Raw genomic sequence first — 248,776 nt, 5'->3', positions numbered from 1 at the left:
AACAGATTAGCAAGGAGGAAGTAAGGACAGCTATGAAAAGGATGATGAATGGAAAGGCTGTTGGTCCAGATAACATACCTGTGGAAGCATGGAGGTGTTTAGGAGAGATGGCAGTGGAGTTTTTAACCAGACTGTTTAATTGAATCTTGGAAAGTGAGAGGATGCCTGAGGAGTGGAGAAGAAGTGTACTAGTGCCAATTTTTAAGAATAAGGGGGATTTGCAGAGCTATAGTAACTACCGGTACATGGGGATAAAATTGATGAGCCACTGCATAAAGCTATGGGAAAGAGTAGTGGAAGCTAGGTTAAGAAGGGAGATGATGATTAGTGAGCAGCAGTATGGTTTCATGCCAGGAAAGAGCACCACTGATGCAATGTTTACTCTGAGGGTGTTGATCAATAAGTATAAAGAAGGCCAAAAGCAGCTGCATTGCATTTTTGTGGACCAGGAGAAAGCATATGACAGGGTGCCTTGAGAGCAGTTGTGGTATTGTATGAGGAAGTCGGGAGTGGCAGAGAAGTTTGTAAGAGTTACACAGAATTTGTACGAGGTGTGACAGTGGTGAGGTCTGTGGTAGGAGTGTCAGATGCATTCAACGTAGAGGTGGGATTACATTAGGGATTGGCTCTAAGCACTTTCTTATTTGTAATGGTGACGGACAGGTTGACAGACGAGATTAGACAGGAGTCCCTGTGGACTATGATGTTTACTGATGACATTGTGATCTGTAGCAAGAGTAGAGAGCAGGTTGAGGAGACCCTGGAAAGGTGGAGATATGCTCTAGAGAGGAGTGGAATGAAGGTCAGTAGGAACAAGACAGAATACATGTGTGTAAATGAGAGGGAGGTCAGTGAAATGATGAGGATTCAGGGAGAAAGGTTGGTGACGGTGGATGATTTTACATACTTGGGATTAACAGTACAGAGTAACAGGGATTGTTGAAGAGAGGTAAAGAAGAGAGTGCAGGCAGGGTGGAATGGGTGGAGAAGAGTGTCAGGAATAATTTGTGACAGATGGGTAGGAGCAAGAGGTCTCCAGGACAGTAGTGAGACCAACTATGTTATATGGGTTGCAGACTGTGGCACTGACCAAAAAACATGAGACAGAGCTGGAGGTGGCAGAGTTAAAGAAGCTAAGATTTGCATTGGGTGTGATGAGGATGGATAGGATTAGGAACAAGTACATTAGAGGGTCAGCTCAGGTTGGACAGTTCGGAGACAAAGTCAGAGAGGCAAGATTGTGTTGGTTTGGATATGTGTAGAGGAGAGATGGTGGGTGTATTGGGAAAAGGATGCTAAGGATGGAGCAGCCAGGCAAGAGGTGGAGGCAAGTGCAGACAGGGTGGAGTGGGTGGAGAAGAGTGATTTGTGACAGACGGTTACCAGCAAGAGTGAAAGGGAAAGTCTACAAGACAGTAGTGAGACCAGCTATGTTGCATGGGTTAGAGAGAGTGGCACTGACAAAAAGACATAAAAAAGAGCTGGAGGTGAGAGAGTTAAACATGTTAAGATTTACACTGGGTATGATGAGGGTGGATGGGATGGATAGGAGGAAAAGAGGAAGTCCTAAGAGAAGGTTTATGGATGTGGTGAGAGAGGACATGCAGGAGATGGGTGTGACAGAGCAAGATGCAGAGGACAGGAAGATATGGAATAAGATGATTTGCTGTGGCAACCCCTGACGAGAGCAGCCAAAAGAAGAAGATGATGTCCAATCATGGCCTCTACATTCAATAAATATTTTACTGTGCCTGGCATAATATCACAGCACATGGGGTTTTATTAAGCTGCTTTCTATGAGGGCATTGAATGTTTTTTTCCAGTGTAAGCATAACCTTCATCTCACAGAATAAAAACAAGTTATTAGGTAGATTATCAACTTTCGGTTGACTCAGTTCTAGTGATTGTGCATGTATGTCTGTGTGTAGCTTTCAAAAGACTGGTCTCCCATTTTGGGTTGGCTTCTTGCTTGTGCTGTTTGTTGCTTGGATAGACTCCTCACAAACCTGTATCGAGGTAAATTATTCGAAATTAAGGAGTATCTTGTCAGAGTATAAATAAAGTGCACTTTGGCAGTATTGCCATTCTAGGTCTCTGAGAATGCCTTACCATCCAATGTAAAACAGTAAATATGTCTAATATACAATCATTACAACTTATAAAACTATTTTGTATTTGATAACCTGATTTGTTTAAGAAATTTAAAAAGATGGTGATTGTAAGTAAGTATTTATTTGAGAAATTCCAGTCTGGTTTCTGCACTGGTCATAGTACAGAAACGGCACTAACGCGGGTTGTAAATGACATTCGGATATCCTCTGAAGGAAACTCCACTGTAATTATGTTGTTAGACTTAAGCGCAGCATTTGACATCATTGACCATTCTATTTTACTGCACAGGCTAGAAAATGATGTTGGGCTTACAGGCACTGTGCTCGCTTGGTTTAGTTCTTATTTATCAAATCGATTCCAATATGTACAGAAATATGCTGACAGTACTCCATCATTCTACACAGAAGTGGATATGGTGTCCCGCAGGGCTCAGTACTGGGACCTTTACTGTTTTTACTTTACATGCTTCCACTGGGATCTATCATTAGGAAACATAATGTTAATTTTCACTCATATGCAGATGACACCCAGTTATACCTTTCATTTAGATCAAATGAAGTTTCTCCAATGTTGTCTTTAATTAGTTGTGTTAGTGAATTAACGGAGTGAATGGATGAGAACTACTTGTCTTTAAACACAGATAAAACAGAGATGTTAATTGTTGGACGGAATGACGCTGATCACAACAATATTTTGTCATCATTTAACTCAGTTGAAATCAGCATTAATTTTACTGAATCAGCCCGCAATCTAGGAGTTATATTTGACTCTAGCAGGTCATTTAAAGTGCATATTACAAAGTTGTCCAAATCATGTTTCTTCCATCTTATAAATGTTGGGAAATTAAGGCGTTTTCTAAATAAATAGGATTCTGAGAAATTAATTCATGCATTTATTTCTAGCAGGATTGACTACTGCAATGCGTTGTTCATAGGATGTTCAAACTGTTCTTTATACAGTTAATCCAAAATGCTGCTGCAAGAATTATTACAAGAACAAGAAAATACGAACCCATAACTCCAGTTCTCAAATCCTTACACTGGCTCCTGGTTAAGTTTAGGGCAGATTTCAAAATCCTCCTTTTAACATATAAAGCATTAAATGGCCAAGGTCCGGCTTACTTGTCTGAACTTATCATGACTTACAAACCAGAGCGCACATGAAGATCTCAAGATGCTGGTCTGCTTATGATTCCAAGGATTAATAAAATAACAGTGGGAGGTCGAGCTTTTAGTTACAGAGCCCCTAAACTGTGGAATGGTCTGCCTGCTACTATAAGAGATGCTCCTTCGGTCTCAGCTTTTAAATCCCGGCTGAAAACTCACTACTTCAGTTTGGCATATCCTGACTAGAGCTGCTGATTAACTGTACAGACTGCATCTCTGTTGTTAGTCATTAACACTAAAACATAAGTAATATCCATCCATCCATCCATTATCCAACCTGCTATATCCTAACTACAGGGTCACGGGGGAAGTAATGTGATAGTTATAATTTGTTACTAACCCTCACCTATTCTGTTTCTCTTCTCGATACTCAAATGTGGCACTAGGTGCCACGGCCCACCTGCTAAGTTGTTTTGCCTGCCTAAGGTAAAGTCATCCGTGATGGGGGATCACAGGAATCGTGGGATAGAGGGGTCTTTTCATCGGATTGACTGGTCCAGCACTGACTCAGCTGTGGAATGGCCACATGGAGGAGGCAGCTTGATGGCTGAGGTCTCCAGGACTCTAGACAAATCCAAATCAAATTATGTGATATCATCTACTGTTAAATTCTGCTCCGTACTTGTAAAATTTTTATTTTATACTGTATTGAGGATTTGTTCTGTTCTGTGTATTGTATTGTGTTGACCCCCTTCTGTTTGATACCCACTGCACGTCCAACCTACGTGGAAAGGGGTCTCTTTTTGAACGGCCTTTCCCAAGGTTTCTTCGATTTTTTCCCTACAAGGGTTCTTTTGGGAGTTTTTCCTTGTCTTCTTAGAGGGTCAAGGCTGGGGGGCTGTCAAGAGGCAGGGCTTGTTAAAGCCCATTGCGGCACTTCTTGTGTGATTTTGGGCTATACAAAAATAAATTGTATTGTATTGTATTGTAATTAAGTAAGTTTGTTATTTTATGATTATGATCCTCCCTGGCATTCAGCATTAGACAGAATAAAAACGGTGGTATAGAAAATGGATTAATAGTTTAGGCTTGTTTACTGTACAGGTACTTAGAGTTATTTAGACTTGTGATGTGTCATACCATAAACACATGTTTAGGGATGTAGGCAGTCAAAATGAGAATAAAGTCTTAAAGCTATGCAGTGCCACAGCATCATGTCTTTTAACCCTGTGAAGGTACATTGCCTTTTAAAAGTGTTTCCTTTTGGTTTGTGTGTATTTATTAGTGAGCCTTGTGATTAACCGGCTTCCTATGCATCAATAGTTCTTGTCTAGAACCTGATGCTATTGAAATACAGCACCTTGACATCATCACATAATGGAAAAAGCAGCCCTCAGAAAATGGATAATCTGATGATGCTCTCGGGCTGATGGCTATTATCATTTCGTATGTGGAATACATCTTGAAAAACTATTGGATGTCATCCTTAAAAAGAGGTTTAGATGCTGTGAAATAATTACAGGAAGTATCTACTGTAGAACATAAAGAAAGCATAATTTATGACACATTGAAAAAAAATTGTACATTTCTCAACTGATACTTACCTCTTACTTTAGATGACGAGCAACCTGCTTGTAGTTATTATGTGTATACTTTTATAACAATAGCAACACTTCTCTCGTCCAGTTTTGAGTTCTTAAATTACTAGCTGTAGCGCGCCTATTTAATATAAGACACAGGGATCGCACACAAAAGAAGGAAAGGGGGTGACGTATTAAACAATGAGCAGTTGTTTCAATTAGTTGTGCCAATATTAAATGTAATTTAGGATAATAATTGTGTATATCAATAAAATCGTAAATTCGAGGGTAGGAAGACCGTGACGTGTAGGACTGCAACGTAAGGGGTTGTTCACAATGAGCCCACCTCCCCCCAACTGGGAGGGGACAATAGCTCGTGCCGCTCAGAGGCCATATTGATAGCGAAGAGAGAGCGTATTCGGTTATTGAGCGGCACATTAGAGAGCTGGCTGTGTGCTGGAGTCAAGCTTGCGGGACCGTTCGTTGTTTCTGAAACAGTTTACTGTTTTACAGCTAAAAAAAAGGAAATGGCAGTAGCTGTTGGCAGAAAAGCTGTAAGTACCTGGCACGAATGTCATGTTCGTTATTTTTTAACCCATCCTCCGTAAGCGCACCTTTGCATCGCATCAGCATTTCATCCCCGGAAAGAAAAAGATGCGTACACGCCGCCTACTTTGTGACTTGTTATATTGTTGAGTAGGGTGTGTCATCGAGTGCTACTGTAGTGGGCAGGTCGCCTCGCTGTTTTTGTGTGCTCTGTTGTATTATTATAATCAGAGACAGGTAGTTGCAGCCATAGCTTAGTGTACGCAGCGTGTCATACCCATACCTGTTATAGCATCTTGTCTGCATTGTTTAAACGAGGTATGCTGCTTCGTCGCGCTCTTTTTATGTTTTGTTGGAAAGTGCCTCAAATTGAGCGCTGCGTACATGAGAATCGGACCACTACAGAATGCATTCTGGCAGTTCTTTCCGCAGGAATAATTCACGCCGTCCGTTATCCTTATCGCCACGTAGTCATAAATGCAGGTAGTAGTGTGTGGCATCTTCAGTTAAAATTCGATTGGTCGCAGACATCAGGTTGGGTGCGACTTTGTTGCGAAGTCTTGTTGGGCGATTGACAGCGCATCGCTGTTAGTTGAGACCGCAGTGATATCCCCTAGTTATTACAAAATGCTTATGCACAGAGCCCGAAAAGTCCAAAACTCGTGGCAAGTATTTACAATAAACATGAATCCAATTCCAGGCATAGTTTTGGTAACCCATCCAGGATGTGTTCACATTTCCCGCTACACGGATGAATTAATCAATGAGCACTTTTTTATATTTATATATATATATATATATAATATATATATATATATATATATATATATATATATATATATATATATATATATATATATATATATATACAATAAGATGCAATGGAAATGTAATGGTAAAACATATTAGCCTTCTAATTTATGTAGCCATATTTGAATAATTGTTTTATATATGAACACTTTATCAATTTACTTAATATTTCTCTTTATGTATCTACTTGGGTAAGTTTAGAATCTATTTTTTGCTTAATTTTCCCCATTTTTGTATACATTTGTTCTCTTTCTTGTTGATAACAAAAATACTCTGTCATAGTTTACTTATTCTACTATAGTCATTACTAATATTTAAACATTACATCATATACTGTATATGTTATAAATTGTCTATATATGACTTTTACATAGCAAACTAGCATCTCACATTGAATTTTTTGATTTTGACTAAAAAACTCTAGAGAAAAATAATAATAAAAAAAAATGACAGTCTAATCCACAATGTGATTTTAATTTCTTTTACAGTGGTATTAAGTGGTTAAATAACACATTCCTATAAAACCACAGAAATGCAGTCAGTTTTACCACAGAATGACACATGGGTGTTGATAAACGCAGCCCTGGGATTGTTGTCTCTCTCCCTGAAAAGACAGACGTTAAACATTTGACTGTCACATTCTTGCCAGGGATCTGTTTTGTTTATTGTAGACCCTGCTTAGTCAAAAGTGCTTTGTAGTTGGAGTAACATATTGAGAATTATCTCTTTTATTCATTTGGTGGAAGGGGGTAGGCAGAGTGGAAAAGCAGTCAAAGTATTTTGCAAATAAATAGTTTGTAAAATAACCCTATCCCACTGACCTCAAACACTCATCAGTAATCAAACAGGAGGGGAGTTCTATAGGTAAGAATATACAGTAGGTATACACCAGTTTAAAGAGCAGCAAACAACAATCATTTCATTGTCTGCATGAAGTCCTGTTTTCTGCAGTCTGGGTGTATCAATCAACTTGTGTGCTTTTTTTATTAAGCCAGCTAAGTAAATGTATTTTCAGTGTGGAGGCTCTGCCTTATTCAAAAATTGTATATATCAATTATACATCTGAGAGGAAAGTACAGGTTTATTGTAAGTCGTATTGCTTTTAAGTATTGTTTGGGGGGCATGGTTTCTATCATTCCTGTACAACTCATTTGTGATTTACAATTTTGCACTGTCGAAAGAATTAATTGTAATCTAATGTACGCATTTCTAATCCTATCCATCCTTGTCACACCCAGTGCAAATCTTGGCATCTTTAACTCTGCCACCTCCACTTCTGTCTCCTGCTTTCTGGTCCATGCCACCGTCTCCAACCCATATAACATAGCTGGTCTCATTACTGTCCTGTAGACCTTCCCTTTCACTCTTGCTGATACCCGTCTGTCACAAATTACTCCTGACACTCTTCTCCACCCATTCCACCCACCCTGCACTCTCTTTTTCACCTCTCTTCCACAATCCCCATTACTCTGTACTGTTGATCCGAAGTATTTAAACTCATCCATCTTCGCCAACTCTACTCCCTGCATCCTCACCATTCCACTGACCTCCCTCTCATTTACACACATGTATTCTGTCTTGTCCCTACTGACCTTCATTCCTCTCCTCTCTAGAGCATATCTCCACCTCTCCAGGGTCTCCTCAACCTGCTCCCTACTATTGCTACAGATCACCATGTCATCAGCAAACATCATAGTCCACGGGGACTCCTGTCTAATCTCGTCTGTCAACCTGTCCATCACCATTGCAAATAAGAAAGGGCTCGGAGCCGATCCCTGATGTAATCCCACCTCCAAGTTGAATGCATCCGTCACTCCTACCACAGACCTCACCACTGTCACACTTCCCTCGTACATATCCTGTACAACTCTTACGTACTTCTCTGCCACTCCCGACTTCCTCATACAATACCACATCTCCACTTGAGGCACCCTGTCATATGCTTTCTCGTGGTCCACAAAGACACAATGCAACTTCTTCTGGCCTTCTCTAAACTTCTCCATCAACATCCTCAGAGCAAACATTGCATCTGTGGTGCTCTTTCATGGCATGAAACCATACTGCTGCTCACTAATCATCACCTCACTTCTTAACCTAGCTTCCACCACTCTTTTCCATAACTTCATGCTCGTTCTCTTCATTCAACAGCCTCTCAGAGTACTCTTTCCATCTGCTCAACACACTCTCCTCACTTGTGAGTACGTTTCTGTCTTTTCTTTATCCTTTATCACCCTAACCTGCTGCTCATCTTTTCCAGCTCGGTCCCTCTGTCTAGCCAATTGGTACAGGTCCTTTTCTCCCTCCTTAGTGTCCAACCTCTCATACAACTCATCATACGCCTTTTCTTTAGCCTTCACCACCTCTCTCGTCACCTTGCACCTTATCTCCTTGTACTCTTGTCTACTTTCTGCATCTCTCTGACTATCCCACTTCTTCTTTGCCATCCTCTTCCTCTGTATACTCTTCTGTATTTCCTCATTCCACCACCAGGTTTCCTTTTCCTCTTTCCAGATGTCACGCGAAGCACCCTTCTTGTTGTCACCCTTACTACATCTGCTGTAGCTTCTCAGCTGTGTGGTAACTCTTCACTGCCACCCAGTGCCTTTTTCACCTCCTTCATAAACTCAACCTTGCAGTCTTCCTTTTTCATCTTCTACCATTTGATCCTTGGCTCTGCCCTCACCCTCTTCTTAATCTCCAACATCATCCTACAGACCACCATCGTATGCTGCTTAACTACACTTTCCCCTGCCACAACGGGATGCATCCGGCGCCGCCGTGAGTGGCAGCCTTTTCAGCAGCTCCGTGTATGACTGTATATGTATGTGTACTTTTCTACTTTTATTTTTCTATTTTTATTTATTGATCACTCCTACCACTTTATTTTATGTGGATTCCTTCCCTGGACACACTTACTTTTACAACGTGGGCATGGATTTTAACACGCCGAGACTCGCCTATTCAAGTACTCAACTTCGGGCGCTGAGAACAAATGCCAGTGCCGGTGTGGTTCCATATTTACCTGACGAGGTAAGAAGGCGGTATCGTGGCAGCAGAGCCGGCACTAAGCTAAAAAAGAAGCGGCTTGCGAGAAAGTGGCGTTTCAAGCCTTCGGTGCCTTCTGTGATTCTGGGGAATGTAAACTCAATCTCAAATAAGATCGACGAACTGGCTGCGCTGGTGAAAAATGTAAGGACCTACAGAGAATGCAGTTTGTTGTGTTTCTGCGAAACGTGGCTAAATAACACCATCCCAGATGCCAACTTGGAGCTATCCGGGTTTAGCACAGTTAGAGCGGACAGAGATGCAAGTACCTGTGGTAAGCACAAAGGAGGAGGACTCGCTCTCTATGTTAATACACGGTGGTGTCACTCTGGACATGTTAACGTCAAAATCTCCACTTGCTGCAGGGATATCGAACTGTTGGCCGTAAGTTTACGTCCCTACTATTTGCCCAGAGAGTTTGGACATGTCATTGTTGTTATTGTATACATTCCTCCTCGGGCAGACGTGGAGTCAGCGAGTGACATCATCCATTCCGCTGTTGCTAAGTTACAAACGCAGCACCCTGAGGCGCTTGTGCTAATCGCTGGAGACTTTAACCATGTGACGCTGGACAAAACATTGCCTGCATTCTCCCAGTATGTGGACTGTAACACCCGGGGAAATAAGACTATTGATTTACTGTATGCAAACGTTAAAGACGCATACAGCGCCACCCCGCTGCCTGCGCTTGGGAAAGGAGATCATAACCTGGTTCAGCTTCAGCCTCACTATAAACCAAAAGTTAGAGTCCTACCTACAACTACACGATCATTCAGGAAGTGGACCCTGGAGGCTGACAATACTCTGAGAGAACTTTTTGGAACTACAGACTGGGATATCCTGCAGGGATCTCATAATGAGAACATTGAGGAAGTTGTTGACTGCACTACTGACTACATCAACTTCTGTATGGACATTGTAGTTCCAGTAAGAACAGTACGATGCTATGCTAACAACAAGCCATGGATTACAAGTGACATCAAGGGCCTTTTGAATCAGAAGAAAAGGGCTTTTAAAGACCGTGATCAGCATGAGCTCAAGCGCGTGCAGAAGGAACTCCGAGTCCAACTCAGGGCGGCGAAGGAGCAGTACAGGAGAAAGCTGGAGCAGAAGTTGCAGAATAACAGCATGAAGGAAGTGTGGGATGGGATGAAGATCATCACTGGCTGCAGCTCGAAGCGGGGTACCACCATTGAGAGAGACGTGAAGAGAGCAAACCAAATGAACAACTTTTTTAACAGGTTTGACCACCCTAACCCACTCTCACTCTCACCTCGGAGTACTGCACCCTCCACACATCCTTCTGCTGATACCAGCATAGGAAAAACATCCCCACCCATAATAACAACAGCGCAAGTGAGCAGAGAGCTGAGGAGACTTCGTGCCAGCAAAGCAGCGGGTCCAGATGGAGTATCGCCACGACTGCTGAAGGTCTGTGCATCGGAGCTGGGGGGTCCTCTACAGCACATCTTCAACCTGAGCCTGGAACAGGGGAGAGTCCCGAGGCTTTGGAAAACATCTTGTATCACCCCAGTCCCAAAGGTATCACGTCCTAGTGAGCTGAATGACTTTCGGCCTGTTGCTCTGACATCACATGTGATGAAGACCATGGAGAGGCTGCTGCTTCACCACCTTAGGCCACAGGTTCAACACGCCCTTGACCCTCTGCAGTTTGCATATCAGGAGAAGGTGGGAGCGGAAGATGCCATCATCTATATGCTACACCGATCCCTCTCTCACTTGGACAGAGGCAGTGGTGCTGTAAGAATTATGTTTCTAGACTTCTCTAGTGCCTTCAACACAATCCAACCTCTGCTCCTTAGGGACAAGCTGACAGAGATGGGATTAGATTCATACCTAGTGGCATGGATCATGGACTATCTTAAAGACAGACCTCAGTATGTGCGTCTTGGGAACTGCACGTCTGACATTGTGGTCAGCAACACAGGAGCGCCACAAGGGACTGTACTTTCTCCGGTCCTGTTCAGCCTATATACATCGGACTTCCAATACAACTCCGAGTCCTGCCATGTGCAAAAGTTCGCTGATGACACTGCTATCGTGGGCTGTATCAGGAATGGGCTGGAGGAGGAGTATAGGGACCTAATCAATGACTTTGTTAAATGGTCCGACTCAAACCACCTACACCTGAACACCAGCAAAACCAAGGAGCTGGTGGTGGATTTTAGGAGGCCCAGACCCCTCATAGACCCAGTGATCATCAAAGGTGACTGTGTGCAGATGGTGCAGACCTATAAATATCTGGGAGTGCAGCTGGATGATTAATTAGACTGGACTGCCAATACTGATGCGCTGTGCAAGAAAGGACAAAGCCGGTTATACTTCCTTAGAAGGCTGGCTTCCTTCAACATCTGCAATAAGATGCTGCAGATGTTCTATCAAACAGTTGTGGCGAGCGCCCTCTTCTACGCAGTGGTGTGCTGGGGAGGCAGCATTAAGAGGAAAGACGCCTCACGCCTGGACAAACTGGTGAGGAAGGCAGGCTCTATTGTTGGCATGGAGCTGGACAGTTTAACATCTGTGGCAGAGCGAAGGGCGCTCAGCAGGCTCCTATCAATTATGGAGAATCCACTGCATCCACTAGATAATGTCATCTCCAGACAGAAGAGCAGCTTCAGCGACAGACTGCTGTCACTGTCCTGCTCCACAGACAGATTGAGGAGATCGTTCCTCCCCCAAACTATGCGACTCTTTAATTCCACCTGGGGGGGTAAACGTTAATATTTAACATTATACATAGTTATTGTCTTTTTTTCACCTGTATTATTATCATTCTTTAATTTAATATTATTTATTGTATCAGTATGCTGCTGCTGAAGAATGTGAATTTCCCATCGGGATTAATAAAGTATCTATCTATCTATCTATCTATCTATCTATCTATCTATCTATCTATCTATCTATCTATCTATCTATCTATCTATCTATCTATCTATCTAACTGTGCAGTCTTCGATCTCCTGCAGATCATCTCTTCTGCATAGGATGTAATCTACCTGTGTGCATCTTCCTCTACTCTTGTACGTAACCCTATGTACCTCCCTCTTCTTAAAATGCATATTCACCACAGCCATGTCCATCCTTTTGGTAAAATCCACTATCCTCTGACCTTCTTCATTCCTCTCCTTGACAACATACCTACCCATCCTCTCCTCGTCTCCACTGTTCCCTTCACCAACATGCCCATTGAAATCCGCTCCAATCACCACTTTCTGTCCCTTGGGTACACTGTTCATCACTTCATCCAACTCACTCCAAAAGTCATCTTTCTCACCCATTGCACACCCAACTTGCGGTGCATATGCACTAACAACATTCATCATCACACCTCCAATTTCCAGCTTCATTATCATTACTCTGCTTGACACTCTTTTCACCTCCAAAACACTCTTGACATACTGTTCCTTCAGAATAATCCCTACCCCATTTCTCCTCCCACCTACACCATGATAGAACAATTTGAATCCTCCCCCGATCCACCTGGCCTTACTCCCCTTCAATTTAGTCTCTTGCACGCACAATATATCAACCTTCCTTCTCTCTATCATATCTGCTAATTCTCTCCCCTTACCAGTCATACTGCCAACATTCAAAGTTCCTACCCTCAGTTCATATAAATTATGCATAGCATCTGGAAATTTGAATATGGCTTGAGTTACCATGTGAGAAAGACGCACAGTCTCCCTTGCGCTAACTTAGGAACCTGGAAACGTTGTCTGTAATTACTAGCATTTAGTATTATCTTAATTAAGCAATTTGCAGACATACTAACATTTGTCTGCCATACTCTTGCACTGAGAATGCTGAAAAATTATATGTATAAATACAGTTAGCTGTCTTATGTACATATTTATGGGTTTTAAGAAGTGATTTGGAGTACTTTAAATTACATGTGAGAATTAGGAGTGTTCCAATATTACAATATTTTTAAATACTAGGGAGCTTTGCCACCTGCTTGCTTCGCTGGCCAACCAACCAAGCCTGTGCTACGCGCCAGCCAATTCGTGTCTCTGCCACTCGTGTCTGTGGATTTTAATTTCACCAAACAACATCTTTTAATTCTTGCAGATACGCCTCTTCATTGGTAAGAAACACTACTTTTTCCTGATGGCAACACGAATTAGATGATCTACAAATCTCCAACTTAAAGTTTAAATCCGAACAATATATTCAATCTCTTTTTGCTGTTCCATTATTTGACCAAATAATAATTTCCATTTGTCTGCGCTAATGCGATCTTTACTATCATTTTTTTGACACTTTTGAATTATATTGCTTTCATTATCACTGTTATGTATATTGTGTTAGTGGATCTACTTTTTTGTGGTGTATGTATACTGTTAACCATTATGTGTGCGTATGCGCATTGATATAAGTTTTCTTGGTAATACAACAAGTAAATAAAAAGGAAAACATGGAAAGCGGTTATGATACAGCATTTCTCAATTTTATATAAGGTAGAATGTTGTAAGACACAGCAATCTCTATCCTGCTCTGCATATGTATCACGCCAACATTTTCGAGTTCTCAACAACGTTCTACTTTGTCATCTACTCTTTTCTTTTATTTCCGGCCCCGGGCGTGGTTAAATCTCTTGGCACAAAATCTCGTCTCGCGGGACATGAAAGTATCTTTCTGAAAAAGTCACATCTTGTCCCAGGCTAAAAAGTCTCGTCTTCTATCAGGATTTTTTTTTTATTATAACAGAGAGATATAATTGAAATTAGAATGCCGTATTTGTAATATTTATTTCCACTATACCTTGACTATCACCTTTCCTATTCCTATATCTCACTATTTTAATCCTAGCACTTGTAATCGAAATTTACATATTTATTTTTTATGTTATACAGTAATCCCTCCTCCATCGCGGGGGTTGCGTTCCAGACCCCCCGCGAAAGGTGAAAATCCGCGAAGTAGAAACCATATGTTTATATGGTTATTTTTATATTGTCATGCTTGGGTCACAGATTTGCACAGAAACACAGGAGGTTGTAGTGAGACAGGAACGTTATTCAAACACTGCAAACAAACATTTGTCTCTTTTTCAAAAGTTTAAACTGTGCTCCATGACAAGACAGAGATGACAGTTCCGTCTCACAATTAAAAGAATGCAAACATATCTTCCTCTTCAAAGGAGTGCGCGTCAGGAGCAGAGAATGTCAGAAAGAGAGAGGAAAGCAAACAAATCAATAGGGCTGTTTGGCTTTTAAGTATGCGAAGTACCGCGGCACAAAGCTGTTGAAGGCGGCAGCTCACACCCCCTCCGTCAGGAGCAGAGAAAGAGAGAGACAGAGAAAAACAAACAATCAAAAATCAATACGTGCCCCTCAAGCTTTTAACCCTTTAACCGCCAACTCCCTAAATATTCCCCACGCCAGGCGAAATCTGAACAATTTTCGTTTTTTTTACTTTTTTACATTTTTTTTTACATTTTTTACATCTATTCATGCAGTATTGACCACTAAATGTTGTGCAAGTTGCCAGTGTATACACGAAATCTATAAATGTAACCTGAATTCTCAGCTAAGCAAAACATCTTGATACCAAACCGTGCCCTTTTCAATGGTAGATACTGTCGAAACTGTAAGCGGCCCTTCCACGACAATAAACTTTCATCAACTGCAACTGACGGTCCTGGCATGTAGGGCAACTGAAATGCTTCAAATAAGTGATCAATCAAAGGACGTAGCTTGAACAAGTGGTCGCGGTTTGGATCTTTCTTATCTGGCTCGTTTCTGTTGTCATTCAAATGAAAGAATTTCAGCAGCAAAGAGAATCGGTTACGTGTCATGACAGCTGCAAAAATAGGTGTTGCATACATAGGATCTGTAGACCAGTACATCTCAATATCTGGTTTTCTGATTATTCCCATCAACATCAAAATCCCAATTAATTTTTTCATTTCGTTTTCATCAGTGTCAAACCAAGCACGAACACGGGAATGTGGAGGTAAATTGGGATTTTTCTCAATAAACTGTGCTGCATACAGATTTGTCTGATGAACAAAATGTCTGATCAAATCAGGTGACACAAACAGCTCATAAAACTGCTCAGCAGTGTAATTGTTTACATCAACAATAAAGCCACACGTTCCCTCAAACGAATGCAGAAAAGGTAGTTCACCACGGGCAGCAGCCCAGCTGAGATGCTGGGGATACACCCACTCAGCGCCGTCATCCGATGCCTCTTCATTCACAGTATCATGCAGCGCACGTTGCTGCTCATCACTGTCACTAAAATCTTCTTCAGAACTGCTACAATCATGATCAGAACTGTCCAAAATCGCCTGCAAAGCCTCACTTGAAGTCAGTTTACGTTTCGCCATATTCACAGCTGTTACATGCAAATCACGTCACATGACCGGCCAAAACAACCACAGACTTGTCGAAATACAACGTAGTAATAATACCCACGCCAAACCGTCAGTTATACTACTTGCCAGGCATTCATATAACCACAGGCAAATGTGCCGGATAATTCCGGCAGTATGGCGTTAGCAATAAAACAACGGTGCCGGATATATCCGGTAGAGGGCGGTTAAGGGGTTAAGTATGCGAAGCACTGTGCAGCATGTCGCTTCACGAAGCAGCTGCACAGAAGGTAGCAACGTGAAGATAATCTTTCAGCATTTTTAGACGAGTGTCTGTATCGTCTAGGTGTGCGAACAGCCCCCCTGCTCAATCCCCCTACGTCAGGATCAGAGAAAGTCAGCGCAAGAGAGAGAGAGAGAAAAGTACGTTGGGTAGCTTCTCAGCCATCTGCCAATAGCGTCCCTTGTATGAAATCAACTGGGCAAACCAACTGAGGAAGCATGTACCAGAAATTAAAAGACCCATTGTCCGCAGAAATCCGCGAACCAGCAAAAAATCCGCGATATATATTTAAATATGCTTACATATAAAATCCGCGATAGAGTGAAGCCGCAAAAGGCGAAGCGCGATATAGCGAGGGATTACTGTAATGCTAATTTTTTTTTTTTTTTACTTAAGTGAACAGAGATCATCTGTGCTACCTTTCTTCCTTTGCAAAAAAGACACAAAAAGAAGGTGATAGTGCACATTTTGACAGTTGTTTACTTGCTGTAAATAAACAAGGCTTTATATACAGTATAGGCGACTCATCTCGTAGGTACTGGTTAGATGTCTTATTTATTAATATAACTAGGGGGCTCTGCCCCCTTCTCGCTTCGCTTGCCCACCCCTGGGTGTGGTTTACCGGATATACAATTTAAAGAGATTATTTTCATGGGAATTGTTACATATGCATTATTTTCACTTTTGCTTTAAAACTTTTGTAAAAACAATACTTGTCCTTTATTTACGGCCCTGGGCATGGTTAAATCTTTCTCGCAGGACATATAACGCTGCTCGTGTTGTGAATGGGGGTGGCTGAACGCATGCGGTCTGATCATCTGGGGCTTCCTGCTGTTGCTGCTGGCAAGCTGCGTGTTCTGCTTGTCGCTTTTCGTTATTTTAAGAGCTGGGTGCACATGATGTCTGACTGCCAAAAGCATTCCAACAACTGCTTGGTTAGATGTCTGTGAACTTGTTTTAAATGTTGTCTCACTGCCTTGTCTCGCGTGACGTTAACGTGTCTCTCGCTGGATGTCAAATTGTCTTCCGAGAAGATCACGTCTCGTCTCCCTAGTCTCTCTCCCAGGATTTTTTTTTTATAATAGAGAGATAAAGAACACTCTAGGAAAATATAGGTGTTAATGCCTGCCTGTCGTACTGTATATGTGTGGATGTTAGATGTACATGTATTATGAGTGTTGTGAGTTTCTGTGTTGCTTTAATGGTTTTAAACATATGTCTCTCTGAAGAGCATCGCTTTCTTAGGCAAAGAAAATGTGCAGTAGAGTTCAGTCTCTTTGTCCTCCCGAGTTTTATTCCCTTGGAATGACTTGCCCATGAACAGCTTCTCCAAATGGGTTCTTTAAAGTAATGTTGGGCAGTTCACCTCCTAGGATTTTCTGGGAATTTCTAGATTTACTTGGCTGTTTATGTCTTATGTGGAAATATAAATTTCAGGTCTGTGTTAACTGGAGTTGCATTAACTGGATTGTTACGAACTTGTGGGGTTGTGCTGCACTGTTTAGCTATTCTAGGCAAGTCAAACCAGGCAATTGACTATTTTAACCACGTACCCTATAAAAGGAAGGATCTGTACAGCTGTTTTATTGATTGCTGGGTGTTCGAGTCCTTGTTAAGATAGTGAGGCATAAAATCAACCAAGAAATGGCGCTTAAATTCTTAAGTGCCATGCTCACAGGTACCACCCTTCACTACATTATTAATAATATTTTTAGTTTTTTAGTTAGTCTGCAAAGCGCTTTTGACTCATGCACTGATCTGTGATCGGTGTGAAACGTAAACTAACACAACATCTTAAAAAAATCTCTAATATACATGACACAGTCCAATAACCAATAACAAGCATGAATGAAGTGGTAAATTTTAACAATGTATATGCACCCTTCTAATTGGATAATGGTAGTTTGGGCACATGCAATGATGCGTGCATCAGGTAATTATCACATTTACATGTCAGTCACAATCCACACTCTGCTCCACTATGTTGGTTAACATGATTCTCGTTTGACAAAAGCAATTAGACATATGGAATAACAACGTTGACAAAATAGCACCCCGTTTTAGCCATGTGGAATGAAGATCATAGAATAGAAGACCTCAAACCTGAAGAGGCATCTACAGACATACCATCATGGGATTCACAGCAAGGTGCAGTATGTAACGTTATCTGTGTGGTTAGCTAACTACAAATTGCCTGGTGCCACTACAGTTACCTCTTCAACAAGTATCGAGCAGCAAATCAAGACATATAAGACAGTGAGACAGGCACAGACATTTGGGTTGCAGAAAGTAACAATGTATACCATATGCTAAAATCTTTTGCTCTGGACTTCTTGGCTATGTCAGCTTCCCAGGCTTTTGCAAAGAATTCTTAGTGTCACAGGGGACTTCACTCGTGGCAAGCTCAGCAGATCAAGGGTCAAAATGGAATAAGGTGCTTTCCTTAACATGAGTTAAAGAACTCTTATTTTGCTGCATGAAGGAGAAAAAGCATTTACTGACATAATTTTTTGCTGGATACATTAAAAATAGTTAACCGAACATACCAATAAATGTAATTTTTCTTTTGCAGAAAGATTTTATGAAAAAGATTTAATGTGTGTTGCTTGATCTTGCTTTTTTACTTAAAATCTTACAGCATGTTAATTCCTATTGCAGCATAATTAAGGGATGTTGAGGGCTGGAAACATTGTGGTGACAGACCAGAGCTGCCTTAATTTGACCAAGATCTTTTGGAGTAAATCCTTTCTACACCTATCACTACTTGTGGTTTGGCTTATTAGTGTACATCTTAGTATATATCCATATCTATCTAATTTTTGACTTCGAATAAGACCCTTTTTCAAGTAAAATTCGAATTTCCATTGAATAGTTTCATTTGATCTGGCAGCCTTTACTGAGTGCTTCATGTGACTGCCTGATGTCCAATCCAGGACTGTTTGACTAATTTACTTTTAGTATACTAAGACTAATTTACTTTATGATGACTAAAATTAATTTACTAACAATTAATTAAATGACTAAATGTGACTAAAACTAAAATGCAATTTAATCAGGAGACAAAGGCAAAAACTAAATCAATATTGGCAAAATTAACACTGGTATGAAACACATTTAACACTGCCTGTATGTAATGCATGTTAAGCTCTGTTAAAATCTCCCTTGATTGCTTTAACATGCTAAAGTCTGTCATTATGTTTTTTCTCCATCTAAGCAGCTTTTTTTTTCTTTGAGAGCAGAAGATGTGAGGTGACTGTTCATCGCTCTGTTATGTAAACTGAAGCACTTGTGAGTCTATTCTTGTCACAGAAATGAAGTAACTAAATGTACTAAATATTGCATTGTAATGAGCTTAAAGTAGTTGTCCTGGCTTGTGCTGGGTGGTATTACCAAAATTCTATATCACAGTATTTCTCAAAATTATACCGGTTTCACTGTATTCAATGGTATTTTTTTCCCATGCATGAGTGGATGTTAACCACATTTTCCACTGCAATTACTGCATAAGACTGACTAAGAATAACCTATTCCACTGTCATGAGCATTGTACAAAAAAACATTTTAATGTGCACACAAGTATTAATACATGTTTGCATGGCCCCATAAAGTGATAGTTTTCAAGGGGGTGGCACTAATGAAGAGAAGGAATCACATTGCATGACAGTTGCAGTCAAAATATAGAACCTTTTTATGAACACATTTTGTAAACAAGTTAAGATAAAATTTTGATAACATATTTTCAACCATCCAAAGAGGCATTTAGACTTAGTAAAATATTCAGAGGTGCTTGTCAAAAGTTGTATTGCATTGAACATGTCTTAGAAATGGAATAAATAGTGAATATTTTTTGTAAACCAACTACACTTTCTGTTAATGTTAACAATCTCTGTCCACTGACACGTTAAAGTGACTTTTTAAACAACATTACCATCATTAAACTGCATAATATTTAAACTAATAAATAATAACAATAAAATAAATAATAGTGCAACTTCCAGTATTACTATTACTTCAAGACTTCAAGCCCTGGTGCATTACACAGTATTCACCAAGTAAAAATAAAATAAGTGCAACTTGGTGGGACATCTGTTTACCAACTGAACCATCATTAAGGCAAATTGCATTAATATGGACCTTGTTTCAAGCTAAGCTATATACATAAATAATAAAACTGCAACTTGCATTTATAATGCTATCTGTGGTATAGCCCTACGGAAGCGTATTAGGGCCACAGTGAAGAAAAAAAACTATATGTCGAGAATAAAGTTGACATGTTGACTTTATTCTTGACATTTCCACTTTAATCTTGACGCTTATGTCAAGATTAAAGTCGACATTTCCACTTTATTCTCAGTTTATTTTGTCATTAAAAGTAGAATGTCGTAAACTAAACTTCATCCTAAAATCAATGTTTAATTTATTAGATTTTCTCAAACCCCGTCATAAGTTAATGTAGCACAAAAATGCTTTGCGTTAAGTGTTCCCCGACCCAGTTGTTAATTGCTAAGCACTTCTTAAACTGACTTCCTCTGCACTAAGAGGAGGCGCCGGCAGCGATCACCGCACAGAATGCATTCACTTCATGATATTCCTGCTCTCTGAAAATTTAGAATGCTAAGATAAATACTTGATATAATTTTCATCATGAAATGCATTAAAGCAGGTATTAAACATGCACGGTAGTGAGGCAGTAGTGCTGCTCCCTCGCAGTAAGAGGTCCCCAGGTGTACGTTCAGTGTAAACTTTATGGCAGGTGTGACGAGGCTTCAAAAAACTGGATGTATGAATGGGTATCGCACAGGTTTAACTTAAATATTGTGTAAATGTTGAGTTCGTGATCTGGTGGTCGGAGACACGAACACGGAAATTAATGGATGTTCTTCTGAGCGAGCTTTCTTTATTGCATGAATGCTATCTCTCTCTGACGTACCAAACCACCTGTTCCTATCCTTTTTCTTTCTCAACATAACCAATCACCACACGATAAACATCTTTGTGAAATTAAAACTAGTTATAAACTTAGACCACGGAGTGTTCAGAACTTTAAAAAAAAATCTTCATTATACGTGTTTAAATATGCCATCCATTCAGGATTGCGCCCATCCCAGCAAGCATTGTATGCGAGGCAGGAGCAAATCCTGAACGGGGCACCAGCACATCGCAGGGTGAATACGAGCAATACATACACTAGCAGGGTTAATATAGCATAACAAAACCCCACATCCTACATGACTTTGAAAGGAAACTGAAGCATGCCGAGTAAACACACCAGAAATACATGCAAATTCAAAGCAGGGAACACCCGGAACCCCTTTGCTGCGAGGCAGTAGTGCAACCTCCACGCCACCGTGCGCCCACATGATTAATACATGCTTTAATGCATTTCATCATGAAAATTATATCAAATACTTATCTTAGCATTCTAAATGTTCAGGGAGCAGGAATATCATGAAATTAATGTATTCTGTGTGCTGCCTGCGCCTCCTCTTAGTGTAAGAGGAAGTCACTTTAATATGGCTCAGGGAACATAACACAAAGCATTTAATGTACTACATAACTTACGACGGGGTTTGAAAAAATCTAGTAAATTAAATAATCATTTTAAGATGAAGTTTAGTTTACGATGTTCTACTTTAACTCTTTTAGGGCGGATGTCGACTTTTGTCGACAGGAGGGGTTGAAGGCGAATGTCGACAAAAGTCGACATCCAGGGATAGGGTGCGACAATCAGCTGTTAATGGCGACAGATCTCACTGTCACGTCACAGGCATTCCCTCTGTGCTTGGAGGAATGCTAGACTCGTTGACTCGGCAAATAAACATTGCGTGTGCGTGAGTTGCGAAATGTAAACAAAGGCAAGATGGCACCGACATGTGAAAAGGCGGCGAAGCAAGTGCAGAAAAGAAAACACTCGGCAGACGATGTTTTGCGCATTATCGCGGAGTCGTACTCTTGATTTTTCAGAATCGGACTTTATTGGCAGTGATCAGGAGATTGAGCAAGAGAGTTAGAAGCAGGCATCAGCTGATCAGACACCAGCCGATGCCGCGTCAGCGGATCTGCTGCCAGTTGAGTGCCTTCGCGCAGCCGATGCATCTACGGCAAGGTTTGCATGGGATAAATACACAGACATTGATCCGTTGAGAGCCGATCTGGCTACCGGAGTTTACAAGACGGCATGGCTTGCTGTCGGACACGACAGATCACCAGCTGCTGTACTTCAGGCTGCTCTCTCCTGATGCTGCTTTTCAGCTACTGTCAGACGAGACAAACGGGTAGGCAGAGATTTTTTTTGAATCGCGGGCTGCGTTTGCATCACATTCTCGTTTTTCAAAGTGGAAACCCACAACGAAAGACAAGATGAAGCGCGCTGTGGCATTACAAATAGAGATGGGACAGAACTGGTGATATAACTTCAGGGAGCATTGGTCCAAATGTGTTTTGTCCCCTGGTGGCTTAGGTACGTGCTGCTGCAAAGTTTTATTCACTTCTGTAATGAACAGAAGCAAATCCCATGGGGTGAGCCAGGCTATAATGCCATACATAAAGTTCATAAAGTTTCAGAAGATGAAAAGAGGTGACAATACGGTTTTCATGCAGGCAGAAAACTTGGTGGCAGTGGCATGGCACGATGGCAAATGGGTGACTTGTCTCTCTACAGTACACACTTACAATATATGTGAGAAAGTGCAGCAACAGACAATTGAAAAATAGGCACCAAAGCAACACATATTGTAAGGAGTGCAATGTGGCAATGACTGAAATTGGCTGCTTTGAGCGAGATCAGACTTTGCTGTGTAAAATGTATGTGATATGTATGTGAAATCATAGAGTATGCAGGCTCATACAACATGCAAGACAGTAACATTTGTCAAAAGTAAATATTTTTTGTTGATTTGATATGTTAAACAATTGCTTTGTGTTCTTTTTTTAAAAAATGTTAGTTTTTGGAAAAATATTCAGCCCTGGGAGAAAAGAAACAAAAAAAAAAAATTAGCCCCAAAAGAGTTAATGACAAATTACAAGAATAAAGTCTACATGTTGGCTTTAATCTCGACATAAGCATTGAGATTAAAGTGGAAATGTTAAGAATAAAGTCAACATGTTGTCATACTATTACACAGTACCCAGGTACATTACACAGTATTGGAAAAAAATAAAACAAGTACAACTTGGCTTGCAGTATTATCCAGTAGTATAGAAACAGTATTCACACATTTGAACATAATGGTCCACATCCGACCTTTTAAATCCAAAGTAGCTCCAGACAACAGACGTGACTCCTTTTTCCAGCAAAAGTTCTTCTGTGTCCTCATGTTTAACTTTATCGTCTGTTACAGCTTCAGTTTCGGAATGTTCTGTTCATTTTCACTGCGCACCACATCCACTACCGCATGTACTCCGTTGTATGCCTGTTTAGCTGTGTAGCAGTGAAAAGAGCCCCCGTGCAACACCTCCACTAACGCATGTACTCTGTTGTATGCCTGTTTAGTGGTGTAGCAGTGAAAAAGGTCCCTCTTAAACAGTTTCCCACTGCACCACATTCCGAACGTTGTTTAGGCAATTTAAACCGGTGTTGCGGTATAAGAAAAATCCATATCATAACAAAAATAAAACGGTTTTCGGTATGAACCGGTATACCGCCCAGCACTAGTTCTGGTTATAATTATTGTAATTTCTGTTTAGCCGATGCTTCACATCAACTTAAAAATTGCATAAATACAGAGTTTTGAGTGTTTACCACTTGATTACTAAGTTAACAAATGAAAAAGAACAACATTTTAAAGCAAATCAGTAGAGGTGTAAGATTTATTTGGTTAAATAAATAACCCAGATGGAGCAAAGCAGAGTATGCAAACCTAACTTGATAATTTGTTGCATGGGATGTCAGTTGAATGCTACAGGTGGGAGCTAGCCATCAAGGTATAACAGACAGGATTAAACTGAGTGCATCTTTTTTTTCAAAGATAAAGATAGACCAAAAAGACAGTGATCAGAATATTTTTAATTATACCTCATTCTACTCTTGGAAAGGCAGTAGCCATGTAGGATGGCAGTTGATTGTGTGGCATGTTGGATGAGGTACCTAAAATGTGCTTTGACACTGAAAAGGTGCTTTAAATTGGAAATTTTAAAGCATTACAGTAATAACAGGAAAACTGAGAATTAGGACAGTTGAGAGCATTACATAGCTGTTTGGAGTAACATGATGCTGAAATTGGTGCAATGTAAAACAAACATCCATTATTTTACAGTTTATTGTGTGCCTTTGAATAAGACCTTCTTCAGGTAAATTCGTTTTTACAATCGAACAGTGACATTTGATGTGGCAGCTCTTAGTATAAGTGCTTCCTGTGACTGTCTGGTGTCCCTTCCATAGTTGTTTCTGGCCTGGATGCTGAAGCTGCCATGATAGACTCCAGCTTCTTGCATCATAAGATTAAAACATTTAGTTATTTAATGAATCTGAAAAAAACACCAAAATTCATTATTACTAGCCTTAAAATGAAATTGATAACCTCCACTATCATTTTTGTATTGCATCAATTTGGTTACATGTATTCAGTGAGTTAAAAAAGAAATTTATGTAATGATGATATTAATAAACGTGCTTTATTTAAATAGAACCTCATAGTCAAAGTGCTTAAAAATAATAACTGTTAGTTATTCAGTCCTGTTGTAGACCTTTTGTGTTTTAGAAGACAATAGAGAACACTGATTGGTTTTGTGCATACACAAAATCAGGATAAGGTGAGTAACCCAGTTAAGGCAATGTGCAAGTCTACATATGGAATTCTCCTCTGGGAAAATGCTCTGATGTCATAAAAATGTTGAAATAAAAAAAATATCTGTATCATCAGCTGCTGTGAATTCGAAAACGAGCATTGAGTCTGTGTCTCCTGAGCAGTTTGGGGAATGTTACATTTAAAAGTAACTTAGTTACTTTACTTGGTACTTACAAAAATGTAGTCTAGCGGGGCAAGACGTGATTCTTAAATGAGAATACATGTCAGTGTGTAGTGAATATTGGCGAAATTCTGTACTGCAAAGGCTGCACATACAGGGCTTCTTCCTAAAACACCCACCCCCTCCAGTTTTAAAAACTGTGGCCAGTGTATCCGAGAGAGCAAAAGATACTAAACAAAAGCCTTGACTCTGAGAGAAAACAAAAAAGCTAAAATTGTCTGTTATCCATTCAAGATCTCCGTAGCACAAGGTAACTGAAGCTTAATAATTAATTTGCACGTTGTAATGAGCGCTGCAACAGTGGAGACACAGAGAGACACATACATACATAGATCATCACAGCTACTGGTCTCCACAAATTTGAGAAGTGCTTCTGTCTGCTATATCATCTTTTTGTCATTTTAACTGTTGCATCACTATGTGACATCATAACAGGAAACAGAGTGTAGATAAGCATTGTGGTCTATGGATATACAGTGTTCTAATATGCTGCAGCTATTTTGTCATGGCATGTTTGCATTTCCAATTAAATAGTAATGTTCAGTTTCTTTAGTTATTTGCTAACGTGCAGTTGCAAGGTGGATAGTGTGCAGCCTTCTCCCTGATTTTGCTGGTGGTGTTAGGCAGATTTGTTGATGTGGGTATTTTAAGTGCTGAAATCTGCCTCTCTTGTGGCTCTTCGTTACCAGCTCTCTTAACAGCAGTCCTTTTGACTGGGGTGTGACGAGCCATCTACTTCAAATGCATATTTTTCAGTTCATAATTTCATAAGCATAGCTGCCAATTAATTCAAATGCTGAACAATGAAAAGCACACACAGCACCTGTGATGACGTATCGTTCACATTTACCACTTGGCCATTGATGCAGTCAAATACCAATGTATAATCTGAGGCTATAGAAAGGATTTTCCCTTGCTTTTGGATCTTTTTATTTTTAGAACAGATTTTATTTTTAGAATGTGCAATGTGCTCTCTGCACACATGACACACATTTATGTCTAATATGTTTTTTTAGGAGACTTCTTGACTTGATGGTTCAACGCATACCAGTGCTTGTTGTCTGTTGAACCAGGTTAACAAGAGCACCACTGATCTTTGCAATTCAAAATTGCCGCCCCTTATTTGAGTATTGACTTTATGAGGCATTTGATTGATTTAGAAATGTAACACTGAGTGAGCAGTCTGATTGTTCCCACCCAGTTAAGTACAATTCGTTCATGGTTATCTCATCTGGCTTCAGCAAGACTAACAAATAAGTAACTAAATATGTTATACAGAGGCTTATTATAAAATATAATGTGCTGCAAACAGTACATTATGTTTGTGTTACTTTTTTTCCTTTGTTTGAAAAACTGCACATTTGATTGTCAAGTATTTGTTATTAAATCCTAAGCCCATATACAGTTAGGTCCATAAATATTTGGACAGAGACAACTTTTTTCTATTTTTGGTTCTGTACATTACCACAATGAATTTTAAATTAAACAAATCAGATGCAGTTGAAGTGCAGACTTTCAGCTTTAATTCAGTGGGGTGAACAAAACGATTGCATAAAAATGTGAGGCAACTAAAGCATTTTTGAACACAATCCCTTCATTTCAGGGGCTCAAAAGTAATTGGACAAATTAAATAACTGGAAATAAAATGTTTGTTTCTAATACTTGGTTGAAAACCCTTTGCTGGCAATGACAGCCTGAAGTCTTGAACTCATGGACATCACCAGATGCTGGGTTTCCTCCTTTTTAATGCTCTGCCAGGCCTTTACTACAGCGGCTTTCAGTTGCTGTTTGTGGGCCTTTCTGTCTGAAGTTTAGCCTTCAACAAGTGAAATGCATGCTCAATTGGGTTAAGATCAGGTGACTGACTTGGCCATTCAAGAATTTTCCACTTCTTTGCTTTAATAAACTCCTGAGTTGCTTTGGCTGTATGTTTTGGGTCACTGTCCATCTGTATCATGAAACGCCGCCCAATCAATTTGACTGCATTTAGCTGGATTTGAGCAAACAGAATGTCTCTGAACACCTCAGAATTCATTCGGCTGCTTCTGTCCTGTGTCACATCATCAATAAACACTAGTGTCCCAGTGCCACTGGCAGCCATGCACGCCCAAGCCATCACACTGCCTCCACCGTGTTTTTCAGATGATGTGGTATGCTTTGGATAATGAGCTGTTCCACGCCTTCTCCATACTTTTTTCTTGCCATCATTCTGGTAGAGGTTGATCTTGGTTTCATCTGTCCAAAGAATGTTTTTCCAGAACTGTGCTGGCTTTTTATTCTTGAAGCTTATGAGTGGCTTGCACATTGCAGTGCACCCTTTTTATTTACTTTCATGCAGTCTTCTCTTTATGGTAGACTTGGATATCGATATTCCTACCCCCTGGAGAGTGTTGTTCACTTGGTTGGCTGTTGTGAAGGGGTTTCTCTTCAACATGGAAATGATTCTGTGATCATCCACCACTGTTGTCTTCCATGGACGTCCAGGTCTTTTTGCGTTGCTGAGTTCATCAGTGCTTGCTTTCTTTCTCAGGATGTACCAAACTGTACATTTTGCCACTCGTAATATTGTAGCAATTTCTCCGATGGGTTTTTTTCTGGTTTTGCAGCTTAAGGATGGCTTCTTTCACTTGCATGGAGAGCTCCTTTGACCGCATGTTGTCTGTTCACAGCAAAATCTTCCACATGCAAGCACCACACCTCAAATCAATTCCAGGCCTTTTATCTGCTTAATTGATAATGACATAACGACGGACTTGCCCACACCTGCCCATGAAATAGCCTTTGAGTCAATTGTCCAATTACTTTTGAGCCCCTGAAATGAAGGGATTGTGTTAAAAAAATGCTTTAGTTGCCTCACATTTTTATGCAGTTGTTTTGTTCACCCCACTGAATTAAAGCTGAAAGTCTGCACTTCAACTGCATCTGAGTTGTTTCATTTAAAATTCATTGTGGTAATGTACAGAACCAAAATTAGAAAAAAGTTGTCTCTGTCCAAATATTTATGGACCTAACTGTATGTACCTTCATAAAACTGACCAGAAACACAACCAAACTTGATGCTTTCCTTGGGTTTTATAAAATTGTTTAGTTCTTCATGTGCTGTGTGCTGAATAACATCCATCCATTTTACACCACAGAGCTGAGCTTGCAAAGATTCGACAAACGTACACTGGCCACTGCATCAGCCACTCGCACTGTTTCAAGAAATGTTTTGCACATAGCTGGATTGAGACTAAAATGACACTTAGGTTTCTTTTACTGGATTACACACCGTACACACTGAACCCTGCAAAGGAGCAGCGTTACCAGTATATGTGCTTCTTGTCTATCACCCAGTACTGCTGGGATAATAACAACACCGATATTATTATTCTGCGGTGGGCTGGCGCCTTACCCGGGGTTTGTTTCCTGCCTTGCACCCTGTGTTGGCTGGGATTGGCTCCAGCAGACCTCTGTGACCCTGTAGTTAGGATATAGCGGGTTGGATAATGGATGGATGGTATTATTATTACTTCAATAAAACAAGTACTGAATAAGGTTACTCATTACTTTAAATAGTAATTAAAGTACATTACAGTAATCAAAGAGAGAGAGAGACAGAGAAAAACAAACAAGCAAAAATCAATACGTGCCCTTCGAGCTTTTAAGTATGCGAAGCACCGTGCAGCATGTCGCTTCACGAAGCAGCTGCACAGAAGGTAGCAACATGAAGATAATCTTTCAGCATTTTTAGACGAGCATCCGTATCGTCTAGGTGTGCGAACAGCCCCCCTGCTCAATCCCCCTACGTCAGGATCAGAGAAAGTCAGCGCAAGAGAGAGAGAGAGAGAGAGAAAAGTAAGTTGGGTTTCTTCTCAGCCATCTGCCAATAGCGTCCCTTGTATGAAATCAACTGGGCAAACCAACTGAGGAAGCATGTACCAGAAATTAAAAGACCCATTGTCCGCAGAAATCCGCGAACCAGCAAAAAATCTGCGATATATATTTAAATATGCTTACATATAAAATCCGCGAACCAGCAAAAAATCCGCGATATATATTTAAATATGCTTACATATAAAATCCGTGATAAAGTGAAGCCGTGAAAGGCGAAGCGCGATATAGCGAGGGATCACTGTACTTTTAACTCTTTAACCCCCCCATGCTCCCCACTCTCTTGAGATTGTGCTGCTGAGCTTAGATCTGTTTGTTCAGCTCCTCAACATAAATTTAGGGATTTCTGAAAAACTGAGACAGATTGTTTAAGCCAGGAGTTATGTATTTGCCTCATAAATATATTGTTGTGAATGCTGGATGCATGTGTGAAGCAAAGACTAGTGACCATGGACATGCGCAAAATACAAAATCCTTAACTGTACCCGGTTAAGAGTTTACATGACCAAATATCCAGGTTAATCACGGGGAAATCTATATGTGTTAACCTGATTTTTCAGAGAGCAATATCCTGGTTTCTCTAACAAGAATAAGTGTTTACATGGCATTTTGGAAGCCGGCTTTCTGTGAATAATCAAATTTTTCAAGCTCATGTAAACACATTGACTAAGTAGGACAGGACACATGTTGTTATGAGTTTTTGAGACAAATTGTTTAAGTGGTATAGCTAATATAGTAGGAATGGTTAAGTTTGTTTAATAAATGTTTGTAGCCTTTAAATTGATTATGAAAATTACACCTTACCTCATTGTTTGTGCAGAATAGTTTATGTACCTATTTTCAGCAATTTTTTTTTTAATGGAAATCTTACTGTACAACCTAATTATTCAATGTATGATGATGGACCAATTGATAAAATTAATTTCAAACTTAAAAAATAATTACACACTATTTCATAATTTATAGGCTGAGATCATAATTTGTTGTACATGTCAAACAGTTTCTTTCAGTTCTGAAGCAGTACTCTTTGTACAGGCTATTGTGTGACATCTGGTAAGGGAACGACTGGTGCTTGCTCAGCAAGGCACATTAGTATCGGTGACCCTACTGTGGTCTCTTCTTCAGTCACAAATGTGTTAGTTTACTATTACAATGCTTGTTGAATCTTAAAAAGTGTGTTAGATTAATATGTTACTAACCACTTAAATGAAAACCTTACAGAACCTAAGTTGAAATTCTAGCAAGGTAATGTGGGGAAAAGTAGTAAGTTGTGGCTGTCAATAACACTTTGAGCATCTTTAATATGAGGACAAAAATAGTTTGTACTGTAATAAACGGCTGTCTTATTTAAAATAATTTGATCCTTCAGAAGGAAAAAAATATTTTCAGGTATGTTAAGTTTTCAAAATAACTTTCATTTTGTATGGCAGCTCTAAGTAGAATGTTATTAATTTTCAGCAACCATAGCTTATCGTGCAGGGTGGAAAATGTGCTTGTTGGTTAAAATCATTTGTCTACTTATTCACCTGTGAGTGTATTTGTACCATACAACATTCCTGTTACAATGTATTGTACAGTATTATCAGTGTTTATTTGTATTAATTCCAGTGCTCAGTAGCAGTGTCCTCATCAGATAAACATTCACTGCCCAGATAACTAACATTAAAAGTAATTTTCTTCACAATGTGTTGTCTAAATTCCTGGTATAATTTGTTTTATCTTGGTGCTCATTGTGAAGCATTCAGTATAAAATAATGTATTTGATTATTTGTTTTCTAACCATCCATTTTCTAACCCATTTATCTAGTTCAGGGTTGTGGGGAGACAGTGGCTATCCGAATAGCATTGAGTGCAAGGCAGAAACCAAATTTGGAAATCTGATGGCATACTTGGGCATGTGCTTAATAGCCTATTGCTGGGCAACTGTCTGAGGTCTTCAGTAACATCTTCAATCTCTCTCTCTGGCCCAGGCTGTCGTCTCTGCATGCCTTAAGTCCACAAGAATTTGTACTGGTGCCCAAACTATCCTCAACAGGAAGCCTGAGTGACTAGCGCCCTGGTGCACTCACCCCCATCATTACCAAGTGCTTTGAGAAACCGGTTCTGGCTCGCCTCAAATCCAGTTTACCTCCTGAACTAGATTCCTACCAGTTTGCCTATCATCCCAATAGGCCAGTGGAGGATGTCATAACCTTGGCTCTTTGCTCTGCCCTGATACACAAGAATAAAAGCAACTCCTATGCCATGGGGTTGTTTGTTGATTTTTTTTTTTTTTAACCTCTGCATTTAACACCATCATCCCCTCCAACCTGTTAAATAAAATCCACAACCACAGCATCAGCACGTCTCTTTGTAATTGTTCACTGGACTTTCTAACCACCAAAACCCTTTCTGTCAGGTTAAACAACCACACATCCTAAACCATGATCCTGAATTCTGGTGATCCACAGGGATGTGTACTCATCCCACTCCTCTACTCCCTCTTCACCCATGACTGCATCCCTTTGTATGGCTTCAGGTCCATCATAAAATTTGCAGATGACACCATGGTAATAGGACTGATCATTGACAATGACAAGTCAGCCTACAGAGAGGAGCACCAAGAAGACTAAGAAGCTCATTGTGGATTACTGGAAAACTAAAGGCAGCAGACACACTTACATCTAAATAATTGAGGCTGAGGTGGTGGAGTGTGTTTCCAGCTTAATATTCCTGACCATCCACATCTTTGAGGAACTTTCTTGGACAATGAATACTTCCAGTCTGGTTAAAAAGGCGCAATAGCAACTTTACTTTCTGTGGAGGCTAAAGAGAGCCTATAGTCTACTCAGATTCTGTTGATCTTTTATTGCTGCACTGTAGAGGGCATGTTGAGTAACTGCAGTACAGTGTGGTATGGCAGCTGCTCCATAGCTAACAGGAATGCCCTGCAACAGGTGGTAAAAATGGCCCAGCACATCATCTGCATTGTGCTGCTGATTATTGCTGTTCTATAGCATACACAGTGTTGGCAACGGGCTCACAGCATCCTCAAGGATGCCTCACACCCCAACCATGCACTCTTTACCCACTTCCCATCAGGAAGGTGCAACAAGAGCCTTCAGTCCCACACCAGCAGGCTCAAGAACATTTTTTTTCATAATATTATCACCATTCTGAACTCTCAACCCTTACCACTCAATAGCTGCCCTTTCTAAATATCAATAACTTATGATACTCTGTGTGTATTTATTGTTGTTTACATACAGTATATCTATTTTGCACATAAAAATATTTAATATATCGATATTTATTCATGTCATGCATCTGTACTTACTGATCAGTACTCATATCTATATATTAGGCCTGTGAAAGTCAACGCCTCAATTTTTGCAATTACTGTGGCCTGTTTAATGTGATAATATTGTAGCATCCCGGGCCGGCAATGAGGCCTTCATGTTAGCCAGTGCTTTGGTCAGGGCAGCATTTTCATGTTGTTGTGTTTTTATTTTTTTTTAACATTACAAAACAATGCAAAAAAGTTAAATGTGAACCTAAAAATTACCATACACATCCAGTACTGAATTTATATATTAACCTTTAAAAATTTAGAGATAAAAATTTTATTTAAAAGTTTCAAATTACACGTTACACAACGCCTTGCCACATGTCAGTACGTGGTACTAGTATTCATTTCCTTGATTTATATATACCGACATAGGTGCAGGGGTGTGAGAGGAAGTGGAGTTTATGGTAGTTCTGGAGCAATACTAAATAAGTAGCAAAGGTAAAAATTACTTTTTATTTTTATGTCATGTTTCTGTAAAAAATTGAATCACTGTCATATCACATCACATTTTGTTTGAGTGGCACTGAAACCAAAGTAAGTCTTTAGTACCTCTGTATTTAACTTGCCAGTTGGCCTGATAGCTTACAATGCTGACTGCCCTAATATAATAATAAAATTCTTTGAAATAGAAGTGTAGTGATTATCCCTACATATTGTTTCAGATTGCAGTATCTTTGCTAGTTTATCCAAAGAATACAACAAAACCTCCCAAGTAGTGCACAGCGTCGGGTTTTTCCAACTGTTCTTCTATGGTGGCACACGTTTTGTAACTCAAAAAATCCCAAGGCACACCACGGTTCTACCAACCACAAAGCATTAAATCTGTACACTTGCTAAACTGTCTGAAGGGGCAGGAGAGAGAGAGAGGCTTGCCCGCTAGAGAGAGACACAAACAGGTGCTCCAGGCTCGCAAAAGAGAGACGCACATACACAAACACAGGCACGAGAGAGAGTGAGCGAGGGATGCAGAAGGTAGAGAAGGCTTGTTTTTGTTTTTAGTTCTATTTACAGTGCAGTGCAGCCTGCATTGTTGCAATGTTACTTTTCTTGGTGGTTTATTAAATTACGGATTTTTTAAATGTTCATTTTTTCCCCTGTGCTTAAAACTCATTAAAAAAAGTGTTTTTAGCGAGCGGTTCCTAGCACTATAGCGCGAACTATTGCAGTGTGAGTTTTCTCTGTTGTTCAAGGTTTTCTCAGTGTTATTCAATGTTTTTACATTTAGTTTACCATTAAGCTGTGCATTCTATGTTATAATTAACTATATTTGTGCTTAAAAACTAAAAAATATATATATATTTACATACAGTTTGTACGGTCTGGAACGGATTAATTGTATTTACATACAGTCCTATGGGAGAAATTGCTTCGGTTCACGACCAACTCGGTTTACAACCAGAGTTTTGGAACGAATTATGGTCGTGAACCGAGGTTCCACTGTAGTACTATAATACAATGACATTAGTTTTAGTTCTGGTTTCTTAATGTGTATTTAAGAATAAAATTTAAAGGTTTCAAAATACAGGGATGCAGGATTTTGAATTTGGTGCTTGCTGACTCCGTAGGCTTATTGATTAACTATTGTTTGGTAAGTAAAATATACAAAAAATTATTTTTATCCAGCTGTATGACTTTTAGTTCATATGGCATAGGACTAAAATAGCATCATCCTGATCGATGCCTTATTAAAAATGTCTGTCATTTGCATCATTGGCTAGATTTTTTGTTTTATTTTATATGTATCTGACGGCTACAAGTAGTTGTATATGTGCAAAGCATGTTGTTGTATTAAAAAAATACATTATTCAAAGTGTAATGTCATTTTTAAAAGTGTTAACTATTGGTGCTGTGTAGTCAAGTGTTTACACAGAGAATCTTACCAATTTTCTGAAAACTTTCTGCAGCAAAAGTTTGGTAGACAGGCAGTAGTTTATTGCAGGACCCACTTACATGTGCACTGTGCCAATTCAGAATTGAGAATGCGTGGAAGTAAAACTGGAAGGCCCACAGAAAAACTGGAGCATATACAAACTACCAATAGATGACTCAGGAGTGGGATTTATACCTAGGATACTGTATCTGTGGGACAACAACGCTAACCACTCTTTGCTGCTGTGTGCTGAAATCTGGTTCATGTGAAGATAAATACTGTTTTATCAATAAACATTTTCTCCCTACACAATATCATTTATCGTGTACAAGGATCTGTTTTAAAAGCTTATTAGACATCTGTTTTGAATGAGAATTCTCATTCACACATGGACAAATAGTTTTGGCACCAATATGAAATGCTTTTAGGGTAAAGGCTGGATCAGGTTTTGTAGAGCTCTTGATATGTTCATTGACATCTAACAGCTGTAAGCATAGCTCAAACTGAATTGAATAAGTCACAGTAGCTTCCTGTCTAATTGGTTTGCTGCAGGTAGCATGTCTACAACTGTCTGTAGAAAAAAAAAATACAGGCTAATTTAAAAGAAATCTTTAATGGAAATTTGCCTATTAATTTTAATATTCAATTTTTACGTAAAAGAAAAATCTGGATAAATGCACAACAGTGAATGTTGCAATCATGAAAGTCCTCTCCATCCCCTCCAGGAGGTGCTTTCTTGGGGGCACTTGTAGCCACAGGCTCATTCCCCCACAGTGTCCTAAGAAGCATCTTGGAGGATCTTTTCTGCCCGCTGCTATAAGGGAATTCAGTGCTTCCTCACAATTTACCAGACCAAATTCTTATATTCTAAGTTCATTTGCATAATTTTTGCTAATTCCCCACTTTATCTATCGATTTTTATTATTTGTCCTCTGAGTCAGTATCTTTGTTTTAGTTTTTGTTAAATTTCTCCTTCTGACTAATAAGGGTTACCTAATCTAATCTTAATGATGTTTAGTAAGAAGTGAAACACAGTTTTAATCTGTTGGTCAGAATTTTTATTAACTACATGAGAGCTGACTAATTGAACAAAATCTAGGTTTAACAACTCTCATTTGAGAATGTTATGTAATATATATTTTTTATAAATCAATTAAATTGAAGTGGTCCATAAAATTGAATGGCCAGACATTGACTTATTTGCCTTTAATCTCCTATACCAATTTCTGGTGTGTGTATGTCTGATTGGTATACCAGTTACCTTAGTTTTCTCACAGACTGTTTCTGTAACTTTACTAAAAAAAAGTACGTATTTCCATTATGCATAATTATGCATAATTTCAGCAAGCTATTAATAGTGACATTGCTCAGTTAATGTGGTTAATCTAGCAATATCCTTAGTTACCCCAGTCCCAGTAAAACAAGTTGGGTTGTAGTAGGGGTTTTAGTTGGATGTTTCCTGATGTACTGGCTAAATTGTCCACCATAACCTTGTCCATTTTGGCCCCTAATCATCCCCTGTCCCCTATTGACTATGTCTCACCCCTTCCCATACTATTAACTAATGTGTGGTCAGCTGGGCACTTGTGCAAGAATGACTGCTATCATATCATCCAAATGGGTGCTACATATTGGTGGTAGTTGAAGTAGTTCCCCACTGGATATATAAAGAGCTTTGTGTAGGCTAGAAAAGCACTATATAATTGTAATTAATTTTATTATTATTATTTACATTAATTCTAACTATGCCTCACACTCCCAAGGAAATTAACAGAAAAAAATATTTAAAGCCGAGCTGTCTGAAGGAGTGAAATAGGGCCTGGGGCAAGGCCAGCTATAGAGCTAATAGATTTATGGTGGCAAAGGAGTATGCTGGGTTCATGTCCAAGTGTCTGTGTGTTTACGTTTGATAGCCATGATTCAGCTATCTCTTTGGCACTTTTAGCATTAGCTCTAAATTCTCTTGCACAGTGTCCCAGTTAAAACGTGTTTCTTGTTGAACTTATATGTGCATATATCTGAGAACACAGGTCCTTCCTTCTGACAGCATTGCAGTGTTCTTGTATACGTATTGTGAGTGGTTTTTTTTTTTTTTTTTTTTTTTTTTTGAACAACTTGAAACTCATCTGTTCAGGGTGCATTTAACTTAACCTAACATTCTGACAATTCCTTCGGTTTACCTTTCTGTCCAGATGCTCAGGATAATTTGTGTGTTATATCACAAATTTTGCTATTTGTTCAGAATTTTTCTTTTAGTATTGAATTTTAATATTCTGATTTTTTTTTTTTTCTCTGTATTCTATTTAATGCTTTGTATATCCTGTACTTATCTGTTCTAGTGTTCTGTGCTGAAAATATTTGTATCTAATGTTACATATACACTGCTGTTCTTTCTGTGATTTTGTGAAGCGCCTTGAGCATGGGAAAGGCGTTAAATGAATTATTATATTTTATCATGGTAAAAAATGACAAGCAACACTGGCTTAAGAGTTCAGGGAGGGGGTAGCCAGTGCCTCCCCTTCACCCTGGTTCCTCTGATACAGTGTGGTATTCTCTTCAAACCCTCCTCGTTCAGGCCTCTTTCTAATATTATGTAAAACCAATAGTTATAAATAATCAATGACAAAGCTTGCAAGTTTTAACCAGATGTAAAATATGCAAAAAATACACATTAAGATTGCAGAAACTATTGCAAAAGAAAATTTAAATAAGCAAATAAATGTATACAAATACAATATGAATACCTACAAAAATACATGGGTCCTTGTGAGATTGCAATGATTTAGTTTGTATATCGGAATGAATAAAAAACTGGCATTGCAAATACAAGTAAACGCATTGCTTTCAGTTCATCCCATGAAAGAAAATAGATTATGAAGGACAAACTAAAATTCTATAATGTCTGTTTTGTTCAGGAAAATATCTTAACGCAATCTTTGAGCTCGCTCTGGGAAATATTGGTTATTTTTTTTGTTTATGAAGCTGCATTCTTTTCAGCATTCCTATTTGAAGTAAATAGGGGACCTAATCCAGGTCTTCAGAATTACTTAATGCATTAGTAAAATAAAAACTGTTTCTTTGAAATTCTTCAAGCTAAATCCTAAGCCATGTACTTCACTACACTAGTGCAAATTAAATGGAAGTACGTTCCAAACTGAAGTTGGTTAAGAATTTCTTCATGCAAAGGGCCATGGAGTCTCAAACAAATTACCAGTGTATGTAATTGAAGTGGAAACCTTGACAACCTTTAAAAGGTTTATGGATACTTTGATGATTAATCTGTTGACCAAATCTGCGGGATGCTCACATTTCGTTTGTGGATTTCCTATAGTTTTGTTGAAAGAAAACAAAAACTAATAGATTTGTTTTAATTTTCACCCATGCTCTTGCAAGTCACCCTTATGTACTGATACTAGTCATACTGTATCAACTAACAGTATTTATATATACTGTATTTTTTTCATTATAATTGGTGATGTCATAGAAACATTTTTTTATTATGTGCAACTTTCAAAATATGTGAGATATTTGTATCTAGAATTTTTGGGGTAATGAATGGTTAATGCTTGTTGTGTTTTTTTGGGTCTATGTGTTAATCCTACATGGGGTATTTTGCACCGTAATGTATCATGAAAGTGGTAATTGAACTCGGATATTTACAAAGTTATTGAATAATCCTGTTAATATATGAGGCACTACAATGTTAATACAATGAAAAGTACTTTGAACATGCCGTGTTTGTGTCAGAAACTTACTGAACAAGTCTGAGCTGTCTCGGTTTTGTGGCCAAATGTTAAAGTGCTATTTTGTAAACAAATCAGGATTACTTTTGGAATAATAGTCTTATTGTCTGTATAAGAAAGAAATGTAGCACTTCCAAATGCTTTACTGCATTTTGCAAAACTATTACCATGCACAGCAGTCTCCTTTTGCTTTTGTGTTCTTTTTATTTTGTTTCTTCTTTTTCTGCAATTTTAAAAAAGATAATTCAATCAAAATAGCCAAATATTTATGAAACAATTGGACAGTCCATAGGCAATGAAAGGTACTTTTTTTTTTCTTCTAATAACACTTGTAATTTTATTCTTTTTATACAGAACTCTCTCTGCTTATATCCATCCAGTCTCTAAGCACGCTTAATGAAGTTTTTGGATTTTAGGGTGCTTGACAATATCCTTGGACATTAGTTCATCTCATGGCATGTTCATAAGCATACTCCCAGTTTAACTTATTCAGTTTTATTCTCCTGGAATAATGACATAGTAGAGCTAAACAATGTAACGCATTGGTGGCTCCCTACCACCACTTAATTTACCACAATTCAGTTTACTTTTTGTATAGTGCACTGCTATTCCCAAGTCAGGTCCTCTGTACACTTTTATAAATATTTTTCCTTGAGCCCCCATGGGATAACTATAGGCTGTTTGTAATACCACAGTGTGTAATTAGATCCAGTTGGATAATTCCTTATGCTTCTGCATTTATGATGAAAGAGAATGAGGGAATTAGGGAATGTAAACATGATTCATTTAGGTCATGAAAATGTGTAGCAAGGATCTAATGACTGAAGAAATAGAGTCCAAAGAATTCTTCATAAAACCTGGAAGCTTGCCCCTCTCCTAGTTGGTGAGGTGCCCATTTGCATTATGAAAATAAAAGTGCAGTGCTCTTTCTGTCTTTGTGGAATTCATACATAGCTGACAAGTGTTGCTTGGTGTGTATTGATTATTGCACAAACTTTACACACAGTCTACCTAAATGACTGTCAGATATCAAATTTACACTTCTATATGAGAAATGTACTATAAATGCATTTAGTTAGGCTACTGTATATACCACAGTAACTGTGATGCTTTTATACCTTGGAGCCAGTGGTTCTTAATCTTCACTATGATCTGGTTTTCTTTGAAGAGGTTTGTAAAATTTTTGTATTGCAAGTTAGCAGAAGTTGGGAGTACAACAACCTTTATGTACCATGCTTTTTAACAAAGGATAATGTCCGTGCTTGTCTGTTCACACCCACCCCCATCTATGTGCCAAACAGCATCTTGCCAGACAAAGTACAAGTTTGTTTCCAAGATCAGCTTTTGTAAAGATGCAAATTTTGCATTTTCTGAGTTTGACATAGACCCTTTGTTATCATTATTTACCCAAAGTGAGACACTGAAATGTAATTGTGCCTATATATCCTGCTAACAATTATTAAATTATAACATTCTTGGACCTACTTAATTCAATTTAGACATCCAGTGGTCTAGGGCATATTCCAGTAGCAAAGGGTGCAAGTTGACCAAATCACTCTGGACAAGGCACCAGTCTATCACAGGTCCCACATTCACACAGGGCAGATTTAGGAATTGCCTGTTAAAATTACTGTATTAAAATAGGGTGGCACCTTGGCATAATGAGTAGCACATGCTTCTTCAAAGTTTTTGTGTCTTTGGTTTAAAATCTTTCACCTAGTTGTGTTGTGGAGTTTGTGTGTCCTGTGAGTGCTCAGATTTTCCTCCTTCATTTTCCAAGATGTATGTGTTATGTGAATTACTGATTATACAGGGCAGAGTATTTTCAGTGACCTAGAGTAGAATTGGGCTTTGGAATGTTATGTCACTTCGCAGCCTGCTATCCCATCCCCCCACACTACCACAGCTCAAGTCAGCCAAAAAAGTTCTCCCAGCTCAAGTCTGTTTATCTGGGTGTGAGGTGCTTGCAGTTGTATAGAGTAAAGAGTATAGTGTTATTTGGAACACATGCCAGAAATGTTGAGCACATAGCTAAAGCAGAAACTTTTTTTCGTTTTATAGTACTAATGACAAAATTTTGACATGAAGTGTATGTGTGGAGACTAAAGACCAAACATCAAATAAACACTTTAACAAAAGGTACAAGTATAACTAAACAAGTGCGCTTTTATTCAAGAATATAACTGAAGAAAAAGAAATCAGGTTAGGATACGATGCCAACATGACCTCTTGGCTGGTACAGAGGTAAGAACTGTTGACTCATAATCAAGAGGTTGTGGGTTTGATTCCAGGTCCTTTCTAGATATACCGTTTTGGGTAGTGAGTTGTTGTTGTTGCTATTATAGAATAAAAATATACATTTGGTTTGAAGTTTGAATCTGTAACAGCCAGCGTAAATTTATGGTACAGTGGAACCTCGGGTCACAATCATAATTCGTTCCAAAACTCTGATCACAACCCGATTTTGGTTGTGACCCGAAGTAATTTCCTCCATAGGATTGTATGTAAATACAATTAATACGTTCCGGACTATGCGAGCTGTATGTAAATATAAGTACGTTTGCTCACACTCTCTCTCTCGCTCGCTGCACAGGGAGAGACTGAACATGTGCGGAAATCATTGGCACGTACGACCCGGAAGGCAAACTGGCTTGTTCGTCACCCGAGTGTGTGGTCATGAACAGATGCAAAAGTTTGGTGAACTTTTTGGTCGTAACCCAATTTGTACGTGGTCCGAGATGTTTGTGACCCGAGGTTCCACTGTACTTGTAAAAGTTACCGTTATTTTTTATTTATTTTTTTTATTCTCAGTCATGTTCATGCTCCCCCTGATCTGCTGTTTTCAAATAGTCATGCTATAACAGAGGTGAACTCAGTTGAGGATGAGGGTTCTACATCGGAGAAAGAGAACAGAAGACCTCCCTGCAAGAAATGTTCAGTCACACATAAGAACAATGCAGCCGCACCAGGCATAAAGGCAAAAGATGGCGCCGTCTGGATGTAGCAACAGGTTCTTCAACGAAACAGCAAAGCCTACAGATCTCACCAGGGTATCATGCAAAGTCCTGTTTGCGATTATGTTTTTCGATGGTCTTTGGTCTTTATATGAAAAACATTTATGTTACTTATATAAACACCACATCGAATGTTGTTTACCTATATTTATTTACTTCCTAAGGCACAAAGTCAAAGTAGACTGAAGAGCTTCCTGTGTCTAACCGACATAGGCATGCTGACAAAGTACATGTGCAATGCTACTCCTTATTTTGGAAAAGATCAGTTACGTAAAGTACGACAGCAGCTTCCACCTGCAGCTATAGACACTTCAGTACTATCATCTTGTCTGAAGAATTTTGTCAAATCTTCATGACGGCAGCAAAATACTGAAATTTTTGTACTTGGTGACAACCGATTCCGTCTTTGCAAACGTGATCCAAGTGGTTCTCCTGGACTCTTTGATAAATCCAAATCTCAGACAAGATTGTTGAGCTCTGCCAGAGAAATTAAATGAGAATCACTGGATGTTAATGGCTCGAAATCTGGATCGTCAGCAGCAGCTTCCATCTGTATCGGCTCGTCCGTCTTTGCCTCCTTGTCCTTGTCCTCCAGCATCCACACCTCCTGTGATTTTTTGGAACAGAAAGACTTTCATCATGTGGCACTGGTCTCATTGCAGAGGCAAGGTTTGGGTACTCGAACTTCCTGTTCTTGGAACGTCATGCAGAAGTAACAATCAGTTACATGATCCTTCTGCTCCCTCCTTATCATTGGGTTGGCACAAGACATGGATGGACGCATACCCTTAAGCCAAGCTCACAGACTGGTAGCATAAGATGCACAACATGTATGACAAGCCCATATTTTGTCCTGGTCACCAGTTTTGCACCTGAAGTATAACTCGTATGTCTTCTTTATGAGTGCTGTCATTTTCTGTCTCTGTGCTTTCAAAATGAACTCTACACAGATGTAACAAAACACAGCTATTGCGACATTTCAATAATTATTTGAAATTAAATTTACAACCTTTTAACTAAACAGTTTTATTTCTAACTAGCCGTGCCGCACGATCCACCCACATATTAGTGAAAAAGGACAGTGAGGAGGGCCCTGCCTGCCCAGCTCCCCACTCCTGACGTCACGCTTCTCCCTCTCTTTGTCCTGCAGCCTCTGTCTTGGATTAGCGCGAATATATTGCTCCTGCACGCAAACTGTGATTGTTAGCGTGATGAGAGAAGTCGCAAAGTCAACTGGAATGTTCAAGCAAATTTATATATAAAAATCCCGATCTAAATCCGTTAAGTAGTTCTCTCGTTTGGGGTGTGTGTGTGTGTATTTATCTATACTAGCCGATGCTCGCCTGGAAATGTGGACAGTAATATGATCATTTTGCCTACACGTACGTTGTTATTTTCAGTGTTTGCTTGCAGTGCGTCTAATAGTTCCACGCGCAGATCTTCTTGATGTAATCTGAGATAGTTGAGACGCGCGCCCTCTGTTTTAACATACGCATCTACAACGTACTGTTGGAATAATTTGCCGCTGGAGTGCGAAATACTAAATTTATTCCTCATTGCTAATCTTTACGAGTAAGATTACCATTGAGTAAGCCTTATTCGCTTGGCAGTTCTTTTATCAGGAACATGTTGTAAATCTTTGTGCCAGCCAATATCTCCGTAAGGGAATAAAAGTGGGGAAACCATAGGATCGCAATTCATATTGAGCATGGAAATCTGTTTACAGGAGTTGCCTATGGGATAGATGCAAATGTCCCTTTCAGCAGGCGTTTCGCCATCTTCTCCGAAAATCACTGCAACATCGGTGTGACATGTCGGGGCATTGTATTGTCATAAATCCTGCCTAGGGTTTTCGTACAGATGCTGTTGGATTGGACTGAGCAATTTCATGCATGCGTTTGTATGATTTAGCGAAGCGGTTAATGGTTCTGAGCATGGAATCTAGCTGGAGAAGTACATTTTCGCTGCATGCAGAGTTTGCTTTATTTTGTAAGCGTACTTCAGTAGCTTGTGCTGTGTCAATAACATACAACTGTCCATATCCTGGAGAGGTAGAAGTGTTCACATATAGAGGAGAGATTTGGAGATAAATTTGCCCGTGTATTTTAAAATAGTATGGTCCGTGGCCAGGAGGTTGAGTTATCTGTGTACCCATGGAAGCAAACACTAGAGAAGAGTTGTATTCTCGAATGTGTTCAGATAATTTTTAGCTTCTGATGTTTGCTGTGTAAGAAGCTGTTGTAAAGACACAGGTGGCTCCCGCAAAGGTGGTAAAGCTACTTTACTGTTGTGGCAGCCCCTCGAGCACTTGTTGGATGTATTACGCTCAGTAGGCCAGTATAGTGCATGACATGGAAGAGTACGAATAGGAATTGAGAAATGCCGTGTCGGCTGCGTGTGGGCGGGACCGGTTTTGAAGTGGAAGCAGGACGAACCAGAAGAGAAATATATATATATATAATATAATATATATATAATAATATATATAATATAATGTGTGTGTGTGTGTGTGTGTGTGTATATACACACTAGGGGGCTCCACCCCCTGGGTTTGGTTAACCGGGTTACTACAATTTTAAAGAGACTGTTATTTTCATGGGAATTGTTACATACTCTTTGGATTCTATGTTGCATTGCTTCTTCATGATCATAAATATACACCTAACCAAATTATGGTTTCTTCAAAATTTAAACTTGACGTAGCTGTAATTGTTGCGGTACCACAGATTCTCATAGCATATGGTCCATTATTTTGTAAATCTATGTTTTGAGCATTGAATGATGCAATCGCGAAAAGTTTACACTCTAATATTTTGCCTGTATGGTTGTTTGGTTAAAGTGAAATCCACAAACACATCTTTTAATTCTCGCGGATAAGCCTCTTCTTTGTGAGGCAACACTACTTTTCCCTGATGGCAACACGAATTAGACGATCTACAAGTCTCCAACTTAAACTTTAAAGCCTTACAATATCTACATACTTCTAACATATCACTTATGTCCATATATTCGATCTCTTTTTGCTGTTCCATTATGTAACAGAGTAATAATTTCCGTTTGTTTGTGCTAATGCAATGTTTACTTTCTCTTTTTTTTTTTTTTTTTTGATACTTTCGAATTTTACAACTATCATATTCTTTAACTTGCATTCTGTGCATTCTTTTTTGCCTTCTTTTCTCTCCAAAGCTTTTGTGTCTCTTTTCGATGCACTGCTCTTTCTTCTTCGCTTACTTGTTGACGTGCCATCTAGAATGTATAAAATTTTTAAGAGCTGGGAGCACATGAAGTGTTTCAGCTAAAAGCATTCCAACAACTGAGAGGTTAAATGTCTGTGATCTTGTTTTTAATTGTTTGTAAGTAGGACGTGACGTGCAAAAGTCACCATCTCACGGGTCTTGCTTCCAAAGGTTGTAAAGTTTAGTCTCGCAGGATGTCAGTGTCTTTCCGAGAAGATCACGTCTTGATCCAAGATTTTTTTTATTATAATATATATAACTTTTTTTTTTTATATATATATATATATATTTATAAATTATATATAGAGAAATCTATATTAACTAAGGTTGTATATATGCACGGATGCCAGACGCACCGTAAGCGCACGCGCACTGCACCTCAGCACCCCAGAGTCAAACCCAGTAGCTTCCCAGTATGTGGTGCCCAAACAACACAACACAACCTGTAAACTAAAGTTCAGGTCACAATACAACCGCCGCCCGAACGCGCACACCACCGCACATACAACCTTTGTTTAGTAATGTTTGTATATATGCAAGGATTGCAGAGGCCAGAAGCACCGACCGTGCACGCGCACATGCGCCTCAGCGCCCCAGAGTCAAACCCAGCGGCTTCCCAGAGTCAGTAGGTGGCACCCAAACAACACAACACGACCTGTAAACTAAACTTGAGGTAAAGTGTGCACACCAGGTTGTATATATGCACAGATGCCAGAGGCCACAAGCAAGCCGTACACAGTACAACCGCCGCCCGAACACGACCGCGCACACCACCGCATATACCACGTTCGTTAAGTAATGTAGCCCTCCAAGCCCGGATCCGCCGCCATGGTCACTTCAGCACACAAATCCGCCGCCGTCAGCAAACGACTTCTAGCTAACGACACAGCCATAGAAAAACAAAAACGAGATCGCATAGATAAAAACAGTGAACGCAGGCGCCTACAACGCGCTTCTGAAACACCAGAACCAGATGAGTCATGGCTCCAAAAAGAAACCGCTTTAGTACAAATATATTTATTTAACTAGCAAAATACCCGTGCTTCGCAGCGGAGAAGTAGTGTGTTAAAGAAGTTATGTAAACATATATATACATATACAGTACATATCTACATATTCACATATCTACATATACATATATACACATCCACATATACATATATATATACAAATACAAATTTACACATATATATATTATTTATATATATATATATATATTATATATATATTATATATAGCAAAATACCCGCGCTTTGCAGCGGAGAAGTAGTGTGTTAAAGAGGTTATGTAAACATATATATACATATATACACATATATATATATATATATATATATATATATATATATATATATATATATATATAAAATACATAAACACACATATACATCCATCCATCCATCCTCTTCATATATACATAGTGCGTTGTAACACGGGCTGTGATTGTTACATGGGAGGGAGACGACAAATCACAGCTTCCCGCTTTCTAATCGGGCCTGTGATTGGTGCTTTGACGGATGCCCAGATCCCACAGTATCTCCCCTTAGGAGTGGCGTTAGGCAAGTGTAATTGAATAGCGGTGCTGCAAGTTTAGCTTTACACCTGTTTTTTAAGGCTTATTGACTGAAAGGGGCTTTCATGAAAAAACTTAGGGCTTTGCTACAGGATGCACCCTCCAAGTTAAGGAAGTAAAAATAAAGGTATATATTTCTGTTTTATTTAAACCTTTTAAGTTTGTATGCGGGCGGCATGGTGGCGCAGTGAAAGGTGCCAGTTAGGAGACCCGGGTTCGCTTCCCTGCGTGGAGTTTGAATGTTCTCCCCGTGTCTGTCTGGGTTTCCTCCGGGTACTCCGGTTTCCTCCCACAGTGCAAAGAAATGCAGGTTAGGTGCATTGGCGATTCTAAATTGTCCGTGGTGTGTGGGTGTGTGCGCCCTGCGGTGGGCTGGCACCTTGCCCGGGGTTTGTTTCCTGCCTTGTGCCCTGTGTTGGCAGGGATTGGCTCCTGTATTTAGGATATAGCGGGTTGGATAATGGATGGATGGACATTTGTATGCATAGCCCTATTTGCCTGTTTTCGTTTTTTTTTCTTTCTTCAGTAATATTTCAGCAAACCCGGAGCTTGTCAGTTCAAATCCTGGTACTGACACCACTGTGTGACCCTGAGGAAGTCACTTCACCTGCCTGTGCTGCAAAAAACAAAAGTAATGTAACAAATTGTACCTCTGATGTTGCAAGTTGCTGGAATAAAGGCATAAGTAAAATAGATAAATATGTATTATGCACATAGGAACTATTCATTTATTTTTAGTTAAGTCATCTGCAGCAAACCTTTATAAATGAGGGTTTCTCATTTTTAGATAGTGCAAACTGTTTCTTCTTCATTGAGGTTTTCTCTTGGAGAGCTTTTTTCATTTCATTGAAAATTAAAGCAGCAGCTGCCAAAATATGTAGCTTTCTTATTAATTTTTCAACATTGAGTAAAATAACTTTATAAAGTAACACAAAAGGTTTAAATACTGGTTATCCTTTTACACTAAAATATTACTAAAGAGATACAAAAAAAGTAAAATGCATATGTTCTTTTTCTTTAAGGAGATTAAATATTACTGAAGAAAAAAAAAAAAAAAAAACTAAAACAGCCAAATGGGCTATGCATACGAACTTAAAAGGTTTAAATAAAACAGAAATATACACCTTTATTTTTACTTCCTTAACTTGTGGAGGGTGTATCCTGTGGTAAAGCCCTAATTTTTTTCGTGAAAGCCCGTTTCAGTCAATAAGTCTTAAAAACAGGTGTAAAGATATTGACAATAAGCTACACAAGCCCACCAAGACATGGAATCGTTTAAATCAAGTATCATTACATCTTCCTTTCTTAAAGAGAAGTAAGGCAGTACTTATAAGCTTACATATATATATCTATATATATATATATCTATATATATATATCTATATATATATATTAAGGATCAGTTTTTTTGTGAAGCAGCCTTAACACAGCTTTTCCGCTGTTTTATAAACGAACGCCAAGGAAGGAGCCTTTTTATTAAATGCAAGGGTTCTTCGCATTTCTTCTTTATATGTATTGTTAGCATACAATACAACTGATAATATGTTGTGCTTATTTATCTGGTGTACCGACATTTTTGCTTGTTTAACGGCTGAAATCCAATGTGGTTTGTGCCCTTCAGATTGAAAACAGTTTGTATTTATCTTTTTAATAAAAGGCGAGCTTTTAAGCCTGAGAAATCACCCCGTAAATGCACACGTTTAATTGCACAAGTGTTAATATGTATGCTTACACGAACTTAAAAGGTTTAAATAAAACAGAAATATATACCTTTTTATTTTTACTTCCTTAACTTGTGGAGGGTGTATCCTGTAGCAAAGCCGTAACTTTTTTCGTGAAAGCCCGTTTCAGTCAATAAGTTTTAAAAACCGGTGTAAAGATATTGACAATAAGCTACGCAAACCCACCAAGACATGGAATCATTTAAATCAAGGCGCGAGTCGAAAAACACCATCCCATACTATTAGTTAACGATTAACACATTTCTATATGTATTGTAAGCATACAATACAACTGATAATATGTTGCGCTTATTTATCTGGTATACCGACATTTTTGCGCGTTTAACGGCTGAAATCTAACGATTAACACATTTCTATATGTATTGTAAGCATACAATACAACTGATAATATGTTGCGCTTATTTATCTGGTGTACCGACATTTTTGCGCGTTTAACGGCTGAAATCTAACGTGGTTTGTGCCCTTCAGAATGAAAACAGTTAGCATTTACCTTTTTAATAAAAGGCGAGCTGTTAAGCCTGAGAAATCACCCCGTAAATGCACACGTTTAATTGCACATGTGTTAATATGTATGCTTTCACAGTGTTTAAAGACACTCAACAACGTCGTTTACCTTTGTTCCCGCGTTTGATAAAAGGCGAGCTTTTAAGCCTGAGAAATCATCCCTTAAATGCACACGTTTAATTGCACGTGTTAATATGTATGCTTACACAGTATTAAGACACTCAAAAATTAACGTCCTTTACCTTCGTTCCTGCGTTTGACTCGTGCTGTAAATCTCTTCCTTGTTTTTAGTTCACGTGATTACGTAGGAGGCGTGATGACGCAATACGTGACTCCGCCTCCTCCATTAGAGTATATGGACAAAAAACAGGTTCCAGTTATGACCATTACGCTTAGAATTTCGAAATGAAACCTGCCTAACTTTTGTAAGTAAGCTGTAAGGAATGAGCCTGCCAAATTTCAGCCTTCTACCTACACGGGAAGTTGGAGAATTAGTGATGAGTGAGTCAGTCAGTCAGTGAGTCAGTCAGTGATGGCTTTGCCTTTTATTAGTATAGATTGAATGAAAACTTTCCCAGGTTTTTCTTCCCTCCAAATATCGGAGGGAACAGAAAGCGATAGCCATTCTTGGATTTGCAATTATTTCGAGAATCCCGAGTTTGTTGGTGTAATACTAATGGCCACTGACATCAATTAGACTGGATAGATGGATGGATGGATTGCCATGGAAACAAGCCATAGCCTTTAAGGCACACTTGGGCATGGCCAAGTGCACAAAAGTAAAAATGATCAGACAGATTTTCTTGCAGTAATTTAGCTAAGCGAGTCTCTAGTATAAATTGCATTGGTTATAGCTGTAAAATATAATGATTTTGACCTAAGAAGATCATGAGCTACTGCCAGGAAGCTAAACCTGAGCACCCATGACTATGTGAAACACCGTGATTTGAAAATGTTGTAATTTATATTACAAAGTTATCAGTGTCTTTGAATGGTGGGAAAATTTTAAAGGTTTTTCTATGATCAACATCACAATCTGACACACAAAAAATTTTTGTAAACTAGTGAATCAGTCATAGGAGTATGACTCAGATAATTAATATGGTCATCTGTTGGCTTATTTCACATCTCATTTCTGTTTGGCTGCCATTTATGAAGAAACTGATCAATTCAAAAGACTGAATCCTTAAAAGCAGGACTATTAAAATGAAGGGAAATGAAGTTAATTAGCAGTGAAAACTGCTCACTGATTAGGAAAAGGGTTAGAACGAAAACCTGCAGCTACTGTGGCCCACAAGGACTGGAATTGGACAACCCTGCCTTAAAGATTTCATTCAAGATCAACTCTGCACTGGAGAAAAAAGTAGTTTTCTAGACAGTTTTTATGTAGGAAGGGTGTTTTTTATATTTTTAAAACCAGCACCTCCAATCCTTTGGTTACAGGAATAGAAAAAAATGTCAATATCTGGATAAACACTTTGGGTTGTAGATGAGCCACGTAAACATAGTAACACTGATTTAAAACTCTAGTGAAGCTTAACAGTTTCATTGTTTTTCCCAAATTGAACAGTTGCAGACTCTTTTGGAAAAATAGCCATTTTAATTTTCTTCATATTGTAGTGTAAGTATGTATGGTGACAAAGCAGAATTGCTGAAGATTTATAGAGATGATGACGGTTGTCCTGTTTATGTGTTGCTGTTTCCTGTAGGGTGGTTATAGTGTGAATAAAAAATTACCACATTTCAGTACAAAATGTGGCTGTGCTTTCAGTGTGTTGGCACGTTATGAAGGTCAGTTTTATAAGGCTGCTAAAATCTAAAAACACCATGTAGCAAAAATATATTGTATTTGTAGGGAAAATTTCACACTCTGGTTTTGGCTAATATCATCATCTGTTTAGAAACAATACATATGTAGTATTTGGTGTGGGTTTGTATTTCAGATATGCCAGTGTTACATGTTTGGAATTGTTGGATTTTGCTGTCATCACTAAACTAGCTAGAATATCTAGCTTGTAAACATTAAAAAGAAGAATGATTTTCATTCAGTATGTTAGGAAGATTGGCTGCAGTTCCCTCCTTTAAAAAATGGATGTTGTAGCAGCAGAGAGATGGAAAAAGTAAGTATTTGATTACTAGTTTGAGTAATCAATACAGGAACTAAGATCTCCAGTTTTAACTAAATACATATAATTTAGATGTTTACAGTATCTCCTTGATAAAATTGTGTCTGAAAATCCATCACCATTTCTCTCCTGTACTTGATTTAGCTGTTGGAAGTTTTATGAAAAAGATTTTAGAGTTCAGTGGAGGTTCAGTTAGGAGAGTAGAGGGTAGAGTTAGGAGGTTCAGTGTTAAATTACATAGAGATATGTAATTGTAGAGCGCCCCAAATTAACTTTCAGCAGGGAAACAACAAAAGATTTGGAAGCGTGAGAGATTGTGTTGGAATGGGGAGAATTGCAGGGAGTGTAGGCAAACACCCACAAGGCTTCCTAGGCTGACATGTAGCGGCATTGGTCCCCTAGCAGTTGAAGGTCGGCACTGTTTGTCCTATTTGGTGTACTCACACTAGGCACGTTTTATTTTGTACCATGCCTAAGTGCAATTGTCCCCCAGCCCCAAATACCCTGCTGGCCTGCACTCATACTGTGCCTAGCGTTTTGAGGCCGGGCATGCTTTTGTCATGACCATGAGACTTTGTGTAAAGCCAAAACAAGATCTGAACATGGAGTGACAGCATTCGTGTCAAAATGATTTACCTTTATTTTTTATTTTGTTTTTTTTTTGTTTGGAGTCATGTAGGGCAGGAAAATGTTCTACTCTCTAACAGATTTATTGAGTGTGCAGCGCAGCATCTTGCTGTTAATCGTGCTGCACGTATGAAAAGATTTTTATGGAGACAAATGATGTTAAGGGAGGAAATTAAGAGATGTGATATTGAATGAAATGAGAATTGCGCTATCTGACTTGTTGCATCATTGACATTCTGTCTCTTTTCCTTGCTTGGGCACGTTGAGCGATCACTCTTTTCCCTAATCCTACTGAACCTGGTTGGGCATACCTCTTCCAAGCCAGGGAGTGATCACACTAGTCAAATGAACTAGACTTTGGGGGGTTACTTGCGGGCAAATGTTCTCGGGCACAGAACAAATTGGTAGTGTGAGTACACTATAAACATGAGTCTGAAGTGGACTAACAGCAGGCAGTATTCTTCCACTCATTGTACTAAGAGGCTGCCTAAGAATTTAAGTCCTTTATAGGCAGTCAGAAGGTTCAGGGTACATAGACGACAGAAACTGCTAGGTGGAATTATAAGCTACTTTCCTGAAGAAAAGGTAGGACCTCACTAATCCTTAAAGTGATTCGGTAACTTTAAAAGCTACCTCATAGTCAGAGGAATTTAATGGTCGTGTCGCAAAAAGAGTTGGGGAAGAAGGTTCAGCTAGCCAGAGGATCAAGAGAAAGATGGGTGCTTAGAAGTTTAGTGTTTTTTGGTATTTGATTTTCAAAATGGTGCTATACTAGAGCATACTATACTAGAGTTGTGCTACTTATAGCACCTTGCATTCTGCAATATACTGCCCCCCAAACCACTCTCTTCAAAGCATTTTTTGTATATTAATGTGCTTGAAACTCCAAGGGGGTACCCTGTGGTCTTTGAAGTAATATATGGCACCCTTGATTCTCTGTACGTCTAGGCTTGTCCCAATGTGTTTAGATCAGGTCACAGCTCAACCTTGTGGCTTCTGCTTTTCCAGCAACTCAACATTAGCTCATCTGTAATATATAGCAGTGTTACATATATAATACTAGGGCGCTTTGTCCCCTGCTCGCTTCGCTCGCCAAGCCCTATGTTTGGTTTTCAGGATACACACTTTTTAAGATTTTTTTTCTTTCTTTGAATTGTTGCTATTTCATTAGTTTCACTTTTATTTCGGAACTTTGGTGAAAACAATATTTGGAATCTTTCGAGTCCCAACATGCTGAATCTTTTAAATGAGGTCCGTGAGACGTGTTTAATGTACCATAATTCAGGATAGGTTTCTCTGTTTGGAATTTCAGCACAGACAAAGCGATCTACATCATCAGCAGTTAATTTTTGAATGCCTTTATGAAGTTCTACTTTGTCTTTTAATTCTGAGCCCGATTGGACGTGCTTTTTTTCAATTCCACTTGTTCCGGGCTGATAATTACTTTCCTTATTTTCTGAATTTGTACCTAGATTATTCATTTTTGCATTTTTTTTTTCTCTCCAGCGCTTTTGAGTCTCTTTTCTCCGTGCTGCTCTTTCTTCTTCGCCTAGTCGTCAACGTTTCATCTATAACGTATTGTCCTTATGATTTATGTGCGCTGAGAGCCCTGGATCTATGTGTGCTCAAATCCTTTGCTGCCTGTGGTCTTATTTGATATTGGTTGTAATTAGGGCGTCTTGCAAGAACCTCATGTTCTACGTCCCCGCAAGACGGTCCTGGGTCAATCTCTTGGCATAAAGTCTCATGTTTGGCCACGGAGCGTCTCGCGGGGACCTTAATCTATTTCGTCTTGCATGTCTTTTAAGTGTCTTCGTGATCTTCAATCACATCTCGTCTCCCTAGTCTCTCTCTCCCAGGATTTTTTTTTATAAGATAGAGAGATGGCTTCATGCTAGGGCTAGGTTCTAAATCTCAAAACAGGTGTTGATAGTGGATGGGTAGCTCAAGTCCTTTGGTGTGGATAGAAAAATTAATGATGTTCTGTTAGTTTGTAGTTGCTAGTATTCTGTGTTCGGTGACATATTGGGGAATGAGAACAGGAAATGCCAATGGCCCTAATAAACCTGGAGTTTGTGGAGTAATGGAGAGAATTATGTTGGCTGAGATTCTGGTTAATGTGGAAAGGCTAGTTTTACCTTGGTGCTCCAGGAAGTACTATAGTCTTTTCAACCATCTGCCATTAGACTTTACAACAGATCCTACTAATAAATATACTGTATTTTTGTCCTGCAGTTTTAATGTGCTAATTTAAATAAGTTTTCATAATTTTATTTGTTGTTTTGACCCAGATGTTACTTCTGTTAAGATATATATTACTGCTAAAAACACTGCAGTGTCTCCTTGGGTTTCATAAGACCGTTGTAAAAAACCATTGCATTTCATTACAAGAATAGTTCTCCAAGTGTACTGTATATTGGGGATTGGCATATGTAGTATGTACTGGTTTACAGGTTGCAAACATTGCCAGGTTTCAAGCACATTTCTAAACAATAACAGACTGTTTGTGTCCCTTGCTGGCCTTGGGTAAGGCCGCCTCCCCAGTATGTGGGAAGGCCCCATGGTTGGTCATTATAACCAGTTGTTCTTCTTAAATGTATGAATTCGGGGTCATTGGAGCTAATTTGACTGTTTAGGTTGTCTGGGATAGGAAATGCTTGTATCTTGGTACTTGCTGCTGCTGGAACCTTTTTTTCTTGACTTAATTTTGTGAGCTACTAGTCTTAAGTTTTTGACTGTACACACCAATTTTATAAAATTGAATGCCATGCCTTAAGACCAACTACTTTTTTTCATGCCTAATGTGAAGTGTGACAAACTTGAGACTCATTACTCCCATACACAGCTCGCTCTTATTTTACAAATTCAAAACTTTCCTTTATAACAAATCTTTTCTTTGGACATCTATAAAGCAAAGGATAAGAACAAGAAAGTTTCTTTATATTTTCTCTTTGCTGTAACTACATAGCTCGTTTAATATGTAACATCTGAGCTGTGTAGGCAGAGGCCTTGTGAGTGTGGCTGTCCAGGACGCGTGGAGTACATTTGTTCTGAAAATATTTGAGTTTTTTCCAGGTCTGGTGAATCTTGAGGAAGTCCCATTTTGAGTCCTTCTGTTTTGTTATCCACATTCCTGCCAAGTTTGTAAGCATACATATTTACACAGGATGAGATGTGAGTTGTTAAAGTGGAGTTCAAAACAGCTGTACAAACACAGCACCTCTTCAGAGATGGCTAACTTGAGAGTTTTTTCCAAACGTATAAGGCTACCTTTGCCAAAATCTATTGGCATGTGTCTTCTAAGTCAAGTGTAAAGAAATACATTTGGAATATAAACAGGGACCAAAAACCTCAGTTTTAATTTCTTTAGAATTTATACTATACAAAGCTGTCTGTGTGCCTTGAATTTAACCGGGAAAGAAAATGGATATGTTTATTAAAAAAAAAAAAAAAAAAAAAGGGTGAAACAACAAAAAATCATTTTGTAAGATATCTATTCCTTTTTAGAGTCATACTCATTTGCTGTTAATGCTTGACTTGTGGTTTACTGCCCACACACCTTTTCCCATATACAGTGGGGCAAAAAAGTATTTAGTCAGCCACCAATTGTGCAAGTTTTCCCACTTAAAAAAATGAGAGAGGCCTGTAATTTTCATCATAGGTATACCTCAACTATGAGAGACAAAATGAGAAAAAAAATCCAGAAAATCACATTGTCTGATTTTTTTAAAGAATTTATTTGCAAATTATGGTGGAAAATAAGTATTTGGTTTCCTACAAACAAGCAAGATTTCTGGCTCTCACAGACCTGTAACTTCTTCTGTAAGAGGCTTCTCTGTCCTCCACTCGTTACCTGTATTAATGGCACCTGTTTGAACTCGTTATCAATATAAAAGACACCTGTCCACAACCTCAAACAGTCACACTCCAAACTCCACTACGACCAAGACCAAAGAGCTGTCAAAGGACACCAGAAACAAAATTGTAGACCTGCACCAGGTTGGGAAGACTGAATCTGCAATAGGTAAGCAGCTTGGTGTGAAGAAATCAACTGTGGGAGCAATTATTAGAAAATGGAAGACATACAAGACCACTGATAATCTCCCTCGATCTGGGGCTCCACGCAAGATCTCACCCCGTGGGGTCAAAATGATCACAAGAAGGGTGAACAAAAATCCCAGAACCACACGGGGGACCTAGTGAATGACCTGCAGAGAGCTGGGACCAAAGTAACAAAGGCTACCATCAGTAACACACTACACTGCCAGGGACTTAAATCCTGCAGTGCCAGACGTTACCCCCTGCTTAAGCCAGTAGATGTGCAGGCCCGTCTGAAGTTTGCTAGAGAGCATTTGGATGATCCAGAAGAGGACTGGGAGAATGTCATATGGTCAGATGAAAAAAACTCTACTCGTCGTGTTTGGAGGAGAAAGAATGCTGAGTTGCATCCAAAGAACACCTTACCTACTGTAAAGCATGGGTTTGGAAACATCATACTTTGGGGCTGTTTTTCTGCAAAGGGACCAGGAAGACTGATCCGTGTAAAGGAAAGAATGAATGGGGCCATGTATCATCAGATTTTGAGTGAAAACCTCCTTCCATCAGCAAGGGCATTGAAGATGAAATGTGGCTGGGTCTTTCAGCATGACAATGATCCCAAACACACCGCCCGGGTAACGAAGGAGTGGCTTTGTAAGAAGTATTTCAAGGTCCTGGAGTGGCCTAGCCAGTCTCCAGATCTCAACCCCATAGAAAATCTTTGGAGGGAGTTGAAAGTCCGTGTTGCCCAGCGACAGCCCCAAAACATCACTGCTCTAGAGGTGATCTGCATGGAGGAATGGGCCAAAATACCAGCAACAGTGTGTGAAAACCTTGTGAAGACTTACAGAAAACGTTTGACCTCTGTCATTGCCAACAAAGGGTATATAACAAAGTATTGAGATGAACTTTTGTTATTGACCAAATACTTTTTTTCCCACCATAATTTGCAAATAAATTCTTCAAAAATCAGACAATGTGATTTTCTGGATTTTTTTTTCTCATTTTGTCTCTCATAGTTGAGGTATACCTATGATGAAAATTACAGGCCTCTTTCATCTTTTTAAGTGGGAGAACTTGTACAATTGGTGGCTGACTAAATACTTTTTTTGCCCCACTGTATACATCCTGCATGATTTGAACCAGGGTGTGAATCTTGGTGCTTTTCTGCGCTATTATTAATCAAAAAAGGTCTTCTCATGATGTACTGATTTGCTATTGTCTTTAGAAGTCTTTTTTGTGTTTGTAGGGGTGGAATGATATGTAGGCCAACTAAGGCACATGTACAGCAAATGAATAAAGCCTCCATGTATGTTGTGAAGCAAGAATATGAAAAAAGTTTTAAATATTACTGATTGGGACTTGTGTAACATACAAAAAAACAGAACCTTTCCTTTATTTCACCAAGTCAGAACTTAATATGTAAACCTCTCGTGTGGGGGCCAAGTAAAGAACACATTGCCAAGGCTACTCTTTTCCTAGTGCTTGAAAGTAGTAAAGGTAGATTTGTTTGCCCTTGCTGAATAAAAGTCAATGTGGATGATGTTATAATGGTGTTCAACAGTGAGTTATACTGTTTCAGGAGATCCCCATCTGGAAATCAGTTGCAGCTTTTGTCTGTATGGGGTTTTCTCTGGGTACTGTGGTTTTCCTACCACATTTAAAGAAAGTGTTGTACTATTTCTAGGTGGAAAAAAAAGTATGTATATGATTACCAGAAGTAAGTAAATGTAATGCCTGGTCAATGCTTCTGTTAAGTTTGCCTGATTTTCCTCCAGGTACTCTAATCTTGCTTCTATATTCCTAAAGATGTGAGGATTTTGTAAACATGCAGTTCTGGCAGGGTGTGGGTGTTTGTGAGAGAACTCTGCGATGGACTGGCAACCCATCATGGCTTGTTTCTTGCCTTGCTTCTAGGATAAGCTTTGACCTCCTGCAAAACTGAATTGGATGAAGTTAGTTTGAGAATTTACAGCGTAGAAAAAACAAAAATCTCAAGCCCACTTAATCCAGTGTAGGAAATCCTTTCCCAGCACCATCAGGTGCAAGGCACCTCTTCACACCAGGCCAATTCATATATATATTATATAATTAAATATATTTTTTATTATATAACAAAAACTTTGGTCGAGACGTGATCATCTTGGGGAGACACTTTGAAGTCCTGTGAGACTACTTGCATGTCACCCCCTACTTACAATCTCTCGGAGACACTTTAACGTCCCGGGAGACAAGGAAGTGAAACAAAAGGACATCTGCTGTACAGGCTTTTAAATGATCGTTGCGCCGCATGATATGCGGAACACGCAGCTCGGTAACAACAGCTGCAAGCCAGCAGCTGATTCGTCTGCATCTCCTTAGCGTGCGTTCAGCCTCCCCCTTCATAACGCGAGCAGCAGAGACACGAAGTGGCGAGTGTGAAGTGTGCCCCTTGAGGGAGGGGTTGGGGGGTGGGTTAATGAAGCCCCCCCCCAACCAAGCCCCACCCTGGGGGTGGCGCGCTTCACACTGTCCTTTAAGCCAGCTGCTGCTTGTGCCTTACTACATGACCTGCATGTCGCGCTGCACATGAATCATTTAAAAACCTGTACAGCAGCTGTCCTTTTGTCTCACTTCCTTGTCTCGCGGGACGTTAAAGTGTCCCCGAGAAATTTGTTGGTAAGTAGGGTGTGATGTGCAAGTAGTCTCGCAGAACTTCAAAGTGTCTCTCAGACATGATCATGTCTCGACCCAAGATTTTATATATATAATATTGTGGAATATGACCCGGACACAGACAGGAAGACACGTTAGGATTACCCCACACATGTTTATTACAATGCTCCATATTACAATAATGCAGCTCACACCCCAATACCCCACAGTTCTGGCCAACACACAATGCCTTTTGTCTTCAGACCGCCTCCTTCTCTCCTCTCAGACCTCATCCGTCTTCCACCCGATTCAAGTCCCCTCTGAAGGGAGACGGCCCCTTTTAAATAAGCATCCGGATGTACTCCAGGTGTGTTCCAGGCAATCTCCCACCGACACGCCCCAGTGTGGCGGAAGTGCCAGGTGTATCCCCGGAGGCACAAGCTCTCCTCCGGTCTTCTCGGGCATCCTGGCTGGGTACCACCCCCTTCCGGGTACCACAGTGCCCCACCATCAGCGAAGACACATCAGTTGGAGCGACACGTCCCGCGAGGGCAACTCATCCCCGAAGTGGGTCCTACTACTTGTCCAGGGTCCAAGCCGGCATCCTGGGACTTGCCTCTTCGGCACCTCCTCCGAGGTTTTCGTGCTTTGGTCTGAGCCGCTTGCGCCTCTGTAGCCTCCGCCAGCAGTGGCAGCGCCCCATCGCCAGAGAAGAATCCTCTAGTGGAACGTCCCGTCCTATGAGGGCAGGTCCCCAACGAAGCAGGTCCTAATGCGCGTCCGGGGTCCGATCCGGCACCCCACGACTTGCCCTTTCGGCACCTCATCCATGGGTTCCGTGCCTGTCTGATTGGACCCGACAGGTCCGCTCTCACTGTCGTTTTCCCTGCTGACTCCGGGGCTTCTCTCTGCCTCCGCAGAGGACGGCCTTTCTCTGGACGTGAGCATCCTGCCTCATGTCCTCCCTTGTCGGAGGAACCGGCATTCTCCCCTCGATTCCTCCCTCTCTTCTGGGACGCTATAACGGTTTGAGTCTGCCAATGGGAAAGGTACAGACCCTGTCCGGTTTGCGTCCCTACAGAGCAACATGAGACTGCTGCCGGCTCGGGCCATAGGGCGCTAGGATCCAGGGCACTCATCAGCCCGCGTCCTGCCAACCCTCTCGCTGTCTCTCCGCTCACCTCGCGTCTACTATTGGAGAACCCCCTACTCGGTTCCGTTCACATGAATCACGGGCCTTTTCGGTGGGCTCTGCTTTATGCTTTACGGAGTTGGCTTCACTCACCGTCTCCGCCGTACCTCTCTGGCCGAAGAATCCAGCGTCGCGCCGTTCTGTCGTTCTCCGTGACGTTACTGACGCGACCGCCTTCTCTTTCAGCTCCTGCAACTCCGCACGGAGGGCACTCAGCACCTGCATCAAGGACAAGCACAGAAAGTCAGCCGACGATTGACTTGCCTGAGTGTCAGTCATACTCGCTGACTGCTTCCTGTGAGGCTCCTCTAGCCCAATCGGGTCTCTCCTTGGCACGAGACGGACATACCTTGGTCCTGCCTCTATACATTCATTGGCGGGGAGACACTGTCCAACCCCATTGCTGTCTGAGGGGGGGACTTCCGGTCTGTGGCCATCTTGGCTCTTCTCCTCCTGGTGCGGCGGCATGCTGGCTCTTCCATTTGCAGCGTCTCCTTCCCGGCAGCTCTCCCTGCCGCTGACGCGTCCACAAAACGCCTCGGATCGGCGTGCGTCTGCCATCCGTGTGGACTCGGGCAGCCCTTGCCTGCAAAACACAAAACAAGCTCAGCCCTCCCGGGCTGGCTGCTGGCAAGTAGGGGCCGTAGTTCCCGGATCCCGTCTGACCGAAGTGCCTGCCTCGGCCTGGTCTTCCAATACGCCACACCGTTCCAGACACTTTCACCGGCAGCACACTCACAGGAGCCCGCTGCACTCCTCCAACGCCTGTCAGTGTGTTCCCGCACCAGGTAGGAAGTCGACCGCGTTCCGGTGGTGGTCTGGGGGTTTTCTCGTCTTCTCGGGGCGGTGAGCACTCTGCACCCTCGGAACATGTGCGGGGGTGCCTGCTGCTCCGGGCCGTCCACAAAATATTTGTTTTGGGATCCCCGTCTTGGAACAGACGGAGGACCCCATGTTGGGCGCCATTGTGGAATATGACCCGGACACAGACAGGCAGACATGTTAGTATTACCCCACACACGTTTATTGTAGTGCTCCATTATTTACAACTCAGCTCACCAAGCCCCAGTACCCCAAAGTTCCGACCAACACAATGCCTTTCTCCACCAACTCTTTCTTCTTCTTCAGGCCGCCTCCTTCTCTCCTCCAGAGACCTCATCCGTCTTCCACCCGATTCAAGTCCCCTCTGAAGGGAGGCGGCCCCTTTAAATAAGCACCCGGATGTGCTCCAGGTGTGTTCCTGGCATTTTTAATAAATTTGCAAAAACCTCAAGTAAACTTTTTTCACGTTGTCATTATGGGGTGTTGTGTGTAGAATTCTGAGGAAAAAATGAATTTAATCCATTTTGGAATAAAGCTGTAACATAACAAAATGTGGAAAAAGTGATGCGCTGTGAATACTTTCCGGATACACTGTATAGAGATAGATAGATATATATATCTATCTATCTAGCTGATATGTTAAACTTTTTTTTACCCCATTCTTAGATTTATTGGCATCCTAGTTTGTTTTTAAGCATATAGTACCTACACAGTACTTTATGAAATAAATAGTGGCTTTCTCACTATTATTAGTTTACTTCTTTAAAAAAAAAAAAAAAAAACAGGAAAATTGTTAGTGTTTTTGTTAAGAAAATTAATAGGGCTTGAACAAAATCATTAGCACCCTTCAAAAGAACTCGCCTCGTTTTGGTTAGAAGCAGCTTATTCTCACTTCCTGTGTGCATTATCTGAGCTATATTAAGCTGCAGCTCATTTTAAAGTAGACTTCCACATGTTTGAACTTCTGATGTAGGGCAAGCCAAATTAAATTTAGAGGTGTCACAATTAGGTTCCTAATTTTTTTTTTTTTTTTTTTTAATGCAGTTTAATGTTTCAGATATCTGAAACTCATTTCAGATTTTCTCAGTGACATTTTCAGATATCTGAAATTAAAAGCCTATTCATTTTTAGATATCTCAAAATATGTTTTAAATATCTCAAAATGGACAGCAAGCTAGATAGAGATATCTGGGAACACATTTTAGGTATTATTAACTGTATTTTACATATTGCAAAATGATACTCAGATCTATCTTAATACCTACCTTCCTTTAAAAAGTTATTTTAAATTGAGGAGAAACCTGTTCTAACACCGCAGACAATGAATTTAAGATATCTAAACATGTGTTTTAGATATCTCAAATATGAGTTAGTGTAAAGATATCTAGAATGCATTTTAAGGTATAGTAAGGAACATTTCATGGTATCTCGAAATATCCATAATGATATTTCTTAAATGAATTTCAGAATACTTTAAATTGACAGGAACTCCTTTTGAAAATAGTTTTTTTTTTTTTTTGTAGTATTTCAATTTAATGTATCCTGAACCATAATTTTAAAATGTCTAACTGGGTAGTTGTTATAATATAAATGAAACCTCACTTGAGATATCTTAATATTAATTTCCGATACCATGAAATAGACATATTATCAGATTTTTATAATTCATTTTAAGAGATGTTAAGTATTTTTAGATATTCTGTTTCCTATTCATGGATTTGAGAAATAAAATCATTACATAAGACAATTATTCCATTCCTCACATTGCTAACAGAATTTCTCAGTCCCTGCAACTGTGTTAAGCCTTCTGTGGTGTGAGCATAAAAGGTATGCTTTGTTTTGTCATGAAATTTCATTAAGAAGTTTAAAAGCTGACTTGAAGGGACTACAATAGTGGTTTTAGCCCACACTGATATTAAACCAAGAATTGGTCATCAAAGTAAGTTTTGTAAAAACTTTCCTAAACACGCATAATTTTTTTTTTTATTTTAAAAGTGCTGTTTATAACTGAAATAAAGTTAGCCCCTAATTTACATACAGCAAAATGAGGCCTTCACAGAAAAGAACTATCAAATATGGAGGCTTCAAAAAGTGCCCTAATTTTAATTCTACTTATGGTACTAGAGTCCTTTTGACATTTGTCATTTTGAAATCTAAACATTATGAGACATTTTGGTGCTGGGACTGTGTCAATAACCTGTTTTTAAATTAAATAAAAATTCTTTGACAAGACTTTCTTGTCCAGGTAGTGGATCCTGCCTTAAACCTGACTCCTTTCGGACATGCTCCACAAATATCGCTGAATTGGATATGGTATGTTCAAGTGTTTCAGCATTCATACTATTATCCAGGAATGAAGGCATCTCATATATGAAGTGTGTTATATTTTCTCAGTCTGACAAGCCATGGAAGGTTATGGGATTGATAAATTATGACATTTAACTTCTTAATCATTTTACTTGTGGTGCTATTCTCAGCTGAATTCCATGCATGTGAAAGGCTAGCATTAATAGTGATTTGTGAATGAAAAGAAATCGCTTAAGTGAAGGTTTTTGTGCTTTAACCATAATCAGTATGGTGAAACATTTATTTGAATTGCTAATAAATTTTCCAAATCCTTACTTTTTTCCTTTCCCGGTTATTTGTTTCTATATAAAGTATTTTTAGATTTAGTTAGCACCCCTCCATTTTAAAATATCAATAGCTTCTGTTTTGTGAATATATACTAAAAATGATACCATCTGCAAATAGTGAATCATTTATTCCTTGACACATTACAAATGGAATAATAGTTAGCTGGAGTGGCAGACTAGTTAGAATTATAATGGTTTGGTATGAGAATTAAAGTTGAAATCCTTTTCATAAAGCTGGGATGCAGTTTATGAATGTTTAGACAAGTGGTGTAACCTTTAATCAAGACTTCCTTTGAACCCACTGACCTCTTGTTGTAATTTAGGATTAAGTTTGTTTTGCATATGGTAGAACATGAAGTCTGCAGGAAAACTGATCTTCCTTCCACTCAAAAAATACCCACCTAGGGTGCATGAGAACGTTAAGCTACTCCATGAAGCTCTAGACCCATATTTATGCTACTTGTTTGAGTTTACAAAGCTTTGAGGAATGCACACATGGAACATGTCATGTTTTGAGCTGCTTGTTAATAGCAGTTAGCGGTTTTAATGATACTTGGCTGATTACACTTTCTTGCTATTTATATTATCTTTGTACTGTCAGTCTTGTTTCTTTCAGTCTCAGTGCTGATGTTTTCCAGATGTCTTCCGTATTTTAAGAGTCTCATCCCTTTTTGAGTTGTTTGCTGTGTTAGAATGTTTTGCTGTAAAATAATTTAATTTGTTTCTGCTATTATCTGTATTACTTTAAAGAGATTGGTTGTAGTCTTACTCATCTAATTACAGTATTAATAATAAATCATTAGTCTTTCTTTTCCAATTAAAGATTTCTTTTTATTAGCTGATGATGAATTGATGCCCTGTCCAGGGCTGGATCCTGCCTCGTGCCTGTTGCTGGCAGGATAGGCTTTAACCCACTGTAATATGGAATTAAATCAAGATAGTTTGATAATATGCAGTATCCTGTAATGTTTGAAACAAACACAAAATTTTCTTTGATTTGCTTCCACCATTTTAAATTTGTAATCAAATAATTCATATGTGGTTAACATGCACATTCTCAGATTTTGTTAAAGGGTATTTTTATACATTTTGTTTTGACCATGTAGAAATTAAAGCACTTTCTGTACATAGTGCTTGGAACATTTGGCTTCACAAGTGTTCGTGATGTCACAGGATTCATTAGTGCTGGTTTAAGAGAGCTTTCAGCATCTAGTCTTGCTTTTAAACTGGTGACAACCTTTGTAGTCTGTTGTTGCCATTTTTCAACATGAGGACCACTTGTGCTATTGTGCCAATGAAAGGGAAGCTGATAAACAAAAATTGCACTCCATGAAACTTCAACCAAATCTCAGAATTACTAAAATCAATTATGTAGAACATTATTAAGAAGAAAGAGTGTACTGGTGAGCTTAGTAATTGCAGAAGGACTAGTAGGCCAAAGAAGACCTCCACTACTGATGACAGAAGAATTATCACTGTAATGAAGAAACATCCCCAAACGCATGTCCAATGGATCAAAAACACTCTTCAGGAGACGGGTGTGGATTTGTCAATGACTACCATCTGCTGAAGACCTTATGAACAGACCGCTAGTTAGCCGCAAATACACAATGACCATATTAAAGTTTGCCAAGAAGTACTTAAGAGCCTTGTAACTGCTGGAAAAGTCTTTTGGACTGATGAGACCAAGATTAACCCGAATTGGTGTGGTACTAAGAGGTAGATCCGAAACATACCGCCTCGTATGTGAAATATGGTAGTGAAGGTGTTATGGCCTGGGAATGTACGCCTGCCACAGGTGCTGTCTTACTTATCTTCATTGATGATCTAATTGCTGATGGTAGTAGTAAAATTAATTAAGTGTATAGAAACATCTTATATGCTCAAGTTCAAGCAAGTGCCTTTCAAATGCATTGAGTGGTGTTTAATCCTACAGCTAGACAATGATCCCAAATGTACTGCTAAAGGTGTTTTTTAAAGCTATAAACTAGAAAATTCTTGAATGGCTAAATTTGTTGCCTGATCTAAATCCAGCTAAGCGTGCCTTCCATATGGCGAAGAAAATTTAAGGGAGCTGGAGATGACTGCAGTAGAGGCCTGGCAAAGCATCACTGGAGAAGATACTCAGCACCTTCTGATGGGTATGAATCAGAGACGTCAAGCAATCATTGCATGTAAGGGATATGGAAAAAAGTAATATACTGTACATACCATTGCTATAGTATGTGCCATGAAATTAAAAGGGCTATGTATAACACATACTGTAATTTCTACATGAAAAGCTAACATGTATAAAAATTCCCTTTAATAAAATCTGCACTTTAGTCAAATGTGAATTGGTAGATTACACATATAAAACTATGGAGCTAAACGGCAAATCAAGGAAAAATGAGTTGTTGCCCCAAGCATGTTAGTAGGTACTCTATTTTGATTTTATTTTTAATATACTTTGTTAATCCCTGAGGGGAAACTGTCTTTTCACATGACCTTTGAGGGTCAGAGTGCAAGGTCAGCCATTGTGCCGCACCCCAGCAGCAATTTTCAGGTATGTATATGTACCTCAGTTTTTTCCCCAGTTTTTCTTCAAATTATAATCAGGTGAAATGCAATGAATAACATAAAATGATGAAAAGGTAAGCAGTAAACTGCTAGGGGTTAAAATTTGAAATTTAAGTTACGAAAAACTAAAAAAATGAAATTTCGGAATATTAAAAATGGGACTTATTCAAGGAACAATTAGTAGGTTACAACCTACAGATATTCTGCAGAAATCAAAGTAAATTAAGCCTTGTAAGTTGAACAAACAATTTGCACAGGAATCCCAGCTTCTTTTGATTACTTAACCCTCTGTCTGTCTTAAAGCAGAGTGGGAACAGACTGTTACTGTACCCTCTGAAGTACGACATGGACAATATACCAGTGATAATGGCAAGAAAACAGCAAATAACAAATGAAATGAGAAGTGTAGGTCTTTCATTTCGAGAAATTGCAAAAAAAAAAATTCAAAGTGTCATTGTCTTACACAACCCAAAGGAAATTGGAAACTGGAAGAAACTCTGGTAGACCCAAAGTCATAACCCAATCAGAAAGCAAGTTTATGAGGGTTACCAGCTTGTGTGATGGGTGCGCTTAACAGTCTATTTCTACTGTGAAGATTAATCTTTGTGCTGCAGGTTTCACAGGGCGAGTGGCAATAAGAAAGCAATTCCTTAAAGGACAAAATAAGGCCTAGAAATACTAGCTATGGACTACTGCAGATTGGAAGAAACTGTTGCATACCAGTGAATCATCTTTGGTTCATCACGCAGGTTGTTTGTATGCAATCGAGTTGGTGCAAGGCACCATAAGGGGCAGCAGGGAACTTTTTTTTGAAGTTTAGAAGCCCCATCATTTTGGGGTCCACAGTTATGATAGAACTGTTAGAATATACAACTTGCTCAGAAAATAAAACAAAGCATATAATAGATTGAACAGATAAATTGTAGACAGATTTATGTGAGCATTCTTCCTAAAATCCCAATGTTTTTCTCTCTTCCTTTCCACAACAACAACGGAGTTTAAAATGGTTAGGTATCCTGCTGAAAATTGTTTAGAGACCCATTATACCAGACTTTTTGACTGCTGGGTACAGCCACTGATGATGTTAGCTTGAAGAGCTTTGTTGGAAATAAGTAATTTTCCTTTGTGTGTGTGTGTTAAATATCAAATATTGCAATTTAATAATTAGATGAAATGAGCAAGATTACAGTCTATTTACAAATCTTTTTAATTGATGTCGGGTGAAGGAGCTTATCTTAATAGTACTCAAGGCAATTGAGGAGCCAAACATGGTTGGAGTGTCATCAAAGTCATACACCCTAAACATCAGGGCAATTTATAGTGCCCAGTTTACCTAAAATTCATCGCTTTGGTATATGGAAAGAAATTGACATAGGGAAAAGCTAAGCAAGATGGTATAGTGTAAATGTAGCCTAAACACTTACAATTGGAGCTTGATGTTCATACATGTGCTCTATGCTGGGGGAAAAAAAACATGTAACTTGTGTGAAGACCAGGGACGCACCTTTTGCCCCAACCTGACAAACAGGCAGTGACACCAGTTCAGTCCAGCAAAAAGCATTTTATTCAGGGAAAGGCACCCCAACCAGTAGCAGTATCCCAGGACTGATGCCAACAGTCACAAGCACATTAACTGTCCCTTTCCTCCAGAACCTGTAGCCTCCTCCTCCTTTCTCCACACACAAGCGTTGTCCTCGGACTCTGCTTTGTTTTTTAAGCCATAGCCAGGAACACTCCAGGTGGTTCGTTAGGGAGGTCTGGAATTGCTCCCAGGTGTGGCTGAAGCCCAAAATAGGGCTCTGCAGCTCCCCCTGGAAGCATCCACAGAATCCAACAGGGCTGTGCTGGCAAATAGTAATTCCCATACAGCCCTGTAGGAATCAGAGGTGCCATTGTAACCCAGGGGGGCCGCCAAGTAAGAGTTTGGGGGAGACGGCACCTTTCGGAAGTCCTCTCCCCTGTCTTTACATTTTGGAGGCATCCCGGCAGGGTAATGGCACCAGCTACCATCCGTCACACTTGAAATGATATCTCTCTATTATTAAAAAAAAAAATCCTGCGGGAGTGAATGACTAGGAGACGATTTGTGATCTTCACGTTAAGATCACGGAAGATAGTTTTAAAGACCCGCAAGGACCTTAAACATGAGACATTGTGCCTAGAGATTGACCCAGGATTGTCTCGCGATGACATAGAACATGAGATTCTTGCAAGACATGCTGTACTTACAATCTATCAAATAAGACAACGGGGCAGCAAAACATTGTCTTGTGAAGGATTTGAGCACACACAGATCCAGGGTCTCAGTGCATATAAAGCATATAAGGACAATACGTTATAAATGAAATGTTGTCGAATAAGCGAAGAAGAAAGCAGTGAGGAGAAAGAGACTCAAAAGCGTTGGAGAGAAAAAAGAGCAAAAAAGAAAAAATAATCTAGGTGCAAATTCAGAAAATAACGCAAGTAATTATCAGCCCGTAACAAATGGAATTGAAACAAAGCACGTTCAATCGGACTCAGAATTAAAAGGCAGAGTAAAAGACAAAGTAGAACTTCATAAAGACATTCACAAACGTTGGCGCTATACACATGCAGAGCAGATTAAACGTATGCGCAATACAAATGTGGAGAAAGTTGAAGAATATGAAAGTAGGAAAATTAGAAAGTATAAAAAAAGAAAGTAAAGATCGCAGTAGCGCAAACAAATGGAAATTAATTCTCGAGAAAAGGGAAAATAATCACCACGGACCAGGTGTCCTTGAGAAAAAAAAGCAGGACAAAGCAAGGTCAGAAATAAGACAGTAGAAAACAAAGCAAACGTCATAAAGAGGTTACAAACAAAGGGGCCAAACACATGCAGAGCAGGTTAGAGATAATTCAGGATAGGTTTCTCTGTTTGGAATTTCAGCACAGACAAAGCGATCTACATCATCAGCAGTTAACAATTTTTTTTTGCAAAGTAACCAATAAATGCATGTGAGGTAAACCCCGTTTTTGAAATTCTCTGACTTTAAAGCATTACAATATTTACTTCTGACATATCACCTGTGTCCACACATTCGATCCTTATTCTCCTTTTAGTTATTTCTGAGTAATAATTTCTCTTTCTTTGCGCTAATACGATGTTTAGTTTTTTTTTTTTTTGACACTGTCGTTTTTTTCTGCTTTCATATTCTGTATCTTGCTCTGCATGTGTTTCACACCTATGTTTTTTTTTTTTGAGTCTTTTCAATTCCAGTTTTCATTCTTTAACCTGAAAAAGTCATTAAACACATGTCTCACTGACCTCATTTAAATGATTCAGCATATTGGGACTCGATAGATTCCAAATATTGTTTTTACGTAAGTTCTGAAATAAAAGTGAAACTAATAAATTAGCAACAATTCAAAGAAAAAAAATCTTAAAAGTGTGTATCCGGAAGACCAAACATGGGGGTTAGCGAGCGAAGCGAGCAGGGGGCAAAGCCCCCTAGCAAATGTGATATAAACAAACTATATTCATTTGAACATTTTTTCTTCACTTTCCAAATTTGTTCTTTGTTGCTAGGTGATCTAGACACTCAAAAAAATGATAAATGGAGCTAAGCCTTTTGTATATGAGATGCACACTGTGTCAGCTATCAAGCATCCCCTAAACATGTTTTTAATGAAGTATTCCGTAATCCTTGATAATTACCAGAGCATTCTCACTCTTACATATTTTTTTTTTACACTTGCAAAGGCTCAGTTAACTTGAGTGCCTGGACCTCTGCCCAAGCTGTGCTTCAGTTGGCAAAGGGTCTTCTGCACATGCCAGAAAGCTGTCTCACATAAAAAAAAGGTACAGTACTTGGGTTACACACTTGTCCAAATGCAGGGCCCATGTCAATAATTTTAAGAAGGTGGTGAACCTGAGAAACAAAGACTTAAACCATTTTATGATTAGTAAATTATAAAGACGTTTCTTTGCCTCATTATTAAATCTATCCTGACAGGCAGTGTGCCAGTAGCCTTTTTATGTCATAGTTAACCCACAACCTTTTTTTTTTTTTCTTCCCAAAAGTAAATGATGACTTTTCTGAATGGAAAGCAACTGTCCTTTACAGCCTTATTTGCACCCTGAATTGCTTGGATATAACATTTCATCAATGGTAAACATTTATTCTTTTCTGCTAGGACACATTAAAGCAGATGATAATCATCATCAACGCTGCAGAGGTGCTATAGAACTCAATAAGCAAAGCTTGAGGCCTTTTACTTATGGCAGTGGTCATTGTGACAAATTTTTTTACTTTTGAATACCATCATTGTTTGGAATTTGTTTCTGTTAAGGACAGTTTTGTGGGAAAACGGTCTTTTTGTTATGTCCATATTTATTTGTTTATCATTCTGCACTGTCAGAAAAAGTATAATTTTTTCAAATCCTAGTAAAGATTTTGTATAAACATGTTTACTTTATGCTTAAAGTATCTCTAAGCAATCTTCTTTGTTGTAAGTGGTTCAGAACATTATTTCATAATGTTTAAAACTTCACTTTTTTCATTATAAATATCTTAAAATGAATGATGTAATATAAAGGTTTTTTTTTAAAGTGTGAATAGATATTGTGACACTTTTAGTGTGACTAGCTGTCAACAAAGTAAGTTAAAAATTCTAGCAATCTTTCATTCATTCAGAAAATCTGAAATTACTCGTCATAAAATCTGTGTTTTTTTTATACATTTTAAATCAGATGTTTATATGAAGAAAAGAAATGAAGTGATGTTTGCTGTTTATGAGGTGTTTAGAGGGGAGGTAACTAGTGCCGTCACCATTGGTTATACAGTAATCCCTCACTTATCGTGGGAGATAGATTCCAAGGCCGACCGCGATAACTGAATTTCCGCGAAGTAGGGACACCATATTTGTTTAATTATTTAACGTGTATTTGGACATTTTTAAATCCTCCCTGTATTGTTTACAACCCACCCTTTACTCTATTAATAACAGGGACAACTGCTAAGCAATATGAAATCAGTAGATAAGTTTACACTTACTGTATAGCGAAGTACACGTAGCTATATATGATGTGATGATGGTGATGAATATGCTGCGCAGTAAAAATGATGACGATGAAGGTGATGATCCCCTGAATGCAGTAGCAAGAGCACGTTAATGCTGCACTCCGTCGCTGAGCCAATCAGCAGCACACAGGAACTTAACTGCGTGCTCTGATTGGGTAGCTTCTCAGCCATCCGCCAATAGCATCTCTTGTATGAAATCAACTGGGCAAACCAACTGAGGAAGCAAATACCAGAAGTATAAAGACCCATTGTCCACAGGAAGCAGCGAAAAATCCGCGTTATATATTTAGATATGCTTACATATAAAATCCGCGAAGTCGTGAATCCGCGAAAAGTGAACCGCGAAGTAGCGAGGGATTACTGTATTGTTAATAACATAGATTGTTTTCATAATTAATTGGGTGCTTCTCAACTCGCACACACTAAACCCATCCCTACGACTTAAGACAGAATCAACCCTGTTTGATTTTGTTGGGGGATGGCACAGACTGGTTGAATTGTGTCGTACCGTATGTCAGACGATGCAACTGACTGTCATGGGATTGTGCTGCTACTGCTTCCAACTTGCTATGATTATGTACTTCACATACACAATTAATGAAAAAGGAAACTTGCGGAAAGCCTGAATAAAGCACTCTATCTGTCAATTGAGTACAGAAATAAGAAGTTCATTTTGAAAAGCACTATATTTTTGCTTTGTAAAAGAAATTCATGTTGAGCTCCTTCAGATTAAACTGTGTTTCTTCATTTTTATGTTCCATCAAAATAGTGTTAATAGTATTAATATACCAAAAACCATTTATGTCTAGTCAAGGACTGATTTATTTATAGTTCTGCAAGTATATCTAGAACACTTTCTTGCTGTCTGTCATTCAAATCATTACAGCATTTGCTCAAATAAAAAAGCCTGGATTTTGGTACAGTGTAAATTTAGGTAAGAAAAGTAAGTGGTTCTCTTAAGTATGTCAATTAAGAGAAGGTACACTCCATAGACAGAAAACAGGAATGACTTTTTCCCACAAAGGGTTTCTCCTAAAATTATTAATTGAGGTTGTACCTTTTTTTGACTGAATATGAGCACACACTAGTGTGAATGACTAGGGATCAGTGATTTCTCTGAGGATGCATTGTGTTTGACCTTTTTGTGTGTCCACTGTTCATTAGCTTCTAAGAGGCAAAATCTGATCCTTTCTATGTAGGTGATTCAAAAGAAATGAAAAGTTAGTCTCTCTTCAGAACTGAATATAAACGGCAGGTTAATTAATAAACTTTCACACACATTCCTATGCTGTTCTATCCTCACAAAATCTACTAGCAAAATTAACCCATGTAGTTAAAGAAGGAGCTCAATTAACATTTCTCTAATTCATTTGTTTAACTGCGGAGTATTTTAACAAGGTTAATATTCCCAGGGTTAACATAGTGTGGTGCATGTACAAATATTTAAAATACTTTTATATAAATAAAAAAAAACATTTTTATGATATTTTGGTATCACATGGAGTAGTGGGTTCTAGCGATTTATAGATTGCAGTTGTGTGTTGACTTATGGCTCTATTTGGGACTGGACATTTGGTCATATGTTAAACTGGTGTAGGCCACCAGTATGTATACTTTTGCTACCAGTACAGAGTAGCATAATTCAAACATTGAGTCTCTCCATCCACACACAGGCTTCAAGTAAAAGGACAGTGTTTTTGTAACCACTGGTTTCTTGCCACCAGTTGGTCACAGGTCGTTGTTGTTGATTTACATGTTGGTCACAGTGGGTTGCTTAAGCAAACGTCAGGACTGTGTGATATGTTTCCACATTTATTAGTGGATTTGTTTCACCAAGAGTGACCCCCACCCCATTTTGTGCTTGTTTCAACAAGGCTGCCCCCACTCACTCTACCAGTTGGGGGGTGTTATAGTGGGTTGCATGTGGGTCATCAGTGAATTTAAATGGGCAAAACTAGCTAACTGTACCATAACCGTTGAGAAAACACTGATGTAAGAGAAGGCAGTGCGGGCTGAATTCACAAGAATTGGCCGCGTAGATCAGCACCTATCAAAACAAACTTTAAAAGTCCCTATAAGAGTCAGAAATGATATGAGACCATGTGAAATAATAATAGTTTATAAGGCATTTCTATGTTCTTGAGGGTAGAAAAAAGTGCAAACCTTCTGTAAAGAACAAACAAAAGACATACCAGCATTCTGAAGCGTGATTACAAAAACAATTGTACATGGCATGGCCCGTCCGTGCCAAAGATTGTAAGTCTGTAAACGCAATGAGACATTTATAGGACATCTCACAGCATAGAGACTGCCAGCTTCAACCTCCATCAGCGCCTCTCTCTCTCTACAGAGTGTATCATTCTGAGGCATGCTGCACTGCCGCAAGTACATGACAAGCTAAAGGCATATGGGCTTTGCAGCTTCTAGCAGCTGGTTTTGCCAATTTCCAGAACATGATTAGATTAGCTTAGACAAACTTTATTACACTGTTTTTCTATGGTTCTTGGTCGCAAGTACAAATGGTCTCATCTTATCTGATCGTATATAATTATAGTTTGCCTCACCTATCTGTATGTATTTTTTTGCCAGTGGAGATACTTTGACAATGAAATAAAGATGTAAGTTCACACATGCAAATCTAAGCTTAAAGATGTTTACAACAGGGGAACTTAGTAGCATAATTCCATTCAGCTGTTCAACTCCCTAGTTCTCCTCCACCACTGAATTGCACATTTTATATTCAAAACTTCCAAGTTGTAGTTTTGCTGCCACTCTGTCTTTTGAAATAATAGCCATATGTCCTTGAAACCAAACCACATTATAAGTATATGGAAATGTTTGAGTACCCCCGAATCCTTGCACATTCTACTGAATCTCTTAAGAGAAAAGAAATTATTAGAACCTCTGCAGATTAGTTTTAAAGATAGCATATTTGTTAGCATTTGAATTAAAAAGTACCTTTTTTTTCAAAAGATGAACATAGCATGTGTGTAAGTATTGGGATCTTGTGGTCAATCCTCAAGAGGCGTGTGGACAAACAAAACCCCACCAATTCTGACAAACTCCAAGTATTGATTATCAATCAGGATTTGGCCCAGAAGTTGATTAACAGCATGCTAGGGCAAATTGTAGAGGTCTTGAAAAATAAGGGCCGACACTTCAAAAATTTAACTCTTTGTATAAACTTAATGTAATTGTCAATAAAAGCCTTTGAAACTTATAAAAACTTGTAATTATACATCAGTATACCATAGAAACATCTGACAAAAAAATCTAAAAACACTGATGCAGCAAACTTTGTGAAAACCAATACTTGTGTCCTTCTCAAAACATTTGCCCACGACTGTACAGTATTTCAGCAATATTGGCAATTATGTTTCTTTATTTGTTAGCAGTGAATCATAGAGCAATTTCTATGATTAAGGTACCTATGATTTTAGTCACACTTATGTGTTGTTAGAAAAAGGTATGAACTGTCACGCCTGAAACATAAATAAAAAAAATGCATCATTTAGGGAGTAGAAGGAACTTGCTGTCTTTAAGGTCATGTTAGATCTCTCGTGATACTTAGTGATTTTTCTCAAAACTCACAATTTGAATCTTGCAGGTCTTAAATTTAAGTGAACTTTGACCATCTGTCCAGTTATTTGCTTTTAACTTATGAAGGATCAACACACTCGCACACTTTCTTGACAAAGGTTAATAGTAAGCAAATCATTTCTTGTGAATTATGACATTAAAGTACTATGCAACTGTTCCAACTGTGTTACCTTGAGGTTCAGCTAACAATACTTTTTTATGTATATTATTATATCTTGTTTACTCAGCAATTGTAGCCCATTATGGTTTTTTGCTAAAAAACAAAAAAAAAAAAAAAAAAACCTTCTTCAAAGTATATTTTAGCATCCCTGATTTATATGGATTATGTCATCATACAGCCTTTTTGTAATCTGTCACACTGATTATAGGATAACTTTATACATTCGCCTACATGCTTTAAAAAAAAAAAAAAAAAAAAAAAAAAAGTCAGGGTATTGGCTATGCAAACTGAGAAAACAATGACTGGATTTTTTTTGTACACATATATTGCATTTTATTTGCATTTTTATATTACATTCAGTTATTTAATTATGTATATCCAAGTACAAGTATACCAGCACACAGCACTGTGCAGATTCAGCTTGTGATGCACGAGTCACTGTCTTGCATCCGAGAGAATACACTGAGTCCAAAGGCTTTAAGAAAACCAACTTTATTCCAGTCAAAACAGGAACAGTCAGGGTATTTATTCAAGTGGGAGCTGCCACTTCAGTACACACAGATACAGCAAACAAGCAGGGGTGGGGGCCAGGTTATAATGTTCCCCTCATCACCCATCAGGTGACACATGTTACACAGGGAGGATGTAAACTTTCGGTTGCCTCAGCGACGGATAAGCACCCTTCAACAGAAGCATCAATCGCATTTTGGCATGCAGCACTGTTGGTGTGGGTCACAAAAGAGCTCAAAAATGTCATAGAGTACAAATTTAGCAAATATAGCATCCAAGAAGAACTCAGTTACTTTATTAGAGGCAAGTAAAAGCAATAGGGTGACATTGGCAATTCTGTGAGGTGGCAAGCATGTTACAGGACCTCATTGACATATTGTCACATAGTCTGCCGCTAAAAAGCAGCAGAGGCATTTGGCTGTTGTAGGCATAGTCTCCACATATCATGACACTCAGTGTTCAGGTAGTTAACATTTTGAGACATACATTTTTAAATGAACTGCTTCTATTGAAGAGAGCCAGGAAAATAATGTATTACACAGAAGTTATAACACTATTTGTTTATTTATTTGAGTGTATATTTTATTTGTTTTTAGACTGAACCCATAACAGTACAAAAATATCATATCCTATTATTCACTCAGTGGCTGCATTTTCTGTGTAGTTGACAAATATTAGACCCGGTATAGTTCTCTAGGGCCAGAATCTGCTTGATATTAGAATTAGCATTTTTTTTGGTTATTTTAAGTATGTTGGCTTGTATAGTTAAAACTGTATATTGTCTACAATTAAAAACATTATGCAGTACCCTTAATATTTTTAATAGAATCCAGTATAGATAGTTTCTGGCCTAGAACCATTTTTTAGTAGTCTGCTTAAAAAGTATGTGAGAAATTTGTGTGTTTCATGAGAAAATATGCAGTTAAGGGATGCAGCTGAAGTCCAGCCAAGCAAAGCATTGTTTTATGAATGGGTTAACATTTTTGATTTTTCTGGTTTTGTGATATATTTTTTCTTTGCTGACTTTTGCCAGTTTTAAGCTTATGGGGCTAAAGATTAACAGCTGTACCCCAGCCCCCACTGTCGTTGCTCATGCTAGCTATTTTTTAGAAGGCAACAAATGCATGAAATATATATTAAATTCTTGTAACCCACAAGGGATTTATAAATTCCTTTGGTTTTAAAAATAATAAACTATATCCCATTTCTTAATTCAAAATCCAGAGCAAATTTTATTTGGGATTATAATTGGGACAACCAAACATGTGGATCATTGTCACTGTTAATGTAAAAGATACAGGGATTACCTACTATAAGCACTGTAAACATAAATCTTTTGCTACTTTCAGTTTTTATAATTAACTTATGCTTTTTAGCATTGGTTGTTAGGTTCCTTACATAAGGGCAAAATGTTTGTTATTACAAAATTTAAATCTGTGCTGTTGAAGCATAACACCAGGGACATGACTTTAAATCCCATTGTCATGTGGTGTTTATAACTTTAATTTAGGGCATTCATTAAGTTTAAGCTTGAAAGAGATGAAGCTGAGAATACTGTCTATTTCACTGTTAAGCACTAGTGTTGATCAGCAAATGTTGCCAAAGCGTTATTTGCAGTGAATTTGCTGAGTTCACACTCGCCCTTGTTTGTCAAATTATTTACTGATAATTCAGCCGGTTTAGGAGAATTTTTTTTTTAATACTAGCACCTCATAATGCTTTGCGAGGCCAGTGACACTTTAGGTATATAATGCTGATCGCATGCCCTGTGCATGCATAATAATTATCCACATGGTGCAGCAAAAGTGAAAAGAAACCTTGAAGGAGGCTGACGGAGACTCAGTGAAATAATAACAATTACTAAAGATTTATTACTGCTTACAAGATGTTTCTATCTTGTTGATAGAATTGCAAAGGAGTGCAAAGCATCAGCACAGACAGTTTAGAGAGCCTTCAGCGCGACTTCAACAAATAGAGCAAGCCAGTGAATTCTCTGCCTTTATAAGACCTACATATTTTTTCTAACTTTTGACTACGATTTCAGCATTTCTGGGTTTTTTTTGACAAAATCTGATGGTGCGTCTCTGACTGCATACTTTGTTGTTTGATATCACGGAGGCACAGTGATACAGTGGTTGGCACTGCTGCCGCCAAGCTCAGGTCACCTTTTGGCCACAATAATCAGTCCAGTATAGTTGGCAGAAATTTACGTAGTCCTCCGGGACACTTCAAACACGACTGCACCATTAGAATTCAGTCAAATCTAGTTCAGTTAGTCCTTCCCCCACTGACTTGCAGTTTGCCAAATTCTGCAAATATCGCAAACATTTCTGGGATCTCACGGTGACGTGAACCCTGCAATGTTCTCTCATCACTATTGAGCACACTCTTTAACAATTGTTTTATCTGTTGGGGATAGTCCACTCCCTGCTTCCCACACTTGTTTTCTTTTCAAAATGTTGATAGCAAAGTATTCTGAGGAATTTTCATTTAAGGTTGACTATCATTCATAAATGCTGAATGATTATAAGTGAATATGGGTATATGTGCAATTGAATCCTGCAAGGGGATTGTATTTTATCTTCAGTTTTCTCCTGTCTTATGTCCAGAATCATCTGTGTCATCATTAAACGTGTGCCTTTTCTTAACAGCAGAACTGTTTTCCCTTAAAATTATTCAAAACATTCAAAAACTGCTATAAAATGTATTTTGGTAAACTAATGTATAATTTTATATACATTGTAGTTGTGACCTGTTAATTTTTTTGTACATAATCCTTTATCAGTGACTTTTATAGATAACAATATAATAGACTTTTTAAAGGTTATATAATTGCTAGTTTGTTCTTATTTTTTGTAAGCAAAACACAATTCTATTTTAGTAGTAGGTTCAAATATAAGATCAAATAGCAATGCAAATGTGGACAGCAGCTAGTGAGCACAAACAGACCAGGGGCTAATTTTTGTGGTAGTATAGAATAGCAGTCATGCTTGTGGAAAGAAGAGGAAAAACATGATCCTTGGCACAAGAAAACAAAATATGTGTACATACAACCAAAAGTTAAGGCTGTTGTCAGTACAAGATAGTGAAAAGACCTGAAGAAGGCCTGCTAGGTGGAAAGTCCCATCTGCTTACTAGTTACATAAGTAAGTAGCTTTCTTTAGTAAGAGCAGTTCCACTTAAAAACTGTCAGTTAATGTTAGGTTATAGTCATCTCCTTTTAAAAATAACATTCTCAAACAAACTCCTACTTAATCCAGTTCTGGGTCAGAGGGTGAGAGTGTCATGGCAGCACTAGATGCAATATAAGAACCAATATGGACTGGGTGCTACTCCTTCGCAGGGCCCATTCTCACTCACAAACATACATAACCAGGCCAATTTGGTGATTACAGTCCATCTCAGATGCACCCCTTTTATAACAATATTGTCACATGTTAAAGTCGTGAAATCAGCTAATTCATATATGCAGATATTTTCGATTAGTTAAACAATTGGACTATTCAAAAATAAATTGCAATTCTTTTTTTTCCTAAGTTGTAGAAATCAGTTCTCTTTCTTTGTAAAGACTTGGAATGAGAATGACATTAAAAGAAGATGGTACTCTCTGAGTGACATACAGTTCCAGTTTATATTTTTTGCATTTTGTTATGTTGTAGCCATGTGCTAAAATCATTTCAATTATTTCTACACATCATGAAACTCTCAATACCCCAGAATGACCAAGTAAATGCGCGATTTTAGAAATTTTTACAAAATGTATTTAAAATAAAAAAACTAAACAGTATTGACAAAAGTATTCAGAGCCTTTACTCAGTACTTCATTGAAGTACCTTTACTAGAGATTCCAGCCTGGAATCTTCTTGGGTATGACATAACAATCCCATTCTATTGAACATCATTGCAGTGTTTGTACACCTTGCCTAAAGTCCACCTGTGGTCAATTAAATTGATTGGACATGATCAGGAAAGGCACATACCCATCTATATTAGGGCCCAATGTTGACAATCTGTATATAAGCAAAAACCAGACCATGCATTTGAAGGAATTGCCTGCAGAGCTTGGGGATAGGATTCTGTTGCGGTAAAGATCTGAAGAAAGCTACACAAAATAACTGCAGCAGTTAAAGTTTTTAAGAGTGTAGTTGCATTTATAATTCTGAAATAGAAACATGTTGCAACTGTGGCTCTTTCTATAGCCACCTGGCCAACCTGAACAATTGTGGGTGAAGGACCATAGTAAGAGAAGTGACGAGATTGCTTTATGACCAGAGTGACCAAGTGGAAGCATCTCCTCAGTAAAAGACACTTAAAAACCTTCTTCGGAATTGGTTAAAGGGCACCTAAAGGACTATCAGACTGTAAACAACACGATCCTCAGGTCTGATGAAACCAAGATTGGCATCATGTCTGCAGGAAATCGGGCAACACTCATCTGTACAACTCTACAATACCATTCCAATTGTGAAGCATGATGGCGGCAGCATTATGCTGTGGGGTTGTTTTTTAGCAGCAGGGATTCAGAAACTAGACAGGATTGAGGGAAAGCTGAACAGAGCCAAGCAGATATATTCTTAACGAAAACTTGCTCTGTGCATCTCTGACTGGGCTGAAAGGTCAACTTCCAACAGGACAATCATCCATCCATCCATTTTCCAACCCACTGAATCCGAACACAGGGTCATGGGGGTCTGCTGGAGCCAATCCCAGCCAACACAGGGCACAAGGCAGGAAACAATCCTGGGCAGGGTGCCAACCCACCGCAGGACACACACAAACACACCCACACACCAAGCAGACACTAGGGCCAATTTAGAAACGCCAATCCACCTAACCTGCATGTCTTTGGACTGTGGGAGGAAACCGGAGCGCCCGGAGGAAACCCACGCAGACACAGGGAGAACATGCAAACTCCACGCAGGGAGGACCCGGGAATCGAACCCAGGTCCCCAGATCTCCCAAATGCGAGGCAGCAGCGCTACCCACTGTACCACCGTGCCGCCCACAGGACAATCACCCTAAGCAAAAAGCAAAGACAATGCAGCTTAGAGATATCTCTGGGAATGTCGTTGAGTGTCCCATCCAGAGCCTGGACTTGAACCCAATCCAACATCTTTGAAGAGAACTGAAAATTGCTGTCCGACAGTCACTATCCAACTTGACAGAGCTTGAGAAGATCTGCAGAGAAAAATGACAGAAAATTCCCAAATCTAGGTGTGCAAACCTTGTTATATCATACCTTGGAAGACTCCAGGCTGGACTCACTGCTAAAGGTCCTTCAACAAAGTACTGAGTAAAGTCTCTGAATAGTTGTGTCAATGTAATTTTGTTCAGTTTTTTTATTTTAAATAAATTGTACAAAAAATTCTAAATTCTTGCATTCATTTTGTCGTTCTGGGGTATTGAGTATTTCTTAATGTGAGGAAGAAATTAATTTAAATGATTTTAGCACATGGCTACAACAGAGCAAAATGTAAAAAAAAAAATGCTTAATACTTCCTTCCCATTATCTTTTTTTTTTTTTTTTTTTTCTTCTTTGTAGAGTAGTGTACCCATTACCTCAAATATGGTCTCACTGTAGCATGTATATGAGATGTTACGGCTTACAGTAGCATCTGCAGTTTTTACTATGTGTATGTAAGCATTTTATTAGCCTTTTTAAATGGCTTTTGCACATTTCCTGGAGGATGAGGAAGACAAATTGCACTCTGTACTTTTTTTGTGAATATATTACTTCTGGTTCAGTCTTTTGTCTTCAATTAAATTGATTGGTTATTTTCTTCTTTTTTACTTAAGATGTAGCATGATCTTCCAATACCAACATACACCACTTAATATTTATGCAAAGTTATGAATGTACTTTGTACTTTCGGTCAGTTTTCGCTGTTTTTAAAGTTTCTGTGCCTGGGGTCCAGCTGGGGTCATGCCGGACATGCCAGATGCTACAGTCATGTGAAGACGTGCAAGCTGCTTGCAGATACACATAGGAAACAGATGTATGGCTCAGATTTTAAAAGCCCCTCACATCTGCAGTGATTGTCATAGCAGTGCTGTCCTTTGCCTTAGAGCATTGTGTATTACACTGAAATGTGTGTTTTATACGTTTTTACGGTTGTTTACAAAGCAAACAGGTTTTGTTATCTGAAACTTATTCAGGACATCTGCTTTGTCCTTTGGAAATGTTGCTTTTTGCCACATCAGCAGTTTTCACTGCCATTTGAGTATCACATTCAAATTTTGGCTTTTAATTTAGAAGAAAATTGTTCGTGAAATCGATTTATCTATCCTATATATTAAAATTGTTACAATTTAAAGGGAAAAATTGTTTAAAACTTTTTGAAAACTACTATTAAAAATATTCATTGTTTCTACACTCCTACTTTTAAGTAAGAAGGCTAAAGAAATCGGCTGTCTTCTGTAGATTCTGATGTACCAAGAATGCATATCTTATTTATTGCTTGGGGTGATCCTTTTTATAAAAGGATTTCAATAAATTTTAAGATTTCCTGTTTCCCAGGCCTCTAACATTTTCAGTATAACCTCCCCCACATCCATCCTAAAATATACCACACGGATTGTATAAGAAGCAGTAGCATGGGAGCAGCTCCAGGCCAAACACTACAGATATTCCATGAACTCTGTTAGAGCTTTGATGTGTTAAGCTTGCTTAATGAGGTGCTGAGAGCTTCCCTAGAGATGCTTAACAATCTTTACAATAATTAGTTGCTGATAATAAGAACAAGACTAACAAGAGTGACACCAGAGCTTGCTGTGGGTTGTGAAGGCATTTGTGGCTTAAATCTAGAGGAGCACAACTTGATATGTTCATTATCAGGTTTGCAGCTTTGTATATTGAGCATTTTGTCATTTGTATTAACATGAAAAGTCTTTGAAAGTTTAGATTAGAGCTGCTGAAATTGTGGCACTCAGGCTAAAAGTGGCATCTTGTAAAGATCATGCATTTTGTGGAAAAACAGCCTTGTTGTCAAAAGCCGAAAGTACCAGTAGTTACTGGAGTTAACAGTTTTCCTTACATGCTTGGCCCTAACTGTCATAATACCACCCCCATGCCCATTGCATCCCTGATTGGTATTTAAAAATATGGTCTCCCTAGTATAAGCCAATTTAATATCTAAACACTAGTACAGAGTTGTACTCCGTGTGCATGTACGGTACATAGTGTGTATCTGTCAATATTTTTTCCATGTACTGTAGATTTGACAGCTTTACAAATAATTCTGTTAATTAATGAAATACATGTACAATATGTTTTTTTTATAGTTTTCAAGATAGTGTTATACAAAAGCTTTGAAATTTAGGAAGGCAAACTAATTATCATATCCTTCATATATACATAATGTGTGTGTGTATGTATGTATGTGTGTATGTATGTATGTATGTATGTGTATGTATGTGTGTGTGTATATATATATATATATATATATATATATATATCTACGCTAGTAGCCACTTTATTAGGTAATAGGATTATTAGATCAAATTCTACTCTTTGAATATACACTAATTTAAATGTATTTAAAAAAAAAAAAAAAAAAGTTATCTGAAGACAAAAATGCACATTTTGTATGTAAAAACAGTTATGATTCTAATTTAACACTTGTGCTACTCCAGATACATTAAGCATATTGTGGTCTCTTACAGATGTTTTTTGCACAGCACTTCCATGTAAGCCTATACATATTTTTGAATGGATAGTTTGTATTGTCATTATTAAAAAAACACAGCCTTGTAATTCTTAAACATGCCCCTTCAAAACACATTCCCAGTTGTATTGTAAATAGATTTTTAAATAATTTATTAGTACCAAAAATATTGTTCTGGTCCTAATCCCATTCTAGTTGGCTCTTAAACCTGAGATTCCTGACAGACTGCTCCATCACGGAAAGAAGAACATTATTTTCCACAGAATTGAATTAGAAACCAACTGCCATAATTTCATTTTTAGTCTTGCTTTTTAATGGCCTTTAAAGCAACCATTTTAAAGAGCCTTTTCAATATTACCAATGCTTATTTTAGCTACCTCAGTCAACACACTTTTTCACACCCTTTTATGATGGCTGCTGACTTGAGTTTAGTCCCATAGGTTATCTCTTGACTGTTTTGCATTGCTTTTTTTTAGGTCAAGCAGTACAGTAACCATTACATTTGGCAAAGTAGTTGTGTTTCTACTACCCAGGTCGTCTGAAAAAAGATAACATGGTCAGTTATTTCCATTCACTTCAAGCCACTGCAGTGAACACTTTAGACTGCTTAATCTTTTACTTTCTTTATTTTGCTGTGCAAGGTCAACTTCAATAAATGTTTACTTTGCTTTGTTTGCCTGACTAAGGTCTGATCTCTTTCTCGGCACCACAGAGCTCATGTTTACTCCCCCGCCTTATAATGTATTACTCAATATACATACAAAGTTTGAATGTAAGGAGAAACATACAAAGCTGAAATCCCATCAGTTGTTTGACAGAAATGCCTGTCAAACAATTGAAGGCAAATAAAGATATTAGAAAATATTTAAAATTGTTAAATATCTTTTAAAGAATAAACAAAAAATTTAGTCAAGTCAAACTTTTTTGTCATCTGCAACTGTGTATATGTCATGTGCAGCCGTGATATGATACAGCATTACTCCATGACTGCGGTGCATCATACAGCAACATGCAACGTGCAGAGAATAATTTGCAATGAAGCCACACCAAGTATAATGCAAAACAAAAATATATGATTATGCAAACACACAAAAAAGAGTGTGCAGTGTATTTAAAATCACAAAAGATGTTAGCTCACCTAACCGGGGCTAGACATTTGTATGTATTAAGAATTCTGACAGCTTTCTGTATAAAGCTATTTCATAGCCTGGTAGAATGTGGCTAGATGCTTTGATACTGTTTGCCAGATGGTAGAAGAGCCATGTAACAGTTGAGAATGGCCTTTCACAATGCTGAAGGCACATGATTGCAGCGTTTGTGGAAGGTAGAGGCACTGTGATCACCATCTCCGCTAGCGTCACTGTCTGCTACAGAGTATTGAAGTCAGAGACAATGCAGTTTCTGAACCATACAGTAATGCATTTAGACAGGACACGCTCAGTAGTGACCCTAGGAAGTAGGGAGGATGGACGGGGTGGGGGGGGAGACTAGCTCTCTTTAGTCTCTTGTCACTGTGGGATTAGTTTTGTCTCTTAAGTGAAAAACATATTTTTTGTTGAAGTTGCAAAAATGCTATCTAAAACCCAAAAAAACAAAGCACTGTGAGTATTACAGTATGTTGTTATTATATAAAGTAAATCATGGACTAAGGAGTAGTATTTTGTCAGTAGTTGAGCAAAGTATGCAGATTGAATAAGCAATAGAATTGCTTGCAATTGCATGCTGAGTCTTAACATTTTTAACAGGAATAATCAATTCTGTCCTGCATTGCTTTAATGGTTTTTGTTCACTTATTTTGTCCACTTGAAAAATTAGATCTGAAGGGGCCCAAGATACATCTGCAATATTAGGTTATTTGTTAGTGTATGAACAAATATTCATAATTTTATCCATCTTTCTTCTGTGTTCCTTTTTCAGTGTTGGAGAGCATGCTTTAAAATAACAGATGCCATCGATCTTATTTATTTTCTGTTTAGTTTAAAAAAGTATATCCTCTCACCTCTTGGACCTTTCATTGTAAACAAAGTTTAACTCCCTCTTCCATTTCTCAACTGCAATTCCAGTTGCCCTTCTATGGGCCTTGTTTCTTTGGCATTGTGAATTATTTTGCAATTCAGAAGCAAATGCTACATATATTATGGTTTTACTTCACAGATGTCTTTATGCTACTTAAGCATGCTGTGAACTCTCTTTTTACTTACAGTCTAATCAGCACCCTTTATAAGCTGCCATCCTGATAGTCTTTTTGGTCACTTAAGTACAGTGTCTGGTTGTGGAGAAATGCTCTGGAATTTCCATGTTATTCATCTGATATACCTTCTATTTCTAGACCTTCATTCCATTATGTAATTTAAATATGTTCGCTTTCTCTCTGTTTATGATTAATAATGTATCATTTAAACTTCATGAATAAATTGTACAGTATTGAACATAATTTGTTGTGTGCTGTATATAGGACATCCTATCCTGGAATTTGTCCCACTTCATCAGTGGAGCCTTTTCGCTACTCTAAGGTTTCTGCTTATCTAATACTGTAATGTAAATATTTACTTGGTTCTCTTTTTTTTTTTTGTATTTATATCTAAATCATTAATATTCTCATGAAAGCATTCTGAATACTTTGATTTCACTAGTTCAGAAAAGGATCTTGCTTTAATTTTTTTTTTCTTCTAAATATAAGCCAAATTTGTACCTATCTACCATTGATGGTGTACATCTTCTCTTCATATAAGTTAATCATGTATTTCTCATAAGGTAAAATTCAAAAGCTTTATCAGATTCAGAGTAAAAAATAATGTGTGCTGTACCACTCTCAAATGTTTTTTTAGCTAAGACTAAAAAACCCATAAAAACTGTGACTTTTCTATCTTATCTTTTAAACTTTATTTTTAAATTTCCTGTATAACAAATACCTCGGTGTTGATTTTCTACTATGACAAATATATTGGATAGCTGTTCTGTCATGTTTGTTTTTTAAGAATTGCTTTCATTTACACAAATGGTTAACAGGTATGATTAGTGCAGCCAAAATCAGTTCTTTTTCTTCTTTTTCCATTCTGTCTGTGGTTATATAAATTGTTTGCAGATGAACATTCATTGGTTGTCATCTAAAATGCACACAGAGCCATCTCCTATAAATGAAGACATAATCAAGTTGTAGAGTAGTTCAAATGAGTCACTGGGCATTTCAAATTATGTGACTGGCTTCACAGCCACGCACAGCCAGCTTCATCTGACTCACTGACATTATGTAGATGTCGGGTGTGACTGGGCAGTATGGCCAGAATTCCATATCACGGTATTTTTCAAAATTATACCGGTTTCACAGTATTCATCAGTATTTTTTTTCCCATTCATGAGTGGATGTTAACCACATTTTCCACTGCAATGACTTCAGTAGACTGGCTAAGAATAACCTATTCCACTATCATGAGAATTGTACATTGTACAAAAAAAAATATTTTAATGTGCACACAAATACTAATACAGGTTTGCATGGCCCCATAAAGTGATAGTTTTCAAGGGGGTGGCACTAATGAAGAGAAGGAATCACATTGCATGGCAGATGCAGTCAAAATATAGAACCTTTTTATTGAACAAATTTTGCAAACAACTTAAACTAAAATTTTGACACTGGGCATATTTTCAACCATCCAAAGAGGCATTTAGACTTAGTAAAATATCCAGAGGTGCTTATCAAAAGTTGTATTGCACTGAACATGTCTTAGAAAAGGAATAAATAGTAAATATTTTTTGTAAACCAGCTACACTTTCTGTTAATGTTAACATTCACTGTCCACTGACATGTTAGTGACTTTTTAAACAACTTTATCATCATTAAACTGCATAATATTTAAACTAATAAATAATAACAATAAAATAAATAATAGTGCAACTTCCAGTAATAATACTATTATTTCAAGACTTCAAGCCCAGGTGCATTACACAGTATTTACCAATTAAAAATAAAATAAAATAAAACAAGTGCAACTTGGTGATGACAAATTTACCAACTGAACCATCATTAAGGCAAACTGCATTAATGTGAAACTTGCTTCAAGCTAAGCTATATGCATAAATAATAAAACTGCAACTTGCATTTATAATGCTATTTGTGGTATTGCCCTACGGAAGCGTATTAGGGAAACAGTGAAGAAGAAAAAATACGAACACAATGAAGGAAAAAAAAAACTATATGTCGAGAATAAAGTCGACATGTTGACTTTATTCTTGACATTTATTTCCACTTTAATCTCGACGCTTATGTCGAGATTGAAGTCGACATTTCCACTTTATTCTCATAGTTTATTTTGTCATTAAAGTAGAATGTCATAAACTAAACTTCATCCTAAAATCAATGTTTAATTTACTAGATTTTCTCAAAACCCGTCATAAGTTAATGTAGCACATTAAATGCTTTGTGTTAAGTGTTCCCCGACCCAGTTGTTAATCACTATGCGCTTCTTAAAATGACTTCTTCTGCACTAAGAGGAGGCACAGGCAGCGATCGCCGCACAGAATACATTCACTTCATGATATTCCTGCTCTCTCACAATTTTTAGAATGCTAAGATAAATACTTAATATCATTTTCATGATGAAATGCATTAAAGCAGATATTAAACATGCATGGTTGTGCTGCTCCCTCGGAGTAAGGGGTCCCCAGGTTGTACGTTCAGTGTAGAGAACTTTACGGCAGGTGTAACGAGGTTTCAAAAAAACTGGATGTATGAATGGGTATCGCACAGGTTTAACTTAAATATTGTGTAAATGTTGAGTTCATGATCTGGTGGTCAGAGACACGAACACAGAATTCAATGGATGTTCTTCTGAGCGGGCTTTCTTTATTGCATGCGTGCTGTCTCTGTCTGACGTACCAAACCCCCAGTTCCTATACTTCCTTTTTCTTTCTCCACATAACCAATCACCACATGATAATTCGTTATACATGTTTAATTATGCCATCCATTCAGGGTTGTACCCATCCCAGTAATCATTGTGTGCAAGGCAGGAGCAAATCCTGAACGGGGCGCCAACACATCGCTGGGTGAATATGAGCAATACATACACTAGCAGGGTTTATACAGCATAACAAAACCCCACATCCTACATGACTTTGAAAGGAAACTGAAGCACACCCACCAGAAAACATTGCAAATTCAAGGCAGGGAACACCCGGGACCCCCTTGCTGCGAGGCAGCAGTGCAACCTCCACGCCACCGTGCCCCCACATGATTAATACATGCTTTAATGTATTTCATCATGAAAATTATATCAAGTATCTATCTTAGCCTGAGCCTCCTCTTAGTGCAAGAGGAAGTCAGTTTAAGAAGCATATAGCAATTAACATGGCTTGGGGAACACTTAACACAAAGCATTTAATGTGCTACATAACTTATGATGGAGTTTGAGAAAATCTAGTAAATTTAATATTAATTTTAAGATGAAGTTTTTAGTTTACGATGTTCTACTTTAATGACAAATTACGAGAAGGTCAACATGTCGACTTTATTCTCATCATAAGCGTCGAGATTAAAGTGGAAATATCGAGAACAAAGTCAACATGTCGTCACACTATTACACAGTACCCAGGTACATTACACGGTATTGAAAAAAAATAAAACCAGTACAACTTGGCTTGCAGTATTATCCAGTAGTATAGAAACAATATTCACACATTTGAAGGTTTTATATTTTATAAGGTCGGCCCACATCTGACCTTGTGAAACCAAAGTATCTCCAGACAATAGACACCTAACATCTTTGAGGACTATTAGGATGTATCTCTCAATAATTTAACATAATTATAAACTGCCTGGTCTCTGTTGACGTGTTACTGTCCAGTTCATAGTCTATAGTCTATTTACAACATGTCTACTTGGAATATTTTGAGTTTGGATGTATTACATATTAAATGGTGTCAGTATTTTAAGAAAATTCTTGAGACTCCAGAAAAAAAAAAAAAAAAAAAAGTCAACTTTTTCTCGTTTTAAAGTCCAGCAGCTTCTAAGTCATTTGGTAATATATTATGTAAAGCAGGCATGTCAAACACACGGCACCCGAGCCTCGTGCGGCCCGCATGACAGATCCTAGTTAGCACTGAACTTGTACAAAATAATTACTATCGTTTGTGATTGAATCATTCTGCATCTTCGTTGTTACTTATTGACTTTTCTTACTTCTTCCTTCTGACAAAAGCGCGTTTTCCCATGGCATTACGGTACCGGAAACGTCATCTGTTAGTATAGCCATGAGCCTTGACCAAAGTTAATGAGCCGCAGCGTCACAACTGAAGTGCTAGGCTGCAGCAGGGGCGGCCTTAGGCATGTGCAAACTGTGCACCTGCACAGTGCCGCCAAATCCCAGGGTCCGCCACGCCAATATATATTGAATATAAAACAGAAAGAGAAAATAACGACACAGCTGATGGCAATGTGGCCGAAAAAAAACATTGTGTGTCTTGTTAATTAGTACGCTGTATTTACAAATGTCGCTAGAGTCGGAGCAGTAAGCTATATGTAGTATTATAACGTTCTGCCGTAATGAGAATATCATGGGCCGCCACTTGGTTTTTAAGTTACGGACACGCGTATATAGAAGCGTGTCATGAGCACGAGGCGGCTATGCAGTGTTCGCAATGGATGTGGCCATCCGCCGTGCATAAGATACCATATTGACATTGCCAGGCGAAGGGGCCACCGATTCTTTCTCTGCCCAGGGCCGCCACGAGCCTAGAGCAGCCCCTGCTAAGGCTACACTACTGACTGGGCTGCTGAGACTGGCCACTGGGCAGAACTGACCATCACGAGTAGTTTTTTGCTCTAGTTACATGTAATTTTGTGCTAGTATTGTAACAAACAGTTAGTGCAGACTACTGCGGAAGATCTGAAGTGGACGCGAGAAGTTGGTGAGTTGTTTATTAACATATGTTTGTGATTTTGAGTTTGTAAAATTATTGTAGGTCAGGTGGCTTTTTGCATATCGGCTTATTTTACAATATAAACTTTGAAGTAAACCTAGTAAAGTAAAATTTGATTTTTGAAGGATTTGTTTTCCAACTTGAATTACTGAGCAATGAATTCAGTGGGCATTTTCGTGATTTCAGTTCACACAAACAGGGCATTGCGCTGTTCTCTTACAACGTTGAGAATGCGCCTGAGAATATCCAAATGGAATTGACTGAAGTGCAATCAGATTCTATTCTGAAGGCAAAATACAACGAAGTTGGTGTGCCAGGCTTGTATGCTTACCTGCCACCATCTTATGTGCAGATCCGTAAGTTGGTATCGAGAGTACTGCCAATGTTTGGAAGCACTTACCTTTGTGAACAATTGTTTTCATTAATGAAAGCTACCAAAACCCCACATCGCTCAATACTTACCGTCGAGCACCTTTCATCCCTCATAAAAGCTGCAGCTGCACAAGATTTCAAGCCTGATATTGACGAACTGGTTACTAGCAAGAGATGCCAAGTGTTGGGACAAAAGAAATAAATCTCACACTGTAAGGCTCTTATATAAGCAATGAATATAATATAATGAATATAATATAATAAGGACCTAGCTATGAGGCTAAGACTCTAATTCTACACTGTTGTATGGAGACTGTATGGAAATAAATTGCTTTTCTTTAAACTTTAAGTGTTACATTTTTTAAAGTTTTCAGTATTGGAAAGAAAGCTACAGTAACATTGTATAATAGTATAATAGTATTTGTTACAGTGCGGCCCGCTGACGCACGTATGGCAGTCGAAGCGGCCCACCAATGGTAGTGAGTTTGACATGCCTGATGTAAAGTGTTCTAGGTCTTTCAAAATAACCCAGGAATTGAAATTCAGTAGCTTAGAAATTGTAATACAGTGATCCCCTGCCTATCATGGAAGTTTCATTCCAGACTCCTCAGGGATAGGTGAAAATCCACGATATAGAAAGACCATATAAGTAAACTTTTTTTTTTTTTTTTTTATAGTTTAAGCCTTAAAATACCCCTCCCACATGCTTTAAACACATGTAAACTTATTGAAACACACTTTGTAAACACATGACATGTGGCTGTCAGGCTAACGATATGAGTAACATCTCTCTATTATAAAAAAAAAAAAAAAAAAAAAAAACTCTTGACCGGGAGACCAAGGAGACGAGGCATGATCTTCTCGGAAGACAATTTGACATCCTGCGTGAGACATTTTAACGTCACTCTAGACAAGGCAGTGAGACAGAGGGTCAGCTGCTGTACAGGCTTTTAAATGATCAATGCGCAGAGCGACAAGCAGAACACGCATCTTGGCAGAAGCAGCACAACGCCAGTAACTGATCCGTCCACTTCTCCTTAGCGTGTGTTCACCTCCCCCCTTCACAACGCGAGCGGGACAGACGCGATGTGGCAGGAGTGTTAACGCGCCTCCGGGGGTATTGAGTGAAGCGATTGAGACCAGATCATCTCGGAGAGACACTTTGACGACACGCGAGACTAGACATTACAACCTTAGGAAGCAAAACCTGTGGGACGGTGACTTTTGCACGTCACGCCCTGCTTACAAACAATTTAAAACAAGTTCACGGACATCTAACCTACCAGTTTTTGGAATGCTTTTGGCAGACACACTTCAGGTGCTCCCAGCTCTTAATACAACGACCAGCAGGTCACACAGCTTGCCAGCAGCAGCTGCAGCAAGCCAGGAGATGATCTGAGTGCTAGTGGCAGGGATGCGAAGTGGCAAAAGGACAGCTGCTGTACAGGCTTTTAAATGAATAACGCAAAGCGCGACAAGCAGAACACACAGCTGGCCAGCCTCAGCAGCAAGACAGCAGCCGAACCGATCACATCTCTTTAGCGAGCGTTCAGACCCCCCCTTCACAACACGAGCAGCGTTTATAAGGCCCATGAGAAAGAACCACGCCCAGGGCAGGAAATAAAGGACAAACATTGTTTTTACAAAAGTTTTAAAGTAAAAATGAAAATAATGCATATGTAACAAATCCCATAAAAATAACAATTTCTTTAAATTGTTTATCCGGTAAACCAAATCTCGGGGGGGGGGGTTTAGTAGGTGAGTGAAGCCCCTAGTAATAATAATAATAAATCTGCGATGTAGTGGGGGCATGATAGCTTAACTGCGATATAACGCTGGGGATCACTGTATTCTCATCTGATAATCATTTTGTTAATAGAAAAGCACAATTTAATTGGGTCAATACAGTCTCCAGTATTGTTTTCAATAAACTCAATACCAATTTTCTCAACAAGAAAAGGGTTTTTGCTTTTTCACGACCATTTTTAAAAGTGTGTATTTACTGCCTTTGTTTATAGGAAGTCTTTGTGGTGTCTGAACAGTATAAGATGCTTTATAGGCACATTTAAACAGACAAATCTGATGTTGGGTTATGTAAATTGGTGTGTGAGGTACCACATGAGACCATAGTCAAGATTTCTTTTTCTGAGGCTACTTCTGCAATACTGGGTACAGTTAAAGTCTCTTCTATTACAAGAAAGCTGTAGCAATGTTAGAAAAAGTACAGACAAGAGCTGTCAGACTGATTCCAGGACTGCATATCTGAATGTAATTTATGAAGAAAAAATAAAGAAGCAGAATCGTTTAAGCAAATTGATAGGCTCCCTTAGCCCTGAACTGGAATAAGTCAGTTTGATAAAAGGAAGACAAATTTTAGGAGGTATTAATTACTAGGGAATTTTAAGAGGCATTATAAGAGAAGTAAGAAAGTAAGTTGCCAGTTTTACCCTTGAAATCCATTTTATAACAAGAACTTAGTGGCAGAGATGAAGGGTTCAGTAGTAGAATAATAGTAGAATTACTTAATCACAAATAGAACTGAATGTACTGTACATCGAACAGCTTACTTAGTAATGTAGAAAAACGTGGCACCTTGACAATGTCTTTAGAAATGTCACATGGATCGGAAATGATAACATAAGTTTGTCTGAAAGAACTATTCTTGACAAAAATCGTCTTCTGTTTTAAACCTTCCGTGAAAGACAAGTTTAGTACCACAGGGAATAGCTTGTAAATGAATACTGCAGTTTGCTTCCTGAAAAACTATAGAGTAGGAAAAAGGTTGAATGCTGAGTCACTGCTGCCATTCTTTCACTGCCAGTGACAAATGCTTATGAATTAAAGAGGATATACTGTAATTTAGTTCATTGCTCTATGCAATTTAATTTATTCTTGTAAATCACACTTAGCTTAAAACTCATCATTAAATTCAACAAAAACAAAGTTGTGAGCACCAAAACTCATGCTATATACAGTACAGGTACTGTACTTCTGCATTTTAAGTACTAATTGGGTTCTTAAAACACCTACGTAACATCACATAACATTCCCATTTCCAGCATTCTCTGAAATTGTACTTTGTAACTACATTAATATTCTTTGTGTGAATTCCTAAAGAAAGAATGGGAGTACAGTGATCCCTCGCTATATCGCGCTTCGCCTTTCGCGGCTTCACTCCATCGCGGATTTTATATGTAAGCATATTTAAATATATATCACGGATTTTTTGCTGGTTCACGGATTTCTGCGGACAATGGGTCTTTTAATTTCTGGTACATGCTTCCTCAGTTGGTTTGCCCAGTTGATCTCATACAAGGGACGCTATTGGCAGATGGCTGAGAAGCTAGATTGCTTACTTTTCTCTCTCTTTTGCGCTGACTTTCTCTGATCCTGACGTATGGGGATTGAGCAGGGGGGCTGTTCGCACACCTAGACGATACGGACGCTCGTCTAAAAATGCTGAAAGATTATCTTCACGTTGCTATCTTTTGTGCAGCTGCTTCCTGAAACGACATGCTTCACGGTGCTTCGCATACTTAAAAGCTCGAAGGGCACGTATTGATTTTTGACTAAAAAACAAACTCTGTCTCTCTCTCCCTGCTCCTGAAGGAGGGGGTGTGAGCTGCCGCCTTCAACAGCTTTGTGCCGCGGTGCTTCGCATACTTAAAAGCCAAACGGCCCTATTGATTTGTTTGCTAGAGATTGTTTTCTCTATGTGACATTCTGTGCTCCTGATACGCACTCCTTTGAAGAGGAAGATATGTTTGCGTTCTTTTAATTGTGAGACAGAACTGTCATCTCTGTCTTGTCATGGAGCACAGTTTAAACTTTTGAAAAAGAGACAAATGTTTGTTTGCAGTGTTTGAATAACGTTCCTGTCTCTCTACAACCTCCTGTGTTTCTGCGCAAATCTGTGACCCAAGCATGACAATATAAAAATAACCATATAAACATATGGTTTCTACTTCGCGGATTTTCTTATTTCGCGGGTGGCTCTGGAACGCAACCCCTGCGATGGAGGAGGGATTACTGTAGTAGAATTTTATGTTTATGGATAATTGGATAATTCAGGGCATACCCCAACAGATAATACATATTGTTAATGATTATTAGAAGTTTATACTTTAAAATGAATTAAATTAATGCGCTTAGTCTTAGAACTACTGAATGATGATAAGAAAACTACTCATTTCAGTTTGCAAACTATCAGATAGAAATAGGCCATTTTATTTTATACATTGGTAATGTGTGCTATTAAGAGAAGACATTTCAATGACTACCAGTAATGCTCATGAAGAAACTTTGTAGGTTTCTTTACAAAAAAAGTTATTCATGGACAGCTGAAAGTAGCATTTTTAAGAGAATATCTACAAAATGTTATATAATTGTCAACAAAAAAAATTGAAGAGGTTTCTACTATAACAGAAGTTTTTTTTTTTTTTTTTTTTTTAAATGTAATGAAAGGAGGAGGTTAGGAGCACACGCTGATATAGGTTGTTGTTCATTAAAATATGTAACTAATTTGAATTCTAGGTAAAAATATTACAATAAAAAGACAAAATTTAAGCATTTTTCTTTTTAAGGCAGTCGACAAGTCGCTCTTCCACACCCACTCGCACATGAACCTTTCCTGGCAGTTAGTACTGCATATAACATAATCAGGTCAAAGCAAGAATAGATAGGAGTCCATGCCTTGTTTAAACACATTATTTTTATTACTGCTGATTTGCAAGAACACCAACAACTCTTCAGTATTCAATATAGCCACAAACTGTTGTGTTAACTTGACTAGGCAATCTGGTTGATGGAAACAATGCTGTACACAAGTGCAGTATATTAGCAGACCTCTGTCAACATCTTGAAATACACTTAAATTGCTGTACCACACGTGTATGTTAATTATTATTCGTAAAAATACTTAAATTAGAAATCAGAAGTCCAGATGGTCAGTTTATTGTATTTTCCTGATCTTGGTATCTTGACATCGCTCCTTTCCATATGTCCAGCGTGCACCACCAGAGTGTTGTGGCTGACTCCCTCTTCATTATGTCCATTAGGTATAAAGTGTGCTCTTTAGTCACCACTTGGGGTCTACAGTCTCCCTTAGGTGCCTTTCTTCCTATATTTCTTATGTCACTGGTGCCTTTTGAGCTGTTCAAATTTGATGACCAATTTTATAATCTTTTCTCCTGTGACTCTTATTTCAGAACAATCTCCAGAATGATGTTTTCTCAATTATGTTGACCTCTTTTGCATGTCACTTTAGATAAAAAATGTCTACAAAGTGAATAAATTTACATGTAATTCAAAGCAACAAGTTTAGTGTGCTTTCATGGCACTGCTTATGATAACCTGTAACTGTTAAATGTTTGAAAATCCGTTAACGGAACACACAACGGCTGTGAAGAAAATGAAATTAGTGTTTAGCTGAAAACATTATGGTTCATTTTTACTCTTCAGCACTTCAGTCTGTCTAAATTTCTGTTCTGTGTTTTTCAGTCCCAGAGTGAAGATCTACGGAATTTGAATTTGTCTGGCCATGTTGGCTTTGATAGTCTTCCAGATCAGCTGGTTAATAAGTCCACAACCCAGGGCTTCTGCTTTAACATTCTTTGTGTGGGTAAGTGTTACTAAGAGACTTGAACTTTTTTTTTCCTCTTTAAAAGCAGAGCTAACATTCTGGGAGGCTGTCATTTGATGCCAGGTGTTTATGTGTATGTGTGGAATGCCTTTTTAAGTTTTCTGTTCAAATGATAAAACTGCAAAGCCTGACTGCAAGTCATTGCTGTACTTTATGTAAGTGACTTGAAATATAAAAGACTTCATAGACTGTTAAGGATCAGTCACATTCAGATCTCATGATGCTGCATAACAGGCATGAAATATGGGTAGTCCTAATCTCTTTCCAAGACCTGGTGCATTTTGTTATAATTTTCTGTTTTGTGAAGTTTTTTTAAATGGCTTGAATATTTTCTTGGTCCAGTCTACAAGTTATTGCTTTTCATTTGTAACCTTGTCTTTAATTTTCATTGAAACATCCTTTGTGTACAATGCAAGCAAGTCCCAAACCATACTTTAAAAAAAGCCCACTAGAGGGTGAAATTTTGTCAAAAACCCAAGCTACACACAAAAAGGGCCTCACAGAATCCTTATAATGTACATCATAAATACCAATACAGTCCCAATACAGTAAGCCACAAAACAAAGTCAGAAACTCCAGATAATCAAGAAGTACAGTAGGCCACAAAGCATAAAACTCACCACTCCATAGTACATTCAAAATTAACTGCCAGGAACTATGGAAGACCCTCCAAATTTACATGATGGAGTGCAGTTCCTGGTGGTGATTGGAAGTGGCTCCGCCTCTTGGGGGACCAACACAAAAGAAAAGGTAGCTTACATACACAGAAAATTTTCAAAAATAAAGAATGATGCACATAACCAACATAAATAAAAATCACGTAGGAACAAAAGAGACAGAAATAATTTGAATCCCAGTCAGCAGAGGATCCCTGGCTGACATATGACATGAATAATGCTCCAATACATTTCCTTTAACTGCCAGAATAAAATGTCTCTTTGCTTAGCCCTCTCCGGGCTGTCTTTTGTCCAACTCAGAAGCCCAAATGCACAATATTATAATTTGGTAAATATTCCATACAGGATTTTACTATATTAACTCTTTAGAATCCTGCTATTAAAAGGCAGTACACTACATACAGCAAAGCAATGTTGGGGTTATTACAGAAAATAACCTTTCCGTTGCACAGTTATGACGTACCTTAGTTATGTAACTCCAAAAAGGATGCTATTTAAAGCATGAAACTAAATCAGGTTAAAATTAACAATATTTTATGATACCTAATTTAAGACAGCTCATTTTACAACCTTACATTAAACAAACTATTAGAACTAGATAAGCATATCATTTTATAACTAACCTAGATGATTATTGGAAGTGTAAGGATACTAATTATAGTTAATGTATAGCTTTTTTTTTTTTTTTTTTTTTTTTTTTTTTTAACTGGATCTACACTTGTAAAACAATTTAACAAAATAATATCTCTTATTTAGTTAATTTCATCAAGAGGCAACCAGCTGACTTCCTGAAGCTCAAACAGACTAAGGCCCTTTTTTTAGAATATACAGATATTTAAATGTGGAATTAGGCGATGAACAAAAACGTATTCACCAACAAGCCATTATAAATTTTTAAGTTAGGATTGTCTACTATAATTAGATTATAACAAAAACTACAAAATAACATTTATGTATCTTTTAATAAAACATAAAATCAGATTCTTTAAATGTACTATCCTTATTAGGACAAACCTAAAATAGACCATGGAAGACATAAATGTGTTTGCAAATCACATAATTAGGAGAATGGCATACATCCCTGTGTAGCTCTGAAATTTAATGCAAATTAAGGTTAAATACACCTATTTTTGTAAAATGATGCGTAGTATTTTTGAAGCTCATACCACATGCACTTCAGAACAGGTCATCCACCTGAAACTAAGCATGTTTAGGCCTGGCCAGTACTTGGATAGGAGACCAACCAGGTGTTTGTGAGGGCAGCAGGGGACACCTACCCTGTGGTGTGAATGTGGATCCCAATGCTCCAGTGCAGAGACAGGGACACTGTGCTGTAAAAATAGTGCAGTCCTTTGGATGAGATATAAACCGAGGTCCTGACTTTAACTTATTTGAAGTTTTTTTTTCAGAAAGAAAGCACAGTGCGATTTGGTCACAATATAAACTTCTCTAGACAGATATGTGGGGTTGGCTTGCAGTGCTGTAACCCGTATACAACTCTCTAGTCCAATTTTATTTTTTCAACCTAATGTTTTTTTAAATGAATTTGATTAAAGTGTTAATTAATTGTGCAAATATGATTACACAGGTAGTGCACAGAGAATAAAGGGAAAAAATTAATAAATGCTGGACAGAAGATACTTAAATATAGCCATAGCCAAAAGTAGGAGAGATCATAAAAAGCACCAAAACTAAAACACTACCTAAATTCATATTCAAAAATCTCTCACTGTAGTTCTTATATCGAAAATTACTAGAAGAGATAAACACACTAGAAACTACCAATAACAATCTCTAATGACAATGAGTATGCTGCACCAACTTTATAAGCCATGTGCCAGTGATGCCATGTGTCATAAATTCCTGGTCATTCCCCCTAGCAACCATACCTTGCATTGTGGCTACAAGACCATAAAATGGCAGAAAGTAAAAACATTGACCTTGTAAAACAAAAGTATAACCATAGCATGATTTAAACCAATGTCTTGATATAGTAATGTATAAAACTAACCATACATGGAGATTTTCTGATGATCCCAAACCCTCAGAATTATCAGATAGCCCTGAAACAAAATTTAATACAGTGTAGCAAAATGTTATTTCTTTCTAAATCATTGCATGTAAATTAGGGCTAAGCCAATGGTGGATGATATCCATCAATGATTGGCTGAGTACAATGGTGGATGATATCCATTGATGATTGGCTGAGCACATCATCAGTGTAAATAAATATCGCTGATTGGCTACAAACATTTGCAGAAATTTCCTCAAAGTGCCAAACTGCAGCTGAAAATTTTTTAATCTGGTGCATGTCACAAGAAGTAGTGTGCTATAGCTGAGGATAGGCAGCCTAATCAGTACATCATGCACAAAGTTTGAATGGGAAGATGCAGGTATGTGCCTCTTTAGTGCTCTCAGACTCGGAATGTCCATGATTCCTCATTCTTTAAGGCGCACTTCTATGTAGCTCTCTGTCCTTAAAATAATTGCTCACTGTGGCTGCACAAGTTGGAGTTCTTTGAGACTTTGGCTGGCTTACCTGCTTTAAAGGGTCCCCTGAAGCCAATCAACTGCATGATGAAATGTCAGCTCATATGGTGGGTGACTGATCCCTAGGCTAATGCAACTTGTCAGCAATGTTTCAATATTTTTCATTCACCGTCTGTTTCCTGACATGCTCATACTGGGCAATGTTGTGTGGCAGTTGGATCTTATCTTTGTGGTATTATATTTTACATAACTTGTTTAGGAAATTGCTGTTGTGGAGATGTTTGTTTGGCCTTGTGGACAGCGCTTGAAGTGGGCCGGTACAAGCGGCGCTCATTGCTTCATGGGGATTCCCCCTCCATTCAATACCATATACTGATATGCACGTGCAATGACCTCCAAATGTGAGCCCTGAACCCTGTTTTGTATTGAGATTTTTTAACTCTTTTGAGGCCCTGCCCAACAGGACGGCACGCTGATGCAAGATTAATGCATCCTTGGGCTGCTTGTCCTTCACTGAGGCAACCGTAGGTTCATAGCACCCCGCAGGTTTGCAGCGACACAGGGGTAATGGCAAGCTCACCACCTCCTCGCACAACATGTCTGTCGCCCAATGGGTGAGGCAGGGAACACTATAGCTTAGCCACTGACCTTGCCCCAGCCCTGCTCATTTGCTGTCTCTGTGTGTTAGTAGGGTGGTAGCTCCCATTGCAATAAATAACCTTGATGTTCCTGATTCAAGTTGAGTAAAGCTGATTTTCCTGGTAGACTTCGCTTTGTCTTTTGGGCGCAAGGCAGCGACTCACGCATCACATGTGGTCTTGCACCAATGGAACCCCAGATGCACATAACATCCCAATAATGGTGGAGCAAGATGAGGATCCTGTCTTTGCACGCCCCAGGGATGTGCTGATTAAGATGAATCCCTCGGACAACCTGGAGTGTTTCCTATTTTGCTTTGAGCTCATGGCAACACTGATGCACTGGACAGTATTTTGGCCCCGTTTTTAACCAGAGAGGTCCTACAGGTCATGTAAAACCTCTTTTCCAAAAGGGTAGATGACTGATTTCCTGAAGCAACAGATCCTCTGCACATCTATGAGTCCGGTGGCCAAGGGGTGCCAGTTTTGTTTGTGGCGCATTGACCCAGGCCGGCCTATACGAGGACAGATTCAAGACCTATTGGACCTGATTCAAACCTGGTTCTGTGGGGACACATTTGAGCGCATTGTGGAGAAGCTTGTTATTGACACAGTCCTGTCAGGGATAGACAAGGACCTTTATGATGAGATGCTCTGGAACAACGTCCAGTCACTGTTATAACTGACCCTTAGTCTCAAGGGCGCCCAAGCCACCTGTAAGCAGAAGGACTATCTGGGCTTGGCCTTGATATCGATCCAACCAGCACAGGCTCCTGGGTTTGCTGACATCACGGGTGGAAGATTCCATCGTAGGAACTCCATAGTGGGGACTAAGTGCAGGTAGTTTTGCTGTGTTCAGCCAGGACATCTGGCTTGGAACTGCCGCCTCCCACCTGCACAAATCATAGACATTGGTCTGTCACAGGTATACGGCTTGCAAGTTTCCCTCAAGATGTTAGTCAAGGAGGAATGGACGGGTTCGCAAGGCACCTTGTAGGGACAGATTTGTCGATCAAGTCATTTCACTCCAAGAGCAGATCTCAAAATTGTCCTGTATTGCCATGGAACATATGCAGCGCTGTAAGGTTTCTGAACTCTTCTGGGACTCCCTCCAACAGGATGACATGCCGAAGAGAGTCCTGAAATGTGATTGCCGCGTCTGTGGAAGACAGTTTATCAGTTGCCGGGGCAATCACAGGCTTCCAACACTGCAATGGCTCACAGCTAAAGCAGATCCAAGTTGATCGCGGTCATGCTATAAGTGGTTGCCGCCGATGGGTGATGCAAGGAACATTATAAATGCAGGGAACAGTATTACTTGGCCACGGCCCTGACCAATTGCTGTGTCTGTGTATAGGAGAATGGTAGATCCCACTACAATAAATAACCGTATTATTCCTGTTTCAAGCTGAATAAAGTTGGTTTTACTAAAGTACAGAGACTCCGCCTCATGTTTTGGAGTGCAAGACAAAGACTCACACATAACAGCGCGAACAGGAGGTGCAAAAACGTAATTATGACAAGAAAAGCAAGCTCCATGAGTTTAAGAAGGGGGATTGGGTCCTGGTATTGATCCCTTTTGACCCACATAAATTTTGGGCAAAGTGGCTCGGCCCAGCAGTAGTAGAAGATAGCATTAGTCCAATGAATTATAAAGTCAGAATTTTGGGTCGGTGGAAGCCCATGCAGGTTTGGCATATTGATCTGTTGAAAGAGTGCCACGACCCGCATGAGGCCGTGTTCACGCAAGCAGTTGTTGTTCTAACTGAAGTTGCTATTGGTGATGATTTGATGGATGCCCAGAAGGTAGAGTTACTGCCACTAATTGGAAGACCTCGATGGACAGAAATCGCGGAACACAACATCATAACTGCACCTGGTGTTACTGTACATGTTCCCCCATATTGCCTGGGAGGCAACAAGTAAGGTGATATACAAGGAGGTGAAACAGATGCTCAAATTGGGGGTTATCTGTGAAAGCAAAAGCGAGTGGCAGAGCCCAATCATTCTGGTCACAAAACCAGATGGCTCAAGTTGATTTTCCTGAAATCCTTAGACTCAGCCTTCTTTTGGGTGCAAGGCTGCGGCTCATGCGTCACATGTATAAATATAACAAATTGAAGGTTCCATTTCAAGCAGTCCTTGCGGGCAAATTGGAATTTAATTGCACTGTGTATACAAGAAAATAAATCTGAAATAAACTGATTGCACTATATAATTAGGTCAGTGCTATACATTTTTTTTAAAAGGCAGTGCCATTTTTCTTCTGTATCCATTTCATTCATTGCAAGCGCAAGATACCAATCAACACTCAGCATTATGTGCCTTTTGCGGTATATCATTTGCCATACTACCTCGTGCCGTATGTTGGCTGGGATTGGCTCTAGCAGACACCCATGACCCTGTAGTTAGGATATAGCAGGTTGCATGGATGGATGGATAAGAAAAGGCAAATTATGCACAATAGCCAAGCCACAACAAAAAAAAAAAGCATGATTTTTTTTTTCTATAATGCGTAACAAGTTGCTATCATTGTTCAGAAGATGGTAGAAAGAAGATGCCATGTTTGGGCAAGTAAAAGTAATTAGTAACTTCTAGTTTCCTGTTGGTAGACATTAATTCAAATCCATTTTATGAGACATATCTTATTTTAGAGTTTTATGTTAATACAGGATCGTGATTTGTAGCAATTTTAAATGAACTTGGAATGAATCACCTTTGAATCATTGTAATAAAATTACCAAATGCCTCTACATGTGCTGAGTTGCAGTCATCTCTTAAGACAACAAAATGAACTCCTGTGTCTTGAGCTCAAATACCCACGCAACATTACCCCACCACCTTGTGTAGACACATATCCCTAAACATCTCCATCTTTCCAACCACGCACCCCCAAACTTGCAATGGTATCGACTATTGTAGATATTTTGAAATGACAATGTGACAGTATAAACTTTTAAGACTTTGCACAGTCCTAATGTAGATTGGTGTGATTAATTTCTTTATCTTCATCTCTCCTAGTCATTCATAGATTATCTCACTCCTACTTTTATGGGACTAGTTTTCACTCCTTGAAATATAATGTTGTAATATTTACCTTTCCATCATAAAATGTGGAGGTGGTATGGAATCTGTTTTCCTATGTCTGAAATCTAATAAGTCGCCTATTAGAATCATATATTTCAGTCATTAATAGTTTTATACAGGTATATTTACAGAAACACTCAAAGTACTGTATAACTGAGAGAACATATCACTTCATATATTTCACACAAACTGCAAACTAGAAATAGATCAGAACTAACCACTGAGACTGACCAATAATAAACAAATTTATCCTGTGATATTCTTTACAAATAAATGTTGCTATTGCAAATGTAATTCATACTTTTGGTTACAATTGGAAAGGATGAAGTAATTTTTAGTCACACCAGTCTTCTAAGTAAAGTAAAGCAAAGGAAGTATAGGAAGTACGTGGAAATCCTATACGTTTGTTGTTTAGACAAGCTTGCCTAAATCCATTGTGCATTTTGAGAGATCTATATGTAGCGCTAGGTGTTGTCAGGACAGGCGTTGAAACAAAAAGTCATATTTGCATATCAGAAAGCCCAGAGGCAGTAGGTAGATATTCAGTAGAAGTAGACCAAGTACAGGACATTAAGGACTACCACAAGAGACTGAATCCACACAAAAGCTTGTATGTGTCCAAATGAGTGAGAGCATATCTATAAAGAATATGTACTAATAAATCCAGTATGGTTCTTAAAGTGATATGTTAGAATGTGGTGGTAAATAGTATAAAAGATCAGTGGTGAGGCTAAGAAGAAGCTTAAAGGGAGACCCAGCATTAATAAGAAGGTGGACATTCAAAATTCATACAAGAACTACTTTGGAGCAATGATGACACTTAAAACGTGTCTGGAAGGATTCAAACAGAATTATGAAGATTCAAATAGAAGAAGCAGGCAGTAGTTGGTCAAAGCAGACTAGTCAAGGGATGGTTTATGTTAAACAGGAGCATCTTTTGCAAGCTTCAGTAGTGCAATGAAAGAGTCCCACTAATGGGACAGGTGGTTAGTCTGTAATGGAAAGAGCAACATCAGAAGCACAGGAATTGAACATAAGTGGACACAGGGTCCAGAGATCAGGAGGTAGATCTGGAACAAAAGAGGTAGTCAGAGATAACAAACATTTATAAAAGGGCCTGGAGGTAGCAAGAGATGGGAGAGAAGCAGGTGGAGCAATCATATGGTTAAGATTGGAAGAAGGTATGCAGTGGTCAGAGAAGTGTGTGAAGTGTGGGTCTTACCATCTAGATATGTAAGTAAATGCAATGTGACAATGTAATATTTTCTGCCGTCTTTCTATCAATATACCTATGACAATATGTATTCAAAGTTGCTGTCCTGTTGATACTCGCAGCTAGCCTCAGATACGGTATATTGCCTTAGGAAGTTGATGTTTTTTTCTTCCCCATTTCCCTGTATCTTAATAAATATGGATGCAGAGGCAGAATTAATTTCTTAGTCTATTGTTATTCCTATACTAAAACAGTTTTTGTAAGATTAATTATTCATGATTACTTTTTTTTTTTTCTTTTTTTATCAGGAACTGATTGATTGTTTCTAGAATATGTAAAAATATCCCTCAAATCAAATGGTAAAACACACTTAAAACAAAATAGTGTATTGCTTTGCTGTAGTAAAGTAAACTAGCTTTTCAAATCAGGATTCACCTGATTTAGCTTCAGGATCACCTCAAAAAATTCAATCTGAAAAATTTCAATCTGGTTTCCAAACTTCTCACAGTACAGAGACAGCCCTGGTCAGAGTCACCAATGACCTCCTGATGGCTGCTGACCAGGGCTCTCCATCACTCTTTATCCTCCTGGACCTCACAGCTGTATTTGATACTGTAGATCAGGGGTCCCCAACCCCCGGTCCACGGCCCACTACCGGGCCGCAGCCGTCTGACAGCCGGGCCGCGAGAGAACTGCCGGCAACGGAGACTCACTCAGACTTTTCAGAAAATCTTGGCAGGCAGGGCTTTGCAGCGACGCAGAGAAAGAAGAGAGACCGAGGTGAGAGAGTATTACAACAAAGTATTTTTATTGTCCCGACAGTTTCCCCATATGACACGAGTCTATAGAAATCGCGTTACTACGAAGTATATTCAGCAGATGCTTTCATTACAACAAAGTGACCTTAAAATGCTTGAACGAATCATCCACAGAGCAGTTAGATCTGTGGTCGCAGCTCAGTTGTGCACATTTGCACAACGATCCCCAAACAGAAACATTGTAAAAAAAAAAAAAAATTTTTTTTTTTTTTTTTTTTTTTGCTGTTTTTGTTTTCTGTGGTTTTCAGTGATACCTTTTGCTTATTGCTTGTCAACATTTGAAAAACATCCATTGGAATTTAACTCATTGTCACCCTCCTACAGAAACGGCAGACACGAAAAAAAGATAGCAGTGTTAATGTTTGTGATGTGCAATCTGTTGGAACTAGGGGGCTCCGCCCCCTGCTCGCTTCGCTCGCCAACCCCTGGTGTTGGGAAATTACAAAGAGCGTGATGTATGAATGAGATATAGCATATTGTGAAGGTGTAGATGACGCAGATAGGAAGCAAACAATAAAGTGTTTGGTACAGTGTAAAGGTTTATTGGAAAATTTCTTTGTAAACAACATTAGTAGTAAAGATGGTGTCTTGTCCTTGAATGAGTTTTCCTTGGCATGGAGCATTTATGACCTTAACTTTAACTTCAGATGAACGTCGAAGTTGTAAGAAGGCCACATAAAGTTGTCCATGTACAAAAAAGGGCTCAGATAGGTAGATGCCAACCTTGTGCATGGTTTTGTCCTTGTGATTTGTTGATGGTCATGACAAAGGCAGGTTTAATGGGGAATTGTTTCCGTTTAAGTGTAAAAGGTAATTCCAGGTCAGAACTTGTAATGTCAATTTTAGGAATTAGAACAGTATTGTTAGCATGTGATCCTGTAAGAACTGTTGCTTGAATAACATTGTGTGTTATGGTGTAGACGACTAAACGTGTACCATTGCATAAACCCTGTTTAGTGTTAAGGTTTCTTAATAGCATGAGTATTGTTCCGTTTTTAAGGCTAAGACTGTGTTGTGGTAATCCGGCTGGGTTAATAGTGTTCAAATATGCTAAGGGGAAATTAAGATGGTCATTGTCGTCATCAGAGTCAACTTTGTCAGAGCTTAGAAAGATGTGTAACTCTCCAGGAAGTAATGCAATGACCTGGTTATTAATGTGATCAACAGTAATATTTTTTGGACATAATATACTTCGTTGTGTTAAAAGGGGCATTTGGTCTAATGAGACCGCTGTTCCAAATATCTCCGTAAGTAAGTCGTCGCAAATGAAGGGTTGAGGAATTGTAATAATATCTGGGTGAAGTCCATCTGTATTGGTGAGTGTACAATGTTCTAGTTGTAATAACCAATTGTTATATTCAGGATCTGGAAATCGCATGTTTTGTACCAAGTGTATCTTTAGAAAGCAATGCCAATTGTTCGCGTAACATTTTTTGTTCCGCGGTTTTAGAAGCACGCCAAGGTGAATTTTTTTTGATGCGGGTTGTTGTTTGTGGTCCCGTTGCTCGAGCCGTCTAGTTTTGTATCCGTGATCGTGAATTGATGACTTGTTTGATCTTTATCGTTAGGAATATGGATAAGTAATAAGTAGGATCGAACTCACTGTTAATATGCGGACTGTTCGTTTCTTCGTATTATCACCAATCAGGTCTCGCGCCTGTATATGTATTGTAGTTCAGTCTCGTGTTGTTTATATGACGTCGTCGCGTATTTTAAGGTGGACTGAATAATAGCTGAGCGCATGGCATGTGGAGCAATAGGTAAGCACTGTCTAAAATCTACTCCTAATAAAAGTACCTTTTCTCCAAAGGGAATATTATTATTCATCAACGCAATGCCAATTGTCCGCGTATTTTAAGGTGGACTGAACAATAGCTGAGCGCATTGTAAGTGGAGTAATAGTTAAGCACTGTCTAAAATCTCCTCCTAATAAAAGTACCTTTCCCGCAAAGGGAATATTATTATTCATCAACGTTTGTAGAAGTTTATCAATGGTGTTGAGTAAGTGACTGGATGCCATTGTACATTCATCTATAATTAATAGTGTGGCAAGACGGATGTCACGTGCATTGTTACTGTGCATTGTCATAGTGGATACCGATGTTTCTGTGATTGGGACCGGTATTTGGAATAAGGAGTGATATGTGTTTTTGGAGCCGAGACATTTTTTCTTCCGCGGTTTCAGAAGCACTTTGTAGGTGCCGACGTGATTTGTGCATATTTGCGTTCTTGATTTGTTTTAGGGTGCACTGTTCCAATGCGATGTAATATTTGTCCACATACGCGAAAGCAGTATGGGTCATTGCCTTTTGGTGACCTGATATTTACTCCGGTAGATGCAAAATCAAATGAACTATTGTAGGATGTAATGCAGTTCATAAAGTTTTTACTTTCAGGTACTTCGTTAGTTAGAAGCTTCTGTAGATATGCAGGATATGAATGTAAAGGAGGCAGTGTAATTTGACTTTTTTGACAACAACGTGTAAATTCATTACTTGTATTGCCATTTGTTTCTTCAGGGAAAGTGAATGACAATGATTGCAAATGACATTCATTAATCCCAATGAATTTTCATGAAAAGTGGACTTATTATTGAACGCGCTGTCCGCTAACTGGCGCAATCGTTAGTGTGGTCGTGGGTGTGAATCGTCCTTTTTGTGTACGTTTCGTGTCCAATGGGCTTTGTGTGCCGCTTGCGGCTTGTTTTTTTTTTTTGTGTGCTGGGGGCTTGTTGCCTGAGTTTTTATTTCTGTTAGTGGAGGGGGTGTTTGTGTGTCGTGGGGCTGAATCGTCCTTTTTGTGTGCGAACCGTTTCGTTTGCTATGTGTGCCTGCGTGTGACTCCTTTGTTTTTGGTGTCCTAGGGGCGCGTGGCCTCATTTCTTATTTCAGTTACTGGAGGGGGGCTTTGGGTGTCGTGGGTCTCAATCCTCTTCTTTGTGTGTGTCCCGTTTCGTGTGCAATGGCTTCGTGCGTTTACGTTGCATTCCATCCGGCCGGTTTCCGTTGCTTTGGGGGCGGGGGGGGTTTGTGGGGCGCCTGCGCAGTACGTCTTTTGTGGCCACGGCCCATGGCCGGATGTCCCTGCGTCCATCCGGTTTAGCATTCTCAGTTAGTAATATGGATGGCAAATGCAAAGCATGTCTTTATTATATGCAAAAAAAGAAGAAAAATCTCAGGTTGCAAACGTATGCGAACTGCTTAATAACTTAAGAATAATAGAAATGTTATGTAAATTGTGTATAAAACTGCCCCCCAAACTGGTCTGTGGAAAAATTTGCATCTAATAAAGTGGTCCTTGCTGTCAAAAAGATTGGGGACCACTGCTGTAGATCATACTATTCTCCTTCATCGTCTTCACTATATAATTGGACTTTCTGGCATTGCTTTGGAGTGGTTCGAGTCCTATCTTACAGATAGGGCTGAGTATGTGACCTTGGGGGGGGGATGCTAAATCTCATACCTGCACTGTCGCTTGTGGGGTCCCACAAGGATCAGTCCTTGGGCTGACCCTTTTTAATATCTATATGCTACCCCTGGGTCACATCATTGGCAAGCATGGAGTTTCATTCCATTGCTATGCCGATGATACGCAGCACTATGTGAGAATGGATTCGAATTCTCTTACACCTCCATCAACTCTTTCCTCTTGCTTGGATGAGATCGGATGCCCAAGAACTTCCTCAAGCTGAACAGCACTAAGACTGAAGCTCTTTTAATTGGCACCCCCATCAACTTCGTTCCTCTGTAAATTGTATTTCCTTTTCTGACCGTACCATTACCCTATCCCCTTCTGTTGCAAATCTGGGTGTCAAGTTAGACTCGCATCTGTCATTTGATACACATGTCCATCACCTTTGTAAAATTGCATTCCTTGGATCTCTGAAACATAGCCAAACTCCGTCCCTACCTCTTCCTCTGTGATGCTGATAACCTGGTTCATGCCTTTGTCTCATCCAGGCTGGATTATTGTAATGCACTCCTTATCGGGATCCCAAGCAAGAGCCTTCAAAAGCTCCAACAAATTCAAAATAGTGCTGCAAGAATCCTGATGAGGGTGCGGAAATATGAACACATTTCACTAATCCTTCGGTCACTTCATTGGCTCCCTAACCATCTCCATATCGAATACAAACTGTTTGTTTACTCACCAGTGTATCCATGGAAATGCTCCACAATATCTTAAGGAACTCCTTATACTAAAATCCACTGCAAGAAACCTCCGTTTTGCAAATACCTACCGCCTTCGTTCCCCCCCCCCCCCCCCCCCCCCCCCTGGTGACCAAATCTTCATACAATGAGAGACCGAGCCTTTGCAGCCGCTGCTCCACTGCTCTGGAATGCCCTACCAGAGAGCCTAAGAACACAGCAGATCGTGGGCTGTTTTAAAAAAACAGCTAAAGACTTTTCTATTTAGGAAAGCTTATTAACAAGAATGCTATAATTATTTTTGTTTTATCTCTGTTTTTATCTTGCCTTGCCTTTGTTTAACTTTTTGTGTTGCACTTTGAGATTTACTGCTAATGTAAAGTGCCCTATAAATAAAATGCATTATTATTATAAATCCAGCATTCATTGTTGTTCCTGCCCACCTGTTTCATACATATACAAATATATTCTAAAGCCTGCTAAATCAAGAACATATTGGGCAAGCGTACATATGCACAAGTTACTTTTTTACACCAGGCTAAAGTAGAATCATCAGTTTACCTAAAACACACATTATTTGTTGATGTAGGCAAAAAGCTGGGGTATCAAAGAAAACGCAGTGACACGCTGTTAAAAATGCAAACTGTGAGACAAGTGCTAACCCCTGAACCAGTGGATTACCAATTTTCATTTACTGTATAAAAATTCACAGCAGTGGAATAAAAACACAGTTGATAATTATGGTTGAGTTAACATTTATTTCAAATTGTAATTGTTTTAATCAATTAAAAAAGCTACCCGATTTGCCATGAGCTCCGCTGAGTCATACAGTATCTCTTTCACATTGTGCCTGAATATGCACCTTTCATCTTTAAAGCTGTGTGTCTTAATAGATCTGTAATTCAATGCTGAAGCCCAGGAGGACAGCTAGTATAGTGCAGTACAGTGACTTCATCTGTTGTAAGCTTATAAGTCCAAGGAATGATACGGAGTAAGGATCTGTTGTAAATCAATAAATTGTTCTTCAGTGCATTTTCTTAATTTTGTACTGTTTATTGATTTATAAAAATAGCTATATCTAACTATTCAGAAGGTTAATAACGCTTGATGAATTTCTATATTGCAATGTAAAATCCAACACAAACTGATATTTTATATATATATATGCAAAATAGTTCTCCAGTTCTCTGTTCCAATAAAGTCAGTATGCTGCAAGCTTCCATTAGATTTTTTTAAGAACTTTCATCCACACATCTTGTCAGCTTCATAACTTTTTTTTATATGTGATGCCTTATTACAAATGTCTGAATAGAGCATTTATTTCTGATTGTGTCTAATTCAGTACTTAATATATGCAAGGTGTAATGTTTGAAGTCTTGAAGGTGAGACCACTTTATATAAATAAGATAATGATAGCTTAATTTTGTAAAGTTTCTCCAAGTTAAAATCTCTTGTCTGTTTTGCTTGCTTTGCAATCAGGCGAAACTGGCGTTGGCAAATCCACTTTAATGGACACATTATTCAACACCAAGTTTGAAGGTGACCCAGCCACACACAATGAACCCGGTGTTCGATTAAAAGCACGAAGCTATGAACTTCAGGAGAGTAATGTACGATTAAAGCTGACCATTGTTGATACTGTTGGGTTTGGCGATCAGATTAACAAAGATGACAGGTAAAGAAATTTGAATAATGTACAATATTTTGTTAACTACAAACACATTTCAATAAACAGTTCATTCTTCTGGAGACATCAGATTCATCTTGAAGTACAACAACCACCAAGTAGATAAAATGTTTTCTTTTCATATTATGTTTGTGCCAATACAATATTTAAACAATTTTAAATGTTTAACAGTTGTCCTTCATTCTTGGGAGAGGGAAGTAAATATTGGACATATTTCAGTGTCGACTTGAAAGACTGTTTTAATCATTTTCATGGTAATGGAATTGAAAGAACCTTATGAGACAGTGTCATGTTTGTACCATAGTAAAACAATTAAGTATTCCTATAAAAGTACATTTTTGATAGCTACTATGTCAAATCTGAACCATTTCACACATGCTATTTTTTATCCCCCCTAGGTCCCAATGCTAAGCTTTAAACCTTTCTTTCTATGATCCTTCAGAAATTATTTAGTTAGAGCTTAACATTCTGCCAAAAACATTGCAACAATTTCTTAAATTTAATACCACTCAACCCTAATATACAACAATAATACAAACTGAAAGATATGACTCCTAGTAAAGCAACATATACAGTACAGAGCTATTTTTCCCCTTAAGTAATAATGGAAAATGGGTGTCCTGAATGTAGTTAGTTTTTCCCCTAAATATAACTTTTCAAACTAAAAATCAAAGGTAATACAGTAAATGAAAATATTTAAAAATAAACAAAAGGAAATTCATTCAAATTATTTATTTTTGTATACTGTAGCACACTTCACCGATTGCAAGTTCAAATCGTTGTCACAAGTTCACAGGTAAAATACAAGTTCAAACTTCACAAATTACTAATTACGATTGCATATATGTAAAGATATTTAACATACAGCAATACAAAGCAATTTCAAACTGATTAACATAAATAAACAAAAACAAAATATGTCCATTAATATTATCATCAGTCTGTTGCCAGTTGAATGAAAACTGATGAAGCAGTTTTTCTTATTTTGGAAAGATGAAGTGTATTTTATTACACAGCCTCCCTTTTTATCATTCACATTCCATCCTTTATATATATATATATATATATATATATATATATATATATATATATATATATATATATATATATATATATATATATATATATATATATATATATAGTATAGTACTGTAATTGATTGATAGTACATTTTGTTTGGATGGGAGAAATTTTAAGTTCAAGTAATCCAGAAGAAAATGTAATCAATTGTGACATTTTGGTCAACTTTCCTAATTCAGTGACGTGTGTCTGAGGGTCTCAAATAATCAGCATTGCATATGTGAAAAAGCATATAGTGGGGCATCACATTGGAGACTGTCTGCATAATAAAATTGGCTTTTGTTAACTATTCTTAACGAGGTACGACATTGTGATGGCAATAAACATGACTGAAAAAGAAGAATCTGATAAATCACATGATATGGCAGCAGTTTTTGAAAATGGATTTCTATTGATTTTTGTCTCTTTGGACCTATGAGTGCAGCAGGATAATTAAATTTGACATTGACAAAAAAAGGAGCAACCATCTCAAACATTGCTATTTTGACTAATTTGAATAATATAATTGCTAGAATTTAACTAAGCTTTCATTTCAAAAATCATCAGTAAACATACAGTATTTTGTAGTTTGTGCCTTACACTACATATGATTTCATAGTGCTCTGAAATACTGAATATAGCCTACATAAACTTCACCATGAAATTAACTATAAGTAAAAGGTATGTTGTAGTATATTAATTAAGATAGTTAGATGTACTGTAAAAATCAATATCTTTATTTTATCTAATGCATTTAACAACAAAAGGAAGTTTACATTTTGCATTACATTAATTTATTTGTTTTAGCATTTTAAGAGATTATTAATAGCTGAGCCTGATTTCTGTCACTTGTAGCTCTCAGGTTATGCTGGACTATGAGAGAATATTGACCAAACTTTCAGAATATTTTAAGAGTTATACTTTTCAGTTAATCTCTGCAGACAATTCACTTTTCCTGATCTGTTGCTGCTATGCTTGGAACAATCTGCTGCCATATATTGTTTAGACAAATTTCTACCCTTGCCAAATGCAAATATTTGCAAGCTTACAGATTTTAAGGATGTTTCTCTGCTAGGATGACACTTTTTCTTTTAAATGCTCCCTAGTTTTCCAGGAAGCATCAAGTGCTTACTCTAACTCATAGCTTTGATTTAGATTATTTCACATAATTATGTTTTTGCCTGGATTTTCTTATTTAGTGAAATGAAAAGCATAAAACCTGAAAAATATATAGTCCAATGTTTTGACTCTTATTTACTCATCAGAACATTGATCTTCTCAATTGCTAAATTAACTAAAGATTTGAAAGTGTCAAAAATCTAACTTTGACTATTTTGCTATTCCAGTTACAAACCAATTGTTGAATACATTGATGCCCAATTTGAAGCATATCTGCAAGAAGAGCTGAAGATAAAACGTTCTCTGTTTAATTATCATGATACACGGATCCATGCTTGTCTGTATTTCATAGCACCTACTGGACATTCTCTAAAGTCCCTTGACCTTGTCACAATGAAAAAACTTGACAGCAAGGTATGAATGTCTTTTATAATTACAGCCAGCCCGGATTTCATTTATTGCAGCACAGTCTACCCTATCTATTCTTTGTTTGTAGGATGAAAATGTGTAGTCTGAAGTTGAGACTTGTTTAATTGTCACTTTAAACAAATGTCAGTCACATAATTTCAGTATAATAGTGGACTGTCAGTCACTTTTGTGACATGAAAACCTCCATACATCTTAGCTCCAGTTTACTAGATAGAGAACCTCTTATGAGACCATGAGCCAGCAAGTCTGTATTTGCATTACTGTGCCAGGAACCCTTCTTGTGGGCATGCTCAAATTGATGCAACAGCAAGTTAAGTCTTGATCAGTCTTGTATTAGACTCCCAGTGAAAAGCAATCCTTTGGTGGCAGTGCGGTCAGTGAACAAGGTAAGTCCCTGCTGAAGCAGATAGTATTGGTATTGATGATGCTTATTTCACAATGAGAACTTTAATTATTTACAGTGTTATATGCTACATATGTGTCAACAGTTACCGTAAAGATGCCTAAAAGGTTATTCTGTTTTGTAATAGTCTGTCTGGAAAATGAAAGGAAAAATAAGCAGTAACTAATGTCACAGCTTTAGAAAAGGACATGCTAAGGGCTTGAAATTATCTTTTTACTTCTAGGACATGATTTATTTATTTATTTATTTATTTATTTATTTATTTGCATCTGTATCAAGATGGTAAGAAAACTTTTTAAATTTACTGTATTTTATTTGTGAGTTTTTCCATGTTAGCATATGCTCTGCAAAGAATTTTTTTTTTCATCAAACTTTTATACAAAGAATGGATAACTTGATCTTTTACTTCTGTTTTTTTTCCTACAGTAACCTCTGTATTTACAGTGCTGTTAAATAATATGCATGTTTAAAAAAAAAAAAAAAAAAATACAAAGTAGAAGTTATATTCGGCATTGCTGCTTTTCTCACCTTTCTAGTTTCAAATGTTAGTCACCATCTTCATCAGTGAACTCTTAAATAAATTTAAACCTTTTGGTCCTGTCCTATTTTGATTTTTTCCCAGTACAGTTAATGTTTCCCCACATTTTAAAAGTGTAATTTGTCAGTTTCACAAATTTGCTTCAGGAATGTTTCTTTACATTTTAGATTTATATAGTTTGTGAATGCTCTTTTAACATTTCACTGCTTGAGCTTAGGGAGGCTAAGTGATTTCCAGGGGGGTTGGTGTAGTTATGACACAATTTTCATTCAGTTAATTTTGAATTTTGTTCGTTGTTTTTGCTTATCTGTTCCCAATGATTTGCTTGTCATAATATTTATGTAATAATTTTTTTTTCTTCTTCCACAACTAAGGCAGTCACAGTAATACAGTGGGCTGCAGTACCACCTCATGAATCCAGTGTTTTGGGTTCAAACCCAGCACCCAGACATTGTCCATTCCCAGAGATATGCAGGTTAACTTGACCGGCAAATCCAAACTGGCTAAGTGTTAAGTATGGATGTGTACATGAGTGAACCCTGCAAAGAAATTGTTCACTTTTCAGGGCTGTTTCTTTCCCTGCTTCCAGTGCCACATGTTAGGCTTCTGACCCTTCTGTAACCCTGAACTGGATTAAGAAGGTCTGAGAGTGTTATTATTCAGCTAGTAAAGTAAAATATATTTTACAAGTTGTTTTCATCATACACACAACAAATTATGTTTATATTGTGATGGGCGGCCGGGACACCCCGAGAATGAAAGGATGGGGGGAGGCAGCTACTTTTGGACACTGCCTCCCCCAAGATGCTAGATGGCAGCTCCCCTGGAGTATAGCGGTGCCCTGGATTCCCACAGGGCATCCTGGAACTTGGAGTTTGCTGTCTCAGCCCTGTTGGGTGCCGTGGGTGCCTCCAGGGGGTGCTACAAGGACCGAGGGAGTCGTGCTTCCCTTATAGCCCGGAAGTACTGTCGAGTCATGAGGACAGAAGCCCTGAAGTACTTCCGGGCTGAAGAAGAAACCTAAGTTTCCCATCTGACCCGGAAGTATGGGTGAGTCACGTGATCGGAAGGACAGAAGCACTTCCGGGTCAAAGACTATTTAAAGGACTGGTGGGAACCCAGCAAGTAAGCCGGAGTCAGGAGGAATAGGACAGAGCTTCCTAGGGGGTGTGGAGGAAAGAGAATTGTGTTGATTTATTGTTTAATTGTTTTTGGTGGCTATGGTGCTTTAAAAAAAACTTTGTCGCGCTTTTACCCTGTCTGTGTGTGTGTGTATGTGTACACACACACTAAGAATATACAGTGCATCCAGAAAGTATTCACAGTGCATCACTTTTTCCGCATTTTGTTATGTTACAACCTTATTCCAAAATGGATTAAATTCATTTTTTTCCTCAGAATTCTACACACAACACCCTATAATGACAACGTGAAAAAAGTTTACTTGAGATTTTTGCAAATTTATTAAAAATAAAAAAATTGAGAAAGCTCATGCACATAAGTATTCACAGCCTTTGCCATGAAGCTCAAAATTGAGCTCAGGTGCATCCTGTTTCCCCTGATCATCCTTGAGATGTTTCTGCAGCTTAATTGGAGTCCACCTGTAGTAAATTCAGTTGATCTGACCTGATTTGGAAAGGTACACACCTGTCTATATAAGGTCCCACAGTTGACAGTTCATGTCAGAGCACAAACCAAGCATGAAGTGAAAGGAATTGTCTGTAGACCTCCGAGACAGGATTGTCTCGAGGCACAAATCTGGGAAACGTTACAGAACAGTTTCTGCTGCTTTGAAGGTCCCAATGAGCACAGTGGCCTCCATCATCCGTAAGTGGAAGAAGTTCGAAACCACCAGGATTCTTCCTAGAGCTGGCTAGCCATCTAAACTGAGCGATCGGAGGAGAAGGGCCTTAGTCAGGGAGGTGACCAAGAACCTGATGGTCATTCTGTCAGAGCTCCAGATGTCCTCTGTGGAGAGAGGAGAACCTTCCAGAAGGACAACCATCTCTGCAGCAATCCACCAATCAGGCCTGTATTGCTGTATTGTAGAGTGGCCAGACGGAAGCCACTCCTTAGTAAAAGGCACATGGCAAGCCCGCCTGGAGTTTGCCAAAAGGCCCCTGAAGGACTCTCATACCATGAGAAAGAAAATTATCTGGTCTGATGAGACAAAGATTGAACTCTTTGGTGTGAATGCCAGGCATCACGTTTGGAGGAAACCTGGCACCATCCCTACAGTGAAGCATGGTGGTGGCAGCATCATGCTGTGGGGATGTTTTTCAGTGGCAGGAACTGGGAGACTAGTCAGGATAAAGGGAAAGATGACTGCAGCAATGTACAGAGACATCCTGGATGAAAACCTGCTCCAGAGCACTCTTGACCTCAGACTGGGGCGACGGTTCATCTTTCAGCAGGACAACGACCCTAAGCACACAGCCAAGATATCAAAGGAGTGGCTTCAGGACAACTCTGTGAATGTCCTTGAGTGGCCCAGCCAGAGCATGGACTTGAATCCGATTGAACATCTCTGGAGAGATCTTAAAATGGCTGTGCACCGACGCTTCCCATCCAACCTGATGGAGCTTGAGAGGTGCTGCAAAGAGGAATGGGCGAAACTGGCCAAGGATAGGTATGCCAAGCTTGTGGCATCATATTCAGCAAGACTTGAGGCTGTAATTGCTGCCAAAGGTGCATCGACAAAGTATTGAGCAAAGGCTGTGAATACTTGTGTACATGTGATTTCTCAGTTTTTTTATTTTTAATATATTTGCAAAAACCTCAAGTAAACTTTTTTCACGTTGTCATTATGGGGTGTTGTGTGCAGAATTCTGAGGAAAAAAATGAATTTAATCCGTTTTGGAATAAGGCTGTAACATAACAAAATGTGGAAAAAGTGATGCTCTGTGAATACTTTCTGGATGCACTGTATGTGTGTGTGTGTGTGTGTGTGTGTGTGTGTGTGTGTATGTATGTGTGTGTGTGTGTGTGTGTATATATACACATATACAGTGAGGAACATAAGTATTTGAACACCCTGCGATTTTGCAAGTTCTCCCGCTTAGAAATCATGGAGGGGTCTGAAATTCACATTGTAGGTGCATTCCCACTGTGAGAGACAGAATGTAAAAAAAAAAATTCAGGAAATCACATTGTATGATTTGTACAGAATTTATTTGTATTGCACTGCTGCACATAAGTATTTGAACACCTGAGAAAATCAGTGTTAATATTTGGTACAGAAGCCTTTGTTTGCAATTACAGAGGTCAAACGTTTCCCGTATTTCTTGACCAGGTTTGCACACACTGCAACAGGGATTTTGGCCCACTCCTCCACACAGATCTCCTCTAATTCTGTCAGGTTCCGGGGCTGGCGCTGAGCAACACGGAGTTGCAGCTCCCTCCAAAGATTTTCGATTGGATTTAGGTCTGGAGACTGGCTAGGCCACTCCAGAACCTTGATATGCTTCTTACGGAGCCACTCCTTGGTTATCCTGGCTGTGTGCTTCGGGTCATTGTCATGTTGGAAGACCCAGCCACGACCCATCTTCAGTGCTCTGACTGAGGGAAGGAGGTTGTTGCTCAAAATCTCACAATACATGGCCCCATTCATCCTCTCCTTAATACAGTGCAGTCGTCCTGTCCCCTTCGCAGAAAAGCACCCCCAAAGCATGATGTTTCCACCCCCATGCTTCATAGTAGGGATGGTGTTCTTGGGATGCAACTCCTCCTCCTTTTTCCTTCAAACACGGCGAGTGAAGTTTAGACCAAAAAGGTCTATTTTGGTCTCATCTGACCACATGACTTTCTCCCATGCCTCCTCTGGATCATCCAGATGGTCATTGGCAAACTTCAGACAGGCCTGGACATGTGATGACTTGAGCAGGGGAACCTTCCGTGCAATGCGTGATTTGAAACCATGACGGCATAGTGTTCTACCGACAGTGACCTTTGAAACTGTGGTCCCAGCTCTCTTCATGTCATTGACCAGCTCCTCCCGTGTAGTTCTGGGCTGATTCCTCACCTTTCTTATCTGTGATACCCCACGAGATGAGATCTTGCCTGGAGCCCCAGTCCGAGGGAGACTGACAGTCGTCTTTAGCCTCTTCCATTTTCTGACAATTGCTCCAACAGTTGATCTATTTTCACCAAGCTGCTTGGCAATTGCCCCATAGCCCTTTCCAGCCTTGTGGAGGTCCACAGTTTTGTCTCTGGTGTCTTTTGACAGCTCTGTGGTCTTGCCCATGGTAGTAGTTGGAGTCTGTCTTACTGTGGGGTGGACAGGTGTCTTTAAAGAGCTCAGACAGGTGCTAGTAGAGGTCGACTTCTTAAAGGCAGAGTAACAGGTCTTTGAGAGCCAGAATTCTTGCTGATTGCCAGGTGTTCAAATACTTGTGCAGCAGTGCAATACAAATAAATTCTGTACAAATCATACAATGTGATTTCCTGAATTTTTTTTATATTCTGTCTCTCACAGTGGGAATGCACCTACAATGTGAATGTTCCTCACTGTGTGTGTATATATGTGTGTGTGTATATATATATATATATATATAATATACACAACCAATCGTCCTGTCCCTGCAGCTGAAAAACACCCCCACAGCATGATGCTGCCACCGCCATGCTTCACTGTGGGGACTGTATTGGACAAGTGGTGAGCAGTGCCTGGTTGTCTCCACACATACCTCAGTGCAAGACACATGACAGCCCGCATGGAGTTTGCTAAAAGACACCTGAAGGACTCTGAGATGGTGAGAAATAAGATTCTCTGGTCTGATGAGACCAAGATAGAATTTTTTGGCCTTAATTCTAAGCGGTATGTGTGGAGACAACCAGGCACTGCTCATCACTTGTCCAATACAGTCCCCACAGTGAAGCATGGCGGTGGCAGCATCATGCTGTGGGGGTGTTTTTCAGCTGCAGGGACAGGACGACTGGTTGCAATCGAGGGAAAGATGAATGCGGCCAAGTACAGGGATATCCTGGACAAAAACCTTCTCAAGAGTGCTAAGGACCTCAGACTGGGCCGAAGGTTTACCTTCCAACAAGACAGTGACCCTAAGCACACAGCTAAAATAACGAAGGAGTGGCTTCACAACAACTCTGTGACTGTTCTTGAATGGCCCAGCCAGAGCCCTGACTTAAACCCAATTGAGCATCTCTGGAGAGACCTAAAAATGGCTGTCCACCAACATTTACCATCCAACCTGACAGAACTGGAGAGGATCTGCAAGGAGGAATGGCAGAGGATCCCCAAATCCAGGTGTGAAAAACTTGCTGCATCTTTCCCAAGAAGACTCATGGCTGTATTAGCTCAAAAGGGTGCTTCTAGTAAATACTGAGCAAAGGGTCTGAATACTTAGGACCATGTGATATTTCAGTTTTTCTTTTTTAATAAATCTGCAACAATTTCAAAAATTCTTTTGTTTGTCTGTCAATATGGGGTGCTGTGTGTACATTAATGAGGGAAAAAATTAATTTTAAATGATTTTAGCAAATGGCTGCAATATGACAAAGAGTGAAAAATTGAAGGGGGTCTGAATACTTTCCGTACCCACCGTATATGTGTATATATATATATATGTATGTGTGTGTGTGTGTGTGTGTGTGTGTGTATATATATGTATATATGTGTATATATATGTATGTGTGTGTGTGTGTGTGTGTGTGCATATATATATATATATATATATATATATATATATATATATATATATATATATATATATGTATGTATGTATATAATGTGTTCAGTTCAGACTATTTATAACCCTCTCTTCTTTTAACACTTACCACCACATACTTTGCTGCAACACATCCTGAAGTGCTTACCTTTTTTGTGTAATTAGGGTGCTTGATTTTGTTTTATTACTTTCATGTAAAAAAGCACAGCATAGTCTATAAGTCTATAATGCTTTATATTGCATTCATATCTTCAGAATTATTTCCCCTCTATCCTAACAGAGCCTCTGTCACTGCTGAATAACACAATGCTTCCAGTAGTATGCATGCAGATAGACAGTGACTTTTTTGGAAACCCAAAGCATTTTTCTTGCAATAGATGCCAAAAAGTTAAATATTTGAAATTTCCCACATGGTTTTGGCAGAATGAGTATGCATTATTACAAAACTTACATAGGCAAGCATGTTATTTTAATTAGAAAAGGCCTATTACTTCCTTTCAGTTTCATGGCCTCTTGGTTAGCCTTTCTGATTTGCTTTCCCCATTCATGGTCATCAATTTTGCAGGGTCTTCACAATATCTGCAATGTCCCAGTGGTGCCATATTTCTTCTATTTCTTAATGATAAGCTTCACAGTATTACTAAATATGTGTGATGCATTTCAGATATTATTTCTATTTGTACATTAAATCAGCTGTTGATTTGCAAACACTGTTAAAATTTCATTTTTAAAGTATAACAAATGTCATTTACATGTACTAGACATACTGTACATGGAATATATATCATTCTATTGGGTCAGAAGTCCTTTCTCTATAATTCTAAAGTAAATGATCTAAATGCCTATCTTTCCGTGATGGTAATACTTATTATTCATATGTTACTTTATTTTGTTTGGTCCTTTTCAAGGTTTGCCTTAAAGATTCTCGTTCAAGAAAAGCAACTAATGTGAAACTTAATTAAAGTGAATCCTGTCTGACTAAGCTAAATGCTTATTGCTACAATACATGAATTTCAAATGCTTTAATCTTTGACTCTAACAGGTCAATATTATCCCAATCATTGCCAAAGCAGACACCATTGCCAAAAATGAACTACATAAGTTCAAGAGTAAAATCATGAGTGAACTGGTCAGCAATGGTGTTCAGATCTATCAGTTTCCAACGGATGAGGAGACTGTTGCAGAGATCAATGCCACCATGAGTGTGAGTAAAACATTTCCTTTGATTTGGTTAGTTTAACAATGAAAAATGTCATTTTCAGATGTTTGATGTACTGTAGAGTTAATGTTTACAGAACAGATGTATATTTTTTGGTCTGCAGCTGGTTCCGATTATCACCCATTTCAGGCAGGCTAGGCTCAGGTTTTTTTTTTTTTTTTTTATTTACAATCCTGACTAGGTAAGGTATCTAGGGTATAACTTTACTAGATACACAATGCAACATATTTTTGTATAACATTCTCCACATTGAGTGCAGGCGCAGTGTTCTATGAACAATTTTCAGTTAAAATTCAAATTTAGATTACTAGCCAACCCGCGGCGTAGCATACGCCACATAATTATGTATTGATGGGTGAACACTTCCTGAACGACACAATTGTCCAAATGGCGTGTGTTTGTGGACACCACTGTGAGTGAATGAAAAGATAAACCTCTGGAGAGAGCAACATACAATTGTCCGTGACTGAAAGCGGGATTGTCTGTGACGAAGAAGGCACGCTGGTGAAAGTTAATTCGTCGGTAGGGATAAGTGTCAGTACTTGTAGATTAAGGTGTAGCGAGTCTTTGTTGTTGACACTTAATATAGCTTGTGTACTGAGATGTTCCCGGAGTCACAGTTGAGAAACACTTTTTTAGTGTCCTTTAAGCACAGGGAAAAAAATGAACATGTGAAACATCCGTAATGTAATAAGCCACCAAGAAAAGTAACATTGCAACAATGCTATCTATGACCCGATCGCTGTAAACAGAAGTGAAAACAAAATCGAGCCCAGTGCACCGGTCGTGCAACTGTCATCTGTGCACCTCTGAGCCACGTTGTCCTTTCATTGTTCTTTGCGGTTCCAGCTGCTTTTCTATATATAATCCACCAAGTCACCCGACCATGGTAGTAGCGAGGGGGGGTGCGTACACAGGGCAGGGACGTATTCAGAGGGAGCGTATGACCAGCACTTACTGGGTATTCCTCGTTCGTGGGGAACAGTCGCAAGCCCCGGTGCCCATTACAAATGGGGTTCAACGGCTTACCCATGCCTGTCGGCACCGGATAGACGCACGTTGATCCATTCAGTGTACCGCGCGTGCAGTACCGGACATCACATACCTGTTAATGCTCAATCTCACATGGCTGAAAGCCACTTGTCCCTCTAAGAAGTTGGACGCCTACCGCTTGGCGATCGCGTAACTATTAAGCAGGAGGGAGTCTCATTTGTTTTCGGAATTAACCAGACTAATCGTTCCACCAACTAAGTACGGCCATGCAACACCACGCACAGACTCGAGAAAGAGCTATCAATCTGTCAATCCTCTCCGTGTCCGGGCAGGGTGAGGTTTCTCGTGTTGAGTCAAATTAAGCAAGATTTGTGTGTGGCGAGTTGTTAGGTCCGGGCACATGAGCAGGCACTGTGAATGCCTTGAGAGCGTGGGTGGACGCGTGCCGTGGAATGAGTATCTATATATCTTCTTAGATATAGACAGCGTCTGATAGTTGTGATGGTTTTACACTCCACTCCAGTACATTACGATGAACGCTGGTAACAGTCAGGCAGGCAGGCGTATTAGAGTTGGTGCTCTTAGAGTTGGTGGGCGTGTCTCTCTAGCGGTTCGAGTTCTTGGGCGGTGCTCTGTCGTTTGTATCCCATGGTCGGACGACCTGGTGGACTATATATGGAAATGCAGCCGAAATCGAAAAGAATAATGAAAAGTCAACGTGGCTGAGTGGTGCATGTGTACTGTAGCAGAGACGAAAGTGAGTTGTTCCGTCCGGGCACATGAGCAGGCACTGTGAATGCCTTGAGAGCGTGGGTAGACGCGTGCTGGAGTTGGTGGGCGTGAGTTGGTGGGCTGGGCTTTGTGAGTTGACTGACATGGCTATTTTTTGCGTATCCCATGGTTGTCTTCCGGCAGTGTGAATGCCTCGACAGACAGGGCGTCCTTGTTTGGTGAGTTGTTGCAGTGTGTGAGTTAAAAGGTGTGATGGTTTTACACGCTGCTAACAGGTGGGCGGGCGGGCGTTCTCGTCCCATTGTCTTCGAGTTGGTGGGCGTGGCTCTGTGAGTTGTCAGCGTATCCCGTCGTCTTAGTGTTGGCGGGCTAAGAGTGGTTTATTTATCGTGCGTATCCTATGTTTTACACGCTGCATACAGCGATTCACATCCGCGATAAACATGCCTCTTCTTAGATGGTGCTGCCGCGTCCACCCTCATTCTCGAAGCATACACACCACCTGGTCATGGGCGGGGAAACATTTTCCGTGTTCCTGTAGGACCATCTAAGAAGACGCATGTTTGTCGCGGATGCGAATTGCTGTATGTAGCGTGTAAAACAGTTTGCGATGGTGCACGCGGTCGTGCGTCGTAACCGAAAAGTCAACGTGGCTCAGAGGTGCATGTGTACTCTAGCACAGACGAACATAAATGACAGCGTTTTTTCCAAGTCGCGTACGAGTTGGTGGGTGTGGCTCTGCAAGTTGTCGTCGTATCCAGTGGTCTTAGAGTTGGTGGGCGTGGCTCCTTCCTGCATGCGCCATGGGTGTCTTACTTGTCGGCGGCTTAGTGAATCCACGCCCCTTGCCTGCATGCTTTCCATGGGTGTCTACTTGTCGGCAGCTTAGTGAATTATATATATAGATACTAACTACAGAATGTGTACATATAAAAATGCTGATTTGTTAAAACGCACTGAGAACAAGGTACAAACTGGTTAAATATAAATGGAAACCTACAATATCTGTCTATTAATTAATTGGAGGAAATTAAAATTGTAAAAGGAAAAAAATCCAAAACAAAGTAGACACAGCCACCATCCTAGAGACCTTGGCTCACTATTCACCTACCCCCTCTGCATGGCATTCTATTGTGGAGTCCTAGTGATGTGAAATAGGGGCCTGACTCGGTTAAGTCCTAATATATTTTTCCCCGTGGTCCACATTGTTATGAAACTCCTGTCCAGGTATTCAAATGTTATCATTAACGCAGATAGGCAGCAACAAAGTGAACACTCCCATTCAGCCTTTGTATTGGTCACTCTGGCTTCTTGGAGATTCCTATGAAATTTTAAATTAGGTTCTCAAATGTGTGTATACTGCATTTTCTGTTAACTCCAAGTTAACTCTTATTTGTGAATATTGTTCAGTTATCTGTATTGTGGACAGACAAAGCTGAGAGCTTCCTTTTTGTAGAAATAGGAAATGCATCTTGATGTGCATTATTATATAGACTCTTGTATATTTCACTTTGAGCGCATTTACCGGGATAAGGTGAATAACCTGGTTAAGGCAGAAACCTGCTTTCTTTAAAACCTGCATATACATGGACAAGTAATCTTCTGGAGTTCTTTTTTGTCAAAATGCTCTGATGTTATTAAACCACACAAAAAAAATTGTTAAACATCATCATTAGCCACACTGAATCCGAAAATAAGCATGATGCCTGTGATCATTTTTTTGTGTTTTATAACTATGTTTAGTCAAACTGACACTTTAAGTTTGTACTACTAGATTGCATGCAGCACACTTTCTTCTGCTTGGCTCTGTGATTGAGCCCTTCAAATGAACTGGTCCTCCTTGCCTTACACCCAGTGTTTGTAGAGTAATAATAACTCAAATAATAACACAGGCATTTTTACTTCAATAAGATAAATAGTGCATTAGCTTATGCGTTACTTTATTAAAAAGTAATCTGACCATGTAATGCATGTTACTTTTAAAATGTTACCCAGCTGCTCTCTAGATTGCATTGCAGAGTTTAGCATTATATTTTCAGCTCATCATACATTTTAGCAATTTCTGAAATATTGAGACAAATTATTTAAGCCAGGACAAGGAATAATGTGATTGCACCAACATTTGCCACTGGAAATTTATTTTGTGGACACTTCTCCCTGTGGCTGCAGAAGAAATGTGCAAAGCAAATACATGTGCATACAACAAAACCCTTAAGAGTAATTCAGTTAATGGTTTATATGAGCACATAATCGGATTATTCACAGAGAAATGTACCTTTTTTTTTTTTAGCCAGGTTTCTCAGAGACCAGTTACCCGGTTTCTCTAACCAGAATACTGGCTTTAACACAGTGAAACAGCAAGGCATAGCTGCACTTTTTTAGCTTCTAACCCTTTTCTCCAGTTTGTAAAACTGTCCACAGAATTGATTGAGGTACTGTGCAGTACATAATTTCAAAACACAAAATGTTTTACGTTAGGCATTTCATTATGATTGTTGTAGACATTAAATTACATACTTGGAAAGGTAAAATTGATGTTTGTCAGGGCATTTTCTTCTTATTCATTTTGTATCCAAGTTAAATGGACATGACCTTGTTTGTCTTTGAAGGAGCCTTTCTGCACACCATTTAGCTTCATTTAGTTTTCTGAACATCTGTGAATTATTTTTAAGTTAAGCTTGGAATGATTTGGGCAGTTAAGCATTTGGTGGTGTTAGTGCAGAATTTTATTCACTTTAGGAAAGATTATTTAACAGTAGTGGCCAACATGTGGTGATTTTGTCAGACTCACTTGCCGCTTCAAGCTCTTTGATGATTAATCAGGGGGTGGAAGTTGCTTTTAAACTCTTAATACTTGCAGAAAGATGTTTAATTACAAACACAATTTATAGTCGGTAAATTTTTTTTTTTTTAATAGAACACGCATTTACCATTTTCTGTAAGATTCAGCGGGTTGGAAAATGGATGGATGGATGTAACTGTACAGCTTACTTTTGTATAGGTTGATAGAACAGAATTCAGTCCTAGAAAGGGATGTCATGTCATCAAAGATCACACTCAACCATGCATCCAAACTGCTTCACACTTTTTAGGACAGTTTACTTTGTGGTTAAAAAAACAAACAGTGGAAAAATGTTCAAAACATAAGACAGTGGCAGGTTTGAGAGTCATACATGGACCACATAAACTGAGTGTGGTGTTAATGTTTTATATTCGGTTTGAATGACAGTTGACTACCTAATACAACACCAGTTTTGGAGCTTGTGATAGAAGGAGATTTTGCTCAGAAATGTCCAAGGGCATCCCTAAGGCAGGAACACTTAGGCCCTGACTTCACTGCATGCTTCTATGGGAATCACATGCTAGCAGAAGAGAAAGGTGTGGGTGTTTTTCTACACCTAAGTGTGTCTAAATAATTTTATCTTGGTTAAAAGTACATCAGGTTGTAGTATCGTGTGATTCTGCAGTCTGATAGGTGCTATCTGAAATAAATGATGATTAAGATATGAATTGTTTCAAACATCTATGTGAGTAAAGCAGTACAAGATCACAATTCAAAGTCATCTAAACTTGATGTTCTCTGCTACATTCAGTAATAAAGTTCCAAAGCCCTTTGGCAATCCATGATACTGAAATAATAGTTGAAATGTGACTGCAGAACATATTTATCTTTGACTTTATTCATTTAAATGTGGCGCTAAAGCTGTTTAATGGCTTACTTTTGCAATGTGACCCCAAATGATGAAGGGGAAAAAATAATAGATAGTGATAAAGTACTGTGAGGTCAGAGAAGCAGTGGTTAGCATGCTGCGTTACACCTCCAGGGCAAGAGAGTGATACCTGGCTTAGTCACTGTCTGTGTGAAGTCAGAGCATACTCTCTGTGTTCATGTGAAATTTATATGGGTTCTATAATTTCTTCCCATATCTAAAAAAAAAATAAGCAATTTATGTTAATCTGCAGCACTAATTTCATCTCATGTAAATAAGTGTGAGTGACTGCATGAGTATGAAATAGCCCACACAGGTCTGGTCTCTGCCTTTTATTCAATGTTATCAGTGTAAGCTAAGGCTCTCAATAGACTACCCTATTGAGAAAGCAAATGGATGTCAAATAATATTGTCCGTTGTCATTTTTTGCAAAATTTGAGACAGTGTTTAAGTTAAAAGAGTAAAAATCAAAGTTCAAGGCTTAGTAATGTTATGGATCTGGGACACTAGATTAAGGTAGTTCTGCCTCTTAGAATGAAAATTAATAAAGCAGAATTATTTGTTTTCCTGTACCTTTGGCATAGCGACCAATAAATTATAACATGTATTATAAAGTGTAGATTAAAAATTGCTAAGTAATAATAATAATGCTACATTTATGGCATGGGGCTCTAAGATTTTTTTTTACCACATATTGTAGAATACATAGCTATTTTTACTGTTGCTAACATATGAAGAATATCTCCCCCCCTCCAACCCCCCCTTTCTCTCTCTCTCTATAGTAGCTCTATATGACTTTTGAGTGTATGGAGTCCTATTTTTATAAGTTTTCTATTCAATGCATATATATCTTTGAAGTTCCATTCAGCTCCAAACTAAAATCTTTATATTTTAAGTAACATTTTCTTTGCCTTAGAATAACTGACAGCTTTAACTAAAGTTAGAACGTTCATTCTAGGGAGGGTCAGGCAGACGTGGTTTGGCTGTTGAGATTGCTTGTGGTCAGCTGTGTTGAAATAGATTTAATATACTTGGTGGTGTCATGAAAATCTTCCAGGAGGGATTATAATTGGAAGATATTGCATTCTTTTTGTGTCAGCAAAGTGGGTTATTTTAAAATTTTAACCCTAAAACTTTCCATAAGAATATTTAATAATGACTGTCCTGAGGTTGTGACCCTAAAGTGATAAAAGGGTTTGCATGTTTTAGGAATACATAGAGCTATTTAGTTAGGAATGTTTTGCACCTTGTAGGCTTGCTCTTGATAAATTGGGCTAAGGATTAGTGCTACACATAGAACAGCTGATTGTCAAACAAGAACAGAAAAGTTAGAATTTATGGAGGTAGTTTTTGGTGTCGAGAGCAACTCTAATGACCAGGTCATAACTCAAGGAAACCAAATAAAGCTGCCATTCACACTCACCTACTGAAGCGCCAGGAAAGTGTAAGAATCAGATTTAACAAATTGGTTTGTGAGCACAAGTGAGAGTCTTGTTGGACTTTACCTTGGTAATGGAAGCTAGCACTTTAAATACAAAAATGTTATTAGAGGTTTGGGAGTTTGTAAAGTTGTGGGTATGTGCGGTATTTCTGAGGTTACTTTAACAAATAGAGGTTGCTATAGACCTCAGACTTCTTTAATTGTTTAATAGTGTTTTAAATCTGACTTTGATTAAATATGGTTTATGTTTGTTCAGACATTTAAAATATGCCCTTCTGTCTTTAGGTTCATCTTCCTTTTGCTGTGGTGGGAAGCACTGAAGAAGTTAAAATTGGAAATAAAATGGCTAAAGCTAGGCAGTATCCCTGGGGTATTGTCCAAGGTATGCATCTCTGAAAGCTATGTACTGTAGAGAACAAATGCTGGTTTCCTTATTAACTGTAATGATTTTCAGTTCACTCCATCACAATGGAGCACACCTTTCATTATCATATTTTTAAAATTGCTCCTCCATTTTTTTAAACTTGTAAGTAATTTGTGTAAATTGGGTTATATTTAAGTGGCTGTTCATTTCGTTGGTTGGATTTATTATTTTATTTATTTGACTAAAAATAATTAAAGCATAACTTTTTATGTAAAAATTTAGCAATTTAAAGTAGTTGTCTGGATTTCTTAGCACATTGTTGCCTTTTCTAAACACTTGCTATTTTTTAACAGTGCTAAATCTGCTGGAGCTTGTTAGCAGCTATTTTGTTATTTTGATTGAACTACCTAATATGACTCTTATATTGTGGTGCATTTGTTAACACTGCTATCTTACAGCTTCAGGATATGCGGCTCAAATACCAGTCCAGTCAGTGTTGGTGTGGTGCTTGCACATTGTGTCTGTGTTTGTGTGGATATTTCTCAGGTTTGCCTTTCCGTATCCCAAAGACATACTTTTGGGATTTATTGGCAAGCCTGAATTGATTGAATGTTTGTGTCAGTTGGTCCCCTGTGAAAGACTGACAGGTTTCCGCTCCCCATGACCGTTACTTGAAGTAAGCAGTTTAAAGAAACAGATGAATCAACCACCAGCAACCTAAGTCGCATGTTCTTGTTTTATGTGTGTTTTCCCCTTAAACATTAAATTTCAGTGCCAAAAATACCATTTCTAATATCCAAGGATTCTTCTTCAAAAATGGCAAAAAAAAAATCACATGATTACGTTCATCTTGTAGTGCAGGGGTCCCCAACCACCGGTCCGCGACCCACTACCGGGCCGCAGCCGTCTGACAGCCGGGCTGCGAGAGAACTGCCGGCAACGGAGACTCACTCAGACTTTTCAGAACGCTTGGCGGGTGGGGCTTTGCAGCGGTGCAGAGAGAGGAGAGAGACCGAGGTGAGAGAGTATTACAACAAAGTATTGTTACGGTCCCGACAGTTTCCCCATATGACACGAGTCTATAGAAATCGCGTTACTACGAAGTACATTCAGCAGATGCTTTCATTACAACGAACTGACCTTGAAATGCCTGAATGAATCATCCACAGAGCAGTTAGATCTGTGGTCGCAGCTCAGATGTGCACGTTTGTACAACGATCCCCAAACAGAAACATTGTAAAAAAAATTCTTTCTTCGAGCTTTCCTCGTACTGTTTTTTTTTTTTTTTTTTTGCTGTTTTTGTTATCTGTGGTTTACAGTGATACCTTTTGCTTATTGCTTGTCAACATTTGAAAAACATCCATTGGAATTTAACTCATTGTCACCCTCCTATAGAAACGGCAGACACGAAAAAAATGATAACAGTGTTAATGTTTGTGATGTGCAATCTGTTGGAATGGCAAATGCAAAGCATATGTCTTTGTTATATGCAAAAAAAGAAGAAAAATCTCAGGTTGCAAACGTATGCGAACTGCTTAATAACTTAATAATAAAAGAAATGTTATGTAAATTGTGTATAAAATTGCCCCCCCCCAACCACCCCGACCGGTCCGTGGAAAAATTTGCATCTAATAAAGTGGTCTTTGCTGTCAAAAAGGTTGGGGACCACTGTTGTAGTGTACTGATTAATCTTGATATTGATCTAGTTTTCTGAGATGACGATGCCTGATCCATAAGGTACAAGTAAACAGTGAATAACCTGAAAAGCATTATAGTGCTGTAAAGAACATACAGTGCATCCGGAAAGTATTCACAGCGCATAACTTTTTCCACATTTTGTTATGTTACTGCCTAATTCCAAAATGGATTAAATTCATTTTTTTCCTCAGAATTCTACACACAGCACCCCATAATGACAACGTGAAAAAAGTTTACTTGAGATTTTTGCAAATTTATTAAAAATAAAAAAATTGAGAAAGCACATGTACATAAGTATTCACAGCCTTTGCCGTGAAGCTCAAAATTGAGCTCAGGTGCATCCTGTTTCCCCTGATCATCCTTGATGTTTCTGCAGCTTAATTGGAGTCCACCTGTGGTAAATTCAGTTGGTTGGACATGATTTGGAAAGGCACACACCTGTCTATATAAGGTCCCACAGTTGACAGTTCATGTCAGAGCACAAACCAAGCATGAAGTCAAAGGAATTGTCTGTAGACCTACCTCCAAGACAGGATTGTCTCGAGGCACAAATCTGGGGAAGGTTACAGAAAAATTTCTGCTGCTTTGAAGGTCCCAATGAGCACAGTGGCCTCCATCATCCGTAAGTGGAAGAAGTTCGAAATCATAAGGACTATTTCTAGAGCTGGCCGGCCATCTAAACTGAGCAATCGGGGGAGAAGGACCTTAGTAAGGGAGGTGACCAAGAACCCGATGGTCACTCTGTCAGAGCTCCAGAGGTCCTCTGTGGAGAGAGGAGAACCTTCCAGAAGGACAACCATCTCTGCAGCAATCCACCAATCAGGCCTGTATGGTAGAGTGGCCAGCCGGAAGCCACTCCTTAGTAAAAGGCACATGGCACCCCGCCTGGAGTTTGCCAAAAGGCACCTGAAGGACTCTCAGACCATGAGAAAGAAAATTCTCTGGTCTGATGAGACAAAGATTGAACTCTTTGGTGTGAATGCCAGGCGTCACGTTTGGAGGAAACCAGGCACCACTCATCACCAGGCCAATACCATCCCTACAGTGAAGTATGGTGGTGGCAGCATAATGCTGTGGGGATGTTTTTCAGTGGCAGGAACTGGGAGACTAGTCAGGATAAAGGGAAAGATGACTGCAGCAATGTACAGAGACATCCTGTATGAAAACCTGCTCCAGAGCGCTCTTGACCTCAGACTGGGGCGACGGTTCATCTTTCAGTAGGACAACGACCCTAAGCACACAGCCAAGAAATCAAAGGAGTGGCTTCAGGACAACTCTGTGAATGTCCTTGAGTGGCCCAGCCAGAGCCCAGACTTGAATCCGATTGAACATCTCTGGAGAGATCTTAAAATGGCTGTGCACCTATGCTTCCCATCCAACCTGATGGAGCTTGAGAGGTGCTGCAAAGAGGAATGGGCGAAACTGGCCAAGGATAGGTGTGCCAAGCTGGTGGCATCATATTCAACAAGACTTGAGGCTGTAATTGCTGCCAAAGGTGCATCGACAAAGTATTGAGCAAAGGCTGTGAATACTTATGTACATGGGATTTCTCAGTTTTTTTATTTTTAATAAATTTGCAAAAACCTCAAGTAAACTTTTTTCAAGTTGTCATTATGGGATGTTGTGTGTAGAATTCTGAGGAAAAAAATGTAACATAACAAAATGTGGAAAAAGTGATGTGCTGTGAATACTTTCCAGATGCACCGTATGTGTTCTTCCTAATAATATCTCAAACACTGGAAATTTACAATCGCTAAACAGCAAATAATGGAGTTTGTCATGGAAGAACAGTGTTGAAATTCTATCCGCATTCATAGAATCTATGCTAAGATGCATTAACGGCATTTTGATTATTTGTGGTGGCCCAGCATCCTATTATGGAAGTTTTATATAGGTGTTCCGTTTACAGCTTCCTGCATACATTTTTATGTATTTTTAGCTCAGACAAACAGGATATGGCTCAGTGTTAAAAATAAAACTATTTTGAAACCTATGTAAAGCTGTATTTTATATACTTTATAAGGAGATATGATTTTTCAAAATATTAAATATTTGACTTTTCCTAACACTGCAGTGGAGAATGAAAATCACTGTGATTTTGTGAAATTGAGAGAGATGCTGATCAGAGTTAATATGGAAGATCTGCGTGAACAAACCCATTCTCGGCACTATGAACTATACCGACGCTGCAAATTGGAGGAGATGGGCTTCAAGGACACTGATCCAGATAGTAAACCTTTCAGGTATGGCCAGTCAAAGTAAACTGAGTACACTGAGTTTTTGTTAATGAATTTGTGTATTTATTGTGTTTAGTGTCACATCAAAGTAAAAGTTGAAACACAGTCACTCAGCCAATGAAGTGGCAAAGCTTGTCAGCACTGCACATTCCTAAACACCATTATTACATATACAGTAAGTTGTATGGATTTTCTGATTGTCATAGAGAAAAAAAATCTATTCTGTAAATTTAAGGATCAGTAAGTTAGAAAAATTAAAGGACAATAATCAAGTACATATTATTTTAAGGTAACCTCCAGATACACATTATTGTACAATAAATGTCTTACTTTTTATTTACATTCCTTTGTCATTTTATCCATGTAGGAAAACCTGCCCAGTTCTAATTGTTGCTGTTAATGTATGTCTGCATAGTGGTGCAAACATAAGCCAACCATAAAAGTGGAAGATGAAAATGATTAGCCTTTCACTACATTCTGCCTGCGAATCAAATCATTTTGGCACTGCAATTGAAATACTAGTATTTTAGATACGCTGAGTTTTCATGCATGTGGAGTGGCATTGCAAGACTAAAGAACGATTATATGTTCTTTATTAAATTGTGCGTTGCTGAAATATTCATGAAGCACTCATTACGAAACACAGAATGAGATGTTACTATCCTTGTGCAAGCACGTACAACAGGTTCAGTTACGCTTGTCGGTGAATGGTAGACTTAGAGAAGTTTGTAAAATATTGGGACACATCATCAGTAGTGTTCCTCTGGCTCATGGGGTGTTTCGGCCTTTCACACTATACACCCTCACCAGAGGCGGCCAGCTATAGGGTGATCAGTCCTAAGCTTGCGTCCCATGCCCAATTAGTCATGAGAGTCGCTTTGGTGTCAAATGACTGACATCTCATGAACCTATATATGGCAGCCTAAGCTTGTTACTTGGGGGCCCAGCAGGGGGCATTCCTCTTCATCCAAAGCCACTGGCTACTTCTCTCCTCTGCCTCTGATGCAGCTTTGATGGCTGCACGCTGGCTCTGGCCCCTAATTCCCATATCTCTCAGCAGTTTGATTTTAGATGTTGCCACAAACCCTCTGCATCCAACTTCCACTGGGCGAACTTCCATGGTCCAGCCGCGATGTTGCGCTTCAGCAGCTAACTCAGCATAGCGTAGATATTTCTGCTCGTATGCCTCATCCACGGAATCTTCCCAGGGTACGGTGAGCTCGATAATGTAAGGGGACCAGAGCACTATGTCAGGTCTCAAGGTAGTAGTGGCATTCTCCGGAGGAAACACCAACTGTTGGCCAATATCTACCAGCAGTTTCCAGTCGCGTGCTAATCACAGCTGGCCTCTCTCCGATGGTGTGGAGTTGCTCCTGGTAACTGTAGCACCTTCTTGGACAAAGGCTGTAGTCCATGGGTGATTAGATATTGGTGGTGAAAGGGCATTAATGAGAGATCATTTTTCCTCCATTGTGGACGTAAGGCTCTTTAGGACCTGGTTGTGCCGCCAAGTGTATCGCCCTTGGGTGAGGCTGGTCTTACACCCTGTTAGTATATGCCGGAGGGAGGCTGGCCTGGAGCAAAGTGCACACCCTGGATCTTCACCAATCCACTGATGGAGATTGGTTGGTGTTGGCAAGACGTCATAAGTGGTTCTGATGGTAAAGCTCAGACTCCTCGCCACACATCGTTCCAGGTAAGCTTCCTCCTTTCGACACTGTCCCACCATGTCCACTGCCCCTGTTTGCCAAGGGAGACTGCCTTGGCCCACCTTGCAGCCTCCTCCTGACGACGTACTTCCTCCACCACCACCCTCCTCTGTGCTTGAGCAGTGGCTTTATTCCAGGCTGGGCGGCTAGTTGTAAGGCCAAGGCCTCCTCTTCCATGCTGAACATTCCCCACGATGTCTGCATATCTGAGAGCTGATATTGCCTCCTTCACCGCTGTTGCTGGTCTCCATTTTCAGTAGCCAAGGTTGGTGCACTGCTCCTCAACACTTTGTCCTGAGAATCATTCAATGTCATCTGCAGTTGTGTTTTAGTGCACTTGTACTCCTCTGTGAGGCTGGTGAGGGGCAGCTTGAGGACACCGTTTCCATAGAGGCCTACGGTGGTGAGGCTCCTCGGAACTCCGAGCCACTTTTTAATGTAGGCTGTGACTCCTCTTTCCAGCTTCTCTACTATTGAGATGGGGACCTCATAAACTGAAAGGGGCCACAATGCCTGGGGTAGGAGACCAAACTGGAAGCACCAAGGGCCTCATGCATAACGCCGTGTATAGAACTCACACTATAACATGGTGTAAGCACAAAAGCGGGAATGTGTGTACGCACAGAAAAATCCAGATGCAGGAATTTTTACGTACCCAAACTTCCACATTCTTCCGCTACATAAATCCCGATCAGCGTGAAAAGTAACGCACGTGCACGCGCCTTCTGTCCCGCCCCAACTCCTCCCAGAATTACGCCTCTTTGAATATGCAAATCAATATAAATAGCCCTTAAGCTCAGCCTTCTGTGAAAAGACAATGGGAAAAGCACAGGGGAAAATATAAGAATTTCAGCGAATACCAAATGGAGGCAAAGGAAAAACGTACTATTTGTTGGTTTGAACAGTGGTATAATCAACAAAAGGAAGTTGATCAAGTGACAGTGTGTCAGAGAAACTCAAAAGCTCAAGTTCACAAAGTCGCACAGTGCCCAAAATAAAAAAGAAATCACATATCAAAGTCCCCGTGAAAAGTCGAGTTGTAGCCCACCGTCTCAGGGTCATATGAAAGCTTATTAGGGTACAGACAAAACAATAGGCACACAGTGGGAAAAAAGCACAAAATGTCAACTTTAATCTCGAAATCTCTACTTTAATCATGTAGTTTATTTTGCCATTAAAGTAGAACATCATAAACTTCATCTTAAAATCGTTTAATTTACTAGTTTCTCAAATCCCATTGTAACTAAAGTAGCACGTTAAATGCTTTGTTCTGTATTTGATCTTCTATGTGTGTGAATCACTACCTGCTTCTTAAACTGCCTTTCTTTTTCTCCGAAAGGACACAGAATCCATTACATTTGTGATATTATAGCTCTCTGAATACATAAAATACTGAGATGTATATGTGATATCTTTTTCATGATGATAGGAGTTAAAGCATGTTATTAAACATGGGAACACGGTGGCACAGTGCTTGTTCATGTCTCACGCAAGAGGCTTGCTAGGCCATGCGCGACCTTCGATGAAATAATTTATTACAGAAGTACTGTCTCTTTCAAACGTACTAACCTCCAATTCCTGTCCTTACTTTTCTTTCTCCAAATACCCAATCGCCACACAATCAGCTCTATAATAGACATGAAGCCATCTGTAAGCTTAGAACGCCGATTCTTCAAAACTTTTAAGGAACATTGAAATATCTTTGTAGTACATGTTTTAATTATTCTATCCGTCTATCCTTCCAGTGTCGCATCAGCACCAGCAAGAATACAACGCAATGCAGGAACAATCCATGAACTAGCTAGCTCTGCGGCACTGTGTCCTCACATGTTTAATTATTAACAATACAGATTATTTAAATGAAGTTAAAGTTTTATCTGTATAATATAATAAATATATTTTGCTGCATTTCATCTTAAAAATGATATTGTCATCATATGTAAATACGCGCTTTATAAAGTGGCGCAGGTTGCGCAATATTATAACTGTAGTGCAAGTTTACAGTGAGGTAATTGTACTTATAAGTTCAAACAGTTCTACAAGGAGCACTTGATGGACTGATTGAGTGCGTTTATAGTTCTTGAGATGAAATTTTTTCTAAACCGCGAAGTCCGTACAGGAAAGTCTCTGAAACGTTTTGCCGTGGCTGACGCAGCATCTGCTTCATACTGTATACCGATAATTCTCTTTCCGATCAGCTGCTGCTGTGATTCCCCACTCAGATACAGTGATATAAATACTCCGAGTGGTGCAGTGAGAGTAATATGGAAAAAGATGATCTGCTGTGGCAACCCTTAACGGGAGCAGCTGAAAGAAGAAGAAGATGAAGTGAGAGTTAAACACTAAAGCAGTTATGGTATTTGGAATACTATGGCTATTCCCTGGACCATTATATTGCTGCAGGTTAATTACAATCAGATGCATTACACTAATAAACAATATGCAGTTAGTTTCAGTGTATTTATAAAGCCGCGTCAGGAATGTGGATCTAAGAAAAAAGGGTGACCACACAGGAACAGTAGCACTGCTTTGACGCTGGGTGCCGCCAGTCTGCAAAACCGAGCGGAGAAATCGCGTATGCCAGGGTATGAGGTACTGTGGAAAAGTGTGTGGCTTTACACCAAGTTTAGGTTTTATACATCGCAATTTGAGCATGGAAACGTTCGTACATCCGAGGCTCTTTACAGGCTGTTCTGATACTGTGGAGATTGGCTCCTCTCCGATGAAGAACCTCTGGTCAGCAAGCACTCCCTTCACCACTGAGATGCTGCACGACTTAGATGGCTTTACCTTCATCCGGGCCAAACTGATATTCTCCTCCAGTTTTCTGAGTAATCTCTTGGCACATGGGACGGTGGTAGTTAGGGTGGTAATGTCATCCATGTAGGCTCTGAGGGGAGGGAGGCACGGACAAGAGCTAACTCGTTGCGCCCCTACGACCCATTTTGAGGCTCGAATGATGATCTCCATTGCCATGGTAAACGCCAAGGGAGAGAGTGTGCATCCAGCCATGATGCCTACCTCCAAGCACTGCCAGGAAGTTGTAAATTCCGGAGTTGAAAAGCAGAACTGCAAGTCCTGAAAGTAGGCTTTAACCAAAGTTACAGTGGTGTCTGGGATGCTGAAGAAGCTGAACACAGACCAAAGGAGCTCATTTGGCACAGAGCCAAAGGCATTAGTGAGGTCCAAAAAGATTACATGTAGGTCTGTTTTCTCCAGCTTTGCCATTTGGATCTGGTGCCAGACCATGCTAGCATGTTCTAGACACCCAGAGAAGCCCGATATCCCCACCTTCTGTACAGATGTGTCAATGTACTCATTTTCTGCGCAGATACTTGGCCATCCTCCGTGCAATGACACTGAAGAAGACTTTACCCTCCACATTAAGCAGGGAGATTGGACGGAACTGGCTGATGTTCATTGCGTCCTTTTCCTTTGGGATCAAGACTCCACCTGCCCTATGCCATACTTTGGGCATGGTTCTCTTCTGCCATACTGTTCTCGTGAGCCTCCAAAGAAACCTACAAACTTCTGGTGCATTCTTGTACACTTTGTACGGGATTCCATTTGGCCCAGGGGCTGATGCTGTTCTCTCCCGATGGACTGTCTTCTGCACCTCTTTCCATGTTGGAGGGCCAATCTTAAATTGATGTACTGGCGGGTCGATTGGTGGAATGTCTGAGGGGATGGCCAGGTGTTCATAGCGCCTTGGATCAGAGTGTGTTGTTCTCAAGTGCTCCTCCAGGTCGTTCTTTGTTGTTTTTAGAACTCCACTTTTTTCCTTGGTGAAGAGAGTCTTTAGGAATTTGAAGGGATCTTTGTAGAACTGACATCTTGTTTGTTCTTTCTTCCTTCTTCGTTTCCGTAGATTCTGTGCTCTACGGAGGGATGCCAGATGGATTTTAATGTCAGATTGGAGAGTGCTTATGCCCTCCTTTTCCACTCCAGAGGCCTTCTTCCTAAGTTTAAGTCGTCTCCTTTCTTGAGCGAGATGCTTAATTTCCTGTTGCCTCCTGGAAACTGGTGGGGTTGGGGCCTGCTTAGTGCCTTTTGGTTCTTGTATTCCGAAGCGTTCTGCCCCATACTGATAAATAATGTCTCCCATTCTCTCCAACTTTTTATCCACTGTGCCTCGAAGATGCTCGAGGATCAGGGTCAGGTCAGAATTCACTGTCTTCCACAGCTTTTTCTCCCCAGCACCGGGCCACTTCACACGCAACCTGTGCCCTGGAAGTTTCTGCTCGACTGCAGGTCTGGGAGTTTGGGTGGAATCCACCAATGATGTTTGTTCCACCATTAATTCTGTGCTTGAGTTTACATCCTCCATGACAGTGGTGTTGATGCACTGCAAGCTATGGTTTGCATCCAGCTGCTGCGCTTCACTCGACTGATTTGACGCTTTTCGCAGAAAGTGATCAATGCGAGGCCACTGTCTCTCTTCCCTCAAACATTTTTTCTTTCCCTGGTGAATCCTTATTTTAACCAGTGTTTGTTATTTATGCATGTGACATGTTCAGTGCCCCTAAATACTTGTGTCTCTGCCTTCTTTAAATTGATCTAAACACTTTCCTATCACAGGAATTAATTGCCTCTTTTGGATACTATCAAAAATTTTTACTATATGCCACAAAGCTTGGCTAGAATATTTTAATGGATTTGTGTGCTCTTTCTTTCTTCCTCCAGTCTGCAGGAGACATATGAAGCCAAGAGGAATGAATTCTTGGGTGAGCTCCAAAAGAAAGAAGAGGAGATGAGGCAGATGTTTGTAATGAGGGTAAAAGAAAAAGAAACTGAACTGAAAGAAGCAGAAAAAGAGGTAAAAGAAACAAATGAAAAGAACATGAAAATCTCCATACAGTATGTATTTGTAGAACACACTGTTTATTATTTTCTCATCATTTTCAGTATGTATACAATAGTAATTAATTCATCAGCTACTAGATAGCATTATAAAATGGGTCTTGTTGGGTTCATCACAAAGGCACTCTTAAAGCTTGGTCATGTAATGGAAGAGCAGAATGTTCCACAATTTGTTGATCTCATTAAAACTTTTATACCTTTTTACCTTTCATCTTGATTAATATAATCCAGTCTTCATAATATTCCAAGTAACCTATAAGAAGTTCTAAATGTAGCTTTTAGGGTCCTGACTTGCCAAATGCAGCAATAAAGATACATTATACCATGATAGTACTGTCATCACTGGCTTCCTGCCATTAACTAAATAATTTCTAAAAGTTATCAACTAATATTTGACATTATATATTTTATTACATTCTTGTGTATCTTGGCAGAGGTGAGTGACAATGTGTTTTGTGTTGTTCGCACTTGCAAGTAAGAATTTCATTGCACTATGTTAACATCACAATATTGCTACTACAGCTGCCTGAAATATTGCCAAAATGCACATCTGACTATACTTGATCCCAGGCTGTTTGCTGTCTACTGTAGAAGTCAAAATCATCCTCAGTATTTACTTCCCCTAATGCTTCACTATTTGTTGGATTATTGCATTTTGAATGATATCTTCAATCTTATGATGCAGAGTTGGTTTTCTTTTTTTCTTGTTGTGAGGTTCTTTGGAAGCTTCTAATGGCCAAAGTTCAGTCTTGTTTCTATTTTTTTTGCATGCCGATGAATTTTTAGGTTTAGTGCTGTTTTGTTAAACTTCGTGTGGTAACCTCCTTAGCATTATGTTTACCTCCCCAAAATCCCCCCCCCCCCCCCCCGAGAAGCGATCTACAACAGATGAATTTTTATTTCAACAATAAAAGACATAACAGATGCATGTAAATACTCAAATGTCAACAATATCCACTCCTGTACTGATGCAGCTTTAGCTCACGTGCTTCATGTGATGTTTTAAAACAGTCACCAACACACTGTTCCAGCAGATGTCAAAAGATTTATTTGTAATATTTTTGTTGCTTGCGCATGGCAGGGTAGAATTTCAATGACAAGAACATTGACAGTGGGTGCATTGTGAACAGTGCTTAGGAAGCAGACACCTGTCTTGTCCTTCCACTTGATCGCAGTCATTTGGCCTTTCTGTCACACAACTACTGCACCATGCAGGCAGAGACACCAGGCATATTGAGGCGATTCAGTCGTGCAATGCTATATTATTTATTTTATTTTTTTTAATAAAATCTTAAGCAATTCAGGCAAGGTATAGAAACTGTCCATCCTTGGTCGAGCAAAGATACCACCTGAGACAGCACAGATAATGTAGCAATGCTCTGTTTGACTGTACTTGCCATCCCACACTGGTATAAAGTATTGAGTTCCAGATGTACCCAGGGCTTGCTTTGCTTTGACTGATGGCTTTGATGAACTGTATCTGTGACCATCTTCTCTTTATAACCCATGATACTTTTATCATTACTTGTGTCCCTATCAGGAACTTAAACCTTCTGCATATTTTTCATAATCACCTGATACACATCCCACATCCCTACATCCCACATCCCTACAACAACCAGTTTGTGGACCAGTACCATCTCTGGATTGGTTCATTCACTATGCTCTGCAGTATCCGGAGACTAAAAAAACACCTACATGTCATCAGGCTGCCAGCAATTGTGACAAGCAAATGGTTTGCTATGACTTTTCCGACACTGTTTGGCATAGCTGTTTGTTTCAGCAACTGTTTTCTCCACCAGACTTTCATCAACAAAGTATAAATATTTCAGATAATCAGGATCAACAAACATCTTTTGTTTATGGGGTTTACCGATAAATGGGTGACGAGGAGGTGCAGGATTGTCAGTATGAAGCAAACACCAAACACAAACCTCACTGAAACTTGAGAGAACAGAATCTACCAATCAGGTGTCACTTTCACTGTCTATGTCAACTGCTGATGACCAAGTCACATTGTCTCTTGATTCAGGCAGTGGGGCTCCCCCAACCACCCTCCTGCTCTGACAGAATAAATCCTTTTTGAATCTGCTCATATGTTATTCACATCCACTTTTTGGCATATGCATATTTTCACATTCTTGAATTCAAGCAGTTTTAATAAAGAGACCCCAGTGTGAAATTTTAAACTTGATGTGCTGTTTTGTTGGAGCTCAAAATTTCGTATTTTGCAGCATTTCATATTAGGGTACTCAACCTGCAACATCTGTGAATTAACAAACATTGTGTTATAAACTTGATAGCTTGCATTTAATAGTTATTTATTAATTGGTTTAGACCTATTTTTTGCTATACATTAATTTACATTATTATTTGTTGTTTGTTTGACATATTTTAGTAATCACTCAAAATCATATATGAAAACAAGATTCCAGTTATTTTAACATGCTTTTTTGATAAAGTCACTTCTGCTCTGAAAACTTACTAAATCAGAAGACATGCTGTATGAATCCACTATAGCAGTACATAAAAATTAAAATCAGAGTTACAGAAAATTTGTTTATCTTGAAAATCACCATATACAAGAAAAATGGACTCTTCTAGCAGGACAGTGTGATGATACAGTAGTAGATGGTACAGGCACTGACACCTCCATATCTCCAAACTTTCATGTTAGATTTCTTCCTGCGTCTGTGTTTGTCTTTTCCTTCTTGTATTTCAGATTTTGTCCCATATCCCAAAGATGTGTGTTATAAATTGGCTACTTTTAGTGTCAAAGTTAGCAATGGTTGCCTAGCCTGAAGTAATTAGTCTATTGTGTGTTACTAACTTATTCCATATATTGAGTCTGCAGACCTTTTTGGAAGTTCCCCATTTTCTCATCTTCTTATTTTATGTAGTGCATGTTTTGCTTAATAATAGATTGAATCTCTACCACAAAGGAATGCTGTAATGTGTTGGTGTAAGACTGTTTCCAAAAGCTTTTGCTCTGGGAAAGGAGGATTAAAAGTGGGTTATGTTAGAGCTTTTTGTTCCTAGCTACTGACATAAAGAAAAGAGAAGACTGACAGGAAGAAGCAAAATTGGCAGGAGTGTTAGCACCTTGTGCTAACTGCTGTTGGAGCCTGAGAGCGTAGTGAACTTGAGCGCCTGAATTGTGTTGATGGGGCATAAAGAGCACTCTTGTAAAAGACAATCCACCTCTCTGTGGTCCCTTTTACATTGCTGCTTTTTTTTTTTTGAAAATTGCTTCCTCAGCTACATGAGAAGTTTGATCGACTAAAAAAAACTCACCAAGATGAGAAGAAGAAATTAGAAGAAAAGAAAAAGGAGATTGAGGAGGAAGTTTCTGCTTTCAATAAGAAAAAAGCACTTCTTCAGTCACAGGCCCAGCAAGCTGGATCACAGCCTACTAAGAAGGACAAAGACAAGAAGAAGTGAGTATTTGTTTTATATGACAGTTTTTCTGTTTCCAGATGTCACATGATTTTACCTTTCCTTTTTACCAGTATGTTAGCGGCTTTCCTTTGATGGGAATAAGCATTCTGTTTGTTTTAAATTATACGCTTGTATTTGGTAATTATGCATTTATGTATTACAGGTGTCTGAAAAATAATTTTCAAAAGTAGAAGAGTTCAGCGGGTTTTGTTTATATAGGAATAATTGTGAGTAATTAGGTTTGTTATAAAAAGGAGTGCAGTAAAAAACAGAAGGCAGGGGTTGTTCTCTCCATATGTTCTTTTTTCTATTTTTAGGAAAATTCCCATCACAGAAAGCATTAGAGGCCTTTATAGATCAACATTTCCTTGTTAATTTGTCAGCTGTTGGATATCTTTAAGCCCTGTATACACATCTCTCTGTTCCATTCACAAGCTGGCACATACATTCTTTCCAATCCAAGGGCTGGAAATTCTTTTTCAAGTGGCATATTATTGAACCTTTTTGTCTAGTGAAGATGTAATTAATGCTATCAAGAAGTGTTCTTATGTATTGAAAACAAATCCTTATAATGACATATAGTATTTGGCATGAATTCATTTTATAAAATAGGAGATTAAAGTAAAATGACATCCTCAAATATAATCCGTCACTTAGGCCTATTTCTTCACATATCCACACTTGTACTCGGGACAATTCAGAGTCATTCATACTTCCTAATTTGTCATTATACACTTGTGGGGGGTGCACTGTGTTAATGAGAGAGGTCAAAGGAAAATTGCCAGATTTGTTCAAACCAACAGAAATGCCACAAATACTGAACTAGCAGCAGTGCTGTGTGGAAATGTAGTTTTGAACATAAAAGGTTTGGTACTGTCCTGCGGTGGGTTGGCACCCTGCCCAGGATTGGTTCCCTGCCTTGTGCCCTGTGTTGGCTCCAGCAGACCCCCGTGACCCTGTGTTCGGATTCAGCGGGTTGGAAAATGGATGGATGGATGGAGGTTTGGTACTTTGAAACATGGAGTATACAACAGTAGAAAACCACTCCAGTTAACACTTCTGTTAGCTAAGAATAGGAAGATGAAGTTATGTGGAGCAAATCATCACCAAAACAGGATGATTGAAAATTGAAAAAATGGCACCTGATCAGACCAATCTTGACTTCCATTGTAAAATGAAGATGGTTGGATTTGGTCTAAACACTATGAATCCATGGATCCATCCTGCACTGTATCAATGATACAGTCATAGTGTGATGATGTTGGGAAAGGTTTTTTGGCTCATGTTTTAATACCAGTTTGAATGCCACTGTGTACTTAAGCATTTTTGCTAAGTTGTGCATACATTTATGGCCATAGTCTTCTTCTTTTGAAAAGGATACTTGGACCAGGATAATGTGCCATGTCACTAAGAACACCCAAACTGTTTCCATCAAAAGGACAGTGACTTAATTTTGCTCCAGTCTCCTGAGCCCATATTTAAATTCAGCAGGGCACATACATATGGAATGACATGAAACTAGAGTTTTGTAGAATGAATGAATGTATGGCATAAACATGTGCAGTAATTGTGTAATGGTATAAATTCAGCAAGGACATTAATCTGTAAGCATTTTTTTCAGCACCTTGTTGAATCCAATATGGAAAGGATATTTTAATATATTAAGGGTTAAAAGCTCTGCCCCACAACAGGCAAACTAAATACCCCAAAAAATCTCAAAAGTGTTTTGATGGATTTGATTGAAAAGAGATGAGGAGCCGATTTGCATAGAAAATGAGATGTGAAGAAAAGTGAAACTCAAAGAAGACATGATTAGAAAGTGGCCTACATGGGTACACACAGTACTCCCTGTTCTGTTAGCTTTTTCTTTCTCCTCACAGTGCAGTACAAAATACATTCAAACTAAAGCCAGACTGGAATTTTCAGTACTCTTTTTTGTATAAATAAACTTCAGAAAATAGGGGATGGGAAGGTGTAGCTGGATGGTAAAATACATGTAATATTGCATAGAACTGGGGCATCCCCTTTGAGGTTGGGCCATAATGTGCCACTGTGCTCCTGTTTGCAAAGCACAGACAGAGTATTGCCAGTACAGTGTACCAGCCGTATGTAAAACAGAAGCTGGGAGCAACACCATGCCTTGGTCAGTTTAGATGCTTGCACAGCTCTCTAAAGGGGTCCGCCATGTACAGAACACAGAGGAAGTGAACATTGTACATAGATCACAGTATTACTTAGTTTCATCTGTGCTTATCTGTACAATGCTTAAAACATTTAAATTCTTTCCATGGAACACAAAAATTAGCAGACTGTAAACGTCACTGCTATTTGTAATTAGTTTATTAAACCACCATTCAGTGTATATTGCTTTTGATTTAAACCCTCCAAAATTTTGTAATGGCACAAAATTACATATCAAAGCGTTACATGCAAATCTAACTGAAGGTACTGTTTTTGCAGAATCTGCTACAAGGTTAAACTATATTTATGCCCAAAATTTCCGTTATTCCTACTAACCTGATTGAGCTCAAAATAATACAGTTTCATCTAAAGTTGTGTTTTGCAATGGCCATCAGCAAAATTCAGGACACTAGAAAAAGCAAGAATTGGTCTCTGTCACGAATGTTACTAGTGCAGTTGTATGTAGAATGTTCCAGATCAGGCAGCATGGTGACACAGTTGTAGCACTGCTGCCTCACAGTAAGAAGACTAGGGGTCATACCCTGGGTGTTCCCTGCATTGAGTTTGCATATTCTCCTTGTGACTGTGCGGGTTTCCTCCCACAGGCCAAAGGTATTCAGATTAGGAGGACTGGCGATGCCAAATTGGTTGTGAGTGTGTGTTCACCTGTGATGCCTTATTCCCTATGCTTGCTGGGTTAGGCTCCAGCTCCCCTGTGACCAGGCTCAGGATTAAGCAGACTTGGAAAATAGTAAGGTGTGTTCAAGAGTAAGGAGCTCCAGTGAACTAATAATATTGGCCCCTAGGTGAAAAAAAAATACTGTATACAGAAAAATCTTCAGTTATTCACATAATACTTCTGATACATCTGATTAACCCTTGCCAGTATACCTGAGCAACATTGTCTTAAGACATTCCCAGGTGAAGCTGGGTAACACAGCTAGTTTTGTAGTATTTGTAAGCTACAGAACGTTGGTGTTGGGAGTTAAGTCATAACTAAAGATGAAATCTTCGTCACCAATAACTATTTTTTGGGAGCATACAGCCAAACTAAAGTTCTATTCTGCTACAAGCAGAAGTTGGTATGTCACTAAGGAAAACATTAGGGACTGGGAGTTCAAATGTAACCAGGCAAAGGTCAGAAGCTGGACATCTTTTAACTCAGTAGTCAAAATCACAAATCTAAATCGGAGTTGGGGAATCACAAAGTATGTAGCCAGAAACCAACAAACAACAAAAGAAATGCAAGAGGTTTTTTTAGGAGTATCCTACAGTCTTGAATAGCATTCTGTACCTTCAATCAAACCGACCTGGACTTCTAGGTCACGTCTCTTAGTAATGTGCAACTGCGTCTTAGCAACCATTGTTACAAATCAACGACCATGACAGAAATAAAATGGCATTGCAATAGTTCAAAGATAAAAATAATATAAATTAATATCACCAAAAACAAAATGAATGTACAAAATTCTCTATAGTTCTAAATTTAAAAAAGGAAAAAAGGAAAAAAAAAGAAACATCTAAAGAGACAAAGAACATTTTCTTAGTGAAGATAAAAATGTAGCAAAAGAACTGTACAAGCACCAAATATGACAGGTTCAGATGCATTGAATTAAGATTGAGGAGTAAGTATTGCCTTACTATCTGAATTAATTTCAACTTTATAACACTTTTATGGGTTTTGTGGACAAATAATTTTCAGTCATCTACTGTTTCCCCTTATTAAAGCAGATTATTTTTATGTCAAAAGTGGATATCTCTTTAATTATTAAGTGTAAATAAGTTTATCAGCATATAAATGAAAGATATTATGTTTTCAAATTTTATATATTAATGGCAAGATAGACCAAGGAGATGAATTTGTCCCTATAGTGAGTGGCATATCTTACTACAGACAATAAGGTCATCATGTTTACTATACATACTGAAAGCAATCTCCTAAGTAAACCCAATAAGCCAAGTGTTTGACAAGTCAACCACATTCTTAAGCCTGAATAATTAAATGCTGTGGTCAAAAAAAAATTAAAAAAAAAAAAAAAAAAAAGCTGTGCATAAATCTAAAAGCATTATTAATTATTATTAGAGCATCCTTTTCAGAATTATTCAGGGTTCCTTCTAAAAGGCCAGCATGAGATATGTCATATAGAGTGTGCTTTTTATAGTACGATTAAAGCTGCAACTTTCTTGAATACATCAGAAACAAGGATACCCCTGCACCTCCTACATTAAGCCTGGCCCACTAACAGAAGACCCAGCGCAGGCCTAGAATAGTAGTGGCGGGAGTATACCGTACTTCTCACCCAGCCTGGGGGTGGCACCTAGGAATTCTCAGGGATAAGCTGGAAACTGTTATGACCATAAGGTGCTACTGTTCTGTCTAGATTGGTATGTTGCCACTGCCATAGTCAGGAAAAGCAGATTAAATGTGAATTGTGATGTTGCAAAAGAATTCAGTTTTAAATTGATAAATAACTTACATTACAAGTTAGACTTGCTTCTGAGTTAGTAAGTCTAAATGTCAGTCCGTTAATCTATTTATGAGCCTTTCTGGTAGTAATGGACTAAAGAGAGGAGCCTGAGGTACATACGAAGACTGGACCCATTTAGTTTGGTCAGTCCAAGCAACAGCGTGTTTGGAAGAAAATCATAATCCCATCATGGAAGTGACTCCGGAGGGGATTTGGAACAGCCAGTAAGGATGTGTGAGCTACTACCATGCCATCCTCCTGTCCTTCCATACAATATAAAAAAAATTGGTCTTCTTTTTACTAATCCTGTATATTCCAATTCTGAATTTGCTTCAGAACTTTATTAAAGCATAATGTTGATCTTAAAATATGATTTCCCTTTAGTCTAAAATTGTACAGCTATAAAAGTGCTTGTTGCTGCTCTTTCAGTTCTTTCCTTCCATGAGGGTCTAGCCCAGATTCTCTGGAATATCACAAGTCCTTCTATTATTCTAACAGTTTGCTTTTATTTTTTCATTTATTTACTTCTAATATTATTTCACTTACAGAAAAATATGTCTCTAGTTTACATTGCTGAATTATTGCCAGATACTTTCTGGTTTATAAAGATTTTCTCTTAATGATCAACAAGTGTGATGTGTTTTTGAGCTCTACAATGACCGTGCTGTTCTTGGAGGGGACATCCAACACTCTCACTCTGGGCCTGAGAATCCTGCTGGGCCATATTTGCTACTGGTGGTAAATAAAGAATTGTACAGGAAGAAACAAAATCTGGAGTCCAAACCAGTAGTCCCTAGCATGCATTTGTTTAATGTTTTGTGGAATTCAAACAAATTAACAGTGTAGATCACATATTAATAATCATATTCTTTCTTAGATTGTACTTTTTATCACATGGAGTCACATGGAGTCAAGGTTGTGGCATGTCTGTGGTTTTCATTGTTTCAAATCAAAGGGTCAATTGCGACAACCTTGCCAAGTTAGTCCATCTGCATTCTGGTCATTTTGCTCCAAGCTCAAAAAATGTGTAAAATCAAAGTTGTGCTTAGTCCAGTTTCCAGGGCTCCTTTTGTTTTTAATAAGTTAGTCCAGGCAAACAAATACACATGCTATAATTACAAAATCAGTACCAAAGACACCAGTTTAATGGCCAGTAAAGATCAAGTTTTATTTCTAAAAGAGCAGGAAGTTAAACTTGTGAAGTAAGGAAACAGAATTATTGTTCCCCCTACCTTCAAAGCACTTCTGTTTTGTTAAAGTAGTACATTTGTAGCACAATGTACTTTGTTTATGTTTAAAGAGAAAATGAAAATTCTCCAAGGTAACGTTGTCTCTCTCCCCCTCTCTTTCTGCTTCTGTGCCAGCACAAGTTTCATGTTTAATTCGAACCCTTTTTTCTTAAGTTTCAGCATCTTCACTTCAAACTGGTGAAGAGCTTGCTGGTGTGTTGGTCTGCTGTGTCATGCAGGCTGTTCTACTGCTGCTTGTTTTGCCTCATTGTCGAGATTCCCTCTGCCACTTCCCTCCAGATCAGCAACCTCTGCTGCACTGCACCAACTTAGATATATTTGTCCAGAGCAGTGGCACCTGCACTATTCAAGTCAGTCTGTATGTTAATGGACATGGGACTTTTGGGGATGTGCTTTGTATTCAACTCCCATGTCTCAGAGTACTTAATACTATTGATTTATTATTATTCAGTTACAAGTCTGTTAATGTGCGTTTTTGCAGCTAGATGAGGCTTCAAAGTGGTATTCACCCTGAACACAACTAAGAAGTTAACCTTAATATATCTTGGTTCTCCAAAGAAACCAACATAGTATTTAAACAAGTGCATAGTCTTATATTGTGTATTCGTTACAGTGCTGCCAAGAAACGAGTGGCGAATTGAGAGAAATTACAGTACAGTAATCCCTCCTCCATCGCGGGGGTTGCGTTCCAGAGCCACCCGCGAAATAAGAAAATCCGCGAAGTAGAAACCATATGTTTATATGGTTATTTTTATATTGTCATGCTTAGGTCACAGATTTGCGCAGAAACACAGGAGGTTGTAGAGAGACAGGAACGTTATTCAAACACTGCAAACAAACATTTGTCTCTTTTTCAAAAGTTTAAACTGTGCTCCATGACAAGACAGAGATGACAGTTCAGTCTCACAATTAAAAGAATGCAAACATATCTTCCTCTTCAAAGGAGCAAAAAAATCAATAGGGCTGTTTGGCTTGTAAGTATGCGAAGCACCGCGGCACAAAGCTGTTGAAGGAGGCAGCTCACACCCCCTCCGTCAGGAGCAGAGAGAGAGAGACAGATAAAAAAATCAATACGTGCCCTTTGAGCTTTTAAGTATGCGAAGCACCATGCAGCATAGTTAAAAGCTGCACACAGAAGGTAGCAACTTGAAGATAATCTTTCAGCATTTTCAGACGAGCGTCCGTATCGTCTAGGTGTGCGAACAGCCCCCCTGCTCACACCCCCTACGTCAGGATCACAGATAGCGCAAGAGAGAGAGAAAGAAAAGTAAGTTGGGTAGCTTCTCAGCCATCTGCCAATAGCGTCCCTTGTATGAAATCAACTGGGCAAACCAACTGAGGAAGCATGTACCAGAAATTAAAAGACCCATTGTCCTCAGAAATCCGCGAAGCAGCGAAAAATCCGCGATATATATTTAAATATGCTTACATATAAAATCCGCGATGGAGTGAAGCCGCGAAAGGCGAAGCGCGATATAGCGAGGGATTACTGTACTGCATAACAGGTTTTCTGGTCACTTACTTTAAAAGAAATTCAGTTACACTTTCTTGACCCAGCTGCAGTGTTGCTGCAGTCATTCTATCTCAGTGTATAACCACCGTAACTATGCCAAACAAAGATGAGCAGTAGGCTATTTGACTTTTTGACAGCAGTCAACTGAAATCCGATCTTGAAGAAGCATTACATTATGGAGTTCTCATCAAATGAGCATGCTTATCCTTTACAATAGCATAATCTGGCATATAATCCTGTAGTGTGTTGGGGGAAAAAAGCAAGAAGTGGCATTGAATGAGCTTTTGGAATTTCAAAACAACGCTTTGCCTGCCAGTGTCAGTTATTTGGTTCATCAGCAGTGATCACCGTTATTGTCGAGTGTGCAGTGAAACCCAACCTTGTGATTGATTGGGATGACGCACCTCTTCCAAGGCCTTCTGGTTGTTTGTAACACAGTATAATTAGACCACAGCCACAGAAGAGAGAGTATTCCAAAGTATGGTCATAAATAATCACTTTTAAGAGGCAAAAGTGGGGGTTTTTTTGGTTTTTTTTTTTTAATAGAAAGTTGCATTTTATTCATTTTACCCTCTGCTTTCCCCATTTAGCAACCTATCACAAAACATTATGTAACAAATCTATTAATTTGACTCCCGGATAATACAGAATACCATAAACCCTCACAGTAGTACATAGCAATTTCGTTTAGCTCTCCTCTCTCCCTATAAGATATCTTATAATCCAGAGCTAAGAGATTCACAGTAAACTTCCATTACTAAAAATCACTCTTCAATTTATACATGTGTATTAATAAAACTTGAACATTAATACATTTTGTATTGTTCTGCTTTTTTTTTTTTTTTTTAATGCTTGTCTGCTACTTTGGTCACCTCTAGAGGGCGGCAGCTGTTGCTTAGGGTCCGTTGCAGATACACTTTATAACCATTCTAGTGCAGTGCTACAGACAGAGATCAGCACCAAAATGCATTGCAGTTGGGCTCATGTTAGTGCGCTCTTTTCAGTTTGTTGCAGTTGACCCAAGCTGTCTGGTCTGTGTATCCATTTCATTTTAATTTAGCATTTCCTTTAAAACATTTATTTGATATATCTATGTGATGTCTTTTATCTCATTTTGTTGTTTTGTTTTTTTTTTTGTTTTTTTGTAATTTTTTCCTTTGTTTTTGTTTTTCCATTCCATTTGCAGTTCAAGCTTCACATAAGCAGGGTGCCTGACCATGGACATCTTTCACATTCACCTGCTCATTGTTCTGCAGTAGCAGGAAGGCAACTGACTGCTGCTTGGTAGTGTGATGCTCAAAAGCAATTTTAGTTCTGAAAATGTTCAAATATGAAGTGTTATATGCAGTGTATTTGTCTATTTTGTGTTGCTTTTTTAAAGTATTTGTTTAAATAGTACATGTATGTTTATATATGAGTGTGTGGATGATATGCAATACTCTCTATACAAACACACACAAGTGTCAAATAATATGTGTAAATTTGGCCTTTAATTGTGACTTTTCTGATGTCATATTAAATATTTGAAAATTAACATGCATGCACACTTCAAAGCTAATTTTTTTTACTGTATAATTATGTACATGCTCGCTATTTTGGTTTATATAGTTTATGCAGTGATATACTGCCAACTGTGACCGGTTTTCTCATTTAAAGAAGACATATCATTGCTGGAATTATTGAATATTTCTTTTTCATACTATATTGTCAGTATGGAAACCTGGAGAGAGTAAGAGTGGCTTCAGCCTCTGCTTCCTTAAAATTTCTGTTCTGCATTAATCCTATCTTGTTAAATTCGACTTTAGCAGAATGCATCACTGAGGTTTAAGATTGGTAGCATGGAAAGCTAGAAAAGTGCTACATAACCTCATCTTCTGTCTTGTAATTTTCATTACATTTTAATGCTAGACAAAACATGTGTCCGCTCACTGAATACCCCAGGGCCTCGGAGTCTGAATAAAGCATTAATTTGTGTAGGCAGTGCCATCTCTCCAGAGAGGCTGGAGGTTCAGTATCTTTTTGATGACCATTATTCCATTGTGTGTTCTGTTTCTTTCCTAAAGACATTCTCAAGTCACAAATTGGAAGAGTAGTCGTAAATAGTTTTCAATTAATTACTGATTGGTCAGAAACGTATTTATATTTATAATGAACATCTAAATCTTTAACGTTAGAAAATGTATCTTCTCTCACTTAAAGTTAAATGCACTGCTCCTGTTGTGTAAGTGTATTAGTATACAATAGGACATTGTGGATATCATGACCACCTTAGATGGACAGCAAGTCATTCCTGGCAAAAGCATTGCTGCTACAGCGTGTTACATTAAAATACTTGAAGTAATGTCTGCATAGACATGTTAGGATAAAGACCTGTTTAAAGAGGTTTGCATGTATTCTAGCAGTGTGTGTGCAAAAGTCATATCCCATTAGATTTTGTTTAGCTCCATATAATAATATAATATGTATGTGTGTATCTGAATGTTTAAATATATTAAATGTTTTTATTGTAAAATTTGTTCTTTGCATCCATGTATCTTTTACATTAATTCTTGTTCAGTATTTGGAAATGTATTTAGCAGATCATAATATGTATGTGTACTTTTTTATCTTAACATTATATTGCATTCCTTTTCTGGGCAGATTTCTTCCGTTTCTGAAATTTTCCAAGACATGGCGACCATTGCTGACCCTCTGAATTCTTGGGATGTTATTTTTGATCTGATTTCTTTTTCTTCCAGGCTAGGTAGTCACCCTTTCTGTTTGTTTGTCTGTCTGTCTGTCCCTTTTTTAATTCAGAAACACTGTTTCATTCAGCACTAGTCATTTCTAGCTCCACTTCTGTCCAGTAAAAGATTTTCATTTGCCTCATTTAAATAAACAAATAAGTAAGTAACGTGGCACAAGGAGAAAGTGAATCCAGGTGTAATTCAAGTTTGAGAGAGACTTTTATGTAAATGGAGTGCAGCGTGTGTCTTTAAGTAGAGTTTCCTCATAAAGCATTGCTAATAATGGAATGTTTAAAAAATATATATATATTTTACACAATTCCATGTATTTTAAAATTTAACAATTTTGATGTTTTTTTAAATAGGAATAATGAGAGACTAAAGCCACAAGACATTTTTGTTTGTTATAGTATACAGCCTGCACACCTCTGTTACTTATTCAGTTACTTTTCTGCCAATCTGCATATCTCCGGCATCTTTAGACTAAATAGTTGTGACTATACAAGTCCCTTGTGCCACGTTTAATTCCTGCTTTCTAGTAGCCGTCCAAATTCTTTCTCTTTCTCCTACTTTGTTTCTCTACAGTAACCCCTGGCTCTGCACGGAATAGCTAATCCCCTCAGTACCTTTTATGGATAAGTTTTTTCTTCCATGCATGTAAGTATGGCAGTTGGAAGTGTTCTCAGTTAGAAGCTTTTCTGTCTTCCCCCTGTGATCTTCCCATTAACTTAAATAATGTCATGTTAAGTGAAGATCCTAGTATGATGTGAAGATGAGTCACCTTCTGATATGTGGTGTGCAGGGTTTGCCCTCCTTAACTTTTAATGTGACCACATCTGTCTGAACAAGAGACCAGTTGATGATCTGTTCAGTGTTCCTCTAACTCGAGGCCATGTCTGGGGAGACTAGACTGCACTTTAGTACATATATCATACCACCTGGCTGCTCAAGTGCCCTTAGCATTTGTTAGAAAACCTGAAGAACCTTCTCAAATCCAGTGCCTTGTATAGCCCTCTGAATTCGATGTTATTCTAAAACGTAAATAATTTATAATTGGTGAATCTTCTTCCTTATGCATTTCACAGTACACCATTAGGATAATTGTTAAACAGACACATCTGCACAAACAGAACAGGTCCCCTCCCAACTTTGACTTAGTGAAAATCAGGAGGTGCTGATCAAGTGAAAATTGATACTCCGAATTTGTTATTTGATGTTGTTTCAAGAAAAAGAGTTGTGGCCATTAGCTGATTTAATCCATAGAATTTGTGATTCCTTTATTCTCAACTACCTATGGTGTTCTTCTACCTATTGGTTAAGTTCCCTTCATTAGAAAGAAGTGGTAGGAAGACTAGGGTGTACTATAAGGTCTATTTCAGAATTTCTTACTTTTTTTTTTAATTATAATTTGGGCAAAGGTGTATTTAAGTCGCAGCTAACCACATGCCATTAGGGTGTCTGCTCAAGTTGATACCCTCAGCTGGCATATCATGCAGAGGCTAATCTCTCCAACGGTCATCTATTGAAATTTGCAAAAGTGGTCTGAAGGCACTGGTGAATTTACTCCATGTCCAATATTCACAAGTGAGCAGCTGTTGCTTCTTCCCCTTTCTTGATGATGCATATACCAGATAATGAGAGTTTATCTTCCCGACTGCCTCTTACACTCTTTCCTTTTTGTTTCTACCACTTTCTGTGCTGTGACTCTTTACATGTTGGAGTAAAAGATCAGGCAGTATTGCAGGCCATTGTGGACCTTCACAATTGACTTGCACATGGTTGATGTTTGCCTTCCATCCTCTAAAGGTTCTGCCATGGCAGCTCTAATATTTTACTAAACTAGCATGTAAACGGTCCAGATGTCATCATGTGCTCAGTAGCTTTGCATTGTTTCCAGTCATTAATTTTTTTTATTAAAAAGAACTTGAGAAAACATCTAATACTCTCTCTTAAGCAGTCTGTGCTGAATATCTTAATTGTTTTTGAATATACTGAATTTATAAGGCTTTCTTGTGTGTTTGTGATTTGATGTCTCACTGCCATGATCCAAGATGTTGCCATTTTTTTAATACATGTGTAATATTCTGTGTTTTCTTTTTCAAATTATTGTATTTGGTTTTTGTAACATTTTTAAAGTGCAATAAGCACAATTCCACCAAAGTTTTAATGAACCTCGGTAAGGAGGAAAAACAAAGGAAGAAAAAAAAATGTAAAATTATATGTGCCGATGGATTTGTTCGGCTAGTTTAGTATCTTTGTAATAAATGAACCACACAGTTTGTAAGCCTGATATATTTTTACATCTTTTTTTTTTTGTATTTAGTGTACTAAAACTAAAATGTTGTACATGTGATGTATTACAGCTGTGCCAAGTAAAACATTTGTTGCCTGGCATGTCTTTGTTCTGTTGTGCTTCTACATTGTTTTAATGCATGGGTATTCAGAAGTAAATAAATAAATAAATAAATAAGGCGTGAATCATGCATGTTGACATGAAGCTTTGTTAACATGTCCAAAATGCATTATGCATCAAATTAAAAATCCTTCTGCTCAGCTCATTTGTCTTTTTGTCTTTTTTTTTTTTATACTGTGGCTTATGGCTTGCTTTCTTTGGACTCCTTTTTGGCTGCCTCTGTTGTTTTCAATAACTGTCTCCTGTGCTCTTTCCTTAGCAGCTTTGTTTCTGTTATGTTCCTGCCAGCCGGTCACGACGTGTGGACAGGTGTAGGAGGTGACAGCAGAATGACAGTTCAGCACAGAGGATTATCCTTTGCTGCGAGGCCTGTTTGCTTCTACATACAGTCTATGATGGTGATTAAGTGTTTGCTATTTTCAGTGAATCTTTTACATCCCTGGACATCAAAAGTATTTTGTAATAATTTGATGTTTTTGATGGATTGAATTGTTTACCCCCCGCATGTCTTTTTATGACTTGTGTGAGGCTATGAAATTGCCAAACCATATCCATCAGAATTGTGCGGTTGATCTTGGTGGAGAGTTTGGACTGAACAAGACAGTCAACTGAGATTCCTCTCGGACTGACTTGTGTGCACTCAGACACTGTTTCTGTGTTAGCTACAAAAATATTTAGAAATCCTAGAGAGATGAACATCAGGTTATATACAAGAACAAGACAAGAAAAAAAGAGCAAACTGAGCTCAGAAAAAAAAAACACTTTTAGACTTTTTGACTTTTGCACTCAAAGGTTTGTGTGTGGTAACCTGAATTATGCCTGAGTGTTTGTAATTCTGGCCTTTTGTCATAAACAGCATTTTAAGAACTCTTGAAACAAACTGTTTCTGGAATGCCACTGCAAGCACATGTTTGATTGTTTCTTTTTTTGGAAACTGCTACTTCTAAAAATAAAATTTTCAAACATCATTTTGTATTACACTACAGAAGCTTTTTTTTTCATTAATCCAGTACAACTGGAATTTCTGCCTGGATTTGTTTACCTGTAATGCAATTTTTATCACTAAACTTAAAATATATATTTTTTATCGATATTCAAAATGTAGTTTAAAGCTCATTGATGTATTTATTTTTTTATTTCCTTTATTACCAATGGCCAAAAATTGACTTTCACACTGTCAGATATTACCAACACTTGCGCATCATCGTAAGTGTTGGTAAAACATTGTATCCCATAAGGAGATTTTGGGTCAGTTGCAGCGTACCAGAGATTTTTATAGTCCTAGCTGTAGAAAAAGACCAAACTACGTAGTATGGTACTAAGAGGAGACTTTCCTCCGGTCTAAGTGCTGTCTCAGTGGACAGTAGAACAAGATCAATCCCAGGTTTAACTAACCCTCAGCTAGACTTGCTTTGGTCTTGTGTTTCTCCTCAGTTTGTTCAGCCATCCATATGATAGCGGAAAATAATGACGACTAGAGATGCACATTAATAGTATTTTATCTGAAGCATAATTGTCTCTCTGTAACTCATTTCCCAATTGTGTAGATAATACTGAAGAATTAATACATATCATTCATTATGCACCCAGATTTTCCTAATTACTGAATAATCCAAAAATCACCACACTGCAGAAAATATCTAGCCATAGGACAATATTCTTAAATGTCTCATCGCAGCGAAACCTTCATTGTACAGCACAAGCTTTACATGGTACTTATTGTGAGAGATCACATATCAAATCTGGAGGACACCCCCAAGGATTACACCTCCATGATACACTGAAGGAGTACAGAAACTGGCAGCATCTTTCTTTAATTAGGGACACGAACTCTGTGCTTTTATAATGCAGACGAATGGTTTAAATGTACATTGATCCATATTTTTTTTTGCTCGTGCATTGCTTGTCTACTTCTATGACATTGAGTTAAATATATTTGATTCAGTATCATGCTATGCTTCATTTCAGTAGTGTAAGTGCTTTTCCATGTCTGTAACAGTACAGTACAATACTATACAAACCAAATTATTTCTTTGTATAGCTCACTTCACTGAGTGCAGGTGCAGAACTCTGTGAACAATTCTCAGTACAAGGTAGAAACGTAAATTGAAACCAACAGCACATTAATTAATTGATGGAACTATGGCCAGTTGACAATGGTGGAGATTAAATTGTAAAAGAGAAAGTCAAAAATAAAGTCACATTTCTGGATACCTCGGCCAACCCACCCATAAGTTTTCTATAGTGGAGTCTGTGCTGGCCATCCAGTCTGATGAGAGAATCTTTCCATCCGATGATTACAATGCTCCTTTATCAAAGGTGACTCTTCCACATGCAGGAGAGCAGCCTGGCAGTAGAGCAGTGGCACCAAGTGCCATATCCAAGTACCAAGAATAGTCAGTAACAATCTGTGTGGTGTGCGTGTGTGTGTGTGTAATTCATTTTGAAACATTGCCTGCTGTACTAAGTTCATTCAACCTGCTCACAAGATGATCTTAGTACACAACTGTGTTCCCCTTCTTCACCTCCCAAGAAGCACACTGTAAGCGCACTTAGTCTTCGTCTTGGTCATCTCCTAGTCTGCAGCTCTGGGGCACACTGCCACAGCACTAAACCCAAATGTTAGTCTTCTTACTGTAAATATGACCAGATCAACACGGATTCATTCAGAGTTGATAGCACACTGCTACTTGCCTTGTACTTTGCAGATTTGTGATCAGTCCATATCTTATAGCAGTTTTTGATTGGATTACATTTAACTGTAGCTTTATCAAAGAGTGAATTTGTCTTTTTTTGAAAACCAATGGATTCTCAAGTAGGTGTGTTAACTTATTCTTGTAAGGTAAGTTTAGGGGTGATAGTTCATCACAATTTGGGTGTAAAATTAGCATTTTTTTCATGAAACAATAAGAAAACAGTAATAAAGAGGCCACCTTCATGGAGGAAGCAGGAAATAGTCATTGCTTTTGTTGAGCAGTTTGTTCAGGTATTAAAGGTATTAAAATGTTGAATGGTTAAGGACTGATATTTAAAGGGGACTCAGGTTCAGGTTATTTTATCTCATGGGCGAATACTACCTGTACAAACATCTTGAAAGCAGAGGAATGGAACAAAACATTCAAACATTACAGAAGAACAGCCACTTGGCATGACTTTTGATGCTGATTTATCTTTTTGAAGCCAACTGCTGTAAAGACCGCACATCAGCAACATCAAGCAAGTGTCTGTGGTACGTCAGGAACACGGGCAACTTTCACATCTAAAGCTCATGTCTTGTCTGTCCAACTGTGTCTAGGTGACTTTGTGACTCGAGGGCTTATTGTCAAGACACATCTTGGATGTCACACGTGACAAATGGCAACAGTACATAAAGGCGACATCTCCTATTCGAAGGTCTGCTTTCACCACTGCTGGCTGCTTGGCCACATTGTTCATGTGCAGATACTTCCCTGCATTCACAGCTGGGTTTGCCAGTTGGAAAGGCAGAGACAGAAACCCCTGCTCGAGAGTGGTCAAACTTTAATCACAAGCTCTTGTCTGAAGCACTCCCTCAATACCTCGACAATTTGAATAATTTTTAACACATACTTTCAAACAGAAAAGATCTTTGTTCGTTTTTATGGTGTTTTGCTTGCACTAGATATATAACCAGAGAGGTGTTTATTTTCAAAATGAGCCATTATTTGTTTTGCAATGTTCAAAACTCTCACTGCAGGTTGCTTCCGTTTGAAATGAGCACTGTGTTCTTCTTGTCCCTGAATACAGAGGTTCAATTAACACAAAACAGTCAGGAAACAATCTAGCCAAAGAACTCCATGAACATGTGAAATTCCACAAACACTTCAAGCATTAACTTCTCATTGTTATTTCCTAAACAAATTGGGTAAACAAAACCAGCCCAAGAAATCCATCAACGTGAAGTTGGCCACTCTGGAGTCTTACTGACACTAAGCATCAACTTTTAGTGCTTCTTTCCTAAACAAATGGATCAGCAAGTTGGCTGTGATCCCAGCGACTCCACCAATTATATTTTTCATGGTGCAGATACTCCCAGAAAAAATCTTTTATCTTGTGGTCTAATGCCACCCCAGAAACACACTTAAACGTACATACATTATCGCAAAAGATGGAAGATTACACAAACTTGAATTCTCTATAGTAAGCTTACTTTTTAACTTTGACTCTTGAACTTTGATTGCTGTGAAGGCACCACTTCAGCATCATCATCACCAGCAAGTTTCTTGTCTGATGTTCGGCCTTTGCCTCTCCGGCTGTATACAGGTAGCTTGGTTTCGAGAAAAGGATCAGCGACTTTTCTGCAACATGGCACCATTATGACAAGTGGACTTCATCAGCAGAGTGTGGTAGCTGAGCCCTTTAGTTTTATAATAAATGCCCAGTAAACAATCACAATCTGTTTGAGTGCATCCTTCCCGATTTTTCCCTCATCAATAGGAAATCCTGGCACTTTCTCGGCCCGCAGTTAGAGCGTCACTTTCCAGTATCCCTTTGGATGCTCAGCATGTATAGTGTTACATATTCAATGTTCAAGCTAAGGTACTTTAAATTTGTTGTTAATCCCTGCAAGATTTTTAGGAGTTTTTCTTGTCTTTGTGAAGTGAAGATTGGGGTCTGATAAAAAACAGCCCATTGAGGCATTTGTGGTGTGATTTTGGGCCGTACAAGAAATAAATTCTTGTAAATGCAAGTGTAATCTATCTGTAAAATATGGAAATAAGCCAATGTGTGTCTGCATAATGCTTAATATAATTACATTGATATGTAAATTATTGATTATATCTGCTTCCCACAAACACGGTTTGCTTGTATTGATAAGCTTCATGAAAACAAAATCAACAGATTATGACAGAATATTGTAAAATGTAAATTGACGAGTGAAGTGGATGTTCTTATAACTGCTGTTTTGCATCATGGCATAATTTTAAGCCTCTTATAAAGTAATATCTGGGTATGTGTGGTCACTAATTAGAGAATGATATATATTTTGTCAATTTTTTATTAAATAAAAATGGAAATACAAATTACTTCAGATGAAACACAACCATGAAAACATCAATATGTCAGAAAACAACCAACCTGTGACCCCCAAGTGGCAGCAGTTAATCTCGGAGGAAAGAAGACACAGCTGGCCAAAAAAAAAATGAAATCACTTGGCCATCAGGTCACTGCTCCCATCCGAGTGAGTCCACACAAATGGGATTGCCAATTAGAAACACACGAGCTGTCTTCGTTCTAGCAGCAGACCGTTCAAGAAGTGCAAGGTGGTAGAAAGAGGATTATCAGAAATGAAAGGCTAGGGAGTCTGGAGATATTAGCACGTCAAAGACAGTCAGGGCTCATGGTAGAACAACAGCACAGCCTGCTGGAAAGATTGAAGAAAAGGAAAAGGAGACTGCAGTGCAGTAAGAAAGTAGAAGAACAAAGGGGATCATTAGAAAGACCCCTAGGAAAATGTGTTCCTGGTGTACACAATGGGGGAGTGCCAAGGACGCAACCCAGGTGGGGTCCATGCCTTTGAAACGGGGGCCTAGACTTGTGTTCACAGATGCACTTCTGCTCTATTATTTGTTGATCTGTAAATATGAACCATATAGAGAATTATTAAAAACAATTAGGAGGATCTTACACGTTTTAAATAACTATTAATACAAAAAATGTGAATGTATGTGGTTGTGTTTAAGGCTATGAGTAAAATAAAGTTTTCCACAAGTGAAAATGATGGAGAATTAAGTTGCAGTTACAATTATGTATTGGAGTTCATTTTTACAATTTGGTTAAAATGAAAGGCAGAAGCCGCTGGGGTGACCTGGGAGGGAAGTTGACTTTTCTGAGGTAAGGGGCTATTGGTTAGTAACACCAGTAAGAAAGCAAGCAAAGTAATTTGAATTTGTAAATGTGTGTAGCTTTGAAATAATGGACAGTTATTGTCAAAAATACGTTCATTGTTTTCATTTAACTGAAAGAATGCTAATTCTGTAAATACTGTTACTTTTCTAAGTAAAACCCAACAAAAGGTACAAATGTGAATGTGCAAAATGATCACAGATTTCCTTCTCCATTTTTTTCCAATGCTGAGTGAGGCTGCCACTTGTTAGAATTTATCCCATTAAGGATAAATCTGACATTTCTGCAGTTCTGGTTTCATTAAGGAGTCATTTAAAATTACATTAACTGATGGAGTGAAGTGCCTTTATTTCTCGAGCCGGGCAAAAGAGCACCTTGAACCTGCCAGCGTGCAAAGAATAAACCTGACGCGATTGCGGTCATGACACGGCGGGTCCAGAATGAACGATTTGATGTGCCAGCTGGTGTTCAGTCCTTCATTGATGCCAGGACTGTCACACTCAGATCCTGAAGGGCAGCAGTGGCTGACGCTTTGTAATTACGCTGTGCCCATCAAAGCATTTCACTCATTCAGCACCATCTCCTATGTTGATGGTGGAATGAGATAGATAGATAGATAGATAGATAGATAGATAGATGTGTACACCAGTGAGCTTTGAGCCGCTAGAACTGCTCTCCGTCAAACAGGCGACTAAAGAGTAAAAACCCCTGGCCTCCCTAGTTGGAGTGCAATAGCAGGTGCCTTGCTGCATACATAGTGGTGGCTCGGATGTTGATCTGTCTTCCTCCCAATTCCTCAGTTCTCTCAGGTGCCTCTTTAGAATTTCTCAATTTCATGTCCAGTCTCTAGCCTTTCTTTCTCTCAGTGAGCCATTGTCCACTTCTCTTCAACACACCCTGGAAAGTGTAAACATTTATTCTTCTCTTACCACGCTGCCCCATTTCCAAACGCTCCAGTATCCATCTATCCATCCATTATCCGCAGCGCTCCAGTATGGTGACCGCATTCCTGAATGGCAGTGTCTGACTCCGACAGTCATTCCTGGGCCCTTGCTATTGCACAGCCTGGTGCAGGTAAACTCTCGGCCACCGATACGTACCCTCCAGCATGGCAGGGTGACACGGGCCCCCTGAGAATGCTCAGAGACTCGCAGCATATAGCCTTTGTTTGGGCTCTTTAATATACTTTGGTCACTTAGTCCTCTTGATCTGGAATTGTGTTCTCCTTGGCTGTCCATGTTGTTAGTAAATGATCCTTTAAACAAACTGACCGGCATGTTACGAGGAGTGAAAATCCATATCATGGTCAAATGAAAAGACCTGACCCTTTCGACAGATACTGGTGTGATGCTTTTGTATTTATTTTTCAACAAGTAATGAGTGTATTACTGATGCCATGTCCCTTACCCTTCAAAACTCCCGTTAACGCTGTGCTACTAGAATGGTCTTGATGGTAACTGTTCATCTCTCATGAGCCCGGCTTGTTTGCTGTTTTCTGTCTTCCTGTTTGCATCGACATACCAATCAGGCCGAAGTGTACGTCACTCTGGGTGTCATACTGAAAGTCCGTCCCTTTAACACACTGATACACCAACACAAACTCACATTTCTCATTTTCCTTTGTACAGGATTTACATGTTTTGTGATATCTTTCATGTTTAAATGGGTTCCATTTTTTTAAATTAATTTTAGCATACCAGTAAAACTTTTTTCCCAAATCCAATCTGCAAGAAGAATTTTATCCAGTATAGCGGGTCAGCCAGTTTATCACACACTCCTAGTTCCACCTTGGTATCTCCTCACAGCAGAATCTTCTGAACATCTTTGAGAAGACCATGAAGGCTGCTAGCCAGAAGCTTGAAAGCACCTGAGCAGCACAACAAACTCCAGACAGGATGTCAACCCATCATTGTTGGGCCAATTTACCGTTGGTAGGTTTGGCACGGAGGAGGAGGAGAGAAACGCATTTGGACGTGGAGGACTCGTCAATCCCTTAAAGACCCCGACTGGGCCTGGATGTGACTCCATGCACCTGGAGGTGGAGGTGGCAGTCGATTTCAATTGTTCCACATCAGTGTTGGCACATGTCGACAATTTAAAGTACTTTAGAAGTCTCAATGCAGAGCTTTCTAAATTCATTTAGTGGGATATCAGGTTGAAAATGACGAAGTTCTTTGCAATTCAGCTGCTCTTTTCTCTTCTTCTGCCATCACAAGAAAATCTGCCTTTGCTTTACGAATGGCCAAAAATGAAGAATTGTGCAGGAGTGCTTTGTGGTTCTGAGTTGTTAGTTTTCGTTGGGGCCGATGATGACGTTCACGGCTTTGCTGTTGATTCCCCAGATGTTCAGGCTCCATGCTGGCCCGCCGGGCTCTGTGAGCTGCTTATTGATGTAAGTCCGGAGCCTTGAGGGTGCCATCAAACTTTAATGCTAAGCTAATGTATAATTGATACGGCTTCCTTTCCAGCCTCTGTTAAAATCCCAGGAGGGAATTGCAGCAGCCGCAGTCCGGCTCTTCTTCCTGTGAACTCCTCCATAGCGCCCCTAAATGTGTGCCAGCGGAGTGTAGTCAGTTTTATCACTTTTTTATAGCACCATTTTTTAACTCTTTGTTAACAACCAGAACTTTTCAATGAGACTCGCGATGCCTACACTTCTTTTTGTACTTGTACTAAGCAGACTGCAAATCTGAGCAGAAGACAATGGAACGACTTGATGTGTAGTAGGGCAGAATCGGTCACAATGCGGCCACTCTCATCTGCTGTGACATGGCCTGTACTCGGTGACGCCACCAAAGAAATGCAGTGCTGTGCGGGGGACCAGTAAGCTCTGACGTGGCTGCCGCCGGTGACGCAGTAGTTCACCATCAGTGAGCATTGATGGCACCAGTGAGTATTATAACCAAAGAAACAACTTCTTCAGTGTAAAATTATTAATTTTGGCTTTTAATGAATGAGAGATGCAAAACTATTGAACCCTCGGCTTTTGGTTATGTGATTGTAATTTGCTGCGTTATTGAGGAGCTCGGGTGTCGGAGCGTTTGCCCCTCAGGGGGAGAGCTAAGCAGATAGTTAATCCGGAGCATTCGGATTCAGACATTCCTGCTAACATTTCTGAACTGTGCTTCACCGTTATATTGTGTTCTTCTGATTATTATTTATTCTTAAAAGTTTTGCTGATGATGTTGTCTGATCACATTATGTATAGATAATGTCTAATAAAAGGGAATAGCAAGCAATTTATCCTAATATTAATAAACAGAAATGAAGTGTTTCTGTAAGATGAATATTTCATAAGCAGGCTACGTATTATTAAAAACACTGACTATCAATTGAACTTCATCGCTGCCTTCAATGACTCAAAAATGAATCCCTCAGTCCAACGGTGGTTAGCACTCCTCAGCCGATCAGGCAAAGCCTATGCAACGGGGGCCGGAGGGAGAACTCCGTCTGATTGTTGATCCAAAGATTCAGGAGGAGCCCTGGCTATGGAACAGTAGAGCAGCTCTCCTCAGTAGCGCAGTTGCTGTAGAGAGTGCGATATCCTGGTCTACACGTGTTCTGTAGAAATGGAGAGGCATATGACTGTGTCCCTCACTCCGCAGGTGTTCTGGGAAATGCTTGGGTAACATGGCCGCCCTCGTGTGCCACTTGCTTCCTATATGAATGCAGTAAGAGCTCTGCACTAATACCAGCCATTAAGTGGTGGCTCTGAGGCTTGGGATCTGCACTGGCAATCGGAAGGTTGCCGGTTCGAATCCTGTAAAATGCCAGTAGAGACTCTTCTCTGTTGGGCTCTTGAGCAAGGCCCTTAACCTGCAGTTGCTAAGCGCTTTGAGTAGTGAGAAAAGCGCTAAATAAGTGCAAAGAATTATTATTATTAAGTCGAGTTTATTCACTATGGGTGTTGGACTCCATCAAGGCCGTCTCCGTCTGTGTCTTGTCACCTCTCCTGTTTGTGATTTTCATGGACAGCCAAGGGTGTGAGGTTGTCCTATTAGGAGGTCATGGATAGCATTATTTCTTTAAGCAGATGATGTTGTAGCAGGTGCCACGTGTACTAGTGGCTTTTTGGTAGTTGGCCTCTATGCCAGAAAAAATGAGTTGCTGTGGGTTTACCCCATTATGGGGGTCTGCGTCTTTAAGGAGGAAATATTTTTGTTAAGTATTGTAAGTATTACTGCTATCACAATAACAGTGTTCTGGTCGTCCAGCTGACTGGGGCTTAGTTAGTCTCCCGGGGTTGAGGTACAATGTTGTCCACTTTGTCTCATCTGTCTGGGACCTTCAGCACGCACTGCTGAGCGTGAAGTGGCTGGGATGAAGGGAGCTTGTGGTCCTGTGGTGTTGTGGTCTGGGTTTGTGGTGCACTTTTTGTCTGTTTTTGTATATGCAGTACACTCATTTTCTTCTTGCAAGTAATTTTGGGATTTGTTGGACTTTGTTTTGTTTAGTTTCTTGCTGATCGTATTTTTATTTAGGAAGATTACAGTTTTTGTGTACATACATTGTTTTGTCTTTGATTATTTTCATTATAGTACCAGCAAAAACCACTGTAAATAGAATTCACTATTTTTGATTGGGACCTTGCTTTTTGTGTTTTTGTACACCTGTAAATGAAACCCACTGTTTTTCTTGGAAACACCATCTTTTTGTGTCTGTCTCTCCATGTCTGACATCCCTCAGGTCTGATCCCTGAACTACAAGATGCCCAGAGTGAAGTCTGCTGCCAACCTTGCCACTACACGGGATGTCACAGGTTGTCTTTCTCGGAAAAAGAGAGAACTGCTCTCTCAAGCTGAGTGGGGAACAGTGGCCCTTAGTAGATTAACAAGTGTTGGAAAAAAGGAACACAAGCTTGACAACTGCATGGGAAAGAAGCAGGATCAATCTGTGGTGATGAAGAAGGCACAGAGTCCAAACACAAAACTCTTCATCAGTCTGTGGTCCTCACCTGTGGTCAATGACCAAAATAATGATTCAGCAAGTACAAGCATCAGAAATGAGGTTTCTTCACAAGGCTGCTGGACCAACACTTTGTGATACGGTGAGAAGCTCAGCAATTTGGGAGAACATCTGAGTCAAAGCCAGCTGAGGTGGTTTGGGCACATTGTAAAGATACACCCTGGATGGCTCCCCCTGAAGCTGCTCCAGACATGTTCCACTAGTTGGAAACCAGGCAGCAGACTCCAGACACACTGGAGGGACTGTATCTCCCAGCTGACTTAGGGGGGAATTCCCCAGGAAGAGCTGGAATCTGAAGTTGTAGACAGGGAAGTCTGGGCTGACCTGTTTGGCCTACTGCCACTGTTGCCTTTACCAGGAAACCCAATTTCAGAAGAGGAGCTGAGATGAATATAGTTTATTTTATTTTGCTTCAACTGCAGCGCAATTGAAGAATGACATTAATATAAATGTTTTCATCAAGATAGGATTTTTCCATTTCATTCCACATAAGGTATTGGCCTGCTGTAGTTGACCATTGAAGTCACACTTTATGCCAGAAGCTCAAGTGCTGGAACATCCAATTTTTCTTGACTTCGCCTCGGCCTAAAGCTCACAGCATCACTACCAAACTGGAGGGCTTGTAGATGGAGTTTTGTGTGGTCCTCCTCAACAGAAGGGGCAGGATGACCGCCCATTACTTGTCCAACGTTTGTAGGCTTGAGTCTCACAAGGTACACTGATTGTCTCCACTCTCCATTTAAACTAACAGCCTCAGAGGAAGATGACATGGCAGTCAAATGTGAAGATGGCACCACACCAATTAAGAACTCTGACAGTGATGTTCATTTTGAGGTAAAGACTGAGAGGAGCATAAGCGTCAAATGTGATAAAACAGCCAGCAGCTCATTCACACAAGAAGGTAGTGACGGTTAACAACCTGAGCTCAATAAAAACATCTACAGCGAGCGTCTGTGATCTAGCCATCTGGTTAGAAGACACAGAGTCACCCGAAGTGTCACACAGAGAACACGCTGACTGTCACAATTCTGGGGCTCTGCACATGGTGGGAGGGCCGCAGGCTCAGTCGGAATCTGAAAGGCTGCTGTCTGGGAGTACAAGATGTACGCCTGTACAGTTGTGAATAGCTTCATGTCGACTGTCATCAGGCTGCCCACCAACACAGGCGTGCCTTTCAAGTGACTTCACTAGGCTTAGTTTGTCCTTAACACCCTGTCACCTCTCTGTCTATTCTGTATTGTTACAGTTTCCATCCTTATTGGTGGCTTGTCTGAGTCCTTGCACTCCACGGATGTCAGTAGCTGTCATGGAGCTCCAGCTTTTTAGCAATATCCATAGAGAACATGCAGCCATGTCACATCAACCTAACAGAGCAGCCACCACCAGCATAGGAGAAAGTGATGAAGATCTCCACGTGACCCCGTGAAACAGGGGGGCGAGAACAGAACACGCCAAGGTGAGGGAGCACCACTATGCTGAGTGATAGCAGGACAGAAGACCTCCAGGCTCTTGTGATGTTGTTGGGTGTGCTGCTTTTTCTCATGATGTGAAGTATTAACGTTTTCTGTGTGACATTTTGAAATCTTAACATGTGGTACCATTTGCTATCACTTTGATCCCATTTCTGACCGGATTTGGGTGGATGCCAGAATGATGATGGTCATCAGAGTATTTGAATCTGCTTAACAGGATCTCGCACTCCCTTCGTCACTTTGGTTTAATGGTCCTGACAGCCCACCTTCTCCTTTTTTTACCTCTTAAAACCCAGTTTAACAGGCATAGCTTTCCTCCATCAGCAGAGTCTCATCATGTGTGCCATCTTTTGCTAACCAGTCACATAAAACAATTCACGTCTCTGCTCTGAACTTTTAGTTATTGACCAAACACTGCCACCTACTGACTAGGAGAATATCGACGTGCCGATCAAACGGCCCACCACAAGTATACACCATACATGCGTTGTGGTCGCTGGCTGCACATCATGGCCTGCAGGGCTTCAGTTGTCAACCGAGGGGGGCTGCTGCTGCTACACTGACATCTGCTGGCAAAGCTCTTGAATGGGCAACCATTGTTACAGGCCTGAATTCTCCTCGCTGCTATGATTCAGAAAGTCTCTTGTGTATCTGGTTGAGGTCTTCCATCCTGACATTTACAAGTAGTTCCAAAAATTCTAAAGCAGACTGGACCAGTTACAATGAAATCTGTTTTCTACTGAAAGGCCGTCGTTTCAAGTCTGTATTCTCGTCTGACTTCTACTCCCCTTCAGTTACTTCACATGGGAAGCTGGAATATGAGATTCAGGAAAGTCGCCGATTCTCGGCGTGTTGGCAGCCATGTTCAGTTTTGAGTACACTGCCTTGGTTATGGAGCTGAGGGTCATTCTTGGGTGCCAGTGAGAGTTGTTCACACTCATGTAAGTTGATGTGTTCATTTAATTTAAGAAACTCTTCAAAACACAGTCCATGAATTCAAAGAATCAGGATTGTGCAAAGAATGTTTCATTTTTACTTTATAACTTATTATTTTTAGTGTTCTTTTTGGTGACATTGGTGTTATGAAAACACAGTTGTTTCTTGTTTTGACGCTGATCTGGTTTTCAAGTGTAAGTTTAGTCTGATCCTCAGAACTCTGGTATTCCAAAAAAATGAAGGAATACTTTGTTCAAAAAATTGTGTTGAGGAATGGACTGGGAGAATTGAAGTTTCACGGGCTAAATAAAAGGATTGTTGTTGATTTCAGGAAAAGAATTGTTAGCCAAAAAATCAAGAGACACCTAATAACCAAATCCAAAGCGTCAGACAAAAGTCGAAGTCCGAAAAATATACGGCAGTAGCTTCTAGTCGACACTAACGGGTTGTTCCCTAACGTGATTTATTTTCTGCAGATTTCAGTTTGCACGTTAATTTCAATTCGAAAACTTGGATGTGAAGTGCTGCGCTCCACCATCTCAAATACCGTCAGCAACGTGACGCTGCGAGTTACGTCATCACCGGTCATATGACGAGCGCCCAGCTGTAGAGACGAGAAACAAGTTGGCAGCCATTGTGAGCAAACAACAAGAGCGATGACAGTGAAAAAGGTGGTAAACACAATAAAGTTACAAAATAACGCTCATAATAATTAAAAATTATACAAACAAAATGACCTCCGTCTCCTCTGCCAGTCCTTGGTTTGCCCTTAAGTACAGGCCTCTGCTGTGACAGTACAGTACCCATCGTCCTCACAGGTAGTGCTGCTGCTTTACAGTAAGGAGACTGTGGAAGATTGTGGGTTCGCTTCCCGGTTCCTCCCTGTGTGGATAGCGCTTTGAGTACTGAGAAAAGCGCTATATAAATGTAATGAGTTATTATTATTATTAAGGCGGCTCGAGGGACGTCAGACTGGGACACACAATGGGTTTGGGAAACTGAGGGAAACCCGCTAAGATGGGGCAACAGAGAGCACCAGCCCAGGAGGGTTTGTTTTCTTCTCTTATTTCTCATTGTAAGTTACATTTTTAGTATGTTATACTGCTCTCAGATCTGGCACGATTATAATACGCGCTGCCCTCTTTGGGAGTCTGTAAAAAGAAAAAAGAAAATAAATAATCCGGGCGCGAGTTACCAGCACTACTTTTCTACTACACCACTACAATTATGCAGACACACCAGTGAAAGCAGGGTCAAGTCAAATGATTATTGTAAGACAATACACATTACCACTGTGACAACAACAAAAAAAACCTTATGTACATAATATCGCGCTGCAGCGCTTCGCCACCCCACACAAATCACGACACAAATACTTGAAAACATACATTACCAATAAAGATTTGAGCAAATGGAAACACAAAAAAAAACAATGGATTTATAGTTTTTTAAGTCTTAACTATACAGTAGCGTTGAGCTCAGTCTGTAATGGGGAATGAGGCGCCGACCATATCTCTTATTCCGGGAAATGTTCTGATTAACTGTTCCTTGTGCTGGCCCGTCAAGTCCTCTCCCGTATGCCTTCCTCCCGAAAGTAAGAATAATTTGACTGGCAATGAACCCGGGCTCACCTGACGATATCCAAGAGGTGTTAATCCTTTCCCTCGTGCCTTTTCCTGTTATGGCCTCCTCCTCTCTCCTAGTTCCTCTTTTCTTTTTTCCCGCCACCTATTTACATACAGATAGCTCCTCCCCGTACAGTCTGCTGGCCCCCCAAGCCAGGTGCTCCCCTCCCTCTGTATGAACATAAAGGCACACCACAAAAACAGGTATGGGAAAAGGTACAAACTTACAGGTACATACACATATTCCGGTCGACCGTTACGTTTTCTTTGAAATGTTGTGTTCATGTGTGTGCCCTTCATTAAAAATAAATACGTCGTCACAATCCATGGATTCCTTGTTCTGGGTTTGCAGTGGGAGTTCGACAATCAACACGGCTTCATCAGGATGTTCAGATACTGTATGCTTTGTCAATTTTTTACATTTATTTTTTGCATCTCACATTTTATAAAATATTTTACAAATTTAAAGTCATGTTTGGCACATTTCCGCACTGTCCTCTCATTTGCACTTCTTGAGTGTGGGTGCTGCCTACAGAAGGCAACCAAGTTTGTAGATTTCACATATCATCCTCGGTAAGTAGTGTTGCAACTCGGGCCATTTTGGTTGTTTTTTTCAACTGTTTTTTGGTTTACTGATTGGGATTTAGCATTTTGATTCCAGTGATCATCTGCTTTTGACCCACGTTATGTTAGAATGTTAGTTCTCCATTCACCTTGTTGTCTGGCTCTGACACTTCCACCATTAATGGTGGCAGGATGACAGGGAACTGGTGACAGGAATGCAAATAGAGTCCCACAGCGTCTAAAATGTCCTTTACTCTGAAAGAGTCGTCAATCTGTGGACAGCTCAGAGTTATAAGAAAAGCACGATGGGAAAAAAAATCGGAAACGGCAGCGAGTGTTCTAATTGGTCAGTCTAAGCTTAGTCCTAACCGGGTCATGGGTTGGGGGTTGGGGGTGCTGAAGCCTATCCCAGCTAGCATAGGGCTCAAGGCAGGATAAACCCTGGAGAGGACGCCAGTGCAGTGCCAAAGCAAACACACACACACTCACAAGTGGACTGTGGGAGCACCAGGAGCAAACTCACACAGGAGAACATGCAAACTCCCCACTGGGAGGACATGTGACACAAACCCTCGTCTCTTCATGTTCGATCATTTGAGCAGACATTAGAGAATTTAGGTCTATTGAAATCACCAGTCCTGGAGTCTTACATTTAGTGGTTTAACAAACAAACCAACTGCAAATACTTGAAATTCTCAGATGACTGGGCCAGTCATCATTTCACTGTTCTCAAAAAAATAATAATAAATCACTGATTTATCAGAGATTATTGGTCATTTAGCATAATTCATCTTATGTGCTGTGACACCATAGCCTCACCATGACGCTGATACACTATAGTATATAGTACAGATAGATACGGGGCAAGACTCTCAATAAGTTTTATATGTGAACCACAATGAGCAAATATAACAGCAAGTTTACAACGGGGGAAAAAAGGTATTAGTTTACACACGTGATCAGTGACGGTGCGTGGAAGTCATCCAGTCAGGGCTTCGCCGTTCATGACTGAGCGACCAATTGATATTGGTGCGCAAATTATACGAAGAGATTTTCATATAGAGAGGGTTTTGCGCGATCGGCAAGATCCTTTATTGCCCCCGGAGGAAATTCTGTACGAAAGATACCGCTTTAGCCGAGGGGGGAATATTGAACCTCAAAGATTTATTAGCTCCGTATATTCGAAGTCAAACTCGGCGAAGTCGGGCTCTCACAACCACACAGACAGTAGGCATTGCTTTGAGGTTTTTTACAAGTGGCACTTTTTATATATACTGTAGGCGATGTGGAAAATCTATCTAAAAGTGCAGTTTGCCAGGCAATTCGTAAAGTCTGTTTGGCTCTGAAACATTTCCTTCAGGTTTTCATTGTGTTTCCTGGACACCTGCGTGTGCAGACAATAAAAGAGGCGTTTCATGCCATTGCAGGTAGGTAATACACAGGCTAAAACACCCACAGTTCCACGAAGAATCCCACAATCAGCCTAACATTCTCATTACCAGGATTTCCAAATGTGATTGGGGTACAAGGGACTGATCAGAGTGGAGTTTGATCAAACATTATTTTGAAAGTGTACCTCTCCTCCTGATGAATAATCAGACACAGTGTCTTCATCAAATATTTGACCTTCGTCAATATCTCGTTGGTCAGACACAGGTTCAAGGGATATGACATTCCCTGCAACTGACCCAACAAAAAAGAGGGCTATATGGAACATACCTATGGCACACATGGAGGACAAATATATGCAATGACCATCCTTTACCTGAACTGAAGTGACCACTGCATCCTGCCACTGGTTCTGAGGAGGAGCTTCCCCCTGATGCCCTCAGAAACAGGGCGATGGGCATTTTGCTGGAGAGCCAACTCTTCTGCAGGGGTTAGGTCTGGACCGCGTGGACCTCCACCTGTTTTTTTGCTTGTCTGCCTCCTTATTAGCTTTAAAATTAATGTTTTTTATATTATATATGATTCTTTATGTCAACAATTCTTTAAATAGTTATATACCAATATTTACCAGTTTGAAGTATATTCTTGTACTTCACTTTAACCTGTTCCCATGTTCTCCTTGTGCTCACGTTTGATCTGGAATTATGACATATTAAATAATAATTAATCTGACACATAGGAAATGAAACGCTGCATTCACTAAGTACAATGTACACTACTTAGCGTTTAATTTGTCGGCCACTTTTTGCCAGCCGTCTTTTCTGGTTTGGGCTGCTTTTGCAGTGTTACCCCTTGTGCATATTAAATCTTGAAATTCTTCATGTCCTTCGAATGAAAGGTCTTGCTCCACTTGTGTGAAAAAAAATGCGCCCGTTCTTTCATCATTTTGTTGCAGCCTATCAAAGACTTGCTGATCATGTTTTCTAGACTCAATATATATGGGCTTTTCAATCAGTGCGGGTGCGCGCATTCATCTCGTATGATTAGATCCAGCTCGACTAATCTAATACACGACTGCGTTTGAAAAACCGACTTATCTGGATGAGTGTCACTGGCATTAACTCATTCAAGATGAGGCACCTGATCTCGGATGGTTTAAGCGACGTACGAAAAATACCCCCCTGATCTGTGCAGGTTTGCGGATTTGGATGTGTTGCTATGACAACACTTCCAGCAAGAGTTTCGAAAAACCGACAGATCCAGGATCAGGCCAAATCGTCAACAATTACATCCGGCTAAGCGACTAATCCACGTACGAAAAATACCCCCCTGGTGGCTGAGCGGCTGCTTGATGTAATGGAGTGTGTTAGGATCCTGAGGACCAAAATGACTCCTGAGATTTTTTTGGAGGAGTTGTACTTTTGACCTAGGCTGAAACAGAGTCCAGTTTTGTTTTATTTTAAGGCTGCTGATGCCCTTACATGGACTGGAATTGATTGTATATATATTAGGATAAGAGCCTTTGTTTTTTCCAATTTCTATTTTTCGTCTGTTTTTTATTTATTTTTTCTTCATAATTAGATTTTGTCTTGTCACAGGATTGTTTATACGTTTTTGTGCATCCTTTTGACATCAACAACTGTTTTTTTTCACTACCTTTTTCAATTGCCTTTTGTTTTGAACATCTGCCTCTCTTGTGCCAGTCTTATTACCGCCTCAGTGCTGGTTGGACCCAAACTACTAGCAGGCCATCTGTTTTAGTAGACAGCTTGTGACGTACCAATAAATGATCAACAGCAGAACTCTTCAGTCAGCACGTGCTTAACCTAAAGATGTACAGAACAAGTCGAAGAGTTCTGTGGGAGGGAATGGGTTAAAAGAAACCCAGAGGAGGACTTGGGACTCCCGGTGAACTTGTGAGCCTAGCTGGCTGTAGTGGGCTTTTGTTCATTTATTATTTACTTACATGTCAAGGCCAGAGGCTTTATTGTCATACCATCCATACGCCGTATTGCAGCACACAGTGGCACAAAATAAAAGGACTGCAGTGCAACACACAGGAGCACAGGGCAAGTGCAAGAGAGGTAAAGAACTGAACTGTACTATACAAGAAATAGGCAGATACATACTGTAGTAGGTAAGGAATAAATGGAGACGCATAGTAATAAATAATAACAACAAATGTACTGCATACACATAAACTATATGAGGCAGGTCTGAGGGCAGGGGAGCAGCACAGAGTTCAGAGTCCTTGGGTAGAAGCTGTTGTGGAACCTGGCAGAACTGGTCTGGGCCCTACAGTACCTTCTGCAAGGTGGAAGTGGGACAAAGAAACTGTGGGAGAGGTAGGAGCAGGCCTCCGCCATGCTATGGGCTTTGCAGATGCAACGCTTTATTAAGGTGTCTTTAATGGAGGGTTGAGAGGTCCCAGTGATCTTTACTGCTGTGTGCACTTTCTGTGGTAGGACTGTACGGCCAGAGCCATCGCAGTTCCCAACCCAGACAAGTGATGAAGCTGGTCAGAACACTGGCAGAATGGGCTGAGAATGGGGCAGGTAGGCTTGACTTCTTCAGGCAGTGTGGCGTAGTGGTTAAGGCTTTGGACTTCAAACCCTGAGGTTGTGGTTTCAAATCCCGTTACTGACACTGTGTGACTATGAGCCAGTCACCTGACCTGCCTGTGGTCCAATTGGAAAACCAAAAGAAATGCAATGAACTATATCATAAATAAATAAATACATGTAATTCAGCCGACTGTGGAAGAGAGGAGGCTGCTGCAACTTCTTGGCCATGGAGGTGGTGTTAATTGACCAAGTAAGGGCAGCAGCCAGGTGCACACCAAAGAGCCCTTGATGGCAGTGGGCCTTTCTGTAGTCAACAATCATCTTTTTTGCTCCTCTTAATGTTAGAGAGACAGTTTTTTGCGCTTGCACCAGTCCACCAATTGTCGCATCTCCATTCTGTAAGCTGACTCATCCCACCACCATTGTGTCATCTGCAAATGTAATGAATGTGTTAGCGCTGCACGCAGCCATAGAGTCGCGAGTCAGCAGAGTGAACAGAAGTTGGCTGAGTAAACAGCTCTGGGGGGCACCAGTGCTCAGTGTGCTGCTGCTGGAGATGGCGTTTCTGACAAGGACTATTTGGGGTCTCGCTGTCAGGATGTCCGGGACCCAGTTGCAGAGGGAAGTGTTGCACGTTCACAGTTGCAGACTCAACATCCCAATGGGCTTCTGAGAGATGAAGTCCATGAAACGCATTCTAGCAGAGAGCAAGTAAGGGGGACATGGCCAGATGAAATGGCAGCTCCAGTGGAACGGTTTTGGACGAGAGGCAAACTGGAGAGGGTCATGTGATGTGGGAAGTCCAGCTTTCAGGGGCCCAAAACAAACCTCTCGAAGCACCTTATGATGACACGTGGGAGTATGACAGGGTGACAGTCATGGAATCAAGAGGCAGAGGCCTTCACTTTACACAAAAGAAGAGGCCGCATTCACAGCAGCAACCTGACAGCCATGATTGAAGAGGCCATGTCACCGGTGGGTTCATCTGTCCAGTCCTCCTCGTCTAGCCAGAGAGGGCACTGGGAATGAGGGCAGATAGGCAGCCACAAGGTGAGCACTTCTTTTTTTAAACTCATTTATTTCATTAACAGGCTGATTTGCATTATTACAAAATACATCCATCCATCCATCCATTTTCCAACCCGCTGAATCCAAACACAGGGTCACGGGGGTCTGCTGGAGCCAATCCCAGCCAACACAAGGTGCAAGGCAGGAACCAATCCTGGGCAGGGTCCCAACCCACCGCAGGACACACACAAACACACCCACACACCAAGCACACACTAGGGCCAATTTAGAATCACCAATCCACCTAAACAGCATGTCTTTGGACTGTACAGAAACTGGCCAAACCAGTCATGGCTGCTGCTGCGGTCTCAGAGGCTGAGATGTTTCTGCCTCTTTGTGAACGAGGACAGCTTAACTGAATCCTGACGAGCTGCACTTTAAAAACAACTTGGTATAAGAGTCATAAGAATAAAGTGTGTTATGTGGAAAATGCAAGACATGACCCGTGTGGACAAAACCACACTAACCACTAGAACTTTTTTTTTATTTCATGTCCTCGAAAAATAAACAACAGAATTATTTCTGAACTAGACATGTCAGTTTACACACAGAATCGTCTAATCAGCCATGGCCTCTCACTGGAGGCAGAGGTACCCTCTCAAACCCCAATGCTCACCCAGGACCTCAAGGTTCAAAGCGCTAAGCCCCCCAGCGACTAACAGTGCTTATAATCAGTTTATTCTGATCAGCCCATCCATCCATTTTCCAACCCGCTGAATCCGAACACAGGGACACGGGGGTCTGCTGGAGCCAATCCCAGCCAACACAGGGCACAAGGCAGGAACCAATCCAGGCAGGGTGCCAACCCACCGCAGATTCTGATCAGCCTCTTAGTTTTATTTATTTAGATGCAGTGCCTGCACATTTGTGTTTCTCCACCAGAGGGAGACCAAATCCACATTTCTGCTAAAGTTAACTGTGAGGCCTCAGCCTTCTTTTGACTTGAATGTGTTTTTCATTTGAAATTCAGCTTTTTGTGTCAAATAGTGGGGGGCAAACGGATTAAAGTGAACTGTTGAGGCATTTTAATACAAGACATTGGCAGCCATGCTACGAAATGCCAACAACCAGGAATCCAAAAGCAGATGTGGCTACCGTGGGTCCTCAGGCCCAGTCAGGGAGCACCAACTCAGCTGCGTGTTCACAGGGTCCTTGAAGGCTTCATGTCCATCTTTAATTGAGCATTTCATGGACACGGCTGGGCAAAAGTGTGGTGTGCAGACCGTAAGAAAATGTCAAGTGAGAAGGATAACGTGGTGTGAAGGATAAAACGTATTTTTATAGGCGAGAGCTGCACTGTGCGTGACCTGTGCAGAAGGGTCTGCTGAGTGGTCTCCTGAATCCTGAGCTACAAGTTTGAAATGTTTGATGGTTGATGAAGACCAAAGGGAGATCCTCGCCAATCTCCAACACGTGGGAGTGCAGCTGAGCGAGACCACCAGTTAATGGGGGGCACTGCCACTCCGCACATGATGACGATATCAACAAATGATGGGGGTCTTATCAAGCTTATTTGAGTGTCATTTTTTTAAATTGTTATTTCTATTTTATATTTCTTTTTAGTTTCACATTCGTTTTGAAGAATAACAACTTTGTTTCATTTTTCCATTATCAAAGAAACTAGGGGGCTTTGCGTATGGGGATGACGACGTATAATTTAAACAGATTGTTATTTTCATGGGAGTTGTTACATATGCATAATAGAACTATTTTACATTGCAGCGAGTAATTAACCCTATTAAAAATAGTAAAACTAATAATTTGATAGTAAATTATGTTTCATGTTGCATTTGAGTTTTTCGTTGCGTAATAATCGTTTGGCTTTGAAATTAACACGCAAATACTTTTCAAACTTACACTTTTACTGTAAAACTTAAAAAAGAATTTTTTTAATAAATTTTTGTCAATATCACGTTGAATTTTGATTCTGTTTGGACTTTCATCGTGACAACGCAACATACAACTGCCCGTAAGTGGATTTCATTTCTTTCTATTAAATAAAATGACTTTCTCGAATGTTTGGCGCCGAGATTTATTTGTCTTTGCAAAAGTTATTCTAATGGGAAACTGATAACGTTTTAATACGAGTGGCATATCAAGATCTCCTTTGTTGTCTAATGTTATCCTGATGATGTACTACATACAGGGTAACATCACCTTTCTACAGTAATTCGTGCGGAGGAAGACCAGATGGTGTTAACGGTTGTAAATATTTTTTGGGATATTGTAAGTTGTTTTCATCTTCCACGCAATCACCACCAATTGTTTCAGCATAGTCTATTGATACGCGTTTAACCAATGTGCTTTGTAACCGATCAACATTTTTGGCATTAATTTGTTTGACTTCATCGTTTCTCGGTGCTAGAATTGCCCGTGTACTCATTTTTACTGTTGATAACCCTTTGTGATGAAATATTTCAACAAGATTTGGACATAATACGTCTTCTAAAGTGAGTAAAACATTACAATTTATAAGAGCTGAAAGAGCAGGAACTATGTCTTGTCAAAAGCATTCACACGAATGAGAGGCGAGAGTACCGTGTGTGTGGTTCAATATGGTTGAGAGGAGGGCGCGACTTGAACACATCTCATGGCCAAAGTCTCTTCAGTTGTAAATGCATCTCAAAGACCTCCTGAACTAAGGGGCTTCTTAAAAGCCGGGCATTTCACACAGGTGGGTTGGGTTGTTAGCATTGGAGGTCTTCTGTCCACTTGTTAATGCATTAGACTAAGATGGTCACATTTTCATTTTTTCTTTCATTCATAATGTACCCTAAATCAGGGGGTCACAAGCCCCTATTATTTCTAATGGTAGAGGGTCTTGAAGTTGGTCGCCTAAATGATTGGCATTGCTGCACAGCATATTTCCACTTCCAGCTGTGATATGACATGGAACTCACTAAAGGGAATCAACCCCCCCCCCCCCCCCCCCTCGTTTTACAAAGGTAGACCACCCCAGTGGGTAACACAAAGACACTTGCATGTGAAGAAGGTTGAGAAACATCGCCCTAAATCAGGGGTCCTCAACTTCAGTAGATGAATGTCGAAGATGATGAAGATTTTTTGTTCTTCCCACTTGACGTCCTCAGGCGAAAAGTTTAGCAACTGCACTCTTAAACGTCTGACTAGTCCTTGTGTAATGGGACACCGGCTTTAAGTGTACTTGTGGTTATTATTATTATTGCCTTTATTGTCATTACACACAACACAATGAAATTAGTGTGCCTCCTCCAAACAGTCTCGCCAAAAAGATACAAAAGACAAAAAAACACAAACACACACATATACAAAAGAAATAAAATAAACATTGAACAGTCACACACATACACATTCACTCAATCACCTGTTGGGCAGTCTGGATACAACGTTTGGCATTGAAATGACTCTCTCATGGCACACGTCACCAGGTCCACTATTGCTTCACAGTATTATTACACATTGGAGGTATTCACAGGTATATCTGTATGATGTAAATCTTAAAACTTGATTTGGATTGGGATTGTGGAGTATCTCAATAATAGCCATACCTGAGTACAGACGTACAGACTTTAATGGCCCAACAGCGCCTCCCAGAGGGCAGCAGGGCAAGCAAATGATGACTGGCAACCCTACAGCAGCAACCGGTATGGAAAATTTCCTTCAAGGAAGGCATCTGGGAGCTGACGATCCATGATGAGCCATGTTCAAAATTACAGTACTTTTGGGCTTTCCACAATTCTGATCCTGAAGCCACTGAGGGAATTCAAGGACTTAACTAGAGAGCTTTATGGGTCACTGTCAGGTAGGAAAAGGCACATCATGGACGGTGTGACCCTTTGGTTACAATGCATGCGGTCAGGCAGTGCGTCCTTGTGTGCTGGACTGTGCAGCTTATATTCACCTCCTCTCTGGAGTATAAAAACGTGTGACCTTTTAAACGCTGCTGCAATGCGATGTTGGTAGACTTTAGACACAGATATTTATTTTAGCCAAACTGATTAAGTGGACATCAATAAGACAATTACTGCATGGAATGAAAGATCAAACTATGGATAGGAAAAAAGAAACCAAACTGACCAAAAGGCAATGCAAAGACCCAAGGTTTTATTGCTACCGGATTGTTCAACGACACAGCGACTCTTACTCTTACCATTGCCAGGCTGATGAATGAGCTTGTTGCCGACAGTCTAATAATGAATACAGCGTTTGTGAAATTCAGATTCCTTTTCTCCTTTAAAGCATTCACAAAAGGACTTTGTAAACAAACACCACTGCAGCACAATATTACATACAGATGTTACACTGTTGCTGCTCTTTAAAAACCACAAACATTAAAGAAAGTTTACTGCTAAGGAACAAGGCATTCCATATTAGGCTACTTACTGGGGAACGGTGTTTGTCAAAGATCGGAGTTCAGAGCTACAGAAGAGACCCCGGCTGAAATCCTACACAACAGAGAAGGCCATTTTGGAAATATCTGACAGGAACATTTTCTCAGTAATTCATCCGTCTTTACTCCCCTGACATTACGCAGTGCGGCCGAGTACTCATCTGCTACAATGACAGTTTTCTTGTCTCTGATGCTCTTACAACTTTTGGATTTTATACTTAGTTGGGCATCATGCAAGTAGTAACTTGAAACAAGCAAAAGGGAAGGATGAGCTAACAACAAAGAGGAGACTCAACAAGCCAGAACAGCAAAGCGATAGAAGCAGATGGGCATTGAAGACTATGTGGATACAAGTTATTTTTATTCTTTTTTCCTTTTATGTTTTTTTTTCTTAAGTCCATTGTTTTTAATTTTTTTTAAATCTTTTGGTATATTTTTTTTGCTGAAAACCGAGTACTATATGATCAGCTCTAAAATAATTTCTCATTTCATTACAGCCTGGTAAGAATACTTGCACTCACTGTATTCCCCGAGTCTTGCAAGGAGAAAAAAAAAAAAAAAAAAAAAGGGTCACATGACGCTAACAGGCTGCAGGGGGGGGGCAGGGGGAGAGACTGCTTTCCTGGCGCACCAAAGTGACCCCACAGGTCTCCGCTGCTGCCCCCTCCTGAGCGCTGTCTTCATTGTATAGCCGCTTGATTCCGTCGTAGAATTCATCAACTTCCATTTCTTCCACCTTGCGTTTGGTGGAGGCTTGCTTATATCTAATTGGGGCCAAGTGATGGCAAGAAGCAGCAAGCCCACTGGGGTGCCCACTGCTTCTGGTCGCCATCTCAAGCCCCGTTTCTGGAATGGTGGAGATAGGTGGGTCTTGAATTGCAGGCCTGTCATGAGGAATCAGGCTTTGTTTGAGGGGCTGGTAGATGTACACAGTGTTGGGTGGCAAGGGAACGTCACATGAGGATAAGGAACGTGCCACAAGCTCTCTGCATCGAACAAGCTGGGAGCTGTCAATCTACAAAAAAGCAAAAAGTACACATGACACTTAACTTCATTTACTCGATTCATTGTGGCGCATTTACAGTTGCACAAGCAGTTTCATTTGATTGTCATGATTTACAATTTCAATTGCTACAGGAACAATTTAGAATTACAAATACTGTAAAAACTAAACAGTAAAAGGATGCTCTTGAGTGTTTGGTACCAACTTTTAAATCAGGAACTTCATGGAGATTTCTGACTCCAGTTTGAATGTTGAAGCTCATGTAAATAAACTGGACTAGTCAGGCTTTTAACAACTGAGGAGCACGGCTAAGGCACTAGAAGGGTCATACAGTACGTGCCTCTATTACATCTCGTCTTGAGTACTGCAATGCTTCGGTTGCCACACTGAACTGTTCTCCTCTTGGCTGGCTGGTGCAGAATGCTGAAGCTATGTAACCTTACAGAATCGAAACTTCATGATCACAACTATGGCATCTCTTTACTAGCATCCACTCCAATTTAGAATCCATTTTAAAAGTGGAAAGTGGAAAAGCACTTAATCCAGTTTAGGGTTATGGGGTGCCAGTGGGTAAACAGTAAGAACCAGTCCTGGTCAGAAAATAGATTTTCCCAAAATTACATACTGGCAACTTTTAAGACCATGTGTGATTTTTATCCTGTCTATGTTACTGAATGGCTAATACCTTATCAAATACAGAGAGACCACGGTGATCATCTCGTTAAGAGCTACTGGCTCCCCCAAAGTCCAGATTAGGGGGCAAAGGTGATGGCAACATCTTCAGTGACGGTACCTGACTTTGGAGTGGCTGGAGGTAAAATCAGCTGCTGTAGTAGCAACTTTGAGATCTTTATTTAAAGTCAAATGTTTATCCTTTAGACTTTTCAAATGTTATTAGTTCTTAATTGTAAATCTCTTTTATGCTTTATTTATTTTAAGCATTGTTTAAAATCTCTGATTTTTATATGGACTTATTTGTTTCTGGTATGTATTTCAAAAAGAAGCACTCTGCGCCATTTGGCTTGAAAAGTTCTATACAGTGGAACCTCAGTTCACGACCATAATTCGTTCCAAAACTCTGGTCGTAAACCGAGTTGGTCGTGAACCGAAGCAATTTCCCCCATAGGACTGTATGTAAATACAATTAATCCGTTCCAGACCATACGAACTGTATGTAAATATTTTTTTTTTTAAGTTTTTAAGCACAAATATAGTTAAATAAACCATAGAATGCACAGCGTAATAGTAAACTAAATGTAAAAACATTGAATAACACTGAGAAAACCTTGAACAACAGAGAAAACTAACACTGCAATAGTTCACGCTATAGCGCTACCAACTGCTGGCTAAAAACATCCATCCATCCATCCATCTATATTCCAACCCGCTGAATCCGAACACAGGGTCACGGGGAACTGCTGGAGCCAATCCCAGCCAACACAGGGCACGAGGCAGGAACCAATCCTGGGCAGGGTGCCAACCCACCGCAGTGGCTAAAAACACTTTTTTTTTAATGAGTTTTAGGCACAGGGAAAAAAATGAACATTTGAAAAAATCCATAATTTAATAAACCACCAAGAAAAGTAACACTGCAACAATGCACGCTACGAACCGATCGCTGTAAACAGAAGTGAATACAAAATCAAGCCCAGTGCATTCTTTAACTGCCTTCCTATCTTATGAGTCCAGCGCTCTCTCTCGCGCTGCCTGTGTGTGTGTGTGTCGCGCTTTCTCGCTCTCTCTCTCTCTCGCTCTTGCTCGCAGCACAGGAAATGCACAGGGAGAGACTGAACATGTACAAACCAAAAGGGAAACTGGCTTGTTCGTATACCAAGTGTATGGTCGTAAACCGAGGCAAAAGTTTGGCAAACTTTTTGGTCGTAAACCGATTTGTACGTGTACCGAGACATTCGTGAACCGAGGTTCCACTGTATAAATAAAAATTGTTATTATTAAAAGACGGAAGACTTGTAGACACAAAAATGAAAACATGAGTTTCTAGTTAATTATTTTTAAGATTTGAGATTTGCGTGTCCTTAAGGACTGCAACTAACAATTATTTTGTTAAATCGATAATCTTTTAATTACTTTTTCAGTTATTTTCCTATGTTAATTAAATACAAAGTTTAATTATCAAAAAGAAAAAATGGACAACTATTTCAACTGTGCTTGTAGGGGGCCTCAATCCACGCGGCAGTGTGCCTTCCTCCTGGAACCACCACATGTGACTGAAGCGACAGACACTGTCACACTGCAAGACCACCCTCTGTTATGGACAACTTAGCTGACAACAATAAGAAACGGGCGGAAATGGGGGCCACTTTAGTGAATCCTTTTTATCATGGCAACAATTCATTCCACGGAGGGCTCTGAAATGTTTTTACATATACTTCAAAGTAGATTTTAACTTTTATTTGTTGAGTCCTGTTTGTTGTTTATTCTAATAAAAGGTAGAAATATTGGAAACCTAACACTATGTGAAATGCCTGGCCCTAAATAAAAATCTATGCAGTTTTAAAATTCCCAATGGATCCCCAGCCAATCTTTTTTAAACGGACTGTTGTGGAAAAGCAGACTAAGCGGAGTATTCATCGTACAGGAGACTGGGACTGTGATACAAGTTCCAGCCATGATGAACAAAACGTCTTTAAAGTTCAGTACACCTGATGTTACAACTGACGTGAATGACTAAAATTATGTTATACAAGTGAAACTTACAACTGGCTGCAAAGTATAATTAAATACTTCTAAGTTGGTGGACCATTTACTTTTAGAGCAACGTGAATGTCCTCCGTGAAGCAGGATATACATATTTTCATCTGTGTTTGTATAATATACAATATGAAATTAATAAAGAACATTTTGAAGAGCTCCACTTTCACTGACCGTGACTAACTACCACGTACTCCTCACAGTTTGCATAAACCTTACCTTTCAATGTCATATGGGCTCCTTCAGAAGTCAACATGCGGGGCAGCTCCTAGAATTCCCTCCATGCACCTGTCAGCCGTCCTGTCACTGCTGTGCCCGCTTCACCATCTGCACTAAACATGTCACCTAAGTAGCAGAACCTCCCTACTCTCTCCAATTGCCCATATCTATGTTTGCATTTAGTCTGTCATCATTCTGCATCCCCTCACACTTTCTACAAGTTGCACTTTCCACCTGCACTCTCTACACGGCTATGCAGCCAGCACTTTCTTTAATAGTTTACCAAAAAGGAGAGTGAAGGGTTAAAAAAACAAACTAAAATGTGCACCCAGATTGAAATCCTCCATTTCTATGTTTCCTGTTTCCGAATCCTAAGATGGGACCATACTGGGTGAAATGATTTGAACAGGTTATACCTGGCATACTTTCAGCATGTTGACGATGACGCTTAGCCAATCAGGACGGCACTTCTCCAGCTCCAGAGTGATAATGGCCAGTGCCAGCATGGAGCCTCTGAACTGAAGCAGCTGGTGAGCAGATAAGCACTGCTGAAGCTGCTCAGTGAGCATAGATACATGCTGGGATGGGCTGACCTTCGGCCGAGTGCACAACAGCTGGGCCCAGCTGGACAGCAACATCGCATGGAACTAGAAATGGGACAAAAGAGACAGCAGTCAGTGAGCAGGACTCCTAAATGCTCACGTGAAACACAATATCACCTCTTCATTGTTAGTAAAATATTTGTTTCAAAAAAACAGATCAGTGTGTCATGCTGGGGACTGGGAAGTCTGGTCTGCTCTGCTAGGACTGTTTGTAGATGGCAATTTAAATGGGAGCACTGCATTCATGAAAATCATATCAAAAATATGTCATATTATGCTATACTATTCCAGGACTATTGTTTCTTATTTGGAAAAATAAAAAAAATTAAATAAATAATAAATAAATAAAAATAAAAAAAAACTAAATGATAACATAAAAAGAATAACATTCTCAAAAGCACTTGATCCAGTTTAGGGTTATGGGGTGCCAGTGGGCAAACAGTAAGAACCAGTCATGGTCAGAAAATAGATTTTCCCAAAATTACATACTGGCAAATTCTGTTATGAGAAATTGTGTTGCAATTGAATGAAAATAATATTTGATAATCCAATCTGCTCTGAAAACTAGTATCTGTGTAAAACTACACTTTCATAGTTTAAGCACTGCAGAAACGGCCTCTTGGTACAATGACAGCATGGTGAAGCATTTAGGCGACTCACTATCTGAAGGAAATCCAGGGGTGTTGCCGTGAGCAGGTCCCAGTTGAGTTTATCCAGAATTATCCTTTCCATTCTAAGTATCTCTGATGGAGAACAACCACAGCCACTGTTTTTTGCTAACTTATGCAATGCTGGAATTCGCTGCAAAATAAATTGTTGATAAATTAGGTTATTAAAGGACAAAAAAAACACACCAAAGTATCATTAGTAGATACAATATAATAAACAAAAATATTCAATGGCAAACACTTTAACAACAGGATCTGTGAATTTGATTATTCAGTCACTAGAATAAAGTATACCCAATAATGGAAGTATGTTAGTTTTCAACCATTCCACAGAATATGCTTCTGCATCAGTAAACAAGAGCACAACAAGATTATTTTGAAGAAATACTAATGTTAGTTACAGTAAGATTTTAAAGATTATCATATTATCAATATTATTCTACCTTTTCAGGCTGGTCTTTTTCCAAATGTATTTGTATTTGAGTAGATGAATTACCTTTCATTTTGTAAAATTAAGTTAAAACATACAAACAGAGCTATACATGGAATATCAAATATTTGACCTTATTTATGGAAAGGACCCTTTCACACCTCCCCATATAAGTATTTTTATTTGAAATATAGGTAGTGAAGACAGACAGACAGACAGACAGACAGACAGACAGACAGACAGACAGACAGATAGATAGATAGATAGATAGATAGATAGATAGATAGATAGATACTTTATTAATCCCAAGGGGAAATTCACATACTCCAGCAGCACCTTACTGATACAAAAAACAATATTAAATTAAAGATTGCTAACAATGCAAGTAAAAACAGACAATAACTTTATATAATGTTAACGTTTACCCCCGCGGGTGGAATTGAAGAGTCGCATAGTGTGGGGGAGGAACGATCTCCTCAGTCTGTCAGTGGAGCAGGACAGTGACAGCAGTCTGTCGCTGAAGCTGCTGCTCTGTCTGGAGATGACACTGTTTAGTGGATGCAGTGGATTTTCCATAATTGATAGGAGCTTGCTGAGCGCCCGTCGCTCTGCCACAGATGTTAAACTGTCCAGCTCAATGCCAACAATAGAGCCTGCCTTCCACACCAGTTTGTCCAGGCGTGAGGCGTCTTTCTTCTTAATGCTGCCCCCCCAGCACACCACCGCGTAGAAGAGGGTGCTCACCACAACTGTCTGATAGAACATCTGCAGCATCTTATTGCAGATGTTGAAGGAAGCTAGCCTTCTAAGGAAGTATAACTGGCTTCCTAACTAACTTCCTTCCTAACCAACAGTGTAGTGTTCTAGTTTTTTAAAGAATGATTATTCAGAGGATAGTCCTAAAAGGGTGTTAGAAACAAAGACGAGAAGAAGGTAACTTCCCTTGTCACACTCCAAATCTTTTCCAGCAATTTTCAGTCTTTGCCTTTACTCACATAATCTTAGCAAACAATGGACAGTCAGACACAGACATGTGGAGGCCAGCTGTATATTGTGACATCCCTAGACGCAGTCAAAACTGTCTGCAACTAGCCACGACAACCTGAATTGTCACAAGATGTGTGTGTCTGTGTGTGTCAGAGAGCTGACAATCAATAAATGCTGAGCTTAAAGTACAATGTAGTCTGTCATTCCTCTGTGATCACAAGTCATGTAATCCGACATCCTCATGGCAATGTGATCCAGCAACTGCCGTCTTCAAGTGCAACATTTTCTGTGACACCATCTTTACGTTTTTTTGTTAATGTCTGGGGTTATTTGAAGGAAGTGGCCAGTGAAATTAATTATTGCTTGAGTTTTCCCATTAAAAAATCTTGAGTGAAATAAATCTTGTATTTTGTGTTGCGTTATTTGAAACATTCTGTTTAAGAAAAATGTAAGAAATCTCTCTGTTATAATAAAAAAATCCTGGGATGAGACGTGACTTTTTCTGAGAGATACTTTCACATCCCGTGTGACAAGACTTTGTACCAAAAGATTTAACCACACCTAGGGCCGGAAATAAAAGACAAAGAGTAGATGACAAAGTAGAACGTCGCAAAGAATTCAAAAACGTTGGCACGATACACATGCAGAGCAGGTTAGAGATAATGAAAGCACTATAATTCTAAAGTCTCAAAAAATGATAGTAAAGATAGCATTAGCACAAACAAATGGAAATTATTACTCAGTGAAATAATAGACAGCGAAAAGAGATCAAATATATTGTTTGGATTTAAACTTGTAGATCATCTAATTCGTTTTGCCATCAGGGAAAAGTAATGTTTCTTCCCAATGAAGAGGCGTATCTTTTAATTCTAGCAGATTTCTTGTTTGGTGAAAGTGAAATCCACTTACGCGAGTGGCAGAGACGTGAAATTGCTGACGTGTAGTCCAGGCCCCGGGGTGTTGGCAAGCGAAGCAAGCAGGGGGCAAAGCCCCCTAAGTTAGTAATATATGATTTTAACAGATATAATAAAAAAAATGTGACAGTACTCATTAGAAAAGTGTATGCATCACAATATCAACTTGCAGTATACCATTCAGAAGAAAGACAAAAACTATGAGGATATACGTTTAGAACTAATCAGTTTTTCCAGTTTTTCTTAAAATTTAATCAGTTTAAATTCAATGAATGACCTAAAATGGTAAAAAAAAGTAAGCAGTAAATTGCCAGAGGTTTAAAATTAAATTTAGATTATCAAAAACTGATAAAATGGAAATTTCACAATATTACATTGGGTCTTCTTCACGGAACAACTAATAAGTTACAACCTACGGATGTTCTGCAGCAGTTAAAGTACATTAAGCCTTACAAGTTGAAGCAAACAATTTGCACAGGTGCCCCAAGTTCCATTGATTACTTAAACCCCCCTGTCTGTCCTAAAGCAGAGTGGGAACAGAATGTGTTACTACACCGTCTGTACTACTTGGACGATATTCCAGTGATAATGGCAAGAAAAGGCCAATTAACAATACAGAGCATTATTACCATTGGAAGTGTAGGCCTTTCATTTAGAGAAATTGCAAAAAAAAAAAAAATCAAAGTGTCAGTATGGTGTCCTACACAATCCAAAGGCAAATGAAAATTGGAAGAAACTCTAATAGAAAGAGATCTAGCAGACCCAAAGTCACAATTAGGGAATCCATTCCCGGTTCCCGAACATTGAAACTGCTGTAATTCCCGGGAAAACGGGAACAGCCAAGCTCGCATATATAGCATGTAAAAGTATAAAAATCGATCAAGAAATAACAAGAGTTACAGTTGAAAATAATTAAGTGGTGCCATTGCTGCAGCTTGCACTTCATCAGACAACAGCTTTGAACAGCAGCTTGAAATTGCAATGTGTCAGTCTGTTGCATCCACATTATCTGTGCCAAGAAACTTGCCATCACAGAATGATGACAAGAAACTGGATGCATCAGTAAAAGCTGAAATGGCGGTGTTTCAGAGCAATGGCAAGCGCGGGCGTTGTTTAGAACAAGTGTATCAGTATCTGATGATTGTGCCGCCTACTTCAGTGGAGGCAGAGCGTGCTTTCTCAGCAGCTGGCATACGTCTGCATGAAGGTGCGTTCTTGCCTGGATGACTGGACACGCTAATAATAATAATAATAATAATAATAATAATAAATTAATAATAATAATAATAATAATTCATTACATTTATATAGCGCTTTTCTCAGTTACATTTATATCGCGCTTTTCTCAGTACTCAAAGCGTTATCCACACAGGGAGGAACCGGGAAGCAAACCCACAATCTTCCACAGTCTCCTTACTGCAAAGCAGCAGCACTACCACTGCACCACCTGTGAGGACGTTGTGCTTTCTACGCTCTTATTACCGCAACTAAAGATACATGTACTTATATGATAGCATGAACTGCTTGTAGATAAGGTTAGTCTTTTATTTGTGTCAACATATTGCAGTAGTTTTATTAAAAATAAGTGTCGGTCGTTCTAAAACCGTTCACATGTGAGATGCCCGTGCACTGTGTCATCCCTGGGAGCCCGGGATTCCCGGGAATGAAATGCGGGATTCCTGAATTCTCAGGAATGGATAAACCCATCCGGGAATGGATTCCCTAGTAACAATCCAATCAGAAGAAAAGGTTCTGGGGGTCTCCAGCTTGCATGATGGGTGCCTCACAGCATAACAGCTTCAAACAGAGCTAAACGGTGGTTGTAAAAAGCAAGTCTTTGTTTGTTCTATGAAGAGGAGACTTTGGGCTGCAGGTAGTGGCAGAAAGAAAGTCATTCCTTAAAGGACAAAACAGGGCCTTGAAATACCAGCTGTGGACTACTGCAGACTGAAGAAAGTCTTAAGGACCAATGAATCAAAATTTGAAATCTTCAGCTCATCATGCAGGGTGTTTATACACCATTGAGTTGGTGAAAGGATGGATCCTCAGTGTGTGACACCAGCTGTCAAACATGGAGGAGGAAGTGTGATGGTCTGAGGCTCTTCTGCCAGAGGCAGAGTTGGTGACTGGCATTGTGAAGGGGTTACCATAGTTTGGCTGTTATATCAGCAAATAGTGAATCAAAAATTTTAAAACAAACTTTGTACACTTTATGATTTTTATTTGCCCTTGTTTATTTGTTCTATGCCTTGATTTCATGAATCCTTAAGACATTAACCTGCGTGCATTTCCAAAAAAACTGAAAAGAATGAGGTGTTCTAAAACCTTTGACTGGTAGTGTACATATCAAGGATAAAGATCTGGAGGATAAACACGTGTAAGAAATAAATATGCTGGTACATTGGTAGTAACAATGAAAGAGACTTTAGAAGTTAGAAATGGAAATTCTGTATAAAATGTAGCGTAACAAACACTGAAAAGCTGAAACCTAAGGCAACAAGCAAACAAAATTCTAAAGAAGCAAGTCAAAAAGCAAAAGGAATCTGCAGGGAGGAGTTATAAAGTCAAAGCCAGGTCAAAATGATGTTTGCAGCATTAACTGCTTTAAAAAATGAAAAATATTTAAACAAATCATCACAAAACAAGAACTATGCAAGTCACAGTTGAAGGAACAGAAAAGAAACAAGAAAGGGAACATTTACAAAGTCTTGATTGTAAAGAAGAGGGAAGGACGCTCTACAATTAATCTGTAAATTCTGAAAAGGCCGAGTAGGCTCCTGCGAGATGTAGCGAGGCCAGCTCATAGAACCTGAGATGTGGGTAAATGGTTGCAGTAAGTTTTTGCAGATCAGAATACTTAAAAGTATTGAAGTGAAAATGAGATTCTGTAATGAGTCACCTGCTGTTCTTGATTTGTGCAGTGTGAGCTCCTAAATGTTGTATTCAAAGAGAAAAGCCAGAAGGTATATGTTGGAAAGACCCCCCCCCAGCTGACTAGGGGCATAGGTGTACGGTTATGCAGTATGCATGTACCTTGTTGTCAGAAGAAAATCTTTTCAGTGCACTGGCAACTTGCCATAGGTTAAAAGTAATTGTGGTATGAGGGGTAGTCTGTGGGTTCAGAAGATAACCTTAGTTTAAGGCAAGAGTGAGAGAGAAGATCCATAAGATGATTCAACGTTGACAATTCAGTGATCTTACGGCAAAGCAACATAGTTCTGTTATTTCCATTAGTAGAACAGGTGGAATGTACATAGTGTAAGATCCAGGAGCTGGTCCCCATTCTGACGTCTATAGGGGCTACTCAACTCTTTAAAACAATGTTTACTCTAACAAAGCGAGGGGCTTTAAAGCATATGGGAGACAGACTTGGTCAATGAAGGGGGATTATAAAGCAAGGCTGGAAATGAATAAGATGAGAACGCAGAGGAAGAGTACACATGAAAAGTCAAAAAGTTGAGTGTGGTGACAATAAAACCTGGCATGGCAAAAACAGGCCCAGGGGGTTTAACTACAGTATGTGGAGCAAAAAATGAAGCACGAGTTAGTGCAGGCCTTTATTGAGACAGCGACGTAAGACTAGGAGAACAGCTGTGAGAAATGACAAGAAACAACAGCTTAAGGATGGCAACAAGTACCAATTAAAAGAGCTATGCCAGATGACAAATAAACTAAAAGGCTACAAAAACACTTTATAATGGCCAACCCAATGTGAAAAATGTATACTACCCACAATATTGTAGCACATAGAATAAGAAAAGAAAAAAAAAAAACAGAAATTAGTATTACTAGTTTGAAACTTACAATGGTGCCCAAGCGCTTATGATGTGTCTTACATTCATAGTATAACACAGAGAACGCTTCAGGCAAGAATTTAGTAAATTCACATTGTTAATTGATTGTACAGTGATGGAAACAGCAACCTTAAATACAGCTTTGGCATTTATTGTAGCGTGTATGTGTGGTTTGCTACTAAATGATAATAGTGGTACTGTAAGCATATACTGTACTGGACATTAAAGAAGAAGAGGGAAGGGAACTAAAATAACTGGAGTAAAACGCTGATATAAATAAAATAAATGGGACATCATTTCTTGGAAGAAGGCTAGGATTGTTGCCCATGAATCATTCACATATAGAAGATTCACTCAAATTAGACTAGGATACCTCAGACAAGGAAAGTACTTGAGGAGGAGATCTCCTTGAGGCACCACAGCGTTGTAAAGATTATAGCATAACGTCACATGACATTCTCAATCCCACTTAATGCAATTTATGGCTGGGGGGGACGGGAGCATTGCCAAACGTAACCCTGGACAGGAGCTTCAGCCCATCACAGGACCCATTCACATATAAAAGTACACTCACACTCACATAAGACAAACACAGAATTGGCAAATTAACCTCATTTGTTCTGTTCCTTTGAATTACGCTAATGAGCTGCAAAGTCTGAAGAGGTTGCTCCCTAACACATTGCTCATCTTTCACAGAGCTCATGTCTTCAAACTTTTTCACTAACTTTTGCTTCACACATCCAACACTCCAAACTGTACTTCCAATTTTTTTTTTAATTCAACTGCTCTCCTTGTTTAGTTCTACATTATAATCTATTTAAGAATGTTCTTTATTAACATTATTACTTGTACTCTTCCCCCGTGTTATTAACAGATAGCAGAGATTCAGGCTACTTTCAGGCCAATCAAAGATAAGACCGCAGTTACCAACATACAAAATATGTTAAGCGTTGTTAAGTGCTCAACAATTTAAAGCTTGAATACACTTTTACAAGGGCACATTCAAAACGTAACAAGAAGCTTCTCCTAAGGGAAGTAATTTAATTTTCTTCCCAGTATAAAAGTTGCTGATAATGTAAGTGAAGGTGAATTGAATACTTTGTGAAATGCTGCTTTGATAAGTGATAAGCAGAATAAAGGTAGCAGCCTTAGAATCGCATTTTAGGGTATTAATTGCTACACATTTAAGGTGTGTGTTTACACGTTCTAAGAAAGACAAACTGAAACTAAATGCCTTTATAAATGCATAGCATAGTTAAATGTGCTATGTTGCTTTTGGCAGGAAATAGACCATGAACTCACAAGAAAATATGATGATTCTCATCAGACCATGTCAGCCTTTCTTCAAATTATTCCAACGACATGTGATTAACAGAAACTCAAATCTCAGGTCCACCATGTTTATGCTCTCCAAACTTCAGCTATACCTTGCTGCACTGTTCTTGGCAATGAAGACTAGTGAAGCAGGCAAGATAGTTCCTTGGCAGAGTCCTAACTCTTCTTTAAAGACATTCAACCGAATCTGAATTAGGCAAACATAATTCCCAGCATTCCAAGAATCACAGATTGCTGCAGCATCTGCTGTCCACCTTGCTGCAATTCACCCTTTGCATCTGAGTTTTTTAAATTTCTTTCTTTATCAAACCTTAGTGTCTTCAACATCCATGTAAAGTGCCCGGGCCTGATCTTCCTTAGCTTGATTTGACTGGTTCACTCTCTTACTGAAGTTGATATCTACAAACTGGATTGTTCTCTTCTCCCTGGTAGCACTTCCATATCCCACCTAACAATTTTCTCATTTCAACTGATCTTTCTAGGACATCTCATTTCCACCACTCTTGTGCTACCATAATCCACTTCTCTAAGAACCTCCCCAGTGCCCCATGTTTTGTCACCTCATACAGCCATTTCCTTTTGTCTCCTGGTTACAAGTCCCATTGCATGGTCACTCTGACAAAATTAATTGATTTAACCACTAAGCCACAAACTAGACTACTTCCAAGTAACCAGTTTAACATTTTTGGTCAAATGCAGTATTGCACATGAAGATCACTTGATCTCTTACTTGATATGAGAAATTGACCTTCTCGCCAACTACCCTTATATATTCAACGGCTTGCTGCCAGCATTAAAGCACACCTCTGCGGTTATACAGGAGGGCTAAAGCAGTTCTAGAGTCTTAGAACAATCAAACAGGTTACTGCCCCGGTAAAAAGCCTAACTCTTACTATGAAACTTCATTCAGTGTGCTTTTAATACACCCTGCTTCTCCATTTACATGGAATTGCTTCTTCCAAATCTGACTTATCTTCATGCTCTCCCAACTTCTTACTCTATTCTTGCTAGCTTCTCACCGGTCTACTGAATTACAGTTTATAGACAATATTTTGTTGTTTATTAATAAAATGGTTACTACATGGATAAATCCTTTGGAACTTAAGACTTTTTTCCTGGGATTTTTCCACAAGATTTCAGGAACTGGGAGCATAACTGAAAAAGAGTACATCAGGTAAGCGGATATGTACTTTCAGTTGAATGAGACAAAGTTAATGTACAGTTAGGTCCATAAATATTTGGACAGCGACAACTTTTTTTCTAATTTTGGTTCTGTACATTACCACAATGAATTTGAAATGAAACAACTCAGATGCAATTGAAGTGCAGACTTCCAGCTTTAATTCAGTGGGGTGAACAAAACGATTGCATAAAAATGTAAGGCAACTAAAGCATTTTTTTAACACAATCCCTTCATTTCGGGGGCTCAAAAGTAATTGGACAATTGACTCAAAGGCTATTTCCTGGGCAGGTGTGGGCAAGTCCGTCGTTATGTCATTATAAAATTAAGCAGATAAAAGGCCTATAGTTGATTTGAGGTGTGGTGCTTGCATGTGGAAGATTTTGCTGTGAACAGACAACATGCGGTCAAAGGAGCTCTCCATGCAGGTGAAAGAAGCCATCATTAAGCTGCGAAAACAGAAAAAACCCATCGGAGAAATTGCTACAATATTATGAGTGGCAAAATCTACAGTTTGGTACATCCTGAGAAAGAAAGCAAGCACTGGTGAACTCAGCAATGCAAAAAGACCTGGACGTCCACGGAAGACAACAGTGGTGGATGATCGCAGAATCATTTCCATGGTGAAGAGAAACCCCTTCACAACAGCCAACCAAGTGAACAACACTCTCCAGGGGGTAGGCGTATCGATATCCAAGTCTACCATAAAGAGAAGACTGCATGAAAGTAAATACAGAGGGTGCACTGCAAGGTGCAAGCCACTCATAAGCCTCAAAAATAGAAAGGCTAGATTGGACTTTGCTCAAGAATATCTAAAAAAGCCAGCACAGTTCTGGAAAAACATTCTTTGGACAGATGAAACCAACAGCTCATTATCCAAAGCATACCACATCATCTGTAAAACACGGTGGAGGCAGTGTGATGGCTTGGGCATGCATGGCTGCCAGTGGCACTGGGACACTAGTATTTATTTTGTGAATTTCCCCCTGGGATTAATAAAGTATCTATCTATCTATCTATCTATCGATGATGTGACACAGGACAGAAGCAGCCAAATGAATTCTGAGGTGTTCAGAGACATACGGTCTGCTCAAATCCAGCTAAATGCAGTCAAATTGATTGGGCAGCGTTTCATGATACAGATGGACAATGACCCAAAACATACAGCCAAAGCAACCCAGGAGTTTATTAAAGCAAAGAAGTGGAAAATTCTTGAATGGCCAAGTCAGTCACCTGATCTTAACCCAATTGAGAATGCATTTCACTTGTTGAAGACTAAACTTCAGACAGAAAGGCCCACAAACAAACAGCAACTGAAAGCCGCTGCAGTAAAGGCCTGGCAGAGCATTAAAAAGGAGGAAACCCAGCATCTGGTGATGTCCATGAGTTCAAGACTTCAGGCTGTCATTGCCAGCAAAGGGTTTTCAACCAAGTATTAGAAATATATTATAAATTTTATTTCCAGTTATTTAATTTGTCCAACTACTTTTGAGCCCCTGAAATGAAGGGATTGTGTTACAAAAATGCTTTAGTTGCCTTACATTTTTATGCAATCATTTTGTTCACCCTACTGAATTAAAGCTGAAAGTCTGCACTTCAACTGCATCTGAGTTGTTTCATTTAAAATTCATTGAGGTAATGTACAGAACCAAAATTAGAAAAAAAGTTGTCTCTGTCCAAATATTTATGGACCTAACTGTATGTTAATACATTAAACAGAAAACATTACACTGAAACTTGCAAAACTGGATCCACGCCTGATGAACTGAACCAATCAAATCTGACTGCACTGAAAAGCACATCTTGGCTGCAGACAGTGTGCCTTGGTATCACCTATGAAGCACTGCTACTGAAATTTTTCTAGTCTGTCAAACCTTCGTCACATCTTAATTTGACTACTGACAGTTGGGAAAACAGAATAAATGTCAAATGCACCTCAGATGGCTCAACTACACTGGCTATCGTTATGACAGGAAATCTCTGCTACTCCTCTGAAAAGCTGTTAACTCTTAACACTTTGGCTACCTGTCATCATTGCCTGCTTCATGTTTACCTGTCTGACCCTCTCTCTCTGGGCCTGTCTAGGAAGTTCAGTTAACACTAACTTCATATCATGCTTGAAAATCAGCTTCTTCTTGTGACATGCAAGTCGCTGCCTTGCACCCAAAAGATGAGGCTGGGTCTAAGGATTTCAGGAAAATCAGCTTTATTCAACTTAGAACAGGAAAAGCAAGGTTATTTATAGCAGCAGGAACTACCACTCTACTACACACAGACACAGCAAACGGGCAGGGCCAGGGCCAGGTCAGTGGCCAAATTATAGTGCACAAAGAGGCGGTGAGCTTGCCATTGTGCTGCGAGCCTACGAGGTGCTGTGAACATACAGTTACCTCAGTAATGGACAAGCAGCCCTTGACAGAAGCGTCAATCACGTTTTGCCGTGTTGCCCCGTTGGGGAGGGATTCAAGAGAGTTAAAAATTATCACGTTCTATTTAGCATTTTAATCAGCTATTCCTCTAACTTTATTATAGATACCATATATGCAGTATTAATGCCTCAGTTCACAATTACTTTTATGGATGGTTCGGTTTGTTTTCTTGCAAATTACGTGTGAATCACGTTGGACTGCACATTTTCTTAATTTGATTTCCTTATTCTGATATACAGCACATGATGATAAATGTGAAAATTTAATTGTAATGATAAACTTTATAGTCTTTTATCTTTACGTATCATTAAGTTTCACTGGCAACAATATAAAATCTCTCTGATCAATGTTTTTTGTTTTAGTTATTCACAACTCACGTATTCTCTCCAGTGTGGTAACTGAAATCAAAATTAGACTGATTTTATATATAATGAAACAACTAGAGTCTTTATAAAGAGTTACACTTTATAAAGAGGTACATTCGCTTAATAAACTGCTCAAAAAAATTAAACACTTTGAAAACACATCAGATCTCAATGGGAAAAAAAATCCTGCTTAGTATCCATACAGATATGGACTGGGTAATGTGTTAGGAATGAAACGATGCCACATCGTTTGATGGAAATGAAAATTATCAACCTGCAGAGGGCTGAATTCAAAGACACCCTGAGAATCAAAGTGAAAAAATGATGCAGCAGGCTGGGCCATTTTGACAAAATTTCATTGCAGCAACTCAAAATCGTACTCAGTAGTTTGCATGGCTCTCACGTGCTTGTATGCATGCCTGATAACATCGGGGCCTGCTCCTAATGAGACGACGGATGATTTCCTGGGGATCTCCTCCCAGATCTGGACAGGGGCATCACTGAGCTCCTTGACAGTCTGAGGTGCAACCTGGTGGCATCGGATAGACCAAAACATAGGTCCCAGAGGTGTTCTATTGGACTGAGGTCAAGTGGGTGTGGCGGCCAGTCAATGGTATCAATTCCTTCATCCTCCAGGAACTGCCTGCATACTCTCGCCACATGAGGCCGGGCATTGTCGTGCACCAGGAGGAACCCAGAACCAACTGCACCAGCAGAGGGTTAGACAATGGGTCCAAGAATTTCATCCCGAACCCTAATGGCAGTCAAGGTGCCATTATCTAGCCTGTAGAGGTCTTTGCGCCCTTCCATGGATATGCCTCCTCAGACCATCACTGACCCACCACCAAATTGGTCATGCTGAACGATATTACAGGCAATATAATGTTCTCCACGGCTTCTCCAGACCCTTTCACGTCTGTCACGTGCTCAGGGTGAACCTGCTCTCATCTGTGAAAAGCACAGGGTGCCAGTGGCGGACCTGCCAATTGTGGTGTTATATGGCAAATGCCAATCGAACTCCACCCTTCTGGGCAGTGAGCACAGGGCCCACTAGAGGACATCGGGCCCTCAGGCCACCCTCATGAAGTCTGTTTCTGATTGGTTTGGTCAGAGACATTCACACCAGTTGCAGCAGTGCTCATCAAATGAACAGAAATCTATTGCAACTGTTTGTTGTCCAACTTTGTTAATCAGAACCAAAGCATCTTTTACACAAATTTGCCCAGGCCATTTCACCACTACTACCAGATGCATGAATTTTCTGTAAACATGTATCTAACTTTATTACTATAAGGTCATCAAAGTCATAAACACATTCTGCTACATTAGGTAAACTGGGAATCAACCCCATTATTCCCTACTGATCATTAATTCCACCTCTGCTGGTTGAAATTATTTGTGGTGCTACCCTAATTCATCCTATTTTCTTTCAACTCTTCATTGTTTAAGAAAGACAGCAGAGACTGACACGGTACGAGATTTAAAATTTATAACTGTATGTACACAGGCTATTGGCAACTTTTTCAAAGCTTTGCATACACTAAAGCTTTCAAAAAGTCATGTCAGTGTGTTTTGCAACACAATTCTATGAGAATAAATCTTCTACACTTAGGGTGATTACAACCAAAGTAAACATATAGACTTTCTGCTGAGGACAATGTAAGGTTGACATTTCACCCAACTTAAAGACGCTCTCCTTCAATATACAAGGCAGCACACCTCACAGTGAACCTGAACTATAAGCAGGCTAATCTGCCCAGGTGTACTTTTTTTATCTATTTAAATATTCCTTTGCTACATTACTCATCTTTTCAAATAGGTAGGTCAGTCAGCACTGTTAAGCATACAGTAATTGAAGCAAAATAAAATGTACAAAACACTAATAAATTATTAATTAATTGAAAACACTTACAGTGTATGTTATAAACAAAATTTACAGCGTCTTTATTTTAACACAGTGAAGTAAAAATTCAACAGACCCACATTATATTATTTTGTTTTCTGTGTACTCACCTCATCCTCCTCATTAGTCTTCGCACCGAGGAAGAAACAGCTAATAGCAATGCAGCGAAGGTACTTTGGACGGGCCTAAAGAGAAAAGCAAAAAATTAATCAAGCATTGCTGGCCATTTCATATAAGCATTACTATAGCATTAAGATCTGAGAATAAATTTAAAATTCAGCATATTCATAAGTAAACAAAGAAACAACTGTTGAATGCTAATGTTGAGTTGTACGACATTTGGAATTGTGACACCACTGTCAAATTTATGTTGTACCCTTTATTTGTCAAACAATTTTTCTGTAATAAAGCATAACGAAATGAGGAGAGGTTTTACTTGTGAACACAACTATATGTACAAAAATACTTGCTGGCATCAAACTATGAATATCAAATATTAATTTATTTTTTAAAATTACCATTAAACAAACAAAAACATTTTTGTTCATCGATTCATTATCTTATCTTTCTAATTTCTATTTGTGGTCCTTTCATCCAGTTCCATGTTGCAAAGAGCCAATGCCTGAGCTAACAGCATTGGGTACAAGGTGAGAACCAACCTTAAACAATGGAGCACCAGTTCATCAAAATACACACTTACATACACACACACACTCAATCATATTGGGCCCATGAGTTACCAATAAACATAATATGCACATCTTAGGACTGTGGGGAAAAAAATATATTTCAGGAAAACCCATGCAAACACAGAGAATGCTTGCAGACTCCACAGAATAGGACCTGAACCCTGGTTTCAAATCCAAGGTTCTGGAGCCATGAAGTGCCAGTCCTAACCAATGCACCCATACTGCCCCTGATATATTATGTTGCTCTTACAGCAGTTGCTTTTCTTCTTATAACTTATATAATTTCTTTATTAGTATAACAATTACGGTAAATTCTTAATTTATTTAAATGAAGCAGAATCTAAAACATAAAATGAAAAGCTGCATTACCTTTACTACAGCTAAAAACCTGTCCAAAATACTGATGGCAAGTGCAAGCGTCTCTGGATAAAGATGGAATTTGCTGGTAAGAGAAGACATCCATCGAACAACCTCATCACGCTGAACTGGAGAAATATCTGTATCCTTCAAAAACACAAAGTAAACAGACATACAAAAAAGTTAATAAAATGAGTCAAAAAATATATCCAATCCTAGGCTGTTACATTAAAAAAATAAAAAGAATCAGACCAGGAAAATTATATCTGAATTGAAGACTGGTATGAAGAATGTCAACCTCAAACATGTTTCTTACCAGGCTTTATCTTGAATGGGCTATAATGGCCAAAGACCATGGAAAGTGCGGATATTGCCAGGGAAACACAATAAAGTGTGTTTGTAGATTGGACGTGTACATGAAATGTGTGTAATAAGCGAGTCTACCCCTTTACAGATATTTCAGAGAGTGCTGTGCAATTTGAATCAAGAAGAGGGAGAAAAAAAAAAACAACTGCCACTGAATTCCGTTGATTAACAGAGCATTCCCATGCATGTTGACAGATAGTAAGTAAGTAAGTGAACTTTATTGTCATTCATACCATACAACAGTACAACAACGGATACATAGCTGAACGAAATTGCGTTTCTCCCAACTTAAAGGGGTGCACAATTACTCATGCATATATGTACTGTTTGTTTAAAAAAAAAAAAAAAAATTTCAGCCTGAAAGTAATACATTATGCCAATATCTACCAGAACAGATTTTTTGGCCATAACACACACACACACACACACACACACCTATATCCAAATTAAGATATACACAGCTTAATCACCAACTGTAACAGTTTATACTGACACTAGCTGTGCTACCCACCTGAGAGAGGTTAAAATCTAAATAATCAACGTACATTTCAGTGTTAAGGTTTGCAGCGCACCATGCAAAGAATATGTTTCAGTTACATGCTATTTGGTATGGGATTTGTAAAACCAGCGTTAATGTCTGTGATTTGCCATGTGTTGGAATGACAAAGACACAGAAACCAGATGGACACAAAGACAGACACTCATCCTTTTAGTATAGATGAGTGCCTCTTTTAAGCTTGTTGTGAAGGACTACACAGTATTATACCTTTAATTACATGGGCTTGTTGTCCCTCTTCATTTGTGTTATGTGTTACTAGTGTTTCTCTGTACATTATATGTTTTCTAATGCTAAATATACATTTAATTTATATCATTAAGAAAATATTTCCAGTAAAAAAAAAAAAAAAACTCCATGGCACAGAAGTTACTAGCTGCCCTCACTTGTCACTGCACACATTTTTCCTGCATGCATTTGTTTGGCCCCCATTTGTCCCGAATGCTTTTGTAGTACCACAACATGAGAATTCTGTAGTTTATTGTTATTTATACCATTGACATAAACACACTCCAGAAACACGTTTAACTTGTGAGATAAATAATGTCTGTGGGATTTATTCTACATAAAAAAATGTGGAAATACATTCATTTGAAAATGTTTTTAGAGTGACACTTACCTGCCTCGTTGGATTTTTGGGCACGTACACTTTCCACATTTGAGCTTCCCTAGAAATTGCCGTTTCCAAAAGGAAAGACAGTCTCTGGCTCTCCAAGGGACCTGATAACTTCATTATAGCCCCTGGATACACCTGCCACCCCACTGGATACAGCTACCTGAAAAGCACAAACCACAAGAACAGACTTGTTATACGGCAGGTCAGAATGGAAAAAATGTGTACTTTCAAACACAGCTACTGTACATTAAGACACTATAAATCATTCCAGAAGTATTTTCAAATGGGGCTTCTAGGCCCTAAACACTTTCATTAATATTAGCTCACTTTGTGACCTCACTGGTTTACTTGTATATTACAACTTTACTTATTTCACCAATTAGCAAGGACAAAAAATTCACTGATTAATTTCTTGTGTTACAAAAGCCTAAATCATTAATCATTTCATTAAGTGATTCTGAAAGTAAAATCAAATATCAAGATTTCAAGGGGGTATTACACATATATTGTGTACTCAACAGATAATTACTGGTTGATAAATACACTAATTAAAGGTTTCACATCTATATATATAATTCACTAAGCAGCCAACCATGGCACACAAGATGCAAGACATAGCCACACCCACCAACTCACAGAGCCCCGCCTACCAACAATTCACTAAGCAGCCGACCATGGCACGCAAGACTCGCTCTTGAGGCAAGCACACTGCCTGCTCATGTGCCAGCACGCACCTCACCAAACACAGCCTCAATCGCTTTCGTCTCTGCTACAGTCCACATGCACCTCTGAGCCACGTTGACTTTTCATTGTTCTTTTCGGTTCCGGCTGCTTTTCTATATATAATCCACCAAGTCGCCCGATCATGGGATACGCACGCATGCAAGACAGAGCCCCGGCCGCCAACTCTAACCCTCCTCCCGCATCATGGGATACGCATGACAGAGCCCCGCCCACCAACTCTAACCCTCCTCCTGCGTCATGGGATACGCACGACAGAGCCCCGGCTGCCAACTCTAACCCTCCTCCCGGAACACTACGACAAACTCAACACAGAACAGAAACACGCTGCATTCAGCGAATCCCATCCCCGACAAACATGCTTCTTCTTAGATGGTCCTGCAGGACCAGGGAAAACCTTTGTCTACAAAACCCTGATTCATACCATCAGAGCTAGGGGAGACATTTCTACAACCGTAGCATCTACAGGAATAGCTGCAACATCGTTACTGAGTGGACGAACTGCACATTCCGTTTTTAAAATACCGTTGAGGCTGAATACTACTTACACATGCAACATCAAACCTACCTCGCCACATGCTCAACATCTTCTGCAATCCAAATTGATAATATGGGACGAGATGCCAATGACACATGCATACGCATTCCAGGCAGTTAACAGGTTATTACGTGACCTCACAAGTGACACGCAGCCATTTGGAGGCAAAACAATACTATTGGGTGGAGATTTCCGACAAATTCTCCCCGTCATTATGCGTGGCTTCTGAGCACTTACTGTCGTCAATTGCATTAACAAGCAACCTTTGTGACGTCACATACATGTTCTTACACTGACGACAAATATGAGAGCTCTTCCTGAAGACCAACATTTCGCAAAATGGCTCCTCGATGTTGGAGACAGGACAAACGGAACACCTATGACATTGCCTTCACATTGTTTTCCTTTTATTTCTGATCTCGTTCAACAACTATATGGTGACATCGACTTCTCAACTGTCACTCTGGAACAACTCAGCACGCAAGCTATATTAAGCGTCACCAACGAAGACTCGCTACACCTTAATGAACAAGTGCTGAAACTTATCCCTACCGACGAAGTGACTTTCACCAGCGTTGACTCCATCGTCACAGACGATCCTGCAGATCAACTTTCATTCCGCGAAGAATTTCTTAATAGTCTTACTCCCACTGGCATGCCTCCGCATAAACTCAAAATTAAAATTGGTTCAGTCATCATGCTTCTCAGAAACCTCCTGCCAGCAAAAGGTCTCTGTAATGGCACTACACTTTCTGTTACCAGCATTCACTGCAATGTACTGGAGTGTAAGAATATCGCAGCTGCTACCTCACAAACTGCCCTTATTCCCCGGATATCCCTGACCCAATCAGATTCAAATTTGCCTTTTACTTTTACAAGCAGACAATTTTCTGTTAGATTGGCCTTTGCAATGACAATTAATAAGGCACAGGGACAAACTTTCAAAAAGATATGCCTGTATCTGCCAAAACCAGTTTTCAGTCACGGACAATTGTATGTTGCTCTCTCCAGAATTCCATCTTTTCATTCACTCACAGTCGTATCCTCAAACCCATCCCATTTGGACAACTGTGTCTTTCAGGAAGTGTTCACCCATCAATAAATAATTATGCGGCGTATGCTACGCTGCGGGTTGGCTAGTTTATTATATTTACTGAAGATTTGATTAGTCTTATTCAAATGTAAGAGCAGCATCTTTTTAAACCCAAGACAGGCTACAAGACAAACAATTAATGACCCATTAAGCAGACTGTACATGATACTCTGGTGAGGAACACCACCATTAGGGTAAGAGGTGGTTGTATGAGAAGATGTAGCGGTGCCAACGTCAAACACGTTGCATCATCTACAGTAGCTTACTACACTCTATGTATCATCAACCAATGCATCACATGAGGGGCTAAAGGCCTGCAAAGGAGAGACCCCATTCAAGGCATTCATCACAGCTTCCCTTTTATCTTTTGTATGTTTTCTCTCTCTGTCATTAACGCCAAAGATAGCTAAGCTTGCTGCTTCCAGTGCCTCTTGCTTTTGCAATTCTCATAAATAAATAAATATATAGGTATTAACAAGTACCTTTTTTGAAGTTTATGTACAGTTGCAGCCTTCTAACCTTCAAATATTTTTCAAAAGCACTGGCTTGAACTTGTGGCACTAAAAGACAGCAGGGGGCCATTCAGTGCAATCATTCACCTTACTGCATATAACGCTGTAAACTTCACTATGCTGCTATTCTGTGGTAAACCTTGTTAACGTTTAAACATTTTTCTTTTTTCACAGGGTTAGTACTCTCATTTGTACAGGGTACAGTGAAATTCTTAATTGCAGTTCCCTTTGGCCTGGAAAATGTGGAGAACACACTAAAATTGAGGCTAACATTGTCCCTTCAAAGCAACGCAGTTTGAAGTAGCTGTGAGGCTGCAGTGCTAACCACAGTGCCACCATACCTGCCAGCAAGCAGTACATCTGTTCAGGAATTCTAAAACAGCAATTGGTGGCGTCTCAGGATGCCCTGTCCCTTACAGAATCCCATCATTCCCTGGCACCTGTTTATCTATGGTTAAGCCATATTCACAGATTTAGCTGAACAGGATGAAGTCACACGAATGCTATAATGATGAGAAAGCCCCAGGTTAACAGGCGGTTGAGTGACAAATGTAACTAGTAGAGAGAATTTCACAAGGGCACCCTCAGTCAGTAATGACTATGAATAACTGTAGCCAACTGGTAATTTACATTGATGCACCACTGACTCTTGACTGTGTGGTATCACAAGGGTAGGATCTTTGTGTTTTTTTTGTTTTAGTTTTACATTACAGAAATTAAAACGAATTAAAGATAGCTGACCATGTTGCAGACATTTTGGGGATGTACCAGACAAATGATGGACAGAGCGGTGCAAGTCTTAAAACGCGGATGTAATAATGCAATTTTTATTTGAAGAGGCTTATTGATGTCTGGCATCAACATAAAAAAGATCAATTACAAAAAAAAAGCTGCCCACAGACGGAATCTGACTGGGCATTTGCTCTGGATCATGTTTCAATTTGTAGGAAGAAATGGAATTGTGGTATTTGGTACACTGTATTAATCCTCAAGGTAATGCCACTTTTACGAAGAATAAAATGCTGTAAACATCTTGACAGGCATTGCATTTGTGTTGTTTCACTTCTGACTACTGAGAATTACGATTCGAAATGCAGCCACACTCTTCAAATTGTCAATAGCTAGAGAGATGCTAACTGGGAAGGCTGTATTGGGTTTTTTTTCCCAGTTAACACAGCTAGTGTGTAGGTGGGCAGACATCGAAAATGTTTTAGTAGTACCTTGCCCTCAAATGCATGAGATACCAACTACAGTAGAACCTACATTTTAGCAAATTCAACTCTAAACAAATTTCTGATGGAAAAGAAAAAAATAAATAAATAAAAATTTTCAAAAATTAAAACTGGCACAGCCATGTAATGTAATATGGGCCTCTATTACTCCCACTCACTTTGGAGCAAAAACGAACGAAACCTATGCCTCCAGTATTCTAATCATCCCATGTTCATTATGGCTTGAGAGACTGAGATGTTACACCACCACATACTGCTGCTCTTTTACAGTCAACACTGGACATGACGGCACAAGAAAAAGTCAAGATGCACACCTCATATATTCTCACTTTCTCACACTCGCCAGTCCTCAAGGTGGCATAGCAAAACGCAAGGAAACAAACACTCCTTTCATCCAGCACAATATGAGAAGGAGCGAGATATGTGCCTTTATACTCTTGCCCTGTCTTAGTCACTTAGCATTGTTTTTTCAAAAATTAGAATTCACTTGGTAAGATCATCATCACTATTATTTATTTCTATAGCACATTTTCATACAAATGATGTAGCTCAAAGTGCTTTACATGATGAAGAAAGAGAAAAAAGACAAAAGAAATAATTAAAATTAGGGAACACTAATTAACATAGAATAAAAGTAAGGTCCGATGGCCAGGGAGGACAGAAAAAAAAAAAAAAACTCCAGACGGCTGGAGAAAAAAATTAAACATGCAGGGATTCCAGGCCACGAGACCGTCCAGCCCCCTCTAGGGATTCTACCTAACATAAATGATCAGTCCTCATCATATTCTGGGTTCTCATGGAAGAACTTGATGATGACGGAGGCTGACCAAAGTGCTGGGTCTGCCTCAAATGTAGCCATGTAAGAGAAACCTGAGTGACCCTCAAGTACCTGTAACATTGTACTCTACGGTATTGATACACACTGTACAGGCCTGCCACACATTTATTACTGAGAACTGGCAAACCCACTTTAGGAACAAACGTTAAGGGGCTATCTACGTTAAGGGGACATTATACTACACATGGGGCCTAAGAATGTATCTCTCATGTAACACACGATTGCACTAGCCAACTGAGTATTTGAAAGCATGTTTTTCATAAGGCAGTATGGAATAAGCACAATTATTATTAGCCATGATAATTTTTGCCAAAGGATATTGTGGGACAGAGGGCGCTTTTTTCCCCCAATACAAAATGTGTTTATGCAATCAAATGCAAGTTAAATGTAAAACATTCATTCTTAATTTTTTCATTAATTTTCTTCTCACTAATTGTTATCAGGAGTGCAGAAAACAAAGCAGTTCTCTCTGTATGTTGTACATTTGTATCATGCAGAAACAGTACAGGAACATGAAGCTTTTTATACATTTTCATCAGCAGAAATACTACAACCACCATTGTAGGCTTAATCCTGCAATTCTTATTATCATCATATATTACCTACAAGTTATTAATGCTACTTTATAGAAACTGACAAATACTTCAAAATAATTAAAACAAATGCCCTAAATTATTGTACAGTAATTGAAGTTATTAAACATTTTTTTATATTTAACAAGCCAATGTAATACTGACCTCAAATTCAAACACAGTACTGGACTAGCAATATGGTGCTATGGTTAGAGCATTCAAATAGTAACCAGAAGCCTGCCCCTGACTCACTGTGTGACCTCGAGCAAATCAATTAACTTTCTGTGCTCCAATTGTAAATCATGCATATGCAAACAACTGTAAACAGTCTGACAAATATGCCATCCTAACAATAGCGTTGTCTTTTTAAAAAGTGGAAAAGGTAAGTGAAAAATGGCTAGTAGTAATGCAACTTTTAAACCTGTCCTGCGTACACACCTCTTCTCTTGCCCTCTCTCGATGGAATATGGCTTATAAAATTGCTAATGCATTGTAATTAAATAATTTGTTTTACATCTACAACACAAGAAAGGTTCGATTTACGTGTGATGTTTTGACTTTTGGATATTGACCTAATAAACACAATACATCATGCAAAGCATAACTCTCTTTTTAGATGCTGTGTTACATTAAAAAGTCAACATACTTTAATTGCTTAAGTAAATCATATTTTACATTTCTCAAAATTTATGATGTGAAGCCTCTCACTTACACTTTCACAAAAAAAAAACTGCAGAATGTGTGTCAGAAAACTAGCAACCTAGCTGTGAAAAAATGTAATCACAGATCATTTTTATCAAATTAATTTTGCAATGTGCAGAAACATATTCTACTCAGCCTGGATGCTAGAGCAGAGAAAAAAAAATAGGCAAACCTATAACGATTGTGGCCATCAACGACGCTGCCCAACCTCTCACTGACACTGAGGGCCTTTCAGCCAGTGAATTATTCATCAGAAGTGTGTCAAGAAATGCAACCAACAACAATACGCTTGCATAACACCTAACTGGGTCTGGGGCTGCTCCTTTTATCTTTAGCCAAGTCAGAAGTCTTCTTTTTTAGTGATCCTTGCGTGTATTTGTTTATTATAATATTTATGCACTTATTGAGTTTCTGTCAAAAGCAAAACTTTCCCCCAAGTTCTCTCCATCAAAATATTAAGCTTTTCTAAATATTAAGTAATATTGGTAATGTAATGGATTATCAATTATTTTGGTACACCTTTCTGCAGTGTAGCGAAAAGCAAAATCTTCCAGTTACCCCCCTCAATATTCTATTGTTGTATATTATATTTCAATATTCTGCTATAGACTTTAAGATTAAAATGATACAAAAACAGAACAGTGCTTAACGCTACAGAGGATTGAGGACTAAATGTTCAGTATAGTACAGTGCATGTAATAAAATTAAAAAGGTAAGAATATCATTCAATAAGACAGCAAAAGTCAGTTTAATTTTCCTCAGTTACTCTTGCACATTCATAACATATGGACTGCCCAATGCCAAGGGAGACTCAGTAAAACCAAATGTTACTTTCATGAAGATAAAAAACACTACTCTGCTATTTCAAAAGTCCCTAGTGGAACAAAACTAATTCCATAGAATATGCAAAGATGACTTAAATTGTGACATAATAATATGCAACACCAAAAAACTATTGCCATAATATTTAAATTATATAATTTTAGAAAGAAACACAATTATTACAATGGGAATGTTTCTGCATTCGGGTCCTAATCTGGGATCCTGAGTTGGTTTGTCGTGTGGTGGGTGCGGCAATGCACTGTATCAGTGTATGATCCTAACCTCTGTCTCTCGCTAAGCTCCAGCTTTAGATGTATTCCCTTCATCTCCATGATAAGACTGTTTACTTCAGGTTGTCCTGTCTTTTTTTAAATTCTTAAATAAAAAAAACATTACAACATTATATCAGCAACAAGACAAGCAAAATTATTTTTCGCTTTTCAAGATGGCCAATTCTCAGCCCCCTTTACTGTGCTAGGTGAAATTCTAAAAAATAAAAAAATTAAGATTTAAATTCTAAAATTCCTCTGATGACTAAAAAAAAAAAAAAAAAAAAAAAGGACAATTGTATCCAAGGTGGTCATTTACTGCTAAGGAGCTGGACAGACTGTCCAAGTATATTTTTTCCAGTTTCAAATAAAACGACAGTTCTCTTAACTATTTGGGGGGGGGCGTATGTAGGCCTTTCAATTAATCCACATTGGCCAGTAGGGTGTTGTACTGCGTTAGCCATTATGGATGCAGTGAGGAGTCAAGCTGGTATTACAACCTGCCTCAAGAAAGGGGGCCTCAGTTGCCTTGAAAGCGTGCATATTGTAATCAGCTCAGTTAGCCAATAAGAGGCGACATTTTGCTTGATTTCTTACTGCATCAAGATTAGCCAGGCAGCCAGCAAACGGACAAAGGCAGTTACTTTAGAGTAGCCTTTGGAGGTGGGGACTTCACCCAGGATGACTCCAAAACAGTCAGTCAATGAGAGTACACTGAGATGCCAAAGGCTTTTAACGGCTTAGACTCCATATATGTCCAGTCAAGTGTGATCCGAGGGCAAGTACAACACATGTAGAGATACAATCTGTGGCACTTCTCATAGGTGGGACCCAAATATAAAGAGAGTCTGGGGTTATAAATGGTGTACAATTTTGACCTGTATCTGCTTGTGGCTGACAAAAACATCTTTGAAGAGTGGCTTTCCAATTAATGTCTATGATTTTAAAGCTATTATTTCTATATTGAATTCAATTCAGTTTATTTTTGTATAGCACTCCACACCAAGTGCAGGCACAGAATTACATAAAGAGTAAATGTATAGATTTGTTTAAAAGAGACAGGAAAACAAAGTTAATTTGAAACTGATTAACATAGTAGAAACCCAACAATATCTATCCATGAATTATGAAATGTTGAACTATGGCCAATATCCATTTCTGTGTAATTTGCAGATTACCTGTACAATTGTTTAGTAGCAATTACTGTAAGGCAGTTAAAGGGGATACTTTGGGAAATTAATACAATAAATAAAATCTGTGATTTGTAAGAAATATAAGAAACATTTTTAAGACTTCTTGCATTTGTCACAGAGTTGTTAAAATGGAGTAAAGACTCTTCTACCAGTATGTCACTAAGGGTTAAAATCTATGGCTTATGCAAAATTTGATTATAAGGGTGCAGGGAAGAGTAATGACACAGAGGCCACCGATTTCCAGTTGGTGCCTTTCCACAGTAACTTGTGTTGATACTAAGTGAGAGAAGAGCACTTCATAAAAGATACAAAGACACAAGTAGGCTGAAAGATTAATTATGGAGGCTAACTGACTGTGCACACATACATACATACTTGATGAAAATGAACATACTTGCTGTGTTTAGTGAAGCTATATGTTCTATAAATAAAGCACAATTTTAAAATAAGAAACGCCTTATTATTAACATGCTAATATAGAAGTATACTTTAGTATCTCTGCATTTGATCCTAAAAAACATTAATATCTAATAATAGTGAGGAAACTGGGAGTGGTCTGATCAACTTGACAAGAATTATATTGAATGGGCTTCAAATAAAGTTACTTTGGAATGGTTACTATATGTTGTAAGAATAGGATTTGGAGAAATAACTTACTGAATCCTTTGAATTTTTTGAGCAATCCAACTGATATATTTCAGGATTGCGTTTGCCCAAACACAGAAAACAAGACCACCATTTCTTGCGACTAATCTCTCAATCAGAGGCTAATTGGTGTCTTCTTAAAAACTGCTGTTAAATTTGACTTAATTTTCCTTCCTGCACATAAAGGCTGCCCAGTCAAAATAATATGGCCAAATATGCCCTACATTTGTAATAATGTAATATTCATTAATAGTGATATTTTCATAACATGTTCACTTAGGCTGCTGTCACATTGTTGCTGATCGCACTGCTGTTAGCCGTGTCCATTTAAATCACTGAAAATCACTGGGCATGTTACATTTAGTGACTGTACCCCAACCTTCTAGCAGCCTTGCTCAATATTATGCTGCCCGACAGTGTCTGCACCATACAAAAGGTTAATAGACTCAGCAAGTTCAATCACAACCAGAGTCTCTCTTTTTCTTTTTAACATTTTATTAATTTTTATTAGAAACAAACTACAATCCATACAAGTAATCAACCCCCACCCATGAGAAAGCCAGGCCAGTAGAGCAAAACTTTAACAACATAAAAATATGTAAATAAATAAATGAATAAAAAAAGAGTAGCGCTGCTGCCTCGCAGTTGGGAGACCTGGGGACCTGGGTTCGCTTCCCGGGTCCTCCCTGCGTGGAGTTTGCATGTTCTCCCCATGTCTGCGTGGGTTTCCTCCCACAGTCCAAAGACATGCAGATTAGGTGGATTGGCGATTCTAAATTGGCCCTAGTGTGCGCTTGGTGTGTGGGTGTGTTTGTGTGTGTCCTGCGGTGGGTTGGCACCCTGCCCAGGATTGGTTCCTGCCTTGTGCCCTGTGTTGGCTGGGATTGGCTCCAGCAGACCCCCGTGACCCTGTGTTCGGATTCAGCGGATTGAAAAATGGATGGATGCTTATTCCACCACAGGACACACACAAACACACCCACACACCAAGCACACACTAGGGCCAATTTAGAATCACCAATCCACCTAACCTCCAAAATGTTATTGATTAGATCCTGCCAAGTTTTGAAAAAGTTTTAAACAGATCCTCTAAGTGAGAATTTGATTTTTTCCAATTTCAAATGATATAAAACATCAGTTACCCACTGACTTAAAAGAGGAGAGTTAGGATTCTTCCAGTTGAGCAAGATAAGTCTACGTGCCAATAGTGTAGTGAAGGCAATCACAGTTTGTTTGTCCTCCTCCACTTAAGCCCATCTGGAAGTCCATCAAACACAGCTGTTAGTGGGTTAAGAGGGATTGTGACACCAAGGCTGTCTGAAAGGCATTTAAAGATTTTGGTCCAAAATTATGTTAATTTTCCTTTTTTCTATTCTATAGTGGTATGTAAAATATGAGACATCAGGCAGATGAGTCTCTGTTCTGTCTGTGAGGTCCAAAACACCCACATTCCTTATTTCTCATTGTTGCATTATATGAATTGAACTTCTGGGTGAGCATTCATTGGTTGTGAGCACTCATGGACACCGAGCCTGCGTCTCCACCTATAGACAAAATCAAACCTTTTTGATTTCATCAGAGCAAGTCGCAGACAAGTTGAAGTGAGTCTCTGGGAATGACACATTACGTAACTGATAGCACCGCCAACTGCCTCTGACTAACTTAAGATTACATAAAAGAAGGCTACGACTGAAAATCAAAGAAAAAGTCATTTAATGGCATGGCCAGGGATGTTTATCCCATATACTTAAAAGAAAAGTGTATATTTGACTGAAACAGTAGGGGACATCCTCAAAACTGTTCTTCTAATCAGAAGTGATATACAGTGCATCCGGAAAGAATTCACATCGCATCACTTTTACACATTTTGTTATGTTACAGCCTTATTCCAAAATGGATTAAATTCATTTTTTCCCCAGAATTCTACATACAACACCCCATAATGACAACATGAAAAAGGTTTACTTGAGATTTTTGCAACTTTATTAAAAATAAAAAAATTGAGAAAGCACATGTACATAAGTATTCACAGCCTTTGCCATGAAGCTCAAAATTGAGCTCAGGTGCATCCTGTTTCCCCTGATCATCCTTGAGATGTTTCTGCAGCTTAATTGGAGTCCACCTGTGATAAATTCAGTTGATTGGACATGATTTGGAAAGGCACACACCTGTCTATATAAGGTCCCACAGTTGACAGTTCATGTCAGAGCACAAACGAAGCATGAAGTCAAAGGAATTGTCTGTAGACCTCCGAGACAGGATTGTCTCAAGGAACAAATCTGGGGAATGTTACAGAAAAATTTCTGCTGCTTTGAAGGTCCCAATGAGCACAGTGGCCTCCATCATCCATAAGAGGAAGAAGTTCAAAACCACCAGGACTCTTCCTAGAGCTGTCGGGCCATCTAAACTGAGTGATCGGGGGAGAAGGGCCTTAGTCAGGGAGGTGACCAAGAACCCGATGGTCACTCCGTCAGAGCTCCAGATGTCCTCTGTAGAGACAGGAGAACCTTCCAGAAGGACACCCATCTCTGCAGCAATCCACCAATCAGGCCTGTATGGTAGAGTGGCCAGACGGAAGTCACTCCTTAGTAAAAGGCACATGGCAGCCCGCCTGGAGTTTGCCCTGAAGGACTCTCAGACCATGAGAAAGAAAATTCTCTGGGCTGATAAGACAAAGATTGAACTCTTTGGTGTGAATGCCAGGCGTCACGTTTGGAGGAAACCAGGCACCGCTCATCACCAGGCCAATTTCATCCCTACAGTGAAGCATGGTGGTGGTGGCAGCATCATGCTGTGGGGATGTTTTTCAGCGGCAGGAACTGGGAGACTAGTCAGGATAAAGGGTAAGATGACTGCAGCAATGTACAGAGACATCCTGGATGAAAACCTGCTCCAGAGCGCTCTTGACCTCAGACTGGGGAGACGGTTCATCTTTCAGCAGGACAATGACCCTAAGCACACAGCCAGATATCAAAGGAGTGGCTTCAGGACAAACTCTGTGAATGTCCTTGAGTAGCCCAGCCAGAGCCCAGACTTGAATCCGATTGAACATCTCTGGAGAGATCTTAAAATGGCTGTGCACTGATTGCTTCCCATCCAACCTGATGGAGCTTGAGAGGTGCTGCAAAGAGGAATGGCAAAACTGGCCAAGGATAGGTTTGCCAAGCTTGCGGTATCATATTCAAAAAGACTTGAGGCTGTAATTGCTGCCAAAGGTGCATCAACAAAGTATTGAGCAAAGGCTGTGAATACTTATGTCCATGGGATTTCTCAGTTTTTTTTTATTTTTTAAAAAATTTGCAAAAACCTCAAGTAAACTTTTTTCCACATTGTCATTATGGGGGTGTTGTGTGCAGAATTCTGAGGAAAAAAATGAATTTAATCCATTTTGGAATAAGGCTGTAACATAAAATGTGGAAAAAGTGATGCGCGGTGAATACTTTCCGGATGCACTGTAAATGTGACAATAATATAAAAATGCACATATTTATTAAATAAAAGTAAAAAAGTGATGGATGAGCACAGAAAGAACACTAAACTATAAGAGAAAATATGTGCTGGCATCATCCTGCTGGTGGGCCTACCTGGATATTATAAACATTTTGAATTCTGTCTAAAACTTGTAGTAGCTCTCCACTACCTCAAATGAAGACTCTCTTTATCTCCTCCCATTTCTCATACTGTACATTCTCTACTTTAGGCTCCCATCAGTGAGCTCTTATCCAACTCACATTCCAACTACTGTCTACAGGCAACAGCATTTATACCCCTACCAGGGATTACATCCAAGGAGATTGTTCAAGGACTTTTAGTGGCTGTTACTAACATTCTCTCCAAACTTCCCTCTAGCAGCCTCAGGTGTCCTTGCATTCTGGACAGACATGCTAATAATAAACACTTGGGGGTTGGTAGCACAATTGGCACTCCTCACACTGTTCCAATGTGGTGCTGAGGTGTTACCCGCTGCACTTGGGTCCCAATCCAAGTGGTTTGTCATGCGGTGGGTGTCAGTAATGTGCTATCGAGCGCATGTGGGTGCAGTAATGTGCTATCAGCGCATGCTCCCAACCTTCTCCATTATTCCCACCAAGCTATTGAATAAGCTTCTGTGACCATCTTAATTGCTCCCTTTCTCTCTGAAGATTCTGCACAACCACAACATTGAGTATAAGAGACAGGTGGAGAAATGTGCTTATTGCTGTGAAGAGAACTGTCTTCAACTTAACACGGGCAAAATTAAGGAACCGGTTATTCACTTACGCCACTTCAGGAGCCTCTATGGCTGGTCACTATTTAATGAGTGGATGTGGTGCACTGGTCCATATCAGTAACAGGCTAGACTGGTCTTGTATCTAGAGAAGTAAGGGCAGAGCAGGCTTTTCTTAATTAATTGTCTTCCTTTAATGAAGGTAGTGACATCCTTTTCATGTTCTACAACTCTGTGTCAGCCAATCTACTGAAGTTCAGGCGCCTCTTGAAGGTGCACATCTTTACAGAATTTCTAGGTTATGCTCAGGTGTTTTAGCCCTTTCTTCTCCTACAATATATCTAATGTGCATAATGATCTATTTTTGTACAGAGTATTTAGTAGTTTTAAAATAAAGAATGATAAATAATACCCTCACTCCCCTGAATTGTATTAAGCGGGTTTGAGAATGTTATAATAACTGAGGCTTTACTGTTTCATATGAAACTAACATATTTTGACCAGTATTTAAAACTACAATACTAAAAAAGAGACCGTAACAAACTAGAAAGCGGCTGGAGAAGGAAAACAACCCAGGACCTTAGGCATAAAGTGAGTAATGCATAGATTTCGTAAGTATCAGGTACTGTAATTAAAAAAGGAAACGTCTGATGGCAGAGCCTGGTCTCCAGTTAAAGGCTGATGATCCGGGGTAGGGATCTTGAACTTTACGTTGTACTCAAATGGATTTTTGTACAGTTGAAGGTTTGTTTACTGTTGAGTTTTTTTTGTTTTTGTTTTTTTTTATTAATGATACTTCTGAACAGTCGCGTACACCGTTCTGATGTCCGGAAAATTAATCGGCTGACCTTCCACGTCTGCTCATTCTTCCGATTCCAGTCAAGGATTTCGGCTAAGCCACCAAAACACAAATATGCAGGACCCAGCTGCCATAGTCTACAACTTGGAACAGTTGTTATCTGCTTAACGGAGCGCGCAGCACTGTCTTCTAACCTCCATATTAAGCACCAGGTAGACGCTACCAGTTAAAGGGCAGCTCCAGCACGCCTGTCTAGTTGAACACCTCATTCGGTGCCACCCCTCACTCTCACTCCCAATCCCGAAACTCCACTCCCCATTCATATCGCCACCGCCCCCGACCTTCTAATTTTCTTTTTTCAATCCGAATAAAAACCGTCTTACCTCCCCTGCAAAGCCACGGGATTCACTGCCTGACCTGGCGATCATCCGCTCCATTAAAGTGAGGCAAAACAAAACAAAAAATGTTGCAGTTTAAACCTTTCTTATTTTAGTCTTCCATTCTGAAGGATTCTGCTTTTTCTTTAGGATGCAACCAAATTATATAAATCTAAAAAGCGTATTTCTGAAGTCCAACAGTAAAAAAAAATAAATACGAAAAAAATCAGAAAGGAATTTACACAGCCTACTACGTCGGAAGGAGGGGGCTAAAAGGAAGAAGGAGACCAACCCACCAGCGGATGAATACTCAGAGGCTCTGACGACCACTCCGCCTTTGCTCATGCCCGCGCCCACTCACATACAAGCATGTGTTTAAAGCGCCGTTGCCATGGCCATTGTGTCCCTGGAGCACTGGTCAATAGACCAGAAGTAAGGTGTGTGTCACTCGTGTTCGACGAGATTTAGCTAGGGACTATTTTCTTACGCGCCTGTCGCGGTGTTGCTAAGTGATGCGGTGCACGACACGCCCCCTCTAAATGCCGTCATCTTGTAAACAAGGAAGAGAAGCATCTTGGCTGTTGACAGGACAAGTGGGAATTCCGTTGTGGAGCGTACAGTTATACGATATATTAATGCCACCAACATAGTTTTATATTTATTCCACTTTATTATAAAAGTTCTTATCAAATAATGCATTTCTTCAATCACCGTTTTACGTGGTTAAGTAATGTTTTGAAATATCAGGATACACTACCGGTTAAAAGTTTTAGAACCCCTCAGTTTTTGTGTGAAGAGACTTTGTTTGACAGGGTGAATGGCGTTAAAAAAGCCATTCCTTAAAGGACAAAATAGGGCCTTGAAGTACCAGCTGAGGACTGCTGCAGACTGGACAGATTCTCCTCTTCACAGCAGAAACAGAGACTTGCTCTTTTTTTGACCTCTGTTAAGCTGTGCTTGAAGCTGTTGTACAGTGAGGGGCCTATCACGCAAGCTGGAGACCCCCAGGACCTTGTCTTCTGATTGGTTTGTGACTTTGGGTCATCCAGGCCTCATCCTGTTAGAGTGTCTTCCAGTTTCCAATTGCCTTTGGATTGTATAGTACACCGTACTCGCTGACACTGATTTTTTTTTTTTTGCCTTTTCTCTAAATGGAAGGCCTACACTTCAAATGCTATTAATGCTCTGTCTCATTTCATTTGTTAATTGCCCTTTTCTTGCTGTTACCACAGGAAAATTGTCCAAGTAGTACTTCAGAGAGTGTAGTAACACATTCTGCTCCAACTCTGCTTTAAGAAAGAAGGGGGTTTTAAGTAATCAACAGAAGCTTCAACTAGAAAGGCTTAATTTACTTTTAACTGCTGCAGAACATCTATAGGTTGTAACCTATTATTTCTCCCTTAAAAGGGCCCATTTGTAATATTCTGATTTTTTTTTCAGTTTTTGCTAACCTAAAATTTAAATTTAAACATCTGGCAGTTTACTGCTTATCTTTTCACCGTTTTAGGTCATTAATTGCATTTCAACTGAATAAATTTGAAGAAAAACTAAGGTGTTCTAAAACTTTAGAGTGGTAGTGTTTCCTACTGTACTTTTGTTCTTCCACCATTTTTTAGGTTAATAACACCTCCCAGTTTCCTGTTGCGGTATATTTTGTGTTTTACCAACAAAATAATCATAAAGCGACACACTAAGTCAGCTATTGATTTTGCATTTGGTTTATTATAACAGCCTAATGTTTTCCTAAGATACATCATTTAAATTTGACAGTTCTGGTGTGTGTGGTTAAACATGATTAAAGAAGCAATACAATAATCTATGGTATAAATGGCATTATTTATAAATGAAGTGTTGTGATGTATGGATGTTTACCTATGATTATATGCGTTAACTGAATAACTCAAGGAGACATGTTATTTACTGTATAAATAAGCATATTATAAAGTCAGATCTCTCCACTGTATTTATTTACAGTGGCTTTAAATATCACTTAGTTACCAACATCAACAGACACATAATTTGTTTTTCATTTTTGCAACTTTTTTTTCCCATCTACTGGTTTTTAAGCATTCTGAACAAAAAAGTGAACTTATGAGTTTACAATAGATATACAGATTGGGGCTAGATATGTAAGTGTCATTGTAAATGTTTTAAATAGAATGTGAATGCTTTTACAAGGTAGTGTATATGCTAGTTTTATCTGTACCATATTAAGCAGCAGATAGTGACTAAGTATTATGTGCAGGGCTGTCCCTTTATAAACGTGCTAACAAATAGAAACTATTCAGTGCATGTGTGAAATGAATTTTTACTAAACTGCTAGTTTCTAGTTTCATTTGTATTTTCAGGAGTTTTTCTTTTTTTTGTATTGAGGTAAACCCACTTTATGCACTGTATGTTTATGTCATGCTACAAATTCAGTTCATTACTGTGCTAAAAGAGTTTCATTTCAGTAGACATTTAAAAATGTGTCTAGGGCAGTACATAATCAGAAGATCTGAGATACAATGAACATCCAAAGGCAATTTATACCAAATAATAAATTATTTTACCAAAAACATAGTACAGCAACAACAAATATAATATTACAAATTAAATAAATGTAAAGAGGTACATTTTAAATGCATTTAGTATATCTTATGTGTCAATTTACAGTAAATAACTGTAGTGATCACAGCTGTCTAATACATGTTGGCAGTTAGACTGAGTCCTCCACAGTGAATTATCTTACATAGGTGGTCTTTTAGGGTGGTCTCAGGCTCCCTGGGTTTGAACCTGGCCTGGACACTAACTGTGTGTAGTTTACATGTCCTGCCAATATTTCTATAGTTTTTTCTTTAGGAACCCTGGTTTTTATCCCACATAGCAAAGGTGTGCGACTCAACTCAACACATCATGCAAATGTAAAACTGCTGTTTTTAAAGAGATGTTAATAATAGTTAAGTGGTGTCATTCAATGTTACATGTAAAGAGTTTTAAGGTGCAAAAGACAAAACAAAATAAAAAGACCTGAAAGTTAAGTTTGAAAAAGTACACCCTTCAACATGATATTAATCAAACAAACAGCCCAAAATAAATTTAATGTAACACATTTTGAATTAGTCTGTGCAGAAGTAAAGTATTTCTCTTCCTAGCTATTTATGAAACCAATTCATTGTTTAAAACAAGAGCACAAACATCTCTTATTTTATATAATGCCAGTCCTGCAGTGAACATTATTGCAGGGCACATAAAAAGTATAAAGATCCCTAAAATAGTTGTCTAAATATAATCCTTACAAAAGTAATACAGGGTAGCTAAGTAATAGCTTTTGAGGAGCAATGACATGAACAACGTCACAACCAAACTAATAATGTGTTTGCTTTATTCAAGTTATTCAATATTTGATTGTAACAGATGGTCAAGAATATTATAAAATAATTAGTTTTTTTTTTCCAATGAATCCAAGTTAATAAAGTTTCAATTTAATATAAGTGATAAGACATCTGATGTGGTGTGTATCTGGTTGTTTTGACTTTGCTTGTTCTGTTTTACTATCCATTGTTTTGTTATTTTGTAGATGCATTGCCATCTTGTTTTTTCACCCCTTTGTTGGTGGTTACCTCAAATTATAAGTGTTGGTGTGTAATGGCAGGGCTTGACTACCTGATGCATATCAATCACAACAATATCTTAAAGACAGAAACAAAAGGGGGCCTCAGGCCGTTTAAGGAATTGTTCTCCTACATAATGTCTTTCTAATGTATAGGTGGGAAGAGCCAGAAAAACACTTTGGTCTCTAAGGGTGGGTCAGTTGTTAATGGATAAGTTGGCTTAAGTGATGGAAGTGTGGTAACAATCTAATTTTAACAAATTTGTCCAGAATTGTGGACCTTTTTTAGACCTATTTATCCATAGTCTGCAACATTTACATTTAACTTTTAAACGTGGAGTAACTACTGTACATCATATTAATATGTAAACGTAACTTACACCCTAGGTATCAGAAACGATAAGCATCTTAAAAATATATTCACTACTACAAATGTTAACGCACACAGTCAGACCAAAGAAGGAGTTTACTTTAGTGTCATTAAGATGTTTTGCTGCCATATGTCAGAATGACAGTTTAATTCTTTTTTCATATTTAACCTCAGCAAACCAAGCAAAATGATAATATTTACAACAAATAATAATGCAGTAAAACATCAGCAACATATTTTAAATTTCACAAGGAAAAAACATAAATGATTTAGCGCAATAATTAATAAAATAAATGTTAGTCAGCAGTCATTCAGTTTCACATTTTGAAACAGCCAAATCCATTCAATGGCACAATGTTAATTGTTTTTATATTGTGGAATGTAATTTATGGTTTAATTTATGTGATATTAGCATATCATTTTTATGTTGTTTATTTTATGAAAGAAACAAGCTGTATAGCTAATAATGTGGTTATATTGTGTGAATATTACATAAATATTGTTAAATAAGCAATAATGACATTTCTTATATATTTTGACAATGATTCTTAGCATTCTGTTCTGTTTTTTATATCATGAAAAAAACAAGGTGTGTAGGTAATAATGTGGTTATATTGTGTGAATATTACACAAGTATTCTTAAATATGCAATAATGACATTTATTATATATTCTGACTATGATTCTTCGCATTCTGTTTTATGTGTGCGCTTGTGTCCACTGAGTCTGTGTGCTCCTAGAAAAAGGGAGCGATGCTGAAAGATCTACAGGTTGTTCACTTCCAGGTTGCCCAAGATTATGGATTCTAACACTTTTGATTAGCTAGGTAGTGTATGTGTTTCTAGTGTTTATGTGATGAATTTATGCAACAAATTATGAATTTTATTTTTGGTTTAATTTTGAACTTTGACAAAAGCATTATGGTCACCCAGGCAAGCAGACAGGAGCACTGTAGTAGAAGATCATGAATTATCTAAGGACAAACAATGGGGAATTTAAAGAAATATTGTTTAAGATCTTCAAGTCAGGGGAGGGCACCATGTGGCCACTGTGCCGCGTGTCACCAGTATACTGAGATGAGTATACTATACTAGAGTATACTATAGACTAAAGAGGTAATAATAATAATAATTCTTTACATTTATATAGTGCTTTTGTCACCACTCAAAGCGCTTCCATGCAGGGAAGAGTTGGAATGCAAACCCATGATCTCCTTACTGTCAGGCAGCAGCGCTACCACTGCAGTGTTAGAAGGAGAAAAAAACAACTCTTTGCCATTAGTTTAAATAATACTTAACCAAAATTTAAAAAAATACCAAAACATAAATCATAAACTTCAGGATAGTCCAAAAACTAAGAACTTTGGACCCAAATCAATGCAAAAACTACAAAATGTATGAAAACTGAAATTTGAATAAAGGGGACTGAAAGAACAGCTATTGTGACTGTGAGCAGGTTGTTAAAAACAAAAAAAAAGCTCAAAAAAAGATAAATATTCCCACATTTTCAGGTAGTCTGTGTATCATTTTAGCTGTTGTGATGGGCACCTTTGTTAACAGGGGCAAGTAGAAACAAAGATGTCAGGCAGGAACCTGTCTGTGAACTCAACTCACAACTTTATTTCCTTAAGGGGCAAACCAAACTCGTAAGTCAAAACAACCTAGCACTAGTTCTAAAGCCATTTACTTCCCCCTTCTTTCTTAATTTCCCTTCACAGGATTATCCCTTCCTAATTAATTCATTCTTTCTCCCTATTTATTTAAACCATTTTGTGTCCACGACTGGGATGGTGCAGCAGTGGAGATCTCCATTTATTAAATGTGTTGGCAGATGTCAGACACCACACTGACACCAGCAATTAATGCTGCTGTTGTTATAAAAACATGTCAGTGTCCAATAAAAGATGCTTAAAGGACTTAGAAATAAAAATACCGTACAGGTTAGAAACCAGTTGCTTGACTCTAGAATGTTACACACAAGATTCTGAAAACAACAAGCAAATGTAAAGAGCTGTAGCAGTTAGGATCCTTTTTCCCCCTAAGTCTGCTACAAGCCCCAACCCTTTTAGGTCTTGGTAATTGCAAACCAACACCAATTAATTAATGGGGGGAGTGGGGAATAATAAAAACTATAAAAACGGTACAGCCAGAAGTGAGGTACAGGCACAAACCTAACAAAGAGCACCTGTACAGGCTTCAAAAAATAAATAAATAAAATAGTAAATAAATTAGAATATGTCAAACTTGACATCAACATTGTATTTTATGTAACAACAGATTATATTACATATTAGAAATAATGACTTAACAGATAAACACATGTTACAGCTGCATAGATGAACACAGCAGCAAAGTCCTGTCACTTTTATCTCACTAGGTCCAAACATTGATTTTATTAAAATGGAATGCTATTTGTATATTTAATTAATTTAGGTATTACAACATTGTCTTAAACCTGTATTTAACAACTAAATAATATAGGAAACATATTTTCTCTGCAGAGTACACAGAAGGTAATTCATGGAGTTGTTTCGATAAGGACAGACGACTGCAATGCCAGTCACTGTATTTGTAACTTCCATCTAATTCAAAATGCAGCTGGAAGAAGAGTCATTCCACGAGCTGAGGCGTTTAGCCACATAACTCCTGCTCATAATTGTTCACACTGCAGGCCAATTATGTTAAGGGATGATAAACTTTTAAGCAGCTTAGGCCCTACTTACTTAAAAGAAGTTATCAGTTGGCACATACCAGAGCATTCTTGACTGTCTCCAGATGTTAGTCTTTAATGGTTCCAAGGATAAATAATACTACTGTATGGGGTCGAGCTTTTAGCTGCAGGACTCCAAAGGAATGATCTGCCTGCTTGTATAAAAGATGCCCTATTTGTATCAGCATTTAAACCAAGAGGTAGCTACTTTAGTTCAGAATACCTGGGGCTGAACTGCACATTAGGTGCTCATACTGCAACTCTGATAGTCATTTGATTAATAATAAAAGCCTGAAAATCATTATGAACTGTTACTAACCGTCTTTTGTTGGTTTTCCCTTTTCGGGAGTCTTAGCATTCAATGGCAAATGGATTAGTCTTCCTTGTATGCTGTCTGATATGTTCTAATGATATTGCAGAATGCCACTAGTGCGTGGTTGGCCACTAGGGGAAGTCATCAGAACTGTGACTGTCTGTTACATTTGACTGTGGACTCCCAGGAGTTTAATTTCTCCAAGCATGCAATTCTATAGTGCTTTTGCTTTCTTTTCCTCCATTGTCAACTGACCATATCTGTTATAAATGGTATATTGTCATGATTTGTGTTTGTTAAGCACACTGAGATTTCTGTTTTACTGTGTATTTCAAATGATCATGTATGTTAATGTTGTAAGGTATAGCAATTTGTTTTATAGCTGTAAATGGGTGCAAGTGCTTTGAGGCTGTACTGAGTGAAAAGAAGCTGTACAAAATAAATTCAATTAAATTAATTTGATTTTATCAGCACTGTAGATAACAAAGATGCAGGTAACAACAGCATTTCGTTAAAGCACATTACCTTTTACCTCTGTGTCTTATAAAGTGTTAAATGTTGAACTGCTTGCTGGAAAGAGACTAATAACAATTCATACCATTCCAAAATGGTGTTGCCAACAAGCAAAACAACAAAGCATCATGGGAGAATGTGAATCATTTTTAGCAATGTTAACAAAAATATGGGGAAAACAAATACATATAACTACTGGATTCCTTGACATAAAGCAACCAAAACTATAGTAAAGTATTTTTAAAGGCAAAGGAACAGTTTGAAAAAATGGAAATCAAAATACTGATCATGACAACTAGCTCTTTGGGTCAGCTGAAGACTTCTAAATGTTTCACCTGATTGACTCAATTCTTTGCTGATGCATGAGCCTCGCCAACGCCTGTCTTATCTTCTTTGGCTCCCTTCCCTCTGTCTGGCTTGTGCTTTTGTTTCATTTTTCTGGTTTCCATTGTTCCAACCTTAAAAATTAACGATTCATCAAGATACTCATGAGTTCCCAAGCATAAAGTCCTGAAATATCACAAAAATCCCCACTAGAGTGTGATATTACCATCAACCCCGGTCAATTTAAGGGCAAAAACAGGATCATTATTGATAAAATATATTTATTATTTAAAAATGCTGTTGAATAAAAGTAAGCTCCATGAAGCACAAAAGGCAATAAGGAGTTGCCAGCAAATGCAATCCAAGGCGAACAATGTCCCAATACGAAATCCAAGAGGTGAACTCACAAAAACAGTGCACAAAATTAAAATAAAGAGCATAGAAAATCACAGTAGAAACACTCACCAACTCCCAAGAGCATTCAAATGAGTCGCCATGAACTGTGGGCAGTCTGTTGAAGTGACAGACAGGGAGCCCCACCTCTTGGGGACCACCCACAAAACCCAAGGAACATGATAAAAGACACATAAAAAAACTAAATAATCAACAATGTTAATATAAATAACAACATAACCAACATAATAATGGCATTTGATCCCCAACTGGGGGAGGACCTATGGCTGAAATGTAACATAAGCCCCTCCTCAAGTGGAGGCTTCCAGACACACCAAAAAACTGTTCCATTCCCTTATGGGAATACAAAGAAGAGCACGACGGACAAGGTGAGAACACTTAAGACCAGCACAGCAGATGGGAAAGATGTTCACTTCCTGGTGGTCCCCACAGGATAAGCAAAACAAGCAATTGGGCACCACCTCCAGGCAGCAACCCAGATGATTTTGGGAGCTCAAGTCTGGTCTCAGCAGATTTGACCATCATGTCCATGCTGTGGGCAGTGCTGCAGTCATTCTGTTTAATTTTCTTTTGAATTAATCTGGAATTCTTTTTTATTTTTCTGAATTTAGTTTTATGATTTTTAAATTTTCACTTCTAATACTGAATATTGAATACTGGTCTTTTGAATTTCTGGAAGTTTTTTTTCATCTTTTCTATGTATTTATAAAATGTGCAATAGATTACATTCAAGTAATAGAGGTTTTCTTTATTTGGGCCAGGGGTTCCATTCTCCCTTCTTTGAGAATTTAGGCTTTAGGCCTTTTTAGAATGCGTAGTCCTTAGGCTTCTTTTGAAGTTTTATTTTTTTTAGAGCTGAATCACAACACAATCTAACTCAAAAAATAAAATATAAGGCATCATGGTGTTTTAAATGTAGAAATGAATGAAACGGTGATGGACTGGCAACCACTAGCATTCTATCCTTGGCCATTTCATGCCCTTGCTGAAGGTTGTTGGACTCTTTCACGTCAACCCCTAATCTTGAGCAGGATTAAGCAGTTTAACAATGTCACAGTGTAAAAAGTGGTCTCTGTTCAGCATGTCAAGCATACATTAGCTGCTCATATATAAACTGATCACAATGAAATGTGCCATTAATACAGGCCTTCAAGTGCTTGACTCTGTGGTGAACTAGGGACTTCCTTAACACAAAGACCCAAAAACCATTGCAAAAAGCCCTACATCTGGAAGGACCCATCAACTTTTTGCTTGCATGACAAAGGGCAAACAAAAACTCTTTATAAAATAAAAAGATTTTTTTTCAAAATGCTCTGTAACAAAATAAATTCCAAAGAGCACAAAAGGTTCAAAGGAGTTCCCTTCAAAAATAGACAGTACAGTAGCAAACAAGACCCAATACACAAATCCAGAGAAAGGTCAAAAAGAGAGCAAAAGTGGACAAAATCTAATTAATCAAAAAAGCACAGCACAAATCATAAAGAACTCACCAACGCCTAACACATGCAATGTACCACAAGATACTGTGTGCTTTCTTAGCCATTAAAGCGCTAAGGGCAGCCCCTCAATGGAGATAGACAGGTGGGGAACCATACACCAAAATACAAAAGACATGCTAGCACAAGCATGGACACAGAATAATGCAAATAATTTGCATAAATAACATTATTAAAAGAAACAAATTAATCATACATGAGCAAAAAAGACAAAATAGGAATCTGAAGGCCATTCTGTGGAAGACTGTGGGTTTGCTTACCAGTTCCTCCTTGTGTGGATAGTGCTTTGAGTACAGAGAAAAGCGCTATATAAATGTAATGAATTATTATTATTATTATTATTATTATTATTATTATTCAGGGGAGGAAACCTGGCTGAAATATAACAAGCTCCCATGACACCTCACATGTATAAGGTGTCTTTAATAATAATAATAAGAAGAAGAAGAATATGGGAAAAGTGCTATATAAATAAAATGTACTATTATTATTACTGTGTGGATTGCGCTTTGAGTACTGAGAAAAGCGCTATATAAATGTAATGAATTATTATTATTATTATTGTTACACTTCACATGTATAGGGTCTCTTTAGAGAACAGCAAACCATCAAGATGGTTAGAAATAGATTTCCTGTTTATGTCATGTTATGTCCAGGGCCTCTTTAAGAACGGCTCTTTCAGAAGTGAACTTACTCAACCTGTTTCATTCTGTCACTGGCAGAGAAAGGAATAGAACGAAGGCTTAGAATTAATAGTGAGAAAAGCACTATATAAATGCAAAGAATTATTATTAATTTCAACTGTGAAGCAAATTTCTGCTTGTATACCAAATGAACAGAATAACAAAAAAAGTAGCAAAAGTAGGTGGCCTACTTGACATTTACTTGCTGTTTATCCATATTTTCTTCAAGACAAGCTTTTTATATTTTAATTCAAATCTGTGGTTTCTGAGTATTTTGTCTAATATGCGTAAGCTGTGCTTGTGTCTAACACCAGGCCATTTAAAATGCTAATCCTAGCTTGTTTGTCTTCAGTTTGTGCCTGTAATGAAAGCTAACATTGTTTTTTGCAGTGTTCAAAGGCTAGAATTTTAAATTATCCAACTACACTTGAAAATACAGAACACATTGTGATTATTTCAGCCTAATCGTTTCTGCTGTGTAAAGAGACCAAGTCACTGTGGCTGCACTACATGTCATAGCTTTACTTTTGGCCCACATTGTGACTCGCTTGGCACAGGCTGCACAGGAAAGCACTGCAACCAACTGTGCCAACCACAAGTCCGCTCAAGCATCCCTTGATTATATGTTGTGGTACAAAAATGTACTCTAGATGTAAAGAGCTTTGTTTTGGTGTTTGTCATAAAAGATGCTATTTGTTGCCACTTGTGCTACAGTTTAAATTTGTTATTGTGCTCATGGCTTTGTCAGTTTAATAACATGTTTTGTTTATGACCAATGATATTGCTTACCAATCTTTAATTTCCAAACCTTCTCGATCCCATCCGGGCAGCATTAAGGCACAACGCTGGAAGTCGTAAGTGAGTGTAGCCCTGTCGAGGGATGGTTCCTGCCTTGAGCCTGACATTGCCAGGAACAGCCTCCAGTTTCCCTGTGAAACAGCAATCAGACATACAAGTTTAGAAAATGAATGGATGGTTAAGAGGTTTATAGGTTTATCAGATTACAGAGTAATTCCTAATACAGAAAATAAAAAGTTATGTATTAGCACAAGTAAAAGGTAAACTTTTACAAGCATTAGACTTAGTGTGAGCTTTTACACAAATCAGGTATGCCACGTAAATAAATAAATAAATAAGTAAAGGCGTATGCCATATTTATTTTTTTAATTGAGCTCAAAGAGAAACCACCAATATTTTATAATCCAAGAAGATAGAGAAGGGGGAGAATGGTGAATGGAGACAGCCCGAGGTCAGAGAAGGGGGAGCCGGTTGGAAATAAGGGAAGCGAAAAGTGATAATGAGTAACAAGGTACAAAAGATATTGATGATTTTAACAAGGGCTTGCAAAAAGCCAGCTGGAGAGAGGAGTCAGAATAAGCAGCGAATGAGCTGTTGCTAGCGAGGTCACAATGATGAGAAATGATTATATAAACTGTCAACTTTTTGGCTTGTTCGGGGCTCAGCTCAATTTGGCCAAATTGGGTTGAGTCTGTGTGATTGTTTACTGCAATAAAATTAATTACTCTGTTTGCCTATCCTTCAACTCCTAGAGCCTTCTTTCAAAGTGGGAATATTCAGCGTATTTTATGCTTCCACACTAATCAACATACGGTACATCTCCAGTCTCTGTGCCATGATTAGTGACTGCAAAACTTTTGTCATACTTACTCAAACACACTTTACAACACTGACATTAGGAGACATATTCAATCCACAGATTTTGGAAAGTGATTGCACCATGTCGTAATGCTGCTGAAAAATTGGACTTTTACAGTATGCTAAGTATGACTCATAATATGTAATATGGGTTTCATGTAAGTCTGTTTTTATTTTAGATTTATTTTGATAATAACTCTTAACTTGTGGGCTCAGAGCTCATGAGGGGAATGTTCTGTACTGAAGTATCAAGGAAGTACAAATGACCTCATTAGATTATTAATATTCATGATGTAGTTTTCCAAGACTGTCAAATTTTGAATCAGATAAAATTCTGGGGTATATACAAAATAGACGTAGATAGGATTTCCGGGAAAATAAGCATAAAATTGTTAACAGAGTGGTATTGTTTGTTAGAATGTATATGTTTAAGCTTAGATCAAATGACCAGTGTGTGTATGCTTGTAAGAATGGCTTAAGACTCTAAAATGTTTAAAAAAATAACTTCATTAACAATTAATCATACCATGGGAACATATCAGTTGTCCCTGTTTTCTGACTGATGCAATATGTAGTATTAGCCAGGCAGCTTGATACTATAAATTTAAAGGATTTGTGAGGCTTTGCCACCTTCAGACTGCTGCTCCTCTCTCTCAAACATCACACCTGGCTGAAGAAAACGAAGACTTCAACAACTAAAGCTACAGCCACCTGACACAAAGCTTGCTGATTTGAATTGCTCAGGTTGTATGTTTTCATACCTAACATTTACACCTTGTTTCTCCTTCAAATAAACACAAGGTTGAGAGCATGCGCTGATAGCTCGTCGCCGCACCCACCAAACGACGAACTACTGGGATTAATAAAGTACCTACCTACCTACCTACCCACCTACTGTACCTGAATTGGGACCCAAGTGCAGCGGGTGACACCTCAGCACCACACTGGAACAATAAACACAAGAAATGATAGAAATAGTCTGAGTACTGCTCTGCTGAAGGTTTCCTGTTGTTTACTGACAATGACTAATGATTGTTGATGAAACAAACTGTGTCCATTTAGTTTATGTACTGTTAGCGGTACAGATTAGCCCTAGGCTTCTGTTAGATTGTGTAACCCTTTCAAAGACAGAAATCAACAGGAGCAGTAGTTTCTGGCGTTTGCTAGATGATTCTGAAGTGCAGCCCCTTCAGGGGAAGTAATCTGAAGATGGATCAACATGTAAGCGAATTCTGGCAGAGGTGCCTCATTTTTCTAGCCCCTGGTAAGGTATGGAAGTTGAGACAGCTAGCCCAGGCAGTTTTGAGATATTCTTGCATTGTACTTGAGCTTATCTGTGCTGAGTGAATGTTGAGTAGGTCGGTTTTGAAGAATGCATGTGTGAATCAAAGCTGCAGTTGTCCATCAATATAAAAAGAACCTTAGAGGTTAAAGTCCCTTTCATGGACACCAGTACGTAAAGTAAATAAATGTGAGGGCTGCACAGTGGCACAGTGGTTGGCACCATGGAGACATATCATAGTTCACAGATTAGGAAACTGAGTCCTGCTAAAATCAGAAACAGTTGGCCGGAGGGATGAATGATTGTTCCCTAATTTTAAATACAGCCTTAGGTAGGAATACAAAGGCTGGTTTTGCTTTGTAATTTGTACTAGAAAACATGTGCAATTTTGTTAATAAACAACACAAAATGTATATGCTTTTTATCTAATGTTCTGATTTGTGCATGATTTTAATTGTATTTATTAGTATTGATAGCACAGAAATATTGATTATTTAATAATCTCATTCTAAGACAGTGACGTGGTGCAGTGCGTTCTCCTTCCATGCCCACTCATTTTCAGCGTGGAGTTTGGATGACTTCCCTGTTTCTGTGTGGGTTTTTCTCCTACTTTTTCAAAGATGTGTAGCTTAACTGGAAATAACAAATTAGCCCAGTGTGAATGGGAGCTCTGCAATCGTGTAGCTTCCTATCACAGTCAGTTCCTGCCTTGTGCCCAATGCTTGATTGCTGGATTAAACAGGCTTGTGAATGTTGCTATTTTACGACATACTTCTATTCAGCCATGCAGTTTACTTGCTGCAGTGCTTTGCTGGTTCAGATTTGTGCTGGGGTGACTTTGTTTTTTCTCTCGCAGTTCGGACAGCAACCTGCTAAGTAGACTGGTATCTCTGATTAAATGATCAAAAAAACAAACAAACCAAAGGACAACAGTGAGCTCAGACACATGAGGCAGTTCATAATAATAAAACCTTAATTGCACTGGCATTCAGTGACCTTTGCCGAGAGTCTTTGGAAGTTCATGGTGAAGGCCTATCATACCAAGCCTGCTTGTTATTTTTAGCTTAAAGGCAGTAGGCTGCGTAAAAGTTATGCAACACATCCTAACCCAGGAATAGGGAAGACAAAGAATCAGGCTAACATATATTTCAGCAACAGGAAAGGACAACTGAAAGTGAAATTTGTAAGCTTTCCTTTTGCTAAGTGTCCACAGCTACTTTTCAATGAATTGCCCATCCACACTACTGCTGCCTATCACTCTTTTTATTAACATACATTTGACATTTTTAACACAATCCTTTTAAGCATTAACAAGCTTTATTTTGAACTAGCTGAAATACCCAGCATTGCTCGGGAGGAAAATAAAGTGTTTTATTATGTATATAAAAATATAATAAAAAAAGCACATCTTTAAAAATAAAATAAATTAACAAACAATGAAAACTCACTAATGTGCTTGTCTTGCGGTCTTGTATGTATGTTATCATCCCGTCGATGCTCAGAACCGGCCAACTCTATTTAATTTCAAAAGCAACAGGGGTGCGGTGGTGCTCAAACAAAAAATGCTGGCAGTCACCTCCAGTTCGCCCTCTGGTGGTCGTTCCAAGTGTCAACCGGATGATAGCATGCATACAAGACCACAGGATCACCTCCCACCCTACCCAGAAGGGGGTGGGTTAGGGTTGATTTCACCCTACAGTATTTTTATTCAACCAATGAGAAACATGTGTACCAAGTTTCATGAAAATCACTCCAGCATTTCGAAATGCTGGAAGTGATGCTGGAACATACATACACACATTGACTTTTACAGTATGTGTATGTGTATGTATATATATATATATATATATATATATATATATATATATATATATATATATATATATATATAACATTGAAGTGTGGATATACAAGATGTCCATTAAACAGCGGAACCATCTCAATTTATTATAGTCCAATAAAGAAAGGAAACAACATAATTTTGGCATAAGAATATAGAGAAAGGATGGGACATTTTCTCCCCATCCAGTCTTGATGTGAGCTCCACTAGTAATTCAGGTTGATATTTATTTCTGTCTTTGCCTTGATGACCATATCCCACTTGAGCTGACTCACAAATGGATCATGCCCTACTGTGTATTGTATGTTTTTCAGAGTAGGCAATATGCTGGCTATGAATCTGTGGGGTGACTTAAGAAGTTCATAAGTTTGCCTTATTCTGGTTCAGCAGCTGGCTGCACCGAGGTGTTGGGGACATCTTTTGATTTCAATCTTTCCTGTCCAATTTCCACACAAACAAAGCTGCTCTATCAAGTATTTTCCGAACAGTGCTTGATGGGATAGGCTCCTGCTTCCCTGTGACCCTGCTTCAGGGTAAACAGGTTTGGAAAATGGATGCATTTTTGAATGAACTACAACAACAGTTTCTTTCTTTTATAGGCATCTGGTTATGAGCAGAAGAAACTAGCAGTGATGTCATACAATTCCCATAACTTGAATGTACTTCACAGCCATGGTAACAGTGATTGTGGAGTTCTCAGGTTGAGGACCTCTCTTAGCTTGGCATCTGTTTTGAGTTCCTGTGGCCATGAGGAGTCCCCACCTGGATTGCTTTGGATTTACATTTATATTTCACAGTTTGCACCATGATATTGTTGGTGAATGGATGAGTGGCGTCTGCAAAACGTGTATACCACATAGAAAAAAAAAGAAACAGTCCAGTTCAGTCTACACACAAATCACACATTCCACTTGGATCTTCTAATAGGACTCAAGTGCATGTTTATATTGGACAGTTAAATAGTGAACATCATTGCACTGCAGAGTTTTGACTGTGTAAGGGCAGTCAGCCAACCAAAGCACAAAGTTTCTAAATCATGTCTGCATTCCACACATGAAAGATGCCTTGACTGAAGGCTTTAAATAAGAATAAAAATGTGATAAGTGTCCAAATTTTCAATTTTATATTCCTGTTTCCTTGTTTGCCCACTAAGCAGGATTAGCCACCTCACCTCTAATCTGTGCCCTAATAAACTGGTGCATCTTCTCTCTCTTAAGCTCTTTGGTAGGTTCCCTCCTTTATAGCATCAGCAATTGAACTGACCTTCTTGTCTCCTGTTCTTTTACAATGTTGCTTGATCAAAATACAATTTTCTGGAGGCGATGTTACATGGGCTGTGTTAGACTTTTAGTACTTTTCTAGAATGTGAAATATTTCCATTCATTTCTGGAATAGATAGAGAAGACGAGTCTCTGAAGTATTTGGAGTTCCTCATCTTTTCCCTCACAGATCCCCCCTTGGTCCTCATAGAGAGGTGGGACAAGTTATGTTCATTGATGTTTGATATGAGTGAGCCTCTAAATCAATCCTCTGATTGACTGGCAGATCAAATTACTGAACTATTAGAATGTCAGAACACTACTGAGTTGAGGTCATTTAGTTTTGTGGTTAAGGCAATGGACTTTATACCCCAAGGTCACTAATTCAGTTCTCACTTATGATCTTGAACAAATCATTTTACTGATCTGTACTCCAGTTACAATAATACCTCCTAATAATTGTATATCTCTGTATTCTGTAATGTCCACTATAGGTACTACATAAAATAAAGTTTGTTTAAATAAATAAAAGTCAATAATTAGAATCTGGTGAATTATCTGAGTTGTATTTTACAAAAGGAGACTAAAGCAAAGATCTTTACAGCAAGGAGGAGGCAAACACCTCTTTATTGATGTTGTTGCAGTGAACACCTTTGATGAACAGGTGCTGTCCTTCTACATTTGTGTATTTTCATCTTTCTCACTTGCAGAAAACATTCATTTGAAAAATAGAGAATTGGCTTGCTTGATTTCATTTATACTAACAAACAGGCACTTACTCATTGTCTCAATCTGCTATAAAAGGCACTCTTAATAACAGATCTGTACAAGACCAGTAACTGGCATAATAGCAGGTACCCCACATTAGGCTCGTCCATCCATCTTATTTACTGTAAACGAGGAACTGTTCAGGACTGGGCCTGCAGGCAATTTAACGTTGCTAAGGACAGGAGGCATTACATAAGATGCCTTGTCGGAGAGTCTCTTAACACAGGCAACCATAGTGGAAGAACCAGTGGAACTGAGCTGGCACAGCCGAGGGGTGTTGTTCTTCATATTTATGTAGGATACCACCTAGAGTGTTCTTTGTTTCTTCTGGATGCTAGAGAGCAGCCCTATTCTTTAACAGAGTTGGCTGAAACTTCATCAGTTGGTAGTTTACTTCCAGAATCTTATAGGAATAACACTAAGCCTACATACTTCCAGGTTAAGTTAAAATGGAAGGATGCTTGAAGATGTAAACAAGAAGGGCAAAATTTCCCCCAGTCCAACAAGTCCGGCAAGTGGCAGCCAGGTGGCAATGTGTTCAATACACAGTCCCATATTACTAATTCATATTTAAAGGTGATCACACATTAGATTACCGTGGATCAGAATTTCCAAGACACATGGGACCACTGGGGAACTTGTAAGAAGGGCTAAGAAGGACACCCCCAAGAGTTCAGAAAAGCATACCACTGGTATTTTCCAGAAAATTTTCCTGGCATAGGCTTAGGGCCCCATTTGACCAGCTGAGAACCCAGCTTGGAGTTGGAGCGTTTCTTTGTGACAAGAAATGAATGTAAGGAAGAATAGAGGCCTGAGGTTATGTTAGAAGGTATGTGAAGTAAAAGAAGTGATTAGTGTTACTTCAGTGGGTAATTGGTGTAGGCACTGCACCAGCGAGGCACCGGCAAGTACAGCTTAGCAAAGCCCACTGCAACAGTGGTTTGTTTTCCTCCTGTTTTTGCACACAGTCTCACTCTTCGTGTTATGTAAAGTTTTGTAATAAATATACCCTTTTTAACTTTAGCTGATATGATGGAAAGAAGGAAGGTTGATATATTGTGCCTGCAAGTGACCAGATGGAAGGAGAATAAGGCCAGGTGTATCAGAAGCAGTTTCAAATTGTTCGACCATGGTGTGGATGGGAGGGGAAATGGGGTAGGGGTTATCCTGAAGGAACAGTATGTCAAGAGTGTTTTGAAGGTGAAAACAGTGCCTGACTGAGAGATGATTATAAAAATTGAAGGTGAGATGATGAATGTTATTAGTGCCTATGCCCCACAAGTTTCAGTGTGCAATAGATGAGAAAGATGATTACTGGAGTGAGTTGGATGAAGTGCTGGAGAGTGTACCCAAGGGAGAGAGAGTGGTGATTGGAGCAGATTTCAATCGACATGTTGGTGAAGGGAACAAAGGAGATAAGGAGGCGATGTATTGGTGTGGTGTAATGGAGAGAAATACCACAAGTCAGATGGTAGCAGATTTTGTGAAAAGGATGGGAATGGCTGTAGTGAATACATATTTTAAGAAGAGTGAGGAACACTGGGTGATGTACAAGAGTAGAGGAGGATGCACACAGGTAGATTATATCTTATGCAGTAGGGTCAGTCTGAAGGAGATTGGAGACTGCAAAGTGGTGGCAGGGGAAAGTGTAGGCAGGATAGGATGGGGGTCTATATGTAGGATTATGTTAGATATCAAGAAATGGAGGAGAGTGAGGACAGAGCCAAGGATCAAATGGTGGAAGTTGAAAAAGTAAGACTGAAAGGTTGTGTTCAGGGAGGTGGTAAGACAGGCACTGGGTGGCAATGAAGAGTTACCAGATAGCTGGGCAGCTACAGTAGAAGTGTTAAGGGTGACAGCAAGAAGGGTGCTTGGCATGACATCTGGACAGAGGAAGTAGGAAAAGGAAAACTGGTGGTGGAATGGGGAAGCACAGGAGAGAATACAGAGGAAGAGGTTGATGAAGAAGAGGTGAGATAGAGATGAAGAACGTAGACAGGAGTACAAGGAGATAAGGCATAAGGTGAAGAGAGAGGTTGTGAAGACTAAAGAGAAGGCATTTGATGAGTTGTATGAGAGGCTAGACACTAAGGAGGGAGAACGGGACCTGTACTGATGGGCTATTCAGAGGGTCCGAGCTCAGAAAGATATGCAGCAGGTTAGGGTGAGAAAGAATAAAGATGGAAAACACATCCTGGCTGTAACATACCAATAGTGATTTCTTGGAAGGGATGAAAGCAAAACTCTTGAGTATCTTAACAGGCTAAAGGTCAAACTGGATATTCTTTTTAAATTAAATTGTTAACGAAAACATTTCCTTTTGTACGAGCAATCCTTTTATTTTTAAACAAAGTTCAGACTTTCTTCCAAAGATTGTAATTGTTTTCAGATAATAATGGCCATAGTGACATCACACTCCAGGCATGCAACTACTAGAGATCACAGCAATGGATGAAATGAACAAAGAAGCCAGTGTCATCAATAGATGCTGTGCGACAAGAAAAATATAAATGAGAAACTAATAAAAATACAGGATATTTCTACAAAACAATTATAAAGAAGCCCAAGAAAACCTCATACAAAATAGCTTTAATTAATTTAGGATTCTGACAATCATGGCTAAAAATGCATAATCTTATTGATTTGACAGTTTTACCTTTATAGTATTACAGTTATCCATGTTTTTCGCCACAGTGTTGAGAATGGGAGATAAATTGTTTAGACATAGTCAAGGCCTGTATGGGGAGAGCTGGCATGCATGACTCCTGTGACGCAAATGTTCCATTGATAACAGTATCTAGGAACTTACAGAATATTGCCGAATTGTGCATGTACAGTATATCTAGTATTTTTTAATAGTTGGAAGGAAATCTGTTATTTTCCAAAGTGTGATAGCAGCAGTATTGTTGTGTATGCAGAGTAATAGTGAAATTAATACCTATGTCTAACCAAAAGGGAATATGTTGCAGATAGATAGATAGATAGATAGATAGATAGATAGATAGATAGATAGATAGATAGATAGATAGATAGATAGATAGATAGACACATAGATAGATAGATAGATAGATAGATAGATAGATAGATAGATAGATAGATAGATAGATAGATAGATAGATAGATAGATAGATAGATAGATAGATAGATAGATAGATAGATAGACACTTTATTAATCCCAAGAGGAAATTCACATACTCCAGCAGCAGCATACTGATAAAGAAAATATTAAATTAAAGAGTGATATCAATGCAGGTATACAGACAGACAATATCATTGTATAATGTTAATGTTTACCCCCCCGGGTGGAATTGAAGAGTCGCATAGTGTGGGGGAGGAACGATCTCCTCAGTCTGTCCGTGGAGCAGGATATTGACAGCAGTCTGTTGCTGAAGCTGCTCCTCTGTCTGGAGATGATACTGTTCAGTGGTATGCAGTGGATTCTCCATTATTGACAGGAGCCTGCTCAGTGCCCGTCGCTCTGCCACGGATGTCAAACTGTCTAGCTCCGTGCCTACAATAGAGCCTGCCTTCCTCACCTCACTTTAGTACTCAAGGTAGTACTAAAATACGTAACTTCAGTTTAGTAAATAGAAAACAGAAATCAGATTACCTGATGTACTCCTGTTCAGGTATACTTGGCAGTTTTTGAAGCCTTGTTGAAAAAAACAGAGAAAAACTCAATAAATGTTTTATTCATAATTCAACATTATATTAAAATAACAGTATTGTCCAATAAGTATGCATACAGTAATTCAGAGAGAAATTCTAGTCACTTCTTGCTAAGAGGTTGGCATATAGAACTCTGCTAAGCTTTCCTTTATTTTACATTAATCACCTGCTAAGATTTTAACCCCCCCTTTAGTATTTCTGAAATGATATGCAGACATTGGTGCAAATACCATAGTAAGATTTAATACAATTTCAATCAGTTCATGAACTGAAAACAGTTGATGCCCTTTCCCAGGGCGTTTCTATTGAAATGTCACCTATTACCATGAGACCAAGTTAGGAATGGCTGCAGTTTCAGTCAGTGTACTCACCTGGATGCTGGTTTCACTTGCCACTCCTGAGTCTCGCCACATTCACTACCTTGGATGGAATGAAGTATTATATGATGCCCAGTAGTTGTCAAGAACTTGTGTGGTTTCCTCTTGAAACCAGCTTATAATATTTTTGTACACATTAATGTTGCTACTTTTGTTCTTGTTTATTCATATTGTTATTTTTGTGTTGCTGTCTTCTCACTAATTTGTTTTCTATTTTTCTATAATTGCAACCATTTTTTGACTTGCATCAAAGTAACTGATACATTATTTGTAGCAATGACCCCTACTTGTGACCAATGCGTCATCACACTTCCCCTATAAAAGACAGCAGCACACTCAGTTAACTGTCTTGTTTTTGAATAGAAAACCTAAAATAAAAAAGTACTAGCACTACTGAGAAAAAGAGTAGACAGTTTGGGTTTTTTCCTTTTGACTTTGGATTGTTGCTGATGTGGAGTTTTCCTTACATGATTAGCATATTGTAAACACATAGTTGTTTTTCTGTCTGCGAGTAGGACAGTATAGTTTTACTGAAAAGGACTAGGAGATAAACGTAGTCAGAACAAGTCGAGGTCAAAGATAAAAGTCAAACTGATCAGAAATCAAAACTGAAAACTGAAATCACCAACCTTAACTCGAAGACGAAAAACAGAAGCTAGAATCTGAGCACCAGGAAGACAATAAGTAAATGTTTCTAATACGTGCTATTCGTGTGATGTCCATACTGGTCACTAGCAGGTTGCTTGCCTAGCAAAATGGAAAAAACTGCTCCACAAAATTGTGGTGCCTGTGAAAAACAACATGGCTACACAGAAAAGATTCACCCTGAAAAAGGAAACTTGTGTTATTTTCAGAACCCTTGACCTTAAAAAAATCCAAATATACTTTATGTACTTTATGTATGTTCAATGGAACACCCCAAAAATCATGAAAAATCACATTTGTGTGGTGTACTAGCATCTTGGATAAAATTTATTTTGTTGATGCTCAGGGTGATATGTTAATGCCCTTCTGTGCCCATAGTATTGGGAAATGTAGAACATTTGAATTTATATAATACAGTATTAGATTATCTATATATATAAAATCCCTATGTGCGTCCAGGTGTCCGTGTGTGGGTGTCTTCTGATGAAGTGCGCATGCGCAGGGCACGGTGCGATGCGCGATATTACTGTCAGAGAAAGTTGGAGGCGTTTTATGGAAATACAAACCAGTATTACTGCGAGAGGAAATTAAAGGTACACAATACAGTGACGCATATTACAGCCACATACAAGCCAGTATTACTGCCAGAGGAGATTAAAGGCATATTACCGACGTGCATGCCTGTATTACCGCCAGAGAAAATTAAAGGTATATTACGGACGTACAAGCCAGTGGACGTACAAGACGGTATCCTTCAATAAGGGCGCGCACAAAAAGGCGAGCCTCAAAAGGGCGACCTCAATTGGGCGCAGCGAATAAAGGCGCGCGTAAATAAAGATCTGCACCTTTGTTGCTCTTCACATATTCCAGAGCCATTTGAACTAAATTGCGCGCCCTTATTGAATAGAACCGTACAAGACAGTATTACTGTCACAGAAAATTAAAGACACACAATACACGGTGGCAGCCCACGAAAAACAGTCAGCTCAGCAAGTAAACATCAACAAAAGAAAGGCTGAAAGAAAGAAAAATACGACCAACAAAAAGAATGAGGTCAAAGTCCCTTGCCATTTAATATAGACTGTTCCTACTAATGTTTATGCACTACTGTGTTATTGTAACGGGCTAAATGACTAGTCCTCTTTAATAAAATCCCTGTGTGCGTCCATGTGCCTGTGTGTGTGTGTCTTCTGGTGAAGTGCGCATGCGTGGGTCACTCTTTAATAAAGGACATCATTGCTGGGGAGAGTGCTGATTGGGTACTCGCGGCCGCGCACATAAAATCCGTTGCTGGGGAGACGCCACACATACAATAATCAGCTGCACGCCAGCACAGATTAAAATACTTGCTGGGGAACTGAACAGTACTTGCTGGAGAGACACCACAGCCACCATTATCAGCTGCACGCCAGACATTACATCAGTTCCTGGGGAGAGTCTGCTGATTGCCCACTGTTGTGACAGAAAATTAAACGCATATTACGGACAAGGTGGAAGTACAGGGAAGGGCGGAATGAGTGGCAGAGTCACCAGCCTCTAGCAGATGCTTCAAAGGCCACCTGACGCGTCACACAAGACAGAGAGGGCGGGACCTATAAAATATTGCACTGCCGATCCAATCGGATTTTGGTAAATGAGGTAACACCTAAAACATAAGGCACGAAAAATCCAATCGGGTACTGAGACGCAGAGACCAGCTTCCCCAAAGAGGTGGAATTAGTGTTTGTTGTTGTGCAGGTGTTCACTCTGAGGATGTCAGATTTGCGATTAAGAAGCTTGGCCCGGTAAAGTGTAAAGTGTCAGTTATTGAAGGGGTTTTCCTAAATATACGAATTTTCATGATATTACAATAGGATGACTTTTAAACGTAGATTTATTTCGCGCACATAAAATCCGTTGCTGGGGAGACGCCACACATACAATAATCAGCTGCACGCCAGCACAGATTAAAATACTTGCTGGGGAACTGCACAGTACTTGCTGGAGAGACGCCACAGCAAGCTAAAATAAAGAGAGGCAGGATAGGAGATCTTCAAACAGACACAACACATCAATCAACAGCCACAGAGGAGAGGATAAATGTAATATTAATTATACTTACTGTATTGTCATGTATGTTTCTATTTTATTTTTATTATTATTTTACTTTAGGCTTGCAAAAATATTTTCGACAAAAAAACATTAAGACACAAAACAGAATGAGGTCAACGTCCCTTGCCATTTAATATAGACTGTTCCTACTAATGTTTATGCACTACTGTTCTAGCGCCCATTATTGTAACGGGCTTAATGTCTAGTACATATATACATATTATAAAAGAGATTTTATTTGCATTTCTCTTACTGACAGCTGCTTAAACACAAGACAGCTACATTTACTGAATAAAACACATAAACTGGGTTTTCTTCAAGTCATGACTAAAAATAATTAATGACTTCAATAATTTCCCGGGGGCTTAAACTAAAGTCTCCCACACAGGTTGAGTCACTGCTCAGTATCTATCACTGAAAATTTAATTTTCACAAGGCTTATTTCTTCAAGGGAATCAGTTAATAACCATACTGGGTTGTTTAATACTGTTCTATTTGAGAAGTGATTGAGACTTTGGCGTTTTCTTTTGTTTTGGGTACAGCATTCCCAGAAGCTAGAATAGCCAGTATCCTGTCACATTTCTCTATTAATCGAATAATCCCGCTCTTCCATTTTCACTGCAATTCCCCATTTTCTGATTGACAACCTCGTTCCACCTTATTAACCTCAATAGCAATGTAAATTTTTTTACCTTCTTTAAGGTGTCTGGAGAAGAGTGACCAAGTGTTTCCCAGCATAAGATTCACAAATCTTGTGGTATTTATTTTAAATAGGTTTAGTCCAGAACCAGTGAAAAGTTTAAAAAAGCAAATTTATTTAAGACAAATACTAAGCATCATACTCAAGGACACTAGTGGGAAACAAGTGACTTCAAGATGGAAATCGGTCTAAGATAAAGCACTCCCTGGTTTAGCTGAAGCAGATACCACACCATCCTTCAAAACCGCGTCACAGGAAATTTCATTCCCCTTCAGATAGCAAGAAGCAGGATATTTCCAAATGGTCTGTTGTATGCATCATGTTGGTGGGAAAAAATAACACAATTAAAATGAATGTTTCCCAGAGTTCTTATATCGATTTAAATGTATCCTAATGTATACAGACACTGTAAGCCCATATTTTAAGTTACTTACAGAGTTACAAAGTCATTTACATAAAATAAAAACACCATTGTAGGCAACAGCTGCTCTAGAGATTTAAAATGAGCTTATGGCCCGTCATTAACAGACAAACTAAAGTTTTTTAGACAGTCAAAGATTTATTACATATGTCTATTTTAGGTAATCTGAAAAATAAAGTAAACAATGTACTAATTGGGAGCTATATAAGAAAACAAGTTACATCCCACTTGACTGCCAGTTATAAGGTTATTTTTTGGGAAGGTCTTCCAGAGAACACTGAAGGAAGGATTTGGGAGAGTCACAGTGACTTACCTGTCTTCCTTTTCGCTCTTAGCCTGGCAGATAACAAAGAAGACCAGAGACCCACCCTGCCTCCAACTCTTGTCCTTCTAGCCCATCAAGCCTGAAACAACTTTTGAACAAGAAATAATTATTTGAAGAACCACTGAGGTACTGTACATAGGCAGGAAGGTCCTCTCCTCTATGCTACACTGCAATCTTTTATCTAGCTGGTTAATCAGTTTGATTCTCTAAACCTTTGTGACTCTCCTGTGTTTTATTTTTACAATACATATAATCTCAAACTCACTTAATTTAATGGAAGGTCACCAAATGTTAAAAACCATTCAAACAGAACTAGGCTCAAGGTGTGGATCAGCTCAGAACAGGGCAACAGTTCATCATGAGTTCACTCAGACACACACTTTAACAAACACATGCATCTACATTCACAAGGGTCCAATCTGAAATTGACAATTGGCCAAATATTGGGGATATAGGAGAAAAACCTATGTAAGACACAGGGACAATGTGCACACTGTAAACAGACAGTGTCCATGTGCAGGATTCAAATCCAGGACCCTGAATAAGTGAGGCAGTTGGGTCACCATGCTGTCCATTTAGGTAAAGTATCAACTTTAAATTGGCCTAATGTAAATGAATATGTGTTTGTCTTCTGATGGACTGATACCTCATCTTCCGCTCGTTTCTATCTTGCAGCCGGTGCTAACATGATAGGCACTTTCTCCCCACAACTCGATACTAAATAAGCAGGTTCAAATTTGGATGGGGATACAGATGAGCATGACATTGATACCTATAGGGGGGTGTAGATAGAGGACACTTCCAAGCCATTCAAACAGTTTGAGGAAAATGCAACTTGCTATAGAAATGTTCCTTGTAATATACCTCATTTGTGATACATTCTCATATAATCCAAAGCACCTATTGTTATTGGCATGTCTGTCTGTCTTGTTTGTCTGTAGAAAACAATTCAGTTCCCAGTGGACCAATTTTGTTGAAATTTGGCACAATTATTCTTCAAAGAAATTTGTCAGGAAAGTTCAAATTTGTTGAAATATCTGTACAAAGTTTTGAACATTTTGAAAACAATTGGTGAATCATCAAACTCATATGGCATAAAATAAAGAATTATTCTGTATGACTTCAAGTATGCATTACTGTTTCAGATTTCTCTTTAGAGAGGTTACTTTATCTTGTATATTTTTAGTATTTTCACCTTTTACTCATTCAACTCATCCTGACAACAAAACAGAGACACTCCTGCAGAGTTGTGCACACAGTGTGATATTGTGACCACCAGGGGGCATAGCAGCACCCCAAATTTCCAGATACAACTACACAACACAGTCCTGGGTTCAAACACAAGACTTTCTTTATTTACTATACCTCCACTGATGTCCAAATTCTCTTACGCAGTAATACAACACATCAATATTTTTTTTCCTCCTCACATACCTCCTCAAAGCCTCGTCCACACTCCTACCGACTCTGACTGCCCTTCTAGGAAACTTCCGGTGCCACAGTGTTGCATATTGGAAGCACTTCCTGGTCAGATAGAAATCCTTTAAAGAGATTAAAATGATCCCCTGCCGGTCTCCCTGGCAGCACCCAAGAATCCCAACAGGGCTGTCCCATGGGACTGCAATACCCAGCCTGCCCTGTAGATATTTTTATGGGTGTCCCACCAGTGGGGTGCTGTCTCTGTGTGTACAGGGGGAGAATATGTCTTTGGGAAGCAGACACCCTCTGTCCTTCCATCTTGGCCTCCCTGCCCGCTAACACAGCATTTACAATATGGTGCCTATAGAAGTGGCTCCTGCAACTGCATAGCAGCTTGTATGACCTCCAGTCATAGCAGTTCACTCCTGCTGCTCCTTGAAATTGTAGAGGGTAAGTTACATGATGTTTGTGAGCATCAAAAGTACAATTTGCAAGCAGTTTAACTTGCTGTGTGCAAAAATTAATGAAAGAGGAAAAAAACTGCCTACCTGTGGCTCAGTAACAAGTCATGCATATGCTGAATAACATATTCTCAGGATTTCTTCACAGCTGTATTATCTGCATATTTTAATAATTTTGAAATTTCTCTGTGACTATTTTTTTTTTTGGCTAGTGCAACATTAAGCTGCTATCCATTAAGGTCAGATGCGGCCAATAATTTTAGTCTTAAGACTTCAACAAAGATTTTAAATCTCCATTAGAAAAAATTTACATGTAAAAAATCTGAACTACAGTCGTCAATAGACCCTCCATAACCATCAACACTTGAGTTGGAATCTGGTATGAGTGAAAGCTATTTCAGCCCCACAAGCCTGCTTGGACTTTTTACATGATATTGTGAAGTGAAATTAAAAAACATGCCTTCTATGTACTCTGTCATTGCATGTAATTACAGGGTTGTAAGGTCAATATTGTCACATTGTGGTACAGTACAATGAAACTCTTGCACAACTCTGCCTCAGAACTTCTGAAATATCTACCTTACTGCAAAATTAGAATTACAAAGTTAAACCCAGTCTTCCACATGAATCCACTTTATTTTGAACTCCATGTAACTCACTAAAAGTCATACAAATACATTGTTATCACTGTTATTTTTGGATATGACGTGATGTAAAAAGACATTTTTATAAACATATTGTTATAATTGACTCTTTGATTAAGTTATGAGTACATTTAAAAATGCTGCGACTTTCAAAACAGTCAATTACTGTATCTGAATGCACCTGAATGTTAAGACAATGCATAATTTTCTTACTTGTTTTTCCTGAATTACCCCCTTAACTGAAACACAGACATTTTTGCTGAAACACTCAAGTAACAATTGCCAAATAAAATTAAAAGCTTTAAAACACCTCAATTACATGGTAAAAAGTAAGACACTTTTCATTGATTATATTCTTTTCTTTCTCCTGGACACAGACAAATAAACTTCAAATTTTTGCGAAACATAAACCTCTCCAAATCTCAGACCTTGGGATGAAACCCCACCAAGCACAAGCCTCCCATGGCCTCACATCAGACATTATTGGTAAGCTATGTTTTCACAGCATGGTAAGTTCTCTGTGTTTCCATAATATCTTCAATCATTAAGTACTTCCATCCAGCCATCCATGTTCCAACCCGCTGAATCCGAACACAGGGTCACAGGGGTCTGCTGGAGCCAATCCCAGCCAACACAGGGCACAAGGCAGGAAACAATCCTGGGCAGGGTGCCAACCCACCACAGGACACACACAAACACACCCACACACCAAGCACACACTAGGGCCAATTTAGAATCGCCAATCCACCTAACCAGCATGTCTTTGGACTGTGGGAGGAAACCGGAGCGCCCGGAGGAAACCCGCGCAGACACGGGGAGAACATGCAAACTCCACGCAGGGAGGACCCGGGAAGCGAACCCAGGTCCCCAGGTCTCCCAACTGCGAGGCAGCAGCGCTACCCACTGCGCCACCGTGCCGCCCCTTCATTAAGTACTTTTTAAAAAAAAATTTTAAAAATATTCCTGGATAGAAAACCTATCTATGACATGGTGGCAAAGTTGTAGCACTGCTGCTTCACAACTAGGAGACCAGGATTCATGTTTTGGGTGATTGCTGCATAGAGATTGCATGTTCTCTCCCCGTCTATGTGGGCTTCCTGCTCAGTATTCTCCTATAGTCCAAAGACATGCAGGTTAGATGGATTGGCCCTGTCCATGGATTGTTCCTACCTTGCAACCAATTCTTGTTGGGACAGGTTTCATCTTCCCCATGACCCTGCTCTGTATAGGTGGGTTTACAAGATGGATGGCAAATCCATCCTCAGAGATTTTTCATAATGTCTTTGTTCCAATTTGTCCCACTCCTGATAGAACTTTCTCAGCTGAAAAAAAATCCCTCACCAAATTCCATTTTGCTATGGATAGAAGGAATAAATGAAACATACAGTATATATGAGACATACTGTATATTCAATCAATCGAACATGGTACAATATCCAGATATCTGTGGGTTGGTTAGCTTCAGGGGCAACATGATGGGCAGTGATTAAAGATGCTACCTCATAGGCTGCTCCAGAGTCCTGCGTTTAAAATCCAGCCTTACCTGAGCTTGCACATTTTTCCTATGTCTGTGTACATTTTCCATCCACATCCAAAAGATGTACATGTTAAATTAATTACCAGCTCTGAACTGACCCCATGTGAGTGTGTGATGCAGGTAAGGGCTGATACCACATCTTGTACTCATTACTGCCAGGTCAGTCACCTTCTATGTGTAATTCTGAATAGGCTGGTTAGATGGCTTTATGATTAGCTTTGTGGTTTTTCACACACCGTAAAAATGTCACTATTATGTAACAATAAAGACAGATTTTACAATAATAACTTTCATAATATCCTATACGTTAAAGTTTAAATATTTCCAGTGGTCAGCAGAGCGTGATGTGGGAAATTGAACCCTACTGGTGAGAAAACAGTTTTTGTTTCAGCAATCATAAGTATATATGTGTATGTTTTATGTAAAATGTTTTGAATATTGCTAAGTTATTTCCCTGATAGTTCATTTGCAAAACAAAACCTTTATATATAATATGATAAACATGTATTCTGTACTATGTCTGCCACATTCGGTCTGGTGGGAAGTTACTGAAATGTTGTAACCAAAACCAGTTTTTGCTGAGAAGAATGATGTACATCTTGTAATTATAATTGAAACCACTATCTGTTTGCTGCTCTTTCTGCTGCTGTGTAAACCGCTGAACTGATGATACATATTCTTTTTGTCCCTTAAAAACCACCTCCCAGTGTTTTGCATGATCTGATTAATTGGTATTAACCATGAAACTAGTTTAAATGAGATCTATAAATGGATAGAATTATGGATTTGTGACTAACGAAAAGTAATGAAAGTATGCAAGCTGATTAAATGACCCAAGTATTGTAATATTCAGATAGCAAAAATGACATCTATACATCTTTTACTGCTTCAATACCTGCCACACATCAGTGGGTGAAATGCTGGTGTAGAGTTTGCCCAATGTGACGTACAATATATACTGGAATATTGTACTGTACATCTGTAGTAGTTTTCTATTCTCTTCCTCTGCCATTATATTATATATATTTTCCCTACCCTGATACAGTATAACACCAGGGACAACTCATAGGTAGAGGAAAGGCTTCTTTTCAACTTTTGTCAACATTTTTCATAGACATATGGTAGCCTTTTGGTTTGACCACCGTACCTTGAGCTGTTATAACACAAGTTCCATCATACTTTTCTTTCCACACTTTCATAAGCCATAACAAACTGCAAAATTCCATGCCATAATGCAACAGTTGTATGCCTTCTCAACAAATCAGAAGATTTACAACTTAGCCTGTTGAGATAAATGCAGCTCTTACATGCTTGAAGTTACACTACTTACTGAACAACTGCAGCTTGTTGCTTTCAGAACATTTCACACATGCAAAAAGTAATGATATGCTGACATGCATTACTCCAGAGGATACCTTTAAAGCAGGACACGCTTTTGTCAGACAGCTGAAATAAATTGCACTGCACTGCATGCAGCCCTACATACTTTAAGCTGGTAGCTGTGGACATAAAAATTCACAAATAACACGTTTGACATCACTGCTTCTAGAAAACCTTTCATTAATGCAGCTATATAATGCATTCTTGTTTATCACATTGCCAGAGAGTGGTAATGTGTTTCATAAAAAAATGTTCGTTTGATATTATTGTTATGTTTGTTGAACTTGCAAATAAGAATTTCGCTGTACTCTGTACACATGACATATACAGTACTTCTGCAACTGCAACCTTAAAACAATAAGAATAATTTGCCATACTGTTTGCTTATATGCATTGTGATGGGTTGCCAATCCCACAAAAAAGTTGTTTTTATTATTTAATTATATCACTTCTGTTGTCAAAATCAATCATTAATATGATTTTTGGTAAAGTTCCAAACATCCTTGTCTTTACATGTGTGTAGATTTAGGTTCCATCTGTAAGCGTACAATCAAGGTACTGTAACTAAGCCATATTCATTTTAAGAAACAATAATAAAATATATTGTAACGTGAGGGTGACAATGACAATTGCTTAGTCCTGGCCTGGTGGTACAATGGCTTATATTACTGCCATACAGCTAGAGGAAAACAGGTTGGAAACCGGTCCTGATCACTATCTCTGTATACTGTACTTTCTTCCAGTTTCTGAATATGTTTGAATCTGAACACAATTTTTTTTTCCACATCCCAAACATAGTCACATTAGATTACTTGGTGACTCTTGATCAGTAGTGTATGACTGAGTGTCGGAGTGTGTGAATGTGTCCTGTAAGTGATGTGTTAGTACCTTATCCAAAATCACTTCCTATTTTTTTTCTACTGCTATCAGGATGAGATTGACCAAGTAGGCTTAATAATGGATGGATGAATGTCATTTATAACACTTTAATTTACATCAACGTGCCAAATCTTTCTTTAATTCCTGAAACCTACTGTAGCCCGTTTGCCTTTTTGGCATTTCTTGTGATAAGAAAATATGTCAAGTTTTCAATAGTTGGTTTGGAAATGCAGTGAAAGTCAGACGATGACAAAAATGTCTGAGACTCCACCTCTCAGGATGCACCTGAGTCGTTATTTGTTTAATATAGTGCATTGCTCAGAAATCTCTGTCAGGAGGCGATGAATATATTTATATATATTCACATATTTATAAACATTTGTTTATTGAATGTACTTAATTCAATTAAGTAGGGTCTATTTTTGTAGCCTCAACTCCAAGATAGGAACAAACCTTGAGTGCCAGAGCAAATTCAGGAACAAATGCACCCTCAGTCACTCTAAACCACGTAACCTAAAATGCATGTCTTTTGGGGGTGGAAGGTAAAACCCGCATGATCATGGGGAGAATGTACAAACTCCACGAGGAAAGTGACTGGCTCAGGATTTCAATCTCTTATGTATAACCAGAATCGAATAAATAAAAAGATTGGACATGGATGAATAGAATTAAAACCTTGTGGGACTTTGTTCACACATCAAAAATTCATAAAAAACAACAGAGGTGCAACTTTTAATAAATTAAAAATCCTTATTCATTCTTTTTTGTTTCAGTGTTAACACAGAAATGACATTTTCCCTAGTAGGACAGAGTACCCCTGCATGGGATGCCAATTTACCGCTGCACACTCTGCACTCTCTACTGATGTGTGTATAGTTTTTCTTTTACTGCTATGTTTTCTTCTGATAATCCAAAGGTGGGAAATTTGGGTTAATTGAAGACTGCAAGATGGCCCTGTTTGTGTGAGCGTGTATGCCAGGGTATACTTTTAATAGACTGGTGTTTTATCCAGTGTGAAATTCTAAGTTGTATGTGCACATCAACATGCAACACGTGATCACTCTCAGGCACCATGCTTAACAATCTTACCTTGAATCTCCTGTCTTCCTTAACTGAAATATCTCAGAACATGTGCCTTTAAGTGAACTGTCTTGTGTGAATGAAACACAGTGTACACTTTATACACATAAGCTTGTATACTGTTACAAATGAGTCCTGTTTAGTGTGTTAGCCCTGCTTACGTCAGGCCAAATGCAGGAATGAAAAGTATTTAATTTTCAAAGCTTGAATGTGCCCATGTCATGAGTGGAGCTCCAGACATACATACATAAGATGGGAAAGAAACTAAAAACAACACTGAACAGAAATCTATTAGTTTAAGCTGTTTAGAAATGTGGAGCATAGAAAGCAAAATCCTACACTGTGCAACCCTATTGAATTCATAACATTTTTCATTTATCTAGCACCATGTTCAGACAAAATTAAGCAGATAATGAAAAAATAAACTAACACTAAGTCACAGTTTCTGCCCAAATCAGTTTTTCATAGTTTTCAATAACATGCAAATTGTTTTTTGTTTCACATTTGAGCAGAGAGCAATGGCTATAGAGTCCTGTTCAGTAAGCAGTGTGAAGTGCTTTGTCAAGTAATTTGTGAGAGAGTTAGCTATAAATGGCTAGATCATTTGCTTGCTTTGTGTTGTGATGGCAAATTTCTTTTTTCTACCAAGAAGTGGCTGCCCTTCAGGAGAAGTGTATCTGCTGCAGGCAAGGCCATTGTTTAAAATATATATCAGGCTCTATTCTGGGCTCTCAAGAGCAAGAAATCTGAGTGTCTGGGCTTGCGAGTGTCCTGGATAAAAAACAAGATCCAGGCCTTTAATGACCTCTTAGGCACAGCCATCAACAGTGTGTCTCTCTGCAGAGAGAGTGTCGACCTTGTTGAGTGGTTTACTTACCTTGGTAGTGACATTCACTTCTCTGGTGACTCTTCCTATGAAGTCAGTAAACAGATTGGGAGAGCATGGGGGGTCATGAGCTCACTGGAAAGGGGTGTGTGGTGCTCCCGATATCTCTACAAATGGATGAAGGATAAAAGTCTTTAGAGTCCTGGTGCTTCCTGTTTAGCCAAATAGTTGTGAGACATGGATGCTGTCCAGTGACCTGAGTCGAAGACTGGACTCCTTTGGTACTGGTTCTCTTTGAAGAATCCCTACGTACCGCTGGTTTGACTTTGTGTTAAACAGAATCCCTACGTACCGCTGGTTTGACTTTGTGTTAAACGAGCAGTTGCTCATGGAGTCTGAATGAGGCATACTGTATTACCTGCATTGTGAGGGAGCATCAATTACAGTACTACGGCCAATGTGGCACAATATCTCAAGGGTGATCCAGCTTACAGGATCCACATTGTTGAGGACCCAAGTAGGCTGGACCAGGCAAAGGGGACACCCATGTAACGTCTGGCTGCGGCAGGTATACGGATATGGGACTGGACCACGTGTCTGCCTGGGGTGTTGCCAACTGAGATATGCAGCTGTTTTGTCATGTGGCGGGTGAGCGATGTGCTGTACCAGTGCATGCTTCCTGACCTGACCTATCTTTGTTTGGCAGAATTAGTATAATTATAATTAGTCAGTCAGTCAGTCATTGTCCAACCCACTATATCCTAACACAGGGTCATGGGGTTCTGCTGGAGCCAATCCCAGCCAGCACAGGGCACAAGGCATGAACAAATCCCAGGCAGGGCACCAGCCCATCACAGGGGACACACACACACACACACCCACACTCCAAGCACACACTAGGGACAATTTAGGATCACCAGTGCACTTAACCTGCATGTCTTTGTACTGTGGGAGTAAACTGGAGCTATAACTAATTATAAAGAAGAAGCGGATGATCACAGACATTGCTTTATAGTATTATTTTGAAGTGTTTCTTTAAGAATATTAATTATTCCATCTCCACCACACAACTGCAAGTGTATTACCCAAATCAGGAATCAATGCAATTTATGTTTGCAGGGCAGCAAGAACATATTTTTCACACCATTCTTTTTTAAATCTGCCCAATTCCACTGGAAGTGGGTACAAGGTTGGAGGTAACCCAACCCTAAATAAGGTGCCAGTATCTTAAAAGACACCCTGACCAACATACCTACACATACAAGGTCACCATTTAACCCAAGCTTCTTACCTTTTGGTTATATAATAGGAAAACATGGCACTAAGAGGAAAACTACACACGAAAGGGAAAGAGTGTGCAACTGCCTAGTGGGAAATTGGTATCCCATTCAGAGTGGCACCCAATTTCTTTAGGAATTACTTTAGATCTCTGCAACCATGAAAAAGAAAGGAATAAATTATGATTATAATTTAATAG

The 248,776-nt window shown here is 39.1% G+C and overlaps 2 protein-coding genes across 7 annotated transcripts; one reads left to right on the top strand and one right to left on the bottom strand.

Annotated features, from left to right (window-relative positions):
- The first annotated feature begins 5,186 nt into the window (after positions 1-5,186).
- LOC114654677 (septin-11) lies at positions 5,187-154,113 on the top strand. 6 transcript variants are annotated; one of them, XR_007935396.1, is made up of 11 exons: positions 5,187-5,352; positions 94,062-94,182; positions 108,754-108,949; positions 111,367-111,553; positions 119,236-119,397; positions 126,574-126,670; positions 130,425-130,593; positions 136,980-137,112; positions 140,415-140,593; positions 150,647-151,389; positions 153,408-154,113. XR_007935396.1 is itself a non-coding variant. In XM_028805371.2 (11 exons), exons 1-10 carry the CDS (start codon positions 5,326-5,328, stop codon positions 151,340-151,342), a joined length of 1,296 nt encoding a protein of 431 aa, XP_028661204.1. In that variant the 5' UTR covers positions 5,187-5,325; the 3' UTR covers positions 151,343-151,389; positions 153,408-154,113. The 6 variants fall into 6 exon arrangements, 5 of the variants coding, with proteins under 5 accessions (XP_028661204.1, XP_028661203.1, XP_028661202.1 ...); XM_028805371.2 differs by having other exon boundaries at positions 151,318-151,389; XM_028805370.2 differs by having other exon boundaries at positions 151,318-151,389; positions 153,405-154,113.
- A 23,543-nt stretch (positions 154,114-177,656) lies between these two features.
- ccni (cyclin I) lies at positions 177,657-213,908 on the bottom strand. The gene is given in 8 exon segments (XM_028805367.2): positions 177,657-178,568; positions 178,570-178,977; positions 182,313-182,543; positions 183,159-183,299; positions 196,614-196,688; positions 197,562-197,696; positions 199,091-199,247; positions 213,634-213,908. Coding segments are annotated over 7 exon segments (1,140 nt in total). The 5' UTR covers positions 199,205-199,247; positions 213,634-213,908; the 3' UTR covers positions 177,657-178,532.
- Positions 213,909-248,776: the final 34,868 nt, after the last annotated feature.

Source organism: Erpetoichthys calabaricus, chromosome 7 (genome assembly GCF_900747795.2).
Source record: "Erpetoichthys calabaricus chromosome 7, fErpCal1.3, whole genome shotgun sequence".
In the NCBI taxonomy this organism is placed as follows: domain Eukaryota; kingdom Metazoa; phylum Chordata; class Cladistia; order Polypteriformes; family Polypteridae; genus Erpetoichthys; species Erpetoichthys calabaricus.
Note: the sequence above shows the minus strand (reverse complement) of the source record. Positions and strands in the feature narration are given on the sequence as shown.

Excerpts from the sequence above, each read along its gene's own strand:
- LOC114654677 (XM_028805368.2), top strand. The coding sequence starts at position 5,326 with ATGGCAGTAGCTGTTGGCAGAAAAGCT. Across the intron at positions 5,353-94,061 it reads TAGCTGTTGGCAGAAAAGCT|TCCCAGAGTGAAGATCTACG; the intron begins GTAAGTACCTGG and ends TGTGTTTTTCAG. Across the intron at positions 111,554-119,235 it reads TGAAAAAACTTGACAGCAAG|GTCAATATTATCCCAATCAT; the intron begins GTATGAATGTCT and ends TGACTCTAACAG.